This window comes from Abramis brama, assembly GCF_963993115.1.
Source record: "Abramis brama genome assembly, chromosome: 21".
NCBI classification, from domain to species: Eukaryota; Metazoa; Chordata; class Actinopteri; order Cypriniformes; family Leuciscidae; genus Abramis; species Abramis brama.
The window spans coordinates 21,806,133-22,094,490 of NC_139983.1; the positions used below are offsets into that span (position 1 = coordinate 21,806,133).

Sequence of the window (288,358 nt, forward strand, 5' to 3'; positions counted from 1 at the left end):
AGCATCACGTTGTTTCAATTAATGAGTGCTAATTTTCTTACGTTATCCAAACTGTCTTGCATAACTAATAAAGCTCACATGGATAATTAAGTTGGTATTAAATATGGGAAACCTTTTTTATCTATATTTGCATGCCAGCGGCGTTCAAACATTTCAGTCCTCTAGAGTGCTGAACATCAGGCTCACGCTCATTTCCCAGCCTTCCCTCCCTTTTACTTCTTCCCTCCACCTGTATCCTCATTATTTCATTATTTCTCTCTCATATCTTCATGCACTGTGATTTTCCACTCAGTAAACAATGGTTTATTCAAATTATTAAAAACACGCATGCTGCACAACCAAAACAGCAAAGCAATTCCACTTTATATTTGACTCGTTCAGAATCAGAGTCAGAACTAAAATCGTGGGTTGGATGTTGATTCAGTAACCACTATGCTGGATTTAGTTCAGAAAAAATGTATAAAGACAGTGAGCTATTCATTTAACGAACAGGTTCATTGGAGTCACTTATTTCAGGAATCAGGTCGCACTATTTGTGATATACTAGGAACCAGCTCACTATCATAGTTTTTATTAATATTTTAAATTAGTTATATTAATATATATAAAAATAGTGGGTTTATTTTTTAAATATGTCTTTTTTTTTTTTTTTTTACATTTTCTCAGCTTTATTTATTTTAATACATCAAGTAAACAGAATGAAAATGAGAAATGTTTCCTTGGCAACTAACTGAAATAAAATAAGTTGAAGTAATATATATATATATATATATATATATATATATATATATATATATATATATATAGTTTTTATTTTTAGCTAACTATAATAACTCTATATAACTTGCATTGTAATTGTTTTGTTGTTGTTTTTTTGGCATCACATTCACAGACTGCCAACTCAAATTCTATAACCAGAGCGTTTAGTGTGATTGTTCCAGGTTAATGAAGGGGAAAGAGATAGAGGTGGATGTTCCTACCTGGTCATCTGAGTTTGATTAACCTGTCAGCTTGGTTAAATGTTTCAGCTCACTCACACAGCTGACCAGCCTGCCACTTTATCTCCAACAGGGTCCATAGAGGCTCAAGTGACTCATGCACACTTACAAACACACACACAAACATCCACAGAGGTGTGGAGCTGACAAGTGTCAAAACAGCAGCCTGACAGGGCATCACTCAAGAGTCTAACACATTTGTGCCTCAAGACCGCGTATTTCTTTTTCTCTCTCTCACTGACACACACAACATTTCTATTGATAGTAGTAGTACACCTCGTTCTCTCTTGATAACAGGGTTTTCAAAGCACTGACCATGACTTATATCAGCTACACAAGATGAACAAGAACAAAAATAGTTTGAAGCGTAATCGTTTACATATACACTCACAGATAAATGGACACAAAAAACACATAGTATTGAACTTTTAGCATATATTTAGGTATGAATTAATATATTATTTAGCCCCTTGTAAGTCTTTTCCTTGTTTAGATGTCTTTTTATAGTCCTCTGGGGACATTTTCAGAAATTTTGAAATGCGTTTAAACATTCGTTCATCATATAGAGTTAGAGGAAGACCTTCATGCTTATGTTTTTTTTTTTTCAAAAAATGTACATTTCTGTACACCGCCCGTATTTGCAACAACAGGCAGATATTTCAGGCATCCAAGACCAAGTTTTATCTACTTGAATGGGGAAATCCTGAAACCTCAAAACCTGCTTGCCAAACTCACATTTAAATAACAAATTTCAAATCAGCAACTAAATCTGACATGAACTGTCCCATAAATGTTGTTGCTTATGCTCAAATAGCATTATAAAGCTTATTCTTCAGGCTATGCCAGCCAATATTCATGTGCAGTCTTACAATCTTTCCCAAAGGAGCAATTAAAAACAGCTGCACATAAAGCTCATTCTACAAAAGGCCTAAACATCTGACTAGCAAAACAAAGCATAAATAGTCATGCTAATATGTCCCTCAACACACAACACAAGTTGCTTTATTTTTTATTCCATCTGTTTTATTGTGTCAATATCTGTCTCCTCTCCTTTCTTCTTCTCCTTTCCATGCCTCTTTATCATATTCGTCCCCTTCCTTCTCTCTGTCCCAATAAGCCCTTGTAGAATAATGTGTGTTAAGACCTAGACATCACTTCACTTTCATTAGTGAAGAGTGCTTCTCTTCTTTCCTTAATGAGTTTCTGGGGGACAACAGCTGCCTCAGTATGATGGCTGCTTTATATGAACCTGATTTATGAGGCATTTACACAGGAAAAAAAAAAAAGGAGAGATGACAATAGAAAAGGTGAAGGAGAAAGAGATAGAGACAAAGTGAGACAGAAACGGAGAGAGAGCAATGTCTAATTCTCAGAGGTGATATAAAGAAGAAAAGCTGTGATTAACTCCCATATCTGATCTGTTATTATTCTCTCCCAAATTAAAATCCAGACGTGAGGAAATATAAATTCCCTCCACACACACACACACACACACACACGCGCGCGCACACACACACACACACACACACACACACACACACACACACACACACACACACACACACACACACACACACACACACACACAGGCTCAAATAACTCACCCACATTAGCACTTCAACCCACCAGCAGAGTTCCACCTGTGACACTGCAGCTTGTGTGCGTTGATAACTGACAGGAAATGAGATTTTTGAGCTGTCTTGTGTCATTTAAATGCACAAGAAGGGAGTGTGAATGCTTGATATGATTGTGTAAGATTGAGGGCATGTTCCTTTAGAAATTAAATCACAACTGAGATGTGTACAGACAGTAAGTCAAATGCTCACAATTTATTTTTAATATGACGTACAACATGAATCATGATTTCCTGCAGGAATTTATCCGACAGTATACGAACAAAAGAGAGTACACACAAAAAAATTCTATATATGCTCATGCTAAAAACCTGTGTCTCTGATGTCCCCAGAGTGTGTGTGTGAAATTTTAGCTAGAAAATATCCCACAGATAATTTGTTATAGCATGTTAAAATTGTCCCTTTTTGAGGTTGAGCAAAAACACGTCGTTTTGTGTGTGTCCCTTTAAATGCAAATGAGCTGCTGCTCCCAGCCCCATTTCAAGAAGAGGGCGGAGCTACAACAGGAGTGTTCTTAGCAGCTTGTAGACACGCACTAAAATGTCAGAAACTGTTCTGCCTTTTATGTTCAAACTGGATTTGGACAATGATGACTCAAGAGAGACTCAAAGAGACTCAAGAAGAAGTGTCAAAATGTAGAATGCAACAGGACATTTCTGAATGGTTAGTTGATGAATTTCATGTAGCTGATTAACAATCTTCAAGTCATTGATTAGCATATTCTGTCATGATAATCTAATAAATCACTTGTGTTGGAACTGTTGTAAGATGCCCACAGAGTGACATGATATTGCATTTGTGTTACTGTATTGCAATTAATGTGAAAAGACAGATGCGACAGCTTGAGCAGACTCACAAATGTGCTCTACTACAACAACTCTTCCTCTTCTCATGGACTCTCCCCCTTTGTTGCATGTTCCCGGGGGAGGGGTTTATGTACTTTTTAGGGTTTGTGATGTCACTAACCCGGGGGGAAGCTTGTTTAGTCCCTATCAATCGTTTGTTGTAGTCCTTAAAAAGTGATTTCTGTAAAAGAAAATATCTCCCTTTGCTTTGAACTTTGAGCGTTGTAACTTTGCAGATGTTGTTTATGCTCAAACAGCAACATTACACACTAACTAAAGTTAGAAAAGTGAGTTCATAATCAACCACCCCTTTAAAGGTGCTCTAAGTGATGTTGGGTGATGTCACTTCTTGTTGACGTTCGAAGTATTGTGAAACAAAACGGAGGCTAGCTCGACCCTCCCTCCTCCTCATCCTGTCCCCTCCCCCTCCCTTCTGTGCTTCCTCAAACAGGCTTTTCCAATGTAAATTCGGGACTTTGCGCGTTCCTTCTCCTTTTCCCTCTTCTTTGCTATTTGTTCATCGGAACGTCGTCTCTTTGGTCGTGTGTCAGCCATATCAAAATTCAAGAGAATATAATTCTAACGTTAGTCGTTGTCGTTGTCTAGGACATCTCTCCTCTAGCTAACTTCCCTCTTCATGCTTCTCTCTCCTCCACTCCCCACACCCCCCTTCATGTGCACGCGCACTAACCCCCCAACCCCCACCCCCAAATCATTCTTGTCGGTTATTGGCTGAAACACTGTTTGTTATGTTTCGTGGTCCAGGTTGGGCCAATTTGTTTTTGTTGCCGTTTGTGGAGCCTGGGCTGTCTACAGAGGCCGCGTTTTTTTTACAGTGCGTTCAGGCGACAGGCAGCTAGCAAAAAGTGAGGAGATGTTTGCTGCATGTGACAAAAAAAAAAAAATCGGCCTAAAAAATGAAAACGGCAAAAAGTAAATTGTCAAAGACATCCATCTAGTGCAAGCTCATCTAGGAAAGCACCTGAAAAATAGGAAAAGATAAAGATAATTCTCAAAAAGTAGCTGTGCTGCAATCAATAATGAGCTTTCAGGCACGTTAAACATTGTTTTCCGTGACTGGGATTCCTGTATATTTGTCGCTTTAATGTGCCATCTATGTGAAGTAAAATTGCTCTAAATAGGCAAATTAACCATAATGTAATTGCCTCATATTTTGAGATGGGTTGAGACTGCTCTATACCGTGGGGGGCTGTGGGGGTGTCCCATTCACCAGTGCACTAATTCCTACACGCCCATTTGAAAGCTGTTTAGTGCATGAGAATGAGCTGTAAATGATCGCAGAGGTTTGCCAGAGTGGATTTATGCTGCTGTTTTGTGTCCGTAGGGACTATCCTGCACTACCAGTATTGTGATAAACATGGACCTGGAGAGGAGTTAATGGGCCCATAAGCTCAGCTTATAGGTCTGGCTCTGTTTGTTCTATCAGATGGGGTGAAGTCCAATGAATTTATAAGCAGTTCAAACAGTAACCTGGGGGCCACTCCAGTTACATGGCCACTCCTGCTGGTCAGCGCTTTAGTCTATGTCTATCAATATGCAATATACATGCAAATTTAGATCTCAAATGATGTAATTGACAGGTTCTCATTCAGTTATGTTTGTTCTGTCTTTTACATCACAAATGCTTGTTTGATTGTTCCCCATACAATTCCTCTCCTGTGAATATATACAGTAGTGGCCAAAAGTCTTGAGGGGATATTTGGGTTTAATGTCCCTGCAAGACTCCAAGCACAACTACACAATATGCTTACAAAGTCTTAATTTTTTTTATTAATATTTAAATATTAATATTTCCTTGGCTGGACATAACTTTTGGCCACTACTGTATGTTAACTGGAGTGCTTTACTTTTGAGGTTTCACTGGTGGGGCGTGTGTGTACTGTATGATAGTTCATCAGTTTGTTACTTACAATGAGTATTGACATACAGACTGTCTGAAACTGCTATCAGTCAACAGGTCTTAAGGAGACAGATCACATTCCTGCACATTAGTGTTTTAAATGGGATTTTTTTAGGCCGAGATTTACAAAAAAAAAAAAAAAAAAATCTTTTGGCGCAAAAAAGACACGCTGTGAAAAATTAGCACTGAAAAGGTGTGGGCACAGTTATTTTTGAGGCTGACCTTATTGCATATCCATTTGTAGGAGTTTCCCTTTCAGATGCAAAAATTATGGGAGGAGAGTATTGAAATGAATAATTCAAAGCGATTTACTAAGGTTTGCACTAATCAATTTACTGGTATTTGCTCCATTATTTACTGCCCCAAATAGCATGTCTTAAACCAGACACTAATTTGCACTGCTCTTAGTAAATTGTGTTGGTCATTTTATGGAAATGATCCGGCTGCTTCTGGGTTCATCTATTTGCATATCGTCAGGAGATCACACGCAGAACTTACCACTCCCATCGCTTTCACGTTAATTTGCCCTGTTTATTAAATCTGGCCCAAAATATCCTCTTCTGTGTGCTGTTACTAGTCTGTGGAAGGGGAGGAGTCTGTCTATCCTCACCTCACAGACCTTTATAGCAAAACACATATAAATATACACTGTAAAAATTTGAACTGAAAAAGACACAAAACAGCACACACACTAAAAGTGGATTTAATGTTAGGTACCTTACCATAAGGTGAAAAATTAATTATATGTGCACCACCATTCAAAAGTTTGCAGTGAGTAAGAACAATTAATACCTTTCTTCAGAAAGGATGATCAAAATTGACAGTAAAGACATCCATAATGTCACAGAAGATTTCTATTTCCAATTAATGCTGTTCTTTTGAACTTTCTATTCATCAAAGAATCCTGAAAAACATGTATCACGGTTTTCACAAAAAACACTAAACACTGGGCAGCAGTCATTCTCAACATTGATAATAATAACAAATGTTTCTTGAGCACCAAATGAGCATATTAGAATGATTTCTGGAGGAATTTGTCTTAAAAACTTTTGCCTATTCATCATTATGGAAAACAATAATAAAGCACTATGGCAACAGCTTTCTTACCTGTAGTTTAGCTATTTTCTTCAGGGGATTGGGTGAAACTGACAGAATTATTTTAGTTTTTTCCCCTCCTATTGAGCAGCATGTTTCCAACAATGCTACAAAGTATGAAATCAGCATATTAGAATGATTTCTGAAGGATCATGTGACACAAAATACTGGAGTAATGGCTGATGAAAATTCAGCTTTGCATCACAGAAATAAATTATAATTTAAAGTATATTAAAATAGAAAATAATTTATTTAAATTGTAATATTTTACAATATTACTGTTTTTTCTATATTTTTTTAATTAAAAATATATGCAGCCTTGATGAGCATTGAAGAGACTTCTTTCAAAAACATTAAAAATAGTAATGTTTCCAAACTTTTGACCGGTACTGTATACAGTATTTTTTGTCAAAACTGTTTTTCATAAATAAATAAAAAATATACTTGGTGAAAAACAGTAAAAGTACTGAATCACCAGATTTGATTATATTTGATAAATGTTAAGTTAATAGAAACTTTTTTTTACAGTGAATTTATCATAATATTTTGGCATTGGTCTCTTGCAAATAACAGCTGTTGGGAATTCAGTCGTGAAGGATATGAGCAGAAGCCGTTCGGTGTTCGTACTTTAAAGGATGTATTGCACTCTGATTTGTATGTTTGGCAGATAGAGATTGACAGGTGAATTAGAATGAACATGTTGATTTTTGTTTTCTATAAAGAGAGGTATATTTTTAAATTTATAAAATGCTTGTGATACAATACAAAACAATGCAACTTTATTAATACCCACAGGGATTATTGGACAGTAGACTCATCCCCAGAAAATTTTTGTTGAGGACTTTATTTAAACATTAAGTAGAACAGGAGGATTGATAAAAGGATGTTAGATATTGTATTACAATCCGGCCTCTAGTTCATAAATGCCAGAGGAGAACTGGCCCCGACTGAGCCTGGGTTCTCCCAAGGTTTTTTTTTTTTTTTTCTCCATTAGGTCACCTGATGGAGTTTTAGGACACCATTAGGTCACTTGATGGAGTTTTTTCAGTTCCTTGCCACTGTTGCCTTTGGCTTGCTCAGTTGGGGATATTTTGGGGATATTTCATTTTATTTTATCAATCAATAAATTCCACTAGAAACAAACCTTGTTGTATTATTTTATTTTAATTTAATACTGTGAAGCTGCTTTGATACAATCTCTATTGTGAAAAGCGCTATACAAATATACTTGATTTGATTTGATTTGATATTCATCCAATAAAAACTGCAATCATTGCAGATATGACCAGATTAGCAAAAGAGAAATAAAATCCCTAAGCCCTTGGTTCTTGTCTCTTGTGCTGCAGCACCATGGACAGCACCACAGTTAAGCAACTTGGCTGGCTGGATGTCAACCAATCACAGCTGCAGTCTCTCGACGCTCATCAACTACAAGGACAAAAGGAGTGCTGACATCTGTGGCTGATGAGTAACAAGCAGAGAAAAACGTGACCGTGCCAGATTCTCATTTCGTGTCTTCACAGCAGCGACTTCACATCTGCATCGCAGCACATTGTGACTGAACGTATATTGTTTCAAAGAAATAAAGCAAAAATAATTTCGCAAAAAGAAGTTTTTATATTATAAAATAATTGATAGCCTATTGTTTAAAATCAAGTCAAACGTGTTTTTGATTGTCAAATGTTAGTGGAACATTGTGATGTATAGAAGATTGTTTCCGCTACAGAATAATAATAAAAAAAGGTAATTGCGACTTTTTTTTATCTCACAATTCTGCTTTTTTTTCTCGCAATTGCGAGTTTACATTTAAAAATAGCGAGTTATAAAGTCAGAATTGTGAGAATTAAACTCAGAATTGGACTTTATATAACTCGCTATTCTGAATACTTTTCTCATAATTGAGTGTTTACGTCACGCAATTCTTTCCTCAGAATTGGACTTCCATATCCATATTATATTACTCTCAATTGCGAGTTTATATCTCACAATTCTGAGAAAATAAGTCCAAATTGCAAATTATTAACTCGCAATAGCGAGAAATAAAGTCAGAATGGTGAGATAAAAAGTCACAATTTCCTTTTTTTATTCATTGCTTGTTTTATAACAAGCTTCCATAGTATTGAACTACACCTGTGATTATTCTGCTAGGAACTAGCTTTGAACTTGAAGTAGCTTAATACACCTTGACAACAGATGGGCAAAAGTCATTGCAAAAATGTTTCAGAAAAGTTATAAAAAAAGTTATAAAAAGGGTACAATTTGTTTGCAGATGGCACTTGATTTAATATTTTATAATTAATGCAATTATATTCATTTTAAAGTGCTCAGATTTTAGGGCCACTGTTAAGTCTCAATCTGTCATTCAGAGTTTAATTAAAGCTGTTATTAAGTATATTTCTGCTTGAATACGCCATAGTGCGATCAAACCATATGGAGGACCATCCCCAAGGTAGCAATGGCAATCCGTTGATGTTTATTTTTGCTGATCTCTGTCCTCAGAGATAAAGCATTAGTTCACAGCAATTCTGTGATTCAGTTGCACGCTCATTAATGAACTGATCCATTTCGAAATGTATGACTTTGTGAGGAAAAAGAAAATCATGTAAACATAACTATCAGACATACAGGATGTTATTGTGCTGTGTGTCTTTTATTAGTTGATCAATCCACAATTGCTCGCTCACTTTCGCTGATTTGCACTTGGTCGAATCTTTGTTGATATGAATATGTTGACAGGATGATTTTAATTTGAATGATATTCTTATTTTTAATTAACTGTAATTATCTGTGTAGCAAGTAAATTAGTTTTTTCTTGCTCTACATTTGAAAAAGGAATATTTCATATTTGTTTACCCACTGATAAATCATTACCCCCATACTGTAAAGGGAGCTTACAGCAACAGCAGGGAAAATGTACTCTCTCTATCTTTCATACTCTCAAAAAGAGGCAAAGAGCCAAACAAAATAATAAAAATATACACCAAAAAACAAGCTTGTTCAATCTGGCCAGATCCTCTCCAGGGGTTTCAGATAATTTTACAAAAGCACTGCGAGACACACACAAGCACACATATGAATATTGTATAATAAAGTAAGGATGCAGCAAAAATGAGAAGTAAGAGTACAACCTACCAGGGTTTACATCACAGGAGGATCACCTAAAGCTTGCCCTTTCCTTCCTATAACAACCCTCTTAATTAGTAGTATTGCACATATGCTTGTCTACTTTCTGCATTGTAGTTAGAGCACACAGAACTATTTGCTCCCTTTATCTGGCTATTCACCATTGCGTATAAATTTAATTATAAACAGCTGGCTTGTGAATGCCGCTAACTAAGATGAGGGGAACAGCAGGTCCGAGACCGACATAGCAAGGCCCGTGTGAGATCAGGAGGGATGCATTAGACAGATGCATTGAGCTTTACAGTGATAAACATTTTGTTTATATATATATATATATATATGTATACACACACACACACACACACACACACACACGTATATGTTCAGTTCAGTTAGTTTTCTGTCACTGCTGTTTCCCTGCCTGCCTGAGTTTGTAGTTAGCTACCTTGGTTACTCATTTAATTAGTCATTCTGTTCAGCCTTTTCCTAATTAGTACCCTTTCTTTGTTCCTTGTATTTAAGTCCCTGTGTTTCATTTGTGACTGGCCCAGTGTTGTCTATGTATTGTGATTGTGTTATTTTGCCTGCTTTCATCTGAGTTTGCTTGTGGATTAACTATTATCTTCTTCGTCATGCTCTTGACTGTGATGGAAGAACCATTGGTATTTTTCAGACAAAATTATTTGGCAAAAAAAGGCAGAATACAGGTTTAATTTTACTAATGAAAAAAAAAGTAAAAAAAAAAAAAAACCTCTCAGGAAAAAGTATACACCAACTACAACCAATTATTAATGTTGGTTCATGTGTTAATTTCTTTATGAAAGCCTGGACATATGTCCTCACAATTTGCCATGTTTCAATGCATTATCATATCACAAATCACACAATTCCCTTCAAGCACAACTACGCAATATGTCTTTAACAAATTATTAATAAAAGGGTGATGTTGTCAATTTTCCTTGGCCGAACATCATTTTGGCCACTACTGTATATTAAACAATCCATAGATCAAAAAACAATAAATATAGGACATAAAAACAAATTGTCAATTCAGTCTGAATGTTTAATGAATGATAACAGCACTGTAAAACAGATGAAATGAGTGTGAAGTATCTGTCACCCAGAGGTATCTTGCTAAAGCACATTGCTCTGGGTTGACAGGTAATTTGACTCAGCAGAGGGATTTTTCTCTTTCCTTTGTGATAAACAGACACATTCTGACTGTGTCTCTTGCAATGGGGTCACAGAGGGGTGATCTCACATTATTCTATTGGTTTGAGAAGTTCAAAACAATAATTTTGTGATTCTGTTTGGTACTTGGTGCTATCTTTATATTCTGACTTGCAGAATAGGCATATATTCAACATTTAACCAACATCAAGGTTTCCCTTAAACTCTCCACAATAGTTTAACCTGCTGACCAACAGGTGTGCTTGACTCTACTAAACAGGCATTTAGTAGAGTGAGCCATGTCACCTTGCCAATCCATCAGGGTCTGTAAATAAATGAGTTTGTTAAAAATCCATTCATTAATCAACGTACTTGAAAAGCTTCGTTTTATGTTATTATATCATTCATGACATCACTTTGAGGAATTTTGTAAATGCTGAGGGTTTGTCGCAGATTTGTCACCAAGAGACATTGTTTTGTCAGAATAGTTTCGAAACAGGCGGTCCAAAACGGAAGACACATAAACAGGATGTGTCTGGCTGAGTGAGCAGGCTAATTAACTTGAAAAACTATAAAAATGTAAATTTGCAATTTGGTACCACAGGCAGTTAATTAACTGCAGTGGGACAGTTAGGAGCAAATTTAATTTGCTAAAGGAAAGTGGAGAGGGGGAAAATATGATTTCCCTGGACCAAACAATTGGACATCTTGGAATACTTACCGCTAAAATAAATACATGTAAAATTAATTAAATATTAATAAATAAATACAAATAAAAGATTGAGAAAAGAGGTTGTTGGGGGTAAAGTGGATAAGTGGATGAGAGACTGAGAGGGCTGTAACATCTTGTTGTCACACTGAGTGTGACCTGTGTTGTTCATGTGTGGAGTGGGACCAAACAGACCATTTTTACACTCACACACTCGCATAACCAGTTGCCATGCACTTCCTCAGAGAACAGATATATTACAGTATCTGTCTAAGGGTACGTTTACACGACAACTATATGCTTAAAACTGAGAAGTTTTTCCTTTGAGTTTTCTGTGTACAGACAACACCACTGTCAAAACGATCCCCATTCACACGGATCCGCGAAAACGTCTAAAAACGATGTATTCTGCTGCCAGTCCATTAGATGGCGATGAAACACTATAGACTGAACACGTAATACGCATGTGCATGACTTCATCGTCTTCAGAGATTCGCGTTTTTGTTGTTTACACGTAGACCATTTTCAAAAACTTGCACTTTGAAACCCGCTTTCAAAATTTTGCGTTTTCAGGCACCCAAAACGCCGTTGTCATGTAAATGAAAGGCTAAAACACATAAAAAGTTTCACGTTTTTAGTTGAAAACGGTGTTGTGTAAACAGCCCCTAAATCATCTAGGGCTGCGTTTCTCAAAAGCATTGTGAGCCAAGTTGATTGTAGAGACCATTGGTGCCAATGGCTTGCAATGCTTTCTGCGTTCCTGCAGCCTCTGCTACAGAGGAGGTCACATGACCCCCGCTATACACTGATGAGCATTATGACCAGTCACAGGTGAAGCGAATATCATTGATCATCTCCTAACAAGGCCACATATTAAGGTCTGGGTAGATTAGATGGTAAGCAAACAATCAGTTCTCGTAAACAATGTGTTGGATGCAGGAGAAATGGGTAGGAATAAAAATCTGAGCTACTTTGACAAGGGCCAAATTGTTATGGCAAGGTGACTGGGTCAGAGTATTTCTGAAACAGCAAGGCTTGTGGGTCACTCCCGGTCTGCAGTGGTGGGAATTTACCAACGGTGGCCCAAAGCGGGACAAACCACAAACCGCCGACAGGGTGTTGGGTGCCCAAGGCTCATTGATGCACAAAGGCAATGAAGGCTATCCCATCTGGTACTGCAGTGTAGCTGCAGACCAAGTAGTGGGCCTATGGTGAGCCCCGTTCACCGTCGAAAGTGCCTACAATGGGCACGCGAGCGTCGGAATTGGACCTTGGGGCAGTTGAAGAATATATTGCCTGGTCCGATGAGTCCCATTTTCTTTTACATCATGTGGACGGCCTTGTATATGTGCCATTTACCCAGGGAAGTGATGGCACCAGGATGCACTGTGGGACGACGACATGCCCGTGGAGGGAGTGTGATGCTCTGGGAAATGTTCTGTTGGGAAACCCTGGGGACGGCCATTCATGTGGATGTAAATTTGACACGTGCCACCTACCTTAACATTGTTGCTGACCTTCAAGGCCTTCAAGAAAATGGCGTTCCCTGCTGGAAGTGGCCTCTTTCAGCAGGATAATGCACCCTGCCACATTGCAAGTGTTTTTCAGGAATGGATTGAGGAATAAGATGAAGAGTTTAAGGTGTTGCCCTGGCCTCCAATTTCCCCAGATCTCAAGAGGGATGAGCCTCTGTGTGATGTGCTGGACCAACAAGTTCGATCCACGGCGGCTCCACCTCGCAATCTACATGACTTGAAGGATCTACTGCTAATGTCTTGGTGCCAGATACCACAGGACACCTTTGGGGGTCTTGTAGAGTCCATGCCTCAGCGGATCGGCACTGTTCTGGCAGCACGTGGAGGACCAACAGCATATCAGGCAGGTGTTCATAATTTTTTGGCACATCAGTCAACATTAATTTCTTTGCATTCTTTGCATTCTTTGGTGCCACAATGAACGATCTAAAAGACAGAAAGTACAAAGAGATTGAGAATAAACTCCCAAAACTCCTTCGAACAAACATCATAAAGGTACGGTTATGATAATACGTTTTAATTACAACACAAGCTCAGCTGTTGTTTTTGTATTTTGCCTTGTGGGTACACATTTAGTGTGAGTGTCGGGGGGCAAAACTAGCTTTATGGGTATTTATTGAGCTTTATTTTAGTACAACGCAGTGCTGAAGATTTGAGATGCCATTTTAGCAGATGGAAACAAGCAGCACCGGAATGCAGAAGCTTTTATTGGGCCATGAAAAAAATAATCACCCCCAAATGTCTGATTTTAGAGCAACCCAAAACCACTCATTACTTTGCATATTAATGCACTTTACTGATGTGAGTAATCTCAAAGGGATGAAGTGTGTATTTTGCTTATTGTGTCTGCACAAAGATAGCAAAGCCTCAAATTATACATGTTGTAGGGGAATGGCTTAAACATTAAATAATGAGTTAATAAAAATGCAAAAAGGTTTCTGTGAGGTTACATTTAGGTCAGGTGATAGAAAAAGGCATTAGTTCGGTTTTTAAAACAAAAGATGTCAATGGAAAGTATGCACCATGATACAGTAGAAAAACAAACATATGTATATTACTTTTTTATAAAACTATTAAGCCTATGCAGCATTTCATATAACTGAAACATATTCAGCACTGTTAGCTTCAAGCTAGCTGGAACTAAGAAGACAGGCTGCCAGGACAAATTTACAAGCAGCTATTTATCCTTTTCTATCCTTCTCTCCCTCTCTCGCTCGCTCTGTCCTCCCATGGCAGTAGCTGCAGTTTGTTATCTTTGCAGCCCTGTAAAAGTTTTATCTCGTAGAAGGAGAGGGATGACCCTGTCAGGCGGTGGTCTGACTTACGGTCTGCTGTAAACAAAGCAGAGAAAGGAGATTAATCGCTGGGAGTGGCATTGGGTTGGAGGAACTTGGAACAGAAAAAAACAGGAGCAGCAGGTAGGATGCTGTCTTATCAGGCCCGTGGCCCCGAGCCCCGTGAGGTGTAGATCAGAGACCAATCCACAATAGCTACTGGAAACCTAAAGGGTTAGACATAAGGGTAGTTGAAGGACTGAAAAAATAAAAAATGCCTAGCCATTTGTGTGTGCAATGTAAAAATGCTTTTGAATTTAACTGGAAAAGACTGTAAAAATGCTACAGTAAGTTTCATTACTAAATAAAAACTGGGTAACACTTTATTTTACGGTGTCCTTGTTTCATATGTTACATGTACTTACCATAGTAATAACAGTAAATTATGCATAATTACATGCAACTAACTCTCAACCAAATCCTAATCCTACCCTAACCCTATAGTAAGTACATGTAGTTGCTTAATATTATTAAGTACTTAAATATATAACACTGTAACAATGACACCTTAAAATAAAGTGTAAACAAAAACTGTAATAGATTGAACCATGTGATTTTACAGTAAAACTGTTAAATGTACAATTTAACAACAAATTATCAATATAATTTAGAGTGAAAAGCGGTAAACTGACATTCCCAGAATTTCCTCTTCACACTTTAAAGGAACATGCCACCGTTTTTTGAAATAGGGGTTATTCACTGTCTCCCCTACATTTAGATAGGTGGGCAAACGCATTTTGTCTCAGTGCATGCATTGTCTTAGTCTGGCAGTGCCGCCGCTATAGCTTAGCTTAGCATAATGAATGGAATCCTTTGTTGCCGGATAGCATGTCGTGAATAAAAGTGATCCAAAAAAAAAACTAAAACTAAAAAAACGAATTACTTATTGTGGCCTGCGTATTCACAACGGGTACAAATAGCAATGTAGATTAAGACTAAGCGATTTCCTAGGCAGATATTGACACAGGCGAAGCACTGCTACTTGGGTGCAGAGATATCACGCAACACCTGAAATCCGCTATCTCTGCGCCCAAGATATCTGATAACTCTGCGCCCAAGTAGCAGTACTAAGTTCGCCTGCTTCGCCTGCCACCTGTCTAAATGTTTGGGAGACGGTGAATAACCCCATTTCAAAAAACGGTGGCGTGTTCCTTTAAACAAAAGCAAATAAATGAAACGAGCATAACAAAAACGGCGGTGATACCCACAACGTTAATCAAAATGCATCCATTAAATCGAACAATTAAAATGTTTGCTGCAGTAAAAGGCTAGCCAACAGCAGAAGGATGTTTTTAATGGTGTCTTATGATAGATCCACCAAATGAAATCAAAGGAAAACATGACAATAAAAGAGTATGTGATTGGAATAGCAATCCCATCCAGCTGTTCTAACAAGTCTCAAATGGGTGTGACCCATTATCATTTACCGACAGAAGTGAATAAGCCTGAAGTCTGACTGATAATTATTTAACAGATGTTCTGAATAAAACAGGTGTGGTTACAGCCTCTCACCACGGCTAATGAAATCTCATTGTTCACAAGAGAGGAAAGGACTGCTTTTACAGTTTAAAAAACTAGTTGTTATTAATATTGAGTAACTTACATATTATAAACAGTATTTGCATTTCTTGTATTTTTGCTTTCCCCAGGAAAATCTCCGAGCAACAAGCACAGTTTAGTTCCTGAATGAATCAGTCTTTCAACCAATCAGTTTGAGTGAATGATTCAATGACTCGTTCACAAAGACAATCCTGCGTCTCTCATCCTATCCATTAGTAATCGAGAATCGTAACCTTGAACAAGCAATCGTTTGAGTGAATTATTGAAGGACCCGCTCATAGTCAAGACAGTCATCAAATTCGAGTACCTGTACAAACTGTTGTTTAATTATAAATATAAAACCTTACCTTATATTAAGAAACAAATCAAATGCACGAAATGTATGTAAACTATTTTACTACTGAAAAAAAGTAAAATGGCCAGTACGGGTTATGTCATATTTCCACACAGCATTGTATAACATATTCCAGTTTTTTTATTGTCTTTTATGATTGTCTTTTCAACAAAACAAACATTTATCATTTTAGTCAATAGAAAGTGTGCTGAACTTTCAAAATTTTATGCGTTAAAGATTAAATTTTAATTCTATCTCAGCAAATAAGCTATTATAATGGAGTCAGTCCCAGCCTCCCAAAAGTCTTTTGTGGAAATGATAATTAATATTTTAAAGGCTTCATGATGCAGAGAGAAGTAAATAAATAAAGAACAGAGGAAGTGGAGCATTCTGGGATTGGGTAGGAATTGAAAGAGAAAGAGAGAACACAGGAAACACTGCGAGTTCATGCCAAGGCAAAGAAAAAGCAGCTGAATGAAAAGTGAGTTTATTAATTTGAGCCCTTTTATCTGTGTAATCGCTCGTGAAGGATTTTTACTGAGTGAAGCGATGAAGACGCAAACATGGTTTGTACAAAGCTTCAACAAATGGACAAATTTAACAGATCTCTTTAAGAAGAGAGCTCCAAAGGGAGCAATTAACCTTCCAATTTTAAAGAACAGCTGCAGGGTTTAGCTGTTCAATTTTGAAATACAACCACCTGAGGGGAACTGTTTAAAGTTTTAATAATCATTTTCATTATGAAGTGTGCACACTCTTCATGGCTTTGCTTCAGTGGATAAGTGCCTTGGGTGGCCCAATGCAGACAAACTTTATCAAAAGTGTTTTGAATTAATTTTCCACTTTCAGTATCTTCACAAACTTCATATTTGTTCATTTTTATCTCCAATTAGATATTGACAATTAGTGGCATATACATCTATATGATTGTCACCAATCAGAAGAGGAGAATAAAGGTTGTTGCCAATGCAATGAAGAAGATGACCAGAAAGGGTAAGTATTTACAAGGCAGGTATGCAGATAGGTACATCCATACACCATGACAAGACCAGAAAGTGTGGATGGCGTGCTTAAATGTGGTGCTGCTGATGAGGGTGATTGACGGCAGGTGTGGGTGATGATTGAGTGTGTGCAGGTGGAGCCAGGAGGGATGCTGGGAAATGTAGTGCTGTGGTGACTGGAGATTGTGACAATGATATAATGACAAATGTGACTACAATGCAATATTAAAAATGCATATTAAATTAAATCTGATGTAAACTGCAAAATGTTCTTGCTAAAAGCTTTGACTGACAAACTCCCTGGTGAAGAGCCACACATATTATTATATTATTATTATTATTATTATTATTGAGTGCCTCAAAGTAGTGTTTTCTCACAAACATATATTTTCTTCTTCTTCCTTTTAAGAATATTTGAGACAGAGAGAGAAAATGGTGGGTTAAAACCACGGTCTACCTGCATCCATGCTAACTCAAAGGCTGCTTCCTAAACCACAGTGTTGACCATGAAATCCACATTTAAAATTCTGCTCAAACTGTGAAAAACATCAGTGCATTTAATAATTAAGATGATTTTAAATGGTGGACTGGTAGATTGTCCTGTCATGAGTGAATCTTAAGCAGGTCTGAGGGTTGAGTAAATGTTGAAAAAACATTGTGTACCTTATGAATAGAGGAATAGAGAGTAGAAATGATCTTTGACAGAGATAATGATTCCACAGGCAGTGCAGAAACACTCTCGATAGGAGTTCTCCTGCTTGGACTTTGACTGAATAAGAGCTCTGTGATGCTCTCAGACAATTTATCCCCCTGAGGCAAACCTAGCTGACTCTTCATAACAGCTGATCTCGGCAAGATTTATTAAAATGCTGTTTACTGGGAAATTGCTGAATGAAAATATTAAACTGCTCTGATGTGGGTTCAGTAGAACTTAAATCAAACAGAGTGTACATCACGACGGTCCTGGCAGGTGTATTTTGTGTACACAGCGTAAAGATGAAAGAGAGAATCATTCTCGCTGTCGTTGTGAACAGTGTTGTTACTACTTCAAGAAGTTTCTCAGATTAGTTTTGGCTCCCACGGGTGAAGTTATGGTCAGCAAACCCAGAACTGTTAGACCAGCACTGCAAACTAACAACATCCCCAGATAATTTGAAACTGCCTAAGGAGCACTAAGACCATGTCCATGTCCATAAGAAAGTTAGAAATATCATCAAGGTTTGCTGGAGTGAGTTTTCGCCTAAAACCTTTTTGGCTGCAGTTTCTGAGACTGTTGTGAAATTTTGAAACATGACAGAAAAAGAAACACACCATATTTCTCCATCTAAACAGTGAACATGTTTTGTTCAGAGAAGTCATTCTGACCTTGACTCGTGCATGCTGACATTCTCCTTATTTAAAGAGAATAAATATTATTTAGCTCATTCTGCAGCCTCTAAAACCTGCTGGAGGACAAACATTAAAGCTGTGCATCTCAAGCGAGAACAATAAGAGTCATGTTTTTAAATCCCTGTCAGCAGTTTCATTTTATAAGGAAAACACAATAAAAGCACTAGTCCTTTGGGCGTCACAAAGGTTTAGTCTTTGGGCTCTATAATAGAGGGTGCAGAGAGGAAAATGTGAAGTTATAAGCACATTGTTTTTTAATATGTAAACACTGGGAGGTTATGAGTCACAGGCAGATGTCTGAGAGTTTGTGCTGGGCTGCTAAAAAGAAAGATGAGCTTAAAAGACTCCATGAACTGGCAAAATTGGATTTGATTGGTCAAAAATCTTGTGCAGGATGAGTCATCAGTATTTTTGGCTTGTTTAAAAGTGCTAAAATCTGCTAAACTGATTTTTGTTATTGTTAAAAAAAAAAATCTTAAAAATAGACAGGGTAAAAACCTACAGCGCAAATGTAATCTGATTCATGAACCATTAGATATGTTTAGATATACTGTATATATTTAGTAGCCTGACTTGTATAATTTAGATGATTAAAAGCTCATTCAAATGATGCAAATGGAATTTGCCTGCAAATGGATACACAGCTCACAATTATGAGATAAATAGTCATACCATGTGCTTACCTATTATATGTTCAGTCTGCCTGTTGTCATGTTGTAGCCAAGTCTATAATGGCGTTGTTGAATGCATCACTTGGGGAGAGCAGTGTCTGCTTTCTCCAGCGAAAAAGGTATTTCATTGTATTTCAAGGTACACATTAACTTTCTTATCAGTTCTTACTTTCCCTGGGAATTGAACCTATGACCTTGGCATTGCAAGCACCAACGCTATACTGTTTGAGCTACAGGAAAGCCTGTGCACAGCCGAATTCAACATGCCGTCTGAATTTGAGACTTTAGTGGACCCCTGCTCAGAGACAGATTGCAGCTATCCTGTCTGATTCATTCAATTTGCATTTTTCAGGTTGTTTTTCTCTATTTCCCTGACCACTTTACTTAAAAACGGTCTAATCCATTGCAGTCTCGTATAGCCAGATCTTAGACAAAACATACCGTCTGAGACTGAGGCAGGCACTGAATATGGTTGTGTGTGGGTGTTTTTAGCACAAGTCTAATACAGTCTGTTTATCCTCACTGGTGAGGGTAATGCCAGTTATCATTCAAGCATTCAGTAAGAAGGCAGACAAATCTGCAAGGCGCTCACTCTCTCTCTCTACCTCACTCTCTTCCTCTGTCTTATGCAGTTTGCTGGAGAAAATCCTGTCGGGATCCATTATTTGGTCTTATGCACCCTGATCCAGCCTGTCAGTGAATTCTTGGCATTTGTTGTTTAGTCACTATTACAGATGAATATTCATACAGGGAAAACAAATAGAGCAAGCATTAATTTGTTAAACGAGCACATTTACAGCAAGCAATCACAGCCAATTTTCTAACAAATAGATTATTTTCTTTGTTTATTTTTTCTCGCAATTGAAAATTAACTATTTTTTTTATTAAAAGGTAGATTTAATAAAGGTTCACAATTTTTTATTAAATAGATTTAAAGCAGAATCATTGTTGTGCATCTCTGAGTGTTTCCTTCTTGAATGAATCACCTTTTAAATGAATCAGCGGAGTGAACGATTCAATGAAGCACTCATTCAATGAAGTCACATGTTTTGTTACTGAATGAATCAGCTGTTGAAAAACATGATTCAATGAGTCACTCTTTATACATGCTATGCCTCATTTCAAAGGCTGCGCCATCCAGAAATCGCTTTTGTCGGCTGCATATGTCATTGAGGCTGCCTCATTTAAGAAAAGTAACCATTACATTTCAAAGTATTAAAGAAATACTCTTGTGAACTTCCCTAAGCACTTCCTGTCTGGGGAATCCCGCACGCCATTTTGAAATGCATTCAACTTCGTCAAGGGAGCGAGGGAAGTTTATTTGGATTGACCCTCTACCCCTCGATTTTGACAGAGGGAGCAAGTCTACTCAATAGCTGCATCCCAATTTAGAGGATGCAACCTTCAAAGTACGCAGACTTTAAAGGCTACACCTTAGAAAGTCATGAAGGTCAGAACGAGCGTTGTTAAATGGGACGATCTAGCCCAGAGGGTTGTTCTTGTCGCTAAAAACAAGTTTGAGGCATACATTATGAGATGTTGCAGCTATAATTCCTCACCATCAGCATTAACAAGCGACAAACCGATGTGTATATTTCTAATTTATTGCGGTGCACATACGGGAACTGTATTAACTGTATTAATTATCAATAACGGTGCATACGTTAGCCGAGCACTAACGTGAATGACTGATTTAACATTAAAGTTTGCAAAACAAATCTTGCTCCATACTTTATCTTTACTCAAGGTAACAATTTTAGGTAATAGTGGCCCACAGCTGATTTGCAGTACTATTTCAGTAAGACAGTAATAACATGAGTTAGCCAGTTAGTCGGAAACTTACACAACATAAAACACAAAATGACATATTTTGAACACTCGGTAGAAAATATATCCATAATTATTTACAGGTTGTGATTCTGAGGAGCAAGCTGGTCCAAATAAACTGGGTACTGACTCATCTTTCCAGATCAAGTGTTTTGCGAATCCCGCGTTGAGAAGCAGTTGTCAGTAAAATTATGTGTTTGAAGGCAGGACAAGATGTTGGTGGGTGGACAATGTACAACATAGGTGGACATTATGCAAATGTCTTATCTTGTGACGTAGAACCGTAACGCAATGGGATTCGATTTACAAACGAGTCTAGGCGGTTCTGAGTGGATTCTTTCTTTGGGAGACAATAACTTTATTTTTTGTGAAGAAAAACTGTAACTGTAACAATGAATCAGCTCCATTGCTGATTCCAAGTGATAAAGGGCTTGGGATTTTCATTTAAACACATTGCAAGGGTTCTGCCATGGGAACTCATGTAACGTAAGTAATGACGTACATCTGAGTGAATGAGACTGATGGAAGTTAGACATAAAAAATTGGACTTAAATGCAGCTCTAGAGTCACATGTTTTGTTTGAATGAATCTTTTGATTCAATGACTCATTCTTAATAGTGTCTCTTGTCGCCATCTATTGGCATAACGATGTAACTTGCAGCAAAATTCACTGAAAAATCATTAAAAACATGTTTGATAGATTGGGCTGCCTCTGACGTGATAACTGCGATAGCCACGTACATTTATCTAAAGTAACATTAAATTAAAACAGAGGTAAGACACATCCAAATTTAGGTTGGTCAAGCAGTATTTTTGCTGCCCTAAATGGAAATTCACTTCTTGTCTTTACAAACCAAGTACACTTGAATTAGTGGCAAATATTAGTCGTCACTAATCTGACGCAGTCTTGCGGTAACATACGAACCCGTTTAATCTACTTGGGAAAACAATTTCAGAGTCAATTTCAGAGTCAGAATAAAATCAAATGTAACGATTTATTATGTCAGGTAAACGTATCATGCCAATTTCATAATCAATTCAAAGATAATAAATGCAAAACATCAAATGCTCTGGAATAAAGAGAAAAGATGCGAACCTGACATTAGAAAATACATGATGCGGAGTGTCTTGCACACGCTCCGCATCACAGGCTAATTTGAGCTACAAATCGCCCTGAGCCTCTCGTTGCATTTCTTTATATAGACAGAAAATTCTTTCACATGGAAACATTTGCTAACAATGGGAATTTGCATTCAGAGTTTACACCTTTTGGTGTAAGACACACCAAAAGGCCTGGAAGACACACACTCCTCTGTGTGCAAGTTATCTCTAAACCTTTTGGTTAACTTCTTTGGGAATGAGACATTTGTACCAGTCGCACTGAGACATATCAAATGACACCAAACATGTACAATACAAACATGTACGATAATTGTTCATATTAAACCATATAGATTTTTGGGTGAATTCAGGTAGGGATGGGTGAAGGGAATGATGTGTAAATTGGGAGGTGATCAACTCAAGTGTGATCGTGTCTCGAATGGGGATGGTAATATAGCAAGTGAGTTCAAATGTTAATTTCCTTTGTTTTCTCAGAGAGTTATCTCTCTTCCAGTTCTTCCAGTTTCTCCAGTCTTACAGTTGATTGCCCTCCATTTGTTTTTCATCTCAAGCGAGTCTTTGTGAGATCTCGTCTCATTGTGAAAATGTTACTAATCGACATTGTGTGGTCTCACGGTCCGGACGATTCTTCTAGTGTGTGCATTTGGAGGATTATAATGCTAAAAATCGGTTGAAACTGCCCGTATCCCACAGTTTTAAAATCAGTTAATTTGAAAATCATCTAGTGTGTCCCAGTAAATAACAGATTCACAGCCTGTCTTAGAAGTCCTTGAAATTTAGAAGTACCTGTATTTTAAGATTTTCATCTAATGTTTATAGATACCCATATAGTCCTGCTGACCTGCCCCTATCTGTTTTCCATTGTTCAGACAATAAAAATGCCCCTAATTCTCAGCTATACTTCTTATTACAGGTTGTCTTGCCGCAAAAGCGAGGAAAAAAAACACAAATGACAGATTTCTTCTATGTGAGTATATAGTAGCAAACTGTCCATCCTGCAAAGAGGGACAGAAAGACACATTCTCCAGGAGAAAGACTGTGCCAGGGGAGGTATCTCAGAGTGAGCTGGCTGAAAGCCCAGAAACAACAGCTAAAACACACACAGCACCCTGACACACATAAACACCCAGACAGAGTATTTTGCACAGAGTATTTTGTTCCACACACAAGCTATGAGTATGACTTCTATTATGAACTTGACCCTGTGACCTCTTGGCCAAAGATAAGACAGATCAAGAGTGAGACCTCTATTTCGCTATGGTAAACAGTGTGGGGAAAAAATAAAAATGAGAAAAAATATTTTCTCCTGTGGTTTCCTGGGTAACACCGTTTCCCCTCTAAGCACTTTATACTGGGAAAGCTGATACAGTGCATGAATCCTGAAACACTCTTCCTCTTTATTTCTCCTGCCTTGGATTGAAATGAAAATCCCAGTGTGATCTGACGCAGGCTCTTGACTCTATGAGGTTTTGTCATAAAAACGACTGAAACATACTTTGTCTTTCAATGGAGATTCTCTTGGGGCTTGTGTGAGGGGCTGCACTATTTTATTTCATGACTCTGTTGCACTCACTGCAAATATTCAGCCTAGTAATGCCCTACTGTATGTGTATCTGTATTTTGTATGTATACCGTGCCAAAGTCATGCCTTGTTTTTTTAATGATCTCATTTCCTCTGTGTGTTTGCTGAGATATGGAGTTCGATGAGACACTAGAGGTCATATATGTTTTTTTTGTTTGTTTTTTGTTTTTTTGGTCTGGTGCTTTCACGTGGAGAACAAAGTTTAAATGCTTTCTTTATCCAGATGAGATAGGAGAGTGAAGGTCAAATGTCAGAATAGTGGGAGATTCTGTACAGGATGTGACCTACAAGAGTATTGCTTTATTCCCTTTATATTAAAGCTTTTTCTTTCTCTCTTCATGTGTTTGTCTCCCACACCCACACTGACATGCTGAAATATCAGCTCAGAATGATATCACAGCCCATTTTTTCCTTTCTCACTCCACCCTCTCTCTTCATATTCATCTGCTGTCCCTCTCCATCTCTTTGGCTTGGAGTCATTCTGCTCCCTAGTTCCCTATGTGAATTAGTAGATTGTGAACATTAATTCAGGCACAAGCAAGGACTTTGGTCTCTAAACAGTTTGACTGAGACATGATTATGAGGTTGTGCATTACAAAGCAGCTGGTATTTATTAACAAAATCACTACAACATTTCATGGCTAGTATTCTTCTTCTGATATATTTTTGTTTATCATGCAGTGCTGTAGCTAACTCCATTATTAAGTATGTACTCATCTTGCTTAATAATTATGCAAAACATTCAATTCTGTTTAAAAGTTTGGGGTCAGCACAAGTTTTCAATGTTTTTTAAGGTCTCTTAAGCTCACAAAGGCTGCATTTATTTGATCAAAACTACAGTAAAAACAGTAATATTGTGAAATATTATTGCAATTTAGGATAACCGTTTTCTATTTTTAATATATTTTAAAAAGCAATGTATCCCTGTGATGGCAAAGCAGCCATTACTCCAGTCTTCAGACCCGCATGATCCTTCATCATTCTAATATGTTGATTTGGTGCTCAAGAAACATTTCTTATTATCAAAGCTGAAAATGTTTCTGTGGAAACCGAAATTAACTTTTTCAGGGTACTTTGATGGATAGAAAATTCAAAAGAAGAGTATTTATTGAAAAATTTATTTTTTAACAATTTATAGTCTTTGCTTTCACTTTTGATCAATTTAATGCATTCGTCAATAGAAGTATTAATTATTAAAAAAGTATTACAAATTTAGTCACTCACTCGCTTGATCGATGCTAAGGCTAGCAGGAGAGCGGTCTTTAGCGAAAGGGGCCGTAATTCGACCAGCTGAGTGGCTTTGAAGGGAGGGCCTTTGAGGGCCCTGCGGACCATAGACAGGTCCCATGTAGGAACCGTGATAGGGCTGGGCGGGTTTAGCCTCCTAGACCCCTTCAGAAAACGAACAACCAGGCTGTTCTTGTCTACGGACTGGCCGGCCACAGGAGCGCGGAAAGCTGCTATGGCTGCCACAAAGACTTGCGAAGGGGTGCGACCCTTATCCAGCAGCTCCTGAAAGAATGATAGTACCAGTGAAATGTCACAGGACGTCGGGTCTTCACTCTTAACTGTGCACCAGCTGTAGAAAACAGACCATTTAAGGGCGTAGAGGCATCTTGTGGATGGGGCTCTAGCCTTAGAAATAGTGTCAGGACAGAGGTCCATCGGCTCCCGTCGAGGGGCCAGGGGTAAAGGGTCCACAACTCTGGTTGGGGGTGTCAGATTGTTCCTTCCTCAGAGGAATTGGCCACGGGAGCAGCTGTGTCAACTCTGGGAACCACGGTTGGTTCCGCCAGAGGGGGGCCACCAGAATCAACCAGGGGGGCCTTCCTGATCCGTCTGATGACCTGAGGGAGCAGCGCAACTGGAGGGATGGCGCATAGGGGAAGACTGGGCCTTTCAGTGAGTGCAGGTTGGGTGGTGCCTAAGAGGAGGTGTCTCACCAGTTTGTACAGAGGCCTCAATCTGAGTCCACCTTGGTGGTTTATGTAGGACACCACTGCCATGTTGTCCGACCGGACTAAGATATGGTGTCCTTTCAGATCTGGCAGGAAGGTTCTGAGGGCCAGAAAGACTGCCAGCATTTCCAGGCAGTCGATATGAAGCCTTTTTTCCGCGCTCGACCAGAAGCCGGAAGTCAGCCTGCCTTCGCACAGAGCTCCCCAAACCGTGTTGGAAGCGTCTGTCAAGACCACCTTCCTTCTGGAGACCATTCCCAGATCCACGCTGGATTGGAACCAACAAGGGTACTTCCAAGGGGTCAGAACCATGATGCAGCCGTGATCCACCCTGATGTGGAGGCGTCAGAGACTGTAGTACTGTAGGGGGCTGCATGTGAAACAGAACCAGCTGAAGTACTGGTGACGCAGAGGTCATGAGGCTCAGTATCCTCTGAAACGTTCTGAGGGGGGCTGAGACCCCAACTCTGAAAGTCGCCGTGAGCTGTTGAATCATCAAGGCTTGCTCTGGCGTGAGCGTGGCCCGTATTTGGGCTGAATCAAGGACTACTCCCAGGAATGAGATCCATTGGCTGGAAGACAGTGAGCTCTTGACAATGTTGATCCTGAGTCCCAGGCATTTCAAATGGCTGAGGAGCAAGGATCTGTGAGCGTCCAGCTCGATCTCCGACTGGGCCAGTATGAGCCAGTCGTAGAGAAAATTCAGGACACATACTTACTTCTGTCTCAGAGGGGAGAGAGCCGCATCCATGCACTTCGTGAAAGTGCGGAGAGCTAGAGACAGTCCAAATGGAGGACCATACATTGGTAAGTCACCCCCTTGAACTCAGAAGAATGGTCTGTGATGGGGGGCTATTTGGATATGAAAGTAGGCATCTTTCAGATCCACTGAGAAAAAACAATTCCCTGGCACACCTGCAAGAGGATTTGTTTCAATGTTAACATCTTGAATGTCTGTTTCATAAGGGTGCAATTTAGATGCCTAGGTGTGGAGAATGTGAGCCACGCTGCTCCTTACCAAGGTGGAGACCACGCCCCTGAAGCAGGGGACCTGCAAGCGAAATAAAGCGACTAACCTCATTTGATTATCCCCAAAATCCAGTGTCAAATGGTTGAAGTATTATAGGCTGCGTCTCACACTTAGGCGGGAGAATAGCACCTGTTGTATCACTGAGATGAAATGGGTAGCGTTTTGGCTGGGCAGACGCGTGGCTTGACTTCGGGCTTTGCTTTTGCTTTCATTACATTATTCTGTAATCTTCAGCAATCTGAGAAAAAGGAGTTTTCCCATTGCGTCTAGCAACGCAGTACGAGTAAACCGTATCGAAAGTGAACTGTTGTTTTAAACTGTTGTGCTAAAACTGCGCAAATGAAAGCTACTGCTTGAAAGTGCCGCGATGAGCAGCCTCAGCTTGTGCAAGTCTTTGATTTCATTTTGTTAACCATTCTCACCTGTGCGCTGGGCAAATAGAGTGTGCTGCTGTGTGTGATTGCAAGGAGGTGCTAATAATATTTTACTTAAATGATGTCTGCTCAGACTGCTAAGGTGGAGAGAGAGGGAGGAGAAAAAGACAGCAAGAAAAGAATGAGAGAGAGAGAGACAGAGAGAGAGAGAGAGAGAGAGAGAGAATACTACACCTGTCTTCAGCCATACACTATTCTAATGGTAAAACTTACTGTACATGTAAGTGTCTGAAAGATTTGCATCACATTTTTGTCTTAATTTAAAGCTAAGTTGTTTTGAAAATATGAGTGGGTTTTCACAGCAGCAAAGTTCCCACAGTGTTCTATAGGAGAGTAAACGCAGGTACTACTTAAGTGTATAAAGTCCAGTCTGTTGCTATTGAACTTTCAGTTGTCACGCAAGGGAACATAAAATGTGTGGAGGCCCATTTGATCTCCTGAAGATTAACCTGGAGAACACATGTGCCAGTCACCATGGAGATTAATGAAATAATATAGTGGACCGGACCCCACAGAATATCTCAAACTGTCAGAGAATGAAATTCACCAGGTAATATCACTCTTTAAAGTCAGTACGAATCAAAATTGACAAATATATATATATATTCCTGGTCTTATTGTGAATGATTTGTTAGTGAATGTAATTCTTAAGACAAAAATGTTTGTCTTCATAATTTTCATCAAAATGTTCATCACAAAAACTTTATTTGCTTAAATCACTTATGCCATGCAGGCATTTTGATATATTGTAAATCGATAGCTGCTTAGTCATCATTTTGACAAATTCTGGTAACACATTTCACCACCTAATTAATTCCAGATGGATAACATAAAGTCCCATCCAACTTTATTTTTAACTGAATAACCTGTTTCTTTCATTCATTACATTATGAAAGAAAAATGAGTTTCAAATAGCATTTAATGTTGACTATAGAAAAAGGCAATAAAATAATGAAATTACTATAAAATAGTAGATTTCATGTGCTGTTAAAAGCCGTTTTTTTCCTGGGATTCACTGGTTAAAGAAAGTAGCCCCATCTGATTAAAAATCCTGACTAAATTGGTGTTTTATTCTACGGCATTTAGATTAAGCTCAGTTAATAATTCTCAGGCAAATGAAAAAAAAAAGTCAAAAGGGGCAGTCAGTCGGATCAGAGACTGGATTTGGAAAGAATGAGCAAATAATCACCAGAAAAGATTAAAACAGGCCAACCATGGATGACAACAACAGAAAACAAAACAAATTACAACGCCTTAATATGTCCCTGCAGGGTATTGATTGCTGTATGGATGTGATCTTTGGAATATTATCTAAAGAGTGTGTTGTTTTTCACTGCCTTTAAGAGAAGACTGACTCAAAACAGCTTTTATAATTCAGAAGGATTCTATGCCAATTTAGGGGCCGTTTACACAACACCTTAGTAAATCACCTTATATGATTCAGTTAAATAATCTCCTCCCTTAAATTTTGCATTTGAAAGGGAAACTCCTAATGCATATGCAATAAAGTCATATGCTTTTTCAGCGCAAATTTTTCACAGAGTGTCTTTAGTAAATCTTGACAGTAGTTTTCTAATGCCAAAAGAGGGTTTGTGCTGGCGCAAGCTGCTAGTAATCTTAGTGAGGATAAGAGACTTCTCCAAAACATAAAAAAATTTCCAAAGGTGGTGTGTGTAATATATGCACACATATATTTACTTTTAACTCTGTGGCATTTGATCTTGCACTAGTGCAGATATTCACCAGAATATGATGCGTAAGGTGGCTTCTGAATTATTAGCATACTCTCACAAAACAGCAAATGCAAGTGGCGGAAGGGAAAAGACAAGTAAACAATGAAACCGAACTTGAGAGAATATTGCTACGTGCTCTGTGAATCTGAAGTAAACTCTTGTGCTGATGAATTTTCGTGATGCTGTACAAAAATGTGCTTTTAGATGCATTGTTTACTATTCCGTTTTCTCTTCGTTACAGTTGCACATTTTCACTTCCTGACAGTCAAGATGCTTGAAACTCGAACCCGCAGCCCTAATGGGCCGTTTGGGGGATGCTGATTGGCACATCCGACTAGTCCTGTCGGTTGTTTTTTCTGTGTCCAGCCCAGCTCCTGCTTCTGTTAGTCTGAGGCGTGCATTTTCCTCTGTTAATGGTCCTGCAGCACCAAACTTTCTGGTGATCACTGTCTAATTGCTGCCTGTGTCAGTGGGATGCTGCATCAGCCCCGAGAGAAGCGGCCAAATGAGACACACATCAAACACGAGCGGAGGCCGTGATGATGAAGATGAAGGTCGGCTGTTTACTCATTACATATCATGTGTGTGCGGCGGAAGCAGTGGGACTGAGTCCTTGGCACATCAAAATGGGGCTCACTCACATACACATCATTAGTGCCATGAGAATGGCATAAATGAGGCCCACGCACTCAGCATCTAATGGTTTGTGTCTGGGGGCAATTCTTTGAGCAATGTCATATGGAAAAACAACATTATAACAGTAAAAATATGTGAAACTAACCACTATGTGTCGTTTAGATTGGACAGGCAAACCAAGATGGCAGAATCAGATAATATAAAAACCATGGCTAGTTGATTTGGTTACTAGGGACTTTTAACGTTTTTGTGTTGTAAAATATTTTTTATGCATTAAAATGATCACAAATGCATGGCTCTAATAGTAGCATAACATTGCAAAATTGTCCCCTCATAAAACACACACACACACACACGGCATTTCCTTTCTCGGCAGAGTCATAAAAACCAAATAGGAGTTTTCAGAGAAACTGCTTGCACACCACACTGAAGATTAATTACTGTAGCCTACTGTTGCGAAGAGTCCAGAGGCAAAGACACACCAGAGATTAAAAGTGCCAAACTCTTATAGTGGAATGATTTAGTACAGTGGAATTCTCTCTAGATTTAACAGACAATGTGCTAGTAAACCTGAGGATACAGCATCAGTGCTTAAGCTCATGATGCAGGATGGACACGGTGCCATCATCAAAGCAGGGCAACTGGGAATCTTTCCTTCAGGCACTGTGATGAGAGAGGCGGAGGCCCCAAGGTGAACTGCAACAGTGGTTCTCAACCTCAGGGGAGTGAGATCAATCAATATAAAATTATTTAAAGGGATACTTCACCTCTGGAAAGATGAATGTGTATTTAAATTGGGTCATTTATGTAGAATAGTAGAAATGTGAAATTATTTTTGAATTTGGAGCCTTCTAGAATGAGAAAAGCCAGAAAATGTATTTTTGGCTAATGTGGATGAAAGACAACAACTCCCAGAATGCACTTGCTTCGCTGCCCTAGGAGGCCACTCCCAAGCCACGCCTACCGGTAAGAGAGTGCAGTTAAACAACAAATATAAGCTACTAGTGAGTCTCCGTGACAAAAACTCCGTCTGCCCGGGTTTTTGAGATCGCACAAAATGTCCGGGATTCGGCTTTTGCGTTCTACAGTCGCCATTCATTATGTTTACTGTGGCGAGCAGGACGAGGCTAGGTCCGCGGGAGAACGACGCGAGGCCGGTGGCGTGATTACTGATGCAGACGCACCGGTCTCGGTATCTCTCACGGAGGAGCGGGAATTTTCTTAGCAACGGTAAAACGCACATCAACCGATCACTTGTTTAGCGTCCATGTAAACACTACATTCAGATTCACCAATCGGAATTAATTCAGTTAGATTGAAACAAAAGGCGTGCATGTAAACAATGAATGGCGACCGCAGAAAGCAAAAGCTGAATCCCGGACATTTTGGATGATCTAGACGGCCGGACATGTCCGGGAAAAAGAGGATGTATGGTAACCCCTACTACTCAGCTTTCTCCACAGAATAAGAACCCGTTAGCTTAGCTTCCAAATAAAAGATGGCTGACACTGTTTGTACATTCAGTGAGAGTGAGTGAGTGAGATCCCACCCTTTATGGGCGGGTTGAAAACATGCGGAACTAGCTCCTACTACTGGCTGTAGTTTATAGCCTCTGGCCAAAAAATCCTCCGATGACGCAAAATGACGATTTTTGCGTCATCGGAGGATTTTTTCCAGACAAAAAATACATAAATCTCTCGTCTCAGGGGGATATGTGGAAGGAAAGCATGGTAATTTGAAAATACTACAGGTTTTCTACTGATACAAAGCTTAATGCTAAATCCTGAAGTATCCCTTTAAAAATGTTTATCTGTCAAGAGTTTGGAGACATTAATTTTTTTTTTTTTTTTTTTTTTGAATGCTGCATTTATTTATTAAAAAAGAAGAAGTTTCCAAACTTTTAAGGCTTTATTAGCCTATAGTGTACAAAATTCGGTTTATTTATTTTTTAATATAATTTAAAAAAGAACATAACATACAATAATTTTTACTGTAGATTAAATTTCCTACTTTAAGAGCTATAAATTACATTTCAAAACATATGGGTGACTGCATTTTATATTTAAATTAAATGACAAAACTTATTGTCAAAAAGGTTGAGAACCACTGCAGAATGTAGCCAACTCATTAGACCTTTAAAACTGATCCTAAGGATGTTACTTGCTACTGGTCTCACATGTTTACTTTTAATAATACAAAGGAGAGCCAAACCAAAAACCCAAAAATAATTATTGGAAAAACAAAAATCTAATTAGACTGAATAAAAGATAGATGTGCTGAGAAAATCCATGCCTTATGCACGCACATATATCACTGGAACATAATCACACTTTCCGGTATTGATTATCATTTTGCTACACTATAATTTCCCATTTCCCTTTTATTTTTAAATGACGTTTGATAAACGACAACGGAGTGCGTGTTGTTTCCATAGCAAGATGAACATCCGGGTTTTTTTAACCCTCCATAGCAACCGCAGCGCGTCCCCAAGTGAGTCCTTGGCAACCCAAACAGACGAGCACAAATTCGACACTAATGAGTTGGCTGGCGTTCTCCGTGCGGTTTTATCCTATGAATTTGTATTGGTCTTTTTAAACTGAAACTGATTAATTAGCGATGTGTACGAAAATGAGAACTTTTGAACCTTTGGCTAAAAAAGAACTGAAAACTGAGGGATTTACTGTGAAGTCCACCATGAAGAATTCAGTGGTAAGTTCATGGTTGATTTGTTATTATTGTTTTGAACAATTTTATTTAGTGACTTTTTTTCTTATTTTTTTTTAGCAGCTAAATGTATTCAAACTAGACAGACAGGACACTTGTGCCATCTCCTAGAATTTCTTTTTTTTTTTTTCAGGGTGGGATGTTTGCGCATGTAACGTTAGGCCTAAGTTAACCATTTTAAATGATTCGTTGTGATAATGGCCCTAGCACTAATGTTCTGTATTCTTCTGCTTCTACAAATGTGACTACAAATCTGTGTTAATGGTTTTAATGGTGCCTGTTTTAATGGGTTTGTGACTGGGTTAATGTCCTAACGTTACTCTCTGACTTAAAAACCACATTCGGATGAAGCTGCAGTCACAGGTCATTTAATGAAATGATTAAGATGTTTGTGTGATATATAATTTTAGCATCAATCATATTATTAAATGAATAATTATCCTGTCTAACGTTACTTCATTAATTCTGAGCAGTTTGTGATCAGAATTTCCACACTGATTCTCTAGAGTCAGGTGGGAATTGTGGGATGCTATTGTCAGCAGTATTTATGCAGATAATGGGCAAAAAAATATTTAAATTCATAATGAAAATCCCTCAGACTGGGTATCAAGACATTTAGCTTTAAAGGTTAATTCACCCAAAAATGATCATTAATTACTCACCTCATGTCTTTCCAAATCCGTAAGACTTTCGTTCATTTTCGGAACACATATGAAGATCTTTTTGATTAAATCTGAGAGCTTTCTGTCCCTCTAGACAGCTACGCAACTGAAACTTTGACGCTTCAAAAAGTACATAAAGAGATAAAAGTAATCCATATGAATTGAACAGTTCAGTGCAAAATTTCTGAAGAGACTCGATTGCTTTATATGCTGAACAGTTTGAATTTAGGCTTTTATTAATGTAAACATTCATCAACTCACACATCACTTGTGGTAAACCAACAGAAGCTTAAGCATGTTCGCTTGACGTGCGAGAACTAGTGAGGTTCATTCTTGTGTGTTACGCAGCGCTTTTGAGCTTCCACAAGAGTTTTGTTATCGCGCAGGCAGGTTCGGTTGAGCGTTTGTTTATGTTCTCCGATCAATGTTTATATGTGAATAAAAGCCTAAATTCAATCTATTCATCGTATAAAGCGATCGAGTCTCTTCAGAAATTTTGGACTAAACCGCTCAATTCATGTGGATTAGTTTTACGATCTGAACTTTTTGAAGTTTCAGTTGCATAGCTGTCAATGGAGGGACAGAAAGCTCTCAGATTTCATTAAACCAATCTAAGCCTTTAATCAGGTGATGACATTCCTATGCAACAATTTTATTTTTGTATTCTATAGTCTATACTCTGAGTGGTAAAAACAAAAAGGACATTTGCTAACTTGACCAGGTTGGTCATGATTTGTAGCATTGTCCTGGATGTGCTACATTCTTCTGTATTTCTTTTCTTTTCTTTTCTTTTCTTTTCTTTTCTTTTCTTTTCTTTTCTTTTCTTTTCTTTTCTTTTCTTTTCTTTTCACTCATATAGCCTTCTATCATCCACAAACAAACAGTCACTTCAAAATGGAGTTTCTGCTTGCTTAACACATATTTCATCACAATGTGGATCCCATTTTTCACTAGACAGCTGAACTGACAGTTACCCATCATTCTCATGCCCCACGACATCACCCACATCAGTGCAGGCTGGGGTATAATTGCCTAAAATGGGCTCATCTCTTGATAGCGTCTACTTGTTGGCCAGAGATGAAGATGTATTAGATGCCCGTAACAAGTATAAAAGCCCATCAGTTTAAACTGGCAGCTCTTATCGCCCTGTTGAAAGATAGTATTTTCTTATTTTAGACTGAATCTGTGCATTAGTTGAGAGAAGCATTTTCAAAAATAAGGACATAAAGATGGATTATTACAGTGGCCCAGTAGTGCACAACCAGGGCAGGACTTAGGGGGCTGGGGGCCCCTGGGCTTGAGTTTATGTTTGGGCCCTACTTACGCTACAAACATCATTTTTGGGCCCTACTTACACTACAAACATCATTATGGAGTAGCACAAATTACACACAAATTAAAATATGCTTTGAGGTTCCTAGAACAATTAATATGCAACATGCCTATAGTCAAAGTTTAGTGGTAGGCTAATATTAAATAGCTTAATAGTCATTATAATACAATATAATGCTGTGCTCTCTCGGTTGAGAGAAGATCAAAACTCTAATAATAAAGCCAAGAGAAAACAATATTTTTAAATTCATTGTCATAGCTATCGGTCCTCTTATGTCAGATTCTTAAATTTAATCAACAAATTCAATCAGAATGCAAACACGGTGTATGGCTATTATGACCAAATAAAAGGAAGTCTTTGGAAGGAAGGGGGGCTTTGGGTGCTCAAGCCCCTGCCCTTTTTCAAAAATTAATCAAAAGTGTCCTTCTCAAACTAATATCAATGATAATATTGTGGTCAATCAAACAAAATGCATTTGATTATAATTAACATGATAATGTGTACAAAACTAAAGTAGCCTAAATTCACGTTTATTTTTACTTTCTGTCAGTCTGTCTTGCTGGTGTATTAACTCACATATCATAGGCTCGTGATAAAAATATATAAAACGGGAACTCGTTAGGCCTAAATGTTTTTTTTTTTTTTTTATCATTTTGATGGCAGTGGACGGATCAACACGCGTGTTATTCTTTGTGAAATAAAGATAAATATCAGGTTGTGCCATTTGATTATGGCCTCGAAGCTCTCAGTCGGAGGATATAAAGGCCCGGGTATTTTATTCCATGCTCCCCTCCGTCTTGGCCTTTCAAACTACTCCGTGAGCGCGCACTATAGTGTACTGGATTTTGTTTTCAAGCGCTCAAGTCACTACTTTGGGCTGATTATAGCCCTCACTCGCACATGGCCAGACAGTGGAAATACGGCTAATAATTTCTGTATATCTGGCATACAAGTTAACCGAACAAAACAAACGAACGAAAACAGGTAAGGGAGGGGGCCCCCTACTGGGCGGGACCCATGGGTTGCAGCCCAGTCAAGCCCAATGGTAAGTCCGGCCATGTGCACAACACAACGAAATTTAAAAAGCAAACATAAGTGCACAACACAACAAATTAAGCTACGACACAACAAAATAAATCCACAACACAATGGAAATGAGCCACAACACAACGGAAAATGTACAATACAACGGAAATAAGCCACAACACACCGGAAATAAGCCAACACAACAGAATAATGCCACAACACAACAAAATAAAGCCGCAACACAACAAAATAAAGCCGTAATACAACGGAAATGCTCCCGCCACCCAGCCCGTTCTCATCCCAAGGTGTCATATACTGACGCTTTTGACATTTCGTCTACATCGAACGCACATGGCACCCTTTAGCGTCAATATGAGACGCAGATAGATATGGGCAAGAAGGCGCCTCCTAGCGGTCTAACCCTAACCCTACCCCAGACCTAAACCTACCCATAACCGAACAAAGCTCTGTGCTAAATATTGACGCTAAAGGGTGCCATGTGCGTTCGATGTAGACGAAATGTCAAAGGCGTCAGTATATGACGCCCTAGGATGAGAATGCGTTGCGCCACCAGAGGGCTCTTGGAGCGCGGTAAAGTTAATTTTCCATGCCACTGTTCTATAGAGTCAGCAGTCTAAAAAATATATCAACACCATGATTAGTTTTAACAGTATGTAGCTAACCATTGTATATCGACATTTATTAGCCTAATTCAAAATCACCTATGTGCGTTATAGCTGCATATTTATACTCTAGAATGCTTTGACATGCTTCCATAGCGCATGATGCCTAAGGGAACGTCCGCCAATTCCTCCAAGTGGTTAAAACGTATAATTTGTATTAATTAAAATGACTTTTAACATTCAAAAACAGACATGTTCAAAATCCAAAGCTTGATTGTAAGACTGACTTAGCCTACTACAGGTGACTTTTTTCCAATACCTTCCTTCATGTATTTACAGTAAACAATTATTTTTAGGAAACAACATTTCTGTAATATATTTGTGTTATATTATATATAGTTTTTTTTTTTCTTTTATCATGTTTTAAAGGTTGTTGTACGTTCCTAGTAACCAGACTGACTTACTACAGGTGAAATTGTGCCAATAGCTCCCTGTATGCACAGTACACAATTTGTTTTTTATAAAAACATTACTGTAATTCCCTGAAGGGTTTTTTTCATGTTTCAAAGCTTGTGGTAGGTTCCTAGTGACCAGACTGACTTATTACAGGTGAAATTGTGCCAATACCTTTCTGTAATTCTTCAATTTACCAAATGGTTTTTATTTTTAATTATCAAATTATATTATAATAAATTATACGTTTTAACTACTTGGTGGAATTGCCAGACGTTCCCTTAGGGATCATGCACTGTGGAAGCAGGTCAAAGCATTCTCGAGTATAAATACGCAGCTATAATTCATGTAGGTGATTTTAAAGTAATATTTTATGTCGATATACAGTGGTTATATACTGTTAAAACTAATCCTGGTATTGATATCTTAAGACTGCCGACTCTATAGAACAGTGGCATGGAAAACTAACTTTACCGAGAGCCCTCTGGTGGTCAGGAGCATTTCCGTTGAGTTGCGGCTTTATTTTGTTGTTTTGTGGCTTTATTTCGTTGTGTTGTGTCTTATTTCCGTTGTGTTGTGGCTTATATCCGTTGTGTTGTGGCTTATATCCGTTGTGTTGTACATTTTTCTTTGTGTTGTGGATTCATTCTGTTGTGTTGTGGCTTAATATCGTTGTGTTGTGAACTTATGTTGGCTTTTTAAATTTCGTTGTGTTGTGCACTACTGGGCCACCGTAGATTATAGAAATAATCTGACAGATTCTAAAAAATTACATTCATGGAGGCCTCAGTTTTGTGTCCTGTACCAGAGCTGCATTTGTTACAGCCACACACCATGAAATGAACTATTTCACAACATGGATTGTGTTCATTTATTATCTGTATGTTCACAACTATTAACACATGCACAGACACACACATGTCATTTAGCCAACAGTCACTTTTCACTAATGAGCCTGTTTAGCATCTGTATGTGACTAATTAATTACCCTCCTTAACCCATGGCTAAACCCTCGCTCCTGTGCTTAAACTGACCTAAATTTCCCCCATGTGCTAATTAAGGTTGTGATCTAAAGTGTGGTCTCTCACTGGAAATGCTGTGTTGTTGAGGGGATGTCTATTAATTAGGGCCCGAGCACCGATGGTGAGAGGACCCTATTGTTTTTGCTCCGTTTATTCTTCTTCTTCTTCTTCTTCTCCAAAGTGAATCGTTTTTAGAGGGCCTTAACATGCTCGGAAACTCATGAAACTTTGCACACGCTTCAGAAGTGGTGAAAATTTACGTGTGATATGGTTTTTCAAAATTGGAGGGGGGGCAAATTCGGTAAATTATTGCCCCCACATTTTGCCCCGGCTCTAGGTTTCACGTACAGGTATGAAATTTGGTACATACATGTAATGACCCAATACCTACAAAAAAGTCTCTTGGAGCGCAGCCCTAAACACAACAGGAAGTCAGCTATTTTGAACTTCCTCTCAGATTTTGGGCAGTTTTTGCCATTTCCTGATGTTGTACTTTAACGAACTCCTCCTACAGTTTTGATCTGATCCTCTTCAAATTTGGTGAGTGTAATCTTAAGGCGCCTGGTGGCGGTGGCAGGGGTGCGAGGGCCCTTTTCATCGCTGCTTGCAGCTTTTATTTATGACTGTTCTTCATTATAGCCATCAACTCACATCAGTATAACAACCAACTAGCCCTAAGTTTAAGTCTTTCCTGGAGCCATACAGCTGTTTTGTTTCCTTATTGTTCTGCTCAGAATATGCAGATATATTTAGGACCATACAGTTTTCCTAAAACTTCATCTCTAAGTGCACAGAGTTAGAGACTGCAACAGACTGCGTCAGGCAACAGACACAGACAGGCTGACCGAAAAAAAACAAAAAAAACAGACAAGGTGCCTGTTGCTATCTGTCGGTGCAGTGTGAATTGGCCTTTAAATGTTATTGGCCTTTAGATAGTGACCAGTGGCTTTTTTAAGAAACTCAACTAAAGAAAAACCAACAACATAAAAGAATCATAAAAGTAGGTCACATGACTTGTGTTTTCTGTTCTGAGGAAATACACGATGATAGAATTTTTTGGGCAAACTATTCCTTTTCCACTTCTAAAGACTGTTCTGATATATTTAAGATATTTTATGGTCCTTTTGCATCCTTTTTGAAGCATGAAAGCTCCCCATTCATTTTAATTGCATGGGAAAATCTCATCCAGTGCACTCTTCAGTCTTCAAAATGTCATATTGTGTTCCATGGAACAAGATAGTGTGGATTTGGAATGACATCAGCGTGAATAAGATTGCACAGTTAACACAGACTGCATATTTGTATTCCAATGCATACATTTTTTTCTATAGTTTTTCTATGTAAACATGCTAGATTGATGTCTTTGACAATTCTAAATACTAGTGCAAAATGCCTGTGCAAAATCAGATTTTGTGTGCAAAATCAGTTTTTGTGTGTGTTTTTAGTAATTGTTGGTTTGGTGTGTTTGAGTGCTCATTGTTACAATTGCACAGCAAAAGTTCAGTGACATTTTTATTTGTGCATGGTAGAAAGCACACAGTGAACTCTGAGAAAACGCTATGCTTGAGCAAACAGTTTGTGAATGGGCTACTACAAATGATGCCCGTGAAAGAGACTATGAACACATTGAATAGGATATGTTTAGTTGGTGAATAGCATAGGCTACTATTACACAGTAGCGATAACGTTAAGCGCACCAGAATGAAATATAATATTCAGAAGTAAACAGCAGAGCTGACTTACAGATTCAGTTAACATCCACAAATGAATAAGCGTGTCGATTCAGGGAGCAGTGCAAAGTGCCCGTGCAAAATCAGTTTTTGTGTGTGTTTTTAGTAATTGTTGGTTTGGTGTATTTGAGTGCTCATTGTTACAATTACACAGCAAAAGTTCAGTGACATTTTTATTTGTGCATGGTAGAAAGCAAATACTGATACTGACATAATGACATACAATAAATGTGGAAAATTGAACTACACAATTCAGGGAGCAGGCTACACAGTGAACTCCGAGGTACTTAAGCTCCACTGCTTTCTTCGACCCTCTCTGTGAGGGTCAAAAGCCAGAGCGGCAAAAGCCAGTGTGTGCTTCTTTTACCGATATATAGGCTATTTAAAGATATCTTTTGCATTTCTAATCCAAACAACGTCAAACTTGGCACGAGTTTGAAATCCATCGGACTAACGGTTCGAGAGATATGCGAATAACACACACACACACACACACAGACAGAAAGACGTCCCGTAATTTATAGATAGATATAATATACAGAAGTAAACAGCGTAGGTGACTTACAGATTCAGTTAACATCCACAAATGAATAATATGCTTTTCATGTTTTTTTTTAAATGCAAAAACACATTTTGTGTAAATGGCCCCTAAATGATGACATAATTTTTTTTGTGCCAAACTTTTTCTTTGTACTAAGAATTCTTTTACAAAGATTCTTGATTTTAAATCTGTTCAAATTGGATAAATTGTCTGATTGGACTAGCTCTGTTTAACGAATGTGGGACGTGGCATTTCCATTAGTGAAGGAGCATCTTGTGCATGGCATATTCTAAAGATACAGCAATCAAGGTAAAAATAGTTCAACTTAAACATATCACATTTTTAAAATGAAAAAAACATGTTTTGTGTGAATGGCCCCCAAATGATAACACCATGATTCCCTTTATACTTTTGCAAAGATTCTAAATTATAAATCTGTTCAAATTGGATGGCTGAGTGGACCAACTCTGTTTGTGGAATGTGGGACATGGCAGAAATAACTTGCTGTCTGTAAATTGTGCGGAGATTATCATCATCTGCACATCGACACGGTTCTGCTCTCAAAGCTGCTAATCTACATCATATTGAAACAGCAGCCCACATATCCTACTGGCTGCATTAAACATTTAGAGGTGTGTTGCTCATTATGTGTGTAAGAAGAGGTAGAAGAGTCACTGGCTGATTCATCCAACAGTCACATCCTCTCTCTGATGGCAAGCTCATCACCGGGAGACGATTAATATCTCCCATACCGCTCTGTGTGCTTAGAAATGCAAGGCGGGGGAATGCTCTGCTAAGTTCGTTATACAACAAAGCGTGTCACCCAGTCTGTGCCGCATGCACTTCCATGTGCACACAGATTTTCAATACACGTACGTCTCCTGTCAAACTCAACAGCAGTTAATGCCTTTCATTAGCACCAGGGGCCGGTTTCACAAAGATAGACTTTGACTATGGCTTAGATATAGTAGATAGTCAGACTTCAGATAGACATCTAAATCAGACCGTTGCACAAAGCACTTAAGACTCTGACTATCTTAAGTAGGACTACACTGCAATGCATTCTGGGTAAAATAAGACACTTTTCAAAACAAAAAACATGGCGGATCGAGTAAGTGCATTCAACCGCTCAGTGCAGTTTACCCCAGTGTAAAATATGTGTTTGTTGGAGGAGTATAACAGTTACAAAGACATTTTACTTGGGAAATTTAGCAGAGAATGTAGTAACAAGAGGAAATGTTTAAATTATGAGCCATTTTCCCTTTTCTTTTGGCTGTTTGTAATGTAACTGATTGTTAATGCTGGTTGCCAAGGTAACATAGAGTCTTAGACCTAAGTTAGCCTGGGGGTAAGGTGTCTAATTTTTTTGGTCTAAATTAAGTCAGTCTTTATTTTTGTGAAACAGTCTAACTTGCATTAGACTAGTCTATGAGCAAATTTTTGACTTGTCTAACACTATAGACTGGTCTAAAATAGCTTTGTGAAACCGGCCCCAGAAAGAGAAAGAGAAGAAGAGAGGGAGAAAATATTTTTTCCATGTCATTCTGTATTCTCCTTCATTTTTATGTTTGTTCGCTGTGTAAATTAAAGGGATAGCTCACCCAAAAATGAAAATTACCCTATGATTTACTTACTCTCAAGCCATCCTATGTGTAAAACTTTATCGACTAGTCAAATCAAGTCAAGTCACCTTCATTTATATAGTGCTTTTAACAATATGGATTGTTTCAAAGCAGCTTTACCGTGATAATAGGAAATTACCGTAACAGATTGTTTAGGCTTTACCGCAGCTCTAGAATAAAGTTATTGTCCAGCTAAAGTTAGTTTTGACTGATTGATTCACTTCCATTGCGAAGATCATTAGTTATTAACTTAGGGGCCGCTAATACAACACCGTTCTAACAGGAAAAATCCTTAACGCGCTCCGGCCGCTCATCCGCACAAAACAGTGCCTGGTGTCTCGAGAACGCACTCCCTGAAATAGGTTCGAAGGTGCAAACGATTATCTGTTATCTCTGCGCAAAACTCAAAAACGCAAACCCGTGAAAACGCAGACGTCGCGCACATGAGCATTAGCCTACGTGTTCAGTCCAAAGGTACAGTATGCGCGTTTGAATGTATATGTGCGTAGGCGTATAGTCCTTCTTTACAAATCAACCCTCAATAAACTACTTGTCTGGCCTTAAAATTTATAATACAGAAATCTTTGTCGCGTCTGCGTAGCCACGCAAACCGGAATTATCACGACAACATTTTATCTGTACTGAGGTAAAGGGAAGGGAAGGGAAGGAGGCCTTCACAGGGGATGGACTGGTTGACACTTCAGGACTGCATTGTCATCGTTTCCAGGTGCAGGTCCTTCATCAGATCTGGATACGGCTGGATCCGGCGGACTGTGGTAAACCTCGGATAAACAGAGAGACTAATATTAGCGTAGACGCCATCCTTCTTATGATGTAACAAGTACATCAGGATTTATGGGGAGTGTTCCCGGTTCCGGCTGACCTAATCTATGCAGCCTAACATTGAATTATAGAAGTCTATAATGTCTTATGTGTATGCTTCCCGGACAAAGTTAGGAAGATTGTTCCAAAGTTTTGGTGATAAATAGGAAAAGGATCTACCGCCAGCAGTCGATTTTGATATTCTAGGTATCATCAACTGGCCGGAATTTTGAGATCGCAGTAGACGTGAAGGACTATAATGCGTTAAGAGCTCGCTCAAGTACTGGGGAGCTAAACCATTTAGTGCTTTGTAAGTAATCAGCAATATTCATACAATGTTTAATAGGGAGCCAATGCAGTGTTGACAGAACCGGGCTAATATGGTCATACTTCCTGGTTCTGGTAAGAACTCTAGCTGCTGCATTTTGGACCAGCTGTAGTTTGTTTATTAAGCGTGCAGGGCAACCACCCATAATAGCATTACAATAATCTAGCCTTGATGTCATGAACGCATGAACTAATTGTTCTGCATTTTTCATTGAGAGCATATGACGTAATTTAGATATATTTTTAAGATGAAAAAATGCGGTTTTACTGATACTAGACAAGTGACTTTCAAATGAAAGATTGTTATCAAAGAGCACACCCAGGTTCCTAACCGACGACGAGGACTTGACAGAGCAGCCATCAAGTGTTAGACAGTATTCTAGATTATAACAGTACAATTAACTAGCTTCCGGCAGACGGCCGTTATCCCTTTAATGACTGATACAGCCAGGGAGTGTTTACTTTGATGGTTGTTTTGAATGGGAGGGTTTGGTAGAGGAGTGCTTTTTGGTATTTTGCTTGTTGGTAGGCATGAGATTTACTGTACAGTCAAGAGTACGTTCTGTGGAACTCAAAGAGGAGAGCATAAATTTACAAGTGTAACCTACGTTTATTTCAAGAGCCTTGTTTGTTAGATCATGTGAAGTGGTTCTCAACTGGTGGGTTGTGACCGAAAATCCTGTCACAGATGTGTTCTGATAGGATGAGAGGGACATAACTGCAGCCGGGTGCTCTAAAAGGGTGCCTAACCTATTCTCCTGCCTCCTTTTTGAGTTCCTGCTCTACCCTTGGAGATCTCCGGGCTGAACCTGTATCCACTTGGATAGGGTCACAGACAGAAGGGAAAAACAGTGCTATGCAAATTATAAAATGCAGCTAGCCATATAATCACATTATTAGGATGAAAAAATGGGCTTATCAACGTTTATTTTAAACGGGTAGAGAAAATGTTTCCCATATCTTTGCATGCTGTCATCAGGATAACCAAGTATCATTAAACTTAATGCTAATAATTGTTTCGGCCCAGTATGTTGCATTTAATATTAATATTGATTAATCAATTAATTAATTACAATAGGCATTAGATCATTAGACATGACATCATTAGGTGTCTTGGAATCCTGTCTGAAAATTCTTTCATATAAAAATGCTGTCTTTTAAGTCATTGACTGACTGGGCAGCAAGGCAGGTGTCTTCGCTCTTGGACACAGCCAGTGACTTCATTCCTTTCTGCAGGTCATAAACAAAGCCCCTATAAAGGGCCCTCCATAACCCATCTACTTACATTCCTGGACATTTAGCATCGCTTCAACACACCACTGACCTGAGATCTGCCTCTAAAACTATTAATATCTACCTCTCTCTCTGGTCTTTGCATGCGGTCGCTGATGTATAGCCAGCCTGTGTGGTGAGCAGCATGATTTGCTGATAACAGCAAGGCCATTTGATGCCTTAAAAGCTGTGAATCTTGAAGCACACAGGCTTATTATGCTGCCAGATATTTGTGGCCATAGAAACTGAATCAATACAAGTCCTCACATCACCTTCTTCTCTCCCATTTATCGTGCCACAGACAATGAGTGGAAGAGCATTTTATATTTTCACATGGTCTTCACCTCCCTTTAGAGTGGGAAACGCATCATCCTTTCCATGCCTGGGGGCAGACAGCGTGAAGATGTTTCTGGGGGACGGAAGGGAAAGAAACACACTAAAAATCTCTAGAGGGGAGGAGTAAAGGTCCATTCATTGACAAGTTTTTTGTTTGCCATTCATTCCAGAACTGAAGAGGCCAGGGGCCGGATTCACGAAAATCTAATTAAGAAAGAAGTTAAGAAATTTCTTAAGATTCATTCTAAGATGTTCGTAAGAATGTTACTAAGTGCAATTCTTGAAAAACTCTTAAGTTCTCAAAAATTTTCTTAAGAACATCTTCTTAAGAAGAAATGTAGGCTTTGGTGTTATTTGATTGAAAGGCGGGTATTGCTGAAGACTCGCTGAATGAAAAACACCTCAAGGCCCGTCTTTTTGGAGAAGGGCATAGCTGCCGCCCATAGATCTCTAAATGGGGTGGGAATTCCAAAACTCTGTGTGGCTTTTTCCGATTGACAGACAAACACATGACATGCATGCATGATTTTCCCTCCCCTAAATATTTCATTGGTCATGTCAATCACAGTGCTGATTTTGCTACAACAAATACTAACCCCTAACCCTACCCTATACACCCCACCTTTAGCTGTCCGCTGCAGAGCTCGTGGGGGGAGTCCCGCTTATATATCAGTGGTGGGGAGACTGACCCGGAGCTTTAAACTTGGGGGGAAGAGAGGTCTCCTCGACTATGTCAGAACGCTACTGGCCAAGAGCTCTGAGGCCCCCTCATACGGAGCTATTGCCCCAAAGATGAAAGTTCGATTGGCTATGTCTGGCGGGCATATTTGTTATATAGCCATATTTATTTTTATATAGCATGTTTTATAACTTTTTTTAACATGCCTATGGTGTGCCTCCTTTACTTAGAAGGCAGGACGTATTCCGCAATTTTGCACGTTGCAATTTCTCCCATTCATAAGTTGTAGGAGTGAACCGTCTTTCTATAGTCTTTGGTTTAGCTTCAGCCCTAATTAAACACACCTTATCCAGCTCATCAAGTCCTTCAGGCTTATTTGAAAACTACAGGTATGTGTATTAGAGCAGTGTTGGAACTAAACTCTACAGGGCTGTTGCGCAGAGTTAGCTTGCCGTGAACGCATCATGTTCACTCTCAATCACAACTTTTGCTACGGTTACGCCTGGCGTCCACACTACTTTTACGTCTTCGACCCTCGCAAACAGAGAATTTTGAAAACGCTGTAGACCCCATTTTAGTTTGAAAACTCTGGGTTTGTGTTTCACTGTATACAGACCAAAACAGAGACTTTTCGGGCACACATTCGCTTCCTGATTGGGTCTTCTGGATCATTGTGTCTCCTTCCCTGATTCGTCAAGCCCCTATCATATGACCATTACGCTACCAGAACACGACGTTTAACAGACCAGATCCGTCTCTCTCAATGTCTCTGTAACAGACGAGCCTCAACAACCATGTAAACAATAACATGGAGACGGAACTGCAAGCTTTTCTGACTTTGTTTGCTGTGGTGTGAAGCTGAGTGGGGCCGAGAGCCGTGGAAGTGGAGCGATGCTGGTGGTGCAAATGTTAATGAGCGCCAGCTGCGCCACAGTGTCTCTTCTAGTTTCACCATCCATCCATCCATCCATCCATCCATCCATCCATCCATCCATCCATCCATCCATCCATCCATCCATCCATCAACCTGTTTCCATTCATCCATCCATCCATCCATCAACTTGTTTCCATTCATCAATCCCATAAACTGTCTCCATCTATCTGTCCATCCATCCATCCATCCATCCATCCATCCATCCATCCATCCATCCATCCATCCATCCATCCATCCATCCATCCATCCATCCAACCGTCCGTCTGTCAGTCCATCCATCCATCCATCCATCCATCCATCCATCCATCCATCCATCTCTGTCCATCTATACTTACGTCTGCTTGTCATGCCTGATGGAGAAATGGATATGGGAGACAGAGTGTGAGTGTTAGTTGCAGGGCTGCATTTCAGCAGTGGCTCTCTATTGATCAAACAAACTCTCTGCTCTGAAGGTCCTTGACTGAACACATAGCATCTGGAAATGTTATTGCCTGCATAATTTTTCACCTTTCTCCCCTTTCCCTGGGCACTTTTCTTGTGCATTTCACATTTCAAACAGCAACATGAAACTGTGGATTAGGACTTTAGAGGCTGCATATGCACGCTAACTTCTAAATGCTCTCTTTCTTTAAAATTAGATAACTGTGGATTCTTCTGCACTTTATAGTTTATCTGCAAAAGCGCCTTGTTATGAAAAAGCTGCTTTAAAGATGAATGGATAATGGGCAGAACTCAGAAGAATGTTTGCGTGTGTCACTCTCGGGCTCTCTTTGACCTGTTGAGAAAAAGTGGAACTTTGGAAGACAGTTGCCCTTTTAAATTAGGTTCTCTGTTAAAATGACGTCTAGGCATATAAATGTACAGGATTGAAATTCAGGATGTAGGCCTTATGGCTGATATTATAGTCAGCTTTATCACATATTTAATTTTACATTACTGTAAATCATTCTTTGGAATATAAGGAGAAATGTTTATGAATGTACAGGTCACATTTTCCCATTTAGTGGCAGTGGATGGCTATTGTCTTACATTTTTTTAAATATCATAAAAGTAGTCGGTGTGACTCATTTTTTGAAGCCATAACAAAAAGACATAACATAGAGACATTCCAAGTCCACATGGAATGAAAATTTATCCTATCTATTTCCTAAATGCATGTATTGATCTGATTTTGAACAAATCATCCATGCATTTCTAATGTTTCTTTTCTTTTTTCTTTTTTTTAAATAAAAATGTCTCAATCTTCCTATATGAAACGACTTTGCTTTGGTGGCGTATGTCGGACTTATGCCCAATCATTTAGTCTGCTTAAATTCCTGCCCTTTCTTATAATTGACTGCAATCTCACATTCAGATCTGCCTCCATTCAATCAACATCCGATGGATTTAGCATTTTTTTCTTTTTCAATAATCCGGATTATCGGGTAAACTCAGGTATACATGACAATTACACCACTTCCGTTACATTGCAACTTTAAATTTAAATAATTATTCAGCAAAAACCTTGCTGTCCATTATTGGTCTCCTCTTGTTCTCATTCTTTTATGATATATGAAGCTTTTTTGGCCCTTGAAGGACAATACCCACACACTGCCATTGTGTGGGAAAGAGTGACTGGGATATTCCTCAAAATCTAGGCAGATGAAACAGGTTTTCAACAGGTTAGGTGTCTCAGTGAGTATGATGGTGAAGCCCAAGATGAGGCCGGCATGAGTGACAGCAGCATAGAAAGGGAATGGTGACAGTTAGAGCACGACTCAGATAAAGCTGTTAGGCCTAGATAGCATCTGTGACCCATGATTGGGGTTCGATTCTGTGTCTTTATGGACAGCAGGCTTAGGAAAGTATGATTGGATGTGTTTGTCAATATCGGTTAGCGCAAGGCAGACAAAAGACAATCAATACGTAACATATGCTAGCCGTTCTGGAGATAAGACGACTTACAACCATTTGGCAGGAAGGGAAAACATCAATATCAGCTTTTCAGAATAAAAATTAGAAAATAAATTCTCAGTTGAAAAAATAAAACTAACCAATTTGTTTTGGGTTTGACAGCTAATGGGATCCTGGAGGGAAAAAATTGGAAGTAGAACTACGAGTAAAAGGCTAATAAAACAATAATGAGCAAAAGGAAATGCAGAGTTAAAATGAGATGAGCCTGCTGCTGAAGATGGATACGTGAGGATTTAGTAGACGGTGAAATCGTTTTGAGATGACAGAGAGTATCCTTGGTTCAGGGTCACAGCCAAAGGATGAACCAAGTGTCATGGACTGTTATTTAGCTCAAGGCCTTGTGACCACCCACATGCTGTTAGCACATGAGGAGACACGAGAAATCAATAGGCCTACACTCTGGAAAAGTCACATCATGCCAATATGCTGTACAATGTCCTTTCTCCGACATTCTTCTTTAATAATCCATAAGAAGTACACTGCCATTATGTTGACCTGACCTTTTGGAATGGGAGGGGTATTGGAAGTCCTGAATGAATTGGATGCATTGCGATTATTCCAAATAAGCCTGTTTCCCTCCTTTAGCTGGCGCTTGTGACAGACACGTACATCCAAATTGATTATGGTACACTTATTACAGGGACAGTCATTGAGGAGCAACCTGAGGCTAAGTGTTATGCTCAAGGGTGCACTAGCTCATGGATCACCTTGTGTGGGGTTCAGACTCTTTGCTTTCCAGCCAACTGTAACAACTGTAGGTTGTTGAGTACCCATAGGAAGTTTTCGGATCTGTATTTTGGACAGAACATTTCTTATTATTATCAATGTTGAAAGAGTTTTGCTGCTTAATATTTTTGTGGAAACCATCCATGATTATTTTTTTCAGCATTCTTTGATGACTAAAGTTAAAAAGAACAGCATTTACAGTAGTCAACATTTGAAGTGGATCAAAAAAGTTAATCAAAGTTGTCCTAAGACAAGAATGGGTATTGTTCAAAATTCATGTATACTTTGATGAAAGGTTTTGATCCACTTCAAATGTTGACTACTTTATCTGAAATAGAAATCTTTTGTAACATTATAAATGTTTTACTGTCAATTTTGATTAAATTAATGCTTCGTTGCTGAATAAAAGTAAAGTGTTAATTTCGTTAAAAAAAATCTTACTGACCCCAAACTTGTAGGCTATATATTTGGCTTCTCTATTGCCGCATTTTGAAACTTTTCATTTCACATTTGAAAGTAGCAGTGGAAACTACAAGGCAGCAAAAACTTCTATTGCTTTATCTCTTCTTTGAATAAATGTTTTTATTTCTTACCTTTTACTTAATGTTTTTGTTTCTTTGAATCTTGAATCTACATGTGTATTATCTTTCAGACTTTGAACACAACTGCAGTGCAGGCTTTCTATTTTGAAGAGCAGTCTTTGTGTGGATTTGTCCCACAAATGTCCCACTCCTTTCTTGTAATATTTGTCTACTTTGATTAGGAATTGTGATTTTTTTCTTTCTTCTTCTTTTGCAAACTCAATTAGGCCTAGGCCTAAGTGTTTGGATGGTTGCCTTTAAAACCTGTACTTTATATGTCTTCCTTTCTTTCCCCAGTTTTCTTTCTTCTGCAGAGACAAATTGTGCCAAAGGCAGTTTGAGGAGAGTGAGATAAGTTTAGTTTATTCACATCCTTTTTATGGTTTTCTTTTATCTCCCTGCATTTATCTGGGCTGCGTTTCCCAAAAGCATTGTAAGCCTAAATAGATCGTAGAACCATTGCCACCAATGGTCCCAACGATCAACTTAGCTCACGATTGTCATGGTCATGTTCTGTTTTGTTTAGTTCCTGTCGTGTCTGCTTGAGTTCTTGTTAGTTCCTATAGCTATACAATAGCCTACCTATACTGTAATTCGGTTCAGCTGCTCCTGTTTAGTTCCCTCTGTTAACGTATATATACTTCCTGTTTTGTTTCTGTGCCGTCGATGTTTAATAGTATATAGGAATATCTGTTTCCCCTCAGTTTTCCCTTGAATTATTCCCTTGAAGTATTTTTGTATTGTATTGTCCTGCGTTGTGTAGTCATATACTGCTACGCCTGACAACGGTTATTTTGAGAAATGCAGCCCTGATGTTACTGTTACTTTAGTGAAATATGATGCATGGAAATATATTTTATATATATATATATATATATATATATATATATATATATAATTTGTTTTTTTTGTTTTTTTGAGGAGGCACTGCTTCAATTCTCTCCTGTGAAAAAGACCCATGATGTGTTAATCACAAAGGCTGGCAGCTCTAAAACAATTGCAGATACAGTGGATTTGATGATTAGGCTTTTTCAGATGTTGGTCCTTGGCAATTAATTGTTCTGATTACTCAAGCAAAAACCACAGATCAGCGATTCAAAGGAATTAGCAATAGAGCATTTAGATAGCTTAATGAAATAATGAACATACTTGTTAGCTCTTTTTTAATGATGTGAAACAATTGTCTAAATAATATTATCATCTTTTCTTGTAATTATAGATTACCAGATTGCGGTGACAAATTTATATTCAAGCCTGACTAGAAGACTGCTGTAATTGCATGTCAATTTCTGATTTTCTACACCTAAATGTCAAAAAGTACATTGTCATTTTCATTTATTATTTTATGTTTTAGTAAATTAAATCCCCTTCAGCTATTTTAGATATGCCCTGGTTCTCAGCAAGAGGTTCCAGGTGTGTGTGTGTGTGATAAATGTTCCAAATATTTTATCACATGTGCGCTGTATGCCAGACAAGGCAGTAGTTTTCTATATGAATGTCATAGGGACATCATCACAGTGGTTATTAGGCCTACACAAATCAACACAATAGGCTATAACATTTTGTCATCATGAAAATAGGTTCCTTACAACAGACTCAAGGATGATACATGTTTTTGAAGCCCTTGTGTTCAAAGGTTTTGACATTTTCTGAAATAAAATGCGTCCCTACGATCAACTTACAGTAGCTCACGTTTGTCATGGTCATGTTCTGTTTTGTTTAGTTCCTGACGTGTCTGCATGAGTTCTTGTTAGTTCCTATAGCTACACAATACCTATACTGTAATTTGGTTCAGCTGCTCCTGTTTAGTTCCCTCTGTTAACCTGTGTATATATACTTCCTGTTTTGTTCCGTGCCGTCGATGTTTAATAGTATATAGGAATATCTGTTTCCCCTCAGTTTTCCCTTGAATTAAAGTATTTTTGTATTGTATTTTCCTGCGTCGTATAGTCATATACTGCTATGCCTGACAACGGCGCGTAGTCTTTATTTACAATGTGACATCGCCAACTACTTGTCTAGCATGCATAATACAGCATTATTTGTCGTTTTCGCGGATCTGTGTGAACGGGGATCGTTTTGATAACTTTGTCATCTGTACAAAGAAAAAAACGTTTGCGTTTTTCCATTTTGCGTTTCCAAGCACCCAAAAAAGACGTTGTCGTGTAAATGAACGGCCAAAACGAATGTTGAAAATTGAAAATGGTGTCGTGTAAACAGCCCCTTATACTACAGACTCTCTAACCATGATACCTGTTAGATGTTTGTTATACCTTACAAGCATTAGCTCGCTCAAGTTGTCATCCAGTTGTCCATTGTCTCTTAGTCTGATCCCTTGTGTGTGTATATGCTCTGGAAATCTGTCAGACAAGCCCATTATTACTATCAAGCCATAATGCAATTCATGTATCTCTCTATTGATCATATTACCAGTTGAAAGACTTGAGTTTCCTGCTGATTAACTAATAATAATCCTACCTGTTTTATCTTATCTATCTCTCTGCCATCATTTTGTCTAAGCTTGTGCTGATGAAACTTGTGTATGCTTATACAGGGCTCCAGACTGGGACCAATTGGTCGCATTTTGCGACCATTTTTCCTGCCGGTGCGACCAAATATTTATTTAGGTCACGCTGGCGCGACCACAACGTTGCCGAGTAGCGAATCCAAACAAAATGAAAGCGGAAAGAAAATGCGCTACTCCTTTATGCTTCACGGACCGTTTATTAGTTTGGACCAATAATAGACAGCGCAGCCATAGATATCATCATATCATATATAAACGCTAGATGTCTTATGGCGCAGTCACTTCCGGCATCACCGTTCGGCCATCTTGTCACAGGCAGGCTTAATGTAAAGTGAGTGATCAGCACGCACACAAATCCTCTTATCTCGCTGAAATCTTGACGGATTATACCTTACAAACGTTATTAACGTGGCTATAATTCCGAATGCTTGAACATGTATGTTATAATTATTCATATGTATGCAGTGTATGTATGCAGTGTCATTACTACATCTCTGACTTTTATAACAAACCAAACCGTTTGAAAATCGGTAGAAAATTGAGCAAGTTATGGTTATTTAAAAGTACATGCACCATTAAACGAGTGAGCGAGCTGTCTGTGGCAAGATGGCCGCCACGTGCGGACGTCGACCTCCATTGGCCAGCAGCGCGCACGAGACATCTAGCGTTTATATATGATATCTATGAGCGCAGCCTGAGCGCAGCGCCCCGAACTTGCCAGTCGCGGGCCGATCTCGATCACGCGACACTGTTACTAGGAGATCCAGACTCTGGAGGTCCAGTGAAGAAATCCATTGAATTCGCCTCAGAATTAATAACATAATCGCTGCGAGATCCAGTGAGAAACATTCCGATTCGGCGCAGAGTTCTCTGTTATAAACCATAGATATCAGATCAAACAGCGCTGACGTGGAAACCAGGAGAAACACTTATAGAAGGCTTTCAGTCCACAAATCAGCAACATTCACCATGGATTTAATGTAGTAACTGTAACCATAATGTGACAGAAATAGTCAAATGCTTACAAGTACTAACTGTTACTCATCTTTTTCCAGCACTTCAAAACTATCATATATAAATGTTATTTTTAATGTGATGACCAAAACATTTTTTTTTCATCCTTCAAAAATTGTCTTATTTAAACTCTTATTTAAACACTTATTTAAAAATAATAAAATAAATAATAAATAAAATAAAATAAATAATTGTAAACAGTAGGATGCTTACTGGCTATTTTCACTCCCTAATATAATTTTTTTTCACTCGGTTTGCTTTTTAATTAATATTAAGACATTATGAATGATAATAATTAAAGTTAATTTCATCTACACCCTAAATTAAGCTTAGTGCTTTATTGTCAGCCCCAGTGCTACCAGATATTTTTTTGTAGAACTCAGTGGCTCCGGTGCCGCTGCCCTCAGATGTTATTCTGGTGCCTGTGAACTTAAAATAAAACTGCACATTGTAATATCTGTACGTTAAGTCTATTTATTATTAAATAAATTGTCAGTATTACAGTTATTTTGTGGGAAATTTGAATAATTGCATTGCAAGCTGATTTAAGGTGTGCCCCTAAATTTTCTGCTTGCGCTCCTAAAATTTTCAGTCAGGGGCTACAGCGCTCCTAGTAAAAAAAGTTAGTCTGGAGCCCTGCTTATAGACAATATTGTGGTGTCTGTCAAGCTTGAAAGCATTGATGGGATGTTGTCTAAGTGTTTGTCAGCCAAAAGACTTGTCATCTTTTCTGAAGATGACTAATGTTATGAGCTTATTGTGATTATGAATGCAGCTGTAGCTTGATAATCTCATGGTGTTAAGAACATTTTCTTCCAAAGGAACTAGAAGCATATCCGGAATCATGAACCATTACAAAGTAGTCTACAGTAGATGCTGGCAGCATAGCATGGGTCTCAAAGTCTGCCTCTTGACAGCATATAATGCAGCAACAATCTGAACAGCTGCTAACCAAGAGTCAAAATCTCCCAGCTTTCACACATCTGGATGGATACACACTCTTAAATGTGTCCAGATGCCTTTGTAGATTGCAGAGAGTGTGCTGATGGAACATGTCCGATGTTCATGGCCATGGGTGTTATTCTTTGGAGTGCTGTTAAATTGGTTTGCACAGGGCTGAATAGATGCAGGCTGATTACTGGTCATGGCAGTAAATGCAAAGCCTGGCAAGACTGATCAGTGTGCTTGATTCATTGAGCTGGCTCAGCAAAAATCAGCACTGGTGACCAGATGCGTGTGTGTGATGCAAAAAGCTACAAGACGTTCTTTATCCACGTACCAGCACTGCTTTTAGAGTGTGAAACACTACAGTATGTCCTCTAATTCATTTACCTCTGTTTTCTCGGCTTAAAGGGATAGGCTGGTTCACCCAAAAAATTAAAATTAGCCTTAGATTTACTCACCCTCAAGTCATCCTAGGTGTATGGCATTCTTCTTTCAGACGAATACAATCGGAGTTATATTAAAAAATGTCCTGGCTCTTCCAAGCTTTATAATGGCAGTGATCCATCGAGTCCATCAAAGTGCATCCATCCATGATAAAAGTGCTCCACACGGCTCTGGGGGGTTAATAAAGGCCTTCTGAAGTGAAGCGATGCGTTCGTATAAGAAAAATATTCATATTTAAAACTTTATGGAGTGTGGAGCACTTTTATCATGAATGGATGCAGAATATACAGCCGAACACTGCCATTATAAAGCTTGGAAGAGCCAGGACATTTTTTAATATAACTCCGATTGTATTTGTCTGAAAGAAGAATGTCATATACACCTAGGATGACTAGGGTGAGTAAATCGTGGGCTAATTTTCATTTGTGAACTATCCCTTTAAGCATTAAAGCATAGTCCCAGACTTAAAATATGTCAGTGCCATTGTTTTGTCTCAAGTTAGTAAGGTTTTTTTTTCTTTCTAAGGCACGTTTATGAACGCTACTTAAATGTCCTAATTGAACTAAGGCCTAATCCTGGCTTAATCTAATCCCTGTCTGTGAAAGGCTAGAATATTATAAAATATATAAATTATCAGATAATAGATAAATATTGCGCAATTTTTACTCCCTGATTTGAAATGTCTGGGGCAATATTATCACTTCACATTTTTGCCTTGAACACTTGTAAGTTTCTCATGCTGGTGGTAAGTGTATGGACAGAAAATACTCTCTCTGATACAAATTGGAATGACAGACAGATTTTTAAAATGCAAATTTTATCTCTTTTCCAACAGCACATTGCTCATCCAGGTTTAGATTCAAACTATTAAACATTAAACAACAACATCATTCTCAGCCAACTTTTGTGCCGTAACTAAGTGAATGTGATGCTTATAGGATTATAAGGTTATGGAAGAGAGTTTTACTGGGAAAGCTGAAAAATGCAGATGAGGGTTGTCAAAGGAGGATTTTTTTTTATTTTTACATTTCTTTTACTCTGACTCGGCTTTGTTGTATTTGTGTTTTTGTAGAGCTGTGGAAATGTTTGTTATCTTTATGCACTTTAGGATCAGGAAAGCTGGTTGCCTTCTTGAACCGTTTTGAAGTCCAAATGCATTTATTTAGGTTTTGTGCAAGAGTAGAGCTACAGTCTAAAGAAAATCAGCATTAAGTAACGATTTTCAACCTTTTAACTCTTGACTCTTTTTCATAATTGAAATCATGATGTTTGTTTCATCTCTTGTTGTCTTTTGTTCTCCGCAGCGAGCGTTGGCATTATTACCTATATGTTGTCATTTTTCCTCAGTGGCAGTTTGACTCAGTTGAGCTCTGTCTCCTCACAGGAGCAACACACTGACTAGAATGCAGCAGGCTACCAGCAGGGAGGAATGTTAAATCAAGCTCTAAACACGACTTTAGGCTCCAGTTCCCCTGATGGCAAAGAATTCCATTTCTCTTATTTGCATATTTCGAATTCTACCCAGAGAAGGAAATCTCAAATGTCAGATTTTGCTTACACAAACTTGATAATAGATGGGCTAAAAGTAATTAACAAATTGCTGTATTAATTGCAATAAACAGTTAACAAACAATAAATGTAAATGTATTAGATTTTTATATACCTAGGCTATTAAAAAGTTTGGGGTGAGTATGAGAAGTCTCTTAAGTTCACCTTGACTGCATTTATTTGATAAAAAACAGTAATAATAATTAGGCCTATATTGTGGAATATTAATACAATGTAAAATGTAATTAATTCCTCAAAGTTGTTTTTCCAGCATCATGCACCAGTCTTTAGTGTCACATATCCTTGAGGAATTGTTCTGATTTGGTGCTCAAGAACAATTTCTTACCATTATCAATATTGAAAACAGTTGTGCTGCTTAATATTTTTGTGGAAACCGTGATACATTTTTGATTCTCTGATAAATAGAAAGTTCAAATGAAGCACTTATTTGAAATCAAAATCTTTTGTAACATTATAGGCCTAAATGTCTTTACTGTCACTTTTAATCAATTTAGCACGTCATTGCTGAATAAAAGTATTTATTTATTTTTTAAAAATCATACGGTTGTGTATGTTTAGCATGTCACCGAAGAAAGTCGAAAGCAGACGTCCTATCCGAACAAACCCTTGATATTTCAGTGTTTTATCACCATCACAGAAGGCTGTTATACTCACTTAAAATCTCACACTTGCAGTCTAAACGTTATATAATGTCTGTCTGTCTTGTATAAATTGGATCATTATTTAGGAAAGTTGTAAAATAAGATTAAATCCTCCATGGTTTTATGGACATTAACACCATATCAAACAGCTGACACTAATATTTCCCCATTTGCTTCTACAATAAATTGCACTACTCATTCCAGATTAGACAGACAAGTTTGGTGCTGGGTGACTTTTCTGGGGACCTTCCGTTTAGATTGTGTGTGTGTGTGTGTGTGTGTGTATGACTGCATGTGTATTAGTGGGTGGACCGCTGAGTATGTGTGTGAAGTGTGGAGGTGAATGCTCCATGAATAAAGGGAGGTAATTTAGTTGCCTGCAGCAGTTGTGTGCAGTCTGACCTTATCAGAGCAGCCTCTGTTTTTTCTGCTAAACCTGGTGAGTCACCAGCCACACACACACACACGTTATCAGAAATTGAATGATATTGTCAGGGGAATGTGTCCTATGAGAGAAGGAGGCGAGAGAGAGCAGTGGAAATGTTAATGCGGGTTTCACCTGCCCAAGCGGAGAGCTGCAGCCGCTCACCAAGCATCCATCAGATGCTCTCAGAAGCAGTTTAGGAGCCCAGAGAGAGCTAGAGAGATGTGGCCTCAGCTTGGGCAGGTGATTGATCACCTTCGCGGAATTACACCTTCTCCAATGCGACGTCAGCCCGAGGATTAATGAGCTGCTCTCTCTCCCTGAGGTAGAGCGGTTTTCAGTGATTGAAACACAGCTTTCATAGAAAGAGATGGCTGAGGACTCACAACTCACTTCCCAGATGAGTGTGTGTGTGTGTTCTCAGGTCAACGGCAGATAGAATGGACTGTGCTGTCATCATCTTCCTTTACTTACAGGAAGTGCTCACTTGACCCTGTGTGGAGAACATTTACTTCCTGCCTGGTCATCACAGGCTGAATGCCATCTGTTAAAATTCTGCTGCCATCTAAATAAATTATTTTAATTGTGTACTAGTGAGTCTCATGTATTACATTGAATCTTCTCACAGGCATTGGTGCAGCTATATATTAATTTTGTGATTTTTTTTCTCTAATGAAATAGTTTGCCCAATAATGAATATCTGTTATTATTCAGTCTTCTGAAAATTTGTTGAAAATGTTGACATCTGCCCTTATTGTTTTTGGAGCGTTCATTAAATTTCCTGCATGGTAGGGGAATGAAAAAAGAGACACGTTTCTTTAGAATATCATGTGAGATGCTGCAAAAGAAGCGAGATGTGGGACACAAGCGCAATGGTCAAACATGGGTAGTCATATTTACTGGTGATCACTGAATTTTCAAAGCTGAAATCCAGTCATTTCATTAGAAATCCATGCAATCTTGAAGCGTTCATGAAAGTTCCTGAGAGAAGTACAGTAAATGAATCGTTATCTGATGAATCAATGAATCACTTGATCAAATTTGCAAAGAACATGTTTTTGCTTTTATGTAAGATGTTTACATAGAAAAAGCTATGGAAAATCAGCGCAGTGGAAATGGAAAAAACCGTTCTGTGTGAATGCCCCCTAAATGTGCGGTCAGTTACTGTCGTTTGCAAAATTTTTGTGGGAGAAATCCATTTAAATTAGAGTTCCTGTAATCTGGGATTTTGCATAAGCAAAAGACCCCCCCCCCCAATTTTGCAATGAACAGAAGGCTACTTGGTTTGAAAGTGAGTTCTGCACTGAAAAAACATCGACAATTGAAATAGAAACAATTTTCACAATATTACAGAGAAACGGCAAGTACCACATTAAATTAAGAGTGAAATCAGAAAGTAGAAAGAAAAGTATTTTCTTGTTAAACGTACTCCAATAATCTTTGTTAGCCTATATTTACAACTTTCAAAAGTTGTGAGCTGTGCTTCATATATATCTTGAGTCTACACTATTGACAATTGTCATTTTTTGCTTGTGAAAGTTTTTGCATGCCAAAATTTTCTTAAATGATTTGTTCACGAACTGGACTTTTTTCAAGTTCAACTCACTGATTCAATGAGCTCAACCAGCTAATGCTTAAACAGCTGGCATTTGTAATTCATGTTTACAGCAAGAATATATCAATCACAAATTCAGGATATATTTCATTCAGACAGCTCGATTCCATCCTGCAAAAGTTTGTTTGTGGCCACAGAGATATACTTGAATGTGCCAAGAGCATGATTCTCATATAAACACATTAGCATAGTTGCATTGTTAACCAAATGCTTTATACATTAATTTAAATTTGAACAACCATTGCAATTAAGTAAAACAGCACCAGTGTGTGACTTGCTGCATTAATTTATTCAGATGAAGTCAGAGTTTAACGCCAAGGCCTGGAGCAAAGCCCCAGGCTGCCACATTCTCACTGCAGGGGCCTTCATGAGTTCAACTGTTTTCCTGAATAAACATCTCTTATTTCATTTTCTTTAGCTTGTCACATACTCAGTATCCCATATGTTGTGGTGAATGCATCAGTTTATTTATGCTGCTAATACATACTTTGTGTGATGTGGTAGATTGTATTTTATGAGGCAGGCATCGTGAATAATTTATGGTTTGTTGTGTGTTGCTATAAAACAGATAAATGCTTCCTCCAACATCAGAAAGAAAGCAGATTTACATTGGGATGAAAGAGGATCAAACATATTTCATTTTCTGTGATGGTTTTAGGACTGCCATTCCCTCTGATGACACAGTATCTGACAGGCTTTCTCTCTCTGTGTGTTCTATAGGTGGTGGGCCCTCCGGCGGCAGGGGCTTTCAGAGAGCGGCCAGCTAAACCCACGGCCTTCCGTAAGTTCTACGAGCGTGGAGACTTTCCCGTCGCCCTGGAACATGATTCTAAAGGCAACCGCATTGCATGGAAGGTAGATAAAACATGACTTGTGCTTCTGTTGTCTTTCTAGTATGTTATGTATCTCCAGGCCCGGAGTGGGTAATCGGGAGAATTGGGAGAATTCCCGGTGGGCCGCTTCACTTTTGGGCCGGTCGAGGAATTTTTTTTTTTTTTTTATTTTTTTTCACATTTCAATGTCACGTTAGTTACATAGGCTACACACGTTTCGCATTCTGACACCGCAGCGCGCAGCCTCTGCATGGGTTGTACCATGTGAGGGAGTTCTCCCCTCCCCTCCTATAGAGTTGGTTGGGTCCATAGTCCGTCTTTTCCAAAACGTTTTCTCAGGTAGGCTACCGCGGCACCGCCGGCACCTACCGATAGCTGGGCTGGCCCTACCGTGACGCGTCAGGGAGGATGGATGGGAGGAAGAGGCCAGGAGGTATGGAAGCTTTTTTTAAGCCACAGAATAAAACATTTTAAAAGATAATTGCGACTTTTTATCTCACAATTGCGAGTTTACATCTTGCAATTCTGACTTTATTTCTCAGAATTGCGAGATATAAAGTCAAAATTGCGTGAAATAAAGTCGCAATTGCGTGTTATAAAGTCAGAATTGCGAGATATAAAGTCAGAATTGCGTGATATAAAGTCGCAATTGTGTGTTATAAAGTCAGAATTGCGAGATATAAATTCAGAATTGTGTGAAATAAAGTCGCAATTGTGTGTTATAAATTCAGAATTGTGTGAAATAAAGTCGCAATTGTGTGTTATAAATTCAGAATTGTGTGAAATAAAGTCGCAATTGCTTAAGTCAGAACTGCAAGATATAAAGTCAGAATTGCGTGATATAAAGTCGCAATTGTGTGTTATAAAGTCAGAATTGCGAGATATAAATTCAGAATTGTGTGAAATAAAGTCGCAATTGTGTGTTATAAATTCAGAATTGTGTGAAATAAAGTCGCAATTGTGTGTTATAAATTCAGAATTGTGTGAAATAAAGTCGCAATTGCTTATAAAGTCAGAACTGCAAGATATATAGTCAGAATTGTGTGAAATAAAGTCGCAATTGCGTGTTATAAAGTCAGAATTGCGAGATATAAAGTTAGAATTGTGTGATAAAGTCGCAATTGTGTGTTATAAAGTCAGAATTGCGAGATATAAATTCAGGACTGCGTGAAATAAAGTTGCAGTTGCTTATAAAGTCAGAACTGCAAGATATAGAGTCAGAATTGCGAGATATAAAGTTAGAATTGTGTGAAATAAAGTCGCAATTGCTTCTTATAAAGTCAGAATTGCAAGATATAAATTCAGGACTGCGTGAAATAAAGTTGCAGTTGCTTATAAAGTCAGAACTGCAAGATATAGAGTCAGAATTGCGAGATATAAAGTTAGAATTGTGTGAAATAAAGTCGCAATTGCTTCTTATAAAGTCAGAATTGCAAGATATAAATTCAGGACTGCGTGAAATAAAGTTGCAGTTGCTTATAAAGTCAGAACTGCAAGATATAGAGTCAGAATTGCGAAATATAAAGTCAGAATTGTGTGAAATAAAGTCGTAATTGCTTCTTATAAAGTCTAAGTGAATTATTATTTAACTTTTACATTATTTGTTAACCCATGGTATTAATACAAACTACACAATAGTAAGAGCTGAACTGATGCTTCATTTATCCAATTTAGAAAAAGTGCTAATTTGGAATTCCACCATGGAAAAAGTGGGCCGGTCTTGGGCCTGAAACTCCCGGGCTGAAAAGTGGCCCCACTCCGGCCCTGTGTATCTCTATTCAGATGTTCAGACACACCTTCTTGAATTCACACATTAAACAACCTGTAGCTGATTTCTTCTTTGAGATGCCACTTTTTTGAATGATTCAATTATATTTGACTTGAATATCACTTTTCTCCATACGTATTGTACTAAAGCAACAAACTGTCAAATATGACTAGTGCTCTTTTTTACTACATGAACTGAACTTGCCTTGACTAATTTACCTTGAGACACAGTCATGAGAGGATCCTCTCTATAAGAACATTTCCTTTTTTGTTTCTGCTTTTTTGTTGGACCACATGCCCTTGATTTTGTAGAAGTAAAATATGAATAAGCAGTTTTGTGAATTTTTTTTTTTTAGCAAATGACAATGAAAAATTGATTTCTTTTCACTAATTCTATTAGTAATTCATAATTTTATCACAGAAGGGGTGTTTTCAAGTCATAACACTTTATGTATGAATTGCAGTTTTATGCACTGCTGACTATGCCCTATGCAGATAATTCAGTGAGATTCGACTGTGTTGCTGCTATGTCCTGAATTCACATATGACTGAAGCTGAAATATAGTGCATTCTTTCCTCTGTCAACTTCTGAACTGGAGTCATTTCACAATCAAGTACTTATGTATGCAAGCAAGCGCTTCTGTTTCTCCCCTCACTGTACTGTAAAGTTTTCTCAATGGTGAATGACACATGATGTAGTCCACTAACGTTGTCTCTGGTCGTCTCGCTTCTGGTTTGTGGGATCATGTTTTCAATGCTAGCAGGCTAAAGTTAGCATTTCCCAGATCACCTATCGCACCTTTAATATACACTTAGGTCTAGGGTCAGTACGATTTTTAAAAATTCATTCATTCAGTCTGAATGTCGCGCTCAGTCTGTCAGGACAATTTCATCTCACGGAATGATGATAATACCAGAAACTCTCAGTAACGGTGTTCATTTCGAGTCGGACAATAATGCCTACAGAGTCAGAGTGCTGTATAACAGGTATAGTTTAGTAGTTTAATTACGGTTATTATAACGTATTTGTCATCTGCTTGTATGTATCCATTATTTATTAATAGCCTACAAGTCTGCTGTCTGAATGATGATCAAACATATACTGATGAGTTTAATAAAGTTTATTGTACATCACACAAAAGATGAAGCGTCAGTTTTACTTCAGAAAATCACCGTAAGAGCTGAGTTAACACAGTAAGTTATAAGAAGTGCGCAAGTAGCCTACATAAACGAATTTCGGTAGAGTTGAGGGAGCATTCCTGTGGGCGGAGGTTAGTCAAAAAACGGTTCTAGTGACGTCATTAAAGAACGAAGTAGAGGGATGTAGTCCAAACGGGGATCACGAAGAACGGGACCTTTAAAATAGAAAATGTTGAATTGTAATAATTAGTGCTGTCAAATCGAGTAATCACGATTAATCACATCTAACATAAATGTATTTGTTTACATAATATATGTGTGTGTATATATTATTATATTTATATGTATATTACTTGTCTGTGTGTGTGTGCATAGCTGTGTATATATACTGTAGACATACACATACCCACACAAAACAAAAACTTTTATGTTAGATGCGATTAATCAATTGTACAGCACTAGTAATAATATTTCACAGTTTTATTTTTTACTTTTTTTCATCCATTAAAGGAACACTCCACCGTTTTTTGAAATAGGGTTTATTCACCGTCTTTCCTACATTTAGATTTAGGTGGGCAAACGCATTTTTGTCTCAGTGCATGCATTGTTTTAGTTTGGCAGCGCCGACGCTAGCTTAGCTTAGCATAATGAATGGAATCTTTTGTTGCCAGCTAGCATGTCATGAGTAAAAGTGATAAAAAAAAAAAAAACTATTTACTTCTTGTGGCCTGCGTATTCACAACGAGTACAAATAGAAATGCAGATTAAGACTAGGCGATTTTCTAGGCAGATATTGACATGGGACTATATTGGGGTGAAGCACAGCGAAGCACTGCTAGAGATATCACGCAACATCAACATACCAGTGTGAATAGTAGCTAGCTGGCTATTTTTCCTACAGTAGACATAGTGAATGGCGATGAACATGGCGGATTTTGTGAGAGACGAAGAGGGTGACTTCTCAGACAGTCAAGATCCAGAACCATACCTCTATGAACCAGAGTTTTCAGAAGAGGAGCTGTGTGCTTTGGAAATAGAACGACAGGAGAAGGAGGTTGCGATCGCTCAACAGCCTGAGGACGTGAGGATGAGAGCTAACACGAACTGGTGGTGTGAGTGTGGGGGAATATGCCAACCTATGCCGACTGAAATAGAGTGTCTGTGCTGTGGTGAGTGGGACAAGATACTGCCATCGATGACCAGGCTCAACGTGGGGGGATTTCAGGTGTTGCGTGATATCTCTGCACCCAAGTAGCAGTGCTTCCCCTGTGCTTCACCCCAATATAGTCCCAAGTCAATATCTGCCTAGGAAATCGCCTAGTCTTAATCTGCATTGCTATTTGTACTCGTTGTGAATACGCAGGCCACAAGAAGTAATTAGTTTTTTTTGTTTTTGTTTTTTGGATCACTTTTACTCACGACATGCTAGCTGGCAACAAAGGATTCCATTTATTATGCTAAGCTAAGCTAGCGGAGGCGCTGCCAGACTAAGACAATGCATGCACTGAGACAAAAATGCGTTTGCCCACCTATCTAAATGTAGGAAAGACAGTGAATAAGCCCTATTTCAAAAAACGGTGGAGTGTTCCTTTAAATGCATGGCAAGCATTAGAGCATTCAAAAGCATAAAAAAATCTAAATGACCCCAAACTTTTGAACGATCCCCATCTTCATAGGAAAAGAAACGTGAAAGAGCTCTGATCAATCAGAGGGATGTTCATTGTCCCCACTGTACTGCAGTCTTACAGCTTGTGGTTGACCTAATAGTGGACTGTTACTAGTCTGTGTGTGCCTGCAGGTTAGACATTGTGTTTATTTCATGAAGGCCGGCAGTAGTGTTATCAGTGTTAACCTGCTGTGTTCGCTCTAATTCAGAGGGATCAGAACAGCCCCTGACAAGCACAACTTACAAAAAACAGACGTTCACCTCTCTCTCCTTCATGAGTATTTCTCTTTTTCCAGGTTGAAAAACTCAGAGCCTCGGCATGAATTATTAAAAGCAAGTTTCAAAGTGAATTTTCCTACGTTTTGAAAAAATAATGTCTCTTTTTCTTTGTGTTGTTATGAAATTGCTGGGAGCCGACAGGAAGTGGTGTATGAAATTGTAGCTGTCACATCTAATGCATCTGTAATGCTTATTGATTTTCCTTCTCATGCTGCCGTTGATTTGATTCTGCTTTTCACACGCAGTATTTACACGCCTTCGCTCCATAAATATAAAACACGTATCCATGAGTAAAATCATGCCCCCATCGACCCCTGTGATATAAGGGGTAACAGGTCACCTAGAGGTCATGCTGAGGCTGAGAGCATTTGTAAGTGTTTCATTAGGTTTAGGTTAGTGTAAGTGGTAGCAGCATATGTGCGTATGAAAGGCTGGTGTATTACGTGAAGTGTTAGCACAGAGGAACCCTTGGGGCAATAGTTCAAGATGAGGTGACCAGATCAATCTGTCTAAAATAGAGGCAGAGAAAGCAGTAATAGAGTCTTGTTTTCGTCTAGCTGGTTTAATCATGTGATGTCAGACCAACACGCTGCAGATCTGTCATTGGGTCAATGATACGACACTCTGGATCTATTCATTTATTAAATAAATACACAGAAAAATGCAATTTCAGCTTGAATACACCCGATTCTATATGAGCATGTGTTTAATTTCTGAATTAAAATTCAGTTTGATATTTTCATACATGTCAGGATTATACAGTTGTCCTGATATCATAGTTAAGAAAAAAAGCATAAAAAACCAACATGCAAATAAATTTAAAATTAATTAATTAATGATAGCCTACATGGGACCCCTGCAGACCCTCATGACAGTGTGTCATAGTCAAAAAATGTCTTAAAGTATCAGATAATTGGACTTTTGACAAAGCAAGGTATGTTTAAGATGTAATATGTCATGTGGTGTGACTTAAAAATCTGGATATTTAAATAAGATGTTTATGAATTAATAATTCATGATATGTGAAAAAAAAAAAACATTTTACCTTATATATATTTAAATATATTTTTAAAAAAATAGTTAAGATATGTGCTCTCAAATGTTTTCAGAGTTTGAAAATGTTACATTTCTTTATGGTTACACCAAATGACATTTAGAGTTATTAACTTTAAACTTTTCTTTAAAATTGTATAAAAGTTTTTCAAAACCAACAAGTGAAAAAGAGTGAATTAATTTGTAAGAATTGACCATTGTGATGGCCAAAGATGATGTATCCAATGCCTTTTAACATCTGTATCTGTATCTTGTGTCATCTCATCTCATCTCATCTCATCTCATCTCATCTCATCTCATCTCATCTCATCTCATCTCATCTCATCTCATCTCATCTCATCTCATGTCCTCTGTTGAGTGTGTATCCCCCTCTCTGTGCAGCAGGGAGCAGCAGTGCATTCCTGCAGGCGTTTTAAAGTGTTTCCCCTTCTACTCTCCTATGTACCTCCCTGTCTTTATGCCTCAAGGTAAACATGGTCCTTTAGAAGGCCCCTTCGAGTTGGTTATTACTGTGTGCGTTTGCATCTTTAAACATTGAGTTTGAAACTTTTGCTCATGTGTGAGCCTTCAGATGTGTGTATTCAGGCAGGAGATGTATGTGTGTGTGTTGATGTATGAGGACAGACGCTGCTGTTTAAATGTCAAGGGCAGCGTTTAAATGCACAGGGATGTGAAGTAGAGAACTGATATTTTTAGAGTCCTCACAATTCTCTCGTGCTGTCTCCGCAGTTAAAGCTTTGACATGTGGTGTGTTAAGAACATGTGCGGTAGACTGATAACAGTAAGCAGGAGGTCTCTCTCTTTCTCTCTCTCACTCTTTTTCTCTCTCTGTGTGTTTGTGCATCTCTCGCATTTGGCCCTGTTGCTATCAGAACAGTTCATCAATTCTATGGTGCTCCAAAGTGTTTTTCAGGGATCTCCATTGAGAGAGAGAGAGAGAGAGAGAGAGAGAGAGATCTGATGACCTGGTCACTGATAGGGATGAGAATCTGGCCAGTCCTCCCCCAAAAAAGTGTTTCTATATGCTGTTCGCATCTAAATGCCAACTGCAAAGAAATAAATTGTAGATTAAGCACTTTAGTGATCAAATTTGTTTAATGCTAAATACATGAGCCCATATTTTGTTTTCTATAATTAAAAAACTAAATGCTTGAATCCATTCACTACAAAAACATTCACAAAAATAATAATAAATAAATAAATAGCTGAGTATGAACTTCTATTCATTTGTTTCTGTGGAGTCAATGACGCTTACCTCGTTGCCATGGCAATGATCAGCAATGAAGTCAGATTACCTCAGCATTTTTGGAAAATTACACCAGACTTCTCAAACTTCCCAAAACTCAACAAACAACAATTGAACATGTTATAACAGACTGCAATAAAAGGCAAGACAATTACCATACTGATTTAAAACAGCTAGCAATCACTGGATTTTAGTGTTGGTTGGGGCATTGTGGACTAGCTTTAGGCTAATGCCTGTTTCACACTAAGACGAATATTCAGTGTTAAAATTCGGTGCAATACATTTTAATTTGAATGAATGTTAATGCTGTTAATGCATCTGTTCAGACCGGCATGACAATTTGCATGCTGTGAATGTGACAATTCTTTTACAAAGAGGTGTTCTGATCTCTTTGCCATTGAACTTGTGATAAATACTGACCAACCAAGAGGATTTGTGACTGAATTGACAGATATTTTTGTGCCAAACATGTGTGTTCTTCTAAACAGGCTTTTGAGGAATTTAATGATTCTGTTTCTGTTTCCACTTAACAAGTCTGGTTCCCTATGGTTTGTTTTTTGAATGACTTGTGGCTCAGTCAGTGTACAAGTCAAGAACTGATCTAGTCAGTGATTGAGTCATTATACTGATGCAAATCCTTAAATCATACATTTGAGTTTTTGAGCCTTTATAAGAGGTTCATTAAAATAAACTAGCTCAGAAGAGTCTTTTGATTCATGATTCAAACCACAGACTCTTCTGACTAAGAACAGGTTCTCCATCCATTGATTAACCCATCCATCCATCCATCCATCCATCCATTCATCCATCTCTGTGTTCTATTTTTCATAGAAGCATTTCATTGCAAACATCAATATAAACTTGCTATCATGCTACTGGGGGAGTGGAGTGGAGTGGATGGCGGGGGGGCCAGGGACTGGGAATCAATTAATCTGATCAAGTGCTTTAGGAAATGGAGAGGGTTAGCGATCCCATCCATTCAATCCCCTGATTGAATTATGCCATGAGGAGGGGGATGAGAAGAACTGTATGCGTAAGTGTATTAGTGTGTGTAACACTGCAGACACATCGCTGAGGTGGGGTGTTTTTATTCCCCTTCTATTTTATCTCCATCTGTGCATTAGCATTTTAATGGGCGGTACCTTATGTGAGCACAGACCCTCTCCTGACAGCTATATGACCCGTCCAAGGAGAAGCATTACTCTCAGGAGTTAATCCCACGGTCCACTTTGGAATCCGAGAGCAGCCTCATTATAGACCTGGCAGGGTGTACACCTGTTTAAATACAGAGAGAAGAGAAGACCTGCTCCTTCCGGATGCCTTCAATCATTTTGCAAAAACACCCTGTCACTGGTAGTTGCCCGCATAGATTTTTGTACAGATCAGGCAGTCCAATAACAACCTCTTGCCCTTCAAAGGGAGATATTGAGTTGATATGGAAAAAGGTGAAAGCATATTTCCAGTGTCGTTTTCAAATGCTAATGCCATCTTTGGCATGGGCACTAAGTTTTGGACACTGTTTTGAGTCAATCAACTGAGCCATAAATGCCATGCCATTAATCACTCTGCATGAAAATGACATTTTGATTAGTTGATGGCAGCACTATGACTGTCCTGGGCTGTGACGTCAAAGGAAGCATGAAAGGGAATATAGTCCTCATTTACTCACTCTTATGTTATTCCAAACCTGTAAGACTTTCTTCTGCAGAATACAAAAGAAGATTTTTTTCTTTGGTTTCTGTAAAACATGCCATTGTTAGTTTTTTTTTTTTTTTTTTTTTTTACAAATTATACAGTAAAAACCTAAATGTATGGTGAAAAGCTGCACATTGTTTAACATTGCATTTTATGTATTTTTATTTTACTGTAAAATACAAATTTACCGGTAATGTTACAACTTCATGTACGGGTAAATTGCTGGAACCAATTTACCGGTATTTTTGAAAAGGTCCTGTTCACACATAATCTCTCACCGGTAATTTACCAGTAAAGACTGTATATGTGAAAGGGGCACCACTGCCACTTTTTTTTTATGACTGAAAAAAAAATTATTTTTTTTTTTTTTTATGTTTTATGTTGGTGCTGTATATTTTTATAATTAATATTATAATATTTTAACTACTTTTGAATGGCCGTCAGAGGAGAAAGATGCTTTTTGCCCACATAATGATGTAGTTACGGCATCTGCCTGCAGGGGCTAACTACCCATGCTAACCAGCCAAACCTTGACCCCCCCTTGCTTAAGACCCTAGCCTGTAACTAATCACATAACCCAACTGCAATCAGCAGAGAGGGCAAAAAATAAAAAGAGAGGAATGAAAATGAAAGACCACTCTCTCGAGAATGGAGAGTAAGTGCTTAATTAATTTTACTTATGGGCTGCTACTAGAAATGTGTTTTATCGATCAACTACTGTACATTTGCTCGTAGCCCTACCTAATGTAATGGCCTGGAATAACTCCAGAAAGGCATTGTGGCAATTTATAGAAGGACATTTGAATATTTGGATGTCAGAAACTTCAAACTGATACAATGTTTGTATGGCAACAGTGTCCAGATCTACTGGGGTTTAAAGCAAAGGCAAAAGAATGTGAAATGCTGGGAAGTTTAAAATTGGATTTTCTGAATCACTAATGATGCTCTTTCCAGCACTCTCGTGTTTTCCAGCCCTGAATAAAGAGAGTCTGTCCATGCCATTCACTATAAGGAGAAATTTAGAAGTTGCAGTGAGTTGCAGTCTTTGATGTATCTGAACTTAAATATGGGTGCCTTTGAGAGCCCAGACTTTGGCCGAAGGAGCTAGACACACCGGGGATGGGTGGATGTCGGATCAGTCGTTCTGCCCCACATTGAGCCACAGAGCTGCAATTGATTGACATGCTCATAGCCAGCAGGCTGCAGATCTAAATGGAGCTTTTAATTAACTAAATGGAGCCAAAGCAGCTGGATGCCAAACACTCCTCAGCATAGAGAATGAGCAGGGCACACACTAATGTCAAATACTAATGCTAGCAGCACACCGGGGCTGGCGGAGGGGAAACGGACTGGGGGGAGTCAGACATTTGATGTTCTACCTCCGTCTGCCTCACTCCGCAGTCTAACTGTCGCTGTCATGCTGGTCTCGTCACTATCTTAGACCCCTGTCACTCACTCCGTCCCCTTGCGCAGAGCTTTTCCCCTTTTTCTTCTTTTTTTCTAAAAGATATCAGCCTCTTTCTCCACCACACTCTCTCTCTCCCCACTTGCTCTCATTCCTGTCCACTCATCCGTTCTGTCAGAGGTTAATTGGTTTGGAAATGATTCTATTCATTCTGGACCGTAATGCTGTTATCCTGAGAAAGAAGAAATACGCCACACACGCACTTAAGCCTAATTTAAAAGAAAGGATGGGTGGGGGGTGGAGGAGAGAAAGAAATCCAATTTAATCTATTTTTTTTAAATATATCTTAGCCCTGGCCTGTGCCCACAAGTGTTTTATTTAACTTATGGCAGAATTTCATTACCTTGAAAGCTTTTTCTCCCCCCTCTTTTGAGAGGATAGACGGTCCTAATGTCTTTCTTGTAACCTCAAGGTCGGCGTGTTTGGATTGGCGTCCCTGTGATTAATGCACTGTAGGGTGCGCAGGCACATATGCGCTTGCCGCAGATGAAAGTGCCCCTGTCACTGCCCTTGTTGTGAATCAGGAAAGACATTCATATTCAAATTCAGACACCCACAGGGCTGTTCATGTCTCCCAGGTGTAGCGACACCTCTTCCCTGGGCGCAACTCTATCTGGCTTCTTTCCCTGTCTGTCTCCCAAATGGCTGCTCTGTAACTTTCTGCGACTGATCTGACCTTCTCTCTCCCTGCAGCTGCTCAGATGATGACTGCCTGTCTCACTGACTGTCTCTCCGGCGGTTCCTGTCTTCCTACTGCTCTGCAGTCACCTTACAGCTGTTTTCTCTGTCTACAGTCTCTCTGATTGTCTTTTTCTCTCTGTAACTGCATTGGCAGTCTCTGTCCTCACATTCACCCTCTACTCGCTGTTCCATCTCAAACTGAACAAAAAATACTGAACTGTTGGTCGGTCAGTCTGACGGTTTCTATCTTTTTCCATCCATCCATCCGTCCGTTGAGCCGCCGTTTGTTTGTCGGCCTATCTACCTGCCGGTCTGCGTTCATTCAGCCATCCATTTCCTCACTGTCTTCATCATCCATCTGTCTATCTGCCTGCCTGTATATCTGTACCTGCATGTCTCCATCTATCCATCCATCCATCCATCCATCCATCCAACTGCCTGCCTGTCTCCATTCCCCCATCTGTTGTTCTGTCCATCCATCCATCCATCCATCCATCCATCCATCCATCCATCCATCCATCCATCCATCCATCCATCCAGTTATGTCCATTAATCTGTCTGTCTCCATCCATCCATCCATCCATCCATCCACCTACCTGTCTATCTGCTGGAGTATCCACCCATCCATCCATCCATCCATCCATCCATCCATCCATCCATCCATCCATCCATCCATCCATCCATCCAGTGTAAACCCATATGGACTATATCGGATGCTACAGTATGTACCACATCAATTTGTGATTATAGATACATTTTTGTTTTGTTTTTGTTCTGTGAATTTATTTAATTTAAAAGTGAAATATAATTTTATCTCTCCAGGCTTAGTAGGTCTCTCTCCCACATGACATTTTAAGGTCGATGAGATTAGGCACAATCACCTGTTTCTGGTGCTCTGGGGTGTTCTGAGAACCCCCAGACATTTGCAGAACAGTGACTGATCTTCAGTCAGTTTAGCTATTGTTTGTGTGATGTGATTGTATGGTTGGTTCAGACTGAGAAACCTGAAAAATGCTGAAACCTGAAAATGGCATACGGAATACACAGAGGTGGAAGGCATTGAGGCATGCCCGATCCTGATGTTTTGACAAGATGCCTTTATTGTGTGTGTTGAAACATTCTTCAAAATATCTTCTTTTGTGTTTTGCAGAAGACAGAATTCCATGCAGGTGTGGCTAAGTAAATGATGACAGAATTGTAATTTTTAGGTTAACAATCTTTTTAAATAACATTTGTGTGTGTGTGTGTGACTTATAACCTATTTCAAATTAGAAATAAGCATTGTAGTCAATTACTATGTGCTTGATCATGATTACAGCTCATTTGAATTTGTTCTAGATGATTAGAAGCACAGGGATCAACATGAACCTTCAACCTTTGCTTTCCAGCTCAGATCTGTCCACTGCACCACCCTACCCATGATTACCTACATTAGCAGCTGTATAGATCTGTCTCATCCTGAGTGGATGCCACTGAATTTGTGTCTAGGTCACATTGTAAAGCTCATTAGCGAATTTGTCACACTTTCCTCCATTATGGGGTCTGACTGCCTTTGTGTCCTGATGGATGTGACTTTGAGTCACTACATCAGAACTGATGATCCTGCCCCTGAGTCCTTATCTCCCCACCTAACACACACAAAGATGCAGGATAGAGGAGAAATAGAGATGAATATAGAGAGGGGATGGAGGAGAGAGAGGGGAGGAGTTGCTGACTGCGTTCATCTTTCTTTTCCTTTCTTTTCTGATAATGCGAGAGTGATGGAGGAGACAGCAAGCTATGTTGTCAAAGTGTCACCTTGCTTTGTTCTCGCCGTTGCATAAAAGGCAGAACGACTGGGTAGGCCAGAGAATGACGTGACGTCCTGCCGGCTGTATCAAACACCTCCTTTCACACCAACTGCTCTCAACAAACGGACAGCTACTGTCAGTCTGTGTCACAGAAAAAAAGGGCAAAACAAAAGGAAAGCAAGGTTGAGGGAAAAGCAGAGGGAGAGACGCGAATGGTGGCTTGTAAGCCCGCAAGAGTGGGGCAGAGGAGGTGGCGCTTTATTAAAACGCTGAATTATTTATGAGGGGCCAAGGTGACAACCACATCTCTGACCCCAATATGGCTGAGAACTGACCCAGCACTGTGACTAAATCTTATTACAGCCTCAGAGCACCTCTGACTACGGCCAGCGTATGTGAGTTTGTATTGCGATGTGTGGCTGTACAGTAAGTGTTTATTTTGTGTCTCATAATGTAGGGGTGTGTGTGTTTTGTTGTCACTAGCATGAGGCAGAGAAGTAGCCAGGTTCCTAAAAGTGCTGAGCTGTTGTATTTGCCTCCTCCCTTAAATTCCACATATCAGCATATTTTTCTCTTTGTCACAGAGGTCCTCTGAGACACAGAACCCCCCCCCCCCCACACACACACACACAATGTTTACTTTTGCGTGTGGTGTGTGTAAGACCCCCTTAAACTGGCATGTGTGAGAGACACAGACCCCCCACAGACCTGTTCACTGGAGGTTTGAACAGCCTCTGTGTGGGTTTCCATTATCTCTGCACTAAGTACCAAGCTCTGTTCCAAAGCCTAGTAAAATGCCTTGTTGGCTACCTACAGTAGGCAGCATCATAACTGATATGGAAACTCATTAGTGACTGATATGAAATCCTCTACATAGGCAGGAACTCAGAAAAAACTGACTCGCAGTTGATTTAATAGATTTTGCCGTTAACTAGCATGTTGCTTTTAAATTCATTAATTTTTCATTACATTGAAATTTTGTGTTGATGCTAGCATTTCTCCGTCTTGGATTTCTTTCACTAGCTATGCTTCCATCCAAAGTTGAGAATTTAACTTTTGCGCAAAATTGGAAAAACGCATTAAAACATAAAGCAGCTTTTCCATCCCATGTGTTCAAATTGGCTCAAAATATCTGTAATAAAAACGGAAGTCGCTGCAATCGGGGAAGAAACTTTTTTCCCCTATATCATAAATGACTTGCATCTCAGAGCGCACAGGCAGAACACAATAAACGCTGTCATGTTATCTTGCTTTCGGATGCCTGGTGTTAGGGAATGCAATCATGCGAGACATTTCTGGGAGGTCATCATACCAAGTCATTCTGATGATAGACTTTGGCTCAGGCATTTCAGAATGACCAAAACAGCAGTTGAGATGTTGTGCAATGAAAAAGTCTGCTGGTTAGTCCAGTTATCCAATCACAACCACTGTTGAGGCAAAATCACGTGAGTTCTTTTTTGTGCATCGAGGGATTTATTCGGTAAATGTGTTTCCATCGTAGTTTATGCGCATGTCTTCTCATCGGATAAAAAAATGTATCCACCTTAATTGAGTGCATTTTTAGAACTTATGCACGTTTTGGCGCATCCCAAAATGCGCATAAAAATAGGTGGATGAAAACACTGAGCATGTTATGTTATGCTACCTTAGAAAATGCTCAAAACAAGGTATCTTTGCATAATTTGGAACAGACTTTGATGCCTTTAAATACGTAGCTCACTAGGTTTTGGAACAGAGCTTAAAGTTGAAAAAAGGACCATGGATATTAGAAAAATTGGGAATGAAGCACAAATGCACACTAACGTTCACAAACATACACACTAAGAAACAGATGGTTTCTGAGCTTGTCATTATTTTGCTGTCCAGCTGACCATTTGGCTGATCAATGTGTGTTTTTTTTGATGGTCTACCAGCTTGTACCTACTATTGGCTAGCTTGGGCCAGCTAAAAACCAGTTTAGACAAGCAAAAACATTTCTAAAACACAGTTATCCGCTTATTGATTTTTCATATAAGGAGAATATTAAAGGGGCAGTCATAGATGTGAATACTACAACGGATGAGATAAATTCAACATAAATTTAATAAATGATAATAAATAAAAAATGTAAAAATATACATTTACTCTGCAATGCTGCAGTGAACACCTGTACCTTTCGTTCATGTTGCTTGTTAGGCAAATTACTTTTTTCAGATATCTGATGTCTCTCTGCAAAGACACCGGGCTTTAGATTGATCACTTTTTGTGATTTTGTGAACGTACAGCTATTGTGAACCATCTGTGAAGCGAAATGCTAGATTGATCCATAAGAAATGACCTTTTTTTGATGACTGCACATCCCTGATGCTTTTTCTGACGTCTTCAATTCATCAGCACTACAAATGTTTTCCACCGGCTCGCTGTCACGGTCGCGTTCAAGGGGGCCTCGTGGCATCCGACAACCTGCAAGGCTTTACACACTGTAGTTAAGCTTCATTATTAACCATTCTGCACTCCACGTTTTCCCTTCGTTTTTCAACTATTTATTTGAATCTACAAGACCCCTGCTATGAACTCTCAGCATTTTTTAGCCAGACTTTTTTAGTTCAGCATTTTTTAGTTCCGTGTATGTATGTAAAATTGTGTCTCTTTGTGAAGCAAGCACTTTGATGTTGCATCCGAGACTTTGAAGTGCTCGAACACATCCGTTGGTCATCCTCGATTTCTTCATCTTTGATCAGGTCCTTTAGAGCAGGGGTGACTAGTTAAAGAGCAGTTACTTGATGTCACACCATGATTCGGTTTACTTTTCAGATGCGCAAGGGCTTCATAGCCTAGACAAAATCATTTTTCACTCTCTCTGGTCTCTGATGGGATGACAGGAAACCCTGGAGCTCGAATTTGTTGGAGGAAAATTAGAAGCAAAGTATTCATTCAGTCCTCAGAGCCGGCCCGCCCTCTCCCCCGCTTGGAGAAATGGCCTCCATTTTCCACAGTCTTAATGACCTTTCATAATGGCTCTTTGTCAGGGCTTTTATTTATGACAAAATTCAATGCAATCTGTCAGTCTGGGAGGTGATGGCGTTTATAAGAAATGGGCACACTAAGGGAGACTCCATTATGAGAAACATTGTAGTACTGCTTTCCATCTCGAAATAATAACAATAAAAACAACCTATGAGTAAATTTGAGCTTTAATGAAATTAAGCTGTAGCCAAATGGTGCATTTTAGAGAGAATCAAAGTAGGATGGAATTGAGTAGGGCTGTATAAAGATGTTTATTGGAAGTGGTGGGCAATCAGAGCTGCATTTGATTGGTCGGTAGAGGATTGAGTGTGTTTACCATCTTATAGTCTACTCCTTTGTCTCAATGAACGTCAGTGCCATAGTCCAGCATCTCCTGTGCCACCTCTGAGTCACAAGCAGCCCCTTTCATCTTCCTGTCTGAGCACTTTAATAACCATAATGGCTTTCACAATAAATGACCCTTGGCCCAGACAAGAGTACGCATTGCAGGGTTTGAGTCTCACGTGAGGACGCTTGTTGTTACCCATCCTCCCCCAAAGGCTGGGGTCTGCGGCAGCTCCAGTGCTCAAGCAATGCTAAATCACTTCCTAAGTGGACAGAAATGTTCTGGTCCTGAGCCATGGTGGTTCCGCCATTCTGCTTAGCATCTTTTTCCCATTCCCTCCCCTGACAGTTCGAGGTGAGATGAAGTGCTGTATTATTTTGAGTCTAAATAAAGATAGGTTGACCCTTCTCACGCCCGACTCTGACAGCCTGTCCACCTGACGGTCGTGTCTTTCTTCCCCTCATGTTTCCATGCAGATGTGATTTTATTAAAGGCACTGGGGCTGAGGACATGGCTCAGCTCATTTACCATCAGAGGGCATGATGAGGACAAATGCAAATTGAAGTAATAAAGAAAAGGTGGAAAGCGTCCCACAAATAGACTGAACATATCAGCTTCAGTCAAATCAATTACAGCTCCTGATAAATTTTGCACTGATTTCTGATGGTAAATAGTGTGCGCTGCTACACGTTGAGATGTTTTTATTTGTTGCTAGCAGTTAGGGCTTATGCACTTGAACACAAGGCTGTTTTTCTCAACAGAACCTTGAAATTATGAGGACAATTATGTTTGATTAATGTGAGAGCTGGCACATCCACATGAAATTCTGTCATTATTTACTCACCTTTGTGTGTTTTATTTTTGGGAACACAAAAGGAGATTTTTTTGCAGAATATTTATGTAGTATATTTTTATTTCAGCACCATATCAGTTATTGGCTGATTTTTCATATTTTTAGATGTTTTAATCTAAGCAATTTTTTTTGTTGTAGTATGGAAAATAAATATTCTTCCTGTGTGTTCCATAAATATCTCCATACGTGTTTGGAACAACAACAGTTTTACATTTTGGGTGAGCTATTCCTTAAAAAGTCTATCAAAAAGCCATTCCTTAAAGTCAAAATGATTTTGTTTTTCCCCTGTATTTAATTGTTGTAATGTGATAATATAAGTAATCTGATAAGATCAGTGATTTGTGATTTTTTTCCCCCTTCTTTTTCTTCTTGATCGCAACGACATGTACACCCCGTGTCTTTGTGTGTGTGTTTGTGTGTGTGCGTGTGCATGCTCACTGATTGCTGTTCATTCTCCTAATACAAGAGAGGTTAAAATAAACTAAATGCTATGCTGGGTAATGCCAGATATGCTTGAGGTCAAATTTGAGAGCTTTGTAAATGAATTCCTGCATTAGTTCTATGATATTGCAGTTCTTTTATCAGAGGTGAGATAGATGTTGAATGAGTGATCAAGAGAGAGAGGAAAATAGCACAAGTGATCTTTTTAGTCCATTCAGGGAGGAAAAGTGCTCCATTCACAGCATTTAATGTGCTCACATTCCTTTACACTTCCTCCACAATCCCTTTCTCCTCAAGAGCCGAGCAGGTGTCTGGAGCAGACACACACAGGAGCCTTTTCTTCCTCCTCCTCATTTATATTCTGATTAAGAGCAAAATGACACATCAGTGGAGTTTTTTTCTTCAGCGCATGGTTCCTCTTCACTGCATTGCCCCTCTAGTCCGGGTCTGGCTGTGTAAAGAGCTCAGCTGCGGTTAGATGCGGTCTAGAGGAAATGCATTTGTTCAATGATCTGAGTTTTGTGTGTGTTATTGCCCCTGAAATTGATTGATTCTGGCACATTTTTCTACATGCATACACATTAAATAAATAAAAAATATATATATAGTTCACTACTGTTCAAAAGATTTTTAATGTTTTTTAAAGAAGTCTCTTTACGCTCTTCTTTATGCTCACCGAGGCATATTTTATCTAAATGCATGAAGGGACCATTCTAGATACAGTACCTGTCAAAAGTTTGGAAACATTAAAATGTTTTTATGTTTTTGAAAGAAGTGCTCACAAAGGCTGCAATCAAAAATACAGTAAAAACAGTAATATTATGAAATATTATTACAAATGAAAAGAACTGTTTTCTTTTTTTAATGTATTTTTAAAATGTAATTTCTTCCTGTGATGTCAAAGCTTTATTTTCAGCATAATTATTCCTGTCTTCAGTGTCACATGATCCTTCAGTAATCATTCTAATTTGCTGCTCAAGAAACATTAATTATTATTATTAGGAAAGGAAATGTGTGTGGAAACTTTGATGAATCGAAAGTTCAATGAACATAATTTATTTGCATTTATTACATTTATTTATTACATTGATTAAAGCATTTATTAAATTGACATCTTTTTGTACCATTATAAATGTCTTGCTGTCACGTTTTACCAATTTAATGCATCCTTGAAGAATAAAAGTATAAAATTCTCTCTTTTTTTATCTTACAAATGTTTGAATGGTATCATTGTTTCCACAAAATGTTAAGCAGCAAAGTTTTCAGCATTGATAATAATAATAATAAATGTTTCTCGAGGACCAAATCAGCATATTAGAATGATTTCTGAAGGATCATGTGACACTGAAGACTGGGGAAATGATGCTGAAAATTCAGCTTTGTCATCACAGGAATAAATTACATTTTTATATTTATTAAAATAGAAAACAATGATTTTAAATTGTAATAATATTTTACAATATTACTGTTTTTACTGTATTTTTTGATTAAATAAATGTTGCATGGTGAGCATAAAAGACTTCTTTTAAAAACATGAAAAATGTTTCCAAATTTTTTATAGGTACTGGATGGAGAATGCAATAGGTAACTAGATAAGCTATGACAGTGAATAAGAATCGAGAATGTTTTTCTGGACCTTTCAGATCTCTTGCAGCAGAGAGAAAAGTGTGTACAGGCCCCCACTGAGATGCTGATATTTTTTACATTTGTTGTTTTAGATTACAAACTGTATTATTGGATTTTTCTTGTGTTTAAAAACATACAAGACAGTCTGAATCCGCATCTACAGTACTGTCTGCTTTAAGGTAGTTCGTTTCTGTGATTTATCAGCTACGCTGGCAGAGATTTCAGCATCCAACATTCTGGCCAAAGGTGAGAGGTTTCTGCTGAGTTTGGTTTTCTCTTCTCTCTCACTCAGTCTCTTTACATTCTCGGCCTCTCTCTCTTGGCTGGAGAGCTCAGACAGATCCTGCGTCCCGTGTAGATGTGTGGGTGTTTGGTCTCCAGAGGGGCCTGACAGCATCCCTGCCTGCTGTGTTATAACCCCGCGCTGAGGCCGACCCCCTGACGACATGGATCGATACAGCACAGCAATGAAGTGGCCCATCGATTAAGCCCATGACAGGGCATTTAAAGGTTTAATCTGGCTAACGAGGATAACCTTTCCCTCAGAGGCAGCAGCCTGCATGAGAGGAATGTACTTAAGGAAATCAGGAAGCCCAGAGCTGGATTAGATAACCTTTAGTGCTTTCAGACATACAGTATTTCTGGATGAATACATCCAAAAATTAACTTTTTGCAAAACCTCCCAATTTTGGACCCTGTATCCAGGTGGTTTATTAACCCTTGGAGCGAGTTCCCCTATATGCAGACTGTTACATTATTGGTGTCTTTATTGCTGTTCTTATTGATATTGTTGTCTGTCTGGACGCTTTGGACAGTTTAAAGGCACAATATGTAAGATTTTTGGATTAAAATATCCAAAAACCACTAGAACAATGTTATATATTTTGTTTACTTGTGTACTTACATTATCTCAAATGTTTCCAAGAATGTCTAAATCCAGAGAAATAAGCAATTTTAACCAGGGCACGGGCCGTGTCCATGCGTCGCCTGTCAATGTCATCATACCCGCGTTACCCTTGATTTATTCTGTAGAAACCATGAAAACACCAAAGATGCTTTAATATATTATGTGTTTTATTAGACAGGTGAGCAACTGTTTGGATACCTTTATTGACAGAAAAATAATCATTGTTATATAGCTAAACACAGTCTTATTGTTTAAATCTCGTTTTCTTGATTTACCGCGAGTACCATGTTTTACCATACCTAATATCAATCTAGCTCACTGCAGTGTGTAACAAGTGTCTAGTAGCCACATAGTAGCGAACGCACAGAATAGCATTATAATATAACTTTCAACACACGCACACAACACACGTCTGCGGCATAATAAAAGCTTGACTGCTCTAATATTATGAAATCACGGAGTCATCAAGCTACGCCTTTTTTTTTTTTTTTTGAATATGCGACCTCTAGCGGTGAAAAATTACATAGTGTGCCTTTAACACACCCTGATGAGATAATCATTTCTATATTTGTCATTCACACGTCTGAGTGTAAAGAGTCATGACTTCAACAATGCTTCATGAAATATTCATGTGTGCAGCTAGATGTGAGTGTACTGTAAACTGCAAGCTGTGAGTCTGCTCATAAGCTGCGTTTGTTATTGCTGAGGACGTTTTTAATTTCATGCTTTTGGGCTGTCAGCCCTATTTCATACTGAAAAGCTTTGTAAACTAAACTTCACCCCTCTCCACACAGCGTCAAGGCTCCACAAATGGCTGTAATATTTTCTGCCACTTTTAAGTCCTCAAATGACAGTTAGTACTAATGCAAACGTGCAAACTACTGTCGCTGGATCTCTGAATGCAGTTAGAGGCATCACAAACGCACATGCATCACATTGACCGCTGAACATGGATGGCTCTCTGGCTATGTCACTGGATGTTGTGAGATTGAGAGAGAAAGACAGAGATGGGAGGAAATTATGCAATGATTATGCAAAGCTGTCATTATAGCAAGTTTTGCAAGCCAAATTAGAGTTGTTGTGGCATTTGGCTATACAAAACTCCCTGCCACAATATTGTAGATGGTTTTCAAGGTGTTACGATGCAGTTGCTAAGGTGTTTTGTGTGGTTTTTAGCTTTTGCTAAGTAGTTTCTAGGGTGTTTTAGGTTGTTTCTTATTGGCATAAATCTCATATGCCTTGATATGCATTGGGTTCCTCTTGTTCTTTATATGTTCTAATGTTCTTTAAATGTTTTCTGACATGTTACAAAAGATTTCAATTTCAAATAAATGCTGTTCTTTTGAACTTTCTATTCATCCAACAAACCTGGAAAAATGTATCACAGTTTCCACAAAAATACTAAGAACTGATAATCATAAGAAATTTTCCAAATCTAATCAGCATGTTAGAATGATTTCTGAAGGATCATGTGACAAGTCTGGAGCAATGGCTGCTGAAAATTCAGCTTTTCTATAACAGGAGTAAATTAGCCTACATTTTTAAAATATATTAAAATAGAAAACAGTTATTTTAAATTGTAATAATATTTAATTATATCACTGTTTTACTGCATTTTTGATTGAATAAAATACAGCCTTGGTGAGAATGAGACTTCCTTCAAAAACATTTAAAAATCATACCAACCTCAAACTTTTGAAGTTTGAACTTTGTAGTGTACATGTACACATTCTCACTGTGAAACAAAACAGAACCGATTACATGTGCAAGATCAGTTTAACAAGTATGTGTGTGAGACAGAAGGCAATATAATGAAAACACAGGGTTTGAATCTCAAGGGTACAAACCACTCTCTGTCCTCAAACAGCCTCAGAACATGAAACGCCTCATATTTGCTGGAGGGTGAAAGAGTCAAACTCTCTGTGAAATGAGGTGTGGGCATTTACACACACACACACACACACACACACACACCATCATCAGTAGCCGTAATAACTTTAAATGTGTATGACTCCCTGTGAGCAATATAGCAGTACCATTACAAATCAGTACAAAGAGAACTCTCTGTATGTCTTAGAGAGAGAGAGAGAGAGAGAGAGAGAGAGAGAGGAGGGGGGAGGGGGGAGGGGGGGGGGGGGGTGCAAGAAAATGAAGATGATAAGGACGCTGTAGGAGAGGAGTTTGTGAGTACATTAAGGTTTCAGAGCCAGCCCAGCATGTATGGCCTAAGGCTACCTGCTAATACTTTCATGTGAGAGCTGCACATGAGAGAAGATGAGCTTTACCTGGAGTGACGTACAAACTTATGAGTCCTTTTTTTTTTTGTCTGTCCATGTGCTAAAGATCTGCATTGCCTTTCTAACCACTGGACTGGAGAACTGCCCGCCACAGCATACCTCCTAGCCAAGGCCCTTAGGAGTGTGTCACTGCAAAAAGACTATAAACTCCCAAGCCACAACAGTTGCCCTGTTCCAAAATGTAGTGAGTTGACATAGTCAGCATTTTATGCCGAGTTCACACTGAACGATTTTAGGCCCGATGTTCGCTTGTTGACATCGCCGACAAATGCCCGAAATCATAGGCAAATCGGTGCTCGTTCACACGAGTGACAATCACCATTAAAAACATATGTTCTACATAGTATGAATGTGAGTTGTATGAATGAAATTTGGACATCCGCCATATTGTCACTGTCATGTGACCTACTACAGCGTCAGTTGTCTCGCTTCACTGACATTCACAATTCCATCGAATGCACACTTCAGACTCTCAACAAAAGTAGTAGTTCATCCAGGTAACGCCTACTGTTTTTTGAATACTAGGCCTACATATTCGGACATACTACTTTGTTGGCGTACTGTTTTTCACATATATATACTAGGGAAGTATTCTGTTACACAGAAGAAAAAAAGCCATAGCCTACATGTTTAGAATTGCATGAGGGTGAGTAAATGATTATACCATTTTTGTTTTTGGGTGAACTATCTCTTTAAGGTTACTGTACTTGTAGTTATAGCTTTATTTAAAACAATAGAAGTCTGCAGTATGTGTGTGCAGTGTGCAGGTGCATGTTTTTATGTGCGTCCGATGCTCTGGATTGATCAGGCTCAGATTTACGAGGATACAAAAGCATTTAGATTGTAATGTCTTCCCGTCAAGTTGTTTTTACGACTCTGCTGCCGTCAGCTGTGTGGTTTTAGCTTGTTTATTGCTGATAGTGGACTAATCATGGCCAAATCATCAAAGCTTGCCTGACCATGCAGCTTATCAAAACCACCATTTTATGGTTGAAGACGCAGGAATTGCTCCCTGTTGTGTGTTTTTGCGCACCGGCATTTTAGCACGCGTGTGATGTAGGCAATGTTGCTTAGTTATTGCTCTTTCTTGGCAGTACTGCATGTGGCATCTCAAACTGTGCGTTTATCCTTCACTTTCTCTCTATTTGCATAAACTTACTAATCATTTCACACATCCATTGCTGTTGTTTTATTCGTGTTGAAGCCGTTGTCTCCCAGATGTCTCTGACATTCTCTCAGCGTTCGGAATTGTTTGCACTTTTAAGTCATAATTTTTCCCTACCAGCACTCTGGAAACAAATCTTTGATAATAATGAATCAAGGTTGTGGCAGCCATTAGTAAACTGGCAGTGTGGAATGGTAGTCTTTTACAATCAAAGCTATCTGTGGATCACTGCAGCATACACACACAGCGATTTTATGAGGAATGATCTTCACATCTTGTGCTGTAGAGCTATTTGGATCCATCACAGCTCGTTCATGTGTGTTCAGTGTTCCCTGTCCCTCTGTCAGAGAATAAACCAACAATAAGAGGTAATAAATGAATGCATATATGGCATGTCTGACTTGTAATATAGTTCTCTTTGTATGGGCCACAGCCTTCATTTTTTTAATTGAGCTGTTGATACATCAGAAATGTAAATGCTTGCTCGTAAGAATGATAAGGTAACTATAACAATAACTATAAAGTTTTAACAATCGTTCTAATTGTGTGAGAATTGGGAGGTCCACATCACAACTATAATGATAACGACACAGACGAACAATATCATTGGAATCACTTTCAGAGCAATTTTTTCCAACTGATAATAACAATAAAAACAGCCAAATTGACAGCCAATCAGAATCCCCTTGAACATTTAAAGTGGCAGATGACAACTGCAATGCGCGCTTAGAATAAATTGAACTTTATCGTCCATTGGTGTGGACGCTAATATAATTATCATTATAGTTATCGTTCTTGGTGTGAACAGGCCTTAAGAGTCTAATTAATTAATTAAATTAATTCTAATTAATCAGATCTGCATTGTGCTTTTGCTTTTGAAAATGGGTTTGTCTTCAAATTTGAGTCAAAAATGTATTGGTTGTTCCCATTAGTGAAAACATTAAGAAAAACAAGTAAAGATTGAGAAAAGTAATTGTCAAATTCTTTTTTTGAAATGATTGAAAAAATGATTTATTAATGTATTGTATATGTATATGCTCATTTAAAAAGAATATTATAATTATTTTTATGGAATATTGTAGTATTTATTAATAATGATTTATCCGTGCACATATTTTTTTAATTCATGTGCCTTCATGTGTAATCTTCAATCAGATCAAATCATAATCATTGAAATATCTGAGTTTTCAGCTCAGCTGATCAATATAAGTTAAACGGATTGCTTTTGCTTTAAATGCATAAATATTCCTGACAGCCAAAACAACCATACTGTCTCCAACTTGAATTTTAATCAGTATTAAAACAATTATGTCATTCTTTTGTAAGGGGTGATATGTAACCTCCGCTTCGCGTCGGGGTCCTGATCAGCCTGTCGGGGTTGTATTCGCTATAACAACCGCCTCGCTCTACATTATCCTGCTTATTACATGGCTAGCTGCCAAATAAATAAATAAATTGACACAAAATATTGATTTAAAAAGGAGTTTATTGATTTAAAAACGATTGTATTGCTTCCGCTAAAGAAAATAGTCTGTTCCGTCCCTACGGTTAGAATCCTGCGTCCATAGCAACGCTCTGTTTTTCATGGCAACGGTGTGTTATACTTAGCAGCGGTCTGTTCTACATTAGAAATCAACCAAGCCATGTAATAATGTATTATAATTCATTATTATTTTCTAGTCTTTCCCAATGTAAATACTGACTGGTGACATACGTTTCTTATACCAAATGATGATGAGTAGATGACCTCAGGTCTCTTTTACACATCTGATATATGACAGTACAGTATATAGACCTGATTCACATCCTATCACCTTGATTCTTTTTGTTGTTTTACGTGTGCCATAAAATGCAATAAATAACTGGGACAAAGATATAGAGAGGGGAAATTATGGAGTAATGACATCATGTGCCGCCGGGTGCCTGTAGGAACAATGAGGGCTTTATGTTGCATGGAAGAAGAGAGCACAGATCTCTAACGGATTCACAGACTGTGAAAAAAAAAGCACAATGTTGCTCTCCGTGCTGTCATTTCAGTTTTTATATAGCATTATAAAAATGAGAAACCGTTGTGCTTATAGGATGTATGCGAGCAGCTGAGGTGTGACCTCAGTGCAATACCTCAGCCAGCTGTTCTTACACATTAGCACAAACATCTGTCAGAAAACTTCTCCTCTGATTATGATTTAATTAAAACATTGCAAAAGAGCCTGGAGAGATTAGGAGGAGGGATAGAGACAGACAGACAGACAGAAAGGGAGAGCCTAATAAAGCGGTATTAAGAGCAGCTGAGTGTACAGATTGAGCCCAGGGCACAGCAGTGGTCACCGTCTGCCCAATCTGGAGTGGTGGAGAGCTGGTCTCTCTGAGGCTCTGCCTGCAGCTGCACTCTCACTCATCTGCTCATTAACACTGCTACACATAATTGAGGCCTATTTAAAGTGGCCAGACTTAAAGGGTGGTCACACTGATTTGCAGCTGGAAAGCAATAGGAAGTCATTCATTTACAGTGAGATCATCCATCCATCCATCCATCCATCCATCCATCCATCCAAAGAAAATTGTATACCATAACTTGAATTTAAATAAACAGTGAACAAATTAGAACATGTACAAACACACACACACACACACACACACACACACACACACACACACACACACACACACACACACTAATAAGGGTCACTGTGGTGGACAGTTGGGAAACACATTGAGGTCAGACACAATACACACATTACACACACACATTCACCTATCTATTGGTCTGTCTGTCTGTCTGTCTATCTCTATGATAGATAGATAGATAGATAGATAGATAGATAGATAGATAGATAGATAGATAGATAGATAGATGTCACAGTTTATCTCTTTGATGTTTACAGATAAAAGTGAGCTAATTATGGAAATAAATGGGGTTATTAATAAAACAGGCATACAGTGCTCTAATGAGCTTGTTTTGTGTATAATTGGTCAGCATCATGCTCAGTTTAATTAGTCTCTGAGCTATTGTTGACTGGAGCAGTTTGTGTTTGAAGTGTTAGCATCACCGATAGCATCTGGGAGTGGAATGGGCGTAGCACTTCCTGCTCCTTTTACTGGATGGTTTAGTCAAAATTACCAGTCAGTTTCCAAGTGTTTAAATTTTAAAGTCTCATAAAGTGGCCGACATGAAGGCCACACAGCATTTTGATTTAATAATGAATGAAGGCAATCAAATCAGCATGTGTAATGGGTTTGGCTAGAGTCTCCGGGCGTTCCTGGTCCGGTACTTATTAAAAACATCCTCACAGGGAGAGAACAGAACTGATAACTCAGTATACCTATTTGCCTCTAAGCATTAAACCAGCCACTGAGGGAATCAAGTCTAGACCTCTTAACGCTCCTCATTGCTAATGCTCAGGGAAAAGCTATTTTTTTGTTAAAGAGAGTGTTGCTAATGAACTCAGACCTAATCAGGAATGAAGTGATAATTGCATTTACATTTATACATGGGGCAGTTGCTTGCTTTAGCAACCATGATGGCAACTAAAAGAGCATATATTTGTTTCAAATCCTAGATGGCAGATGAGGAGAGAAAAATGTTGATTATTAATATTAATATTTAACTCAACACTGAAGAGCATTAAAATAGTTTGGCATGGTTATTTACTGGTACTCACTTTTAGCTTAGCATCATGCTAACAACAAACTATTGAAATGAATTATGGGTCAAGTCTCCCGTGCAGAACATTATTTGTGTAGCGTTTGATTATGTAGAGCGTTCCAAATCGATCACATCCTACTTAGTTATAATGGTTATAATGCTGCATATGTAGGCAGCAAGCTTACTCGGATTTGAAATTGTTATTTTGTTTGTAAGATTTACATTAGCAGTTAGCTCACTATTCAAGTCACGTTAAAAGGAGATATAGCTTCTGTGATGGTGAAATATCAATGCTTTAAATCTTTTGGTATCCAAGTTTATGTCTCTTTGGTCTCCCTGTCTGTCTCTCTCATATCAAGACTCATTAGATATGATCAGAGTGCTGTCAGTTGTCCGGATTTGTGTGTCAGCCGACTGACAACTGTGATTACATCTGATTATAATGATGACAGATGGATGTGATGATGACACTTAGCACTTAATATTTTATACACTCTTTCATGTCTTCCCATCTTTCTTTTTATTTCTTCTGTTTTATGACTATGCCACCTCAGCCAGGGATCAGTTATCCCCCGTCTGTACTGGACACTGATTTAGAGCCCTTAAACCGAGGGATGTACCGTGTTCACCACGGAGCAGCGTTAAACTTAGAAGTAGATACAGAAAGGTCTAGTTGCTTGTATTAATGTGCGGTCACATTTACCATTGTTCAGCGGATTTTGGCGGGTCATTTTAATAGGTATTCATGTGATAGGGGATTTCGCAATAAGGACAAAATATTTCCTCAGATATCACTGTGTTGGCCTACAGAAAGCTACTTGGTTTTGAAGTGACTTCTTTGTGAGTTATGCTTCATGCATTATACATCATACACTAACGACAATAGACCCTTTTTCCTGCAAAATTTCGCTAATGTAACTGCACTTTTATGTCAGCTAATACAAGCATTCTCTTGATTGATTTCAGAGAAGTTTCAACAATGAAATGAGATAAAGGTAGGCTTTTAGTAAAGTGTTGTTATTGAATATCCCTACGTGCCGGGAATTACTAACAAACCGTGTAAACAAAACATTAGTCATTTAAATAGCCTTCTCTATTATGCTGTTTTTTATTTATTTATTATTTATCATTTGACAGAGTGGCAAGCGCATTTATAGAAACAAATATTGGATACGTGACTGGATCCGTCATATAGCATGCTCTGTCACATGCTTCCAGAAAAGGCTTTACTGTGAATACTGTAAACATTTATGCATACAAAGAAGAAGAGAAAATTGCCTCCAATTCAATATGTTCTCCAATTATCATGTGTAATAGGCTGTGAAATCCTCATATCTACGCAGTCGGTTGGAAAGGCAACAGAAATGGCCTGAACACTTAGCCTAGATTCTCTGCCCTCAGTGTGCTAATGACAGACAGCCCTGTCTCCACCACACACAGAGAGAATATCAGCCATATTTCATTCAAAGGCCTCACAAGAATCCTCATATTTTCTCATTAACTCACTCCTTTTCCATTTCTGCCAATCTTTCCCTAAGCCCAAAAGTGATTAGCAAAGCCCAAAAGTGAATTCCACTTCCACCTCTCTCTGCACCCTCCTTATTCTCTTTATCTTCCTCCTGACTATAGACAGGATTGGCACTGTTCTAAGTTACTAGAAGAGAAAAAGTTTTGGTTTTGGTTTTACCAATCATTGCTAACCGTGTTTCAGAGAACAATTCAGCTAGAGAAACTCCACTTATGAAGACAGACACAAAGAAGTGACAGGAAATGATGGAGAAAGAGGAGGAACGGGGCTGAGAAATGTTAAGCCATATTTAAACTCACATGGCCCATATGAGTACTAGTTCAAGAGCTGGATCCTGGCATACAGGTAATATTGGCAGTTGCCTAGGGCAGCGGTGTTCCACACACAGCTCTCAAACATGCACTTCACTTCTCTATCACTCATCCACAGCAGTTTCACGCTCTCCGTTCTGCCTGCCCCTGTCACGATCGGTTCAAAAAACAAAACTGAGGACTCAATTGCAGAAAAATAGGAATTTAATAAAGGAAAAGGCAAAAATACAAGAACAAAACAAAACTCCCACGCGGGGGAAACCACTAGAATATATTAACAAACTTAAACACTGGAAACAAAACACAAGAACATTAGACAACGTAACAGCACAGTACAACAGACACAAGGAGACTAAATAGGGAGGCAAACAAAAGAAGGTAACGATGACAACAGGTGGAATTAATTAAACCCATAACAAGATAACAAGAAGGGCGGGGCTAACAATGAACACGAGCACATGGCTCAACATAACAAACACCCAAGTGCAAAACAAGACAGGACAAACTTGTGACATAACCCCCTCTTTAAGGAGCGGCTACCAGACGCTCCACTAGGACAGGAGGGACAGACCAGGGCGGGACGGGAGGGACAGACCAGGGCGGGACGGGAGGGACAGACCAGGGCGGGACGGGAGGGACAGACCAGGGCGGGACGGGAGGGACAGACCAGGGCGGGACGGGAGGGACAGACCAGGGCGGGACGGGAGGGACAGACCAGGGCGGGACGGGAGGGACAGACCAGGGCGGGACGGGAGGGACAGACCAGGGCGGGACGGGAGGGACAGACCAGGGCGGGACGGGAGGGACAGACCAGGGCGGGACGGGAGGGACAGACCAGGGCGGGACGGGAGGGACAGACCAGGGGCGGGACGGGAGGGACAGACCAGACTGCCCATCAGGCGGCCAGGGTGGAGACTTTCCCTCGAGCGGCCAGAGTGGAGACTTTCCCTCGAGCGGCCAGGGCGGAGATCCTCCCTCGGGCGGCCAGGGCGGAGCAGATTGTCCATCGGGTGGCCAGGGTGGAGACTTTCCCTCGGGCGGCCAGGGCGGAGACCTTCCCTCGGGCGGCCAGGGCGGAGCAGATTGTCCATCGGGCGGCCAGGGCGGAGCAGATTGTCCATCGGGCGGCCAGGGCGGAGACTCTCCCTCGGGCGGCCAGGGCGGAGACTCTCCCTCGGGCGGCCAGGGCGGAGACTCCCCCTCGGGCGGCCAGGGCGGAGACGACCCCTCGGGCGGCCATGGTTCAGGAACTCGAACTGGCACCACCGGCTTGGGCACTGGAACTGGCACTGGAACTGGCACCACCGGCTCAGGCACTGGAACTGGCACCACCGGCTCAGGCACTGGAACTGGCACCAACGGCTCAGGCACTGGAACTGGCACCAACGGCTCAGGCACTGGAACTGGCACCAACGGCTCAGGCACTGGAACTGGCACCAACGGCTCAGGCACTGGAACTGGAACTGGCACTAGAACTGGCACCACCGGCTCAGGCACTGGAACTGGCACCACCGGCTCAGGCACTGGAACTGGCACCAGCACTGGCACCACCGGCTCAGGCACTGGAACTGGCACCAACGGCTCAGGCACTGGAACTGGCACTGGAACTGGCACCACCAACTCGGGCACTGGAACTGGCACCCCCGGCTCGGGCACTGGAACTGGCACCACCGGCTCAGGCACTGGAGCTGGCACTGGAACTGGCCCTGGAACTGGCACCACCAACTCAGGCACTGGAACTGGCACCACCGGCTCAGGCACTGGAACTGGCACCACCGGCTCAGGCACTGGAACTGGCACCACCGGCTCAGGCACTGGAACTGGCACCACCGGCTCAGGAACAGACACCACCGGCTCCGGCTCAGGAACAGACACCACCGGCTCCGGCTCAGGAACAGACACCACCGGCTCCGGCTCAGGAACAGACACCACCGGCTCCGGCTCAGGAACAGACACCACCGGCTCCGGCTCAGGAACAGACACCACCGGCTCCGGCTCAGGAACAGACACCACCGGCTCCGGCTCAGGAACAGACACCACCGGCTCCGGCTCAGGAACAGACACCACCGGCTCCGGCTCAGGAACAGACACCACCGGCTCCGGCTCAGGAACAGACACCACCGGCTCCGGCTCAGGAACAGACACCACCGGCTCCGGCTCAGGAACAGACACCACCGGCTCCGGCTCAGGAACAGACACCACCGGCTCCGGCTCAGGAACAGACACCACCGGCTCAGGAACAGACTCTGACTGGGAAAACGTGACTTGAACAGTCTCTGGCTGGGCAGACGTGACGTGAACAGTCTCTGGCTGGGCAGACGTGACGTGAACAGTCTCTGGCTGGGCAGACGTGACGTGAACAGTCTCTGGCTGGGCAGACGTGACGTGAACAGTCTCTGGCTGGGCAGACGTGACGTGAACCTTCCCGGGAATCTCCAGGATCTTAAACAGCGTTGAAAAATACTCCAACAATGTTTCAGCAGGCGTCTTGTCAGGAGATACAGGCTCTGTAGCAACCATTTTGCCAGGTGACACAGGCTCGGCAGACGTGACGTGAACATTCTCTGTCTGGGCAGACTCGACGTGAATGGTCTCTGGCTGGGCAGACGTGACGTGAACAGTCTCTGGCTGGACGTGAACAGTCTCTGGCTGGACAGACGCAACGTGAACCGTTACGGAGGGAGCCTTTCTCCTCCTCCTGTGTTTAGGAGTCCCCGAACTCTGGACCACTGATACTGGAATCACTGGCGCTGGAGTCACCGGCGTTGGAATCATGGGAACATGTGAAGAAAAACGCTCGGGGTTGAACCTTGCCGGTCCTTGGTCAGGAAATGACCAAACTGGAGAATGCTGTCGGTGCCCACCTGTCGTATCTCCTCCCCTGCGTCCTCCACGAATTCCTCTAAATATGACCAGCCGAGTCCCTCTAAAAGATTCTCTGTCCCATGTTGTGAGTAAGGGTCTGCGAGAATCCATTCTGCTGAGTCCTCAAAAAATGGCTGTTACGTTCTGTCACGATCGGTTCAAAAAACAAAACTGAGGACTCAATTGCAGAAAAATAGGAATTTAATAAAGGAAAAGGCAAAAATACAAGAACAAAACAAAACTCCCACGCGGGGGAAACCACTAGAATATATTAACAAACTTAAACACTGGAAACAAAACACAAGAACATTAGACAACGTAACAGCACAGTACAACAGACACAAGGAGACTAAATAGGGAGGCAAACAAAAGAAGGTAACGATGACAACAGGTGGAATTAATTAAACCCATAACAAGATAACAAGAAGGGCGGGGCTAACAATGAACACGAGCACATGGCTCAACATAACAAACACCCAAGTGCAAAACAAGACAGGACAAACTTGTGACAGCCCCTCTCGTTGAAAGTTTTGAATTTACTTGCTTTATTAAAAAGTATAGATCTGAACTAAAGACTTTTATTACTGACACTTTTTATATAAATGAATGTAACTGTGTTTAATTGTATTACTGCATGTTGGAAACTTGAATTCTTTTTTTTTTTTTTTTTAAGTTAAAAATTCATTTCAGTATTTCTACTTTAAAATTTCCCATTTAATTCATTGTTATTTGCAGATTCTTTGTAGTTATTTTTAAAATTTACCAGCAATTTCTTTTTTATGGCAATTTTAATCAGCATACCTAATATCTGATTTAGGACACTATATGAGTCAGGACCTTTACTGACCAGTTCAGTTGGTTGGAGCACATGTACTACTAACCAATAGACCATAGCTCAGTCAATATTTACGTGTTTTTTTATATTTCTTTCTTTCTTTCTCTCTCTCTCTCTCTCTCTGTGTGTGTGTGTGTGTGTATGCTCTTCTCCCTTCTGAATGCATTTAGTGCCTAAAGAAATGAGAGGAAAAATGTGACTTAGAAACAGAATGAGAAATAAGAACGTCTATGTATCGTGAGTGTGTGTGTGTTGTAGAGCCGTGTTGGCTCAAGCTGTTTGCGCCTGCAGCTTTTTCAATAAACCCGTCAGAGACAAACTCGTCTCCGTCTGCTGGCCGCTCACTGAGTTTCCTGACAATACCTGTCAACTCTCTCCTACCTCTCACAGCCTCATGGCTGCAACTCCAGCCTGTCTGCTCTGGAGCGCTGCCGTTACAAGCCATCACCATCCTAGAGCTCTTCAGAGCTGATGTGTGCCGATGGTCTCTCTTGACATTAGCTTAAGTACATGAAGAAGTGTTTTTGTTTGGTGATGGAAAGCTGAGGGTGAGTCACACAGAATTACAGTTATCCAGGCCAACTGTACGTTACGCACATTATCACAGGCTTTGGATTTCTTTACCTTAGGTGACCGGAGAAGCAGAAAAGCTTGCCTCTTCAATGAATATAGCGAATATAGCTTTAGTAGTAAGGTAGAGAAACTTTTTATATATTATTACATTACATTACATTACATTATACAGAATGTATGTGTGTATACATATTGTTTTATTATAAAGCAATTTAAATGAAAATCATTACTCAAGGTAATAATTAACCATTATTATTATTATTACGAGGAGGCAATCATCATGCATTAAAATCATTTAATGCGGATTATCCATTACATATAGCATATGTAAACAGTACTGACAATGTGATTGACACAGCCCTTCCATATGCCCTGCATTTCAGCTGATGATTTCATCACAACCATCTCAGAAAAAACAAAAACATTCTGATTTCCTTTCAGAATGAGCCTCCAAATGTATACACCCCCCCTCCTCTCATGCTTGAAAAAACACTCCTCTATCTTACAGCCACAGTCTGGGAAAGAGAGAATGTCAAGTTATTTTCCTCCCTCTGAAATGCAATGACATATTTCAATTGCACAGGTCACACTCTCATAGCCAGGACATTGCTTTGAGCATTTACCTCCTCTCACATGGAGGGCAAATTTCAAACTGTCATATTGTGTGTCAGGCTGACTGTCCAACTTGAAATTTGTGTAGTATTTCTTGTATAGTTCATGTCTATATTGCGTTCACTACAATCTCACATGTCCTCAGGTACTCAGAAAGTGTCCTTGAGTTCCTCCTGTCTACAGTGAGTGCCTGTGATGGTATAAACTCAAGTGGCCAGTTTGGTCATTCATCTTCATGATAGACACAACGGGTTGGCCATTCCCCCCTACAGGTGTCTTTGTGCTCGGCACGCTGGGAGAAATGTGCTGCTGGCGCTCACATCAAGCCTTGTGTCTCACCTCAATGCCAGAGCGTGTCTGGACTGCCGACAGTTAGTTTCAGCTCTGCCTCCTCCGTTCCACTGCAGCCATACAAGCTCAAGCCACACCTGCCTGTCTTTCTGCCCAATCTGTCAGGCATTAAGAGCTTTCAACAGCCCTGCTCATGGGCAGATACAGTTTTAATGGCTTCCAAAAGGATCATAATTGCAACCATTCAACAGAAACTCTTTCAGTGAGACCAGCACTTTACACATTTCACTGACTCCCATGTTTGATTATTTCCCTGCACCTGTAGTTTCAGTGCTCACTTATTTGCCACTGAAATCTTTACTGTCGTCATAGTGACTGCTATATGACTCTGGCCTCTGTCTGGCTGACCCATTATGATCAGACTCGCTCTCTTCAAATCCCACTTGACATTTCACTCATGTCTTTTGAACAGACAGCAAATGAAATAACATGTAAATAGTAAAGAATGGGTTAGAAATACATCTTACAGATTGCATTAGAAACACACAATGGTGTCTCTTCTGAGCCGTCTGTGGTTTATGTCGCAGCATGTGTGACACTTCTCATATTTCCTTGTTTTTGCACTGGTGACAAATCATTTGTCTTCCGTTTAACATCTCAGGCAGCCCTTAATCAATATGTTACACAAATAGTTTGACAGACGTAAGCTATCAAAATCTTTCTGAAGGACAAGCGCTCACACACCAGGAACGAGCACAGTTCAAAATTTTTGAATTGTCTCTCTTTCAGTTCAATTGAATTCAATTTGCCACACCCCACAGGATATTGAAAAGCAAAATGAATAACAGCAAGTGGAATTTATTGAATTAGTGAACACGTGTGAATACTGTGATGTTTTAGTATGTGCGGTAAAATGAAAACACTCTGCTATTGTGTGTGTTGTAATTCGTGAAACAGGCCTGAAGGTTATAGGCATGATGCAGACACAGTATAGGACAGCCTTAAGAGCATTATTGCTTTTATAAAATGGTTAGACATGCTATACATAATAACAAAACATTCAATACTTGATTGAGATGTCATTTTATTAGGCAAATGTATCAAGTATGCTCTGCTGGAAGATATGATGATGAAACATCGAGGCTGTGAGGGAGATTGAGTGACAGGAAGTGTATTCTATTTTTATAACTTTATGTATTAATTTTCCCAAAAAATAAATAATATACATACATATTTAATTAAATAATGATAAAATAAAATAGGTACAACTTTTGTCATTTGGCTTTATTTCAAAATTATTTAAATATTTCAAAATTTCTATTTCAAATCAATGCTGTTCTTTTGACATTAATAATAACAAGAAATGTTTCTTATCACCAAATTACTGTGTTAGAATGATTTCTGAAGGATCATGTGACTCTGAAAATTCATCTTTGCCATCACAGGAGAATAAATTGCATTTTAAATATATTAAAATAGAAAACCGTTATTTTAAAGTGGAATAATATTTCACAACAGTTCAGGTGTTTTTTTGTTTTTTGTTTTTTTGTATAATAAATGCAGCCCTGGTGAGCATTAGTGACCAACCCCAAAATTGTAAACGCTAGTGTACAATACAAAAATGTTTAATTAAATCATGAACAAATATAAAATGGTGATAAAATAAGGTACAACTTTACAATTGTGGCTTAATATTTTATACATACTTGGCTGTCTGTATGAAAATAATTCTAAGTTTCAAGTGACGCTGACACATAAAATGTATTCTAGCAGGGCTGTTTGTCTTTCTCTCCAGGGGTGTGAGTTTTGTAAAGATGACTCAGCACACTGTGTTATAATCAGTATATGTGTTGGCATTGAATTCACAAATAACTAATAATAATATCCCTTCAGGACCCACATCAGGTGTATGTGCATTCATGTTCAACACAGCCTTATAAACTTCCTTGGAGATCTGCTCAAACATACATTTCTGTTTTTCTATCATGTTAGAGACTTTTTATTGACTGCTATTGTCTTCACTGAGTTAATTATATGCCCTAATCTTAAACCTAACCCTCACAGTAACGCTTCTGCATGTTCAGATTTTTCATTACACAATTTAGTAAAGCCATTGTTGTTGCCTGATTTCCACAATGTTGGTGTTGAATATCCATGTTGGGACATTTATTCCTCACAATGTAGGCAAAAGCTGATCCACCCACTCATACACTCGCAGTGTTCCAGTGATTAATGCTACAGGCAGAGATTGTGTCCCACAGACATCACCCCAGTGATGCGAGACATCTGTCTGTGGTTAGCTGCATGAGTCTCCTCTTGCTTTTCATGTTCTGAATCACTATGGCTCTCTGTGTGTGTGTGTTTGTGTGAGTATCATCTCTCTACCAGCGCACTGCACATATTTGCTTTTGTATTTGAGTTTTGCTGTATGACTCACAAAGATGATCTTGACCAAGTCAGAAAAGGTCAAGGTTAGCCAGTAAATTGGCTCTAAGCAATCCGCCCTCTTGCTAAGCTTATGATGTTCTCTCTCTCTCTCTCTCTCTCTCTCTCTCTCTCTCTCTATCTGTGCGTGCTTTGATGTCTGAGGAGGGGTTTGATGAGGTCTGGACACTACGACTACAAAGAACAGTTGTAAAGGAGTCATGTGACACACACACACACACACACACACACACACACACACACACACACACTTCACCAACTATCCCATGATTAAAGTTGAAGAAAAACATAATAAACAACCCCACAATGCATTGAAAAAAATATATGTATTAGGTTCTTAATCAATGTGTATTTTCCCCCAATAAAATATGTAAACAATTTTACAGTTTTTTTCGATTGCTAAACGACAGTGAGCACAACTGGAGCTACATGTGCAAAAAAAATAGTCACCTGAGCTAAACAGTTCACATCACCTGCAAAACTCATTCCAAGCAACACAACTCTTTACACATGGCTCAAAACAGGCTCAGTGCAGCCAAACACTATGCACAACCCTCACTGAGATAACACACACTGTCACTCAGAACACACTGAGAGTAAAAACACTAGCATCAAACACCAGTACAGAAAATACAAACTTTTCATCTTTACAGTTTGAACAATTTCATTGACTTCATACAAAGTAATATTTTCTTCAAAGAAAAGAGTGACATTCTTTCACATGATTTATTTAAATTTTTAGAACATAACAATTCTTTAAGGTAAATGAAAATTAGCAGTTTGCTTCAATAGTCTGTAGTAATTTACGGAAAATGAGAGAAAAAAGGTAGAAACTAAAAGTACATACTGTAATTCGAACAAATAATTGAGGGGCTAATCCTGCCTCTCTCTAGCATCAGGCCACAATCAGCAGTGTTTGAAAGGCACAAGGCTGAAATCTATTCTGTTTTGAATGTGTAGTTCACAGTTTTGACAGCAGTGTGCTAGCATTTGAACAAAGTGCTGTAAATCCACAGTGTTGTGCAGGTTGTGGTTAAAGTCATGGGATAAGTGTTTAGAGTTTTGATAACTGTGTTCAAGCAATGAAAAACTAACTAGAGTTTGGTCCACATGAACTGCTGCTGTGCAGACTGTAGTTAGAGTTTTGCACATGTGACTCCAGTTGTGCCCACTATCGTTTAGCAATCGAAAAAAACTGTAAAATGTATTTTTAAGAATTAGATTTATTTTTACCCTGTTGCCAATTATTTTTTATTTTTTTAATGTTTAAAACAGAAATCTAACATATTTAATGAAGTTTATACTTAAAAAAGGAAATATAATATGCCAAAAGTATGGAAAATAAAATTAATTCAAGATATATTCTCTTTAATCTATACTTCTCTTAGGGCTTGTTTACACCTGGTCACTTAGCTATCTGATTTATCAAAACGATTCCATTTACACATGGTTACATAAATGTGTTTTCGCAATCTTTATGCAGATATTTATATCGGAGTTCATGTCACCGAAAGCAACATATATGAGCTGCATTTTATTGATCATCAGCTAATTTCAAAATCAAAGACCGCAATAGGAGAGAGCAGCAACAGCAATGGTAAGATCATCTCGTTTCTGTACTTTTAATGAAGATGACTTTGCGACTTACTTTCGCTTTGTTGTCGGGATAATTCCGGTTCGCGTGGCTACGCAGACGCGACAACAAATTTCTGTATTATACATTTTTAAGGCCAGACAAGTAGTTTATTGAGGGTTGATTTGTAGAGAAGGACTACACTAGGGGTGGGAATCTTTAGTCACCTCACGATCCGATCCATTCCGATTCTGGGAGTTACGATCCGATTCCAGAACGATTCTTTATCTACTCCTCCCCCCTCCCCTCCCTATTAATTCATTAGTTTACATAGGTAATTAAGTACTTTTTTTTTTTAAAAATACTTTTTTTTTTTTTTTATTAAAACAGTTGTATGTTAAGAATTTTAAACTAATATAACTTCAAAACATACAAGTAAGTAGCAAATAATAAAGAGGAGCATAGAAACATAACAAACAAACAAATAGTGCTTTCAGTAGCCTATTTAAGATTATCTGAACGTTTTCCATTCAAGAACTGTGAGTGATTTTTCTTCATCTTTACTGTTGTTTTTTACTATGACATCATAGACTGCGGGACATCTATTAAGCTGCATTCACGCACGGATCTCTTTTGAAATATAAGAAGTAAAGTGGTTTGTCCTGTCCGTTTAATCCCTTAAGACATAACTGGCTGTGTTTACGTTAATTTTGCACAAGTATATTAAACCACTTACACGGAGTCGCACAGCCGCATGCGCGAGCAGTCTACACAAACAAAGCACGCGTCAGCATTTGAAATTGAAAGCAGCCTTCTGTTAGTGAGGTTCATATTTTAAATATACAAGTCCACTGCATTCCAAACCACATGATGACTTCGTAGAGCATTTGTAAGGAAAATACCGAAAGGCGAGACAGCACGCTTCAAGTGTAACGTAACATCAAACAAAGTGCGCGTCTCTCACAGCGCATCCTGTGCAATGAAGCCTGTGAATGTCCTTGTAATTCGCTTCAACCTTTCCGAATTTATGAAAGATTATTTTACGGAAAGTTTGATTGGTGTGTGTGAGGAATTGGAAGAAAGCAGATTACGGGTGTTTCTAAAGCAAACTCAGCGTCATCGCATACCTGGTTAAAAACTAAGCTCAGAATCGATTCCGAAATTCTCAGAATCGATCCAGAATCGTTGGAGAGAGAATCGCGATGCATCGATGGATCGATTTTTTTCTCCCACCCTACACGCCTGCGTATACATATATGTTCAAACTCGCATACCTTTGGACTGAACACGTTATGCGCATGTGCACGACGTCTGCGCTTTCGTGGGTTTGCATTTTTGAGGTTTGCGGATAATCGGATAATCGTTTGCACATTCGAACCTATTTCAGTGAGTGCGTTCTCGAGACACCAGGCACTTTTTTGTGCGGATGAGCGGCCGGAGTGCGTTAAGGGTTTTCCTGTTAGAACGTGTTGTGTTAGCGGCCCCTAAGTTAATAACTAATGATCTTCGCAACGGTAGTGAATCAATCAATCAAAACTAACTTTAGCTGGACAATAACTTTATCCTAGAGCTGCTGTAAAGCCTAAACAATCTGTTACGGTAATTTCCTATTATCACTGTAAAGCTGCTTTGAAACAATCCATATTGTTAAAAGCGCTATATATAAATGAAGGTGACGACTGATTTATGACATTTTGCACGTTGGCTTGATGAATAGATGCTCAGCTGCTCATCTGCGGTGATGCTTGTTGCAGTAGCGTCGTCATATCTGGCTATAACATGACATATATAACACGCTCTCACACATTTATTTTTTAGCATTGTTGGGAGGAGTAAAATTTACATATGTGGTTTCAACAACCAGATGCATTTACACTTGTCAAGTTTCGTCTGGAATAAGGCCCAGACCTCCTGATGTGGTTTGAGTGATCGGATTCAAATCCGTCTCAAATGCGTTTTGGAGGACATTTACACCTGGCTTTTCACGATCGGATAGCTATCTGATCACAGAAAACGCATGAAGTGGCCAGGTGTAAACAACCCCTATTATAATAGATAAAGATAAATTATTATATATATATATAAAAAAACTGTTAAAAAAAAATTTGCTAGAAAAAAAAAGACAAAATAGTGATTTAAAATTTTTGTTTCAGTGTGAACACAACATCATGACACCTACTTGACAGAGACTTGTGACAGAAAGAAGAAAAGAAAGAAAAAGACAGCAGTGTGTGTGACTTTATGTTCAATACTCAAGGACAGGAAACAGTCCTGGTCTATTCACGTCTGTTTCCATGCTCATAACCCAAGGAGAACAGGTGCGAACGTGTGATCCAACAGGAAGTCACATGTTTGAGTGTTCTAAAGCCCCTGAACAGCTGTCCCCCCAGTCTTCCCTCCAGAATGTGTGTCGGCATGCTTGGGGGCACTAAAACGGGGGCTGGTCTTTATGTGGCTGCAAGCCTGTGAGTATTTGTTGAGGCTAATATAAGGACAGACGCAAAGAGGGGTTATTTAAAAACACACAAACCCTTTGGCCTTCCATAGCTTAGAATAACACTGACCCTGCATGTGTGTTTGTGTGTTTTAAACAGGTGGAGATTGAAAAACTGGACTACCATCACTACCTCCCCCTGTTCTTTGATGGTCTGTGCGAGACAGTTCACCCCTATGAGTTCTTCGCTCGACAGGGCATCCATGACATGCTGGAGCACGGTGGCAGTAAGGTCCTGCCTGTTATTCCACAGCTCATCATACCCATCAAGAGTGAGTGGCATTAAGATGACACCTACTCCCTGTCTAGTACTAATTCCTGTCCAAACTCTTTTTCATTCAGTGGTGGTCAATCTGTCCCTGGTACATAGTATGCACTTCATCTGCATAAGAAACCAAACAGCTTGGAAGAAGAATATAAGCAAGAAAAAATTAAATAAAAATAACATTAAAAATGATAATAATTAATATATATAATTAATATATACACACTAAATAAATCTGGTTTATGGAATGGAGGTAAGAAGCAAGCCTTGAAATGCTGAAAATGTTTATCATAGCTGGAGTTTGGCCTAAGTCATGTGAAGGAAACGACAATTTAAAGGAGAAAACAGTATGATGATGAGAGCAATATTGGCCATTAATGCTTTATTGTTAGCCAAGGGTTGTTGTGAAGCTGTTACTATTATGGAATAAAACTTACTGTTATTTTTTTTAATTTACTGTAAAAGAAACACATAAATGTTTTTGCAACAAAGCAAAAAGACCCCTTTAATTTAAGTTCATGTAATACCGAATTTTAAAACATTTGTCATTTTGTATGTTTTTTTTTTTTAATGGTTAATTTTTGCTTGTCTTCCTGTTCATAAAAATGGTATTACTTAATATATTGTATTATATAATGCATTTTAAGAGCACAACTGGCCCTATTGTCAGCACAACAAAATAAGACAAAATAACACAGTGCACTAATAAAATACGCTTTTCTTTGCAATAGACTGTGAAAACTTTGGATACACTAGAAGGTCATGGATCGAAAAAAAGAATGAATTAAGCTAATTTTCAAAACAAAAACTGACCGTACACATACAGCAAAGGTCACTCTGAAGAGAGTGAAAACCAGAAGGTCGATGTTCTGCACTGGCCCGATCAAAGCCCAGAATCAAAAAATAAATGAGCTCTTATGAGATGATTAAATAAAACAATCCTTCTCCTGCTTGATTGAAGTTTGAACTAGATTAGATAGATGGATAGATAGATGGATAGATAGATAGGTAGATAGATAGATAGATAGATAGATAGATAGATAGATAGATAGATAGATAGATAGATAGATAGATAGATAGATAGATAGATAGATAGATAGATAGATAGATAGATAGATAGATAGATGGATAGATAGATAAATGAGAACAGTTTCCCCCCTCTCTCACAGGAATGACTGCAGATATGTTTGTATCAGGAGTTAAACTAATGCAATTACTGAAGAGTCTAAATGTCATGATCCTGTGGTATTTAGAGAAGGAAAAGGTATATGAGGTCATTCATTTTTAGAGCCTAATATGAAGAAGGAATTAATGGTTCCTTTATTTAGAGAGATTTAGAAACAGATCTTCACTCCTCCAGACGCGTCACACATCATGCATTATTGAACACTCCTTCGGTGCAAATGTCACACCGCTGGAAAACAGTTTGCCCTGTTTGTTTGGTAATTAGAATTTCATCGTGTGCTGTTCAGATATAGGAGAGCAGGAAGTAAATGGAAATGATTGTTAAAGTACAGCACACAGCTGCCACTCAAAATAAATGTCTTTATTCTGCGAAACACATAAGTCAGGGGTTTTTTTATGTTCCACAGAAGGAAGAAAGTCGTACAGGCTTGGCTTGAAATGACGTGAGGGTGTGTAAATAAATTCATTTTTGGGCAAAGTGTCCCTTTTAACAGATAGGTTTTTTTTTTTTAATATGAAGATACCTCATAAAAACCTTGTTCAGACAGGCTTGAGATACATCATAACATCATGTCTAATAATGTATTATTTTATAATGTTCTCTGTGGTCCACTTATAATGTTATCAGGACATCCTAATTTAGATGTAATAGGCTATTTTCATATTCTATTTTTTACCTTCTCTTCAAAACACACTGTTTTGATGGGCGTGCGGCATTCAAGACTTGGAAGTAAATGCCTACTGCTATATTTTGGTAACAGTTTTGCATATAAAAATAATTTAGCACTATAGTATAACTACTCAAATGATCTGTAACAGACAAAGCAATAGTGAGACATGGTAAAAACATTGTTACTCACACTTGTGTGTTTTTACATTACTGTCAGATCCAATGTTGTCAAAACTGCATCAACTTTTATTTTCAGTCCCTCTGAAAGGCCTGTGTCAAATGTGTCTTGTTTAAAACGAATCCGCGGTAAAATTAAGCGAACAAACTAACAGTGTCTTACTGACACGATCTGACTGGAACTTCATCCACGCTTTCTTAATGTTAGGAATATTAATGAGAATAACTTCTTCTATGTCAAAAGTTTTGATTTCTCAATCAAATGATGCAAATTAAGGCTTTTTTAAAGAATTGAATGGACACCTTCCATTTAGAGCCCGTGAAGAAAGCATTTTTCAGGTTTTGGACATAGTCTGAGAGCAAAAAAGTGCAAATATAACACCCCAGTAAGGGTTGTAACAAATGGCAAAATTTTTCACACATTGTCAAAATATTCATGACCTCAAAGTGTTTTTGGACTTTTCTCTTTCTGTCTCTACATCTGTCTGTGTTTGTCTACAGATGCCCTCAACACGAGGTGCAGGCAGGTCATCTGCACCACGCTGAAGGTTCTGCAGCACCTGGTTGTTTCAGCAGAGATGGTGGGTGAGGCGCTGGTCCCGTACTACAGACAGATCCTCCCCATCCTGAACATCTTCAAGAACATGAACAGTAAGCAACTCATACACATCTACAACAACTTTGGGTTGTTATAAAACGTTATATGAAATATATACACCATTCTAAAGTTTGGGGTCTGTACGATTTCTTTTTTTATAAAAGAAATTAATACTTTTATTCTGCAAGAATACATTGATTTCGATATGTATAACGTTCCAAAAGATTTTTCTACTTTAAATAAATGCTGTTTCGAAATTTCTATTAATTAGATAACCCTGAAAAAAAAAAAAAAAGAAGTCAAATATCACAAATATTCCATAAAAATATTATACAGTTGTGCCATTATGTGACACTGAAGACTGGAGTAATGACTGCAGAAAATATAGCTTTGCCATCACCTGAATTAATTACATTTTAAAATATATTAAAATAGAAAACAGTTATTTTAAATTAATAAAATTTCCAAATATTACTGATTTTTTTTCTGTATTTTTGTTAAAATTAACCCAGCCTTTGTGACTTATCAGAAATATATACATAAAATAAAAATAAAAATTACAGACCCCGATCTATTGTACGAAAATAATTTATTTTCACATGATGTCACAACAGAGCTTTCTGATGTAATAGATTTCAGATGTGCGGTTACAGGTATATGTATTGCCAGTTTTGAATATGGCTCATTCAATCTGATGTCAAAACTGTCGAAACTTATAGTATGTTTTTTAATGACTACATTCTTTACTTTTTCTGCTGCTTTGGTTTTACACATTTAACCGTTTTTTGTATCTCTGATCTGGCCACATAGAAAAACACTGGCAATTAACATTGATTTTACATTGATCCCTGCGGCCCTTGTCTTGCTAGAGATCAGTGCTTGTCTTTTAGGATCCAAGCCTTCAGCTCTGATCTTTAAAGCTGTTCTCAGATCAGCAGGCATCGGCACTGCTCTGAGTCACTCTTATTGAACATTCTACATCATTACTGAATGCTTATGCCGACTTTTTACATGCCAATGCCAATACAAGTCTACTGGTGCCTGTATTTCCATTGATTGTGTCGTTTTATTTGTCTCTCTTTGTCATCTATGTCTGCCATCCTTTCAAATATGGTTCTGCGGACTGACATGACCGTTCTGTATTCATTGTGTCCTGGTGTCGGACATTTCACGGTTCTTTTCACCGCCTTTGTCAGGCAGACTATAGGCCTGCCAGCCATCTTCAGACGTGAGGACAAGCATTGTGGATCAATCACCTCATCACAGGCTTAACCAGCCGAAATGCTGCCACCTCACTCCTCTGATCAATATCCAATTTGAATCTTTTGTCTTCTTAATTCCGTTACATTATGTGCTAATGTTTTGTTTGAGCAAAACAAGGAGCACTGGAGGAACAGAGAAAGCTCCTCTCATTAGCTTCAGGCTCCATGCTAATCTCCTCAGTGAATTACCGATAGGTAAAGACTCTTAAGTGTTTAATGCCTGGTTTACAGGCTCAGGTCAGGACTGGTTAGATCCAAATATCAGTTTCAGAAATCATTGTGCATCTTGTCAACTTGAGAAATGAGCAGCTGCTATTTTAGTCTTCATAGTTAAAGCGTAGTTAAAGGGATGGTTCACCAAAAATTCTGTCATTATTTACTCACCCTCAAGTTGTTCCAAACCTGTTTGAATTTCTTTCTTCAAAAAGAAGATATTTTGAAGAACATGGGTAACCAAACAGTTCATGGACCCTATTGCCTTCCATAGTATGGAAAAAAATACTATGGAAGTCAATGGGGTCCATCAACTGTTTGGTTTCCGACATTCTTCAAAATAACGTATTTTGTGTTCAGCCGAAGAGATAATTATTCATACATGTTTGGAGCAACTTGAGGGTGAGTAAATGATGACTGAATTTTCATTTTTGGGTGACTAAACTATCCCTTTAAATAGTCTGATTGTATGAGAGAGAGAGATATATATATTTGGAGAGCTGTTAACTGAAGTTGGACTAAAAAGGATCTGACTTTTTCTTTTGGATTCCTCTGGGGGTAGATTGTGAATATCCTGACCCCGGATCACTCTTAGAGTATGTCATGGGCTGTGTGTGTGTGTGTGTGTATGTGTTTTTATGCGTTGTGGCAATGTGGCCAGAGGGAATTTGTGTCTACATAGTGGTCTTTTGTTCCCCAGGATGCAGCTGTTGGCGCTTGTGGTGTTGTGTGTCCATGTGATTCGTCCTGCTTTCTGTGCTTTACAAATCTTTTTTTTTTTTCACAAGGTCACATTTGTCCACATTTGTCCACATTTGTTGCTGTTAAATAAATAGCCTAATATTCTGTTTAAAAGTTTGGGGGCAGTAAGTTTTCTTCCTTTTTCAAATGCATTCATAATTTTATTCAGCAAGGATTCATTAAATTGATCAAAACTGACAGTAATGGCTTTTATATTACTTTTCTATTTTTAAAAGAAATTCTGTTCCTTTGAACTGTCTATTGATCAATGAATTATGAAAGATCATAAGAAATGTTTCTTTAAGGAGCTATATGCAATAATTTTGATGTATTAATGCTTTTTGTATTGCCAATGTGCGACCAGCTTGTAATGAAACTTAAAAAACTAGACATTCCCCGACTTCCTGGGTTGTCTATAAAAGCCTGTAGACTGATTTTATGTGAAGAACTCGGGACGTTTGTTGCCGGGAAAATAACAAAACAGTGTATTTTTAATGATCTCATCTGTTGACATGATGCCGGTGAATTGCAGAGCTGGTGCAAACACTTTTCTCATTCATGCTTTTTTCCAAAGTGTCTTACATTCAATTTAAAGTATACATTTGATCAGTTTGTGTTCCCTGTGAATCAAACCAAATGATCTTGGCATTCTGAGCTAGGCTATATAAACTTTACAATTTTTGAGTAGACTATTCCTTTAAATATAAAATTAGTGGTAAATGTGTTCTAGACAGAACTCTTTAACCCTGGAGTAGTCATAAATGAACTGCTTCAGTGTGCAGTTTCCCCAATGTTATTTCAGTCTGTTTAAATCATTAAGAGTAAGGAGGTTTAACCTCTCATAATTCAATCAATATGTAGCACTGCTTTTTCCCACTTTCTATGGCTTTTGTGGTCTCTTGAGCTTCAGATAAACTTTTTCCTGATTGTAGTCGTGCTGCATTTTTGCTTGTGTGTGCACTTGTGTGAGTGTGTTTGTGTGCTCCTGTACTTGAAACTACTGAATATGCTGGAACTGTAAATGCATGCGAATCACAGATGCAGTTTACACGCTTCTCTTGTTTTCCGGCTGGGATGAGTCCTGTTGTTAATCAAACACGGTGACGTCTCATACGAGGAACAGATCTGCTCCATCATGCAGTAGATTACACACACACACGTGGCAGTAACTTCATTTCCTGCCTGCTTGCCTCTGTCCAGTACACACTCCTTGAGGAGAACACACTCCCTGCTTAGCAGGACGCTTCCTGACAAATGTGTGTGAACAAATGTCCTGCTAATGATGCTTAACGACCCCGAGCTGTTCTGCCGTTAGCCCCTGCTTCACTCCTGTGCTCCGCGTGCGTGTGTGAGTCTTTTTATTGGCCTGCATTATCTTTGTGCTGTTAGTCTGCTTTCCACATTAATCTGCACCCGACCTGCTGTGATACACTCCGTTTGGTCCTTTGAATCTTCCTGATGGGAACGCTGACAACTCTAAGCGCTGACACACCCACACAGAAACAAATATACCAGAGGCAGATGGAGGAATTTTTAAAGCATTTTATTTGAAGCAAAAAAACGATTTGTGTCCGTGAAATGCTATAGTTCTGCAGGGTCAGGTGGTATTGTCGTGGCGATCTGGCTATGTTGTTCCTTGTGTGTCCATGGCAGAGGTGCTATTGCTTATCACGTTGCCAGCTGTGCTTTGTACCTCCACTTAGCGTCTCCTCCTATTGTGCGATTGGCTCTGGAGGGCAACAATGAATGACACACAGCAACGTGGACTTTATAAGGCTACGTTCACACTGTCGAAATGTCCCATTAACACAGCAACTTACAGTAGCGTCTTGAATACTGTCTGTATCAACATGCAATGGGGCCCATATTCTAACCATAGCAACAATGACCAAAGTAATATCAAAGATGGCACAGTCCATAAAACTGAAAAGCGTTTATATCTGGGTGGAGGGAGCATTTGAATCATGCCGCTCGCACGTAAAACACAAAACTGATGGGAGCACCTCTTGTGGAGAACAGGGACTGTATCTAAAACCTTCAGATGACACACAGCTCATATCTCCGTAAGTTATCAAAACCACACATGGAAACCCCTCAGAATGCGGTTGTAAATATCTGGGTGTGAGTTCGGTTATAGAATGTGTTATCACTCTTGTAAGTATCTGTACTGTGTGTGAACTGTGAACGTAACCATATTAAGGACTGGCCATATATCACATATTCATATAGTAAGTGATAAGCAGGTCCGGACAGAATTTTCTTGCAAGCTAATAGTGTATTCAAATTAGCCAAAATAATTAATAAACAAACACAAAAGGGACAAGGGAAGTGTAGAATGGGATATGTATGGGTAATGTACATGAGTGTTGCTTAAACTGCCATGGCTTAGGAATGAAATTTATATGGTTAAACCAGTGGTTTAGAAAAAAGAAGCGTGAAGTCTGCAACGTTTCGACCATCAGGTCTTCATCAGGCACAATACTCATGTGGAATAAACACCAACACTTTTATAGAAACAGGTGATCATGTTAATTAGACACACACTTAAAAAAATGTGACAAACAATTAAAAAATAAAGGGTTTTAATGCCACAGACTCAAAGATCCACTTGCTTTAAAAGCTATATATTTGAAAGTATTAAAAGACATTTATACTTTAAAAAATATTATAAATATTTGTGAAATAATATCTGGAAAATATTTACATTCTATTACATTTACACTAAAACTATGACTGTATATTAAAAAATAAAAATATTTGATTAATCTCACAATTTCTGACCAGTCTTAAGATTCTTAAGAACATGTATTGTGAATAAAAAATGTATTAAATTAGTGAAGGATTTTTTATTTTTTATTTAGGGACTTAGTTTTTCCTGCTGTAGCTTCCCCCCTAACCACTCGTTTGTGTGTACAGTATGCATAAACTTATACACTAGAGAACATATGCTCATAATAATACAGTATCTTTGTGCTAGTCCATGTTTTTGAGAGATTTCTTAATAAATTCTGGTTTACCACTGCTGATACGAGACCCTCTTCTCCTGTAAAACTATTCATAAGAACATTTTCGCACAAACACAATGCAATGCAATATAAGTTTCATACCCTGCTCCCTATAGGCTTGTCATTTTCCTGTCGATGTCACACGCCTTCCTCTCATGGGGGATTTGAGCCAATCTGGCCTCCTGCAGGACTCTTAAAGCAGTGATGAATTCATCACCTCAGCCACTGCTGCCCCCAGAGAGAAGAGAACAGCTCTGCGAAGCCCACCATTGTACAAACAGCTCTCTTTGTGCCCCCTTGTCCTGCATCAACATCCTTAATATGCACTTAAAGGGTTAGTTCACCCAAAAATGAAAATTCTGTCAGTAATTACTCACCCTCATGTTGTTCCAACCCCGTAAGACCTTCGTTCATCTTCGGAACACATATTAAGATATTTTTGATTAAATCTGAGAGCTGTCTCACTCCTCCATAGGCTTCTAAGGCATTATAACTTGCTGGCCCAGAAAATGTATTAAAGACCTCGTTAATATAGTCCAAGTGACTACAGTGGCTCAATCTTAAGTTTATAAAGCGACGAGAATACTTTCTGTGCGCAATTTTTTTTTTAAAAAAATAACGACTTTATTCCACTATTCATTTTCTTCTCTCTAGGCCTCGAGTTTTTTCACGTAGTATAACTGCGCAAAGTGCGCATCCACTTTTGTTCTGACCAACTAAGGGGGAAAAAGCATTGCAGTAAATCACGCTGATTAAATCTAACGATCACTTATCATATCACATCAAACCGTGCAAATAATACTTTGTTCTCAAATTGTTAATGTTAACAACATCAGTATCGCGTGACTACATTTAATGCCCTTCCGATATTTGCCCTTCCTTTGCATATATATATATACAGGGCTCTACAGTGCGAGTAATTCACTCGCATTTGCGCCTAAAAATAGTTATGTGCGAACTTGAAAAATAATTTACGAGCACGGTGCGCGAGTGACGGGCTGTTCTCAATACACTGAAGACAACAGCGCGATGAAGCGAAGCATACCACTGATTTCACATGGAAAGCAAGCCAAGAGGACGGGGTCGCAACTGCGTGATGTGAACATTTGATGACGCGCTTAACTTTATTCAAATGGGAGCGACGATTCGCAACCATTGAGCCAATCACTGAAATAGTGTGGGAATGTGCGGGAACTGCTGGATTTTAAGTGAGAGAGTCCTCCCAACAGTGCTAAAAAATAAACGTGTGAGAGGGTGTTATTGGCTATATGTCATGTTATAGCCAGATATGATGACGCTACTGCAACACGCATCATGACAGATGAGCGATCCATTCATCAAGCTAACGCGCAAACTGCCGCGAATTAAAGTGAAAGTAAGTCGTAGACGCTCATCACACAATCATATTCATTAATAGTAAAGAAACGAAATGATATTAGGCTAACGGTTACCAGTGCTGCTGTCGCTCTCTCCTATCGCTGATTTTGAAATGAGCTTATGATGATCAATAAAATGCTGGTCATATCTGTTGCTTTTGGTGACGTGAACTAGGCCTACATTAAATCTGCATATAACGCGGGAATAGAAGATCCGATTTAGTTTTGCGAAAACACACAATGTGACTAGGTGTAAATGGAATCGTTTTGATCAGTAAAAACGCATGAAATCGTTTTGATCAGTAAAAACGTATGCAGTGACCAGGTGTAAACAGGCCGCTACACCATAAAAAAGTAAAGTAAACACTTAGTGAGCTAGATACGCAACACAGTATGAAGCCTATAGTCATTATCTCAAAAGACCAAGTGCAAAAAAAACAAAATAATGAACTCCCGCACACTATCAATAGGCCTACTTGCAAATGAGTATCAATTTTATTAGCAACCCACCAAATTTTATTTTAATTATGTCCCACCAAAAGACCAAGTGCATAAACTGAAGTTACGACCAAAACAGTCCACACTGAGGACAGGAAGACGACAAAAACTCATTTTTGATGTAACTTAATATAGGCTACTGCAAGTACTGCAAAGGAAAAAAGCAAGCAGGCATTTGTTTTGTTTTTAGCACTTTATACTTTATTGAGGTGTTCATTCTTTTTATATATTTTGAAGTAGGTTAAAATAATAATTGCATAATTATTAAACAGGTAACGTTAGTTCACCCAAAATAGAAAATTCTGTCATTTATTACTCTCCATCATGTCGTTCCAAACCCGTAAGACTTTCACTCATCTTCGGAACACAAATGAAGAACTTTTTGATGAAATTGAGAGATTTCTTTCCCTCCATTGACAGCCTACACAACTACCACTTTGATGCTTCGAAAAACTTTCATAAAAAGATCATAAAACTAATCCATATGAATTGAGCAGTTTAATCAACTTTTTTCACTGTGCTCCTATATTTCTATATTTCTTTTCCTAAATTTAGGAGCACATGTACTCCTTGGGAAAAAAGTTAGCGTAGAGCCCTGATATATATATATATATATATATATAGAAGCATACGGTGTGGATTTGCCTGCCGGCTTCCGCAATGTTTATCGTCAGCAGGTTGGAGGCTCCAAATCAGTCAAATTTGAGATGGGCCCCTTGGGTTTCCTGCCGAGCAGCGGCTCCAATTTAAAGGTCAACTGATAACGGCCCAGGCTCATGAATACCCTAAGACATTCTCCCACCTGCCTCTCTCTCCATACGTCTAGCTATCACTCACATTCACACGGATAACCTCATGCACCTGTATTTCTATTCTCTCTCTCCTCCAGACTATCCTTTTTGTGTCTGCATGGCCTCTCTGAATTTAACTATTTTCTTTTTTATTATTTCTCTCTCTTTTGTAAGACATTGTCCATGAAAGTTTTTGTAAAGAGTGTTTTTCAAAGGACAGCAAAGGCACAGTAGAGGTCACACAGTGGTCATAGATTTGGCATGTAACTAATAGCCTAAACTAACTAATAGTTTTTCAATTAGGGATATACATGTTATATATAAATGTATCATATCATATTGGATATATATCGACTGGAATTGTATATTTTATTGTTTATGCATATTTTCTCTGTGTTTTGCATTTAGATTACCTTTTCTGTCATCTAAAGTTCACTTCCAGTTATAACACTAATGATTTAATAAAACTGTAAAATGTGATCTTTACCATTTTTCACACAATTTAATGTTGTGCTGCTTAAATTCACTTGTAGCATGTGAAGCGACTATTTTTTTTTTAAGAGATAATGGCCAGAATTTTAATACCGGCACATCATTAGATTAATTGTGCTAATGCCTAGTGCTAACTGCTCTCTCTAAGTCAGCTGTGCTAGCATAATACATAGGCCTAAGTTAAATCCATTCTAGTTGATATTATTCTACAATTATTCTTGAGTGCGACTTCAGGGCTCTCAGTTGTCCATTGTTCTGACAGGCATTATGTCTGGATCTGGACAATTAGTTACAGGACTGAGTGTGTGCATTAAACATTCTCTGTAATAGACTTTTAAACACAGACTTAAATTCTGTGATCTTTGAAATGACAGATGGCCTAATTCACTTTCTCTCGCTCTCTCTATTGATCGCTCCAGTCTTTATGACTTGTGATCTGTCTGTGTATTAATCAGTAGAAACAGTGATCTGCCATCAACTGATGTGCTTTAACCCTGTTTATCAGCTCTTTTTTGAGGCTCCTCTTGAGCTGGGCTTCCTTATTCAGTAGACCAACACTGCTCCTTATGCCTTTATCTGATCTTCTCACAGATAAATCAAAAGGCTTCTTTTTTTTTCTTCTTTTTTTTTTACTCACACCTCTTCTTTAGTGCTCCATCTAAGTTGCGCATATGCATGACCACGTACTTCTGATGTAGCTCCCATTTAGACTCAAATATACTGTATGTGGGGAAATAGCTAGTGCTTTTATGAATTAGAGTGAAATAAATGGCCAGTATTTTAACTGGAGCCTATTTGCATTGATTTTTAGTACGTATCTAAGGCTGTGAGAAATGTTGTGTGGAAACAGGGCTGATACATTTGCAATATAAAGACCACATACTAAAAGTACAAAGACTTAAAGTTCATAATGGCACATATGGAGGCCTACAGAGGCCATGCACTACTATTATTTAAAGTCTTGTCTATCTCTATAATCTTGTGATTTTCTTCTTTTTTTTTCTTTTTGAGAGAAAGAGAGAGGGAGAAAGAACCTTAGGAAAATAACAATTTATGGCCTCTGGATAACATTATTTATTAAAAACTATTTTTTATTGTGATGTAATTTAATCATATGTATTTTATAAATGTATAATCATTAGTGTGAAACGGTACATGTATTCGTCCCGAACCGTACGGTGCGGACGCCACGGTTCGGTGCATGCAGTCACACAACGAATACAGTCAGCCACAGGCGATCCACACTCCAATCCAGAAGGGGGCACACACGGTAATGCAACACTGTTTGCTACCAGTAAAAAGCACAGAAGAAAAGAGATGAAAAAAAGAATCATCCCCTGACTGACCTTACTACTTTCTACTCAAGGACCTTGACAGAAATGTAGTGGAGTAAAAAGTACGATATTTGTCTTTCAAATGTAGTAAAGTTAAAGTAAAAAGTTTCCAGAAAAAATAATACTCAAGTACAGATACTCAAAAAGTGTAGTTAAGTACAGTACTCAAGTAAATGTACTTCGTTACTGTCCACCTCTGAGCAAGCACAGACACCTGACCAGACCTGCCTTCATATGAATACGATATAAAATAACTGTGAAATGTAATTTATTCTTGTTATGACAAAGCTGAATTTTCAGCAGTCATTTACTCCAGGCTTTAGGGTAACATGATCCTTTAGAAATCATTCTAATATGATTAATATGCTGAAGAAATATTTCATTTTATAAACCCCATATGAAGCATCAAATGTCATTGTCACATGATTTACTTACATGAGTATTTCCTTCCTGTCTGGTGCAGTAGTTAATGTGTAGTGTTTAGGGGTGTAGAGCAAATCCCTATAGTGTCTTTACTAAAGACTTATGTTAAGTCTCATGATGCAGCATATGCATGAGCACACTAGAGAATTAAGCACACAAACACACACAACCAGACAGAAACACATGTACTTCATGATAGACGACTGCTGTTCTTGCTGTTTAGCTAGTGAACTCATCGGTCACCACTGACAACTCCATCTGTGCCTATGCTATCATATGTACACAATCACACAAACCACACACACACACACACACACACACACACACACACACACACACACACTGTGTCTCGTGTGACAAAGCTCTTAAATCTGTGTGGCTACCATCCAGACTTCATTTCCACTCTACAGCACCTGTGTGTATCCTTAATTCAGTGTTAGCCCTCCAGTCGAATGCTTCCTTATTCACTACCACCTGAGACCCAGACACACACACCCCTGACACCAGGCAGCTGAAGATGGTTCTATTTCAATGCAAATAGCATCTCATCCACAGGGTTGAGGTCTGTAGATTAGATTTGTGAGTTTTCCGTCTAGCTGTACTCTGCAGCAGGGACTCTTTTAATCGGCTGGATTGACTTCTTCATGCCGTGGTTTCTGTTTCTGAGTTGAGCAGAGTTTGGTTTAATAGACTACCGATCTCTCGCCACTCCTGCTGAATGCAAGACCCTCGCTGAGAGCTGAGCTTGACTCTGTAATAGTGACTGGAGAAGATAGGCCCTGTACACACCTATTAAAACCCCATAGAAAATGGACAGCTGAGACAGATCACTGTTTAAATCTGGTGTATTTAGTACTGTGCAAAAGTCTTAGGCATATTTGATGCTTCAAAAAAGCATTTGCTATAAGATGCTTATGCATATCTTTTGCATTAATGTAACAGTAGGAATTGTACATTTCCAAATATTCCTAGCAAAAATTTTAATAATACACTAAGACTGTGTACAGTGTACATCACTATGTTACAGTATATTGATGATCTGGATATCACATTTCACAATACATATCTCTATTTTTTTTTTTTTAATCTATACTTTGTCTGGCATATCGGATTTATTTTCTTCAGTGAGCTCATCGCAGTGCATTCTAGGATTCCCCCATGAAGGATTTCCCCCCAATTTATTTATTTACTTGTCAGTAATGAATACATAGTTGATATTTCTCTCACTTGGTCTAGAATAAAGAATAATTAAGATTTTTTTTAGTGTGCTTGTTGCAGTGCATGCAGGGCAATCCCTACGTAAAGGATATTTGCAGCGCTGCAATAATATGGTCAAAATGAGGTATCTGAGGCTGCAAAATTAAGCTGTCGCTGATTTAGAACAGCCTTGATGTCAGGAATGCCTCAAAATGCTGCCCTTGTAGGCAATACAGGTTTTGGAACAGAGGAGATTATACCAGAGCAGTTTAATGTTATAAAGCACTGCTTCACTCCAGTGTTTTTGTTCTCATCTTGTATCCTCAATCACACAGATTACAGCCAATTAATCTCTCACCTTTGTGCCACTCCCACAGGAATCTGACCTAAATACATCCAAATGAGTTTTTAATCTGAGTGTGTATGGTAAGGATAGTGTTCAGAAGACTGAGTCTCAGAGTGTGCTTTGATGACCAGGCCTCTGGTGGAGCCGTGAAAGATCTCGTTTAAAATCAGCATGGTTCCTTCATCTGTCACACAGCAGTGTGGTTTGAATCAAGAGTTCTGACTCACGTGGCATAAAAGCAGAAAAATTAGGCAAATTTGGCTTGTGGTTGAGTATTAATCTTCCTTCATACAGTATGGGAAGTTGAGAGATCTGCCATGTCTATATCTCTGTTACTTTCAGACGTATACAATCGGAGTTATATAAATAAACACCCTGATGCTTCCGAGCTTTATAATGGCAGTGGATTGCACCCATCAGTTTGAAGCTCAAAAAAGTGCATCCATCCATCGTAAAAAAACTCCACACGGCTCCAGAGGGTTAATAAAGGCCTTCTGAAGCGAAGCAACGAGTTTGTGTATGAAAAATATTCATATTTAACACGTTACAAAGTAAAATTCTAGCTTCTGGCCAAACGGCCATACGCAGTTTACTTGCGCCTAATGCATCATTTATGACGTTGGAAGTAGCGTAGTGCGTCATGACTCATGGCATAGCGTAAATATCAGCAGTTCGTCACAAGTTGCGTAACTTTTATGTACTTTTTTTTATATAACTCCGATTGTATTCGTCTGAAAGAAGACGAATATACATAGGATGACTTGAGGGTGAGTAAAACTAATTTTCATTTTTGGGTGAACTATCCCTTTAAGCCTTGTTTACACATTGCAGTTTTTTGTTTTGTTTTGTGTGGAGTTTTTATTTTGCTTTTATTTTATTTCATTTTCTTTTGTTTGTACTTTGGCAATAGAAATGCACTCATTTTGTCACAAAACACACTACATCGAAACGGAATAGAGAAATAAAGAATGAAGGATTTTAAGGGAAAATGCAGAAAAAAATGTTTCTGGTAATGTTCTGTTTAAGACTGGAGTCATATTTGAACAAAAACAGTACAAACATGACTCAAACGAGTACCCTTGCCCACCCATCCTGTGTTTCACTTTCATTTCCTGTTTTCCCTGAGAAAGAGAGAGAGAGAGTGAAAGAGAGACTGGGCAAAGAATAATAACATGATAAAAACAAGCATTTCCTCGGAATGTGTGTCTGGCTTGGTGAGAGCTGACCGGAGCTCAATGCCCCGAGGCCCACAGCTGGCCCCTGACCCACAAATGAAGAATTAGCAGAACGGCCTGGCAATTACAAACCAAAATCCATGGGCTGAGCGTGAATGCCAGAGAACATTCCTGCACTGGGAACGCCTCCCCAAAGCTCTTCAATTTGATCCAGACATAAAACATTCTCACATGCATGCAAGACTAACCCTTGAGAGTAAAGAAAAAAAAGAGAAAGCAGGTTGAAGGGCAAATAAAATACTCTGGCCCCTTTCCTCATTCTAAACCAGCCAGTTTTGACGGAGAACCTCAAGATGGAGGACCTCCCTGCTGAAAAGACCAATATGGAAAGGTCAGGGCTGGGTTGTTCATGATCACATAAATAAACTGGAGATGAGGACAGTATAGTTGAGGTTTCTCTTTGAGAAGCAATCCGGCTTGCATTTTTCTGCTATAACACCACAGAGAAAGAGAAAAGGAGAGAGAGAGAGATCAGTCGCTGTGATAATTGCATGGTTGAGGTGGACGGAGGTTAATGAATCTCTCCTTCATCACGCTGACCTTTCCAGTATCAACCCTCTGTTCTTTCATATTTTAATGACAACCTTTAAATAATTTATCTAACTTATTTCCCTTCATTAGCTGTCGCCTGTGACATTTTCCCACTCCGCCTCACATCTTTCAGGGAATATCGCCATTGATTTTTATTATTTTTTCACTTGATATTTCTTCAATCATGATTCTATTAAAAATTAAGTTATCACACACACTATTTTTCTCTCTCTCTACAGTGCATGGTTGAGGTTTGAACATGCGGGAGATATTTGTAATCAGAAACTAATGTGAGCTCATTAAATGTACCTAGATTGACAAATTATGAAAGAGAGAGGGAGATCGTTTATCGTTAATGTACAGGCTCTTGTGCTGAAATAAGGTGTAGCGAACCATCTGGTGTGCAGTTATGATGCACTGTGAGACATTTATGACTTTACTGTAAATATTATCAGCAGGGAACTGATAATAATGCTGTTTATAGTAACAGTACCTTGACAACTATTGTTCTGAATTCCGCTTGTCAACGTTTTTAACGTGTCAGCTAAAATGATCTAACAGCTGTTGACATACAGCTGAACAATTTTTGTTATCAAATAGCAATGACTTGGTAGCATTAGGAATAGATTGAACATTATAAATGTGTTCAGGAATTTATTGCTCTCTTTGAGTTTCCTGTATAATTATAATATTTTTAGCAACATTTGATTTTGAAAATTGATATATTTTAAATAATTTTAAAATATACAATATTGTTCAAAAGAACCAAATCAGGTGATTTCAGAAGGATTATGTGACACTGAAGACTGGAGTAATGGATGCTTTGAAAATTCAGCTTCGCCATCACAGGAATAAATTGTTTTTTAAAATATATTACTGTAAAATAGAAAAACTGTTATTATAAATTGTAATAATATTTCACAATATTACAGTTTTTGGTTTAATTTACTGGTGAAATAAATTAGCATAAGATACTTCTATAAACATTAAATTAAGTCTAAATTATAAATATTAAAAATATAAATGTAACATTATGAATTTAAATTCATAAAAATGTGCTTTTTGTGTGTGTGTGTGTGTGTGTGTGTGTGTGTGTGTGTGTGTGTGTGTGTGTGTGTGTGTGTGTGTGTGTGTGTGTGTGTGTGTGTGTGTGTGCGTGAGTGTTGGGACCATTGAAACCATTGGCAGGGCAAGTAGAAATCGGATATGCTACAGTAAACTATCGGCCTGACCAGAAATCCTTACTGTTGAGTCCTGTTGGTAAAGTAAGGTTTGTTGTGCAAAACTAAAATGCTGTCTTGGCTGTTTGCCAGAGTGTTCATATGTGGTTGCTAATGTGTTCAAAGTGTTGAGTTTGCTATGAGGTTGCTAGGTGGTTGCTTGCTGGTCCAATTGGATTGGTCCAAAAAGTGCTCACCCCCCAGTCATTCTGATCTCAAGATATGACCTATGCCTCATTTTTAAAGCAAGTCTATGGGACTTTTATTGCCAAAACGAAGATCAGACATCTAATGAATGTTTAGAAGTTACCAAAAATTGAGAAAATAGAGATTTTTTGTCTGGTAATACAAGAGAGAAAAAGATTAGACTTTTTTTAGGGGTGATATTGAGAAAATGAAATGCAGAACTACTCCTGATTCCAGATGTGGACATGAATGGAGATTTGGTTAAACTCTTCTGGCTCACAATCTCAGTTTGACGGGAAACCCTTGTGGGGAGAGGAACAAAGGAGGGAGGGAGGGGGAACTCCTGCTGTCTCAGACACTCTAATGTCTCTTAGTAACCAGCCAAACTGCCGCACCCCCTCAGTGCTTTCTGGTGCGTGTGCTTCACCGACAACTTCCATCTGAGCTTTCCACTATTTTCATGATAAATGGATCAATTAGAAAGATGGTCCGTTCTGGCCGTATTTCCTTACGCTGGACATCTGTTGTAGTTTCGTTTTTTCTGCACTTTCTGCACTCAAACTTCGGGGTACTCCAGAAAATCTGCTTCTGGCAGGGAACGCAAGCACATATGTTTGTTTGCGTGCATGCCCAACTTTGCCCGCGCTCGCTGAGGGTGCCATCCGTGTCCGTGTGCCATCTTGTATTGAGGTTGTCAGATGAGGGTTCAGATTCTTTTGACAGGTGTTAAGCACAGGAAGAACAAGGAAATTACAGAGAACGGGAGAGGGAGAGATTAATTAATCAACGCCATATGTGGCTGCTTGAAAGTTGAGACAGCATCTGTACATTCACAAACAAAGTAACATAATTAAACACACTGCCATTTATGAGGTACTGTACTGCTGTGTTTACTGGCTGATTTGATTTTGGTGAGTAATAGGGCTGAACCTCAGCTCTGATTAGAGTAAACAGATCTCATCTGATACGACACCAGCAGTTAATGGAGCTGAAATGAGAAAAATGCAATTCGATCAGTAGGGAAAGAATCCAAGTCCCACAATTTCATCCCAAGATGGTCATGGCTAACTTCCTGTTTAGCAAACTGTATTTTTGTGTGAAAGGTGTCCTGTATGTGTTTGCCTTGAGGAATGCTTCTCTCTCTCTCTCTCTCTCTCTCTCTCTCTCTCTCTCTCTCTCTCTCTTTCTCTCTCTCTGTGTGTGTGTGTGTGTGTGTGTGTGTACCTTTATATATATTTTGGGGACAAATTTGTACCCAGAAGTGACTAAGACCTGCCAAAATCTCCTCATTTGTAAATCTGGTATAAAAAGAAAGTAATTAAAGTTTTTTTAAAAATGTAAAAATGCAGAAAGTTTTCTGTGATGGGTAGGGTTAGTGTAAAGAGTTAGAATATACAATTTGTACAGTATAAAACCCATTACATCTATGGAGAGTCCCCACAAAGATAGCGAACCAGACGTGTGTATGTGTGTGTGTGTGTGTGTGTGTGTGTGTGTGTGTATGTGTGTATGTGTGTGTGTGTGCGTGTGTGCGTGCGTGCGTGCGTGTGTGTGTGTTTTCTGACTAAAGGGAATATTGGTTTACAGTTTTTCTTTGGGATCTGTGGATAACAGTAAATGATGTGTCTGAAATGTATTTTGTTTTCCTGGGAAAGCACAGCACACACATGCATACACACACACACACACACACGCACACACACACCGAGGCCACTCTAACCGATTGGATTTAAATCAAGTTGTATGACGGCTTTTCAAATGAAGCAGTAAAACAGATGGAAAGCTTCAATGAAACATGAAATGCATGCAGCAGAGGGTTTCAGGGGTCTATCTCCCAACCTCTCTGTCATTCTCTCATTTTCTGCCTCCCTCACAACTTCCATTTTCCTCTCTCATCCCATCGCCGGATTTCACTATTACACACATTCTCATGCTGTAATGAAATATCCTATTTCTGCAGCTGTTGCATTTTCTGGACAGCTTGAGCTTCCCCAGAATAAACAAACCAATAGTTTTGTCAAGAGTTAGTGTGATAAACAGTTAGTATAGATACCTTGTCTGTACCATCTCTACTACCATCTCCTTTACTGGCTTAGAGTTGTGTACCATGCAGAATTTAATTTAGAATGCCTTTTAAATTCAGATTAAAGTTGTAATTTGAATTGAGGTAACAAATAGGATGCAGGTTATGTAGTTTGTAATGATAATCGTTCAGTATTTACCCATAAACATGTTTTTATACATAAATCTTTGCTGGCAAAACATTCCATAATCATTTGATAATATTACAAATTTGTGTATCTATACACAAATAAATAAATGGACTTAAATGTATGGTTAAAGGGGCTATATGCAACTTTTTCCCCAAAATAAACGTAACAATAGCCTTTTTATTTGACCATGTATGACTCAAACATCTCCTGATGAGCATACTGACACCTTGTCAGCTCACAGTGGGTGCACCTATAAGCCTGTATCCTATTTTTCCTATTTTCTGTCGGGTCGGATTTTTCGCGCGCTGTCTGCGGATGTGACGTCAAGCGCGTTCATGTTAAACGTTTCAGATCACTCTGCCACCACCGCTAGTCAGCAAACAAACTTAGTTTCTCAAACAATATATGTATTTGACTGTTCTTACCTCTGTAAACATAATGTTGACTTCTTTGCAGCGGATGACTTGTGAAGTGTGCACATACGAGAGCGAGCAGAAAGGAAGAGCAGTTCCGTTTTTTGGCCACAGGTGTCAGTCGCGAGTTTAAATTTCAGAAAAAAGCATATAGCCCCTTTAAAGAATGTATTATTTTAAATCAGCATATTAAAATGATTCTGAAGGTAATGATGGAGTGATGATGCTGAAAATTCAGCTTTGGTTACATTTTTAAAATATATTAAAACAGAAACGAGTTCTTTTAAATTGTAATGATATTTCACAAACATAACATTTTACTCTTTTATGTTTACTGTTTTGCTTTTGTGAGCATAAAAGTATTCATTAAAAATTATTTTCTTTCCCCGAACGTTTGAATGTTAGTGTAAATATCTGCAATAACAGAAAAAAATGTTCAGTGAATCAATAGGCTAATCAGTCAAAATATGCATCCATCAGTGGTTTGTTGCAGCTTACATTGCACTAATAAAATTCCTCTGATTTGTTACTGTTGAATGTCCGTAAGTGGCAATTCTGTCAATTCTTTTATTCATTCCAATTCAGCATCCTGTGTAGTGTAGCCAATTCAAATTCCAGCTCATGAATCTAAAGAGAATTTTGCCCATCCCTTCTGTCATACCATAAATCTTTCAAAGGAACAAACCCGATAAAATGATAAACCTGAAGTTGTCCCAGAGGCTTGTGCGAGAGTTGTCGGGTGTTATTTTCAGCTGATGTTCTGCCCGTGTCAGTTAATAATGCATTTTTGTTACACTATAAAGTTAAGCTGGTTAATCCCCTTTTCCCTGAGAAGAAGAAAGAATGTGTGTAAGTTTTGTTTTGTAATGAATCTGGGGCTGTCATCAGTATTCACAATGTGGTATTGTACTGTAAGCTTGTCAGAGCTGTTTTTCAGTGGAGAGTATCCTAAAGGAGCAAAGCTGCTTTTGACCTGATAAGCTCATTTGAATTCCACATTAATTACTCAAGTACCCTCTAACTCTGTAACGAGACCTCACAGCAAGAGTGAGAGAAAGAGAGAACGAAACGGGAAAGGTGGGGGGAAAACAGAGACGGAGACAAAAGGGAGAGAGGGATGGTAAATTAGCCTACCCGGCTCCAAGCTTTTTCTCTGCCTTGTCAAGGCTAAACTGAGGGCAGCAGGGAGTGGGGTCCAATGTGTCAGAATCTCCGTGGCAACCAATCCCTCAGCCTCCCGTCTGCACACACACACACACACACACACGTGTGAAGCCGCACACTACTGTGAACAGGCTGGTGTATGGTTTGCATCTTTACAGGACCTGTTACAGCCTCAAACTATTTGACTCATTTCTCCTCTTCTTTTTTGCTCTGCAGACGCTGCTGTTCTTTTCTCTTTCTTCCTATTTCAGCTCAGCACTCGCGTCACTTGAGCCCAAAAACTACATCTTCCACAATCCTCTTATGGGTTCTCGGTGGTTTCCTCTGTGCTTGTTCAGTTTGCTTAATTGAAATGAGCTAAAACTACATTATATTATAACGTAATGTAATCACTTTCAATCCACTTGTAATTATAAGTTGTAAATTGTAAGTTTACTTTAAGGACCCCTACCATGCTTTTTCTGACATTACGTTTCATGTAGTGTTTTGTAGCTGTTTGTGAATGTAAAAGGTCTGCAAAGTTTTTAAGATCAAAGTGTATGATGGAGTTATTGTCGTCGCCCAAAAAAATGGATGATTGCAACTTCCTGAAACGAGTTGTCAGTAATTCCAGTCTTACTTCTTGCACAAACCCACATAGGATTAGGTTGCGAAAAAACGTCTACTTTGACCCGACCTTGAACACTGTAGTTGTAGCTGAGGCCTGGAAGAGTTTGGTTCGTGTTGTTGACATGTCAAGAAGACCCTGTTTTCTGCGCTACGAAAGCTAATCCACTTTACATGCTCTTCTAAAGGATGAGGACTCGGGTTTGATTTGATACGGTAAACACAATTACAGTAACACAATTTTTACAGTTTGTATCACTGTTTATACAAGTTCTGATTAAGCCAGAGGCTGAAATTCATACAAGGGAATGGCTGTTTCATTTCCGACATGCGCTGTAAGTGGAAGACCAATCACAACAGACTGAGCCTGTTAATACGGGAAACTGTGAAATCTAGAGTAAAACAGACGGTTATCTTCTTAAATTAAGGACAGTTGGAATCGACAGTGTTCCTTAAAACTTACCAAAGAACCAGTGGTCCATGGACATTGACATGAGGCCAGGAATCGGGTTTCCTGACATTTACATGTCTGATTTTGATGCCTGGGAAATACATCAAGCAAAGCCTGTGAACGCTTTATCTACAACATTATAAAACCAAATCAACATATTAGAATGATTTCTAAAGGATAGTGATTCTGAAGATTGGAGTAATGGCTGCTGAAAATTCAGCTTTGCCATCACAGAACTAAATTACAGTCAAATAGACAAAAGAAAACATTTATTTTCAAACGTAATATAATATTTTACAATATTACTGTTTTTACTGTATTTTTGACCAAATAAATGCAGTCTTGGTGCAAGAGCCTCCTTTCTAAAACATTTAAAAACCTTATATAATCTTTTGAGCTGGGTTGTATATTCAGTATGTGGTAAAACAAAAACAACAAAAAAACCACAGAGGTTTTGGTGGTATGGCACACTCAGACCCCCAAGCTCTGTCCACACAGCTCAAACCATGACCCCTTGCACTACACACACGTACACATTTTACAAAGGTACACTTCCTCTCTCGTGTCCCTGAGCTGTCTGTGTACAGCTTTGGTTGGTTTTCAGCTCTTTCCTTGGTATTTCTGTACAGTGTGTATATGTGATGTGTGCTTTTTGTTGAGTCTTTCGCTTAACTAGAACTAATCATTTTGACATCCACATGGTCTTGAAAGCACAAAAACATGCCTTTCGAAAATTCTCCCAGCATGCATCTCTCCCATTCCTCTAAACATTACTCATTAAATCTGGCATACGGATGATGTGCAAGCTATCCACATTCTCTTTTTTCAATCTCTCAAAGGCGAATCCAAAAGTGATGAATCGTCTCCATTCCGCCAAACTTTGTTTGGAACGAACAGGCAAGCCGAGCAGGAAGTGATCCGTTAAACAGCCATGGGCCGCTACACACAGAAATCATTAAAACGTAGGGAAAGGAGCAGAAAGAACTAAACAGACAGTTATGGAGGGCCCGATTATAAAGCAGGAGGGCCCTGGCCTCAATTAGAGCCTGAATATATATGTAGTCTGGACTCTAATGAAAATGGAGCCTTGTGCCAGCCGTAATTTCCCCTATTGAGCAGATACAGGCAGCTGAAATCACAGGATTAATCTGTTCTCTCTCTCTTGGAGAAAAAGAGGCTAGCATTTCCCTCTCTACCTCCCTCCCTCTCTCTCTACCTCTCTCATCCTTCGCTTTCATAAAACTGTTACCTGCAGCCATTGCTGAGACATACACTAGGGAGTAGATGGTTAGCTGAATACTAATGACTCTGATGCGTGAGTAGCGAGTGTGTGTTTATCTTTGCTCTTTAATCAACATTCCACATCAATTGTGTGTGTGTGTGAACATGTAGATTGGCACAGATTTCAAAAGCTTCTCAAACTGGTTTCACGGGTGATGAAACTGAATTTCAGTTGGGTTCAATAATTCATGTGAGTCAAATGCTGTTTCACACTGACTCACTGACGGTGGTAAAAAAAAGAAAGAAAAAGTCTTGGTTTACACCCGGTGACCCGGACTCAAAAAAAGTCTTGGTTTAAACCTGTTTATGTCACTTTATGCTGTTTTACATGATAGCTTGACGCGGTCACATGCTAACATGTACAAACATGTTTGACCTGCTGTTATCTTGCTTGAAGGTGCTTTTAATGATGTTAGCCATTTCGCTAACTTCCTCTCTCAAAACCAAACGCAAACATGGGATGCTGGCACGATACCAATACCGTGAAGTCCCGTGAAACATGGGTCACGATAAAACAGCTCAAAGACTTGAAAATGGAGCTGAAATGGAATGGCTATTTCAACGGTTGAAACACGATAGAGCATTATCCTTTTAGCTATACACACAAGACATTTCATTTCTGAATAGCCACGATACATACAACAACCGACTTAATAAAATGTTGCCAGATTTACATTTATTTGTTTCCGATAAAACTAGACATGCTTTTAGATCCACTCATTAGACATTTCACTTTAAAAGTGTCAAGAAACATGCAAGAAGCAACGTAATATCATTTTGCAGAAAAATGCAATAGTATCCAGCTGCAGACCCGCAGCACCACCAGCGCCAGCGCCAGGACCGCCATGGCCAGGACCCACCAGTGCCAGGACCGGAAGTGAGGGGTGGAGTTTACCGCCGAATATCGAGAACACACAAAACTTCATACTTTATACATGTTATAATGATACATTACAGTTACAGTACAATAAGCATTTAAAAACGTTAATCTTGTGTAATATAATGCTTGAAACTAACTTTTAAGTGTGTTCGGTAGAGCATGTTGTGTCATTGTGTTTGATTGTGTGTTGTTTACTCACAAGAACAGTGCTTTTCTTCTGCCCTCTTTCTGATCCTCTTGTTTCTGTCAAAACAATTTTTCCTTCTCTGTCTCTTACATTCTCTGCTATTTTTCCACTTCACTGTCTGGTGGTGTTGATGGACAGGATCAGTTTATGAACAGCGGTGAGGTTTCATCTTCTTATTATCTTTATTTACTTTATTCCTTTTTCGTTTCCAAAGACATCAGTGCTTCCATTCTCTATTACATTCACTAACAATCATGATGACATTTTAAACATTTTCGTAATAAAATGTCAAATTCCTTTTTCTTGCTAAGGCTAATTCGCTAACACTTAATGTATCTTAAGCACACATTTAAATAACATTTTCACAGTTTTGCATAATGTTATACTTTCAGCTTGAGGTTCAGTTGACAGGTGCTATTTTCTGTAATTTTTCGATTTCTTCACAATTCTGCTGAAAAATTCCGCACTGCTGGTCATCAGCATAATGTTTTGCATGCTGGAACCAGCATTGGAAGCGGGAGAGCTGTTGGACCAGCTACACCAGTTTTACTTGAGAACAGAACGACTATGCTGGAATGCAACATGGAAACCAACATGGAATTCTGGTTTGTGCTCTGTATTTTTCAGCAGGGATATCACATTTAACACGCTAACTTGTCACTTGTGGAGATAATGACACAATTGTGGTGCAGTTGTAATTTGTTTGATGCTAAAAAGTATCCAGGACCATTTTAATGTAACTTTCATAAACCTAAAAAAATTATAAATGGGCTAAATCTCTTAGCTTTCTTAAAAACCAACCCCTGTGACATAAATGTGCCCATAGTTAAAGAAACTCCCACATGCTACTCACCCACACATTAACCTGCACACACACCTACTTGCTCTCACACACTTACATGACAGAGGAGGAATGTGATGTAAGAGAAAAAGCATAAACGGAGTGGATAAGAGTGGTGAGTAAGTGTAGAGAGAGAGATAGAGGGGAAGTGTGTGGTAGCCTCTGGTGGCCCATCTGTCTCTCTCACTCTCATTCTGACTGATGTAATAAACTTGACTGCTCCTTATTCAGGCTTCTGTTTAATGTTGCAGCTCTGATTACACTCATAAGGCACATACAGGAAGAAAAAAACATTAGAGTTTAGAAAGCATGAAATGACAGGTAACATTAGTCATGTGACCCCTGAGAGAGTTACAGAGCTCAGGCGTTCACTCAGGGAAGCTCTGCAGTTCACTGCACGCTAGATCATTTTACTGAACCTGTTCATAAACGCATGCATTCATGTTTAAATGTGTGTGTGTTTTGTTCCTGTGTGAAGTGTGAATGCGGTGCCTCAATTACAGGGGCCAAAATGAACACTTGCCAAGTGCTGTTTGTGATTTAAAAATTGGAAATAAAACCAGTGACCAGTAACTTTGATGTTATTTCCTTGCTTAAAGCCATATAAATTAAGCTAATAATAATAAAACAATGTTAACATGATGCATACATATTAGCATTTTTATTTCATTATCATATTGTAATATAATTTCACTGCATTTTATTTTACTTTTATAGGTATATATATAATATAAAGAGTACTGAATCTCCTGATCAAAACACATGCGAAGAAGATGCAGAAACAAGTTATATCATATGTAATCATATGCATATATAAAATAATGCGATCATCAACATTAAACAGCATATAAATCAAAACTGCCTACTGAAATGTTGATCCAGGAAGAGGTATAGGACTGTGCAAGCTTTGGGGGTGTTGATGGACACGATCTACTCCATTTGAGTTTTGATCATCGTTCTGAATCCGATCTGGATGTAGACTTTGACGAAAATTTGATTTTCTCACCTTTTTTTATATTAAACTTAACCACATTCAAGTGTTTATATAAAAAATAGGGTTCTTTGTTTAAAAGCAGAGAGTCTGTTCTTTCTTTTGATGTATTGCATGTCCAGATATTCATACAACAAAATATTCTGGGGGCCATGGAATTTTTGTGAAAATGGTCAGAAACGCTGGCGGTGGCTGGCAACTTTAAAAAAAAATAATTTAAAAAAACGTTGGCGGTGAAAGTGTTCATATTTTGGTGGAAACCATAATACACTTTTTTCAGGATTCTTTAATGAATAGAACACTTATCTGAATATTTGGAATGATGTCAATGTCTACCATGTTATGGCTCTCTTTTTGGTGCTATGCATCTCTTTCTGTCTTATAGTCAAAATCTAATTTTATTAGTTTTATTAGTTTGTCTATACAAATCACAATATTTCCTAAAAATGGAATGTATAAATTGTCTCTCTCGCCATCTTTCCATATGATGAATGAGGTATATCAGTGTCTTGTGCCCTCCCACCTCTGCGAATGCCCCAGTTTAGCAGCCAAGCAAAACCAGCTCTGCCTGGCGCCCCATCAGTCATCACACATGCAGTGTAACAACTGCAGGCACAAATAGAATCATGTCAGATAGCACGGGCCCAGGAAACATGAAAACAAATAGCCCTGTGTTTGGCTAATAGCTGTCATTTAAGCATCCACCCTGAGGGAGAAGAGAGAGGAAGAAGTGAGTCTGTGTCATGTATACAGACGGTAATGAGGTGAGCAGGGAGAGGCTATTCCTTTACCACTACACCACTGATGAGGAGGGTAGTCATGTGGGACGAAGTGAAAAAGCACATCCCGGTGCAGGTCTTTCTCTCCCTTCCTGTCTTTCTAGCTCTCTTTGTCTTACCGTACTCTCGTTGTCTTGCTAGTGGTCTCTCTCCGTCTCTATATTTATTTGTAACTCTTGGTTTGCAATATTTCAGCAAATTAACTCATTTAATGTGCATGTATTTGTTATATAATGATGTTCAGCTGAGTTTTAGAAGTGAAAAGTATTGGTTCAGCACAATGTCCTTTCTGGGCTCAAGAGAACAGAGATTTTTGTCACACTGTCAAATAAGCACTAAAAGTCAGTATTTTAGTTAAAAATGTTTGCCAGCGATGTCAGTGATGTCAAACTTTGCATTGACTGCATTGCTTTTGTGTCTCGTAACAAGTTTAAATATATGGCAGCACAAATAAGATGGGAAAAAATGGAATAGAATACTATAGAATATATATATATATATGAGAACATTCTTTTTTAAATGTGTGAACATTCTTCTAAACGCCTACTTTCATGTTCCCCAGAAGAAAGTCATACGGATTTGCAAAGACATGATGACATGAAGTTTCCTTAAACTAAATTTATGATAACTGTACAGACTTAGTACTACTCTAGCTTATAGAAAACCACAATGTGAGTAACCTCAATTTCCTCTTCCTTTTAAATGAAGGGCATCTGCTAGCAATAAACCAACATATGCGCTTAACACTCTGACATGGTTCACTAACTCTCCAGCATGCTCACACAGAATGAAAGATATTTGTTTTAGCAGTTTTTGCTTTGGGAATTTAGCCTGATGGTTTCCTGAATCTGGTCCGCATGAATGAGAACGTAAACATCTTATCTCTGATCTTTCATCATGATGTGGCAGCTGTCAGTGTAACTGGTTTGTTTTGACTTCGAGTCATACAGTATGTTGTTTTGCTCTCAGAAGCTACCTCATTCCCATGATTTCCTATGTGGTCCTTGAAAGCTGCTGCTCCCCAAGCCTCTTTTTTACACAACACTAATTATCATTTATACACAAAGCACACACACACACACACTGGGCTTTATGTAAATAGCGTTCTTAAACTCTGTTAAGGAGGTGTGTTGTCCATAAACACACTGAGCTCCTGCCTGAAGACCCATAAAATGCTCATTTACTGGAGAGCTGCACCTCTTCTCGTAATATTGAGAGAGAGAATACGAACCCTCTGAATTTTTTGTCACATAGCTTTGGATTTTAGAAAGAGGGAGTTAAAGAAAGACAAAGAAAGTGAGAGCTTATCAGAGTGCTGGTGTCATGGTTGGGTTATGCATTTAATCACTCTGACAGGCCATGGTTTCCTTTCCCGCCCTCCCTTTTCCCCCACAGCCAATCATATTAAAGAAATGAATAACCTCCACCAATGAAAACCCCTGGAGTGGAATGGATTGGAATGCTAATAGGCCCTATGGGGGAGGTAAAGGAGTGGAGAGACGGATCAGACGCTCCGTCTAAAGGCTCTTCATCCCACTAATGGAGGGAGCAGAGAGCATTTTAACTCTTGGACATACAAGGAGAGGTTCATAAGTACTACAGACCATTAATTCATTAGCGTGATATGCAGCTAACTGATCACTGTAAGGAAATACCAATCACAGCAAACAGGGAGAATGAAATATGGGCATTTTAGTGTTTATTACATCTCAGCAAAAGGATACAATTTAATAGGAAAGTACTTAATGGGTTTAAAGTCCCTATGAACCGGAAGTTTCAAACGACTTTTCTCCAGTGTTGTGACGTATTTCCAAGTGAAACAGAATATTGAACAGAAGGCAGGGTTTTACTTTAGCGTCCTCCTCTCCATCTCTGCTCATAGCAGATTAACGGTTTGAGGGTTGTGGTTAAGCGTTTTCAACCCAAGCCGTCAAACTGACGTCATCAGAAAAAGAACGCCGTTCCAGACCGGAAGTAACTTTTCAGATTTTGATTAAAGATCACCATGGCAAACAATTTTTTTCTGTGTATTAACTTGGACGGATTAATTGTTCACCACAAGACTAGTAATATGCGCTAACAAAGTAAATAGGGGCAATTTTGATTTCATGTCAACTTTAAAGGGCCCATCTTGTACACTTTTAACTTTTTTTAAGCTCACTTGTAATGTTAGTCTTAAAGGGGTGGTTGATTATGATTTCACTTTTCTAACTTTAGTTAGTGTGTAATGTTGCTGTTTGAGCATAATTAACAGCTGCAAAGTTACAATGCTCAAAGTTCAAAGCAAAGGGAGATATTTTCTTTTAAAGAAATTGCTTTTTAAGGACTACAACAAACGGCTGGTAGGGACTACACGACATTCCTCCTGGGTTAGTGACATCACTAACCCTAAAATTGACATAAACCCCGCCCCCTGAACACGATTTATAGATTATCAAGACAGAATATGCTAATCAATGACTAGAAGATAACTACTCATAAAGCTACATAATTTCATCAACTAACCATTCAGAAATGTCCTGTTGCATTCTACATGTTGTCACTTCTTCTTGAGTCTCTCCATCATTGTCTGACTCCAGTTTGAACATAACAGGTTAAAAGTTTTTTAAATTTTCAGTGCATGTCTGTGTGAGGTAAAATGACACAAGCTGTTGAAGCTCCGCCCTCTGTGCCGGGAGCAGCAGCTCATTTGCATTCAAAGGAACAGACACAAAACGGTGTGTTTTTGCTCACCCTCAAAAAGTGACAACTTTAACATGCTATATACAAATATATGTGGGGCATTTTGAGCTAAAACTTCACATACACACTCTGGGGACATCAAATACATATTTTACATCTTGTGAAAAGGGCATTATACCACCCCTTTAATGTTGTAGTCTCTTTTTATATGACCTTTTCTCAGGATGGTTTTGCTGCTCTACCTTTAAAAGTTGTATATGTGACTACCTTCTTTTATGATTGGCTAACCACTCTGAATGTGACATTCTGGCATAGATGATGCCTCAATTATTAGGATAGACCAAGGTGCTAAACTGAACTAATGCTGATATATGATTGTCAGCAGCAGTGTTTGAAATTTTTTTTTAAGGTAAATGTTTGATTCCTTTTCTGGATGTTGCTTGGAAAAAAATCACAATAAACATCACTATACTATGGCACCACCATATTACTTATACAGTATCTTACATCTGACTGGAACAGGTCACCACAACCTGAGTAGAATTATGAGAATAGAAATCAAATGTTAAATAACATTTTAAAAACAGAAACACTACAAGGGAGGGGTGCTGCATGTGTGCTCAGGCTCTGGCGTTCTCTCAACACCTTCAAAATAAATGTCCTCCGCGACATCAAAATAGAAGTCACAATAATAAGCACGTCACTACAGAGTTCCTATGGTGGTGCGAATGCAACCAGGAAAATGGCCCTTGGGGAACCCTGGTGGCTAGTTCCTAGAACTAAGTTCCTAGAACTAACTACCCAGTGCAAAAGGGGCTATATAGTACACTTTATAGCATCCTTTTTGGGTGGTCTGATACCCCTTTTCCACCAACACGGTTCTGGTGCGGGTTTCTGGCCCTTGTCCTTTCTCGAATCTGTTTGTGCATTTCCACTGCCGAAAAGGGGGTTCCTGCTAGAAAAATCTGATCAAGTCTGGCCCAAAACATGTGTAACCTAATAAGGTTGTAACCTAATAAACTGCAACACATGGGATGTGCAACGTTTTGTTATTTTTTTCTGTCTGGTTATAGTCGCATAAACAACACATAACAGCATTACGTCACCATTCGCTCCTCAAGTCTGTGAAAATCACGCCTGGCCAAAGACAGCCTTTGGCTCCAGAATGCAAACCATTCTGCTGGGAAAGGGGTGTGAGATCATTTGGATTGTTCATATGCATGTTGTATCGGCCCGAGACCACCTGGAGTGCTTAAACAAACTAGGTGTGAAAATGCCCAAAGATCTTGTCTGTAGTTGAAGTATCATCTGCTAAAGCTGTTGCCTGGGCAAATGACTAAATAACACTGAAATAACCTTCCTTCTTCCCCAACACTCCAGTACGATGGGTCAAGTCTGGGTGTAAAAAGTCTTCATCTCATTCCCAGCTGTCTTGGGCCCCCAGCTCATCTTTCACAAACAGCAACTCATGAGAATCTCTCAGCACTCATGTTACATGTGGAGCATTTCCCCGTTTCTGTCTGTATGTGCCTGTGTGTATTTCAGCTTAACGCCTCTTTTTCTAGGGAGCTTAACAGCACTGATTACTCAGACACCATCTTTATACACCCCCTATTTCTTTGCTGTGTCACACTGTAAAAAATGTAACCGTGATTTTTAGTGGTAAAAAACCGGCAGCTGTGGTTGCCAGAACTTTACCGTCAAAAATACGGTAGCAACCCGTTATTGGTTTTACAGACTTAACTTAAAATTTACAGTAATAAACCGTATTTTATTATCTGATATAATGTGAATTTACCATCCTATTGAAGTATTAATATCTGTTTTGTACCATTGTAATACACTGATAACCACCAATCACAGCAGTGATGAGAGTCACATGATCAATCAAAGCTCATCACAAGCAGCTCTTCCACAAGAAAGTTAATTCTATAGAAGCTGCACAGTGTCATTCACACAAACATTAAACACCATCATGGTAACACATGACATTTTAAAAATGCAATAAACATAATTTAACAACATTAAATGTAACATAAAACCCTAATGTACATAACTGATTAGAAAAAACGAAGAAAACTATGAAGAAACATAGTTATTTCGACATCAAATGTGAAGTGTAACAGGGAATTGTGGGAATGTCAATTTACGTTTTTTCACTGTAAATTATACAATGAGTTGTTCTTTTTCACTTTCAAAAACTGTAAATTTAACGGTATTTTACAGTAAAATTACATTAAATGTACCATTAGATCTATCACAGTTATTTACCGTATATAGTACGGAAACTTTCTGTTAACCAATTAACAGTTTTTCACTGTAGCATTTTTATAGTCTTTTACCGTTAAAATTACGATCATTTTTTACAGTGCAGGCCATTGCTTCATTCTTCCTTTTGCCCACATGTTTGCTCTACATTTCGTTTGTAGCTCAATATCAAAATAATTGGGTTAAAGTTTCATTCCCTCTGTAAATTCAACACCTCAAGAGTAATGATTCAAACATTAATATCTCCTTTTTTCTCCTCAGGGCTTTCCAAAAATTATTGGTAACACTTTACTGTAAGGTCTCATTCGTTAACATTAGTTAATGCAAGAACATGAATTATAAGCAATATAAGTTTAGCTTATAAAATTGTTCATGGTTCATGTTAGTTTACAGTGCATTGTCATGTTAGCACATACAACTTTTAATTTTAAAAAGGTATTTGTAAATGTAGAAATGTATACTAAGATTAACAGATGCTGTAGAGGTATTGTTCTTTGTAAGGTCATCTTAGCTAATGTTGGTAACTAATGTTAACAAATGAAACCTTATTGTAGTGTTACTAAACTCTTCACACAAAGAATTCTATACTATGAACCAAACCAACTAGTGGATGAAACCTGAGATGAATCACAACTTTTGTTTTGCATGAACAATTGTCCACACCATTATGAGGTGTAAATGAGCTATTCACACATGCACACCTGTTCACGGTGCAAAGGTACATTTCATCAAGCTGTTGGACATGAATATTAATGCTACCACCATTAGCAGAGCTCACGCAAGGTCAGGACCTGTGAGAGAAACCGCTGAGAATGTTTAAAGAAAAAAATAAGAACATTTTTATGTATTATTTAGAGTAACCGCTAATTTGACATCTTTGTTCTCACCTGGTGTGTGTGAGTACAGGATGATATAGTGGTTTGTGATGTGTGCGTCAGAGCTAGCTATAGTGTACATGTGTACATGTGTATATAAAGAACAAGTGCTTATTAGAATGCATGTATGTATGTGTGAGCTACATAATCTGTTAATAAGGTGCTAATGATAGAGATGGCAGAGACAGAGATGATGCAGTGCTGAGTTAGTGATGATGATGTGTGCTTGAGTGTGTACGAGTCTCACACACCCATAAAATGGTTGCTCATTTAATTTAATGCTTCAGGCCTTTGGTTTGTACTGAAGAAAAAACTATAGCTTGTTTTCTTGCTACGAATTTCAGACTAGGTTTTCTGCAAATATCATCATCTAAATTAGCATTTTTTCTTGTTTTCTAGTAAAAAAAAGAAAGAAAAAAAGAAGTGTTTTCAAGATAATATGATCTTGAATTCAATGTTTTTTTGTTTTGTTTTTTAATTGTTGCTTTGTTTTAAGCTTCAACCTAACAAAAATGTATGGGGTTAAATTACTTAAAATATAACATTTTTGAAAATAAGTCTTAGGTTTAGATTTTTTACTAGAAAACATGACAATATCGGTTTTTGAAATTTTACTGGAATGTTTAGAAGTACAGTTTGTTCTTTTCTCTTATGTTTATGTGATGAGCAGTCATCTGAATCGTGTGTTTATTTTGACAGATTTACTTGGTCATTTGGCAAATGTCTTGCCTCACAGTGCTGCACTGTTTGTACTCTCTTTACACCCTGTCGGCCGTTAGCGGGAGTGTAATCCAATATCAACAGTCTGTGCGTGAATCAGTCCAGTTAAACCCAAATACAAGAACCATCAGTTCTCCAGCTGCTGCCCTAGAGCAGACCTCCAGCCCTGAACATGTCCAGAGAGAGACTGAGAAAGAGAGAAGCTTTAGTTGCTCTGGTATGACAACCCTCTTGACGCCAACCTGGCTGTCTAGATACGAAAAGGGAAGAGTAAGAGAGAAAGAATGGTGCGAGGGGTGAGAATAGAGGTGTGGATAAAGAGTCGAGGGGGGGGGGGGGGGGGACAGCTGTTGAAACTCATCTCACATTTACAATGAACAGATAGAGAGAGAGTACAGATATACTCACACAGATGGAAGTGGGTTTCCTTATGATTGACATTTTACAGAGAAATCATAGAGAAACATTTGTTCAAGACAAAATAACATCCCTCCGTATACACACAGATTCAAAATTTGGATGTAGCCTAGTTGCTTTGCCGGATTGTGACTAACATTTGGTCCATATTGCAACTTAATCTAGCCAAGAGCTGCCCACTTACACAGGGACCGACTGTCTGACCATTTAATGTGAACAAGCCAAGAAAAATACTTTTCTTTTTTTGTATGAGTAAATCTGAAATGTATAGAAGCTTGTTTCCACCTCAAAGGGGAAAATTCTTTCTCACACCTTAGGCTTTATTTCTCATTATTGTGATTATTTATTTATTTATTTATTTGTTTATATATATATAGTCACACTATCTCACACAGTGTGACTTCAGTTGTTATTTTAATCTTTATCACACAATTTTCTTTTTCAATATATTACCATTCAAAAGTTTGGAGTTAGTAATAAATTAAGAAAGGACACATTAAATTGTTCGAAAGTGACAGTAAAGACATTTATAATGTTACAAACGATTTCTATTTCAAATTAATGGGTTTTTTTATTATTATTTTTTATTCTGTTCATCAAAGAATACTAGGTCATACAAAGTTCATACTATTACTTAGTAATAGTAATAATATTTCACCGTTTTGAACTGTATTTTTGTCAAATAAATGCCAGTTTTTAAATGTCAAATAAGAGACTTCAAAAACAAGGCCTTACTGACCCCAAACTTTTGAATGGAATATTTTTAATCTTTAAACAGGAAAAAGCTTCTAGGAAAATTTTATATAACACTGAGAACAAAATGGAATATGGAGAAGATAAATCGTGGATATCTTGTGGAGGAATTACAAACTACATTTTTTGGATGCCATGAACCTTGTATAAAATTTAAAACCAGCAACTTATTATTGCTCACTGTATGGAAACTAAACACAGCTTTTGTTCCTGGCAGACTGATACAAATCTGTGCACTCTGATTCCCAGAATTCGCATGAATCAGATTGCAATTATTTTCAGAAAGCTTTTGCCATTTTGTGTTCAATCTATATGAGATGGTTACTGACCAATCCATATCTGTGGATGTGCCATCTGAGGCTGAGAATAATCTTAATAACTGATACAGAAATAGGTGTATTTATGTATGTGTGTGTTGTTTGTTTTCCTTTATTCGGGGGGGTTATTGGTATGATTTCGGTTTCTGAAAGATGCAGAATCCTCCTTCCTGCTTGAACTTCACACCACCCCTGAACCCTATAGATCAGAGCCTGGACTCCACATGATTCCTAACAGAAGCATATCTGTGCGGTTTATGCGCAGATGGCAAATGAAGCTCTCCTACCTCTTCAAAGCATTCTCCATATACCTCTTTGCTTTAAAAACTCTGCTCATTCTAACCCCCTACTTTCTCTCTCTCTCTCTCTATCTCTCTCTCTCCTCCTGCTCTGGTGAAAAGATGCTGAATGAGGAAGAGAAAGCGAAGAAAGCCTGAAGGAAGGATTACCGGAGAGAGCTGATTTTATTTTCCTGTGTTTCTGATGTGCGAATGATGCAGGGCCTGCAGTGTGATTGACAGGTTTCTCTGGTGTGGCCCATGAGCATGATAGTGCAGGATACTTGCAGCCTGTTGGTTACAACTGTACAGATCCACAGCAGACGGTCGGTCACACCATTGAAATAAGTGTCTGGAGTCCAGATAGCATAGGGTGGTCTGTTGCATCTATTTTTGGATCCAGTCCAGATTATCTATATATAGAGAATATCTAGTCAACAGGAGGACCACATGCAGCCTTAAGGTGATGATACACAGGGCAACTTTTTGAGCAATGTTGCTGGGCAATCATGCCGAGCGATTGTATCTTGGACACTTTCCCATTGAAAATGGGCAATACATTTCTATCTGGATAATTTAGATCGGTCATGGGCCCTGTGTCTCATCTGGTTGCCCGTTGATGGCAACATTGCCCAGCAATATTGCTCAAAAAGTTGCCCTGTGTATCATCACCTTTACAGCCTTTATTTTGTGACTCCCAACATGCCTAATTATGAATATACTCCCATTCAATGGTTACAAAAGATGTCTGTTTCAAATAAATGCTATTCTTTTGAACTTTCTATTCATCACAAACCCTGTCACTAGGATGGTACCCTTTAAAAAGGTTTTAATATGTACTGTACCATTTAGGTCCATTCTAATAGAATGGCAAACTAATAGAAAATAATCAAAATAATCCTAGGTTTTTATTTAACACCGTGGCTAGACTAACAAATAAACAGAAGTCATCCGAACAAAATATCCCTTTACAGTTCAGTAGTAATGATTTCATGAACTTCTTCACTGAGAAAATAGAAAGCATCAGAACCACAATTGTAAACGTTCAATCTTCAATCGCGCCTTATAATTCAGCCTCAATTATCCCCCCTCAAGAACAATTACAATGCTTTACAACTATAGAACAAAAAGAGTTAAATAAACTTATCACTTCATCTAAAACAACAACATGTTTATTAGATCCTATACCAACTAAACTACTGAAAGAAGTGTTACCTGTAGTGGAAGAGCCTCTCCTCAATATTATTAACTCATCTTTATCTTTAGGTCATGTTCCAAGAACATTTAAACTGGCAGTTATAAAACCTCTCATTAAGAAACCACAATTAGATCATAATAATCTAGCAAATTATAGACCCATTTCAAATCTTCCATTTATGTCTAAAATACTAGAAAAAGTTGTGTCCACTCAACTGGGCTCTTTCTTGCAAGAAAATGATATCTATGAAAAGTTTCAGTCAGGATTCAGGCCGCATCATAGCACTGAAACTGCGCTCGTTAAAATCACAAATGATTTACTTTTAGCTTCTGACCAAGGCTGTTTCTCAATACTAGTTTTACTTGATCTAAGTGCTGCGTTCGATACTATAGATCACACAATACTCTTAGATCGACTACAAAATTATACTGGTGTTCAAGGACAAGCATTAAGCTGGTTTAGATCATACTTATCTGACCGCTACCATTTTGTCTCTTTAAATGGAGAAAAATCAATCATAACTCCAGTAAACTATGGAGTGCCGCAGGGATCTGTGTTAGGCCCTCTATTATTCTCAATATATATGATGCCACTTGGAAATATTATAAGGAAACATGGAATTAGTTTCCATTGTTATGCTGATGACACTCAAATATATATTTCATCACGGCCGGATGAAAACGCTAAATTATCCAAATTGACAGAATGTGTTAAAGATATCAAAGATTGGATGACGCGTAATTTTCTTTTATTAAATCCAGACAAGACAGAGGTAATACTTATCGGTTCAAAAAACCGCCCACAGAACCTCTCACAATACAACTTTGACATCGTAGGATGTCCTGTTACTTTATCCACTACAGTAAAAGACCTGGGTGTTATACTCGATTGCAACCTGTCTTTTGAAAATCATATTTCATATGTTACAAGAACAGCCTTTTTCCACCTTAGGAACATTGCTAAGCTACGTAATATGCTATCAGTTTCTGATGCAGAAAAGTTAGTTCATGCATTCATGACCTCGAGACTAGATTACTGTAATGCTTTATTAGCCGGTTGTCCTGCATCCTCAATAAACAAGCTACAGTTAGTCCAAAATGCAGCCGCTAGAGTTCTTACTAGATCAAGAAAATATGATCATATAACACCGATTTTATCATCACTACATTGGTTACCTATAAAGTTCCGTATCAATTACAAGGTATTGCTACTGACTTATAAAGCCCTAAACGGCTTAGCTCCAGTCTATTTAACGGATCTTCTATCGCCCTATAATCCATCGCGCTCTTTAAGATCACTAAATTCAAGGCTTTTGGTCATACCTAGGATATCCAGATCCACCAAAGGAGGGAGAGCATTTTCACATTTAGCTCCGAAACTCTGGAATAGCCTTCCTGATACTGTTCGTTGCTCAGACTCGCTCTCCCAGTTTAAAACTAGATTAAAGACGCATCTCTTCAGCCAGGCATTCATATAACATTTTAAATCTTACTGTTCAAACTACAATCTGGCCTATAGTTCATAAATGCCAGAGGAGAACTGGCCCCCGACTGAGCCTGGGTTCTCCCAAGGTTTTTTTTCTCCATTGGGTCACCTGATGGAGTTTTAGGACACCATTAGGTCACTTGATGGAGTTTTCGGTTCCTTGCCACTGTTGCCTTTGGCTTGCTCAGTTGGGGATATTTTGGGGATATTAATTTAATTTTATCAATCAATAAATTTACACTAGAAACAACCTTGTTGTGTTATTTTGGTTTAATGCTGTGAAGCTGCTTTGATGCAATCTGTATTGTGAAAAGCGCTATATAAATGCACTTGACTTGACTTGACTTGACTTGACATTCAATATCCACTCTTTCTTCATTCAATATCCACTCTTTAGGTACAAAGGTGTACCTTTTGAAAGGGTATCACCCCAGTGACAGCTTGTACCTGAGAGTGTAATGATAAATGTTTCTTGAGCACCAAATCATCATATTAGAATGATTTCTGAAGGATCATGTGAGACTGAAGACCTGAGTAATGATGCTGGAAATTCACATCACAGGAATAAACTACATTTTAAAATCGAAAACATTTTTAGTTATAATATTTTACACTTTCTTACAGTGTTGTTGTGTTTTTATCAGATTTTAGATAAGAAGCTAATTATAAATACAAAAATATGAAATCAGATTTTACAACTTTCACATATGTGATTTCCATCTTTTCCCATTCAAGTTGACAGAAGCTGTGCTAACCTAGTAAGCATCCAACTACAAAAACAATGTTCTAAGAACGTTTTGCTAGTTTTCATGTTAAGTTATGAAAAATTATTTCTGAAAACAAACATCCAGTTTTTAAAATGTTTTAAAATGTTTTTATTTCTCTTTGTTATACGAATGTTAAGGAAACATTATGGGTTACTTTTGAATGTTCTCTGAACTCTCTGAACTTCCGAGCTGCTTAAACAGGTCTGTCTGTGTACAGGTGAGCATATTTACACACCACAAGACTTTCTTCTTTTGTACTAATATTTTATTGACGGCTGTGTGTTTTGAGACCTGTGTGAGAGGAGTTGGTGTACGGAGTAGATGGAAATGATCCACAAGTCAGTAAATAAGAAAAGCAGATGAAGATATACAGTTACACAGACTCTAGACAGACAACAATCACTCACACACGCTAGAAGAGAGAAGCTCCCTACTTAACTGCTCTCTTTTCATGTGCCTGTCATCCTTTCCTTTAATGAGCAGGCAGGAGAGACGGAAAGGTGTATGTGTGTGTGTTCAGGCTTCTTGTGCAGGTGTAATTGAGCCTGTGACCTCAGAAGAAAGTTTGTTTGGTAGGTAGGTAGCGGGAGGGCTTGTGTGTTTATGAGGAGTCTATGTGTATGTGTGATGGTGGAGGACTCAGAGTGTGAATGTATTGATTTGTGTGTGTGTGTGTATGTGCTGTAGGTTACCCAGTGATTGATGGGTTTCTCTAATGTGACATCAGAGAGCCGCAGAGATATGTACAAGTACATCCGCCAAACACACATATTCCTCCTCCTGATAAATCATTACAGATTTGTTTAGTGTATCTGAGGTACACACACTCCTGCTGAACAGTCATCAGAGCTGCTTCATTCAGAATATCAGTGTGTGTGTGTGTGTGTGTGTGTGTCTTATACACTTTATTAGGGCTTTTAGACCTTTAGACATCACAAATGCTAATTTAATGCTAATATGTGTGTGTTGTGTGCAGGAAACTCAGGTGACGGTATTGACTACAGCCAGCAGAAAAGGGAGAACATTGGAGACCTGATCCAGGAGACGCTTGAGGTGTTTGAACGCTACGGGGGCGAGGATGCCTTCATCAACATCAAATACATGGTGCCCACCTACGAGTCCTGCCTCCTCAACTAAAAAGAGCGAAGAACACACACACACACACACACACACACACAGACACACACACACAGACACAGACACACACAGACACAGACACACACATTCTTATTCAAACATGTAAACACACCCACCTTATGTTACATTCCTAATTTCTGACTTTATTAAAGTCATAATGCAGATGTTATGAGTATGTGCACCACAGCTGTCTGTATCGGAGAAGACACCCACACTTCCTAAACAGACGCAAGGAGCACAGGGGTCAATAAATCTCTTGGTGGCAACTAACCTGCATTTAATTTTCATTCTGTAAAGAATTATCCATAGGGAAATGTAGAAAATGCACGCACATCCAATACAAGCTGTTATCTAGATCAGTCTATATATATACTTAATTATCTGCCTAAAATTGACATATTTACAAAAATGTACAAAAAAAACTTTTTCAAAAATAACATTACATTACATTATATATAAGTATTATAATTTATATTGTTATAATATATATAACTATAATAAATAATAAAATAAAAAATTCAATAAAATTGTATATTATTATACTAAAAATCAACTATAATATTGATATGATCATATAATTTTCATCATATATGAATCTTTTAATTGTGTTCAAAAGCTTCATCTTGCCACAGAATCTCTTCTAATCATACTGTTAGTTTCACAGAAAGACACTGATCTAATGTAGCTCTGTTTCCTGATATAATGAACATTTCCCTGTTTTTTCTTCCAATTTTCTCAGTGGTTCCTCTAGGGAAAAAAATAAATAAATAAAATAGTGAGACTCCCCCTCTGGCTGTTCACTCACCTTCCAACACTCACCACCTGAAATCTCTCTTCTTCTTACTTGTTTTTGTTGTTTTCTTATTATCTCTTCTACCAATTTGTTCCCACCTATTGTAATTGGGAATACATTTGCCCCATAATTTCCTTTTTGGCTGGAGTTAACTTTCATCTTTCAGCAAATCAGGTGATCATCACTTAATTCATATTCATAAACCATGGTTAACGCATTTAGCTGCTGACAGAAATTAGACATACTAGGAGAAAAGTAATATTGGCTTAAAATATGCATTTTTATATTCATAGCCAACAACACTTTAGGTCTAATTAATAAGCATGACATTACTGGGTTAATAAGACTGACATTACTGGGAAGTTTAGTTATCATGCTTTCAAATGGTATCTCATATGAGTGTATCCGTGGTAACTGGGATTTTAAAGACTTTGAGCTTTTTATATGCCATCCCACTTATGACTTCCACTAACAGATCATTTCAACACTCCAGCTTCCGGCTTTCTTTATCTAGTTCTCCTTTTTTATCTCTGTCTCTTCCAGTCAGCTCTTTGTTGGGTGTTTATATTTTATATTTGAATGTTTTTTAAATATTTGTTCTTGTTCCCGTCATTTTATTTGACTGTATCTTCTTTAAGTACGTGTGCGGAGATGTTAAAGTGATTTTAGACTGTGCCAAAATGATCCAAAAATCTATGAGTTTTAGCTATGAATTTGATGATTCCCAAGCACAACACTCTCACATTGTAACAGCCTTGAAATGAAGCAAGGAGACTGGATCTAGATGCAGATAAAATAATGGCTCCTAACATGAAACATATTCCATGACTTGAGCATGAAACACATGAAATGACACATATAGACTTCGATTGCCACAGCTACTTCCAACAAAACAATTATCCACAAAATACAAGACAATCATAACAAAAGAACTATAAAGACCAAAAACAAAACTTCTAAAGAACATGAAAATTTCAAAATAAAAAAACATAAAGCACAGAAACCTGACACACATACACATATATATCTACATTCAGACGAAGAGCACACTTGAACCTGAAGGGACATAGAGAGTGCACAGAATAACACATGACAGATAGCAAGTATTCAGATAGCAACATTATGTGCTTTTGAAAGCCATGAACCAGAGCTGAATGGAACTGAATGAAACGCTCATTTATCAGAGTATGCGCACACACACTCACACACACAGTTGGGGGCTTCCCTCATGCTTAGCAACCTCTATATTTTCTGTGAAATCAGACACCTCAAGTGTGTGTTGGGTTTATTTTTTTCACTGAATAGTGATTTTGTAGCATATAATGTTCTAAGTCTTTATGCTTTTACAATCAGATTAAGCAACTATCTGTGGAATTATGGACAATAGGCCCCCATAATCACTACATGTATATTACTTTCTGGCTCTAATGTATCATGCCACCATATACAGTAAACGTATACCGGAAGGATGTGCATTGTTTTCCCAAAATATTTCCTTTAGCAGCAACAAGGACAAAAACTGTGCTGGTATGCATCTTTTAAATGCGAGTCCCATGAGCTGATGTTTACAGTGAGCTGAGATTTCTGGAACATTTGAACTCAGTTCAATCTAGATTTGATCACACCGCCTGTAAATTACAGCTCTGAACAGACACAAGGGGGAATTGAGGTGGGATTTGCCCTCAAATTAGTTTTACTGCAACAATCGGGGTCAATAAAGAGACCTGGAGTCCCAGCTTGAGTCCTAGAAACTGTGATGGTGAGAGGAATAGCTTCAGTAATCATTTACTCACTTTTATTCCCCCAAACTTGTATGACTTACTTTCTTCTGCGGAACACAAAAGAAGATATTTGAAAATAAGTGTTTCAACTGTTTTTGCCCATACAGTGAAAGCCATTAGGGTCCAAAACAACTTTCATTGAATGGACAAAATACACTGAGACGCTTAGTGTGTTTTGCGACAGGCTTTCCTATAGCTCAAACAGTAGAGAGTTTGCATTTGCAACGCCAAGGTCATGGGTTTGATTCCCAGGGAAAGCTAGAACTGTTAAGAATGTAAAAAATGTGTACCTTGGAATGCAATGTAAGTCGCTTTGGATAAAAGCATCTGCCAAATGCATAAATGTAGTTTCACAGAATAAAGTAAGTCATACAGGGTTTGTAATGGCATGAGGGTGAATACATTTTGACCGAATTTTTGGGTGAACTATTCCTTTATGTCTGTTCTCATTTGCCTGATTTGGCTCCTTTCTAATTATATTCTAATTCAGTCGATTGTGTAAAAATCCAGGCATATACGGTATAAAACAGGGATGGAGACGTTGGTGTGAGTGCAGAGGAAAGGAAAAACATTAGACTGTAAGAATGCCAGATTGTTAGGAGCAACAGTGCAGAGGGGAGGGAGGGAAACGAAGGGAGCAGCAGGAATAAATAGCCCTCTGGGACCTATTCTTCTTGTTCAGCGCATCTGCCAGGGGCAGCACGAAACCCAACGCCAGCCAGTGAGCATGTGCAAAGCCCTGAGCTCAATGGAGATTTATTTCAGAGTGACTTCATGCTTCAGGTGTCACCCGCACCTCTCAACCCCAGACCACAACTCCACCGAACGGACAGGAGCTCTGATGTTTATTCCAAAATTTCACTTAGAAATGTTATTGATTTGGCCTCAAGAGCTGTAGTAAAGAAGGTAAAAGAAAAGTGTGTGTGTGTATATATATATATATATATCTTCTGTTTCATGCTGGCTAAGGGTATAAAAATGTACATTGCATTCCTGCTTTTATTTTGCTCGTTATTCCAAATAAAAAGTTGTATTTTATTCAAATGTAATAACTTGAAACCTTGAAACAAAAACAACCACCTGGGTCCATTCTAGTACATACAGCCCACTTTTCACAATCCAATCAATTCGCAGTGGACTAAATCAAGTCCCACTCTATTTTTGTCTCAGTTGAAATCCTGTTTCACTCAGACACACATCAGATTATTGCAGTAAAATGGGTTGTGTATGCTGTTTCAACTTGACGTCAGTGCATTTTAGCAATTCTAAAATTCTCTAACATCTTGCCTTTCTCCAAGCAGCAGAATTGAGCTGTTTCGTCGAGCAGTCTTTTCTAATATCGGACTCTTTGAAAACGGTGTCTCTTTAAAGTAGTGCTGGTGTGTAGCGTGGTGTGTTTTGAAGGAGGCTCACAGGAGGCCGATGGTTTTTCGGCAGGAATCTGGAGAGATCTTCTTCTCTCTCATGCTGCAGATCGGTGGGGTTCTGCTGTCTGATCCTCGCTCCTCCTCTTCCTCAGCCAGACGCTCTTATCAGACTCAAACACATCTGCTGTTACTCTGCACACACACAAATGCCTGTACAACCACTGTCCTTATCCTTTGGACCACCATGAGAACCAATCACACACAGATAAACGTACACATTCACCTGGACATTTTTTTAAAAACTTCCTGTACAGCAGTTCTACGAAGTCCTTTGAATTTAATTCCATTTTATTACTTAAATTAATCATTACCTCGAACTCAAAATACCATTCTGCATCAACGAATCAAAACGTAAAATAGTTATGAATTCCCATGAGGGTGTGTTGAGTATTTAAAAAACAAACATATTATTTATGAATTATTAATATATGTCATTTGTAAAACAAAACAAAAAATACCTTGAAAAATATCATTTCAAACATTTTTTAAAATAATGATTGATGGTTACGCCACATGACATTTTTATTACTTAAAGCTGCAGTCGGCAAGTCTGGCAGATTGGGTCGACTTAGCCAACATTTTGAATGTTTACAACTCTCAAGCCCCTCCCCACTACCAGCGAGCACCCTCCCATCGAGGTCGTGCTCGTCAGTGCGTGTGTACCTAATTTTCTGTGAACGCGTCCGTCTCTTCAGCATCGATCAACCATGGACTCGGAGGCAGGCTGCACTGCCTAATCTATCCATAGATAGCAAAAACCGAGGAATTGGAAGCTTGTTAGTAGATTTTCTCTCCGCCATCACGCTTCGTGCAATCTTCAGGCAAACTCCAGGCGTGTCATGTATGGGGTGAGATTTCGGTCACAATTCTGCGCGCGCAAGATCACATTTTGAGCGTGCAAAAGGGCATTTCGCACGCGCGTGAACTGAGTTTTGCGGAGAAATGTTCGTCTCGCAGATAAGAAAATATTGCGAGCGAACGAAAATCAATTTTGCATTTAAAATAAATATTTGGATGTGCGCGGACGTTCTCTTTCGCGTGTGCAACGTTTCACTTTCTTGCTCCTTTCATACCAGCCGTGAGCGCTCTCTAAGCGCAGACAGCTCGCTTGCTCAACACAACCCAGCGTTACAATATGCCATAATTCCAGCCAATCAGAGATAAGACTGCTAAATTCTGATTGGCTGGCTTGAAAACCAATCACAAGACTCCCTGCATCACCGACTGCGGAAGAGAACTAGTGCAGTTGAGTTTATTATTTATGAAAAATATTCAATAACATAACTGTAATTCACTGTATTTTTGCCAAATTCAGTTCACACATCACTGCTGTCCTGATGGTTATACTACAACACTTATTTTGGGGAAAATATATTTTAAGTTGTATATACAATTGTACATTTATGATTTTTTATGATTTTTATGAAAAATATTCTAATTTACTGTATTGTTGCCAAATTCAGTTCACATATCACTGCTGTCCTGATGGTTATACTACAACACTTATTTAGGCAAAATATATATTTTAAATTGTATATACAATTGTAAATGTAGAATTTTTATGATTTTTATGAAACATATTCAATAACTTCACTGTAATTCGCTGTATTGTTGCCAAATTCAGTTCACACATCGCTGCTGTCCTGATGGTTATACTACAACACTTATTTTAGGGAAAAATATATATTTTAATTTGTATATACAATTGTAAATGTATAATTATTATGATTTTTATGAAAAATATTCAATAACATAACTGTAATTCACTGTATTGTTGCCAAATTAAGTTCACACATCACTGATGTCCAAAGTTATTGAATATTTTCATAAAAATCATTAAAAAAAATCATAAATTTACAATTGTATATACAACTTAAAAAAAAAAAAATCCAAAATAAGTGTTGTAGTATAACCATCAGGACATCAGTGATGTGTGAACTGAATTTGGCAACAATACAGTGAATTACAGTAAAGTTATTGAATATTTTTCATAAAAATCATAAAAATTATACATTTACAGTAATTGTATATACAATTTAAAATATATATTTTACCAAAATAAGTGTTGTTGTATAACCTTCAGGACAGCAGTGATGTGTGAACTGAATTTGGCAACAATACAGTAAATTACAGTGAAGTTATTGAATATTTTTCATAAAAATCATAAAACTTCTACATTTACAATAGTATATACAATTTAAAATCTATATTTTTCCCAAAATAAGCGTTGTTGTATAACCATCAGGACAGCAGTGATGTGTCAACTGAATTTGCCAACAATACAGTGAATTACAGTGAAGTTTTTGAATATTTTTCATAAATAATAATCGTAAAAAATACGCAAAACGATATTTATACAAAATAAGTCTTGTAGTATAACCATCAGGACAGCAGTGATGTGTGAACTGAATTTGCCAACAATACAGTGAATTACAGTTAAGTTTTTGAATATTTTTCATAAATAATATACTCAACTGCACTAGTTCTCTTCCGCAGTCGGTGATGCAGGGAGTCTTGTGATTGGTTTTCAAGCCAGCCAATCAGAATTTAGCAGTCTCATCTCTGATTGGCTGGAATTATGGCATATTGTAACGTTGGGTTGTGTTGAGCAAGCGAGCTGTCTGCGCTTAGAGAGCGCTCACGGCTGGTATGAAAGGAGCAAGAAAGTGAAACTTTGCACACGCGAAAGAGAACGTCCGCGCACATCCAAATACTTATTTTAAATGCAAAATTGATTTTCGTTCGCTCGCAATATTTTCTTATCTGCGAGACGAACATTTCTCCGCAAAACTCAGTTCACGCGCGTGCGAAATGCCCTTTTGCACGCTCAAAATGTGATCTTGCGCGCGCAGAATTGTGACCGAAATCTCACCCCATAGTCATGTGCATGTGACATTAACGTGCGCGAGGGAGGGGGGATCTGTGGCGTGTGCACGACCTGTGATTGACAGTCAGATCTCACACCCCCCTGCGCTGATTGGACCCGATGATCCGGGAGCGGTGGATTTTTGCAAAACAAATAACACGTTCCAGGTGGAGTTAGAAGCTCGGTTTTTTTTCTAAAACCACCTTATTCATGTTGTTCTGTCGGATTATAGTGTCGATTTCACTGAATATGATCAAAAAAATGTTGTCGACGGCAGCTTTAATCCTTAAATTGAACTTTTCTTGAAAATGGTACAATTCTTTTCAAAACTTGATGAAACCAACATGAATACAAAGAGTACATTTCTAAGAAGTTATGTTTACATGTGTTTTATACATTCTTATATGTCATTGACTCAAGTATGTCTTGGAGAAATTGTGTGGTGTGAAGACCGTGGTCCCTGTGTGAGTGATGAAGGACGGTGTGTTTGCCGTAATCTTCACTGCAGACCCCTGGGGAGCCATAGAGCCATGAATGACGTGGCGGTCCACGGTGAGATTATACCGAACTGGGTGGAGAGAACAGGATCCATCAGTGCTGTCACTGCCCAACATCTGACCATGAACACACTAAACAAGAGAAAGCCGTTTCTTGTTTTCTTTTAGTTTAGGTTTATACGTTCTTTTTTCTCTCACTCCCATAAATACTCAATGACACTCACGCACACGCTCCCTTGCCACTCTTCACTTCACCTCAGCAGTGTGTGATTTCTCTCTCTTTAGATATCACAATTGACCTAGATTTCACTCTCTGGTGTTCCTGCACCTACACATAATCTCTCGTTTTATGCTTTTGTATTTTTTATTTTAATATTTAAAGCATTCGAGCTTTCTTCAAACAAAATAACACAAGAGAGTGTGTGCTTTAAGGGAGCTCACGTTATATTCCAGACAGTCATGCCACCTACTGCTTTTCTAATCATCTGCCGGTCGGAGCTGACCACGGGATCATGACTGATGCCCCCTCTGAAGCTCACTCTGCTCCCTGCCGCTTCACAACCATCTGATTTCATATTCAGTTTTTATCTAGAGTGTCATTAATTGGATTAATTGTAGAATAAAACCCGTGTTATTAACAGAAGAGGAAAATACAGGGTTTAGGTGGGGATTAATATCTTGCATTACAAAACACACACTCACACACACACACGTGTGGCCTGTCTTAGACGTGGTGCCTAGTAAAATGAAAATGTATGTGCCAGTGTTGATAAGGATTCTTATCTGAGATAAATGCTAAATCTTTTGTGCTGCCTTGAGAAATTGGTGATTTCTTTTCAGTCTGTTACATAGGTGACTGAGCTGAAAAATGAGATTAAATGAAGAAAGGATGAGTCAAGTGAATAGGAGGATGCGTAGTGAATCATATGGATATATTTGTTTGTGGCAACAAATGAGGAGGTCTATAAAAAGTGGATCATTCCCATTCATCTCAAAATGCATTCAGCTAGTTTTTTGCTCATGTGCATCCAGTTCTGGACAGTATTTGGAGCCAATCTCTTTGGAACCACAGGAAAGCGTCATCATGATAATGTCCTTTTCTGGTAGTAGGCCTAGAAATCTGATATTATTAGCTGCTGTGTTGTCAATAGTTAAAGGAATGTGACCTGTTATCTTCCATGTGGATAACGGAGGAGCTGGAGAAGGTCAGCTAAGCATGAAGTCACAACCTGATATAGCGTCTGTTCATATGTGTCTCACTTACTGTTGAATGTGAAACTGATCTGATATCCATTTTTTTTTTTTTTCAATAATGAGATGCTTGATATATGGTCAAGATTGGTCAAAAGAACCAAGCTATGGTCTAAAAACAACTGCTGAAGGTTAATGTCCATACCACATGACCTTCCTACTGGATTGATCTACTTAGTGAACAAAAAATAGGCTACCATAAAACTGTAATAAAAATGAATGAATCCATGAGGAAAACGTGATAATTTGTGCCATTATTCACTAATTATTTCCTTGTCTTTCACAGAAGAAAATAAAACGTATTGGGTTGGAATAACATTAGGGTAACAATGACACTTTTTTCATTTTTTGGGAGAACCATTGGTCTACTCTAGAATGATAATAGTCTTCTTTTTTTTCTTTTTAACTTGACATGTTTATGTGTTCTTTAGTGTATTTCGTCGTATTTTCAGAAGGACTATTGTATATTGAATAACACCAAAAAGACTGATATTTTAAAAAGGTTACCTACATTTTAAGGCCAGAAACACAGTTCGTTTATAAGTTGCGCTCCGACACATTTTGTAACGCAAGATTTGTTCGAGTTCTTGCGTGAAGTGCCTTCCTGCCTTAAACACAGAGAATCACATTACATGGCACAAAACTGACTGCAAATCAAAAACACACATAACACGATGCAGTTATAAAAGCAAAACACCACGTAATAATACCACACCCAATCAAAACACAAATGCCAAAAACTTGTTGTTTCACAGACATGTTGCCACAACGTTTCACAATATCTCATCCCCGCTGACCGTGACTTCTGACTATTGGCTCTGATCTCTGTCCATCATCTCCGGCACTGATTCATGTGGTTAAGGCACTAGTCCCGCCTCTTCAAAACTATGCGCTGATTGGCCACCCCGCGCGTCCGCGTCGTGCACGCAGCCAATGGGCGCGAGGCGGGTCGGGCGCTCTCGGAGGTTCCTCAGCGAACGCGCACTGGTGGCAGTCCGGAGCAGTAGCGCTTGCTCAGTTCAACGAAGAGAACCCGACGAGTCCACATCGCGCGACTCTATCGAAGGGAGAGAAAGAAAGAAAGCGAGAGAGAGACTGCATCTTAAAATCAGACATTATATTTGGAGAGGGTTGCCGCAGCCTGGAGGGGGAACGAGGGATTTGATCAGCACCGTTATTTTTTTCTTTTGTGTTTTCTTTTTTTTCTTTTCTGGGGGAAGGATTGTGAGCGTTTGTGTGCAAAGATGATGGTCGGGGAGATGGAGGTGAAGGAGAGACCGAGGCCGAGTCCCGACTATCTCATGCAGTTATTAAACGAGAAGAAGCTCATGACGAGTTTACCGAACCTGTGCGGCATCTTCACACACCTGGAGAGACTCTTGGACGAAGGTACGTGTGTGTAAACTTGAACCACGAGTGTGTATGTGGTGTTTCACAACTTCACAAACTATTTGCCTTCAGCGAAGGAGACTCAACCCGACGGTTGGGGTTTCTTTTTTTTTAGTAGACTTACTTTTCATGTCTAATTTTAAACGTTTAAACGGCTTTGGACAGTTTTAACAGTTAGAATTTGAAAAGTATCCCCCCACCCCCTTCATTTCGTGTGTGGGGCGCTAGCGCTGTTAGCAGTCTGCTAAATCAACAACTTCTACATGTCGTCATATTCGCTAATTTTCACTTCTTTATTAACTTTAAGATCTTTTAAGAGTTTATTATTCTAAGTGTTTGTCTCGTGTTGTAAATGACATATCGCCAGGCGTTTGAACGGTTCCTAACTTATTTTAGGGTGTGAGTGAGGTTAGCCTAAGTTGGTAACGTTAGCTGCACACAATAAACTTATCGTTTATTCTTTCGAATTAATGTTTGAGTGTTTATTTACCCAGGCATACTAAAATATTAATATCTGAACTGAACACTAAGGATTTAATCAGAACAATTAGCTGTTTGTTTGCAGATTAAGATTTCCCCCCCGAGGCATTCAGATGAGTTTTGCATGAATGCGCCCTATGGAGAGAGCGAGAGAGGCACTGTGCAGCATGTCTAAATGCCTAGACACATCTGTGTCAATAGCACAACATAAACGACTGTTTATTCTAGACATTGACATAGCTTGTTAAGCTTTTTTATTTTTACCATGCAATCTGGGAGGGTGAAAGACTTTCCGTGGCAGTGATATGCAGCAGGTTTCTCTCATTGCAGCTTGTGTATCTGCATCGTCACTCATTCACTTCACTTCACACGTTTATTTACACGCGCTGTTTGTGTCTGAATAGCATGTAGTTTAGTCAGGCTTTAATCTCCTTCTGTTCCGATGCGGAGAGGTTTGAATTCCAACACACACACGTTATCCGTCTGCATTAGTTTCATGAAGTGCACAAATGCTTGCTCTATTGAAGTGCAAACACGCGGCTCTGTTTGTCTTGTAACAAAGAGGAACGAGCAGCCGCAAAATCTGCCGCAATATCAGCTATGTTTGCGCTACTATTCTCTCGGCGTGTTGCAAAATCACCCTGTGCGTCACTGGATAAACTAGTTTGTTTTTTGACTGATCACAACTCCACATACCGACACAACCCCAGAAACCACACTTCAGATTGGTTGTTTGATTATGACTTTGTTCAGTCGCACCGCTAAAACTTTTTCTGCTTGAGACAAGTTCATGACTGGACTTGTCCTCAGAGAATACATTTTTTAAATGTTCAATACGAATTGACATTTTTTTTGTTTTTGTTTTACTGTACGACTAAAACATGCTTTAAAGGTATAATTCCACAAAAATAAAATCTGTCATAATTTACTCATCAGGAATATATTTGGAAGAACTTTGGAGACCAAACTGTTTTGGAGCCCATTGACTTCCATTATATATGGACCAAAAAAACTAAATTTTTCAAAATGTCTTTGGTTTCATAGAAGAAAATCTATAGGTTTGGGATGACACATGTGAGAAAACGGCATTTTAATTTTTGGGTGAACTGTTCCTTTAACATCGTAATGTTTTAGTATGTGGACAGTGGTGAGCTATCAAACTACAAAAGTTTTTACATCTTCAGCAGGACTTTTTCTTCTCTCTCTGTCTCTATACGTAAATGGCACAGATGTGTTTTCTTAAGAAGTCTTCTACTTTGTCCCTTAGTGTCTCCCTGAGAGATTTCTCATGGAGCTGTGCGCTCTGACACCAAACAGCGAGGTGTTAGTTTCTCCTGCAGTGATTCAGCCTCATGTTTGTGTATCTGCTCTCATTCTGCTCTGTTTACCTGAACTTTGCTCCTCTCTTGCTGTAATCTGTTCTCCTCAATCCACTCAAAAATGCTGAAACCGCAGAGGACAACTTCATCCTTCGTTTTTTCCCCCCGTGACACACATGGATTGGACTAGGTGTAAAATCTCTGCTGTATTTGCATACTGATTTGGCTATGCAAATGAGCAGCTCAGGGTGATGTGGGCCAGTCATGTATTTGTAACGGTAAATACTCAGACTTAATGCGTGGGGAGGAAAATTTGTACCGCTACACACAGCGTCTGCTATCTCTCCTGACCTCTGCTTTACATCAGACCGATATGGAGTTTTAAATTGCTGATACTGGTGATATAATGCCATTTTAAACATTTATTAAATAAACATTTATTAAAATCGGAATTGATGAAATTGAATGTGCAATATTGATCGGCAAAGCTGGCGGTAGATTATGGAGCTGACACTAGACGGAATGATTTCTTCTGTTTACTGGACACAGTTATTGATGTGAATAATCGCGAAATGGAAAAATTGGCTGATGTGTTGGTCTGTCACGAGTTTTAGGGGGGCCGTGTGCTCCATCTTGACTGATGCAAGATCAGGTTTCACTCCAGATCTGTGCTATCACAAGATGAGGTACGCTGCAGATCAGTTGAAAAGGGCACTATTTATTTACTATAATATTTCTCTCAGCACTAGGTTGTTGTTTTTCAGCAAAAAAATGATCTGAGAAGGTTAAACAGATAGTAGTATTTCATTAAGCACCGCTGTTGTTATTGTGGAGTGTTTAATGTGTAAATAAAGCACAGACTTGAAACATTTTCATTGCAGCTTCACACTTTTCTGCTGTATGAAAGAGATGGCGTGTGGGGTTTTGGAGGTGAAACGTGGGAACGCTCTCGGAGTCGTCTCCTTGTAAGAGTTCTCGTGACAGCTGCGCACAAACGCTCATAACTCAAATGGATTGTGTGTTTGCAGCTGTTGTCATGGCAAAGGAAAACCAACACCCTTACATCTCCCTCGTCACCCCTCTCTGTTCCCTGCACAAGACAACTGCTCTCCCTCCCTCTCCCCGCACTGCGCAAGTGTGTGTCAGGCTGACGAGAGAGAGACAGGTTTGCAGAATGCTTGTGATCTTCAGAGGTGACCCTGCGGGTGTTTTTAGAGCTGTCTTTGATAAGTCAGTGGCAGCTGAGTCCAGTGCCAGAGCTCAATGCTTGGGTGTTCAGAAATGGACACAGACATGGAAGGAACGAGTCAAGGTTAAATAGCTTGATTTCTCAAGCTCACACAGGTTGTTAGGAAATGATTCTATCTGGAAGTTGTTTGTGTTTTCTGTGGCTCTTAGAAATGCGGTCACCGCCGTTAAAAAGTTTGGGGTCATCAGAATGTTTTTGAAAATGCTCTTATGCTCACCAAGCCTGTATTGATTTGATTAAAAAATAATCATTTATTTTAAAATCTTTTTTTTTTTTCCAGTGAAGGCAAAACTATTTTCAACATCATTCATTACTCCAGTTTTCAGGCACATGGTCCTTCAATAGGTTGGTTTGGTGCTCAATAAACATTTATTATTATCAATGTTGAAAAGGGTTGTGCTGCTTGATATTTTTGTTGAAACCATGATACATTTAAGGATTTTTTTGATGAATATGAAGTTCAAAAGAACAGCATTTAAAATAGAAATCTTAGTCTTTACTGTCACTTTTGACCAATTTAATGCGTCCTTCCTCAATAAATGTTAATGACCCCAAACTTTTCAATGGTAGTGTGTAGCTATATTAATTAGTTCTCTGGAATAAATATAATCCTGTAAGAAACTTGATTCTGATTGCTCCGTGCATAAGCTGTATACTGTAATTAAGTAACAAATTTCCTTCTTCATCAGCAATCAGGAATTAATTTCTTTAGATTCAGTATTCTGAAAGTACACTAATTTAGATGCAGCGTGTTTGAGGTCATTCCAGGTGTTAACAGGAAGTGATTCTTATAGGTTTGGACCCGTGGGACCCCTTTACAGCATCTAGTTTAATTAGCTAGCTGGATCCATTAGCTCAGGTGCTCGGCTCGAGCCAGGGTTCAGTAGAGTGAGTGTGCAGATAATTTTATTCTCTCTATCTTTGTTTCTCTCTATTTTTCTGTGTCCTGCTGGGCGGTGATAAATTGGATAGCAGGAAGAGGTTGACAGGGTTAGCGTTGGGAACAGAGGAGTCTCGCTCATTTTCTCTCTCCCCCCCCCCCAGTGGCGGTGTGTGTGTGGACTGGCCCCTGACTCGGCCCTTGTGTGGCCCCTGATAAAGTCATGTCTGTGTGCGTCAGGCTGTGCCCTGTTATCAGGGGGTCTCTCTTACGAGTGCAGGGGTTTCTTATCAGACTCGGCCCTGCCAGTACCGCTGTCCGCCTGATGCCGCATAGCCACTGGCACACACCCTTCAACAACTTTTCCATACAGTGAAGAATTTATTTAGATGGTACAGCTGCAACATTTTCGCTCTCGTTGAGCCAGATTAAAACTTCTCTTCTTGCCACTGTAGCTGGGATCCTGATAGGCTAAAACAGATGCAATGTTTCAGACACGGTGACTAAATTCCTAGCTACACTCATGCTCATGTGCTCCCTGTAGGAGAACAGCAGGGCTTTCATGGGCCAGCTTGCACAGGAAGAGGCTGATTCAGTGTTTTTGGAAGGGGAGGAGTCCTTTTCATAAGAACCAAAAACAGTTTCTCAACTAAAAGTCATGATTTTATAGCACGAGGCAATGTGTGTGTCTGTAGTTTAACTGTGAGTAGTTCTAATGTGGTCTGGAGAATCTATCCAGGAGCGGTTGGTGTTTATCCTCTCTCTCCGGAATGGGGGAAGGGCTCCACCCTTTTACATTCCACAACTGCCTGAAATATCTCCACACCCCTTCACACTCCTCTTTCATGCCATTTCTCTGCTGTTTTTCTGTTTTAAAACCAGCAGCTTGGCGACACCGTGTTGCGTTTTCCTTGAGTTCTCACTCTCCCTAATTGAGCAACAGAGGAATTGTTTGGCTAAAGCAGACAGCAGTATTCCTTTGTGCTCATCTACACATTTATTAAGCAATTCAATCCATCTAATGTTTGTTCTGTTTCCTTAAATGCTGTAATTAGGCATAATAATAATCACTCTTATTTTGTTTGGGCTGGAAAATGGTCCTTGAATTGATCCACATGGACCGTGGCCTCGGCCGGAGGTGGTTCTGTTTGACTGTCTCACCCTGCGATTTCAACTCTTCACCTCCGATTCGCTCTCAGCAGCAGATAGGCAACACTGCAGGGTTTTTTTCACTGCAGAAATGGGTGTCTCCAAACCTATGTGTTTCTGTCTGTTTTGAGTGTTGCCTAATAGAGGGCCAATCAGAGCGTACCATGCACCAGGCCTCCTGGGAGAGCACAGATGTCATTGTGATATAAGTGGGTTATTTGTCTGTGTCTTTTCTATAGTAAATGATGTCAGACTGATTCTGTTCAGAACATCATCTGTAGTTGCATTTTTGACACAATTCTCACTTGCTAATAGAATATTTCTCTCTCTCACTTTCACAAGAAGGGTTCTTGCACCTTTGATCAGTTTAGTATTCATTTATTTCAACAAAAAAAAATATATAAATACTGACCCCAAACTTTTAAACAGTATACATCATCTCTGCAGTCATGAAATTTGAATGTTTTACACACTGCATTGCAAGTGTGATTGTGTCTCGTCTCACAGCATATTCGGGTTCATTGCGGACAAACAAACTGCTTGCCGTTGGAATCTTGCTGTGCAAGGTTAGGACCGCATAATTCCTCTGAACACGCAGTAGCATTCCAGAACACCTGATACTGACAAGCCAACGGCCAATATTTTTCTTTTTTCATAAGGCTCAACCCTTCTTGTTTTACACTTCATACATGTGTATTGAATGTTAAACAAGTTGATAAAGATAACAACAGGGAAGAATGTAATAGTTTCTTTTTTGGCTCTTTTTTTACTTAAGATTCTGTGTACTTTTGTACAGAGGCTCTGTAGATTTGTACTAAACAAGCCTAGTAAACACACAGAGAGAGAGAGAGAGAGATTGAGTGATGAGCGATCAACTGAGCGTGTGCGATTACCTGCGCCTGTCCTTCAGGTCAAGAGTATATTCGTGAAAAAAATACATTTGCTAATTGCCATGTCCAAAGAGGAAAGCGATCTTTGTCGTAGCATTCTTTTAACGTTTAAGGGTATTTCCTATGAATAGCGTCAGCGCTGGTCAATGGAATGGTCTCAATGCAGTGAAACATGGCCTCCAGCGTTACCCCGGCAATGCATTGCTGGTCGGTTGAGCCTTGTAATGTGGAGCTCAAAGTTAGAATAATTTCAACACCTTGTTTTTATTAAAGAATGAATCTGCGTTTTTGAACATTAGTTGAATGAACGGTTTAATGACTCACTCAAAGACAGTCCTTTGCCGCCACCTAGTGGCGTAACAATGTAACCTGCACTGACTGAGAGCCTGTCTAGAACACGCAGGGACAAGCAGTGCTGATGCTGGATACTATTGTCCTTTACTATTACTATTAGCCTTTAGTCCAGTCCGATTCGAGGATTGGAACTAACTGTTATAGCCTACATATAACAATAGCCCAACAAGCTTATTTTTCTGTTATGTGGACCCTTATTTTGACATTTTGTTCTGTTTCCTTTAGTCCCTGTTTCTCTGCTCTGTTTAGCTTCAGTTTCATTGATTACTGATTATGTCCTCATTTGTTGCAATAGTTATGTATTAGTATCCCATGTCTACTTTCCTTTTCTTTTTTCTGGCCCGTTTATTTAGCTCTTTGTTTAAAGAATTAGTTCACCCAAAAAAATGTGATTTACTCACCCTTGTGGTGTTCCAAACCCGCAAGACTTTCGTTCATCTTCAGAACACAAATGAAGATATTTTTAATGAAATATGAGCCAGTTCTGTACTCTCCATTGACAGCTACGCAACTACCACTTTGATGCTTCAAAAAGTTCATAAAAACATCATAAAACTAATCCAGATAAATTGAGCGGTTTTGACCAAATTTTCTGAAGAGACACGATCGCTTTATATGATGAACAGATTAAATTTAAGTTTCTATTGACATATAATCTTTGATCAGCAAACTTACAGAAGCTCAACCGAACCTGCTTGACGAGCGAGAACAAACCTCATTGGTTCTTGCGAAAGCTCAAACATGCTGCATAACACGAGAATGAACCCATTTGGCTCTCGCACGTCAAACAAACATGAATGTTTATATGTGAATAAAAGCCTATCGTATCGCAATGTTGAGACACTTAAAATCACTGCAAGGGAAATTCCTAATTCTTCACCTTTTGTTTGTTCTGAAAATCTGGTTGACATTGTGAAACCAAGACCAACATTCTAGAACAAACCATTGACTATTTATAAAGCACTTAACAAACGCAAACAGCTGTTTTACTCTGGGCAGATGACTCTACTTGAGTGTGTTTGTGTAAGCTTTTGTAGTTTTGTCTGTGTGTTTGTGTGTTCTAAAGGCTAAACTGAAAGCATTCACTGAAGCTTAGTCACCTGTTGTAATTTTAACATTCCACTACAGCCAACTGTGTGTGTGAGGGAGATTTGTTTCACTGTGGATGTTATATCTGCCTCCATCTATCCCGCTGTCAAACGCAACAGAGAAGCCACTGTCGTCCCCTCGTGCTGCACAAAGCTTTGTCTTTTTCTGCTAGCTCCTCGTTACACTGCTGCATTTGTGCTCAATTAGCTCTTAAATGTGTAAAAAAAAAAAGACCATGTCATGACTGCACTTTGTGAGAAGGTTTAGCATGCTAGTGGGGTCAACAGATTGATTGTGTGCACAGAGAGCGATGGCAGGGTCGAACAGAACCGGGTGGCAGAAAATAGCGAGAAAGAGACATGGAAAGACAAATGGTATGTTGTGAATGAGGTCAGCCTGCATGGAGCGGGGTGGGCTCACAGACACGTCTGCAGTCGAACAATGAAGCATTATGCGTTCAACATAACCCTCTCATACACACATGACATCACTGCTTTGGCATACGGGATGTGACCTCGGTTACAGTTTCCTGTTTGAGCCATTTCTGCACCCGGTGTGACCAGCACAATGCTGATTGTGTGAGGCATTGCATTCTTTCACTCTTTAAACGTTCAGAAAGCCTCACAACAGTAGCCACACAAAGCATTGATCGAGATCATAAATGAATTTGGCTTTATGATTGAAGTGGTTTAGATAAGCCTGTTGCAGTAAAAGGAAGCCATAAACCCATTCTACACGTGTATACGGACACAATTGCATTCTTAGCCATCCTGATATAGTTAACAGACCACAGACCTTCAGTTGACTGAACAAATAAATGGATTTTGTTCAGGTAGCTAACAATAAACACTGATACAGTTTAGCCAACTAACTGTGCAAGATTCTCTTTAAACTGTTGTTGTTGGGGTTTTCAGACTTGGACCTGGGGGTGGTAAAATTTGACACACACACAAAAATAAATAAATGTAAATTTCTATAAAATACATTTGATTATTTGAGAATTTAAATTAACATTTGCTCTTTTTATACAATGTAAATGGGTCTGTCTATGTAAAAATATGTGGCTGCCTTGATATTTAGGAAGGAAATCCCTCACAATGTGGTCAGTATTTGTATGTCCTTGGCATTAAAAAGTTTGAAAACATTTGGTTTAAACTGTTAATTGTTTCCTAAAGGTGAACCTTGCAAAATGGTTTTGCTTCACAATCCAGGTTTCACAATGAATGTAAAGTGTGAAAACAGTAAGAAAATTACACACATATTACTATAAAATTAAATTGATTAATATAATATTAATAGTGCCGTGTAGTACACTATCATTCCAACATTTTTTTTAAAGAAATGCTTGATGCATCATTTTGATCAAAAGTGACTAATGTAAAGAAAGTGACATTTATAATGTAAAGAGAGATTTCTGCTTCAAATAAATGCTGTTCTTTTGAACTTTCTATCCATCAGAAATTTGTAGTAAAGAAATGTTACAGTTTCCACAAAAATATTAAGCAGAGTTTTCAATATTGATCATAATAATAAATGTTTCATGAGCACCAAAGCAACATTTTCAGAATATTAGAATATTTCTGAAGGATCATGTGGCACTGAAGTAATGGCTGCTGAAAATTCAGCTTTTCATCATCAGCTTTTCTTTTTTTTTTTCTGTATTCTTGATCAAATAATTAGCCTTGTTGAGCATAAGAAGCTTCTTTCAAAAACAAAAAAAGTAACGACCCAAACGTTTGAACAGTAGTTTACATGGGGCCATTGAGCCAACACTTTGAAAAACATAACATTTTATAAATGGATGCAAAACAGCAGAAGTGTGATTTGTTAATATCTATTTGATGTATATGATTTGCCCTTCAAAAAAAAATTAAGTAATTTTGTTTATGGTTTGAGGATGATGGACATGTCCATGTTGGCATCCACATAATTTGCCTAGCTTCTACAAAGTAACAGATGAATTTGCAGTCTGGTTGGATGTGTGATCATTTTTGATTAAAGGGTTAGTTCATCCAAAAATGAGAATTCTGTCAGTAATTACTCACCCCGTAAGATTTTCGTTCATCTTCGGAACACAAATTAAGATATTTTTGATTAAATCTGAGAGCTGGATCACTCCTCCATAGGCTTCTATGGGATTGAAACTTGCCGGCCCAGAAAGTTAATAAAGACTATGTTTAAAATAGTCCAAGTGACTACAGTGGCTCAACCATAAGTTTATCAAGCGACGAGAATACTTTGTGGAAAAAAATAAAAAATAAATAAATGACTTTATTTAACTATCATTTTATTCTGTGTGGTCCTCTGAGTGAGTTCACGTAGTGTAACTGCAGCCAGCATCACACACGATCAGCGTGATGTACAACACAGAAGTTACACTGTGTGAACTCACATCAGAGCCCCACACAGAAGAAAATGAATAGTTGAATAAAGTCATTATTTTTGTTTTTTTTGCTCACAAAAAGTATTCTCGTCGCTTGATAAACTTATGGTTGAGCCACTTGTCACCAATTCGGGTCAACAAGTTAACTCCAATTTAAAAGTTACCTGCATGTATTTTACTTTAGCATCATGTGGTTAGTTGCATTTTAGTTATTTTCATTTCGCAATGTTTTCACTTCTGTCCACAACTCTATCAAAAACAACCATGCATCCCATTTTTGGGTCTAGAGTTGCGTAGAATATTTTGGCTTAGTCGCAGTTCCTATGCGTCACAGACAGATCTCTACCAGGTGTCTTTTCTGTTTCTCCTTCCTTTTCTCTTTCTTTGCCAGAGGCCTGCATCTCCTCTCTTTAACTAAAGACTGTTGCTCACATTTAAAGTCTATAAGAGAGTCTGTCTGTTTGCATTAGTCAAGAGTCCCATGCGGACGCTGCTTTACTATGTTAAACTTTCTTTCCATTTTCTCTGCATCCTTCAGTTCCTGTCCTTAAGACCATCAGCTGAAAGCTTGTGGTGGACAAAACCCATTGTGACAGCTGTTGGGTCACGACATTGTGAATCTATTTTAATCATTTTTTTCTTGTGCGCTTCATTTTTCTTCACATATATGAATGTGTGTGAAGAGCAGAATCACATCTTACTGTTGTCCATCTAACGCTGGAGTTTTAATCAGTTCACATTTCCCCTCACTCCCTCTCCCGCACATGCACAGAATTTCTGCAAATATTTGTTTTACCCTAGTTGCCGTAGGCAACCTAATATTAATGACTGAACCTCCAGGTAGCTCTGCTTTCTGATTGGTCCTTGGATTTTGAAGCAGAGTTTCACTTCAGAATGCCAATGAACTGGTTTTACACATCTCATCTGCTGATCTGCACTGCATGACTGGAAAGTTTCTTGATAAATATACCGTATCGCTCTTATTACAGGTTTCGTCTTGTGATATGGGTGGCCCAGGATACCTAAATATTAAAATGAACCACAAGAGTGACGGAGTGAGAAATAAGTTCTATAATATAGTCCTCTATCACTTAACATGTGATTTAACATAAGTAACATGTCTTCAAGACTGGCAGACAGTCTCCTTCCTGTCATGCACGGTTGTGCTCAGGCTTGTCTGGAAGCTTCTGTTGTTGTGGTGCTGTTAACCAGAGTGCTTTGCTGTCATTACTACTCCGTGAAGGATGGCATTTTGTGTTGTCTGCCATCCCGTGTCCCCAGGCATCTCTTATGAGATCGGTTACATAGTAAAACTAGCACCTTGAGATCTCACTCACTCTCTCTTCTCCCTCGTTCACTGGTGTAAATGGTCCTTGTCATTGGCTGCCCTCATTTCCTGCTAATTAAAAGCAGAGGAATGCAGCTCTGCCACTCCATCTCGTGCTAATAGAGGACAGGAAAAAAGAAGAGATGATGAAAAGGAAGAGTAGTTCAATGCAGACGCACAAGCCGGCGGTTTTCGCCAGTGCTAGCTTTTGTCCACTCACATCAGAGACGAAACCACAGAATCAGATCAGTTCTGCCCTCCTTCACACCACTGGTGATTAGTGCTAATACTGGTGTTTTTGACACCACAGCAAGTTATTTTAAAGAGGTTTTGAATAAGTTTGGTTTTAAATGGAGAAGGGAACAAAGATGTTCAGTTTGTTCTTGTTTGTTTTTGGTTTGTCGTACTAAGCAAGTTTGTTACCATGTTTCAGGAGGATAGGGCGGGTGTCCTGTCCAGGAGGAAGGAGTTATCTGCTCTTAGCACATTTACTGACTGGTTCCTTCCTTCCTGCTTCAGCATTCAGTTCTTCCTGTCATTGTTCAGCAAGTTTACTGCATCTTCTCTCTCTGTGTGTGTGTGTGTGTGTGTGTGTGGCCAGTGAAACTATTCTTGAGAAATTAATAGATAATTAATGCCCAACTTGATCATCTGCAAAAAAATGTAAGTAAATGTTTCACATGTAACCTGTGGCTGATCTGAAATGGTATGTATCTCATACAGATGTCACAGGATCCTCTTTTCTGAGTAGTCACACACTTTCAGGAAGTCTTGCGCACGCACTGTTGATGGTCTGTTAAAACATTGATGGCTTTTCCTTTCTGCACAAGTTCAGAATCCTCCGTTTACTTCCTGTTATTCCTCCGATCCACATCCTACTGAAGCATCGTTGTTCGGTTATGCATGTGTTGGTGTGTGTGTGCGCACAGATGGAGTACAGTCAACAAGTCATATGGCAAATGGAGTGAATTGTCTGTAAATTTGTAAATAGTATAATCAGTTTTTCTTATCTCACTACTGCAACCTGTTTAATTCCAGAAACATCTGCTCTGCCTATGTGTGTGTGAGAGAGCGAGAGAGCGAGATTAAAGTGTCTTAGTTTGTCTGTTGGCTGAGGTTTACTTGCAGTTCTTGGATAGTAAAGTTGTTGTAATTTAGTAGGTTGGTTGCTGTTGCTGATTTTGTTGAAATTGCGTTCTCCTGCATCAAGGTTCCCTACTGTTTTTACACGTCCTACATGTTTATTCTCAACTACATGCTAATCAAAACAATACTATTTTGTGTTGGTCGACCAATATATAACTTGCCATATGTATTTGCCGTTATTTGGAATTTTAGTTATTTTGACACTGCTGAAAAGCCCTGGAGAGCACAGATTTATTGTTTTGAGTTATTTATTTTTTTACATATTCAAACAAACCCATAAGAGTTATTTGTTCATAAATCAGACTGCAGTGTTCACGGTGAATATTTGTTGGTCACGCATCCACTAAACATAATGCAATAGATAGGTGTGTTGTTTATTTATATTTTTGGTGTTATTTCATGATATTCATTCAGTCTATTTAATCGCATTCGGTTTAGACTAGAAACTCAGTTCTCAAAATAATTTTTTTGCTGTGGTGATTTAATAGCAGCACTGTGGCTGAGTAGCGATACAGGAAACACTTGTGCATTCATGTGTATTTGGCTGGATCGGCTGCGCTGTGTCAGTTCTTTTGTTCCCCAGTGTCCCAGACTCACCTGCCTCTGAACAGACCAGCTGTAACCAGCCTCTTCTTGTGACCAGAGGCTTCTTGACGCTGTTGGATTCCCTGTATAGCATGTGGGTTGGGTATAAGAGTAATCTACAGGCTGTGGTTAGGCCCTGCTGGGCAGCCATTAAACCACCGCAGTAACTGTTGTGCTCTCGTCCTGAATGATAACCCAAACCCACCCCCTCCCTAACAGCTCTACTCTATAACCCTGCACCATATCATCAAGTGTGACAAGCCTCCCTGCTAAATTTAGCTCCTCATAATGGCTCTGCGGAAACCCGGACTGCAGCAGGACAATCTGGGAATGCACAGGGAGAAGATAGAGAGATTGGAGAGAGTGTGTTGGTCAGGGATCAGGTTCATTCTAGTACAAATGTCCAGCATTCTAATCTTTTAATCCTCAGCCTTTCTGATATAATATAACTGAGAAACACCTGTTTTTGTTGGCAGGGATCTCTACACTTTGTGACCTGTTGGACATGTTAGTGCTCTCTGAAATTATCTTCTGCCTATGGAATGACTTTTTTCCCTTCCTCTCCATCTGATGACGTGTTGCAGTTTCTAATACAGTTGATGTGTTTCCTTGTGGCTGGTGAGGACGGCAGACACACTTGGATCCATCTCTGTTTCCATGCAATATCTGGCCTAAACTGAAGGGCTCAATTTCCACATCAAATTGCAACTGTGGGACTTGGGTTTTGTAGTGTCTGCTTTTGAATCTTATGTTTAAGGGTCTTTTACTTAATGAATTGTGTGTGTGTGTGTGTGTGTGTGTGTGTGTGTGTTTAAACTTTACTAACCAGCCTCTTATGCATTGCATAGTGTTCAGTAAATGTGTGCTTATTTGAGAGCCCCCACCACCGCCTTCACTTACCCTTTTACACTGAACTGATGCTGGTGCTCATCCAGGGGATCTCTCACAATCTGCCTGCATTTCCACTGAATTGAGCTGAACAATTACAATGTGACACGTTGCAGACATTACCCTGCACAGTTCCAAATCGGGCACTGGCTGCAAGGGTCACATTAGGATTGGGAATTTAGAACTGGATCTTATTCAGTATAAAATAAAATAAAATAAAAAACTCTGCACCTAACTGATTATGATGTTCGGTTCACTTAAACATCTAATATAAAAACTTAAAGGGAGAGTTCACCCAAAAATGAAAATACTGTTATCATTTACTTAACCTCATGTCATTCAAAATCTGTATTATCTTTCTTCTGGTTAATGTAAAAAAAATATTTTTTGAAATCTCAGGGTTTTTTTTGTTCGTACAATTGAAGTCAAAGGCAACCAAAACTTTACCAACATTTTTCAAAATATCTACTTTTGTGTTCCACAGAAGAAAAAAAAGTCATGCAGGTTTGGTATGACATGAGAGCAGAATATGACAGAATTTCCATTTTTTTTTAATGAATTGTCTCTTTAAGATTTATTGCAATCATTGTCAAACTCATGAGTTATTGATTTGAATCAGTGAAACATATGAAATAAATCTTAGTGGAACTGGAACCAGAATTGTTAAATTCATTTCAATAAATGTTGTAGGATTCAGTGGGAGTGTTGTAGTTTGGTCTCTGCTCATTGATTACATTTGACTTGGTGCTTGGTGGCACCAACCATGTAAGCTCTGAACGAGAGAGATTTATTTATTTTTATTCTCTGTTTGACTTTTTCACCTCTCCCTTTCTCTTTCTCAGAAGCTAAATTCCTGTTTTCTTTTTTTGTCTCCTGACAGGGAGCTGAGGCACTACCCAAAATAATGAAGGTTTATTTATGAAACTCAGCTCTAATATTTACGAGGACAGTCTCTGCGAAAATGTGATTCTCTGAGTAGCTTTTACTTTAGGCCTCTAGTCATTTAAAGGAAAGAAGCTGCAATAAAACAACCCCCCCCCCAAAAAAAATCAGTTAATTACCCCAAGACTAGTCAATCTCTCCAGTTATTTCCTTGTAGGAATGGACACATACATAAAGAACCTTGTTGTTTATATACTATATTCTTATTATATAATTATTCTTTATATTCAATATTTTTATTCACTGTCCAAATTGCTCTGTATATCATATTTCCTTAATGATGTTTTTGCCCTATCAAGTGTTTAATTCTTTATTTATGACATGGGAAACTTGGATTTGCTTCAAGGAAATTGAGAATCTCTTGCATGTTGTACGTGTGCAAACAAGCTCCCATCACCTGATTTTTGACAAGCTGTTGCATCTCGTTTAAACTCCACAGCGTATTTCTCTGGAAGAGCCATATTAATGCTGCGGGAAAATCTTCTCCTCTCCAAAACATGAAATGCAGTGCTGAGTTCACAGAATTCATGCATGAAGCAAACATTTCTGAAAGAAGTTTTAGTTGCTGGCCGTCAGCAGTGAAATATACTGAATTGCAAAGGATTTTACACTTAAAAAAAGGTGTGGACATTTGATAAGACTGAAGGCCCTATCTCGAGCATACTGTTTTCTCTCCCCCCCCCCAAAAGAATCCTCTTGTTTCACTGTCTGAAAGTTTTAAGTGCAGAACTATATTGTCTGTTGAGATAGTCGTTTGCAGGTTGAATAAAGCTGCAAATGCATTAAGCGGGAATCTTGTGGCTGCAGAGGCTAGCTGTGCTTTATGATAGCTAAAGTGCATTGCTTCAAAGTGGAAAAACGTGTACATCAGCAGACTTTCATCTCAAGCACCTCTCTTTTATTTTAATCTTAAAGAGCTTTGAGTGCTCACCATCCTTTTGTATAGCATCTACTAAAGTTCCAGTGAACTCACCGTTTCTTTAAACTCTTGCTGTTCGCTCTGCTTCATTCTCCCTTTCTTCATAGTGCAGGGAATATTATGGAATATTAGAGAGTCCATATTATGCCCTTTTACAAAGTCTTGAATTTGGTTGTGGGGGCTTCTAGAATAGGTTTGAATGTTCAAAAAACACTTTTTCACATATTTTACTTTATTGCGGCACCTTTAAATGATTTAAATGAGGAATATTGTGACATTTACATTCCTAGAAGAAAACTCATTTCGGGGAGTTCAGAAAGTGCTTACTGATAACTCCCTTTTGGAGTGGGCTTTGTGATTTGACATTTTTCATGCTAAAACAGCAACACTATAAAGAAAGTTGAAAATGTTTTTGTCAGTTATATAATATATATATTGTATTATATAATTATTATATATAATATATAATTATTATTTTTTTCAAAATATCTTGTTCATCTGGAGAAAGTAGTTTGAAATTACATGAGGGTGAGTAAATGGTGACAATGTTCAATGTTCTTTTGATGGATGGATTGGCAGTGGAAAGGCCTGGAGAGAGGAGAGAAATAGAATAGCCTGTTCTGATATTCCTCCATTTTATGGTCTCGGAATGTTTAACATTGTTTACTTTCTCACCAGTTTTGACAAGGATTGTTTTTGTTTTTTTTAAAGCCTGTCTCTCCTCCTTGCTTTCTAATATTGTGCAGTGTTAGATCAGCGAATGTTCTCTTTTGTTCTTTTTGTTCAGCGAATGTTCTCTTTTGTTCTTGTTATTGCAAGATGATATATTCACAAATTGTCACCATTCTTCGGTTTTATTTTTTAGCCAAGGCAAAAACTGCATTGTTGTTCATCAGCGTTTTGTTTCTATAGCACATTTACAAAACAATATAATTACAAATTATTCTTAATATTAATAATATTACTGAAATGATATAGGCCTAATATAACAGCATAAAAATCAGTCATCAATGAAAATCAAAAGCAGCTTCAAACACAAAGTTAGTTTAACAAGAAATAGGGATTCTCATTTTTTCACGATCATGTAATCACTATCATTCTCACAAGAGAAATATTAAGCCAATAAATTAAGATAATTGATATACCGTTATCAGCATTGAGGTAAATTCAGCTCTTGTCTCTGAGAGAATTAATAGTTAGATGCCAAAAGCTCAGTCAGTTTTTGCTTTCACTTTCGGTGAATAATTGACTGGTTTGAGACTCCCTCAACGGCATAACTCTCATGCAAAGTTTGTAAATTGCATGTGTGATATCCACAGGCTCGCCTTTTGGTTGAAATATTTCTATGCAACGTGAGATTTTTCTTCATCAACACACAGCCGCACACACACAGAGGTGCGTTTTAGATTCCGAAGACTCTAAATTGATTCCTCTTTCGCGTCTCTTTGACATACACACAATATTGTCAAAATCCCCATCTCGGAAAATATTCTTGTAAACACAGTCGTTTATGTCTTAAGTGAACGTTAAACAGTTGAGAAAGAAATCGGATGTGTATCATTAAATTGGATCTGTGCAATAGGTCTTAAAGTGACAGCACCCTATAAATACCTGCTGTTGGTTGTCAATGTTAATCAAACAACAAATCATCAGCTTTAACAGATTCATTTATAATAAATGTATATAGTGAACACTATAGTGTTATTTTTAAGGCCGTAACGATATTCAAACCAAACTGAAACTTAAATTGTCAATTTTATCACGAAATTCAAACAATTAATGCCTTTTAATGTGCTTGTGTGCAGTTTACATGTTTGCATACAATTTGATATTTGAGTGTTGATTATTATATCTAAAAATGAATAGCAACTGAATTTAGGCTGATAGTTTGGGCTCTCTTTGGCTCCCCAATGTAGTTTTACAGCATTAGCAGAGATATTTATTTTAATCCTTTAACTTTATATTATAACTGAATTAATATAAAGACAGACACAATTTGTTCAGTAAACCACTGTTTAATAAAAAAAGCAGTGTTATGTTTAGTTTGCTCCCCCCCGCTGTACCAAACGGTGATGTCAAAAACATACCAAACCCTCTTTTTTTTTTTGTGTGTACTGTTACACCCCTAGTTATTTTACATGTAATTATTACATTTCGGCACCTGAAATGAATACTACAATTAGACCTTACTTTATTTGTAACTTTAAGTTTGTTGTATTGTATTTATCTATGCTTGTAATCAGTATATTTGTTCTTAATTTTTTACTGACTGTTCACTTGCCTTTTAATAATGTTTGAACTTTATTAGTTAGGCAAGAAGTTTTTGCTGTGGTATCGCAGTACTTATTGTGCCCTTTAAGTAATAAATGGAAAGCAAAGTTACCCTGAATTTTTTTTCTTGCCAATCCGGTCTGTGACTCAAAAACTGTTTTGTGATCCGTTGGACCACTAAAATAAACAAATAAATGAGTAAAGTAATAATCAAATAAGTAAACTATTGCACCCCCAGACCAGCAGCCTGAACACTGAGCGATTGTGGGGCTCAGTGTCCTGCTCAATAGACCCGGATCTGATCTCACCACTTCTCCACATTCCTGCCTCACCCCTTAGTGGAGTTTAAACTGCGACCTTTGTGCTGGCAAACAAGGTACTTAACCATTAGGCTACCAGCGTCCTGGACATTGAAATTAGGACTCACCTCAGAGTTTGTGCCTGTTAATGGCATGTGCTCTATCGCTCGCTTGCTCTCTTGCTGCTACTTTATGGTAATGTGGCATTTCAGTGTGCCTCTCTCGTTCAGCCAAAGGACAGAAACACTTTAGTTTCTATTTTTCATTGGCTTTTTTTTTAAAGTGCACACTAAAAGAGTGCTTTTAGATGAGGTTTGAGTGTGTGTGTGTGTATGTCTGTGAGACGAAGACTGGCAAAAATAAAATGTTGCAAATGAAGTAATGTGCACTGTAGATTATCATTTACACTGTGTTCTGATGTATATTGAAAGGTCCCATGGTCAGGGATGTATACTGTGTGAGCCTGGGAGAAGATTTAAATGAACATGTTCTTGTTCATGACACATTTCTAGTTCAGTTGAGGATATTTAAATTTTTTAATTCCTGCTTTTACTCTAACCTGCTCTCTTGCAGTCCAAGAATATTAAACATGCAGACATGCAGCACTTTTACTTCAGAGAACCAGAGATAAATCCTTCCTTCTGTAGTGGGAGAGACACAGGGTGAGACCGAGGGATGGAAAAAGAGAAGGGTGGAGGAATATGAGGTTGCTCTCAGGTCGAGAGAGAAAGATGGATTGAATTTGTAAATGTGACTAATATACTTGCAGTGATTGTGTCACCTCCTCTGGGACTCATTGCATGTGTGAGACAAGATCCGTTGTGTTAAAGGTTTCACCCTTACATGGCCCAAGAGCTGCTGCTGTTCTGATCTGGGTGTTGCGTCACCCTTCAACCCCCTTCCAGGATTCTGGGGCCCCATGAAATGCGCAAATACACGCAGTTTCAGTGTTATAGGCCTCCTCAAGTCAGTTCTGCAGTCACCGTCAAGGCACCTACACACTCTTGTTTGCACTTTATCAGAGAATGCTTAATCAAGGACTGCCATAGAGGTAAAAATGCAAGGGTTTGCATCAGTAGATATGTGACCAAAACTTTTAACACACTCTTAGGTACACCATCAACCAATGAGAATTTCAGTGAGTTTCCCGTTGTTTTTTTATTAAATCCAATTTGCTGGATTTTTGCTTGATTTTATGGATCTTACACTTTCCTAGCTGTTGAACAATCTTGTCAGAGTGTGTGTAAGCGCTACTGATGCTGTGATCCCACTTTTTTTTTCATAATATTGCTTTGAGACAGCTGACTACATGTGTCAGTGCTGAAGTATGTGTAGTAACAAACATAACTAATTGCAGCACATACAGAAGACTATATATTTGAGACTTTTGCCATTTTAATAATTTCAATTGTAATGCGGTTTAATTGTCTACCCTAGTTGTGACCAAATGCTAATTTTCTGTTCTTTTGAGAGAAATTAACTTATTCAGCAAGGATGCATTACATTGATCAAAAGTGACAGAGACTTTTACATGTTTACAACAAAAATATATTTCAAATAAATGCTGATCTTTCAAACATGTCCTGAATCCTAAAAATGTATCACTGTTTCCACAAACAAATATTCAGCAGCACAACTGTTTTCAGCGTTATTGTTAATAAGAAATGTTTCTTGAGCACCAAATCAACATACAAGAATCATCTTTGAAGGATCATGGGACGCTGGTGACTGAAGAATTAAATTACAAATAGAAAACGGTTATTTTAAATTATTATATTTTACAATATTACTGTATTTTAGATTTTTAAAAATGCAGTCTTGAGCATATTCAAAAGACAAAAAAAAAAAAAAATCTTACTGACCCCAAACTTTTGAACTGTAGTTTGCAGAGTGGTGAATGACATTTGAGAGCAGCAGACTTGAATTCCTGCATGCTCATCAATCAAGGCTATCATATAACTTCAAAACGCTATGAATATAGCACACAGTTCATTTTACGTTTTTGAACAACCTTGACTAAACCTATGGCGCTTTTCCACTGCATGGTACGGCTCGGTGCGGTTCGACTCGGCGCGGAACGGTTCGGCTCGCTTTGCTTTTCCACTGCGTGGTACGACTCGACTCGGTACGGCACGGTTCGGTTCGCTTTAACTCGGTTGCTTTTCCACTGCAGTTAGTACCGCTTCAAAGTGGGTGGGACTTATCGTTATAGTTGCCGTCTCTACTGCCATGACATCATATTAAATGTGAATTTTTCATTCCGTGTTTCCCCATCCACTCCTCGGCAACCAACGAGAGGAACGTCTGCACCTCGTCCACTGACCACGATTCAGCCATTTCTTTTTTGAAGTTTATACTTTTTTTTTTAAAGCAAATACTTTTAAAACAGGCGCTACAGTGTTGGCTGTTGTCTACTGGCTATTTAAATCTAGCGGGTTTAGTGTCTCGTGTCGTAAATACAATGACGCTGGTAGTGATGATTCTGATCTGCAGTGTTTTCACGTCACATTTTAGTATCGGTACGGTACGCTTGGAACATCAACAGAGGTGGTACCATTTAAAGCGAGCCGTACCGTACCGTACCATGCAGTGGAAATGCGCCATAAGTGAGCCGTACCGAACCGAGCCGTACCGTACCATGCAGTGGAAAAGCGCCAAAGCGTGCCGTACCGAACCGAGCCGTACCGTACCATGCAGTGGAAAAGCGCCAAAGCGTGCCGTACCGAACCGAGCCGTACCGTACCATGCAGTGGAAAAGCGCCACTAGTATTGTATTTACATGCCTGATACTCAATCCATTTCAAAAGGTCACAATCATTCCATCACTTTCCCAGGTATCTGATTTTTTTTTTTTTTTTTTTTTTTTTTTTAGCTTTTTAATTCTCTATCCGGCAGGTGTGTTTGCTTCACCATCTGGAATTCAAACCCTAACTATCAGCTCATTTAGCTCACTAGTTTTTAAAACACAGCCTCTGTGTGTGTGATGAAGGGAATGATCATGAGGGGTGTGTGTGTGCGTGACAGGAATGGACATCCTGAGCTTAATCATGTTTTGGCAGCAGCAGTTTAACCTCATCTGAGGCTGGCAGCTTTGAAAGAGTCTCTGTTTAAAAGATCTCAATATGTGCATGTAAATTCCTGTTACTGTGAAATTAAAAATTTGTTAATTTTTCCATGCAATTTGGCAACTGAATTTAGGGGGATATGCGCTGGAATCTCATTAATGAAGGGAGTGTTGCATTTCATGCCTTTGTCTTCCCCCCCCCCCCCCTCTCTCATTCAGCCGTTTCTGATCTGTTTGTCTTTTTTTGTCTACCTGCAGAGATAACCAGAGTGAGGAAAGACATGTATAACGACACAGTGAACGGTCTGGTGGACAAGCACCCACTGGAGTTACCAGAGCCAGTGGGACCCATCGTACATCTGCAGGAGAAACTCTTTGTACCGGTCAAAGAGTACCCGGATGTGAGTCTCACTTACTTTGTAATTTTTTCTGTCAAATGATGTTACTAGAGTTGTCAAAAGACTGACTTTTTAAAAAATGAAATTTCAAAAATGTGACGATACCAGCATTTCCCTCTAGCATTTTGAGCGCTGTTGAACAGATTCTTAAAAACACCTCTGATTGGCCATTGTGTTGACGCGCTCTGATCAACTCTTCAAAAACATGTTGTCTTTGCCGCTTTTCATCGAGCGCTTACACAGATACACACAGGAGCGTTTGAAATGACGTCTATCAGCGGATCCGTTTATCAGCGGTTTATCATCTATTAGGGATCCGCTGATAGACGCCTGCTTTTAAACGCTGTTGTGTGCATCTATGCAAGCGCTCGGTGAAGAGCGTCAGAGACAATGTTTTTGAAGAGTTGATCATTGTTGCCAATCACAGACATATATGTTGAGTGCGTGAACACAATGGCCAATCACAGACGGATGTTGAGTGCGTGAACACAATGGCCAATTAGAGACATATATGTTGAGCATGTCATCACAATGAACAATCAGAGGTGTTTAAGATTCTGTTCAACAGCACTCAAAATGCTAGAGGGAAATGCTGATATCGTCACATTTTTAAATTTTAGTACTGAAGTCGGTACTTTGACAACTCTAGATGTTACCCATCCTTTTAGAATCAAGCACAGTGATTGACTGTTGCTATAGTGACGGGTGATTGACAGTTACAGTGACTGATGAAATCTATAAGTGAGAAGGTTTACTCCTGCTGAAAACATGACGTTTGGGAGTAAATAAGGACTCCCTGTCATAAGCTAGTTCAGCAATGGTAGTTTTTCCAGTATTAGTCCCCTGTAGGGAGCTGGGAATGGTGCCGGAATGCCACAGGCCATGCTCTAGTAGTAGAGTAGGATCTTTTTAGCTTGTGTTGTGCGTTTGAGAAGTGTTTCCACTAGTGTACATAATGTAGCTTGACGTTTAGATGGTCTTGTTTGACATTTCTCTCATATTCTCAGACACAAACACACACATTGATGGCCATGTCACACAGGGAACAATTTTGCTGCCTAATTCTTCTGCTAGGTGGACAAGGGAGAGGGGAAGAGAGAGAAAAGGGGGGTCAGCAGAGCATGAAATGCGTTTTCCCTCTGACGGCCCGATAAAGGCCACCCCATCCGTCCCAGCGGACCCCCCCCCCCCCACACACACACACGTAACCCCAGGTTTCTCAGTTTGAAGCAGAGTTAATTATGATGGAGACTACTGCTCTGCTTATCTTTATTTTGTGCAGAATGTTACTTTTTTAAATTGGCTTTTACTTTTAAGCACTTTGTGTAATGATTGCTGCTTTACTTGAGAAATATATTCACCTCTGGATGACCCGGAAAGCTCTGTGTATAAAGGATTATTGTTAGTGGTCGACTGATATTGTTTTTTTGGTGGCCGATGCCATTATCTTAGAGAGCAGGGTGGCCCATGTAAAGCCGATATATATATATAATATATATACTTTATAGCCTACATTCTCAGTGCCGTAAAAATAAAAGTCCCCGCATCCAACACATCGGCCAAACAGAAAAACTTATCGGCCGATGTTTAAAACAATGCCAAATATCGGCTGATATGGGGCTGGTTTTGGTGGTTGAAAGAAGTGTCTTGCCACTCACCAAGGCTGCATTTATTTGATTAAAAATACAGTAAAATAGTAATATTGTGAATAGGGCTGTGCTCAGAATATCGATACAACGATACATCGTCATGAACTCCTGACGATGCGCGTATCGATAAAGCAGCTTCTGTATCGATACTGTTGTGCTTATGTAGCCAATTCAGGGCTCGAATTTCGGTGCGGGTATTGCGCATAATTTTAATCATTCCTGCACTTTAGCATGTAGATTGTATGAACTTTCTGCGAGACGCAATTTCACAGAGCGTGAAGCCTTGTTTGTACTTCCGCCTGGCTCCGCAGCGCGAGTCTCCGCTGCCTGCACGCGCACCTCCCCAAACGGACGAGGCGTTTATACTCGACGCGCTCACAAACAGCTTGCGAGTAACAAAAGTTATTTTTCGCGGATTATATCACTTTAACAAACAAAAACGCGCAAAATTATGTCAAACATTTCGGTCTTGTTGAGTATCCTCTAAACACAGTCGGTTATGTCTTCAGCATAAAACGCATGATGGGACAGTATAATGAAATCAGGATCCGTGCACTAGGTCTTAAAGCGACAGAAGCCATAATGTGTCTGTCATTAATATTGTTGTCAAAACAACAAAAGATAGTTTTAATTTGAAGAATTTGTATTAATAGCATATGTATTTAATTTAGTCAGGACTAAAATACTAGCCAGTGTTATTTTGCATTTGATTACTTTATTCAGTTTCTAGTAGCCTATTTCGGAATACTAGTGCTAGACCTATTCAAAAAGTTTTCTCTTTATTGGTAGGCTATCTTTATTATATTGTATTTATTTACGCTACTGAAGGAAGAGCCATTTTAAGCTTTTTTGTGACAAATTTTTTTTTTTCATTTAACTCAAAAACTAAATAGTTTTTCAGTGATCACAACTGTTATAACACTGGTTATACAATAAACATATATTACTGTTACTAAACTCTGAAATTCCAAATTGATCCATATCGTGATACGTATCGTATCGTGGCTTTAGTATCGTGATGCGTATCGTACCGTGACATTGTTGGTGATACACAGCCCTAATTGTGAAATATTATTACAATTTACAATTTGTTTATCCCTATGTCGTGTCAAATCTGAATTTTCAACAGCAATTACTCCAGTCTTCAGTGTCACACGATACTTCAGAAATTCTAATATCAATGTTGAAAACATAACTGCTTAATTTTATGAAAATCATTTATAATTTTTTTTTTCAGGATTCATTGAATTAAAAGTTCAAAAGAACAGCATTTATTTGAAATATAAATCTTTTGTAACATTATAAATGCCTTACTGTCACTATTAATCAATTTAATGCATCCTTATACATATAAGTATGTGTGTGTGTTTAAAGCCAGGGACACACCAAGCCGACGGTTGGCTGTTGGGCCATTTTTGAGTGTCGGCCGACAATTTTTTATTATTATTATTTATTTTTTGCTGTATTCTGCACCGTTGGCACCGCACTGTAGTTTTTTCTAATTGGCTGTTCAATTTAGCAAACAAGTCAGTGCACGAGAATACGAGCAAAGTGATGAAAGCAAGCAAAGAAGTCATGACGGCACAGACAGAAGGCTGTTCTAATTTTACATCATCTTACCTGAGCATTCCACTGCGCAAATATTTTCACAATAACATGAGCGGAATGGGATAAAGAACGGGATCAGCGTGATTGACATTCAAAACGGTAAGCAAGTGCTGCTTTATGGTTTGTATAACTGCAGTCTTAGTTTCGCTTTCCCTTTTTAAATGATGAAAATAGACAAATATATCTGCTTAAATAGATAGTTATCTCCTTTACACGCAGGCGCAGAACGCGCGTGCTAGCTGATAGTTGGCTGTAGTCCTGTTGGTCTGTTCAAGCAGATTTTTCTTCCCCGACGCAGGTGACACGAGGCGACAACACAGTTGTGACCTTCCGTCTCAGAATAGCAGGAACGGCTACTGGGAAACACGGCTGACCAGTATAGAATGAACACCACAGCTCCATCATGCCATGGAAAATAGAGAGTAACTGTTTGTGTGTTTCGAGCAATGCAAGTGGGAGGACACACACACACACACACACACACACACACACACACACACACACACACACACACACACACACACACACACACACACACACACACACACACACACACACACACACACCAGTGTACATTAGAATCCCCAGCTGACCCCCTCAAAACTGTTTCTCTCTCACTGTGTTCCCTGCAAGTCTCGCCTCATTATTCTTCCCCCTGGTGGTTAGCATGAGTCATTGTTTCAAAACACACACACATACACATTTTCACCCGAATGTTCTAACCAAGCAGGAAAAGGAAGAATAATTATAGCCGTTACTAGTTTATTGAGCGGGGAAATGCTAGCATGCACTTCAGTCACAGTCTCTCTGACTTGCTCTTTCAGACAGGAGAGTTGGCTCGGTCATCCAATCTGCAGCTTGATTGAAAATAAAGTGTCCATGATTGGTGATTTGGAGGTGTTGATATTTAAATAATGCTTTCTCAGTTTCCTCTCAGTTGGATGGAAATAATTTTATTGTTGTTTTATATTGTAAACTTGCTGTATTTTAAACACACTGGGGTTTGACACCTGATCTAGTTACAGTTCAGGAAGAAAGGGAGCTTGCTTTACATTTTGAGCTCAATTCATGATTCTAGCACTTATATTGTAAAAGGTTATTTTAAAGTGAAGTCTATTGGACTAGAGAGGTAAAAGCACACTAGGAAGAATTTGCCTATGTCAGACCCCTCATTCCAGACTAAACGTCTGTTCGCGCTTTACTGCTTTGAGAATAAACAGAAAACAGACTCTGCTTTTAGAGTAAACTGACCCAGTCCTGGTCTTTTGTGTGTGTGTGTCCCCAGGTTTGGCTATACTTGTGATGGCTAAATGTCCTCACTTGTATAGTAAAATATAGTGACAACTGACTATCAAGACATTTTACTGGTCCTCACGAAAATGCTTCTTAATTAGCCAAAACATGTTTTTATTTAAACCTAGTGTTTTGCACATGTGATGGGTAGGTTTAGGGGTAGGGGTTGAGTTAGGTGATAGAAAATATCATTGGCCTGATATAAAATCAATTTAAGTTTAAGTAATGTCCTCACTAATATAGTGAAGTGAAGGCCAAGTATGGTAACCCAAACTTGGAATTTGTCCTCTGCATTTAACCCATCCAAGTTAGGGCAGTGAGTAGTGAACAACCACACACTGCAAACCGTGGACACACACACCCTGAGCAGTGGGCAGCTTTGCTCAAGGGCACCTCAGTTGTTTCCTGTCGGTATTGAGACCTTTGGGTTACAAGTCCGACTCTCTAACCATTAGGCCACAGTTGCCCCATATAGTGAAACAAACTTCCATAATTCTGAAGGACATAGGAATAAAACAAAAATAAATAAAAATAAAGGAGCCATAGAAAGGAAAATGGAGTAAATGGAAAATACAAGAAAAAAAAAACAGATTCTCAGAAATAGAATTACAACACAGTGTAGTATATGTATATATATGTATGTATGTATGTGTGTGTATTCTCAACAGGATTCTTACACACACTTATTGGTAATTAGGTCTTGGTTCTTTTGTCTTTAGCACAGAATGTCCATTTCATAAAAATAGCTTTTCCTGTGAACGTGACTGTTGGTTTACAAGTGTGTATCTGTGAGCTTGTGCTCAGTTGCGCGGCCAATCTAAAGAATCTAACCTTAGATCAAACATCGGGGTCAAGCCATGACCTTCAAAGCATCTCTAAACGTACTAGTAGTAGCCTTGTTTATAAACCTCTGTCTATATACAGTAAGTCTCTCTCCTGAGCTTTTCAGATGGAATAGACTGACTGGTATGTCTGGGAGAAAAAAGGTGGCTGACAGACCAAGTCTATATGGAAGTGACAGTTTTCCTCCCCCTCTCTCGCTCTATCTTTGTCTTTCCTCTAGTGCTGCCAGTGAGTTTGAGCAAGACGTTTAGCTCCCTCTCTCCTTGGACAAAATCCTATTACTTCACCTGTCGTCTACAAACTGCTTTCTGCTGTAACATTGCGGTCTGTGTGTGTGTTGCAGGCCAAACACACTGTTATGAATATGTATGTCTGTGGTGTAGAGTATGTGGCCACAGGGCTCTGTGAATAATTCTGATTAATTTAGCTGGTTACATTGAAATTTCATTCGCATGCCATACAAACACCTGTATGAGTGCACACAGACACATCTGCATCACATAAATTGTGCTGGGATCCGGCAGTTCCTTTCCAGCTAAATTCTCTCATGGGTGCATAACGGCATTATTCAGGCCATATGTGTGTGGTTGAACCATCTGATCTCTTCTCTGAGATTCAGGAAGTGGTCACCTCTGAGTTCTGGCTCGCTTAACGGCAGAGACGCGGCTGTTCTGCTGCAATCAGCTCACCGAAGCAACAAGCTATTAATAGAGTCATCCTTGAACTGAGAACGGATGGGTCTCCTGTCTAATGCTGGGATTGTTATTGAAGGTTTTTCATAGTGATTTTCTTCCCTGTCTGATGGGCTCATTGGGGGATGGAAAGCTGTGTTTTTTATGCGAGGCAATATGAAGGTTTGGTAGGTTGGAGATCATACTAAAGCCCCCAGTTTTAATTTGCAGGTTATTACTGGGGCTTTTGATGCCAAAGGACTCCAATCGAGCCTCGCAAATGACATCGAGCTGTTTCTGAAAAGCTCACTGATTCATCAGAGGAGGCCCGCCTGCACACAGACCCCTCATTTACCACTTATGCTTTTCTGTAGATGCGCGCCTTTTCATTTCCCTGACGTTGGTTCTTAATTGCCATTTGTACATGCAGATGTTTCATATTTTCTGCGTGCTCTCAGAAGTGCAGTTAAAAAAATTACAGCGGCGCTGCTCATTCGGAACATTTTTTTTTTAATGTCAGTCGTTCTGCAGAACTCGGGAGGGGGAAAACGTTCTACAATTGTCGGAAAAGCGACATGGTCATGTAACCGTTTAGGTCTTAAAAACTGTGTTTTAAACCTAACGTAATAGTTAAAACAAGCTATAAAAATAATTATTAGAATTCAACCTACCAAACTGTTTGACTAGTTGCCGTGTCTAGTGCCAAGATGGCAGATTTGGCCTCCATGGGTGTGTTCAGACATGCCCGTGATGCCCAAAAACACTGTCTATAGTAGTGTTGTCGAAAGACCCGGTACTTCGATACCAAGTTGGTACTAAAAAAATGTAACCGTTACGGTACCAGCTTTTCTTAAGTACCAGTGGTACCGAAGTACCAGGTTAATCCGGTTCTTGATGGGCTGTCCGAGAGGTGCGTCCTGATGCCATAAGGGGCCGTTCACATAGCGTGTTTTTTGCACGTGCAAGAAAACGAACTGCCCTCTCCATGATGACGAGGAAGTATCAGCAAAGAATTAATTGATTTCTAGCCCTTGCATTAGCTTTACTACTAGATATATTTATGGAGATGAGAAATAAAAAGCCACCTGTACAGCTATGATCAGCTGTTTGGCCGAACTTTCGATGTTACGGAAATGCCGAAGCTGATCGGTTGGTTTTTGTCACATTTACTGTTGAGATGTCTTCATCTCGCCGCGGCATAGCCTACATTTGAAATAACGAATTTTGCACGCGCAAAAAACACGATATGAACAGCCCCTAAAGTGGTATGTGCGTTGTATCGGGGTAGTTTTACGAGTACGAGTACATGAGCATAGTATCGGACCGACACCCGAGTACTGGTATCAGTATCGGTGCATCCCTATTTATGTCATTGATATCAGTAGGCCTGTCACGATAACAAATTTTGCTGGACGATAAATTGTCCAAGAAATTATTGCGATAAACGATAATATTGTCGTTCGAGACCATTTTCATCTAATATAATGATAATGGCATAATAATGCAGGTACACCTTTTCAAAGATCTATAAACTTTTATTTCTTAAGAATATTAAACATTGAAAACATTTTAAATATCCACAAAAAATGAACAAAACAACCAAAAACAATAAAAGCAATAGACTCTCAGTGTCTGTTAACAAAAAAATGCACTTGAATAAATACCAAAAACAATAAATAAAATGGATGTAAACAAAATCGCACTTCAAAAAATATTAAACATTAGGCTCATACATAAATAGTGATACATTCCATAACAGGCAAAACTGCCGGTTAGGACCTTTGTAAACAAATAAAAAAAGCCTCAACAGGCCATATCACACCATTTTGCACTGTCCTCCTGTTATTTTGTCGACTAAACCAGACACTAAAAGGACTTTGACTAAACAAACGCTCGAGTGATTGTGTAATTTACTGTCGGGAAGACGGAGACGCACTTTATTGCGTGTATATGCTACGCACTGAAAATACTTGGTTAGGATTAGGGGTGAGGAGTGCGTGTGTATTACACGCCATAAAGTGCGTATCATATGCACGCAAAAACTATTTTTTGGCGTATAAATGGCACGAGAAATAACATTCATGATATAGATACGCATTTTCATGAGATCGAGCTCGCTGTCGCGTTTGGCTTTGAAACCAATTCCATCTTTTTCTTTTTTTTTCCCTCCAACTCACAACTAGCGTCTTTCTCTCTCCCGGCAGTCGCCGCAAGCAGTCCCGCCGGCACTTTCCCATACAAAGACCATGTGACTGACAAGCGCCGCCTCCCCACACAAAGACCATGCAACTGACAAGAGGGTTCACTCCTCCTATACGCTAAGGAACCGAGAGTGGTCATCCAGTCTATTTGGTAGAGAGAGAGAGAGAGAGACGAGGAAAACAAACAAGCATGCAAATGGAATTATCGCGGCCGGAAAAATTATCAAGCTCTTTTTTTTTTATCGTGCGATTAATTGATTTATTGACTATCGCGACAGGCCTAGATATCAGTCCGTCAGAAAAGCAGTTCTAGGCTTATTCTTGGCTGGATAACTCTTAGCAGGTTTAAAAAGCCCTTTTAAAATTAAAGATGAACGTAGTTTTGGATTAAATGTTTTATCTCCTGTATAGTTTGATAACATCAACACATTGAGTGAACAATATATTTTTACTACATTAATGTTTGTGAATGTTATTTAATACAAACACTTGATTGTTCATGTTTGTTCACTTCATTCATTGTGCATTAAATAATGTTAACAGATAAAACTTTTGATTTTAAAAATGTATTGGTAAATTTTTAAATTAACCCCAAGGAGAATATATGCCACAGTATATAACTATTGTTTGTTAGGTCATTTAACTAGTGTTATCTAACAAAGGGAATCCTATTGTAAAGTGTTTTTAATACTACAGTTTCCATCTTTGTAACAGTGATGTACACTTTAATAAATGTAAATTTAATCTAATTTAAGCTTCGCTACCGAAATTGGTAGCGAGAACCGTGGATTTTCACTGGAATTGGTACCGAATACTGAAATTTTGGTACCGTGACAACACTAGTCTATAGGAAACTTGCAGGGTTTTAAACCACTGTGTAAGGCTGATGAATTTCAGAGACTGTAATTGGGGGGCCTCTGCAGACAGTCTTGGCAGGTGGACTAGAAGCCAACAGCATCTACAGGGATGCATATGAAATTGTGTGTGTGTGTGTCCAGTGCAGTGGGCTGACTCAGAGTGAGAGAGAGGGAGAGATTACGCCGTCTCTGCCTCCTTTGCCCTGTTCAGCATGCTCGTGTTAATTCAGACACAAATTACATTTGGCTCAGAGAGAAAGAGGGCAGGACTGACAGGCAAAGTAAAAAGTGACAGGTTTCATCCTCTGGTTCTTCTCAAATCAAGATCACTTCCTATTAACAATGACAATAGTATTCACCTGTTGTTCCTTATCTGGATATTTAGATGAAAATTGTTTGTATTTAGTATTTAATAAACAATTTCATTAAAAAAGTACTTTTTTGTAATAGTTGTCTGTACTTGCTCTTTATATTCAATATTGCGGTACTACCAATATTGTTGACTCTCGAATGATAAATCGCTTATGCTTTTCCTCATTTGTAAGTCGCTTTGGATAAAAGTCTCTGCTAAATGATTTAGCCTAACTGTTAATGGAACTGTAGCTTTTAGTAACTGTAGTCATCTGTTAAACCACCTGTTTACCACACCACCCCTGTGCTCATGTGGCTTTTGTTTGCTTATATTTTGTTATTGTGTGTCAGAACTAAATGCTTGGAGCTTACAAAGATTGATTTTGCTCCTGGTGTTTAGAAAGGATTAAACAAGAGAAAGAGAGGTAACTAGATGAAAAAAGATGATTTATATTAGGGATAACAGTGTCTCTCTCTCTCTCTCTCTCTCTCTCTCTCTCTCTCTCTCTCTCTCTCATATATATCCATCCATCTCTCATTCTCTTTAGAGAGAGTAATTACTTTGCTCTCAAAGGACTTGTGTCATAATCTTTCAGATTGGATTTTCTGCCCTCCAAATTATTACATACACACATGCGTATAGAGGAGTGTAGAAGTCTAATTTGGACCAGCTATTCAAGGTTTGGACTGGTGGACTGTCGTTTTGTGACTTTTATGTGGTGTTGGATGAGATAATTTGGAATTTGAGAGTGCATTTCTTTTGGTGTGTATAAATGTGTAAAGCCTGCCATACACTACAAGATATTCAGGGTGATTTTGGACCGATTTCTCCCCTTCCGGCAATCCTAGGTAAAGTCCCGATTATCTTGATGGTTCTACAGATTATCTTATCAGATTTTCCTGTGGTGTGACGTTTGCCAACCCCGATCTCGAATCGTATTCATTCAACATGTTAAATATTTCTGAACAGAAATTGTGTTGTGTGGGGGAAACCCCGTGGACAAACGTGCGCAAACTCTGGAGATTATCACATGAAACCAAACAATACCTAATCAGAAAGCGAGCTGACGGAAGACTTACCAACAGCTTGCTCTGTAATGTGTAAAGTCGATGTTCACACAGTCTCTACAACTTCATCTAAACAGTTTTCTTTTTTTTCCCTGCAAATTTTCTGTAAAAACCAGTCCATAAGACTATATGTGCCATTTCTTCCTGCTGGTCGCCCGCCATATGTTTACTACGAGTCGGTTTTCATTTATACTTCTGCGTCGTTGTCCGCGTTGACGTGCAATTACACATGCAGAGGGAGCATGTGAAACCTGAGGGAGGGGTTCTAGCAGACCAATCACAGTGCTTGCGTAGTGTATGACATTCAGACTATTATTTTTTTTAGCTTTAGGGCATTTTTAGAACACACATTATTATTAGAACACACATCATCATTAGTCTTCTAGCAACAAGGTGCATTTTTCTGCGAGAATTTGTTCGAACAACTTTTCTGGTAGTGTGTGATGCTCAGTTGTTTAGTGTATGGTGTTCAGTTTTTCTCTGTAGACATTTATAAATTCAGCTCAAGTACCATGCCTTAAAATCTGTTGAGATTTGAAAAGTCAAGTAGTGTATTCCAGCCTTATAAGTTTGAACAATTCATGGAAAAAAGGCATTTGTTTGTGAATCAGACTACAATGGTTGCGTGTTTGTTGTGGGCAGTCAGCGAGGACAGCTAGTTTGTAAGATATGTTGTGCATTTATCGTCTTTGTATTATCATCACATTAAATTCAGACTGCAAGCTCACAACTCCAGCTAGATTTTATAGTCATAAATGTCAGTTCTGGCATTTTTTATATATATATATATATATATATATATATATATATATATATATATATATATATATATATATATATATATATATATAATATATATATATATATATATTTTTTTTTTAAGTATTCTGAAAAAGAACTGGATCTTGATTCCTAACCCGACTCAGATCCACAGCTGCCAATGGAGATTAAACTGTTTCTCAGCTCTGCCACACCACACGCTCGCTTAACACAGGTTAATTAGTAATTAGCAAGGGCGTCCGATAGGTTATCTCTGCTTCTCTCTCTCCCCCTCACTCTCTTGCACTCAGTTTCTCTTTTAGATATATGACGTATAGATTAATTGAATGATATACTGACACTCTTGAGATATCATTTTTATGATGAAATAATACAGCAAACCAAGCAGAGACAGCAGCAGACTGATCATGGGTTGTAATGTTTTCCTTCTCCCCTCTGGAGGATTGAACTAAATGTGATGCAGAGAGTAAGACATAATGCAAATATGGGGCAGAGAAAGAGAGTGAGGAGGTGTACAGGGATGACTAAGGTAAGAAATGAAGTGCTGAATAGAGGAGGAGGGAGGTGCGGCAGAGGTGACGCTGTGTGTCGACACCTGTTTACAGAACGAGCTGAAAAACGGAGGACAGAGCAGAATACAGAAGTGATGTGGTGAGAGAGAAGACTGTTTTCTGATGTTTTTCTTCACAACGGTGACAGATGTGCTTACACTGTGGCGAGCAGATTGTTATTTCGGTGTGTGTGAAGAGTGTGTCTTGTATCACTCCACTGGGAGGCCACAGTTGGATGCATTACCTCAGAATTTATTTTCCAATTTGCTGGATTAGCTGTTTTCAGCACTCTTGCTCCGCTCTACACGTGAGCTCTCTCCTCTGTTTCTCTTGTGCTGTCCACAACTGATCAGAAACTCTACTAGTACGTTTAATGTAGTACTGCACTTTTCTCACTTTTTTATTTCTGTATGCCCTCAGCTGATAAATTGATGTAAGCAAATACGGCTGATTTTCTGAGTTCTACTGAACTAACTTACTCAGCTGCATGGTTTGGTCCTTGTTGCCAATTTTTTTTAATTCATATTTTTGTAATGCACCAAGTTAGAAGGTCCCTGTGTGATTTACAGCATTAGCTGAGGGTCTAATGTAATGTGATATACATTTGAGTTAAAAAAAAAAAAATTGAAACATGCATGGATTAATCATTTACAATAAAGATTTATAATATGCATTTTGAAAAAAGGATGAATTTCCTTTTCATGCTGATTTTAATGTCTCTGTAGACCCTCAGTTTGTGTGTGTGGGTCAAATCAGCTTGGGGTATTAAACGTCTGTTCAAAATGTTATAGTAGAAACATTGGTCTTTTTCCTTTGAACTTTTAAGATGAAATGGAGTGAAATGAGTGGTCAGCATGGAGCTTAACATCTAAGACTATGCAACTTATTTGCTACGTTGTTTGACCTTATGGCCTTGTGTGTTGATTTGTAATGTCAACATCTACTGGTTGATTTGAATAAATGCTGACAGGTGCAGTCTGAATTGGCATGAATGCTGACTGCTGTGTTTTGATTGGCTGTGGAGAAGCTGAGAGTGTCTGAATGCACCCTATCAAAAGACACGGCCTAATTTAGAAACAGACTCCAGACGAGGCACAGCCTACGGTTAAACTAGACAAACTGATCGCAGGTTACATTTTATTCTGAATGCCCCTCTGTGATCTTCAGCACTTGAGCTTTTAAACTTTGACCTTCACATATCTTCATTTTAGAGTTTCTTCTCGGTCTCTCCCTCACGCCACTCTTTTCCCATCCCAGATGAGTGACAGACTTTCTGATATTCCCATTTTCCTCTTTTCCTCCATGTTGTTGTTATTTTTCTCAGCAAATTTCTGAAGGACATATGCGTGTTCTTGATAATGCCGTTACCAGTACGTGTTAAATGTTCAGCAATGAAGAGTCGTGACCTTAGGAGCAGGGTGGAGTGATTGTGATGGAGGACAGCGAGGTAAGAGAAGAGAGAAGGGAGCGGGTGGGTAGGAGGTATAATGTTGCGTTATCGTTGCTGCTCGTTTGTCTCTGTCAGGTCTCTTGGCTGCGTCCCTGAACTGCTCAACTCCCCGCTTGCTCTCACATTTAGGCTGTTCTGTTATACATCCCTACAGCTTAACACTGACAACCTTGCGCACACACTCCCGTGCACGATTCACGAAAGGCATTGATTCTCTCTTTACCCTCTATTAGGACCCCTGTTCATCAAATCATTCAAAGTCATTCAAAATCATTCCAATTAGTTACGTCTGATATGATGGTGGGTATTAAAGTTTTAACAATATGTTGTTGTAATAATAATAATAATAGCCTAATAATGGATAATTAGTTGTTATTATTATTATTATTATTATTAATACAAATATTGGCTAATCAGAGTTTTTTAGCATAATAAAAACAAAACGTTATTTATTATTATTATTATTATTATTATTATTATTATTATTATTATTATTATTATTATCATCATCATCATCTAGTACAGTGGTTCTCAAACCTGTCCTGGAGGACCACTAACACTGCAGGTTTTCGTTGTCTCCCTAATCAAACACACCTGATTCAACTCATCAGCTCATTATCACATGGGTTAATGAGCTGATGAGTTGAATCAGGTGTGTTTGATTAGGGAGACAACGAAAACGTGCAGTGTTAGTGGTCCTCCAGGACAGGTTTGAGAACCACTGATCTAGTATGTTAAAAGACACTGATTAGCCAATATTATTTAATAATAATAATTAGTCTAATTTGATGGTGATTATTAATTATAAGTAATTACGCTCTATTAATAATAATTTATTAATATTTAAAGGGGTGTCTTAAAAATATTTGACAGATTTATAATTTTAATATTTCCCTTGAGGTTCACTTATAATGTTAGTTTTTTTGCACAAAAAAAACCCAAACATAGGCTATATGTGGAAAAACAATTATTTTCAACCCTCATACTGACCCTCTATCTGAAATGGTTTTAAGGGGCGGCTCCTTTAAGGCTGGTCAGTAAACGGCCACTCATTGCTAATGACATTGCATAGGAAATTCTATCAACGCCCTCTCGCTATTGCAGTATTTTGAAAACATTATCCATGTAAAACCATCATTTACAGACAAAACATTATGAAATCGTTTAGTTTTGTTTGAGATGCAGTTGCTCTCAGATCCAATACAGCTGACTGCTTCATTTATCAACAAAAGTTTCTTTGTAAACTCTTTTACACGGTGCCTCGTTTACAAAACAATCTGCAATCAAATTCTCTTAACAAACATGGTCCTGGACACCATTAAAAATAAACCATCCACTTGTTTTTTTGACACTGGTATCCCTCTGAAGTCTGTACAGAGACGCAATCAAGCTGGTTAAACAGGACGCGGCAAAACGAACGTTCCTTTACTATTCTATTTACCCTTCCATTTGTTCTCTTGTCGGCAGACTCAAGCGCTTGGAGTAAAGTGAATGGGCATCTGTATACTGTATCCAGTGTAGACAACCTCAGTGATTATTATGGTTTCTATTTGCTGTTGATTTGACGCTCTCAACGAATGCAAGTGTCAGCCATTAAGCGACTGAATGCCAGTGGGAGGGGCTTATTGTGCGATGATGTAAAATATTCGTCGATGTCTCGCTCAGGAGGCAGTCATATGCAAATGTATTAGCATGTGACGTCACAAGTCCCCCAATATCCAAATGAGCTGTTTGTGGAGCTTGATTAAATAAATGCTTTGTTTATAATGAGGAGGACGGTTTAAGCCCTGAGTGTGACGATTCATTTTTTTTTTTTTTTTTTTTTTTTGAGGTGGTACAGCTATTCCTGTAAATTTCTTCTTTTTTTTTGTGAAAAAGTTTGAATTGAGCAATCATATGTGGACTGGTTGCTGTGACTTATTTCATTTAACTTGTATAAATAACTACAGCGGTCAAATTGTTGTTTTCGTTCTGTCTTGTGTCTAGATTTTATTTGATTTTCCTTGTTGGTGAGATCACTAAATGAGCAGATGTGTGACACACACACACACACAGAGCCCTGTTTTTTAAATGTCAGATGTTTGTGTGGTGGTAGTGTGGAATTTTCCAGGCTTTTTTGTGGTTGATCTATTCCCCTCTCAGACTCTCTCACAAACACTATATGCAACCATAAAGTCAAAACATTTTCTCATCCTGTCATCTTAAAACGATAGTACTTCTCTCTTTCTCCTCTATCATTCCCCTCGTGCCTCCCTTCCTCCCTCTACAGGAAGTAAAATGGTGGCATCTCCTCCAGGCTGTAATTACTGTCTGGTTCCAGTATTCAAAGTGAGCAATTTCCCCCACCGCATCAGGCCGCTGCTCTCTGCCATGTCCAATCAACATCAACACACATACTCACAGAGGAGAATCCTCTCTCATCTGCATGGAGAGAGAGATTGTGCAGGTGCGCTCCTGTGGAAGAGAGGGATTGATGAACTTCTGACGATATCTGATCATCCTGACATTGCTCTGTGCGCGGTGGTGTTGCATATGTATTTTTGCTGCTGTTTTATCACCGTCTGGTTTGTTTACAGTTGTGTGATGGTGACAGACAGCCAGCGCACATGTTCACCTAAGGCATTGTCACTTCTGGCTGTCTCATGAATGTAATGTGATGTGGTGTGCGGCACTCTCAGCGTCTCATGAGAGAGCTTTTGGAATGTATGTGAAGAGCTCCAGCGTATCTGATCCACCTACACAGTCGGAGCTGTCGGATTACGCGTGTCATCTGTGTTGGAACAATAAGCCGTTAGAGAGAAACAGCATTGTTTTCCTATTTATTTAAGCAGGTCATGTCGCCTGTTCTTTGAGTTTGACTAATCGTGAGTCAGTCTTTTGAGTTCTCTTTCTGTTGATTTATAATGCACAGCAAAATTGTAGGAGTGACGGCTGTGATTAATTGTGGGTATTGAATCCTGTACGGCATATAGGAATCACTCCTGGTGGTTGACATTTTGGCATCTGTGGCTTGTAAAAAGAAACCTATCAAAAGTTTAACCTGTGTTAGCTGTTAGATTACCAAGCTAACAGTAGCGACTGGTGACAAGTTGTCCACATTTTTGTTTGTTTTTGTTCTTTAAAATCTATTTAATCCCATGGGTTACTTTTGTGAATGAAATTTAGTGTTCAGTTTAAGAGTTGTTAATGTTTTCTCTACATAAGCCATTTAAACATTTTCACATGACCAGAGCAATTCCTGCTCAGAGCTCCACAAAACAAGCATGTAAAGCCTCTCATAATGCACTCCCTTCAATACACTACCATTCAAAAGTTTGGGATTATAACTTTTTGTTTCTTAGTTTTTTCATACAGCAAGGAGGAAGAATTAAATTTAGCAGAAGTGACTGTGAAGACATTTGATATTCAAAATATATATTTTTATGTTCGGGTTTCTGAAGGTTTCCACAAATATATGAGAAAAACATAACCGTTTTCAACATTGATAATAAGTATTTATTGAGCACCAAATCAACATTTTAGAATGATTTCTGAAGGATCATGTGACACTAAAGACCGTTAATGGCTCCAGAAAAGTTCAGCTTTGCCATCACAGGAATAAATTATATTTTTTAAAAGATACTAAAATAGAAAGCATTTATTTTAAATTGTAGTAATTTTTCACAATATTACTATTTTTACTGTATTTAAGGTTAAATAAATGCAGCCTTGGTGAACACAAGTTTTCTTTCACACACAGTAAAACAATCTTACAGACCCCAAACTTTTGAACAGTAGTGTAGATCTATCACATATAGATGTGATGGTATGGTATGTTTAAATCGTCTGTTATTGCTTAATTCATAATATTGTTCTGGCTCATGCTCACATGACAGCTCCAATTTTAATAAGTACGCTATTGAGTCAAGTCCTATTATAAAATTGCATATTTTTTTTAACTATTGGTACGTTTAGGTGAAATAAAGAAAATTAATTAATACAAGTTATTTCCGTTCTGAATGCACACTGCAAATGTTTATTTTATTTATTTATTTGGTTGTCACTACCTGAACTTTTTAGGAGGGATAAGAATATGGGTTTAACTCTCATAAACTAAAATAACCAAACTGTCTGCGTGCAGAACTGGATTAAGCACTCAGAAGAGGAGCAACAACTGAATTAAGCTGCAGTGTGTATGTGGCTTGTATTCGTACAGGACAGGATTAAGCTCGTACAGGACGACTGACTCTGTCTTTACCCTGAGTCAGAGAAGTGAACTGATAGAGATTGAAAAAGAGTGGATTTTATTTTATTATTTTAAGTTGGAGCTGTGCTGTCAGAGAGGCGCTGTAAAGCTGGTAGGATTACTGAGGTAAATAAAGCGTGCTCTCATACAAAGCCCTGAAGCACAGCGTCAGGGACAAGGGCCACGATAAGACCCATCCCCTACTTTAATTCTCTCCCGTTGTTTCATTTCTTATTTACATTACATACAGCCAGCTTTTCCCTTTTCCATGCCTCGGAGCACGATAACTGAAAGAAAGAATTATGAAGGACATAAAAAATGAAGAGCAGGAAGGTGGAAAAGCAAGAAAGAGGCTTTGCAGCGCTGCTTAGCATTCTGTTTGGCAAACATGAGCTTGAAGATGTTTTCAAGCTCTCGTTTTTCTATATGGCTTCCTGATTCACTGAGGCCGTAGCTGCCAGAGGAGGAAGAGTGATTAGCCACCTGGTCAGTTGAGGTATTCACGTCAGTTGTTATTGTGGTTTTTATTTATTTGAATGTCCCCACAAATTAGTGTCTTGACGTTTGCTGGTCAAAAAGCTACATTGGAGCTAATTGAATTATTAGTGTGGGAGAGAAGCCTTTTTTTTTTTTTTTTCTTGAAATACATAATTACACACTGTGCTCACAGTGTCTGATGGAGGATTCTGAGGATTTTATTGTGCAGCTAATTGAATTATTCCAGTACATACAACTTTCTGTGATTTATTAATGCCACTGCTGTTCTGGTGATTCTGCTGTGTTTGTGTGGGGTCAGGGCTGCTGCTGCACCGTCATGTCGTTCCTAACCTGTATGACAAAATTAGGCAGAATGACAGTTTTGGTCACAATTTCCTTTCATTATATAGAATAGTTGCAGTTTAAAGTAAAATGACTCCTTTTAGGTTCCAATTAAAGTTATACAGGTTTGAAACTACTGAAAGGTGATTAAATGCTGACAAATTTATTTATAGATGAACCACTTCTTTAAAGTGTGAACCTCTTCTTAGTGACTTAAGCAGCAATACGTGTGTATGTGCAACATTGTTTTCTAAAAAAAAATGTTCTAAGTTTCTGAATGCATTGTAATCTCTCTCTCTTACTCTTTTTTTTTTTTTTTTTTTAGTATAATTTTGTTGGGAGAATACTTGGCCCTCGTGGACTCACGGCAAAGCAACTGGAGGCAGAGACTGGCTGCAAGATCATGGTGAGAGGGAGGAGCTCCATGAGAGACAGAAAGAAGGTGAGATACACATAGAAACATTTGATTTTGAGATGAGATACAGATGTACATTTACTGATATTATCAATAAGAACATCTGTAAAAAGTTAACTAACACCTAATTTATACTGGGCCCATTTAAATAGTACTGTGCCCTAATTTAAACGAATCGACCGATGCTTCAAGGTGGTTCCCACAGCAGCAACCAGCCCTGTTCAAATTTGCCTGTGTTGCATGTTGTTCTGATCTGCACTGTCCATTGGGCCATTTTCCATGCTGCATGGTTCAGTTTGGTTGTGCCATTCTGAGATAACCACATAATCAAAAAGGTGGGGCACCAGCATGACAAAATTGACACACCAGTAGGACATGTTGAACAAGCATGGACAAATGTGACCACTTAGTCACAATTTGGAGCTTCCTCAACCACCTCTTCCTCCTTCACAAACAGCGTTCTGCTGACGTTTGCCATTTGGAACCAGTTTGTCCTTAATGAGCCAATTCGCTCATTTGTTCTGTCCAATGTCTTTTTTTCTCTCTCCAGCACACACTCATGGTTAGCTCGCAGCACTCCGGCTGAGGCCCAGTTCTATTTCAGGCCTGGCTGTGGTGTGGGTGTCAGAGAGAACAAAAGCACATAGTAGAGACACTAGAAAGTAGGACCTAGATCTTCCCCTACAGTCTCAGAAGAGACCCACTGTGTGATCAGCAGAGAAGAGCTAAAGCCTGAATGATGGAAAATTATGGCTTCAGGTGTGAGTTATGTTGCACGGAGACATAACAGTACTGCCCTGTCAGCTCTAGAGACTTTGGGCAAAATTTGTACGTGTATCTGCTCAGCACTACATGCTGAAAAATCAGACGAAATGGCTGATTCTGTAGTAAGCAACTGAGCTGATTTAATTCTAAAGTCTTGAACAACCCACAGAGACCTTTTTGCCAGGAATCAGCAACATTTGTCTGGTCTAGTCTTTCTCTTTGTATCCCTGTCAGCGTCCCAGTGGAGCTGTTTTATCAGGAAATCCCCATCACTGTACATTAGCATTACCACACACACACACCTGGGCCCCAGCTGTGCTCTCCTCTGGAGAAGCCATGTGTGAACTAAAGGACTTGATGCAGAAAAGGTTTAATCCTTGAAAGAAGTTATATTTCTTCTATTATAGTATTTCTCTTCTATTATAGTATTTCTGTAGTGGTTATGTTTTTATTTGCCCTGCTGAATGCTGTTGTCTGGATGACTAATCAACACAGAGCTTGAGCTCTCCTGCTTCCTTCCAGAGTTTAGAAAAGTCTCCTGACTGACTCTGTCATATCCTTTTCCACCAAATTATTCCTGATTCTTGGCTGGGGTACCTGTGAATCTCCTCCAATCATCCCTTCCTTAGTCAACTGCAAGCTGTCATTTAGATCTGCCTCTATACAATCAACAGTCAGTGGATAGAACCAAGTCCTGCCCTACATTTATTTTATTTTTTGATCATTTGTTTTTACGAAGATGTAGATCACAATACAGAAGAAAAGATCTGTCGCTGCTTCCATTTCATCACAACTTTAACATCCAGAATAATTTAATTCAACAACCTTTTGCGGTTTTAGTGGCCAGATAGTTAGAACAGACAGTGATTTTTGTCAAATAAATCTTGATGGTGAAGAGAAAAATACTGTTTTAAAAATATGGTCTATCATCGCCATTTTTCAGCTATTGTCCTGTGTATGTTTTCATGCTTTAATGTTTCAGTAGTGAATAAGAGACACGCACACCGGAACTGACAATTGCGAGTATAGTTGGACCTATCTAAAGAGAGACTTGAGAGGGAGACGAGTCTGGGCTGAGGGGGTTGTTTATTTAGCGTCCATTAGAAAAGCTGTTTTTGTGCTCTCAATAATTTAAGTGCTGCTGCCTCTGGGGACAGAGAAGAGCAATGGAGATGTAGAGAAATGGATGGAAAGAGAAAGGAGTGACTTATTCAGAGAAGAGGTGCAGTGGGAGTCTTTCTCATAACACAAGGTTTGGTTCCAAATCATTTGAGGGGATACGCCAGTGCAGTGAGTTGTTAGTTAGTGATGTGTTTAATGTTTGCTCTGAAAAGTAAAGGTATGGATCACCTGAAGTCTCAGGAGAAAACGCTTCGTTAACCTTAAATCAGACTGACATTTTATTTAGCAGCTCCCCAAAGGTGGTTTAACCCCATTTACCCTCTCAAGAACTGCGTACACCGGTTCACACAGCCTCAAGAGACACTACGTCCTCGCGCTTGTTGTGTGTGCGTACTGAAGCTGAGCTCAAGCAGATGTAATGGGTGAGGACAGGACAGACAAACTCTGGATAATAACCTGTCCCTCTGTGTAGCCTAGTCCTCTGATCAAACGCTGTTCAAATTGAGGACTCTCAGAAACCACAGTATAGATCAAATGTAACAGACAGCCACCCTCACCGGAGCATCACAGAACCTCTCCAGAGAAACAAAATAGTCTCTCTAAAGCTTTTTTTTCCTCCCCTGTCCTTCCTCTCTTTTTAGTTTTTACTCTTTGAACTTCGTTAAATTGAGTCTCCTTTCTTTTTCTTTTTTTACACCTGAATCACAGCACAAATTTGTAATAGGAAATAAGTTCCTTAAAGTCGCAATATTGTGACAGTCACGAAAGTAGCCTTTTTTTTTATTTTATATTATGACTTACAGATCTGTTAAACGGTTTATCAAAAAAGATGTAGTTATATCCTGTGGGTGTTGATTGTATTGAGGCAGATCTGTGAGGTTAATGCAAACTAAATGATCGGAGCACTTTTGATTAAAAATTGAGGTCATTAAAAATGAAGCATCCATGAATGAATTGTTTACAATAAAATTCATTTTGAAAATAATGTGGTGGAATTTTCATTTCTTGCCAACTTTTTTTTAGAAGTTTTTTGAAGTTTTGTGATATTTAAAGCATTTACATTAATGTGATAAAGTTAAACGAAAACAAAACTTTATTAATAATTACCATTTGATGCACTAAACCTTTTATTTGCCCCCCCCCCCCCAAAAAACTTGGCTTTTGGCGTTTTCTTTTAGTGTGTGCATTTGTCTGAGGAACCATGTCTTAGGAATATCTTGTGTTAGTTTAGTTGTTTCGCTAACGGCATGTGCCAAGAAAATTAAAGGGATAGTTCACCCAGAAATGAAAATTCTATCATTGTTTACTCACCCTCAAGTTGTTCCAAGCCTGTATGAGTTTCTTTGTTCTGCTGAACACAAAGGAAGATATTTGGAAGAATGTTTGTAACCAAACAGATCTCGGTCCCCATTGACTACCATAGTATATTTTTTTCCTACTATGGAAGTCAATGGGGACCGAGATCTGTTGATTACAAACATTCTTCCAAATATCTTCCTTTGTGTTCAGCAGAACAAAGAAACTCATACAGGTTTGGGACAACTTGAGGGTGAGTAAATGATGACAGAATTTTCATTTTTGGGTGAACTATCCCTTTAATGTGAACAATGTTAGAATCTTCCTCATGTTCATTCAAAAGTTATTTCTTGAACCACTCTCCTGCCCATGTTGGTAGTTTGAGCTTTTTTTCCAGTCAATTTTCCACTCCTGTTGAACAGGTGCCTGTAAACTACTCCTCCCGGGACAGCTGTTCAAGACTGTAGCTTGAGTTCTGCTCTGGTTGATATGAACAGTATTTATAGGGTCCTGGGATTATTTCCAGCCAGGCCAACCGACTGCCAGTGGAATCAAACCAGTGCCTTTGCAGGGTGAAATTTATTTTGCTCTCTTGTTTTTGATGCACATACAGTCAGAGTGACAGTTCGGACCATATGCACATGCTAAAGGTTCACAAACCCACTCGCATCTCCTGACGAGCTGCTTCTGGATTCATTCTTGTACTTTTATAGGTCTGTCATCACATGTGTCTCCTATCACGTGTCGGCCCTCCACTGGTTTCGTATGTCGGTAAACAATCTCTTCAGAGGCTTTCGGGTTGTTCTACTTGTCCTGCGCTACCCGCCCCTCACCCACCTTTAGAGGACATGGTATTGACCTTGCTCCCTGATGGGCGGGGGTGGGTGGGTGGGTGGGTAGTTCACAGTCCATGGCATGCCTTTGCTCTGCTCCGAGCTGAAGGTCTATCTCCATACATGGATCCCCAAGCATTTTGTGTTCACTTTGAGAATAGTGCAGTAACTTTTGCTTTTAAAGGGTAACTAAACCCTAAAACAACTTTTTTTTAGTTAATTATTTGTAAGACTGGGGCTTTATTAGTGCTGTTCATTGATGTAGAATTTAATTCTACAATATATGGTGTAAAAACGTCTGAGTGCTTAAAATACTCTGTCATTTATGGTCATACAGACTTAAGAAATATGAAAAAATAAACTATTAAATGGCAATTTTTTTATGTGTCCACTTACAATCGAAACAAAACATTCTGCTTTTCTAAAATAAAGAAAATAAACAGGGTATGCTTTCTGCCTCTCCGTCTCCGTGAACTTTTTTCTGGAGCACGTCTCTAAACTTAAACAAAACTCAGCGAATACTATTCACCCAGGCATGAGCAATATATCTTTATAAACATTTAAGTCTCTGCTATTCAATTATCTAATTCCAAACGAAAACAAATATTCTATTTATGTAATCTGTATGAAAAGATCGAGTCAGTCGTTCTCATGGCAACTCTGCTTATGTGAACATGCCTACAGAGAGCGCGTGCTATTGAAACGGGTCTCAGGTGCGCAGCGTTTTGGTCCAAGGAGCCATGATTGTCTATGATGACATTGGCCTATCTCAAAAAACATCCCTAAATTTTGAGTCAGCCTTGACCCCATCAGCACCCATGTGATTCATCGATGCCACCTACGTCACTACAAATAGAACGCTGCCATATTTACGACCGACTCGCCCGGTATGGCCGCCCAAGCTGCCCATTTGAATGAGAGAGAGAGACAGAGATACCTGGAGAAAAGTTCAATTTTAGGCTCCGATCCTTATTTGTTACCCCCAGTTTTCTTTAGTCCATTATTATCTGCCCCAGGCTTCCCCCAATTGGCCTTTCATGATATAGAAATACTTAAGTCATAGAGCTTCATGGCGCGCGTTCTTGAGAGTCGAGGCGATGTCATGGATGAATCTATGAATCTGCAGCTGTTCGGCTGGCATGAATGAATCTATCTAATCCGAACAGCAGCACTGGCAGAGTCCAGAGAGACACCAGCATCAGCACAGCCAGAGACATCAGCCAAATATCATAAAAGACTGCCATATCTGTCCGAAAGAACAGATGTTCAATTATAGAGAAGGTTTAATACACACAAATATCAAAATGAAAGAATCTTTCGAGTCAAATCTTTTTGAATGATTCACTCACGATTCAGCTGCGATTAAAAGCTATCAAGAGGTAAAGCAGCCAGCAGCCATGTCACCCTGTAGCCTAAGACTGGTTGCCCACTGAAGCTAAGCAGGGCTGAGCCTGGTTAGTACCTGGATGGGAGACCTCCTGAGAAAAACCAGGTTGCTGCTGGAAGAGGTGTTAGTGAGGCAAGCAGGGGGTGCTCACCCTGTGGTCTGTGTGGGTCCTAATGCCCCAGTGTAGTGACGGGGACACTATACTGTCAAAGAGCACCGTCCTTCGGATGAGACGTTAAACCGAGGTCCTGACTCTCTGTGGTCATTAAAAATCCCAGGATGTCTTTCGAAAGAGTAGGGGTGTAACCCCGGCATCCTGGCCAAATTTGCCCCTTGGCCTCTTGTCCATCATGGCCTCCTAATCATCCCCATATATACTGATTGGCTTCATCACTGTCTCCTCTCCACCAGTAAGCTGGTGTGTGGTGGGCGTTCTGGCGCAATATGGCTGCCGTCGCATCATCCAGGTGGATGCTGCACATTGGTGGTGGTTGAGGAGATCCCCCCTTCTATGTAAAGCGCTTTGAGTGCCGAGAAAAGCGCTATATAAATGTAATGAATTATTATTATTATTATTATTATTAAAGCTCATCAGTGATTATAATATAACGATTTAAATTGCTGTTTGTTCGTCACATAAAGCTATCATATGAATAAATAACGATATTAATATAACGGACGAGTCGTATTAGATCACTTTTATGATACTTTTGTGATGTTTTTTTTGTCTTCTATTATTATTATTTTTTGCGTGACAGCCCCCAGTAGGCTAACGTTACTCATTCACTTTCATTACATTGACAAGAAGAGTCTCCATTAGGCTACATATTCAAAAATGTCCCTTTGTCTTCCATGGAAAGTAAACTTAAGGATTTGCACATGAAGGTGAGTAAATGACGGCAGAATTATCATTTTTGGAAGAACTAGTCCTTTAATATGCATTTCAAGGCTGAGATTATGCATCGTCTGCAGAGCTAACGTTACTTACACAAAATAACATCTAAAGCGCATATGACGAAGACAATATCTTTATGAACTTCAGAAAAATATTTATTAGATTTAGGTAGGTATTAACTAACAGACAGACAGTTATATTCAAAACAACCCCAAATCTTACTAACTTACCATGATAAAGTGCTTTAACATTTAAACAGATCCAACAAATAAAATGAAGAAAAAACATTATCTGTCTATCTGTCTGTATAATGTTGGGCATTGAGAGTATAATGGAAATATAATTAACCACAAACCAACATGAGTCTTCAAGTCTTTTAGGGAAATGATTCTCTCTTCTATCCTTTTCTTTTGGTATAGAATAAAATACCAGTTCAGGGTTCCTCTTTCGGCTGTTGTTGCAGCCAACTGCACAACATATTGCAGGCATTACTGAGAACCATCGGTCGTAAAGATGGCGGCGCAAAGCTACAGTGACGTCATGTGAACCGAATGAATAAAGGCCTTAAACCGTTTGAACCTCGATAATTGCTGCTCGCAGCTATATCTATCTGTCTATCTATCTATCTATCTATCTAAATATCTTTATCATGAATTCTTTTGGCCATGATAATTGTGTAGTAAAAATTATATATTGTGACAGCACTAATGCACACATTCACAGTGTATTGTACATTGATCATTGCCATAGCAACAGTATCCATGGCAGTGCCTGGGAAAGCAGTGTCATAGGCACTCGACTGGGTCTGAGTCGGTGTATTAGTAAGCGTGTCAGGTGGACCCTTCTCCTCCCCGCTGAGATCCACCACTCGTGGTCGTTTGTGAAGCAGGCATGCTAATTGAGGTGTCTGACTGAGCAATGATCTGAAAGCATCATTGGAAACATTGGGGGAGGGTCAGATGCCGACAATGTACTTGTAATCAATGTGAACGAGCCGTTTAGGGCCGGTCAAGTGGTCTTTAAACGACTTCCCTTGGAATTCTGTCTTCGTATTACTGATCGTTTCATGCATAAGAGGTGTGCAATGGGAAGTGGATATGCTTTTAAAAAAAATACATTTTTAGCATTGCTCCATCTAACTTTTTAACTTCTTTATAGTGGATATTTTTATTTTATTTATTTAGATATGTTTTTGCTATGTTACAGTAATGTTACTGTAGATTTGCTTGATATGAAAATTGAAATGTATACCATGTATACAGCTTGGTGTTCCATACTACCCAATTTCTTTCAAAAAATCCTCAAAAGAGGGCTTATCATTTTGACCAGGTTCAAAAACAGTGCAACTGATTTGAAATGAACAGTCAGGCTCTTGAGAGGTGTTGAAAGCTTGGGTGTTAGGTAATTGTTGGCTTTGAAATAGGCCCACCCTCAAGAGCCTAAAGTTTTTTTGTTTTTTTTTTAGAACAGTTTAGCACCTCCAACTGTTCAGACAGCTCTACTGTAGCATAATGGCTTTCTTTTGAGGCAGCTGTTAACCCAGGCCAATCAAATGGTCATGCACACAAACTGCAGACCATTGTAAATGATCACCGGGAGAATTGTGCTCAAAGAGCCTCATTGCTCAAATATTTTTGGTCTCCACTTAGATTAGTGCGTTAGTCTGCAATGGACTTACACTGATCAAAAAAGCTGTAGCTTTTTATGTATAACCTGTACATTTTTAGAGACTGAATTTGGCTGATATGCAGAGATTTTAATTAATATTCTATAGGGATGCTCCGATCAGAGTTTTTGCATCCGATAACGATTATGGATTGATTGGCCGATCCTGATCATTCAAGCTTTGTTTAAATAATAATTAAGCTCTCTGTTGAATGTCAGTGTTTTTTTTTGGGGGGGGGGGTTTTCAGGTAAGTAATATCACAGATGAAATCAACAGTAATGCTATATATTGTTTTAATTGCGAATCAAATAAGCACAACAAATATACATTTTACAATGAACATTTTAATAGGCCTTTTTTATCGCTGCTCACAAAACTTAGTGTGTTCTGAACAACATATGACCATACTAAAAATTAGTAGAAAGACTACTAGGTACCAGAATTTTTACATTTTTACAGTCATTTTTCTGGTGAAATTGCATGTGGTAGCTAACCGACTAATTGTGAATATGGCGGTGGTAAATATTCTACTCAGATTCCCAGCTCGTGTTAATGTGCTCTGGGGTAATAGCTAACTCGCTGTGAGGCTGCATTAGAGTGCATGCTGTCATCTATGGCAAGAAAGTGTCACACTCTCACACACTGACTCAGTTTGATGTCCTGTAAAAAAAAAAAAAAAATTCCTGTCATCACTGCTGCTAACATCTCTCTCTCTCTCTCTCTCTCTCTCTCTCTCTCTCTCTCTCTCTCTCTCTCTCTCTCTCTCTCTCTCTCTCTCTCTCTCTCTCTCTCTCTCTCTCTCTCTCTCTCTCTCTCTCTCTCTCTCTCTCTCTCTCTCTCTCTCTCTCTCTCTCTCTCTCTCATATTGTCTATGTTTCTCAGGAGGAGCAGAACAGAGGGAAGCCGAACTGGGAGCACCTAAATGAAGAGCTGCATGTGCTGATCACAGTGGAGGACACGCAGACTCGTGCCGAGATCAAGATGAGAAGAGCAGTCGAAGAGGTCAAGAAGCTACTGGTGCCTGCAGTAAGTTGCAAACACGTTTATACTTCCCGATTGTACTTGTGCTTCCTGTTCTGGGTGTGACGCCTTTGTGCATATGGGGTGGATTTTAATCCCACCCTTGACCCTGGCTTCAGTCTTCTGCTAGATTTGATATTTTTATCTCAGGCTCCCAACAGAGAACAAATGGCTCTCTGCAACCTGCTTCCCACATATTTCCGCCCCATTCCACCTTTCTATTCTCCGCTCCTCCAACAGTTACCGCAGGGGGTGGGAGCGCTTAAGTCAGGGTCTCTGGCTCCAGGCTGTTTTGCCTGCAGTGAACAGAATGGCTGGACAGCTGCAAGAGCCTGTTCCCTATCAGGCAACATGGTGGAAAGGCTTTGACCCGCTGAAACACGGCCAGAAGCCATGTGCCGTTCCACCCAGCCATGTGCTTCTCACTTCATTTCAGAGCGGGACACACAGTCCTAGACGTTCTCTGACTGCTCTCAGGCACCCGCTGTCTCCTGTTTCTTTTTGCAGGTTTTTCTTCCATCTCTCTCTTGGCCAGAAACCTCACATTTTGCCCCTTGTTTGGGGATTTTTTTCCTTCTTTATGCTCATATCTCTTTTGTTCCGTTTGAGCGGGGAGGCCTTAAACCTTCCACACACATGCTCATGAGTACACACACACACACAACACACACACACACACACACACACACACACGCTAGTCGGGAAGAAAACAAACATACACGACTCGCTGAGTGTGTGTGAGTCATTCTCCTACTGTGTGTGGGTGGGATATGAGTAAATGGCTACATGCTCTCCAAATTTTCGCACCGACCCTATGAACCCCTGAGATCAAAGTCATCTTCACTGTGTATACCCCTCTTTTGCCATAAACACACACACAAACCATGTTCAGGGTCTCTGGAGGACTGTATTTGCTCTACTCCTGTATTTCATTCAATGTTACACAACACTTGGTATTGTATACAAAACTAATATCTTTTCTTTTAGAACAGATTTTTATAGCATAGATCTAACATACTGTACATATTTGTATTTGTTTATCTTTAAATTTTTTAAAGCGGTAGTCTAACCAAAACTGAGAAATGTCATCATTAATGACATTTTTTTTTTGGACCATATAATGAGTCAATGTGGTTCAGTAGTGTTTTGAGCCCCACTGACTTCAGTTGTGTGAACAAAAACATTTGAACCATTATTCTAAATATCTTTTGTATGAATATGTGTGTGCTAAATTTTAATGAATTCTAAAAGCCTCAAAAATACTCAAAATGAGTATTAAAATTTGATGTTACCATGGCAACACCATTTACGATATCAAGAATACTTTTTGCAATTTTATATCAGCTGTGTCTTGAAGTTCAAAACAAGTTTGCGTAAATGTAAGATGATGACAAAGTCTTTGTAAGTGACACGCTTCCTGCTGCATTATGACCGTGACTTGCAGTAGTCACGACCATGTGATCATGTAATGAAGGTAAGCAAATGATGGCAGAATTTTCATTTTTTTGGTGATCTGTCAGTCCATACAGAGAAAGTTCTTCTTAAACATGCTTTTTCTGCTGGTTCTCTGTGTGGCAGATTGACTATTGCCCTTTATCATGCCAAGCTAAACTGGATTAAATGACAAACCGTCCATCTCAGCCCATGCAGTCTTAATGAAGGATATCTCTGGCTCATTTAGAGGCATGAAATTGCCTTATTAAATACATCATAAAACATACTGGGTCACAGTCTGTTTCCCCTCGACTCTCTTCGTTTTGTCATTTTGGAAATGATTTGATTGGTTAGAGCAGAGAGAATGGGGGCAGTAGCATTTCAGAGCTCTCATAGAGAGGCTCTCTGCTTTATAAACATCTGCTATATTGATTTTTACCTACCTTGAGAGGCAGCTAGCACATTACCACATGAATTTGTAATCCTGGCTTGAGCCCTGAAGAGTTGCCACAGCCGAACGGTTCCCGCTCGCGGAGACCCAAATTGAAATTTTCAGCCTTGCTTAAAGAATCAGTTCCTCACAGCATTTGAATGATCGTCAGACTCTGAGAGAGTGAATGAACGGCGGGTATGCGCGCACACAGCCTCAGAGGCCAGGGTTAGAAGGGGGTGATTGAGAGATTCGGCTCAAAGGCCCTGTGAACTTTTCAACTCCCAGCGAGAGACAGAAGAAACGAGAGACACAGAGGGAGATTTGAGTCGAAGGTGGGCTGGTAATGAAGGTAGTAGCGAGTGAGAGGATTAAGGCAGGAACGTAATGGAAGGAAAAAGATAAGGATTGTGCCACACTTTTATATGCGGATCGCTTCCCACATATATCATATATGTGAATTGATGGATCTTATTCATAGGGGTGCACAATATGTTGGTATCCACATCAGTTAATGTCCTTTTATTTTTTTTATATATATATATATATATACATTGGTATTATCAACATTTAAAATTATTTAATGATAATTTAGTGTTTTATTTAATTATTTTTATTTTAGAATATTTTTGTCGATATTAGATATTAGTGGTTATTAGTCAGAATTTGAATATCTCTAATTCTTGTCTACACATTTATTTCTATCATTTATTTATTGAAATATATATGACTGTTGCATCAAAAGCCGCTTGTAATGCAATGAAGAGTTTTTGTTATCGAATTATGCTTGCAAATCTAGGTGCATCAGCATCATATAGGTTATATATCATATATCATATAGTTGAAAAGGGTTACCAGATGCTGGTCAAACAGTTTTTCTCTCCCTCTCAGTTTCTCACACACACTGTCCTCTGACAGGGACATCCTGTCTTTGTTCATGAAAGTGCTGACACACACGTTGACTTGTGAAACTGTGACCTATGAAACATTCAGGGCAACATAGGTCTACAAATCCAAATCTTTTTGACTTGGAGCATAAAATTAAGATTTAGCGCTTCACAAATTCAGTTTCATCCGGTTTTGTACATTTATAGCTCAGGAAATGATCAGTAACTTTAGAAGACAAGCGGTTCACGTGAGAGCACGAGTAGGAGGGCTGATGATTCTTTCTAAGATGACTGTTCAAATTTATGATGTTGTGAGAATTGTGGAACAAATCACTCTCTGCAAGCTAAGTGATGCTAGTACCCTACTGCTAAACAGAAATAGAGAACTGTTGAGACAAATGCAGGTGTGGAGTATGGACACCGATTAAACACTGATAGCTGTAGCTTGTAAGGTAAACCCCTCAGTTAAGTTGCATTTTTAAAATCATGGTTTTTGTGTGTGTGTTGTTCCTTTTACGTTCTCTGTCCAACTATTTTTTAACACAAGTTCATATCCTATGTGAACGTCCCTAACAAACACGTATGTAATAATTATTCAAAGTTTCCTTGAGATCAATTAAAATCAATTGTAAAAATACAGTTTGCACATCCTTGTTATGGTCATGCATTAAATATGACTTAAAACAGTATTATGAAATGCTAAAATTAATTACTTATTTACTGTTAGAATGTGCAGACTCCATGTTTTTGCTAAATCCACAAGGAACTGAGAATGGCATTGATTAAAAATGAATCAGTGATCTTATCTCTCAAATTGCATTTGCTAATTTCCATTTAAATGTGTTGGTTGTATGAGTAGATCTTATCATGTGTGTATTTTAATATACTTGTATCCAACAAGATTAGGAAACATCACCCTTTCCTGTATGCCAATTTGTCCTTTGTCATCGTTTGTCTCTAAATTTGCAGACTTGGGTGCTTACATTCCCAGTTTGCAAAGCTGCACGGATTATAGCAACTGCGCTTACAAAGCAGCTCTAATTTCGAGCAGATTCGATGACGAGCAGATGCCACAAACAGAGATGCGTTGTAGTCCAGGGACATGTCTACATATCAGATCCCTGTTAATTTAATTTACTGGTTTGTACTTCAGCCCATTTGGAGATGATCGGAGAGAATAAAACAGTGTGATTCCTTCCTACGAAGTAATTAGCCTCTCAAATGTGTTAAAATCCTGACAAATTGGTTTTCTCGTTAGGGGTGCTAAACCCAGGAGAGCAGCCGCCCGTGATGGGTGTTGTGGATTTAGCTTTTTAGAAGATGCAATGTGTAATGTGTTACCATGAGAGATTCTGTCCTACAAGGTGACATTGCTCATTTCCCCTCAAGGTGTGTGTTTGAGAGAGAATCTGTCTAACAGACAGCAGAAAGTCACTTATCATTGACAATAGCTGTGTTGGTATTTAAGGTCAGTGTTAATCCTGCTCAAAAACCCAGTGAAAGACCTTCTGGGAAAATGCTAGCCTGAGATATTCACCCTAAATAGCCCCTTGCAGCGAACTGTGCGCTATATACACAGAACCGTTCTTTAGCATGTCTGCTCCCAGTTGGTATTGGTGCACTAGGGAATGATGGGAAATAGAAGCTCACACCTATGACATCTCATTAAGAATCTAGGCCACTATGTGTCCATTCCCTTTGCCTCAGCTAATTAAAGTGGCATGTCAAAATATTTTTCTGGGTTATTTTAGCGTCAACGTGCTGGGTCGACAGGAGCGAGCAAAAGTTTATATTCTAATTCTCAAATACGTCTAAGTGAATGTGTTTACTAATAGTTTATTTTATGGCTGCCCCTGCCTATAAGGAACATGTAGCATCTCTTTGTGTTCGGTGTTTGTCAGGGAGGAACTTCCTGCTAGATTGTGACATCTGTAGTAACAGCTCAGTGGCTTTGAAACTTTACGTGGGTGTGTATAGTAGATGTAGCCCAACAGTCTGGCCCTTTCCTTTATTCCTTCCTTTCTTATAGCTTTCCTTTTTTTAACATTTCGTTTCAACTCTACTTGCGCTTGTAGGCAGAAATCGACTAGAGAACCAACTTGCTGCTCCCCGTGTCCTCCATGATGCTTCCAATATCTTAAAAAGCCACAAAGGAAGGGGGAGGGAGGTGAGAGAGAAGAAGAGGAATGGGGAGCTTTGCTCAAACAACGCTCCCAGCATCGTTCTGTGAATGGTCTCGTCCTTGCCTGTAACAAAGTGACTGGGTTAGCAGTGTTTGCACTGTAGCCTGGAGCCCTGTTCCCTTCTCTTGTCTCTTCCTTTCTCTCACACACACACACACACACACACACACACACTCTCTCTCACACTCTCTCTCTTGGCACATCTTTCATCCCGTGTACTCCAATAACCATAGCATTCAGTGCCTCTGCCAAGCACAATGAGTCCTGATCTAGAGAGGTTTCAAGCCTCTCTGAGTTGTCATGGGTGCTTTGCATTTGTAATCTTTTCCCAATTCAGGAACGCAGTTAATTTCACACCATACACCTGGTTATAGACCTCTCACTCACTCTTAGGCTCAGAGGAAAGGCGAGGGAGAGACAGATGGTGTATAATATACGACAGGCGCCGTGGTCTGTGGGGCGTAACGTCCTCGTCAGCCAAATTCTTGCCGTCAGCTCGCGGGCTGCGTATCTTGTGGTACGCTGCCTGACACGACAACTGTTCTGGGCAGCCAGCTCTTTGTGATCAATAAACACCTTTTCCTGAGCATGCATAATCACTCTCACCTCCAATCAGACCCATGTGACAACCCAGTACAAAATGCAATCTGGCTGCTTGCCATGGTGTGGTGAGATTGCATGTTCATTCACTGATCATTTTTGTTTAAAATTAATTTATTTTTGCTCTGTTTTTTGAGCATCTGATAATGGCAGTGGTGTGCTGATTTCATTGAATGTAAAGGATAGTTCACCCTAAAAAAAAAGATAATTTCCTTATTTACATGTTGTTCCAAACCTGTATGACTTTGTCAGTGGGGTCCAATTTTTTGGAGAGAACTATCGCTTTAAGCATGCAGCTGCATTTTTTTACTTTAGAATGGCTGGAATGTAACCATACTGTACTGGATTCAATACGGCTTGGGTTTCCTTGGCCGAGATCATTGAAGATCTTGGAGGACAAAAGACAGGAAAAAATCATAGTGAATGCAACCACCTGTGACGACAGCCTCCTGAAATGTGTGCAAGTTGCCCTGCAGGTCAGTGCAACCCGTCCGAGAGTGCTCTTGTGTCCCTGTTTTCAGAGCATGTGTCGCATCCTATCAGACTCAAGCCCCAGCTGCAGGGTCTAGAGTGTAGGATCATGGGTAATGGGAACATCCTCAGCCGTGAGCTTGTAAAAGCCCCGTGCGCCGCCCGCCTCTGTGACGTGGCTTGTAGATAGCTGGAGAGACATCAGCGCTTGTTGCTCCTCCTTGCATAAGTGTTACAAGCAGAACAATGGGTCAAGGGACTTGATACTGTAGACATGCTCAAAGCACAGTGTTGTATTTTGCATATGCAGAGAAGTTTAGAAGAGTAGAATAAACTTCTTAATTAGGGATTCACAAAATATTTATTTCATTGTTTGTTATTAGAAATTATATTTTATCGTATTAGTAAAAATTGTGTTGGTCAGTATTGGAATATATATCGACCGATATTGGATATGTAATTGTGTATGCTAATTTAGCTATTTTTTCACATTCAGATTGCAGTTGGGTCATCTAACATTCACTTAAAGTTAACCTTTAAAACACTAATCATTTGATTTAAAACTGTAAAATTTCAATCTCAAAACGAATGTTTATTTTTCTTATTTATTTGTTTATTATTTTTTTCTTATGTTTTATTTTTCTTTATTTTTCTAAATTCACTTGTAGAGTTAATTTATTTTGCTGTTTTACTGGCCATTAAATGAAAATATCACACTATATCTACAGTATATCACACTATATGATATCAGTATCGTAATCTGCTTTGGCCAGATTTTCATATTAGTGTACACTTTGCAAACTACAGTGTCCTCTTATAACTGACCATGTGTTAGTCCTTAGTTATTTTGAGAATATGGCCAAATGGGACATTCCCGAGAGCCTTTTTTTCTTGGAGCGCTGGCAAACTTTTAATTTTACAATATCTGATGGTGTCGATATGGTAGTTGGTCCTGGCAGTGTGGACCGTTTCACAACTAGAGGCCCAAGAGGTTGAGATTATCTTTCTGTGCTAGTCCTGCTTTATAGTATGCACTCCCTCTTTATCTTCTTCCCTAAAGTAGCTGTCCTTTTCTACGTGTCGTGGTCTTGGTTGGAGCCATGGTTTGCACCCATGGTTTGCACCCTGGGCTTACTGACCACCAGAACCGCAACAGGAAAATGCTTCTCTTGGGGTCTGTATGCTAATCCGTCCTTTGCTGGCAGCATTTTCAAACGCTCCGTTGGACTGGCAGTTCATCAGACTCACTGAACAGAATGGAAAACAGCAGACCCAGAATAGACTGGGATTTACTGTGTGCCTATTTTCACCTGAGCACCTGCCATTTTAAAGGCACAAATTCAAGCAGCGATGTGCGAAGTGAACCACTTCACACACAGTGCAATGGGATTTGTCTTTTAATTTTCAGCTTTAAAGTGATTTTCCTGGCTTAACAAGTGTCACTACAAATGAGACCGTAGTTGCATAGAAAGAATACTGCCATTTATTTACTGTCAAAAAAAAAAATCCCATTTCACATCACATTATTTTAGATGCTTTCATCTGCTGCTGAGCTTTTTTGTGGTTGAAAAATAGTCCAATGTGAATCGCCTTTCTTAAGTGGAAATGATAAACTGATGCTGCGGGGAGCGTTTTATTTAACTGTTTTTTGACTGTTCTATTAGATCGTCTTTTTATGATACTGATGCATAATTTACAAAGACAGGCATCATTTTGTGCTTTTGGGTTAATGCCACTTATCTCGGCTAGTGAACATGCGGTCTCGTTAAGTTGTTGTTCTCTCTGGGATTTCAATTGCCCACTCTTCACAGACTGCTATGGCCCTGCAAAGTGCTCCAACAGTGACCCTGAGGGCCTCCCAGTTATCGGCTAACTATGCATTTCAGAGTACACTGTGCTGCATAGCAGTGTGCAACCGCATAATTTAGCTGGGATAAGTGGTGCTACAGTTTTCAGTGTTCTCCCAGGTTTAGTTAAGAAGGAAATTTAGATTAAAAGAAAAAGTTCAGTCTATTTGCATCAAAGCAAATACTGAACCAAACAACTCGGTTTCAACTAGCATGACCTAGTCCTTTAGCCTGTCCGAATATTCCATCCGAAAATTGGCTGTACCTCCCCCGAAAAAATAAAAATCAACAATAGGCCCAAGAGACAAAATACAGAGCAAAGCAAGAAATGCTGATAATTGAGAATTTTTGTATAACCCCTTGAATGGTTATGCAAAGGTTTTTCTACAGCAGTTTTAATATTATTTATACAAAATATAATATAATTTTAATATCAACCCTTTATCGGTTGTCAGCAATAATGTGAAATAAAATTATCAGCTTATTGGTGTCAGAAGTAAAATTTTATTTTATTATTGGTGCATTCCTAAGTAGCCTAATGCTGCCATCTCAACCCTTTTTCCCCTTACCTTTTTTTTCAGTCATAGTCTTCATTTCCATACAGTGTGACAGACCTCTGACAGTGAAGGATAATATTTCAACAATAACGGACTGTAGGTTTGACGTCATCTGCATTTTGAGTTGGTTGCTGACAATTTAAGACGGCCCTGGACAAAGAATCTGGATGGGTATTGGTTGCAACTAGGGGTGGAACGGTACACAGAAGTCACGGTTCGGTTCATACCTCGGTTCAGACATCACGTTTCGGTACGAGTTCAGTACAATGGAGGGAAAAGCAAAACAAAAATGCAGAAGGCTTGTACATGTCTCGGGCTGTACCACCAAAGGAAAATAAATTACTTAAGCCTTGTATTTTTTAAAGAAGTTTTATTAATAAAGTAAAGGCATAGAACCAGTTTATTTGTAGTGCACTGACAATAGTTTTATATAATTTGTTTATTAATTAAATTAATATAAAGACAAAAAGACCTTGAGATAAGTTTGGTAATTGTATCTGAATGAATTGAAAATTAATTTGCTACATTTCAGATTAATATATTTGTTTTCCTTAATTTTAATTAACAGTAACTTAAACATTTTGCAGTTTGAATGATGTCCTGTATAAACAAAATGACGGAGTATGTTTTATGTTTCCACTGTTCGATCGCGCCCGCGCCACACATGCGCACACAAATATAAGTCTCTCTCTCTCACACACAATCTTTACATCGCAGTCTGCTTCAGAGCTAAGGCGGGGCTACAGATTAGGTGTCCCTAAAGAACCCGCGTATCTAACAGTAGTTCCGCATTACATTCATTTTATTTTTATACCGTGTATTCTCCGTGTAAATTTATGCACTGAACCGTGACGCCCGTACCGTTTTGGTTCAATACGAATACATGTACCATTCCACCCCTAGTTGCAACCATAACTTGTTCCAGAAAGAGGCCCAAAGTCAGCTTGTGACTTTGAAAAGTTGGAGTCCATCCCCAAGCTCTCCTTCCTGTAACAAGCTATCTGGATAAATAACATAAACCTCTTAGTTTGCAGCCCACCTCTTGAGGTTAGTCCTGCCCCTGACTCTTGTGAAAACAGTTGGCTGTAATCTCTTCTGGTTCCCATAAAAGACCCCCTGTGGATATCAGTCCAACTGCATTTCCTTTGAACAAGCTACTAATCCTTTTACTTTGGGGAGAATAGCTGCAGACTGAAACGCCAGTGTTTGCACTCTAGCCTAGTTACGGGGATGTTTTTGTGCCCCCTTTGGCTATCTGCACTCCCACCCTTGTTACATGGTGTCTGGGCTAATTATCTGCTCATTCAGAGTCAGAAGAGGCCAGGGACCAGTAGGATCAGTCCTGGCATCTAGAGAATCCTCTCAAACCAATGTCATGGAGAGAGCCAGGAATGATTCCTTTCATCTTCTCGCACTGTTTTCGGGGGGCGAATAGGATTGTGTTGGGGCATACTTTAGCAGTTGTAGACAATACCAAAATTTGGTTTCATATTGAGCATTTTGTCCCTCCTATCTTTGGTCACAGGATAAGTAGCTTGTCTGGTTTTAGAATTTTCTTTTTCTTTTTATTTTTTTATTTTATCCTGACCTACTCCAGAAGCTTTTGGTTGCAATTTGGCCCAATATGTCTCCATTACTCTTCGTTTGTAATCCCCCATTGCCAGTGCACAGTGTCTCCTGAAGTCAGCAGAACACGTCATCAAGATTGTGTGTGGATTCAGTTACTTTCAAATGCAATATGTTTTCCAATTTTGCTCAAGCAAAACATCTTTTCACGCAGCATGCCTTGATATATTAGGCTCTGTGCCTTCTGCTTGCTAATATATTGGCCCTGACCCACAGAGCAGTTTGGCTATCACAGTACAGACCTTGACTGCGCTGGCCAACACTTTTTTAATATTGTGTATTCGCTTTGCAGCTGCTATCCTTGACTGTGAAGTAACCTCTTCTGGGCCGTCGGGGGAAGCACTGTTTTCAAATTAGCCTCAATATGGTCCATCAGTCCACACTGCATGTTCAAGGGGCTGTCATAAGAGTGCTGCTTTTATTGGGATTTGCAGATTTATTTATTCAGGCCTTTTTTCCCCCGCTGATTCATTCCTCCCATTTGCCCCCGATGAACACAAGGTTAAGGGGGTTGTAAAGCGGGCAAGGTTGGGGTCACAGTCCAGAGCTGACAGCCCAGGCGGCACAGAGCACGCGGATCAGCTTTGACTCTCAAATCTCAGAATCTGATGCAAATCCGGCAGTATTTAAACCTCCAGATCAGCCTTCCCAAATCCTTTCAAGATATTCTCGGCTCGATTGGGTGGCATTAAAGGATCATAGGAGCAGAACAAAACATCGTCTGGCAGCGAGAGAGAGAGAGAAATAGGAAGAGGGGAGGGAAAATTAGAAAGCGAGAGCGAGAAGAGAGGGTGAGCCAGCTGAAGGTTTTACAATGTGTTGCACCAATGGAAATCATGGATCACTTTAATGTTCCCTCTGTTTTTGCACCCCTCCCTCCTCATCTTCTGTTGTGCTTTATTTTGTTTGTTCGCTCACTCTGATCTCTTTCCTCACAGCCCTCTCTGGCGAAATCCAGCGTAATCCCGTATGGGTGCCTTTGTCCAGTGCATGTAAACATCTGTGCAGCATTTTAAATACAGCTATCACGCTCCAACCTGGCCTACATTTTCATATGGTGGTCATTTCACAGACCTTTATATTCGAAGCAATGTATATGACACACATTGTGTGTCTTGCTTTAGGGGAAGACTGCTCAGAGATCAAACTTGCAACCTTTTGCATTTTCAGCCTAGATATTTAACTGACTATATGTAATACAATTAGGTTCACTGTGAGAATGTTTGTGTTTAATCCCCGCATTTTAATCACCATCCATTGCTTTTATGTGTGGATCCGAATTCCTGATCTTGAGTTGTGATATTTTTTGAATAAGGCATTATTGATCACTGAATAAAAGTAAAGGCATTAAAGCCTTAGTTTTTATTTTTGTTTATTTATATATTTAAAATAATTTATAAATGTATTTGACTTTTTGTCACTGTACATTTAGGATATAGATTTTTAGCTTTTCAGTGAAAGTTCCCAATGAAGTCCATTCAATTACCATTACAAACGAGGAACACATCTGTGCTTTACTCTTTCAAACGTTAAACCCTCTGTTCCATTAACAAACTAAATAAAGGAAAACATTAGAAGTTTTACTCTGAAAATGTCTTGAGCTCAGGTTTAGTTCCACTCAAGCTAACTGTCTGAGCGTATGCAGGGCATTACCTCCATGCAGTTGACAGCAGAAGGGTGGTGTAACTGCTTGTCATGCACAGTAATCTCTCTTCACTGACTGGGTGACTGCTGAAGTTCATACTGAAGCTCATGCTGAAGCTTTCACAACACAGTCAGGATTTTTGAAATTATTTCTGAGGTGGATAAAACTGTCTGAATCATGTAGATTGTTGGATATTTGGTGGTGAGGGTGGAGTTGAAAGATATTTTTGTATTAAAGGGAACTTTTGGTAGTGCTGGAAGTGACAAAGGTAATGCTAATAATCCTAGAGTTTTCTCTATTATTTATTTTTTTATTTTTTTGGTCTTAAATGTTTCTCTGGTCCACTTTTCTTATCTGGTGGTCTGTGTTTTAGTAAAAGATGATCTTGAATTGTATTGCAACTTGAAAGGAAACGCTCGTAAAAACCTGACTTGGCTCTGTATATGTAGTTTCAATCCAATATAATTTAATCATGCAAGATTTTCTGCTGGACGTAAGCACTTGCTGGTGGACACCACAGATCTACCGAATCTCACTGAAAAAGCAAATGGCCTCAGAAATGGCTGTAAACGATTTATTATGTAGAGGAAATGCTGTAGTTCTGTGCGTGTAGCAAAATTGATGTGCTCACAACCTCTGCTTTCACAGTCTACCGTTCCCTGTCCTCCCCCACAGCCAATGAGAGCCGCTTCACTCCGCTGCCCTTACAAATAGACCCCATTGATTGAATCTGATTCCTGTGGATAGAGCAGGATTATTGAGCGCCCTTCCCTGATGTCTCACACCCAGAGTATGTGTGGAAACGTTCTCTCTGTGTCAGCTTTTGTTGCTTAAATCAGAGGGATGTCTCCCCAGAGCCTCCCCCCGTCTGATGACACACAGCTCTCTGGAACGTACACTTCCTTTATTTTACTTCCTCCCTCCCCTCTCTCGCCTGCAATAATTTATTTTCCTTTTTTTTTTTTTTTTTTACAAACATCCTGTGAATGCCTGTATCATGAGAGGAAGAATCAGAGAAAGAGGATGATATAAAAAAGAATGAAGGAAAAAATCTGACCTGACCTCAAACAGAAATGTCCACTCTACAGTGACTCTGAGGAGCTGCGTCATCGGCCCTTGAAGGAAGTCTTTGCTCCACTAACCCCTGTCATCGCAGACCTGTGGGGAGTTACTCTCACTGACCAGAGGCACTGCAGTCTCATTAAATACGCTGCAGAATGAGCCAGAAACAAAGTCTTAGTTTGTGGGACGAGAGAAAATCGACTCAATCTTCTTTTACGGTCAGCACTGAGATGTTGTTATTTGGATTTAGAGCTGAGCCAACAACACAAAGTCCTGCTTCAGCAGAAATGAAAGCGTGATTGTTTATGGTGTTTTGTGGCTTTTTTGACTCGTTTATTCTCTTCCTCACCCCTCTTAGAGGGATAAATAGGCCCGACTGCCCCAGACCCTGATTTTCCTCTTTGCACTGACCCTTTGCTTTAATCTATTATAATACAAAGAGTTGGGTTTTTTTGTGTGTGTTTTTACCTTCATTATAGTATTTTTTTTTTTTTTTTTCATTATAGTATAGTATAGTATAGTATATAGTTTATATAGCGATGGTTTCTCATTAAAGTCAGCTTCAAACTGAAAAATTGTGATCATCCATTCACATTGAATGAAAAAAAGAGTAGCCTAGATATTCTGCCTATTAACTTCTTTTGTTTTTTGTGGAAAGTCTAGAATGACATGAGGGCAAGTAAATGACACACTTTTGGCGCTTATCGTATCTATCGGTGTGGCTCTGTAGTGGTGGTTCACCCTCATTGGCTGAGGACCAGTGTGTATGCTTGAACAGGAAACCCTGGAGCAGATCTTTGCCCTTGTTGAATGGCAGACTCTTTGTCAGTTCAGACAGTATTAGAGAAGCTGTGCCGAAACTGAGATCTGCTGGCCAGTGTAAGAGCGAAAAGACATCATTTGTAAGGCGGAGGAAGGATGTGTGACAGGAATGCTGCTCGGTCATTGGAAACTTTCAATGTGTGCATGTCTGTTCATTTCCACTGTGTATGATAGGCTCGTGGTAGAGGATTTGATCTGTTCTCACAAAATTTACAGGACTAATCCTAGGTGAAATGTGTGAAGGACGGCGCTGAACACTGTTTTTATCAGTGTTTTATCTGGCTCAGAAGTAGTCAAGTGGACAAATGAAGATTTTTCCTTTCTTTTCTGCGCTATGTTCGATTTAACCTGAGTCTGTTTTCTTTGTTCTGTCTTCACATGAGTGACATGGCTATCCATGAGCTCCTCGGTTGTGAAGGGTTCAAACAAAAGCTTCACTTTCTATAAGAGAATGTGTCTCTGTTGAATTACTCAAGTGCATAGGAATGGGTGAGTCATTCATGCGGGGGCATTCCGTTGCTTCAGTGCAGTTTTTATTTTTCTCTCTGATTGAGGAAATTACTCAGGGTCTCTCTCAGCTTTGAGTCATGTGGATGTGTAGATTTTGACTAAACTATAGTAGTTATTTCTGCAGTCAAAGTCCCTTAAGGGCAACTCTCACAATACCACTCCAATATGGTGTCTGTCAAAATAGTTTGGCCTTTGATGTGTGTTCTCCTAAGTTAACTCTGAAACACCATGAAAAGTTAAAGGTATCCCAGTCCTCCAGTGTGTCTGTAGCTTGATATGTAAATCTGAATTCAGCTGGTTGCTCCTCCGTCTTTCTCTCTTCTTCTCCTCCTCTTCTCTGCAGTTGGAAATACGAGTCCCTTTGCATTTTGGGGGGGATTTTAGTAGCTCTGTGTTGAGAGATCTCATGTTTGGTTTACTCTTTACTCTTTCTTAGTATGCAAAAGTGTGCATCCTTCCCTGTCTAGAAGCACTAGACTTTTAGTTCCTGCTGAGAGTAGATATGTTTACTTTGTTTTACTCCAATGCTAGTTAGTTAGTTAGTTAGTTAGTTAGTTAGTTAGTTAGTTAGTTAGTTAGTTAGTTAGTTAGTTAGTTAGTTAGTTAGTTAGTTAGTTAGTTAGTTATGTTCATTTAAATTCTAGGAATTTTGCAGGTGTATATATATATATATATATATATATATATATATATATATATATATATATATATATATATATATATATATATATATATATATATATATATATATATATAGTAGTTATATATTAGTTATCATTGTTATTTGCTTTTTATGAATATATATGGGTTATATATTCACTCAGTCACTTTAAATACCAACCTGATTTTGCATTAATGCTAGTTGGTGATTTATTGTGAGTAATGAGGGTCTGTTTCTTTTCTTAGGCGGAAGGAGAAGATAATCTAAAGAAGATGCAGCTGATGGAGCTGGCCATTCTGAACGGAACGTACAGAGACACCAACATAAAAACGCGTAAGGAGAGACATTTACACCAACAGCTTAGACACTTAAGGAGCTTTGTATAAACACACACTCCTGAATAAAATGACTTAAACATCAGCACACCCACAAGACAACTATTAATAAATGATATGAGTTCAGCTGTGATTGTGTTCACAGTGACAAGACACTTTTTTTAAAATGCTTACACACACAAAATCACACCTGAATGTGTTAGCCATAATCCATCTCTTATATCCATCCTTAATCCATGTGTAAATGAACACACACACACACACATGCAGTGACATATAGAAGACTTTTTTTGTGCTGTCTTATTCTGACCATAAATGAGCAATTAAAAAAGCACCACACTTTAGAGTTCATCAGACAAGATGCTCGTGTTAATTCAAGAAAGAATCCTTACCACTGCAGACTCCTCATGAAAACATCTAATCATCTGCCCACAGTCTAGTATTTCTGTCTCTCTTTATCCCTCCCTCTGTCTCTCCCTCTCTCTTTTTCTCTTCCTCCCTCTCTTTCTCTTCCTCCCTCTCTCTTTCTCCCACTTCCTTTCAAAGCTGTTCCAAATGCAATCACAGCCTGTGTAATCTTGGTGTGGCATACAGAATCATTTTGCTGCATGATTGTGATTTTTAGGTTGTCTTCAAGTCATAAATGTGTATTATTGCTCAAAGGTATTTGCATACAACTCCGCCCATGTCATACATATCCATTACTGCAATGCATATCCACATTGACACAGAGAGATTCGGGCTTGTATATACTGCTCTCTAAAGTAACATTTGCATGATTGTTATATATGGTGTATGTTTTTATGATAGTGTGCATGCATATTTGGATATATATGACAGGGACATTTCTTTGGAAGAAGCACACCTGTTTGATTCTGTTTGGCTTCAGTGCAGAATGCTTACAACAAGCATTTTAATTTTCAGCCCTGTTGTGGTTATTTCCTCTCAACATCTGCACTAAATGTCCCAGTGGCATGTGGAGGTTTTGATTCATGTGGGAGAGCTTATGGCAAGTTAGTTGAATCAGTTCTAGAAAGTCCACTGTAGAGTTACAACCCTAAGAAATAGCATCATGTTTTAGCTCATGAAGTGGTGCCTCCTCTGCATGCCACACAGGACTGTAAGTTCAGATGTGCTGCTTTAAATCAGTTACTCTGTTGTGTATTAGTGCCTGTGTTTTGATGATCGGTTTGCCCTGTTATGATCAATCATCAGTTTCTCCTTGTGTTTTATTTTTGATTTCATTTTCTGTAATGATTTTGGTTGTGGGGTTTGTTTTAGTTTGCTTTAGAATGTGACTTTTTTGTTGTTGTTCATTGACCATCGCATGGACTAATTTTCCTTTATTTTTCCCCCCACCCTCTTTTTTCCTCTTTTCATGTACTTCTGTTTTCCTTTCCCTGCCTGTGCTTTTCTCACATCTGTTTTTGTGCCTTCTGTCCATTTCTATTTTTCCCCCTTCTGCTCTGAAAATTTTACACACGTTCACACACCAAACCTCCTTCTACGGCTCTATCTCTCCCATTACTTTTCTCTCTGTGTCATCCTGTCTCTTTCTCTCTTTTCACTCTTTCTGTCTTTCACTCTTTCGTTTACGGCAGCCACCCTTGCGTTCTCTCTTGCAGCAGCGGCAGCGGCTGCTCAAGGCCAGCGTTTGATTGCATCCCCTGCGGGTCAGGTCCTCCCCCAGTCTGCCCTCAGACCCCCCACTCCGGCAGGGACCCCCATTATGAACATCATTCGGCCCACTCAGATGGCCACCGTGCTACCCAACGGCACCCCTACATTGGTGCCCCCGACGCCTGACGGGGGCATTATCTACACCACGCCCTACGATTACCCTTATGCCTTGGCACCCACGTCTCTGCTGGAATATCCCATCGAGCACAGCGGAGTCCTAGGTAAGCGGGCGTGGGGGCTTGGCACTTCACCCTTTGGTGCCCCGCAAGAGGGCTTTGCTGGGGTGTTTTACGGGGGCATGTTCGATGGGGCGTCTCCCGGCCCCGTTCAGGACTCACTCAAAGGTAAATATGTAATGACTAGCTCATGCTAGCGGGCTGGGTAATTCAGGTGATTAAAGACATAGCTTCCTAGGCACAAAAATAAACATTTTATGTCACTGAGACGGGCTGGGAAAGGGACCACTTAAATGTGTCTAAAACAAGGTGTGTTCGTCTTTCGAATTGTATTTATTTATTTTTTTGCTGCTGTGTAAGAAGTCTTTTCTCAGGACACACGCACGCACTCGCTATCGCAGACAGTGGCGACATGCTTGCTTGCACACATCTTTTTTTCGTCTCTCTCTTTCTTGCCGGAGGCTTTGTCAGGCAGGCTACTGGTGGATCCCCTTGGATTTCTCCTGGCTTTTGAAATCATTTCTCTCTTCCCTGCTGTAGCAGGCCTTGGTACCGGTGCCGAGCGGCAGAGAGAGAGAAAGAGCCTAGAGTCCCGTTGGGGATGTTCATTAAATTCTTCCACTATTCTCACTGTATCCAATTGTCTTATTTTTACCCTTGTGAACTTGAGTGCTCGACCCTATTCAGAGAGAATTACCCATACTCCCCTGCCTAGCGAGGGGCTTCTGCAAGCACTCGCAAAGAAGATAATAACTACGACATCACAACCTATTTTTCAGACTCGACACACTATGCATCAAAGCAATGTAAACATTAACAAATCAATTGTTTAAGTGGACATGACAATTAATAGCATGATGAAGTCACGTGTTCCAGCAGCTGAATGTTATGCTTGAAAAGCTTCAGTTTGTTTTCGTCTTTGATCCGATGGAGGGCTTTCTGAGTTCAGTTTACTGGATGTTGTACAGTTGGCACATTTGGGTCCTCTGCTGTTCTGACAGTGCCGGGGTTTCCACTTTTAAACTTAAACTCTTACAAGCTTAGCAGCCTTATATTTACTTATAGTATCGATCCAGCATCAAACCAGACCCCCCTCTCTCTCTCTCTCTCTCTCTCTCTCTCTCTCTCTCTCTCTCTCTCTCTCTCTCTCAGAGGACTCGCTCACTCGCTGGGCTTCTGTGCAATCAGAAGTGATTTGCTGGACATCTGCTGTTGCGGCATAGCATGTGGGCGTATACACACAGAGTTCGAGGGAAACGTTAGCGCTTCCAGAATTAAAAGCATTTGTCCTTAGCAACTATTCTGTGATGTCATGATGTGATTTGGTAGTCATCACACCTCATGGAGATCCACAGAGTCATACAGGATTACTAATGCTTAAATCAATAATGAAGATTTCCCCCAAAAAAAGATATGAGGGAAACATAAGTCTACAGTTTCCTATTGTAGTTTTAAATATTTGGCTAGTCAGTGAATAGATTCTTTCAGACAGTCATTCCTCTCCTGGTCTCACTCAATAATCATAAGACTGAAAAAGCTTCCTTCACCAATCTGTCTCAAGGTCTGTGCATGCCAAGAGTGAAACAAATCAAAACTGTGGTAATTTTAATGTTACATCAACGCATCTGATTTTACAAAATTCCCTTGCTTTAATGCAAAATACAACCCATCAACCCTTTCAATTTATAACTAAATAACCTGTAAATCGTCACACCGCGTTAAGTGAATTGTTTTATCAGTTGGGTTGCATTCTATAAGCTGGTAATATAGATAATGCAAGCTTGATTCCGTTTTGTGCATTGATATAGGAATATAGAACAGTATAATAATAACTGAGGTATTAGAAATAAGTAAATTGTCTGTTACCACTGTTTATATTATGTTCTTTTGAGTCTAAGACCAACAATATTTACAACTGCCAGCTCCACATCTATCTGGTATTCCATTCCAAGCACAATTTTATATATATATATATATAGACTATAGAGAGCAAGTAACATGACGTAAAGGAAAACAACTTCATTTATGTGTGAAAATGCATTTTCACTTTTTCACAATTTATATAGAATTTTGACCTTCACCATGGAAGCAATTACTACTCCACTATCAACAGTTGTTTCAAATCGATTTGTTCTGTGCATTACCTTTGAGATTGAACAAGGAGATAATGTAAATTAATTAATTTTATAATCAACGTGCTTAGAATTTTCCGTCTATTTTGGTTTTCACTGGTCATCTTGTCTTTTTACATATGTAGTCTTGTGAGCAGAGCAGAGTTTGTATTTTAGCCGGTTTGCTGAAATGTAGAAAACCAGGTGCTGTCACACAGTAATCACAGGGTGTCAAAACTTGATTACAATTTGCTATCAAATGACGCTGCTTCCACTGTAGTAATTTGTTTTTTTTACTAAAACACACCTTGTTTTTTTTCCCCATTGCCCGCCCGTCTCAAATCTTACGAGTTAAACCAATTACTATGTAATTTTAAGTTGTAAGTTATACAATGATTAAATTCTGGGGTTTTTTGGTATGCATTTATTACACTTGTATTTTTTTATGAATTGTCTACTCAATGTGTTCATATTGTGAATATGTATTCTATGTAGAAACAATTTAAATTTAAATATAGATGAGAATTCATGTAAAGCCTGTTTCACAGCTAGCCTGCTCAAATTTAGCCTCTTTTTGAACGGATCTCTTAAATAAAAGGTCAAAATGCTCTGTATTTCTCTGGTTTGTACAGTTCTGCTGCAGCGTTTGAGGCTGGTTGCATGGTCTAGCTGTGCTCCTCAGGCTTTACATGTCTGTTTTTCTTCTGGGCTGAAACATTTCTAACCTTATGGACCTGTTGTAATCTAGGTGCAATGGCTACTAAAGTGCGGAGACATGATTCACGGGTCCATCCTTACCAAAGGATAGTGACCGCAGACAGAGGTTAGTTAGAAAAAGATACTTCTACCTTTTTTATTCTTTGTATTGCATTATCTCTGAACGGGGGATTGTATACGTTTATATACACTGCGTATCTTTACTGTGGAAATGTGTTTACATATGAAATGCCTCTGGAAACACTCAGGTTTATGGAAACATGACTGTAACTGAATTAAATGCCATTTGTTTAAGTATTATATATCAGTGCGTTCCTTAACTACATCTACATCCAAAACATAGATTTTATTATTTGTTTTGTGTTGCTTTGTTTTTCTGATTTGTTTAAATCGTTTTAAAATACAAAGAAGGGACTGGAATAAGTTTCCGTTGCCAGCAAAGCCATTGTCTAAGTGCTTAAGTTATTACCTCACTATTTTTTTATGTCTCAGGTTAATCTCATCGGATTTTGTTTGTTCATCTCTTTAAGTGTAAAATGTACTTCACACCCAGTTATCTTTTAGCTTTACTAAAGGTACTATTTCTTGAGTATTTTTTATAGCAGATGTATTTTTGAATCCTGTGTATACGTTTACTGAAAATAAAGAGAAAAATCCAGTGATATTTTGCGACCTTTATCTGTTTATTTGCGTAACGTAGCACTAGCTCTCTGATTCCCCCTCACAACTAATTACACTGTTCGTAACACGCATTTCGACTCGACACTAAAATGTTACTAGTTTTTTTTTTTTTTTTTTATGTGTTTCTCGTTTGTCTACGTTATACCTCTCTGCTTTTGTTTGTGGGAACATGGGGCATTTTAGCGCTTTAATTACATGTAATAACGTTCTGATTGAACTCTGATCATGACGTTAGTGTGTCATGATCATAACGAGGTTTAGCCTGTGTTTGTCTCTTGGCCATGGATTTGGGGGTTAAACAAAGATTGCATTCATTTTGCTGTTAAAATGATGTCATTCCGGTCTCTTCTTGCTAACTAATATCTTTTCTACCTTTTTTTTTTTTCTTTTTGTTGTTTTTGTTCCTAACCACCTAGCCGCCACCGGCAACTAACAAATGACCTCTGAACTCTGAACTCTTCACCCAATGATGAGCCGCCCAAGCCTGCCTGCTGATCAGATTAACTGGTAATTGCCTTTTGCTAGCCTGGTGGACGCAGAGAGAGAGGCACCTGTCCGAGCAGTGATCCTAACACAAACCAACATAAAACACAACAACCCTCCATACCAACACGTTGTGTAGCGATAACAACTATGATACTTTATTATTTTATGTTGTTTTTTTATTATTTCTTTCTTTTTCTTTTTAAACCTCAAATGACTGGGTGGATGTTAACAGTGATGTTGCGTTACCCAAAAATCTGCACTGAAGTTTAAAAGCAATAAAGAAGCGTCTTCTGCTAATTCAGCCCTTAAATGCATTTATACTCGCAAAGCTCCAGTTAAAAAATAAATAAAATGATGATGACCCCAGTTTTATCAGTTATAACGCTAAACGGGGCGTCAGGATCCAGATTGTCTATACGCTACCCCACCCATTTAAACTGTCACTATGAATCAACAAAAGAAAAAGAAGGAAAGAAATCTGCACTCACACCAACTTGTGTATTTCCTGTCCTTCTCTGATGTAATCCTGTGTTTTTCATTTGATTAGTTTTACTGTGCTGACACATTCTGGGTGTGCCTGTCCAGCTGACTTAGAGCATGGCTACAATGACAGATTGCAAAAAGCTTGTTTTGATTTCTTTGTTCTGTTACTTTTCCCTATTTTATTTCTTATGTTTCCATGTATCTTATTAGCGTTTGGCAATACTTGCAGATTTATACGTGCTGCTCATTGCAGTATCTGTGCCAGCTCAGTAGGGGGCAGTAGGCAGAGTCAGGCAGGGCAATAGCAGGAGAGATTGGGGTGAAGTGTTTTCGGAGTCTTTAAATCTAGGATATTCAGGGTTGGACAGCTGGGATATGAACCGGAATCAGTTTACCGAACTATGCCATCCCAAAAACTCTCAACCCCTCCCTACATACAGTGCCTGAACTTTCTACAAATCTTTCTTTGAATGAGCTGTGAGATAAAAGACAAAAAAAAAAAAAAAAAAAAAGTATTACGTGTGCGCATTTAGCCAAAGGGTTTCCATTTAATGAATTTCACATATATATATATATATATATATATATATATATATATATATATATATATTAAAATACACACAAGTATGTATCTAACCGCCAAGGGTTCTGTCATGCTAGTCTAGGGTTTGAAAAGGTTTGGTGCCATGCCTGTATCTATATGTTATAATAATAATCAAAAATGGATGAAATGGTGATGAATTGTACCACAAGACGCTAATTTCCTTGAGGATGTACAAAAAAAACACTAAGGAAGATGAATGAGGTAGATAGAACGGGGGAGGGCATTACCTCACTGCTGTGTGTACACACTTTTTTTTTTTTTTTTTCTGCTGATTTATTCTATAGAAAAAAACCTCCCACCTTCCAAAAATCAGTCAGCTGAGCTGAAACAAAATGCAAGTGTTCTTGTTAATGCCCTTATTAGCTTAAATTCACGAATGAGAAGCAACTGTGAGTTATTTCGATTAGTTTCAAACACCCGTTTCAGATAGCCCATCCGCAATGTGTCCTGCACAACCCCAGCTACTGACCCCACTCTCTCATTTCTATACACCCCCTTAAAAAACATAGGATGTGAAAGCCATGTCTGCCTGTTCGAATTGCTTTATACATACATGATATATATATAAAATGTATACAAATGTAGATATGTCATTGCATATTAAAATACAGAAAGATCAAAATTAGATACTTTTACAGGGTGCTGGAGAAATATATATTTTTGGCAATTTTAGCTTTTTATACTTAACTTGCAGTTACAAAATATGAAACGTAATACAAAAAAAAAAATATATATATATATAAATATATATATATATAAAAACGTTTGTAGAATAGTACAGCGAAAGGTGGTAAAGAAATGTTGTGTGACTTTGGATACTATTGGCCAGGGGGGAAAAAAAGCAGACCAAAATAGTCAAACCTTGGAATGTTGGAGGAATTGCATGACGTGAGAGGAGAAGAGTACAGTTAGAGAGATAAGTGCCTTACCGACGGTCGTTTCTTTTTCCGAGTGTTACATTCTGTTCAATAATATCCAGCACCAACTAGGAGAGCGCAGAGCGAGGGAGGGTTTGTGAAGAGGAAGCACCCCAAGAGTTAAACCACAAGGCTGTTGCAGTGTTGTGCCACTGAATCTATTCTATGCAAAGGAATAGCAGTCATTTGACCAGCTAACTATGTGCCATGATTCGTCTTCCCAAAATTAAGTTGAAGTCTGGTTGTTTTCCCTTTAATCCCCATTTGAACAAAGTGTTTTATTTTTCTCTTTATTTTATTGCATTATTATTATTCTTATATTACGAGGACAAAATCAGCAATGCTGTCTATGTATTTGGTTACTGTGATTTTTGTCGAGAACAACTGCCAATCATGATGTGGAAGTCTGCCAGGTGTTTTAGAAGGGAAATCATTTAATTGGACTTCACCTGAAACCTCCTCTTGTTTCAAGACTTGCAAACTGAAAACTTTAAATCATTGCCTCAACTTTTTTTCGCAATCGTGTTTGCCAAAATATACTTATTTTTATGCCAAGGAAGTAATTTTTTTGCTTTTTGTTTTCAAAGACCGGGAGAGAGAAGGGCAGAGGGGAAAAAAAGTATTTAGCTCACTTTGGGAATGGCCTTTTTGGTGTTCCACAACCGAAATATGTAGCTTTACAGTGCACTGATTTGAGAAAAAGAAAGAATGCGGGGGGGGAGAAAATATAGCAATTTATTAAAAGTATTTGTGAGAAGGTCACAAGGATATCCGTCTGCTGCCGCATTCGTGCCAAACCCGTGAACAGTCACACAAGAGCCACAGTATCAAATCACAATCTAAAGATCAAATCTCCCCCGTGCAGTTTTCGATCGTTGAAACAACCGGAGGTGTTCGTCAGATTGAATAAGATCACGCTCAACTTTGTGTCCTGTAACCCTGGCAGGCTCTGGTTTAGTCTTGTTCTTCACTTTTGTTACACAAAAAAGGTCAATGTCTTTTTTTTCTCTCTCTCTCTGTTCTCAGTGTTAGATACATGTTTTTTAAACATTAAAATAATGAAATGCAATATTAGAGAGGAGCAGAGATGACTACAGTGAAATGGACAGTATTAAACAAATCCCCTCTGCCATGTTACTACGTGCTGTTAATGTTTTGGACTTGGGTTAGTCCATCAGGTGTATGGAGAAATCTCGTGTGTTCTCTTCCGCCTGCCTACTACATGTGTAATAATGTAAATTACAGCCATTGTTACAGGTTTCTAATGTATTTTTCTAACTTCATTTTCTATGTACAAGTCATTTTTTCTGATCTCCTTTTGTGATGAAACCCACTACACGTTTTTTGTTTGTTTTTTCACGTCCTCTCTTCTCCTCTGCCCTCCCTCTCGGCCCACTCTACTCAGATATGTCTCTCTCATTGGGAGCGTTGCCTTTTCCTACAGTTATTTTTGTTTTCTTGCTGATTCTTTAGCTTGTTTAACTCATTAGCAACTTATTAGTTCCTCTTGTCATAGGTATTTTTACATGCTTGCATTTAGTTTTTATGGTGTATGCTGATATTTTTTTCTTATTAACCTCCTTGGCATTTATTTTAATAAAACATTCTTAGTAAGAATTTTACTAACTTGCTGATATTATTTTGTGTTGTGTTCTTTTTTTAACCAGTTTAATGAATCTACTACCTTGGTCTGGTTCACGGACTAACACGATTAAATCTGGTGTGTGAACACCCTCACAGTTTCTCACATATATTCACTCACTCACTCACTCACTCACTCAAACAAATGCATTTTTCAGAGGTCCATACACATTTACAGTTCACACACACTCGCACTCACTTTCACGCAGTCTAACAGGTAAATGTGCACGAGGCAGTCCGTCCTTCACTCTGCTCCTGCACTCTCATCTTTGTCGCTGTAGAAATCTTCCCAAGCTTGTCTGCCTCACTGTTCACGCAGTTTATTGGTGCTACTGGTGTTTCCTTTTTTTGTTTTGTTTGGGAAAAAAACGCTGCTTTCAGTAGAACTGGATGTAATTGGGATTTAGATCTATGTAAAGTTAAAGCAGATAACTTTGTAACAAAACCCGACAATAACTGGAAGTATTTGGTTTTGTAGGCTCTGAACTAGTTTTTCTTTTGAAAAAGTAAATGTCCAGTGGCGAGCATCAGGAATCTGTGCGTTTACTGCCGCTTGTCGAATGTATTTGTTTTAGAGTGACTTGTAATGCTCCCATGTCAGTGCAAATTAATGTCCATCAGTGCACCTTATCTCGACATCCTGATCCTTCATTCAGCCATCAGACTTCATATGTAACGGGTCATATGGAGTTTTTGGAAGGTCGTTTGGCCTCAGAGGAGGCGTGAGCTTGTGTCTGGAGGGGCTGCTGGCTGTTTGCTTTCACACCTAAGCGGACAAAAGTACTAACCCTTGTAGGAACTGCTTGGGTCTTGTCCTCACTGAAAGATATTTAGGAAAACTTTTTATTTATACAGTATTTTCTATTGGGAAATGTTTTGTAAACAACCAAGCACAATATGTACTAATGTGATTTTGTTTTTTTGTCCTCATCCTAAATTTTTTACTTATTTGAAATGCATTGCAACTGCACAAATAAATAGTGTGTTTTTAGACCATTTTTATCCCACTGAGTGAAGCTTCAGAATGGAAAACATGCTTTATATGTTGACTGACTGAATTTGTATTAATCTTCATTTTGAAGAGCAATCAACTAAGCCTTACTATTATATTAATAAAGGGAAGGTTTCTCAAGCAAAAAAAAAAAAAAAAAGCCCTCAGGGAATTTTTCCTCACAGGTCACAATCACCAGCTTCTAATTGGTTAATTACAGTTATTTTAATAATTCATCTGATTTTGATGCACCTGTACTTTAAGACAAACTGAATGATGATATTTGAAGTATTTGTAGTTTATAGGAGCATATACAAGAGTTTCTGTGTAGAGATTTCTCAATGGCCTGTTAGCAGTAAAACCTTATGAATAAAAAATCTTCAGTGCAAGAGTGTTTGCTTTTGTTTTTAAAGAGACTTTTTTGCTGAAATGTCCCAGCAAACTTTCCAGTTTGTTTGATATTCCGGTTTTCCAAAATGGTTTGTCAGATATTTATTTCTGATATGCTATTCAGTAATACTTTCAGTAGTAATTTTGCTAACGTGTGTGTATAATAAATATATATTGAATATATTGAATTGATAATTATAATGTATTTTTCAGAAATATGAACACTGAGTCTATATCAAAGTGTATCATCAAATTTTCATATACATTTTCATAACTTCATATAGTTTTTACATTGTGTATAAAAACAGAATGAGATGAAACGGAAGACAACCTGTTTTTCATGTAATATGTGAAATAAAGGGCTGTGTTTCCCGTATGGTACAGTTTGATTGCTCGTAAGATGAGACTGTTTTATTTAGACCATTCTTCACTGAGGACATCAGAGCAAGCTCACTGCAGTTTTGAGTTTGTAGCCTTGTGCTCAGGTAAGTTACATTCAATTAAAGAAACGACAGCCAGTTTAAATGTCACAGGTTTATTTGCTGTACCATGTAATGAAGCAGATTCTGTGAAGTCGGACCTGTAGGGCAGAGACAGATGGCTGTTCTTTGTGCTTACTGTGAACTTGATGCAGACTCTAAAATGCAATCTAAATATGATCTACAGTCCAGGTCAGGATTATTGGCACCCTTGCCTTGGTAAATATGAACAAAGAAGCATGTGCAAATCTGCATTGTTAATCTTTTTGACCTTTTATTTTTTTTAAATCCAACCTTTCATTGAAGTCAAACAATTGAAAATGGGGTGAAATCACATGAAATGTTTTCTCTAATACACTTTTGCCACAATTAATGGCAAACTTTTATTCAATACTTTTTGCCAGATTTTTTTACTTTTTGAGTTTTTAATGCCTGATGAGTTTGGAGAACACCTGACAAGAGATCAGAGACCGTTCCTCCATACAGAATCTCTCCAGATCCTTCAGATTCCCAGATCCATGTTGATATACTGTACTCTCCTCTTTAGTCTTCTATCAGGCCTGGGGACAGGGGTGGCCATGGCAGAACCTTAATTTTGTGTTGATTTTGATGTTTGTTTTGGATCATTGTCCTGATGGAAGATCCAACCACGGCCCATTATAAGATTTCTAGCAGAGGCTGTCCAGTTTATTTTTATTCTATTGATATTTGATAGAATCCATGATACCGTGTATCTGAACAAAAAATAGGCCCACAACATTAAAGATCCAGCTGCATATTTAACCATGGGCACGGGGTACTTTTTGTCTCTGTGTGCACCAAACCCATCAGGTGGGTTTACTGCCAAAAAGCTATTTTCTTTTTTCATCTGACCACAGAATCCAGTCCTGTTTGAAGTTCCAGTCGTGTCTGACAACTGAATATACTGGAGTTTGTTTTTGGATGAGAGCACAGGATTTTTTTTTTTAAACCCTCTCAAACAACATGTGGTGATGAATGTGCTCTTGGGGTTTAGGCTTTCTGACCCAAAGACTCAACTATTTTCTGCAATTCTCCAGCTGTGATCCTTGGAGATTCTTTGGCCACCCAAGCTCTCCTCCTCACTGTGCATTAGGACGATAAAGACACGCGTCCCTCTTCCAGGCAGATTCGTAATATCTTTAGTTGATTGAAATTTTTTAATGTTTAATGTGAATTTTCAATACTTTAGCTATTTTCTTAAGCCACTTTCTATTTTGTAAAGCTCAATATTTTTCTGCACATCAGAACTATATTCGTTGGTTTTACTCATTGTGATGGTTGATTAAAGGAATTTGGCTTTTGTGTTTCCTCATATTTATACTCCTGTGAAACAAGATGTCATGGCTAGACAATTTCATGTTCCTAGTCAGCCTGGTGTGCTAAAAAATATTTTTTTTAAATCTGAATGGGAATACTTCAGAGATACTTTAATCATAATAATGTCTAGGGGTGGCTATAATTGTGGCCAATGTGTTTTGGAGAAAAACTGTCTTTTTATATTCTATATACTAAGATGTTAGACATACAAGTTTTTGTTCACATGACACTTTTGCACCTTTTGGGTTTATTCATCTCATGTAATATATCTCCCTAGAGAATTTAACCTTGCTTCACACTGATCTGACCTCCTGTAACGGCACATGAATGATTCAAAGGGGGTCTTTAGGTTATTAAGTAAAGTTTAGAATGGATTTTAAACTATCTTTCTCACTCACTACAGTACGTCTCTCAATCCATTGGCTTATATAGGCTCTGCTCTGGCACCCCATTGTCTCTTGCTCTGGGTGAGATTTTTTTTTTTTTTTTTTTACGGAGACGGAAGTCCGTTTTGGCCAGCAGAAGTCGAGAGATCAAAAGAGTGTTTGTAACTGGAGCAGCTGGCAGCTTTATCAAAGTAAGAAACAGAGAGGAAGAGAGGGAGGTGTCACAAGTAACAAATGTCCCCAGTTCCTGCAGAATAAATCAGGAGCATTCATCAGGACACAGCTGTGTGTGGTGTGTGTATTTCTGTGTGTGAAGGAGAGAGATACTCTGTTCTATGTGTTTTTGGCATCTCGTGGAGGTTGATGAATAGTGTCTTGTGCTTCAGGTCTCAATGACCAGCTGGTGTGTAAAAACTTTCTACCATTCCAAATCCTGTTTATCGAGAGAAAGAACGTACTATTTGCTTTTGCTGCTGCTGCATTTTCATTAATGCAATGATCACCTCATAAAGGTCTGTCAGAATCGGAATGGTCAAAATGTTCTAAACAGATTAGGGGGGTTATTGGAGAATTAATGATAATTATTGTCAGTGATCTGACGCGGTGTAGATATCAACTAAAACTATTAAAACTTTTTGTTTATTTAAAGATGACAAACTAAAATGGAAATTAGATGTTTTGCCTTGGCAGCAAACTGAAATAAAATAAGTTTAAGTAATTAAAATTGCTAAGACTAAAACTGAAATATGCTAAAAAGAAACAAAAACCTAATAAAAATGACAAAAACGCATTCAAATGAAACAATGAGAAAAATTATATTAATAAATCCGTATATAAATCAGTATATAAATAATACTAAAATAACATTGATCTTATATGGACTGTTACATTTGTTTCTCAGGCCATGGGCTGGATTCACACAAAACTTTACCAAAATCCATTTGTTTACCAACATTCTTTTAAATATCGTCTTTTATGTTCTACTGAAGAGAGAAAGTCGCAGGTTTGGGTGAGTAAATGGCGGCATTTTCATTTTTCTTTCATTTTTGGTTAATAAATTTGCCCCATGTTCTGGTTTCACTTAATTTTGCTTTAATAAAATAACAGGGAATTTAAACAGAATTGACTCATTCATCAGAGGCCTTTATACCTATAAGCCTACATACACACAGAATTGATAATTTCGTGCATATTACTTAAAATATTGACACAAAAAAAACAACTTACTGCTCATAATAGCATTTTCACATAGGCTACTCGCTGACCATAGTGACTTGTTCGCTAACATTGACTTTTTGAAGCAGTCTGTGAAGAGTATGACTGAATGATTGACAGAAGGTGTTGTGGGAGGATTCAAAGTCAAAAGCCAAATATTTCACACAGGGAAGAAGTGAATTACAAACTGTCATTTTTCTGTGTCCGAATGGTGTTCGTTTTCAGAGGTTGAGAAGCCTGTAATATGATTCGCTACAATTCACACTACGTCGACTTCCTCTCTGTAAAGCAGACGGACTGCGCATTAACATCTGCGCCTCGCTCTTCCTCCATCTCGCTCGCTCTCCATCATTTCCCTTCATGATAAATGAGCATTTTGTCCCTGACTGTGTGCTTCCTCTATTCCTCTAATTAATCTGTTTGGTGGGTGTAAACATTAAACTCCATACTCCTCTATCTTAGATTAATCTCTCTTGTCAAAGATGCTTCTGTACAGAGAGTTCTGGAGAGAAAGTGTTCCCAGAGGGCAGACAAGGTCTTAGATGTTCAAAAGGACCATTCATACAAGACACGCTCTTGTATTTAAAAAAAAGTAAAAGAGTAATGGCATCTTAAAAATGTGGCACTCATGCGTAAGATCCCGGGCAGCTATTTTCTATTTAAGTAGCTACTTGAATGGGAAAGACCAAAATCTCCAAAAGAGCTGAATTTAAATAACATTTAAAATCTTCAAATAAAACTAATTGCAACTGATAACTCATAAATGTTAATTCTTTTTATCAAATCATGCTGGTCAGGCTGGTCCATATAAAGATAAACTAGGGCTTTTTCCTAGTTGTATTAAGAATAAATTTACTCCAAATTGATGCTGTCATGCACTCTAGTAATACTACTTGCATTTGTGATACAGAAATATCCCATTTCAAAGAAATGGCGAGAGAGAACCAGGCCTGGGACATTTTACGTTGCTGTTTTGTATTATGCCTATATGCCGTAGTTGCCTCTCCTTTCGTTATGTTGTTTATGTCTATTGCAATTAAAGTTACGTTTAACATTTGCTGTTTAACATTTTACAGTTACATTTGGTCACCTAAATTTACATTATTTTATAACATTCTAATGAAAATAGCCTTGCCAGCCATATTTGCTACACCTGGCAGCTTTTTCGGGCATCCAAAATCAAGGCTGCATCCGAAATCGCATACTTCCCTACTATATACTGTATTAGGCGAAAAACAGTATGTGTCAAAAGATGTATGTCGAATTCACAGTACTCATAAAAGAATAGGCAAAAAGCACCCGGATGACCTACTTCCGGCAAGATTCTGAAGTGTGCATACGATGGACATTTTACCATCCCATGAGGCCACGGGAGAGGATTTGTGAAACGCAGTGAAGTAACGCAACTGATACTGGTAGGTCACATGATAATGACAGCATGGCGGATGTAGTACATCCAAATTACATTCGTACTTCACACATTCATACTATATGGAACATACTTTTTTAGCTGTCGTGAAGCCCTTGAGCAAAGACACTCATCTGACTGCCCAATTACTCCAGAGGGACCATTGCTGCATTTAGTGTGCTGTCGAGTCAGATAAAACACTACTAATGGCATTTATGAGGCAGACTGTTTATTCAAAATAAGTACCTACTCAAGAGAGTATGCGATTTTGGACGCAGCCCAAGTCCATCTACTATAATGGAGGAATCCTGAAATCTCAAAAACTGCTTGCCACACTCACAATTATATATCTAAAGTTAGCTAAAACGAACTAATGAGCGGGTTCGATGCCATTTCGTGATTCTATTCCACTGACTCATTCAAATTAACCGGTTCAGTATAGAGTCATTTTCTTGAGAGTCGGCCATCATGGCTTGCTAGATATGCTGAAAATACAGGTACACGCTGATGTTATTACAGATGATGACGAAACCATATATGTGACCCTGGACCACAAAACCAGTCACATGGGTAAATTTTTTGAAATTGAGATGTATACACCACCCGAAAGCTGAAGCTTTCCATTGATGTATGGTTTGTTAGGATAGGACAATATTTGGACGAGATACAACTATTTGAAAATCTGGAATATCGAAACATTGAGAAAATCGCCTTTAAAAGTTGTCCATTTATGTTCGCGATTGTGCTGCATTCACTCATAAAAATAAATGTTTTATATATTTACGATAGGGAATTTACAAAATATCTGGATGGAAAATGATCTTTACTTAATATCCTAATGATTTTTGGCATAAAAGAAAAATCGATAATTTTGACCCATACAATGTATTGTTGACTATTGCCACAAATATACCCGTGCGACTTGTGACTGGTTTTGTGGTCCAGGGTCACATATGCACACGCACATACATGTTTCCGACTGGATTGAAATCGCATGTTGCCTCACTCCATGAAAGAACCTTTATCATCAATGGAACCTTTCCTTTGCACAAAATGTTTTTCATAGGCCTAGTGGAAAGGTTCTTCAGATTATCAATAGGCTATATTCTTTTCGCAAAATTTTTCTTTTTAGAGATACAGTAGAAAACCCCAAAATGGTTCCTCTATTACAAAAACAACAACAACAAAAAAACCTTTTGGAACCTTTTTTAAGAGTGTGGTTAGTTTTGAAAAAGCCTTGACAACCACAAGCTCATGGTTTTAAATCAAGATGACATTGACCTATGAACTGGAGAGTTACACAGATTCGCTATCGCCACTGTGCCCTTGAGCAAAGACACTCATCTGACCGCCCAATTACTCCAGAGGGACGATCGCTGCATTTAGTGTGCTGTCGAGTCAGATAAAACACTACTAATGGCATTTATGAGGCAGACTGTGAGACTGTTGTTTAACCTGTTGATATGCTGTGTGTTTGTCCTTCATACCTTGTCTTTTTCCAGTAGGCTACTCCACCTCCCTCCCTCTCTTTCTGTTTTCTGGTGTAGAGAAGCCTCTCCTTTTCATCAAGGTCCAGGCCAGCTCTTTGGAAATTTAATTCGATGTGACAGGCACATCTATTTCTCAGCCAGAATCACTGTAGCGCTTCGGTCCAGATTACATGCTACTCTCCACAGGTGAGCCGTGACCTACACAAAGCAAACAGCACGAAAGGCATCCAGCTAATCATCAAATGTATTCCTCACATCCTCCTCGTGATTGAAAGCACCGAGATAGTGAGGAAAGATGATTGGGAAATAATTACACAGATAAAGGATTTTTCCCCACTTGATTTGATTTCAGGAGGACTTTGTGACATCACAATTTAAATTGATTGTAGAAGATATTATGAAATCATAATGACCAGTACTAATTACTGTAGAAAGAATCAGAGCATTAGTTGCTTTAAGGAGTAGTTTTTAGAAAGTTTCTCTTTACTAGATTCATTTTATTTATTTATTTTATATTTTAGGGCTTCCAAAGATAATGTGCTAACTGGTATCATTTAAAAATGTTTAACGGTTTTACATTTGTTTGCACAGTCTATTGTTATTGCAATTAGGTTATTGGTATCAAGGTATGTCATGATGATTCAAAACTACAACTCAACTAATTTTGTGGCCATTTTCCATATAATTGATTTTGGAGCAATAAAACATTTTTTATTTGAGTTAAGTGTAGTTAAAGGCCATTTACCACCAAGGATGAAAATTATAATAATGCCAATAACTATAACTTAAACATTTTAATAATCATTCTAATTCTATCAGAATAAGGAAGTCCACACCACAGCTATAACTATAACAACATATAAAAACAATATTGTTTTGATCACTTTCAGATTTTTTTTTTCAGGCTAATGAACAATTAAAAACATTGACATCCAATAAGAATCCACAGGACTTAAAAGACCTCAAGCATTTAAAGTGACAGGCGACATAAATGCACTGCTCATAATAAACTACTGGGCTGCGTTTCCCGATAACGTTGTCTCTTAGCGCGCTACGAAGACTTAACTAAAGGTATACCATTTCTAGGCGTGTTCCCCCGAACCATACCTTAGGAAGTTGCTAAAGATATACCTTCTTACATGCGACGTTACCCGGTGCTGTCTGTGGCGATGGTGCTGAATTGGTTGATATCGATGGCTCGAGAATCAATTATTCTCTCGTGCAGGAGCTGTTTCACTGCATTATGTGAGAAAGTGAGTCAAGTATATTTGTATAGCGCTTTTCACAATACAGATTGTATCAAAGCAGCTTCACAGTATTAAGGCGAGACACGGCAGGCAAAAACATCGTTTTTTTTTTACTGGTCAAGTTTGAGATTTGGGGATATTTGTCTTCAATAACATGTCTTCTTTCAGACTTGTGTTGAAAAAAAGTCCAAAATACACATTTAGGTCTTTATTTTATTACACTTTGTCTGTTTGCGTCTGTAGATTTCTCATAAATTCAACAAAAGTTCGCGTTCTTAATCAACGTGCTGCTCCGCGATCTCTGCCGTCAGCCTGTCATCAGAAGCACCGTTAGGAAGCTCTCTCTCTTGTGTACAATCCTGTCGGATCCAAATATGGTCATTTCCTTTTTATCAGCAACCAATCGTGAAAGTAAAAGGGCTGAATGCGCAAGCTCATTGGCTGATGAAAAATCTTTAAAGCCCGTTTTCTCAAAATGACTTTTCTCTCATACTCCAAGGACGAAATCTCCACTTCAGTAGCACCTATATACACCAAACTTTCCAGACTTGTACCTAGTTATATTATGAAGACATTTACAGAGGGATTTGTAAATATATTATTCCTAGCCTGATTTATATAACATTTTATTCCAAAAAACATGGCGAAAATCATTTTTTTAAGGCTATTGACAGTATTTTCTGATTTACAGGATAACAAAAGTAGATATCCATAAATCCCTCTGTAATTTTTTTCCCATCTAATATGTGAACACAATGAAAAAATAATTTTTAATCTGGCTTTATCCAATACTCAGATATCGTTTTTTTAAATATATGCAAATTAGTGCATATTTGATTAGATATTGCCTGATTTGCATATTTAAACATTAAATTACAGAAAACTTGTAATAATTTTTTTTCTCATCTTAATGTAGGTAATCAACTGGGAAAGTTTCATGGTGATATCTGCTAGTTAAAATTTTTACCCTATTCACTTGTAGTGTCTCGCCTTAAAATAAAATAATACAACAAAGTTTGTTTCTAGTGGAATTTATTGATTGATAGAATAAAATTAAATATCCCCAAAATATCCCCAAAAGTGGTGTTCTTTATAAAAGAAAAACTTTAGAAATAGTTGAAATTGCATTTATTAGGACTCATGGGATATTATAAAAAATATTCCAAACTAAAATAGCCTATAATAGCCTAGCCTACATATTTTAAAATTGTATCATATATTGCTGCCATGATAACCATTTAAATTTTTTACGTGCTTTCTTCTCTTTCCCATTTTTGTTCACTGAGGTGGAGCTGCGATGAACTATATTGTTCTTGTAAATACTTTCCAGCATTTCAGTAATAAAAGTGTACATCTTACATAGGCCTACGGTGCTCGGTAGTGATTAAAAAAGGATTTAAACAGTGAATTTTGAATCTCTTCTTGTAAACTCAGAGATGTGGATTCAGATGGCAATTAAATTACCACACAACCTGTTTGTCAAAAAACAGTAGGTACTAGTTTGGCCAGGGATTTTTACGCGGGTTGGGTGAGAAAAAACACTGATATTATGGATTCGGACGGCACTAAAATCACCAACTTATGTTTAAAATACGAGCCCGTGAGAAACAATTAGCGTCTGAATAGGACTTAACTTACAGTAGCCTATGCTTTCACTGGCCTTTAAAAGTGCTTATATTAAATTAATAATATAATATATATAATATTAATTAATTAAAAATCTAACAATAATCAGTGCAATGACAATTGTATTCTTTGCATGAAAACACTTGAATTAGCCTAATTGAACACTGTCTGGGTGTATTAAAACTTCAGAATTATATTCGTATAGACCTGCAATAGTGATAAGGTAAAGCTAAGAGTGGTCCAGACCAACCTTCCGAACGCATGACTTACAGAAGGTATACTTAACTAAGAACGTTTCGGGAAACACTTAAGGTACATCTTAAGGTGTAACTTAAAACCGACGTAGCGTTAAGAAGGTTTCGGGAAACGCAGCCCAGAACATTATGTTCTATTGTTGTGAACGCCAATATAGCTGTTGTTTTAGTTATCGTCCTCAGTCTGAACAAGCATTAATAATATGGAGCTCACATCATGTCAGAATAATCATAAAATTCCATCATGATGTGTAGGTATAACACTGTTCTAGTGTCATAATTTAGTTGGTTCAAGAAATGTTGTTCTATGACTTCATTTGACTGCATTATTACATAACTACAGTGCAGCATCTGTGAATACTACTGCCTTAGTTTTCCACTTGACCTTTTGAAACGTGCAGAGAAATACCCGTCTACCTTCAACAAACTGAGTCAGAATGTACAGGAGAGACTCTCTATCCGAGAGTCTGACCCAGTCCGGCCCGAGGCACAATGTGTGTGTGCGTAGAGAGAGAGAGAGAGAGAGAGAGAGAGAGTAAGAGTCCTATCATGCCGGTGTGCTGAAGGTAAGGGTTATTCCAGTCAAGCACTGAAGTCACTGAGGGGCTTGTACATGTCGGTTCTTGTCGGACGCGGCAGATTTTCTCTTTCTCTCTTCCCCTCTCCCTTTCTTCCCCTATTCTTCCTGCCGACCCGCTTTTCTTTACTTTCTGTCTTTGTCTCTTTCCATCTTTCCTCTCCCTTTGAGTCCTGCTTCAGTAGACCTGCAGGTTTTAATGGCTCTGTGTAACAGTATAAAAGCAGCGGGTGCATTGAGTCATTTTAGCCTGAGGACTCAGACTGACTCTGTTTGTTTTTCTATTTCAGCTGTCACTCCGCAGGCCTCCACATTCAAAGCTCCAAATAAATGCTAAAATACAGAAATAAAATGGTCGTGGTCATTTTATTGTGCGCGGAATAATCTTCGCCTGCATCCTCATATCAATCAGCTTAATGAGGAGCTGAGACAGCAGCACCGCATGGCAGTAATAATGGAGTAGATTCTGGATTTGATGGTCGGAAGACAAGCTGAGACTGCACTGTTCTATGGTCAGCTACATCATTAAACACACGCATGCACTCAGCACTTAACGCAACTAATTTGACAAAATTGAAAGAATAATAATGATGTTTTTCTAGACACATCTTATAACATCATATCCTTCCAGGTACAGAATCTGGCACGGTCAGTGGAGTCAGTAGGTTATTAGAGTTGTGTCCAAAATTATGTACTAAACTCTGTGCACTTATCCACCTTATTTTTCAACATGATTCATTAGCTGCTATAATTAAGTGCAGTAAATGATATTTGTGCTACGAACTAATGTGTTTATGATTAAAATGAAAATAATAAGATATTTATAATATGAATAACAAATACCCATTTCTAATAACAAGTAGCATAACGGATTATTTTTATACAGCTAAAATAACTAGTGGCTGATATGAAGCATAAGTTAAAAATGGCAGCGCCAGTTCTTGCATTAAAAATAAGTTTACTTTTGACAGAGTACTTTTATGCTGCATTTGAAATCGAATACTTCTTTACTATAGTATGCGAAAAACAATACGCCAGCAGAGTTGTAGGCTATGTCTGAATCTATAGTTTTCGAAAAACAGTAGGTGAAGTAGCTGTTCATACACCGCAGGTTTACAGAATTTTGAAAATTGAAGGGTTTTTCGGTTATAAAATGCGGTTGTTACTCTCGTTAATAACTGAATAGTTTGTGGACGGAATCGTGTGGAAGAAAACGCAAGTTATAGAGGCGTGTTTTTTAAAAGTGGAACTTCATTTAACTTTTTACGGGCTACGTTTTTAGAACGCCGTGTCACGTGCTGCAAAAGATGGCCCGACACGACCATTGGAACCTCTAATCAGAAATTACATTTGAAACTATCTGTTTAAAAAAAAAATGCTTGAACTGATCTCACGCAAAATCGCAAATGTTTAGAGACTTCAGAAAGACAGCCTCTCTCTCTCTGTCTCTACATCAACAAGCATTCATTTCCCCATCTCAAAAGCGATCCACCAGAGCATGCCAAGAGATGGAGAGAGGGAGAGAGAGAGAGAGAGAGAGATGAACTGCTGTCCTCATTTATTCTACTCTGTTGCTGCAATGGCCCGTGTCATGTTTGACTGGATCAGTTTGGGCCAAAGCAGACTGCAATGATTTGAATTGAGCTGTGTGTGTCAGCCAGAAAGACCAGGGAAAGCTTCCCTGCATAACAGAGGACAGATTGTGCATTTAAGGAGAATAAATAACCATATCTCATGTAGAGATATCATAAGAGACATTAAATTGTTAAAAGAAATCTGAAACATTAGGCGGTACGATTTGCATTTGGTTGTATCACCCTATTGTTTTCCTAATCCTAGAGAGACATTTTAATGTAGACGAGTTTTTTCTCTGCCACTTGTAAACCGCAATGTTATTTCAAGTCAGTCTTTGATTGTGTTTGGGCTATTCGCGACCTATAAATCACTTGAGTTAGTGCATATCTGTGTGTCAGTGAAATGAAAATCTTCTCTCTGTCTGTCCTGAACTAGAGGACACTTTTGATGAACATTGGGAGTCTTTTCACAAACCCATTAGAAATTCTCCTGCTGGTTTAAATCCAATAATTTGTGCTCATATTCTACAGATCAGAAGTGGGTTTTCCTGCAGCCGCCTGCTGTTTCAGAGGCAGATTCATTATCTGTTGTTTGGACAGGGATTATGCTGATCAGGGCAGCTTAAGGCCCCAGATATAAAGACTCTTAATAAAATTTGTCAGTCGAGCTGAAATGCCATGTTATTTCATGCCACACAACCACGTTTCCATAAAAACTCACTGCACACCATTGAAACTGCTAGAAAATGATATTATCATTTTTTTTGTATTTCGCTTCAGTCCTCCATCTCCATACAGAGCCTGACTGCTTTGTGCTGCGACATGTTGCGTTAGTGCAACATACACTGCATGCTGTAATGCTGAGACCTGTATAACAAAGCATCTGACAGTAGTGATAAAAAATTGCTCAAAAACTGAGCTATGTGTGAAGTAGAGAGAAGAATTTGTCAGTATGGAAACAGATTCTGCTAATGTTCCCCAGAGGGGCATTGTGTTTTAGTCACTCAGAGTCAGAGAATGAACTGCTCAAACTTTTGCTGATTATTAATGTCTTTAAATGCAAATGTGCTGATGACTGGACTTCAGTCATCTATCACTCTGACCAAATCCTGATGGGTCAACCACATTTTGGATAGCACTGAATTATCTCTGAGTATACAATTCATTATCTGGGCTGCGTTTCTCAAAAGCATTGTGAGCTAAGTTGATTGTAGAGACCATTGGTGGCAATGGTTTGGTCTACTTAGGCTTTCAATGCTTTTTGAGAAATGCAGCGCTGGACAGCAAATGAGAGAAAGTAAATTAATTATTTTATTCAGCAAGAATGCATTACATTAATCAAAAGTGACGGTAAATACATTTAAGTGTTACAAAAGATTTCTATTTCAAATAAATGCTATTCTTTTGAACTTTTTTTTATCAAAATTATACTTGAGCACCAACACTGTAGACTGGAGTGAAATGGAGAAATTTTGCACCATTCCTCTTTCATTGCTGTCAATATTCTGGCGACGTCTGACCTGAATTGCTTTCTCAATGTCATGCCGAAGCATCTGAAACGGTTTGAAGGCGTTCTGTTATTGAATTACTTCTGTGCTTTGTTGGTTGTCTTGTTGCTTCACCCGACTTCAGTTGAGTTTCACTTGGCATTCATTGAGCATTCTGTGCTGTGCTCTTGCAGTCATGTTTGCAGGACGCCCACTCTTAGGGACAGAAGCAACAGTGCTGAACTGTATTTACTGACATTTTGTCTTAAAATGGACCAATGAACATCAAGACTTTCAGAGATACTTTCATAACACTGTCCTGTCATTTTTGTTTAAGGCACGGTTCACATTAGGCAATGTTTCTTGTGAATAGCAAAATTGTATCATTGATTGTGTCTCTTTTACATACTTTTACAGATGTAATTATCCAGATAGATGTTATACAGATGTACCTGTAAATTGAGACAAAATGGTTGAATTATTGGCCAGCAATGTGATTTTTTTTTTTTGTTTAATCGTTGATCTGAAATTGACAGTTTGAAACACGCCAAGTGGGCCATGTGCAGTTTTGTGAAACACTACTTAAGAGCTATACTTGAGTTACTATAATTATCCCTGTGTTTATCCCTGTTTAGTAAATTATTTATTTAAGCTGACTTTATTTATCTATTTTGTGATATAGTTAAAGAACAGATTAAATATTATATAACAACACATTTATGCAGAAATGAAAACCTTATTGTAAAGTGTTAACGTTTTTTATAATACTATAACAAGTGTTAACGTGTCTATTAATCAAGGAAACAAGGACAAAATGTATCATGGTTTTCACTAAAATGTCAAGCAGCTCAACTGTTGATGATGCATTCAATATTCATGATAATAAGAAATGTTTCTTGAGCACAAAATCAGCATATCTGAAGGATTTCGAAAGGATCACTGAAGACTGGAGTGGAATTGCTGCTGAGAATTCAGCTTTGCCATATAGATTACATTCAGTTACAATAAACTGCAGAAATGTTGAAATGTATTTTTACTGTATTTTTGGTCAAATAAATGCAGCCTTGGTGAGTATAAAAATAAACTGCCATGAAATCAAAATTGAAGTTTTGTTGCTTTTAGTATGAATATGTTAGCCTTACTGTTATCTATAAGCTAGTGTGCTCCAATTCACATTTAGAAGATATAAGCATTCATAACTTACAATCTCTCTCTTCTGCCAATATGGGTCAAGGATTCTTTTGACATCAGTCTGCACTTCAGCTTCTCATTAGATTTTATGTCCAATCAAATGCTCTGTAGAATCTGAAGCCCCACCCCTACATTATAAATAGACGCTGAAGCTGCGGCTGAAATCGGTCACTTGTTCACACAATTACTATTTTCTACATGGTGAATGGCACATAGTGCACCATATAGGGGATAGGGAATCACAATGCACACACAGTCTGCTCCGGTCCAGAGACACGATAGCACAGAGTAGATCATACCAGAAAACATATCGGACCCAGTTGAATTCTGCACAGAATGCTATATTTTAAAGCGATATGGAAGAGATTAGGATGAGAAACGGTTAGAGATTAGGAGGACACTGCGGCTTTACCAAGCTCAACGGCTCTGGTCGGGCTGTGATATAAACGCTATTGTCTATTTAAAAAAAGGGGGTAGCTGCTCGATATGTCCAGCCCTGTCTTCCTGTTTCAGCTGAAACTGTCAAAACATTGAATAATGCTGCGCCTTTCAAGGCACTTCAGTGGGCCTTTAAAAAAATCCTACTGAACCCAAACGTTTAAACAGTAGTGTACTTTTTCCTACGGCTGTACTAGATTTCATAAAGAATTGGCAAATGACTGTCCTCCATGATCGAAATTCTATTATTTTTTTATTTTTTTATTCACTATCAGCACATGATCCATAGTACTACCATCCATACTGCTGACCGGTGTTGACACTGAGCTTGTTAACGTGATACTGGAATTCAACACTGGTTTACTGCCAGTACAGCACCAAAGGGGAATCTCATTTTTCACGGTATATCCATTTTTTTTTTACTTCACAGAGTTGAAGCATCCAGATCCAAGATGCACTCAGTGACTGCAGTCTCAAACACACACATGCTTATGCACTTAGAAACAACCACCATCAACCGTACATTATGTAGCGCGTTTCCATCTGTGAGTGCTGGTGTGTTTTTCCACTTTGTCTTTTTTCGTTTTAGTGTCTTGAGAAAATCTGTTTGCCTATGAGGGGAGCTTTCACCCAGAACAACAGAACTCCAGCTAATTGCTGCCAGTGCCCTCAGGCTCCAGGAAAGAGAGAGAATGTAGAAAAAGAAAACCGTATTAGTGAGAAATATCAATGGAACAGGTGAAGAGAGCGAGAGGGAGAGAAGTGAGAAGAAAAGAAGCAGATTGTTTCTGCAAAAATATTAATGAAAAGTGGGAATAGAAAAGCAGAGTGGGTGGAACATGATCAATACAGTGTCATGACATCAGTCTGGAGGAAAGAGTCAGAGACGCTCACTCTGAGGAGGAGGAGGAAATGAGTTTTGGTCTCAGCTGAAAGAAAAAACAACCAGTGCTCCAGTGTTGTGTGTACTAAAATATACCCGCTCTTCTCTGATTCATCTTAATAATTAAGCAGAGTTATGGACTGGCAAAGTAAAGATTGAAATATGCTTAATTAAATATTGATAGACAAACAGTCTCTGATGCAGTCATTGTTTTACTTGTGGATGAGGATATAATAGAAGTTGTGATTATTTAAAGGAATAGTTCACCAGAAAAATAAAATTCTGTTTTGTTAATATTCCCTCTCCTGCCATTCCAAACAGTGGAACACAAATTTAGTTTTTATTTTATTTAATTTTCATAATTTTATTTGTAGATCTGCTGCATAGATATAGGTGATATGACCAAAATCTAATTTCATGCTATGATCAATTTTATTTCACGATAACGATATATATTTTTATTTGATTTTTGTTATTAGAAATAAGAACAAAGAAGCAAATTAAAAACAATTAAGACAAATACAATATAACAAAAATTCTAATTAAGTTTTTTAGGTACAACGGATGTAGCCTATTTAACGTAGTTAGAAGTAGTACACAAATTGTATAAGAAATTTATATCTAATTCATACAGTGAAGATATGCAGTATTTTGATCAAGGCTCCAAAAGTTATTCAGTAAGTTATTTTCTCTTTTGTTTGATTAACATTAATGACAAAGAGCAGCAGTTATATTAGACAGGGATATTAAATTTACTCACCCTCATTTTGCTTCAAACATTTATAGCTTTTCTGTGTTTTTTTGTGGAACATAAACTAAAATTTTAAAGGATGTTGGAAACCTAACAGCATTGGAGCCCATTGAGTACCATTGTGTTCACTGACCGAAAAAACAAAACAAAACAAATCAAAAACACCTATATTTTTGTTTCACTGAAGAAATAAAGTCCAACAATTTTGGGAACAACAGGAGGAGGGTGAGTAACTGATGGCAGAATTTTCATTTTTGGGTGAACTAAAATTGAACTGAAATTAGAACATTCCACAAATGTCTCCCCAAAATTAGCTTTAGAAAATGCAAAGAAAATGTAACAGATTCTATCATGCTTTATATTCCAAGTCTTTTGAAGCCATGTATTTGGTGAATAAAATTTACTGCAAGTCGTAATTCACTGATACCTTGTCCCTCTAGCCTACATCCGTGTTCAAAATGGTGCTTTGCAGATGGTTGCTACACACAGAAAATCAATGCCATTTTGGCATCAATGATGCTGACATGTCATTTTAAAAGTCACGATGTAACAGAAGTAGTGACAGATGCTTTCTTCTGCATTGTGATGGACATCCATCAATGAATGGTTCAATGAATCGGTTGTTGATTGGATGGAGGCAGATCTGAGTGTGAACTTGCAGTTGATTGTAAGAAAGATTGTTGATCAATCTGATTAAAAATTAATAGAGGTAAAAACTAATTTCAAAAATGAAACACGCATGGATCAATAAGATCAAAAACATACATTTATAAAATAGGGTGAATTTTCAGAAGACAATCAGTGAATAAACATTTCTTCTAATTTAGGAACTTTTCTTGCCCCAATTTTTCCATGCGTGTCTGTTACACTATTAAAAGCAGAGTTTTTATCCTCAGGTTCCCATTTTGAATTGATCACAAAAGATATTGTGATTCATATATTTATTTAGGAAAGTCTGCCCTTTCTCATTCCCACATCTGAGGCTCAAAAATCCACAAGGTATGACCGTGAGTGTGTTTGTGTGCATGTCAGACTCAGCCGGAGGACATGACAGGTTCCTGACAGCAATGGGACACAGCTACCATTTTGAATACATATTAATTTCAAGCTTTGTTGGAATGAAAGACGAAAACACACAAACAAAATCAAACATGGTGAAGGTCTGGCCCTGGCACCTTGGTGGGAAGGGAGCTTGTGTGTGTGTGTGTGTGTGTGTGTGTGTGTGTGTGTGTGTGTGTGTGTGTGTGTGTGTGTGTGTGTGTGTGTGTGTGTCAGACTGCAGCTTACAGAGTTTGACACGAGGACCACTGCTGACGCCACTCTCTGTCAGCCAAGTAGGTGCTGAGGCGTGCAGGGGTGTTTCTGTGTGTGTGTGTGTGTGCGCTTCTATTTATGTATTTCTTCTCCCACTTCCTGCCTGTCAGAAATGTGTGTCTCCTATTACCTGTCTGTCAGACATTACTGTGGAGTGTGGAAATGCCCACCTGACTCACCGTCTGAGACGGTCATCTCGAGGTGTGTGTGTGTGTGTGCGTGCACCGGGCACAAAAAATTATCCAACTCCTCAGGACCTCCTCTGCTAGCTCTAGTGACAGCGTGCGAGTGCAGTTAAGAATGAATCATGGCCTTGTCCTGTTTAAAAATGATTTATGTCAGCGAAGGATAGCAACTCTCAGAGCAGTTGATTTTACATTCAAGAGGGAAAACTTTGTCCTCAATCAATAGTCAATTAATAATCTGCTCATCACATTTTCCAACTTGCCGACATCCATCATCAAAACCTCAGACGACAAGTAAAGTTGATGACATGATGAAATGTCTTTGGTAAACACCTCTTGATTGTGCAGGAGAGCAGAGGGAGAGAGAGAACAGGAGATGAATGGAGAGCTCCACTCTTTGCCAGAGACGTTTGACCTTGCCGACTGTTTAACTCATTTCTGCTTTGTGTTTGCTTACAGGATGAGGCTTAATGCTTCTTACATTGTTGTTGACTTTCCTCTGAAGCATTTATAGTGCTTTCATTGATGTGAGGAATGAAGTTAAGCTTCTAGTTATCATTATTATTATTTCGTATTTAAGTAAGTATTTAAATGTATACTTTTTAAATAATAACATTTTCTATTTTTGTACAATTTGGATATGCGTAGAAACGTATGGATTATGGATTTATTGACGGCATCTAAAATGTAAAATAGTGTTTATGTAATAGAGGGCAGGTAGTAAGAGTGTGTGAGTAAACCTCACTCCCCTGGCTTCAAGAGGTACACTAGCGACTGATGCTAGAGGCTGCAGGAAATAAAAAACGCCATTTCGAATCCCGCTCGGAGCAGTGCAAGTAGAACCAGAGGGGTTACATTTACACATACTAATTTTTTTGTTATATATATATATACAAAATTAAAGGTGCTCTAAGCGATGCCACGCGTTTTTTAGGCCAAAACATTTTTTGTCACATACAGCAAACATCTCCTCACTATCCGCTAGCTGCCTGTCCCCTGAACACACTGTAAAAAAACACGGTCTCTGTAGACACCACAGGCTCCACAAACAGCAACAAAAACAAACTGGGCTCACCCGCACCATGAAACACAACAAACAGTGCTCCAGCCAATCACCGACAAGAAGTATTTGAGGGTGGGGTTTGGGGGGTTAGTGTGCGTGCACATGAAGTGGGTGTGTGGAGGAGAGAGAAACATGAAGAGGGAAGTTTGAATTATGGCCGAAACACGACCAAAGAGACGACGTTCCGATGAACAAATTGCAAAGAAGAGGGACAAGGATAAGGAACTCGCGAAATACCGAATTTACATCGGAAAAACCTTTTAAAGGTGGCGAGAACTCCGCCGACAGAAGGTATTCCAATCCGACATTCAGTTGCTCTGTTTTTGCAGAACAGGTAAATGCGTTTTTCTTTCTAAACTGACGTTCATGTTCGCCAAACCAACACAAGAATGTAATTAGCTAGAACTATGCAGTCAGCGTTAACTTTGGTGAATACAACATATAACGTTATGTTTCTAGCAGCTAGCGATCAATCTCTATTGTAAATGATCAAGCAAATTCATAGTAGGGCGACAATTTGTGTGAATGATTGTTTTCATCCACTGTTTGTTATGAATTTGAATGTTCATTTATAGGCTGTTGACAACTTTGACTAAATTTGTTTACGCTCACTGCCGCCGTTGTTTATGCTCACTGGGAAACGCGAAGCTAACGTTATCTTGCTATTATTGCGTCCTTGTATGGGAGCTATAGCAGTTATAACCTCAGATGGCGAAACGATTTTAAAGTCCGCGTGAACCGGAAGTTGCAAACGACTTTTCTTCAGTGTTGTGACGTATTTCCCAGTGAAACGGAATATTGAACAGAGGGCAGGGTTTTACTCTAGCGCTCCTCCTCTCCATCTCTGCTCATAGCAGACTAACGGTTTGAGGGGAGTGGTTAAGCGTTTCCCAAACCAAGCCGTCAAACCTACATCATCAGAGAAGGAACGCCATTCCAGACCGGAAGTAACTTTTCAGACTTTGATTAAAGATTACGACGGCAAACAATTTTTTTCGGTGTATTAACTTGCACGGATTAATTTTTCACCACAAGACTAGTAATATGCGCTAACAAAGTAAATAGGGTCAATTTTGATTTCAGTTGGACTTTAAGACAATGTTTCTCTTTTTCTGCATTCTTTTCTGCAATATATAAAACCCTTTATCTAACTTGGTGACATTACACATTGAATGAAGTATCAGTAAAACTTAACTTTGTTTGTGACTACTTTGACTTTCCTTTATGCCGGAGGGAGGAGACAGGATGAGGAGGAGGGAGGGTCTAGCTAGCCTCCGTTTTGTTTGACAACAATTCGAATGTCAACAAGAAGTTACGACTCCCGGCATCGCTTAGAGCACCTTTAATTAAATTATTTAATTGAAATGGGTAGGTGTAGATGTAGGTGTGTAAAGCAACTGAATCCTTCCAAATGTGTGAAATACGTTAAGATAAATCTCACAAAACAGAACCATTTTATGTCAAATTAGGAAAACAAATAAGATTAAGCATTTGAAATAGCAATAAAATCAATTATTTCATAAAAATAAAAATTATAAAAATGCTGGGTTGTTTCAATGTTTGGGTCAAATATATTTATATATATTTTTTTAAGGTGACCTTGGGTTGATATTTTGCTTCAGTGAAGTGTATTAAGTCCATTAAAATCATCTACCAGAGGTAGAATTCTTACTCATGAAATGCCTGGGTTAAAATTTCACATTAGTACAACTTATTTATCATTTTGTAATCAACTTAAATTGCAGTTCTGTGCTAGTGAGGGTAAAACAAGGAGCAGATTTAATTTGGTTGAATTGGTGAACAGTGGTGAACTAACCTTTACTGTGGCAACTTCATGTAAACGTTGTCATGCACTAACTACTTAATGCTACCTAAAATTCCTGCTTATAAACATGACTGTTCAACAAACAAAGATAAACACAGGGATAATTATAGTAACTCAAGTATAGCTCTTAAGTAGTGTTTCACAAAACTGCACATGGCCCACTTGGCGTGTTTCAAACTGTCAATTTCAGATCAATGATTAAACAAAAAACAATCACATTGCAGGCCAATAATTCAACCATTTTGTCTCGATTTACAGGTACATCTGTATAACATCTATCTGGATAACTACATCTGTAAAAGTATGTAAAAGAGATTTGAATGGTCATGTTTTGGTGTGTGTGAATTCTTCATCCCTATTCTTCACAATTAGCTCGTTTTAATGTCACCGAATGGAAACTGAAGTGAAGGAAACAAACAGTATTTGGAATTAGAGTGGATATGATGTGCTCGGACAAGTAGGACCACAGAGAAATGGTCTATTCAACAGCTATACAATACAGCTTTCATTCAGTGCACACACTTTGTCAGACATTCTTCACAGTCCAAGAGTCTCAGAGCTTTCTTGTGAGGTTACTGCATGAAAAGCCTCTCTAGCCTCTCTAAAAACACACCTTTTTTGTGAGAAATAAAGGAATTTTGGACCAGCGTGCAGACCCTCAGGCAAGTTGATATGACTAGAGCAAATAGCAACACTTTTGTCTTGTTTGAAAAGATTCTGTCAATAAGATGAAGAAAAAGTAGCTCCCAGCTCTTTAGCATTGGCACACTCTAATGGAGAAACCATTTTGTTTGTGTTGCATCAACAAGGATTTTATTAACGGATTATTTTATCATTACTGTTGCTGACTGTAATCAGACAGCAATCGCAACACAAGACATATCTTTTAAAATAAAATGCTTTAGCATTTGTAAGATTCCTTTGAAATTATAAAATAATAAGAAAGTGTTTAATAGCCGAAAATGAATCTGATTTAAATCATCTGTAAATAGGCCACATATTCTTGTTCATCCTCATTTCTGCCTTCTGAAAAAAATATGATGACAGTAAAAACACCTTCAGCTCTGCAGAATGAAACTGCTTACATCTGCTGGTGTCTTCAATCCTTTCTCTTAAAAATGTCCACACTGACACAAAACATGAAAAGAAATGTTGTCCTATTCACAGCTGTCAAATCCACATCGGATTGTGATCTCGTTTCTATTGTCTGTCTGGCTGATGTGTGTCTTGTCCCCGTTCTCACCCGATGCCACTTTTGTTGCGAGTTCATTTCACATCAGAGGCATTTTAACTGTCTTTTGCTGGAATTTCTGAGGTCCACCTCCTTGAAAATCTCTTACCATCACCATCGCTGTGACAAGAAATGCGCTTTAAACAGCACATGAACCATCTTCAGTCAACCCTTTCTCCTAATCTGCGAATTGAGAGGGAGAGGTTGTAGTGAAAAAACGCTATAGTGATCTGAACAAATGCAGTAAATGGCAGCAATCACAGCAGCGTCATCAGAACAGACTTTTTTATTTTCCTCTCGCAATGAAAGCGGCACTCTGTAATTACCAGGACAGCAGATGCACAGATAGGAACCTATGCTGTAATTTTACCCAATTTAGACAGCAGCCTGCCAGAGACCTGCAATTTCTTTCTCCTTTAGCTTTATGTTAATGCATCAGAGCAGCACACGCTTAAAGAGCAAACTGTTCAGCTTTACACACACACGCACACACCTACGCCCTTCACACTTGATCGATGAAATTTTACTTTTTCTTTTCTCCAGCTCAACTGCTGGATTCTCTTAGGGAGAGCATTACTTCTACAAGAACGCAAGAACTCGGCTCATTCAAAGGTCAGTGGGGTTTATGGCAACATGTGAGCTGGCAAGGACAATCAGAAGTGAACAGCATCGATGGTGGCTTGTGTCTTATGAAGAATTACACCGTGTCTACACCAGACGCGAGCAGCGTGATGCGACATGACAAAAGCAAATAGAACCCATTATAATCAGTGATGCTGTCTACACTGGATGGGGTGCAGCACAACGCAACATGACAAATGTTGGACAGTAAACTGATGCCCCGTTCTATTTCTGATGTACTCCAAGGACTCTCGTGAAGAAAGAATGGATTTACAATGGTCACCCTAACCCTAACCCTAAGCGATTAGTCAGGAATATGTGCATATGTGAGCACACTGAAAGCGACTCTAATGGCTGGATTATTGGCTGGGTTGGTGGGGCCAATGCCCAGGGGCGTCAAAAGCCTTAGACAGCTAATGGAAGCTGAATATCAGGGCCCCCAGTAGCTTTTTATAATGTCAGCCTACCTAAAACGAGTTTTGTTTTCTTGTTTTAGCCAACTTGCTTTTGATGTTTAAAGTAGGGGTCTGTTGCGAGAAGCAGAGTGGGCCCAGGGTCTTTGTCGCTCCATGATCTGGCTCTAGCCTCATTGTATACATGTCTGCGGTCAGAAACTGTATGAAAAGAGTCACTATGTAGTCTGGCATCACATCTGGCAGGCTTGACCCCTTGTGACCCCCAGACACATTCTTGGGAAACTGAAACAATGGGTTGAATAAAGAGAAATTTGGCGCAGCGTTGGCTGTCAAATGTTCATCTGAATATTTATATGTATGAAAATTGGATATTAGTTTTTCCACACAAAAAAGTGACAAATAAGACAAGGTATTACATTGTTTGCAAGTGAAGTCAAACTCCATTTCTTGTTGCCTTTTAAAAGTTTAGGGTCAGTAAGATTTTTTAAAAATGTTTTTACAAAGAAGTATTTATGCTCTCAAAGGCTGCATTTGTTTGATCAAAAATAGTAAAAATAATAGTAAAATAGTAAAAAAAAAACAAAAAACTGTAATATTCAAATTTCAAATTTGAACCACTGCTGTAGAGCACTGCATAATCTGTTATAGGTGGCCATGAGAATGGTGTTCTCCCTCATCTGTGCACGCCACCCACCTCTTCGGCGTTCTCACCTACCTGAACATAGAGAGGGCAACAGCGGGTGTGATGACACGTAGCTAAGAAAACGCATCATATTTCACAGTTTTAATGCAAGTCTAACACGGTGGCCTGCTCATTAGGAGAACATAATTAATCACCATTCACTTTCAGTAAATTGGACAGGCAGCTCGCATTGATCCCTGGAGCCTCTAAGTCTCGACTTGGGGAAATTTAATACCCCCAATGGAGAGTGAGAGAAGGAGAAAGAGAATGTTCATGATTTGTTAGACAAGGATGTGGAGAGAACCTGATCTAACCCCATTTAAAGACGTTCTCATTAATCAGAGCATAAATCCGGCGCGCTCAAGCTGTAGACAGTGTTAGCGGTGTCACATTTTAAAGGACAACATTCCCCTCTGAGCAGAATTATAGTTATTTCAGGTTCAAGCATGAATTGAAGGCTTAGAGATTACAGCTCATTAAAGCAACCAAACTGGGCCTATGATGCATGGTGTATTGAAGGGTTTTGCTTGATTTTGTCCTGGAGGATAAATCAGAGCATGGCTTGAGAGTCTCATTTGATACCACATTAAGAAGGGAAATTGTTGTGCGGCGCATCGCATGTAGCGTTAATCCATACATCTGCTGAGAGATGCCTGGATCTGTTTCATAAAGACAGCTACATTTATCCAGTGGAGAAGTTGAGTCTCGAACACACACACAGGCACGCCGAGAGGACTTTTTTTTGGCAAATCTTGAAAATACTTCCCTACTTCGTCCCAGGGTTGATGTATTCGGTGGGATTATAGATGCAGGACGTATGTGCGTTTGTGAGTGTGTGTGTGTGTCTGCATGAAGCTCTGCCTGCCTGCACGGTTGGCTGTATTGAAGATAAGCTGCTTTTCTTGATAGCGTTCTATCCTGCTTTAATTACCGAACTCCTGAGGCTGCGGACGGCTGGTCTGCAGTCTGTAAAAACAGGAGTGGCTCTGCACTCTAATCTCAGGACTAAAGAGACACTGAACTGCACTGGCCAACTGTACTGAACTGCCCGACACATTACTATGAACCTGGCTTGACTCCGCAAACAACTAACTCTTCGTTAAGCCCCACCTTACAAATGTTATGTGTCTCTGCACCATCATTTTCAAGCTTTTGTTATTGTCTTATGCAAGTCTAAGGAGTAGCTGTGTGTTTGGATAGTTTTAAATACAATTTAATGGAAATGATATAAAAAATATGGTAAAAAGTTGTTGTCAGGTCACTTAATGACAAATGGTACACTGAAAGAATATAAGTGCTATTTTTTTCCCCATTGTCATCATTCCCAAAAATGTATAACATTTGTTCCAATGTAAATTAATGTTACTAATATAGCACCATTTAATAAACATACTGATTCTTGATTCGCCATTTTTGCAGTTTATAATTATGATAATGCATAATTTCAACAATTTACTTAACCCTAAAACTGGCAATGTGATCTGGGTGTAACATAGTTTTTGTCGTCTTTTTTGGGGCGTAAGAATGATTTTTTCATCAAATCCTTTTATCATTTATCACAGCCTGATCTGTCTTGAGTATGCTGGTCACATGATTTGTTTAAAAAATTTTGTGATTAATTAGTCAGCCTGACCTAAATCCAACATGGCTGCCAGTGGTTCAGGACATTCAAATTTTGAGATAAGTAAATATATATTAAACTTACTTTTCTTTTGAAAAAATAATACTAACACTACTAACATTAATTATGAACATTGTCTTAAGGTGCTGAAAAAGAAAAATTATAAAAATGTTGTTCATGTTGTTATTTAGCACGTTTTGAAATATATGTTACACCTGAGTCGCATTGCCACTTTTGGGTATAAAAAATGGATTAACTTTGTTTTCATTTTTGTAACAATCTTTGTATTCTGAGGTATTTTTATTTTTTTACAAATTATCAAATTTACAGGTTAAACTGATACAGCCTGTCTGTCTTGAGTGTGCTGGTCATATGATTTGCTTCAAGTTATCTGTGATCAATTGTCAGCCTGACCTAAATCCAACATTTTTGACCATTTTACCAAAATGTTTTTACCATTTTTATGAGTTTGAGTTTGAGTTTGATCTTGAGTTTGTAAGCTTTCCAATGATATATAATATGTCAACATTATATGAGTTGAAATATAGGATATAATTGTTTTAAACATGCAATGGCAGTTACAGTTATAGATTTGGTCCTTTTTTATACCCTAAACAGGCAATGTGATCTGGGAGTCACAACTCATAAAATCCAAAATACATTTTTCAAAAATTCTTTTGGATATGATTTACTTAAGTCCAGATGATATAAAAAATGACATGAAATTATTTGTTGCTTATCATTTTCTACTCTTGCCTGTTTAAGGGTTAAAGCTGCAGTTGTGTTCAAAATAAAAAAAAAAAAAAAAAAAGTTTTTCTCTTATCCTGAATCCCACTACGGTACACCTATAATAAGTGTTTATATTTTGGACTGGTACAGAGTAGCCCAGTACCTGCGTGACTCGTCATAGACATAAACAGAGAAGTAGCTCCGGCTACAATGTTCTTCCGCAAGACGCATGCAGTTCTGTTTATTAACCACTAGTTAAGTTAAGAGTTAAAAGTTACGAACTGCAGCTTTAAAGAAAACTGGCAAGTAAAATGCATTGTGATGTTGTAATTTATTCCATTCCAAATAAAAATCTAATCAATGTTTACCAAATTTTGTTTACATTTTATTGATATTTTTATCCATGTTGAAACAAGAAATTTGGGCGCCACTCCTCGAAGGACTTAAAACTAAGCAGCGGGCTTATGTTATTTCACACCCATGCTCCTTGCTAATTGGGAGATTTGATTGGACAAAAATCAGGTGTGTCATCAATGTTTTTGCTCAATGTTCAATGTTTTTGTTCCATTTAAGAGAAAGATTGCACATTTTAAATTAGTTTAGTGCATATTTTTTAAGCAAGTTTTGATGTGCTTTTTTCAGAGGCATGTGGTGTAAAAACTTTCTTCTAGCAAAAATCCTTTGGGGATATTTTAAGGAAGGGGAAGAGCACTTAGATCTCTCTCTGTGTGTGTGTGTGTGTGTGTGTGTGTGTGTGTGTGTGTGTGTGTGTGTGTGTGTGTGTGTGTGTGTGTGTGTGTGTGTGCGTGCGTGCGTGCGTGCGTGCGTGCGCGTGTGTGTGTGTGTGTGTGTGTTCAGACTACATTACGGTTGCCTCATGGCTGTCATGAGGGGCTGCAGTTTCTACCCTTGGGAGAATTCCTCTCAGTTCAGTTTTTCTCTCAGATATTCATTGTACCTCTGACTCCTTTATACATTTACACTTTCTCTCTCTAACTCACACACGCTAAAACACTTTGTCTCACTTACTTTTCTGTCAAGAATTTTGACAATTTCATTTCTGCAGCCTTTCTCTTTGACTATCAGCCTCCTTCATTCAGCCTCCTCATTCTAGTGGCCTGTAACGCCCCAGGCTCACAGAAGACTTTCATCTTTGCCCAACTAAAATCCTTATTTTCAATCATGTTTGTATTTGTATTTCAGCTTTTAGTCACACAGCGCTCATGCATGACCAAACTCTTCCTTTGTGCACATATGGCTGTTTTGACTTTGGTTACAATCATGACCCAAAGGACCATAAGGTCACAAGGTTGTGTGTGTTTTGTGCCTTCAGTGATTTGCCCCAATTACCCACTGCCAAACAGGATGCCACCCAAATGACCTACGTCCACTTTAGTGCTGCCACTAGATTGGTTGTTGCCAAGCAACCATTAATAAAGTGGTTCTCAGTTTGTGTCTGTGAAAGGTGCAAAATTAATTTTTAGTGTGACACTAGAAATGTTGGGCTATACAGCAGCTCATTGATTGGCACTTTTTTCTGGCTTGTTCTCTGAAATTCATATTTTACATTTAACAGCACCTTTTTACCAAAGTGACTTACATATTCAACATATACGATTTATTTATTTAAAATTTTTTTGTTGCTTTTTGAGAAATCTAACAGAAATTTGAACCTATTATATTGCTAATTATGTTTTTTCAAATGAATTTCTCCTCACAGCACAACAAAGAGATTTAACCCACGAAGAGCTCAACTAAAAGTGATTTTAAAAGTATTTTACTAAAAGTAATAATACCATTTTTGCTATAATAATAAATATTGTTTATTAATAATGTTTAGTTTGTTTAGTTTAAGTATTCATTTTGTTATTTTCATTTGTCATTTATATTAGTTGTGTTGTTTTATCTAAATGATGTTTATTTTATTTTAGTAAATTTTGTATTTCAAATATTTCAACATTCAATTTCAGTGTAGTTTAAGTTAAAGATTTCATGATTTTATTTTTATTTCAGCTTTCAATTATTAGAAACTAATGGATTTCAGTTAATCAAAACTATTTAAATAGTTTAGCTTTAGTTAACAATGACAGCACTGGTTCACAAAAACACACAAAAAACAGGCCAGTTGAAAATGCGTCCTGTATTTTCTATTGTACTATTGTGTACAAATTCGCATGTGCATGCCCTCATACTCCAAACCCATGAACAAAACCATGTTAAGTATTTAAAAAAACTTGACCCAGACTACATTAAATACAGGCTCACTGGCAACAGGGATTTGGTGACTCCAGTGTTGAAGAACCACCACTCTATTTGATATGACATTCTTTTCTGATTTATTTTTATTCACACATGATTTTTTCATTGCATATTAATCATGGCAATAAACAGAACAAGTTGTACGCATGAAGCCGTGCTGTGGAAATCTGAGCTTGTACTTCCACATCTTTGTTCTCAGCGGCAGTGGTTGAACGTCTGGACTCCAGACATTGTGTGGAAAGGAAAGGAGGAAGGGAGGGGGGAGGAAAGGAGGGGAGGTTAAAATTAGGAGAGCCCTGGTAAACTGTAACCCCGGGTAACAGCATGAGTGTTTAGTCCAGTACTGGAGCTGCGGTCACAGCAGACATAGTGTTATGATGTTCTGCTCTGTACTCGATTTGGTTCAGCCATCAGCATCAGAAGCCTGAAGTCAGACAGCAGGAAATTACTAACATTGGTGAGGAAGGTTTCCATGTGACCCTCACAGTGACATTCCTGGATATTGATAACATCTGTGGGATGAGAGAGAGATTCTGTTGGACATGTCATATCATATGACAGTTATGGAATCTGATGTTTTGTTATGAGTTGGCAGTCATTGCTATATTATATGCAAGACATGTGTGCCATGTCTACTGCTAATTTAAAAGAGTTGTACCACAGACAGTGTGTGTGCAATGTGTATGATTGTCTCGCTAGTGCTTAACTTTTGTTGTGAGTGAGTCTGATGAATGTATGACCAGCTGCATCTATGAAGCCAAACATGCAGGGAGAAGATTAATCACCTTCCAGTTGTAAACACTTGCTCACAGCAGCAGTCCTTCCTCATCAAACATGTGGGTTAATGTTTTCTTTACTTTTCTTGCGTGTGTGTGTGTGTGTGTGTGTGTGTGTGTGTGTGTGTGTGTGTGTGTGTGTATATATATATATAAGGTTAGCTCCAGTCCTTCATTCTGATTGGCTATTCACGATAAAACACGGCTATGACCGCTTCACCAACGGTATATATCACTACACAACACCCCTATAGCAACCACTCTTAGCATTTTAATTGAAACTGTTGGGTTTGTCCATATTTGATACCTCATACCCAAACATGAGTTGAAACAACATAACATTTTATATATGAAAATGCAATTGTGATATGGCAAAATTTAAGTCTTGATATTCTACAAAATGTATGTAATATTTTGAAAGAAACTGGATTTATTCAGTTTGAGCCGAACTAAATAAAAAATTATGAAAAGTCTTTTGTCTCAATATAATATGTTCATTATTTTGGGGGGTCTTTTACCGCAAATGTGTTTAAAATGACATTCAAAATTAAATGTTGAAATTACTCTTTATTATTCCTTTTAATTAAATTACCTCAAAATTTTGCAGTGCATAGCGATAGGTATCTAAGGTTCTGTGCTGGTTCATTGTTTTGGGGGAAGAAGTCCAAAGAGACTTTTCCCCTAGGCATCCTTTAGCCCGGTTGTACACTATACAAACATGTTCACCTCATTCTACTTAGCATGGATTCCTGCAGTGCTGCTTTATTAAAGCCCTGACTGGGTGAGATGGGAGAGGCTGTCCAAGACGGATTTTATTTTTATTAATCTATATTTCCTCTGTCAGAGCTGTAACTGCAGGTCTGGGCTGTTGTCAGAGCATAGAGCAGCTGACACTTCTGGTATTGTGCTCCTCTCAATGGGGCGAAATCAGTCAATAGCGCTTGCTGAATATTACCCAGTAAAACCCCTATAGACAACCATTTATTATGGATTCTCTCTTTCTCATTTTCCCTTCAACCTTCTCAATTGTCTCTATTGTATGTAGGTCTCTGAGATATTGATTGTGATGTCAGGAGTAGAGTCACTTAACGCCATCATTGTTCACAATAATCACAGTGAACTGAAGTCTTCTTCTCACCATTTGGAAGTTAAATCAGGACACAGTGTTACATATAAAGATAGCTTCAAAAAACTTTGAACTGTGTTTAATATTCTTTTTAGAGCTTGACTGCACCTGAATGCTGTCTTATTTTGTATCAAAAAGAGCAGCATGAATTGTATTCAAAACTTCTCCTTTTGTGTTCCACAGATGAAAGAAAGCTAGCTTCAACATGATTGCTGAATGCTGTGATTGACAAAACATAATTTAAGCATTACAGAGAGTGGTGTAATAAAACAGATGAATCATATCAAACTGATTTTAGTTTTTATCTGGATGTGAATGTTTTCTGAGAAATAAAAAGTGAGAAGCTTATGAAATTTGCCTGTCGACTGGTGCTAAATTTGCTGACAGATTTTCCTAAAGGCGCCGCAGTCTAAATAATAAGGACACAAATTCCACAAGAGTGCTGAACAGACTCTACCTGAACAAAATGTGGAAACAATACAAAATTGAGTTTATGATCCGTGAACAGTGGGCTGGATGGGGTTGCCATAGCAATGCTGATTGCTCCAGACAACTTGAAACTTAAACATATAAAAATGTATAGGAGGCTTGTTTTTCTGTTTTAATTTATTTTTTTATTTAAAGGCAGCTCTCCTCTTGTAAAATAAATGTGGATGTTGTCTCCAAAGCACGTTCTGTGAATAAGGCTCGCCATGAACGATACATGCTGTCTGGACTCACATGATGAGAAAACAAGATGTCTGAAATGAGAGCTAAAACAAGAGTTTCATGTGGTTTATTGTGTCATAAATTGAAGGTCATTTAGGACAGAAGAGTCGCGCCCACATAAGGGGACAGTTTGAAAATCCCCAGTCTCTGTTACTGTTGCTATAGACAGAAACATTTTTTTTTTTACTAGGCCACATCAGCGGAAGAGATTTAAAAAAGATGTGTTTTCCAAACCCGTTTGACACAAAAAGAAAAGATTTTGAAGGATTATATGCAGTGCTGGGTAGTAACTGATTACATGTAATCTGGATTAAGTAATCCAATTACAAAAATGTAGTACTTATAAATAGATTATATTACATTTTAAAATAGGCCTACTCGTAATCAGATACAGTTACTTTTCTATTGATTACATGAATGCGTTATTCTCAGAATGGCAGTAAATTGTTCATAATTCATTGTTTTACTTCTTTGTTATATTTGACATTTTCCTTTCTATAAAATGTACTGCTTGTATACTGTACATTCAGAAGTTCTTACAGGTTTGTGGAATTGCTCACACAGACCAGCCACTAGTCATGTGCCGATCAAACTGAGACCCACAGCATTTGATCACTGGATTTACAGAAATCATTTAATTTTTATGAAGTGTTTTATCAACATTGCAACATTGCATCTAATCAGCTCCTGACGAATACATTAATTATTATTTGAATTATCACTCAGTGGGTCATTCAACACTGTATTACTGTCTCTGGAAGGCTTTTGTTTTTCAAACACATTAAAATGTACAAATTTACATAATTTCATATTTACTTTTTTTGTCAGCTGAACCACTTTGACCTAATATATTTACTTGAAGTAAGCCCTTTATTTACTTGAAGTAAGCCCTTAGATTTTAAGTTAATAAGTTAGGTCCAGAGATGGACAGTAACAAAGTACATTTACTTGAGTACTGTACTTAAAGCTGCAGTCCGTAGTTTTTTCCTCTTTGTCGCCATCTCTGTTCGAAATCTGCAATTGCAGTTATTCGCGTTATTATATCAGCTTAACGTGGGTTGTGCCACAGCACAGCACGGATGAATCCAATGTTTTGAGGAGAATGTGCGGCTGTCAGTCACCGCGCCGGTGTGGATACTGTCATTCGGAATCACAGATTCTACTTTTTGGAAGTATGACCAACATAAGAATTTTCACCTGAAAATGTCATCTGAACAAGTAACATCCACTTTTGTTCTGACCAACTAAGGGAAAAAAAACATTGCAGTAAATCGCGCTGATTAAATCTAACGATCGCTTATCATATCACGTCAAACCGTGCAAATTATACTTTGTTCTCAAATTTTAATGTTAACAACATCAGCATTGCGTGACTACATTTATGGCTCGTTTCCACTGAGCAGTACAGTACGGTACGGTACAGTACGGTACGGTTCGGGTCTGTTAACCATGATCTGGCTAGCGTTTCCACTGCCAACAGTACCCTTACTTGATAGGCGTGGTGTTTCGATCGACGTAATTTTCGCGCGAAGAAGAACATAGTAAACTACAATGGATGACATACAGCAGATCTTGTTCTTGCTCCTCGACATGTTTGTCACAAGAAGACAAGCGCCGACATTAGGCTTTTCTCAATATTAAGTACGCAAAGTTTGTACTTGCCATGTGCGACTCACTCCTACATGCACATGGTACAGCGCGTTCTTAAAAGCGTCACTCAGCTCGCTCTGCTACTCCGGTTATCTCTGTTACTCTGTATGTACAAATTTAAGCAACAATAAAACGAAATATGTTATAAAACACTACTCTGCCTCTTTTCGTTTTCATTTAAATAAATTAAACATTATAGGGACACAAATGTGGTTCATGCGCAACGCATATTGATTATTCACTGCACGTTATACGTTATTCTATTTATAACAAAACGATTTAAAACACAACCCTAACGTTACCTCTTTTCGTTTAAATAATAAAAAAAATTACACATTACAGGCAATATATGCATTTGTACAAATGTTGCAATAAACATCAGTGATAATCTTGTAATAAGAAAATGACAAGAAACCATATTTCTTTTTGTAAAATTTCAGTTTTATCAATAATAGCCAATATAAAAGTTTAAGTAAAAGGTACAAGAAGCTATACAATAAGAAATAAAGCAAACAATTCAGTCAAATGTCCAAATGCTGCGCTAGTCTAACATTACAACAGTAAAGTTAAATACAAATAGCCTATAATATGAAACTAAACTTAGCCCTCAGTCAAAACGATTGACAGGGAACGAATTATATATTCACGAGACCAAAGATCGCCCGTTAGGTCTGCACAAGACGAATTATATCTCATGTTTAACCACTACCGTCGGAGTCATCGGCGAACGTCAGAAGAACTAACTTAGCCGAGGAAAGGCTCATCCAGCCGGGAAACATGAGCGCCGAGCGCCCGCTGATCGCATGGATCTCACAACCGGGGAAAAACAAATCATCTTTATAAATAAACCACAGATTAGAGCTTTAAACAACTACATTCTCGCCTGAAAAACTCTTAAAATTACATTTCGTGACACAGTAACAGTATATTATATTAAACTGTATATAAAAAAATGGCGCTTCTTATGTTGTCATTCCCCTCGTAGCACGCGCAAGTGACGATTCTCTGTCAACCAATCAACGTCCTGCAGTGAGTCTAGCTCCACCTTTTAGTACCGTACCACTGTGCTAGGTACCCCAACGGAAGGGTACCCAAAAAGTGGTACGGTACGGTTCGGCTTTTTGGTACCATTCTCAACTTTTGGCAGTGGAAACGCAAATAAAAGGGTACCGACCCGTACCGTACCGTACCGTACCGCTCGGTGGAAACGCGCCATTAATGTGTATTAGGGCTACCTGTAGTTCCATTTCTGTGCAGTCTAATTTCTAATTGTCATACCAACAAATGAATGTTCCTTAGAACTGGTTCTCTTTGAAATACAAACACACGTATCTGTAATCAGATGCATATTTATCCTTGTTTTCGCATGGGCCTGGTTGCAGTCTCTTTTTTTCTGTAGCCACTCCGAAGTCAGAAGTCTTTTGCATTTTACAACGGGTGAATCTCCAGTTGTCACTGGTGATTGTCGTTTGAACCTTTCTGGATCCGCCATCAAATTGATAAGTTTCATTATATCAAGTGCTGTGAGAAAAGGCTATAAATCTCCACCTCCAACATCCTCACACGCAATATAGCCTACTAGCCGGGACACCTTCTTTATGTGTACAGATGTGACGTAATGACGCAAAGATGCTCGAATTTCCCGCAGAAATCCACCAGCACCACTGGAATTAAAAACATTATTACAAGCTTACCGTTTTGAATCGAGCTAAGGCAAGCAGATAGTTTTGAACACTGGCTGGTTATGTACTTGCTAAAACATTTATTTTGGATAATTTTTAACCCCAAAAAGTTAAGGACTGCATCTTTAACTACACTTTTTGAGTATCTGTACTTTACTTGAGTATTATTTTTTCTGGAAACTTTTTACTATAACTTCACTACATTTAAAAGACAAATATCGTTCTTTTTGCTCCACTACATTTCTGTCAAGGTCGTTGAGCAGAAAGTAGTAACATCAGTCAGGGGATGATTTTGGTTGCAGGGGTTGCATTTTGGTTGGAAACGAAAGTCGGGTTGATGTCAGAACCCGACGTCAGATTGTCGGGTTCTGACAATCCGGGTTCTGACAACACGACGTTGGTTTAATGTCAGAACCTGACGTCGGTTTGATGTCATCATCCTATGTCGGATGTTGAATTTTGGTTGGAAGTGAAAGTCGGGTTGACGTCAGAACCCGACTGATGTTGGTTTCTGACGTCCACCCGATTTTCATTTTCAACCACAATACAATGTCTGTCCAACCTCGGAGATTAACGTCAATCTGACGTTGGATTCTGACATCAACCTGATTTTCATTTTCAACGTTGGGTTTGGTTTTTTGAATGCAAATTTTGTCATTGTTTTGGAGCACACTAGCTTATAGATAACAGTAAGGCTAACATATTAATACAAGCCAAAAAACTTTAATTAGGGCACTATTTGAGGGAACAGAAACCATGGGTGTCCAAAACCATTGTGGACATTATTGAGAGCACTTATTCAATCTCACATTCAATCCCACTACTGGAACTGTGTTCTAGAAATAAATTTGATATTGATATGAGGGTAGGTAGGCAGGCATTGATTTAGAGGCATAAGGTACTGTAAGTATTACATACAACAAACAATGCAACAATAATAAAACTATGCATTGACATTTACTTAAGTACTATCGGTCTTTACAACTTTTACTTGGAACAGAGTAATATTTGACCAGTAGTATCTGTACTTCCACTCAAGTAAGGAAGTTGTGTACTTTTGTCCACCTCTAAGTCAAAATTAAGTCAATGATAATAAATAATAATAAAATGAAATTCACAGTTCTCTGATGTCAGTTAATGATCACATGAGAAATTGGCCTTATAAAAAAAAAGGTTTTAGTAAATGTTTTTATTTTGATGGTTTTTATTTTAAATTATTATTTTTTTAAATTTAATTACTTAATAGCTTTTTATTAAACTCACAAACCCCGGTCTGGGAAACCTTGGCGTAATGTGATATTTAATGCATTTTTAATGCACTTCATGTTGTTGATAACAAAGAATGGAATATATTTTCTCTCTCTTTGTATTTTTATATCAATATGGTACAAGATCATCCTATTCAAATCAATGTGATAAACAAGTTAGGTCAAAAGTAATCTAAAAGTAATCAAAAAGTAGTTGTTGTCATGTAATTTGGAATCAGTAACTGACCACAATTTGTAAGTAATCTACCCTGCACTGCAATCACAATGAATGAGGACTGGCAGGATAAAAGGACGTAAAGCAACATAAATGTACAGTATCATTAAAGTAGTCCCTACATTATTTTCCATGCAGTCTCTACACTACCTTACAAAAGTCTGTTTTTAGAAAAAGTCTCTTAAAGGGCTCATCGGATGCAAAAATCACTTTCATATTACCCTGGAAATCCAGAGTTCTCGCGAGAGCACAAGTTGAATTTGCTCAGCGAGTTTACTCTGGCGTTGAGTATGCTCATTAAATATGCCCTTGTATCCGAGCTGCACCAATCACATCGGGTTATCTGATATAGGCGGGCCAGAGGCGAGCTAAACAGATGACGACAGCGCTGTGACGTCAAAGTCATTAGTAAACATTGCAAGATGGCTATGGATGAACACCAGTTGTTTGAAACTGCTTTGGCCGCTACAATGAACGAGTTAGACTTGGCTTTTTATCTAAAAGAGGAACAGAAGACGGCGCTCAAATCGTTCCTTTGCAAGAAGGGTGTTTTTGCTGTTTTGCCGACCGGATACGGCAAGAGTCTAATCTACCAGTTAGCTCCGCTGGTAGCTAAGCGTATGGGGCTTGTTATGATTGGTCGTAGTGTTATCCAATTGCGTGCAGTGAGATTTTCAAATGCATGCTTGGTGCCGCCCCTCAAACTGGCCGATTTTCATTAGTCGATGCCAGACCATTAATCTTTCAGATTTAGGTCTGGATTTCCAGGCTACTTTTATATGGTGTTTGCATATAAATGTGTCTTTGCAGTATGTGGACACAACCACCATACAATGAAAAAAATCCATTCACTAATTTTTTTAAATCCTCAAAAAACACTCTCAATAATCAAGCCATTTGGATTTTCTGAGCAATATGATGTCATATTGCTCATGCTTCTCCACCCACGACCACTGACAGACTGTCCCATATTAGAATATTTCCGCCCTCAGCCATTTGGAGACATGCACCAAATGTGAACAGAGCTGTTTTTGAGGTAAAAGGTGTTGTTTTACACAACAATTTTAACCAAAATATATTACAAACTTTACACAAAGAATTATACCAACTTGTGGAAAATGGGCATCCGATGACCCCTTTAAGGATGCATTTATTTGATAAAAGATACAGTAGTACTATTGTGAAATATTGCAATTTAAAATAACTGTTTTCTATTTTAATATATTGTATACTCTAATTTATTCCTCTGATGCAAAGCTGAATTTTCATCATCATTACTCCAGTCTTCAGTGTCACATGATCCTTCTTTCTAATATGCTGATTTGGTGCTCAGGAAACACTTCTAATTATCATCAATGTTCAAAACAGTTGCGCTGCTTAATATTTTAGCGAAAACCGTGATGTTTTGTTTTTAAGGATTCTTTGATGAATAAAGATAAAAAAAAACTATAAAAAAAACGTCTCGGTTAGTGTAACCGTAGTTCCCTGATGTATCCTGACGTACCAACACTAGGGGTCGCCCTTGAGAGCCCCAAACACCTCTGACTTATTCAGAAAAGGCCAATGGAGTTGACACAATGCTAAAAGTGACCGACATAAAGGGAACAGCATTTATTTGAAATAGAAATCTTTTGGAACATTATAAATGTCTTTACTGTCACTTTTGATTATTTATCATTTAAACATTGAAATGCTAGTTTTTTTTGTAAGGAACAGATCTAAATTTCTCCTGTCCTGTTTTCCTGTTTGTTCATGTGATGTCCGGCATATGACAACTTATGTCTATGACAACTTTTATGATACTATATTTTGGTTCTTTGGTGTCTTTTTTTGAAGCTTGTAATCTCTAGCACCCATTCACTCTAAAAAATATTTCTGCTTGCGTTCTACATAAGAAAAGAAATTCATACAACAGAGTTTTCATTTTTGGATGAACTAACCCCTTTAAATAAAACTCGAATAGCTTCCAAACCAGCTTCGCTACACGCTGGTACATACCAAACACATAGTGCGTTAGTCCAAGACATAAATCCTCTTTGCACAGACTATCACAATGGTGCTGGTCATGGACAGATGACCCTGCTGTGTGTTACTGAAAGAGAACAGAACACACACTACACACCATGTGTCTCTCTCGGCACGCCGCCTCTCATCTCGCTCCCTTCTGTCCATTCCCTCTCTCCTTTCATCTCTCTCTCTCTCCTCTCACACCTAGACGTTTCCTTCGCTCGGCATTCCTCCGCTCTCCACTCGGAGATTACTCTGCTCTCGCATATGCGAGCACCGGGAGGGGTTCTGCCTCTCTTCAACTCTCCCATCCTCTAATCTCCTTTCCCTCCCTTGCATTCATCCTGCGTTTTCCACTTCCCTCCTCTCCCATCCTCATGGTGCGAGAGACTTGGGCTGGCTGCAATGTGTCAGTGTTACCCAGCATGCCTCTGGCAGTACTGACAGTCCTCACTTCGGCCAACAAACAGGAACAGGAAGGAATCCTGGGATGCGGCCAGACCATCCACTCGGAGGGGGCACATCCGTCACATCCCATGCACTTACCCCATGCTTCTTCCCTTCTGTCTGCCTCTCTCTTTCTCTCTCTAATGTGCTTTTCACATAAAAGAGCCTCACGTCTTTTTACTTTTATCTGATCCCAGTTGGGTTTTTTGATAAAAAAAAAAAGTAAATTCTTATCTTGTGATTGGATGTGTGCCCCCGAAAGTGTGAGAGTGAGAGAGAAATTGAAAATCCATGTTCATGTCTGAGAGAACAATGACAATATCAAGAGCTTACATGGTGTCTGGACATGTCTGACAGGCACACACAACACCACTTACCAAGAGGCAATATCACAGCCCCTGAGATTAGCAGTCTCAACCGCAGGGAGAATATGTGTTGCGGTCGATAGAAATATCATCTTCTGCAATCCTTTATTTCTTTCTTTGATATGATTCAATTGGTCATTTCTAAGCCTCTTCACCTCTTCTTTATCTTACCCTATTTGTCTGTAAGTGTAGAGAAATAAGACAAAGAAAAGCATGTGGAACACAGGAGAAGAATCTTTCTTTTAAAGGCTTGTGTACTGACCATCTGACATTTAAACACACACTTTCAAACTCAAAGCCAGGTGAACTTTCATTCTGTGTTCGAAATGAAATACCAACCTACTTCTTAGTGCATACTGTGCAGTACGTACTGCCTGCTACTATTATTTTTTTAAATAGCTGTAAATCAGAATGAATTATGCAGCTTTTCAAACTGCAGTATGTTACATTGTTGACACATGACCTCATTGTATTATTAGAAGTCATGTCTACTTATTTCTGAAATTGGCCTCAACTCTTGGTTGCCTCATCAAATAATCATAAAAAAGAAATGACAAAAATTGTGGCTGATATTACTTCTGGTTCATTTGTCACATGTCATGTTGAGTGCATGCATTGTGGGATACATTATGTAGGTCAGTGTAATAGATCATATTGGTATGCCATGCATACAGAAAATTAGCTTATAATGGAGAATGCTGCATGATGTTGTAATTAATTTAGTATCATAATCATAAACACACCGGTTTGTGAAGTGCAAATTATTTACTGACACTACACTTTGTTATTGTTCCAGTTATTCCAGTTATTATGAAGTCAGAAGTCTCACATATTCACAGGAAATAGTTTACTTCTGTATTTACAGTTTTTCTCAATTGCTAAAACACAATTTATGAAACCTTGCTCCATTTTCTGAAAACATTAAACACAAAACCTCATCTTCAAGCACTATTTACAAAACCTCTGACTCCTCTTGCAAAATGAAACTTTCGCCTCAAAACAGTTTTACCTGTGTTCAAAATCAAACACTGCTCTCAAATCATAAACAAAGTGATCAAAATGATATACACTATCAAGCAGTCAGTAAACAATACATCAAAAAATAGAAAACACGTTGTTCAAAACATATAGTTCTCAGGGAGAACAAAACTCAAAACAAATTTCATATTTTTCCGTCATTGTCTTTTGATGAACGAAAACATGTTCTATCATAGTAGCTCAAAATTGATCAGAAATTACTACTCTGCTTTGCTCTTTGCAATTGTTTTTGTTCTTCCTCCTCCTTGTTACCCTATTTTTACAGTACTGTACCCTGCATCTCACAAACTTGTCCTTTGTCTCTGTGATACTGTAATTCTTGTTCTTTGTTGATATGAACCTGCAACCAGTCAAAATCTATTGAGCAGTCAGTACTGTTAACAAATGGAAAGAACAATGTTCAGGCCATACAATTTGTTCATTGTACAGTATACAGCCTACAATGCACTGTACTACAGTATACAATACTAACAGGGACAAAAATCAAAGGAGTAAACATGTGATCAATGTGCTTCTTCTTGTCTTTGGGCTGGGTCAGGCCAGGCCAGAGCACTTCATCGACATCACAAGCAATATTGTCCCTCCTCCCCCTCTTCCTCTTTCTTGCCCTTCTCCCCCCTTCCTCTTTTTTGCCCTCCTCCCCCCTTCCTCTTTCTTGCCCTCCTCCCCCCTTCCTCTTTCTTGCCCTTCTCCCCCCTTCCTCTTTCTTGCCCTCCTCCTCCTCCTCCTCCTCTTCCTCTTTCTTGCCCCCCTCCTCGTCGCCCACCTCGCATACGCACTCGTCCTTGTCCTCTCACATTGTTTCTTCTATTCATTCTCAGACTTTCTCCTTCCCACCTTCAACAACCTGTTTGCTCTCTGAACTGGCTTATATTGGTTGTGTCACATCATTTGAAACAGGTTAAATACATTTTGAGTGGTTGTGTTCAATCAATGGCATGTGTTCTCTATTTGTATTTGATCGTTGCCACTTGTGTTTACCAGTATGGATGATATGTGCATTACAGTGCAGAATGTGTTTTGAGAATGAGAACGTGTTTAGAGTTTTGCTGAAAAGTCTAAGTGAGATCTGCAAATTGTGTTTTACCATGTGAAATGGTTTAAGGTATTGACAACAGACTGCACAATTAGCTAAATGAGTTCAGGCAACTGAGAACTTTGTTCAGCCAATGGGTTTTAGTGTTTTAGCAATTGAGAAAAACTGTAAAAAATTAGGTGGATATACTAAAATTATTGGAAAATGTTTCACTACTAAATACTGTGTATATAGTTTACTGTGTGATTTTCTTAAAGGCATTATTTCAGGACAATCCTTTGAAACAGTAGGCTTCCTTGTGACATGATATGATCATGTTGGATGTGAGTGACATTCAGTTGTCATCTTGGAAAGAAATAACTATTTTGCATTTTCTTAAAATGTCTTAACGATTGGCAGTCTGATCACTTTAAAAAAAGAGATCAACTATAATCTCATCACTCTGGAAACAGAAGGTCAAGATGAGCACATTGCATTGTGGGACAGAGCATTAAACTGTGCTCTACTGTATACTGCACATTTTGACAACCTTACTGACTGAGTCACTCTCTGTTTAACCCCCGTTCCACTCTTGCCTCCCTTCCTCTTTATGTCTTTTGTTTTTCTCTCTCAGGTGGTAATCATCTGTCCAAGTATTACATCTCCAGACTGTTTAATGTAGCTATTAGGCCTAAAATCATGTTTTGCCATTTTTCTGGAGAGGTTATGTCTGCCATTTTTAGCCATAACCATTTTTCTCTCTTTTTTTTTTCTATAACTCGTTCATAAACAAGTTTCAGTCTTAGCTCTTCATTTATAAAGGGTTACCCTACTGAAAACAAACAAACAAAAACAATTGTAAACTGGTCTAAGGTGGTTTTTAGCTGGTTGGAAAGCTGCAAACCAGACCAGTTAACTCCAGTAAAATGAGTTTAAGTTGTTTTTTTTCCTGCAGTGAAAGCAGAGACACCACTTTATTCTTCCCAGACTGAGGTTCCACAGATGTGTTCGCTAAAATTATTCTCTAAGAATGATTAACCTCAAGTTCAGAAGAATCAAGTTTTATCCTGTCTGACATCAGAGGTGTATTTATTTTGAGCAGGATGGTGTGTTCAGGCTGGCATGAAGTAATGAATCTAGCATCGGTGTAGGGAATCACTAGCCACCTGCTGTCCTTCCAAGCTGGCCTCTCTTCTGCAGAAAGAACAGATAATCAAAAAAATCACTCAAATCTAAACATACAGACAACATCATGACAATGTCACGCTGACACAAAGCCTGGCTAAAATTAAAAAGACTGTTAATGCAGATGTGAACTTTTCATATCCGCTATAAAAGAAAAAAAATATTGTGCATTTCACCCCATTTATTTTAAGGGCAAATCTCCTCTTCTTTTGAGAGTGGCTTTTTCATGCAGCAAGCTGTTCTTAAGCTCACAGTTCACCAAAATAAATGCCGGTTGAGGTGAAATCATTGGGAAAATTGTTCTCATAGCGGGAAGCGCTTTGCAAAATGTCATTTCCAGTCTATTTCAGAGGCGTATGCGTCACCATGCTTTTTCTCTCTTTGGCTCGCTCTCTTGCTCTCTCTCTCTCTCTCTCTCTCTCTCTCTCTCTCTCTCTCTCTCTCTCTCTCTCTCTCTCTCTCTCTCACATGCCATCTCCCTTTCAAACTCTCTCTTTCACTTTTTCTTCAAATGCTTTATAGGATTTTTTTTGTTAGTGTGTGTTTTACATGTGTGATGTTTGTGGTTATTAGCCTGCATGCACTTGTGTTGTCTTCATGGCCTTATGAATAACATGAATTGTGTAATGTACATCCGTCTCCTGTTGGCACACGGTTGCTGGGTTGCCAGCACACAAACACACACACACACACACACACACACACACACACACACACACACACACACACAAGGATGGGCATGAACATAAAGTCACTTGTTCCTCTTTCTTTACAGAATTGCTTAGTGGGAGTCATGACAGTGAGTGGCTCTTTTTGACTCGGCATCCCAATGAGCAGCAGATCCGCCTAGGGTCACCAAACACCTCCATAGAGCTATGTCTATGGTTCTGTTCCAAAACCTTGCTGCATACTGTCTACTTAGGCAGCTGCCCAATGTTCATGGAACCACATACTGTAAGTGATGGATGCTATAGGCTAAATTTAGTAGGCAGTAATGTTGCTCTGTACATAAAGTTTGATATTAGCATGTTGCTAAGCTACAGCTTGATACCGTAATAGCATAATAAACAAAAACATTTGGATAAAAGTTATTTAATATTAATTATTATTTATATTTATGTTAAAATAATATTATTGATTATTAAATATTTTAATATTGTCTATTTATATATTATCTTGCAGGTTTATATTTTTCAGTAATGAATGCCATGATACAGCCATGGCATATATGTATACACACACAAACAAAGTTTGTTTGTGCATTCTATTTTTACTCTTATATGTATTTATTAGGGATGTAACGGTACACAAATATTATGGTTCCGTATGGTTTTAAAGTCAAGGTTTGGTACGTTTTCGGTACAGCAAATGAAAAAAACAAACCATGTTTTATTTTTTATTAAACTGTGGTTTACTGAACAAACAGACTAAAACTTGCATGCTTTTGTAACATTTACAGGTAAGTATACAAGTGTATGAGGTAAGCTGTGCGCTGATGAAAACACATAAAAGAACACACATCTGACTGTAGGGACCTGAAGTCTTGGCTTGCCATGTACTGTAGGCTTATGATTTAGTTTAAAGCACATCTAATATTTCAGACAACTTGGATTGTGCACTTATCCGGCAACAGCTGCGTCCATTCACAATTTTGAGAATTTGCACCACTAAAGTATATCAATATAAATAAGATTGTCCCAATCTAGGTTTTAAACTGGAGAATCTAATTCATTTGGTACCGAACCAAAATAACCTTAACCTTGTTACACACCCTTAGTATGAATGTATGTCATGGTACTTATACATGGAAATGTATGTGGATATTATTATGTTTAAATCCACTATTTGGGATTTTTTGGCATTATGGGATTGTCTTCTCCATGAAGGATGATGCCTCTAATTTTGCTTCTGAATCACTTGCATTCTGACAATTAAATTCAATGCTTACGAGCATCACATGGTTTCTCATTCCCCTCACGCTGCTGAGAGATCCACCCAGCCAGTCAACCTCAACAGAGGGTTCCTACGCATTTATAGAGGCAAACAAACGCTCCTGAGGAGAAAACTAGAGAGGGTGGCATTTATTTCCTTGAGACAAACTGCAAATAAAACCCACTCATTCATTTCAAAATGGGTGTAAAACCAGTTAAAACCAACCATGTGTTGACTTGAGTTTCTGCAGCCTTCAGGCCCGGCTGGGCTTCATATTTTAGACTGGTTTCACTTGTCACGACTTAGAGAGGCATTTTGAAATGCATCACCCTCCATTATAAATGATGAAGTCGAATCTGAATAATGAATTGCAGTGCCTTTGCCATATGCAATGAGAGAGAGAGAGAGAGCAGCAAAAGGAAGTCTGAAGTCTGTGGTTGGTGAAGTTGATGAAAGAGGAAAAAACTGTGTGTGAAAAGCACAAAAGACCTCAATTTGAAGAGCAGATGGGGATACATTTTCTTCCTCACACTGTTTTTCATACGCACAATGGAAATGATACAAACAAGAACCAAACTAAATCAAGTGAATCTGAGCTGCGAAAAGTGCAAGACATCTGCACACCTTTCTGAAAATTTCTTCTCCTTCCCTCGGTGGGAGTAATAACTCTCAGGAAGTATTTTGACAATATTTTATTGTAGTGCTTCAGTGTCTGGATTGTAAGCTTTTATACCCTGCTCTAAATACTATTGCATTGCAGGTGTTACCAAAAAACAAAAACAAAAAAAACTTCTCTTTAAACATTGTTATACAGTAGCAACGCTACATTTGTTCTTCTCTGGGTATATATGGCGTAAACTCAATGCACTGCACCAGTCTTTTCATGTCAATGGAAACTGGTTATCTTCTTAAAGCTACACTCTCTAACTTTTGGCTCTCTAGCAGTTAAAAATAGAAATGTGTCCTGCAAAGGACACCTGTTTTGGCCGTGCTTCAGCTCTGCTCCTCTGCATGGGTGAATGTGTTTCAGGGCACCGGTATTGACACAGGAAATGTCATCAATGTCATTTGTTGTGACGACAATCTTTCAGCTTCATGCTACCCATAGCTGGAGCTACTTTTCTCTGTGTATGGATTTGACATGAAATGCACAGGTGAATGACGCTTATATGCAATTTCCCATGAAATCTGTCCTCACAGCTGAAATATAAAATTATCAAAGTGTATCTTTGGGTTTATCAAGGTTTATCTTTGAGTTTAAGTTTAAGACACTCTCTTATTAATCGGCCTACTATTATAAGTTACATAGTGTAGCTTTAAATGAGAAGAATTTGATGAATCTCGCTGGACTGTGTTTCCTATCATGCACCATACAATGAATAAATCATGCAAATCGCAACCTCATTATTTACTGTTTTTATTCTTTATTATGTGCGCTGTTGTTGTTGTCATATTGGTTGTTCTATGTGTCATGTGGTGATATGTCAGAGTTAATCTCTTATGACGAGATTTTGAGCGTCACTGTCATTCTGTTTGGTGTGGAATATTAATGATTATGTATTCTGGAGTTGAACGGTTTTTTTTGCATGTCTCAAAATTGCATTTAAAATCCTTACTAGTGATCTTTTTTTTTTTAATTAGATAGGATTTGAACAACACACAAAAAACAAAGCTAGAGCAGTGATGTACTATAAATGTACTATATATTACTTAACTGCTAAAGAGCCATATATATATATATATATATATATAGTTATTTATTTCAATAAATGCTGTTCTTTTGAATTTTATTCATCAAAGTATCCTGAAATTTTTTTATCACTTTCGCAAAAATATTAAGCAGCACAGCTGTTTTCAACATTGATAATATTAGAAATGTTGCACCAAATCAGCATATAAGAATGAAGGATCATGTGACACGGAAGACTGGAGTAATGATGCTAACAATTCAGCTTTGCATCACATGAATAAATTACATTATAAAATATTTTAAAACAGAAAACAGTTCATTTAAAATGTAACAATATTTCTGAATATTACTGTTTTTACAGTATTCTGATCAAATAAATACAGCCTTGGTGAGCATAAGCGACTTTTTTTCAACAACATAAATACATCTTAACTGACTTTTCATCATGTATGTATGCCTGTACATATATTTAATGCATCTGACAGACGACTCTATCTATGAATATAATTGCATTTAGATATGTTTTAAACATGTTGCTTAGATATTTGTAAACCATGTGCTCATTCTAGTGTTTCTAATTCAATGGGACAGTCTCAATCTGTGCTGACACATTGATTATGCAGCAGAATATTGACTGATCCACTGCTAAACCATTGCAGATCCCCCTGTCTATCCATATTTGGTCACATAGTTGAGTCTCTCAAAACCGTAAATCTGCAGCGATTTGAGTTATCTATCGGCCATGTGTTCGTACTTTGACACTGGAGGTTTAAATTCAATGTACACAGCTAGTTGTACTTTTTAATTTGTTTTTACAATACATATGCCAGAGGTGTAATTTCATCCACATGCTAGTTCCACCCTTTGGTTTTACATGTCTCTCTCTCCCTTTGTATCTGTTATTGGGTTTGTACTCTTACTTTAGCACAGGAAATCAGATCCATATGGTTGGCTCAGTAAGGCATTTTAAGACTGAATTATTGAATTGCAGACCCGCAAGTCTTTTAAAATCCTGGTGCTATACTGTCTAACTGAGGAATCTCACATCCATTTAACAGACACTCAGACCTTTTAACTGGGTCTGCGGTGATCTTGGGATTCAGTGTTTGCTCACACGTAGGCCTACATTTGATCAGTGTTGGAGAAGAAACTTTGTAACCGTCCCTTTTGAATAAGACGGACTAAATGTCATAATGTTATTCTCTTCTTGAGCTCAGAGGTCAAATGTTGTGCAGGTTAACAGGGTGTGTTCTCCCTCAATGCAGAGCTGCAAAGCTTTGACATCCAAAGAGGTCCTTTAACCGGTCACTTACATTAGAGAGGAGACACTAGGTGTGTGTGTGTGTGTGTGTGTGTGTGTGTGTGTGTGTGTGTGTGTGTGTGTACTTGTTTTGTGTGTGTGTGTGTGAATAAGTGTCCTCTCCAACCCTACACAGACCGACGTCTCTATTCTTCAGTCTCTGTGCTCCTCAATGCTGTGTGAGGAATTCAGAAATGAGTCGAGAGATGGGCAACATTAAATATGCTTTGAGCTTGTGTGTGCGTGTCTGTTTTCACATGTGGGTGAGCAGGGTCCAAATGTAATACCTGCCAAACTATGTAAATGTGTAAAAATGGATTTGGATTTGGTGAGAAACTAAAAGCTATTTGGCTGGTAATTTTATTAAGAATTGCAACATAATGCATGGATTAAATCATAATACAGGACAATTGCGTGTGTTTATTAGATTATTTTGTTTTATTATGATAGTATTTTATGTTTTTTATTAAAGAATAATGCACTTTTTAATATTTGCCTTTTTTCATAGATTAAATAATATTTGTTAATTTTAATGATTTTAACACTGCTATTCATCAGTGATTGATTTTAATAAAAGAATAATGTACAAAAAAGAATAATGTAAAGATTAACTTTTTTAAAATCATGGCTGGTGAGAAATAATCTAATCATTCAATGTACTCACCATTGTCATTTATTTTATAGAGAATCAAGGTCTATCATTTGAATCAAGAGTCTTCCACATCTTCAATCTGCATGTCTGATTTTACTGATCACAGCAAGATTGATTGTATAAAAGCCAATTTTAGAATGTTCAAAAATAGCACACACTTAAATGCATGGTAGTGCTTAATCAAACAAACATATTTCCCCTCTTAGCTATATTCACAGGAAGGCCCAGATTCATTTTCTGTTTCATGTTTACACACACACACACACACACACACACACACACACACACACACACACACACACACACACACACACACACACACACACACACACACACACACACACACACACACACACCTCACTTGTTTCTCTCTGTGGTCCCCCTGACAGCAGATCCAGCACCCTAGACCAGATGCTTCACAGTTACCCACAATTCCCCTGGAATTGTTCCTGCCTCATTGAGTCTTCAGCCAAAGTCAGGCAGCTGCAACTCGTCAAATCACACACACATACAAATGTACTACAGGACACAGACTGTGTACAGACTTTGGTTTAACTCTCAATAATAAAATAAATATATTTTAATGAATTCTGAGAGATTTCTGCCCCTCCATTGACAGCTACGCAACCACCATTTTGGCGCTTCAAAAAGTTCATAAAGAGAACGTAAAACTAATCCATATCAATTGAGCAGTTTAGTCCGAATTTTCTAAAAAGACACGATGGCTTTATATGATGAAAGGATTTAGATTTAGGCTTTTATTCACATATAAACATTCATCAACACACACATCAGTTATTATAAACAAAGCTCAAGCATGTTTGCTTGACATGCAGTGAGGTTCATTCTCATTTCACGAGTTCACACGTACATGAAATCAGATGTAGTATTTTAAGCGTATTTGGCATGCTGTCTGGGGGAGAGCTCCGAGCTCGGAATTTGTCCCGAACCCAGAGTACTCCCCCTTTTTACTGGGATAGAAACCAGCCGAGAGTGAGGTGATGGGGTGGTGGAAGGATGCTGTGAAACTTGTCATGAGACAGAGGTGAGGAAAGGCTTAATTTATACCAGCTTCCTCTTGTGCTGATTGGTTGATTACCTGAACGTGCTCCTCCCGAACTTTGTTACATAAAACTTCATTTCACGCAGCGCATTTGAGCTTCCGCAAAAGATTTGTTCTCACGCATCAAGTAGGTTCGGTTGAGCTTTTATGTTCGCTAATCAATGTTTATATGTGAATAAAAGCCTATACTCAATCTGTTCATCATATAAAGTGATCGAGTCTCTTTATATGAACTTTTTGAAATGAAAAAGTGGTAGTTGCATAGCTGTCAATGGTGGGACAGAAATCTCTCAGATTTCATTAAAGATATCTTTGATGAGGGTGAGTAAATGATAAAAAGTGTTTTCCTTTTTTAGGTGAACTACCTAAAGGCTTAAATAGTAGCCAACACTTAATCCAAGCAAAAAAATTTAAAGGTGACAGGATTAACCTTAATATCACACTTTAGTCAGATGAACGTTGGAGAGAGAATTAATGAATGAATGAAAGAAAGACATTATTGTGTTCTTAGGGGTACAGATGTGGATGTCAGAGATCTGTCCTTCCGCCAATACTAGCCTACTCATTTATTTACTGCAACAAAAGTACCTTCATTCTAGTCCAGCTAAAAAGGGCAAGTGGCCAACCAAACGCAAAAAACCTGACAGCCGGTATGATGATAGAAAGAGAGAAGGTAGAATAAAGGGAACGTGATAGAGGCAGGAAAAGGACTGAGGTAATTAGGGCCCTTTCACACCTACCTTGTTTGGTCCGGATTTTCGGACTTTTCAGTTTGATCCGTGTGAAACCTCCCCCGGACCACGGTCCAGACCAAACAGACGAAATTTGGTCCGACGAAAAGAGGTAGTCCGGTCCGGATCAAACTGAACAAAGGTTTGGTTCGTTTCTTGTGTGAAAGCATGTTCTGTATGGTTCGGACTTTCAGACCATTTACAGGAAGTTCCGGTGGTTCCCGCGTAGCCTAAACAACTGAAGAAGAATATTTATGTGCAGATCTGTCAGTCCTGCCCACAGCGTTTCTACCAGCTGATTCGCGCACACACACACACCAGGCGGGAAGGAAGTCGACCGGAAGTTGAAGCCGGCCGTGTGCCACCATCTTGTAGCAGAACTTCACCTGCAGTTAGCATCCCATTGACTCCCATTCATTTTGGCGTCACTTTGACAGCGAATAACTTTACATCTGAGGCTTTTGAAGACTCCATTTGTCCATTATTTATTTCTAAAGAAACACGACAATGTATAAAATGCTCCATTACCTTGTAGCTTATGTTATGGCCCCGTAGAAGCAGTTTTTGTAAAAGTAGGCTAACGATTGCGTCATAACCACGCGACTCTCTGTCGCACAGTAGAGATTACCATATGGACGGGAGGAGAAGCTCGCGGGCAATCGGGGGAACGTGGAGGCAAAATGACAATATAATTAATCAGAATACCTAGCAAAAGTTGCTCCTGCTCCAAGCTCATGGACAGCTCCTACTCACACTCTCCGTCTCTGCAAGATTCGGAAGGGAATGATTCAGATTTCTCTTGGCACAGCTACTAGAAGACAGACTGGTTGCTCACGTGGTCCGTGTAACGCTTTGCTCGGTTTGAGTCTGCGCGTCAGGAAAGGAAGTGCTAAGAAATCGCTAAAAATGGGCTTCACTTGTCTCAATTGAGATCCAATGAGATGGCTCTGTCCACTTCTTATACTGTCTACTATGACACACACACACATTTGTCCTGCGTCCTGCCAGCGACGATAAAATCTTCGCACAACGAGGACGTTCATTTGGTGAATTTGAACTAGCCTCGATTATAGTTGGTGCTGCAGGGAGTAATGCCATAATAATAAAAGTATAGTGGCAACGATATGCGTCTGTTCATTCATTCTTGTCAAAGTTACCCGCCGAATTGACAACACGTTGACGTCAGACGCACGTCCGTTTACAAACCAATCAATGTCAAGATGCAGCCCACATAGATGATGACGACAGACGCAAGTACGTCATGTAAAGTTCTTTAGTGCGCTCGCATAATTGCAATGAGAAACCAAACCAAAACTAACCGAATGTATACAATGTATCAAAACATAAACTTTGGTTCGGACCTTGGTGCAGACTTTCAGGTGTGAAAACGCCCTTAATTACATACTCAATAATGAAGGAGATAGGGATAGGTGTAGAGGAGAGAAGGCAAGGCAACGTATGTAGACAAAATGTTCTCCTCAGAAAGGCCTTGGACTTCAGCAAAATGTTTTCAGTAATAGTTTTGTGCCTTGGAGCATTGTAAATTTTAATGAATGATAAAAAACCAATTATCAGTAGACACATTTTAATACATGAACCAACCATCTGACCTTTTCATAGGGAGCCAAGAAACTGGCCCTCCAGCAAAATTGTTTTCCCCCTTCTGTCTTTGCTTCGCATTTAAAATAAATGTATTTTTTATAGTCTCGCTTTACCATTTCTCAGGCATATTTTACAGATTGTGTATCATGCCCGAGTATGAGAGAAGTCCCTTTGATGCAATACTAAAAATACTTCATACTTCAATACTTAATTTATATTCTGTAGTGAGAACAGTACATTTGTATTGTTGTAATTTTATAAATTATAATGATTTTAATTAATATAACTAATCATTTACAAAAATTATAATGTAACCATACAAATTTAGATATTTATTACATTTTATATATATTTTAATATTTTTATGCTTTATGTTCTCAAATGTGTCATTGAAAAAACAACTTTTTGAGCTTTTTGCAAGTCAGCTATTTTCATTGACCTTGCTGTAGATATTAGTTTTGTGTTAAAATGCCACACTCCCTACATTATATTCGACCATATAGGCTACACAAGTTTATTTTCATCCATCCAGTAACTTCATTGTGACTGGCTGAGCGCTATTGCTGTTTGAACTTTAAATCAGCATGTGGAAACTAGAATTTCCTCTTCACTACACAAAGAGTGTAAGATTCAATGCTTCCATGAAATTGAGTCTCTCTCCTTTCTCTCTTTTTCTCTCCACCTTCTCTCGCTAACTCTTTCTTAACCCTTAGAAGGTTTCAGTTACATATTTGTCCATGAAGTTTGACAAAGTTTCATCTATTTAACATGAAGGCCACATCTTTGCTCTTCCATGCAGCTCTTCCCAGTCTCACAAAGGATTACTGAAATCTGAAACATGCTGGGATTTCTTCAGGTGTGGTGCTTTTCTGCTCCGTTCCAGTGAGACAGGTGAAAAGATTCTGAAGAAAATCACTTTAAGTGCGGATTCTGAAGGACAATCTTGTTCTTATCTGGGAACAAGCGAACAAAACAGAAAAGCTTCATAAATCATTTTGCTTTTGTTGAGAAATACCTTCTTATATTTATTGCATCAAGACACACAGACACACAGAGAAAGAATCTTGTTTGTAGCAATGTGTAAATCCTGTTGTTGCATGGGCTTCTAACCATCTGAAATGTTATGGTGATGTGAGATTGAGAACTCCTTAACTTACAACTATATTTCAGCACAATTACCCACAGTCCTGTGAAGTTAGCACAGTAAAAACTGGCAAAACAAAAGACTCCAACATTCCCCTGAAAAAGTCTAGATTGTTCAGATAAATGTCTTATTAAAAGCCAAGGAGATAAGCATGCTGCCTGCCAAATATGGCAACTTCCTGTCCATCTCCTAATGAGCTGTCACGAAGATGACTGATTGCACTGGGAACAATGAAATCGTTCATATCTGAGCTGAGAGGTCTTTTGTTCAACCCCAGTTGCATTTGGGAGACCTCCAGAACGACAGCCTTTTGTCAGCGTAAAAGAGGAAGGCCTGATTAGACATGCCAGAAATGTGAAATTTCTCTAATGAATGGACTATTGTAGGATATTGTCTAGATACAACAGCAGGGCGGATATTGCAGTCGTTTTTCTCACAAAAGCTCAATAGCTAAAGTCAGTCCAGAACCTTTTATCAATGTGCAAAATATTCCAGTTCAATAATGACAAGAGCCCATCCACTCTGTGCTGTGACATTTTGGACAAGCACCCCAACAGCAACTGATATCTGCTTCTGCATACAAACGCCTGATATTATTGGGCTGGTGGTGGATATGCTGATCATTTTAAAGTTTAAAGTGTTGGCCTGAATGGGCTACATCTAATTTTCTCACATGGGTCATTCTTAAATGTTACAAACATATCCCTTGACTTTTCAGCCATTAAAAAGATTTTAAATAGTCAATAAACTCAATGTAAAGGGCATAATAACATAATACCTACACGTTTAGTATAATACGACATATGAAATGCTTTGTGCGTGTTTTTTCTTTGTTTGAATTTGTCAAGTGCCTAAAAATCTACATTTTATTCTAAATCTACATTTTATACATTTCATCTACATTCTACAATTGACATTTATACTTATTTATTCGTGTTTTTTTTTTTTTTTTTTTTTTAAGTGTTTTGAAATTCCTAGACAATTTTAACTAAATGGCTGGGAGTCTTAAGAATTATGGTCATTCATTTTATTCTCTTTAATATTGAACATCTGCTGTTGTTTCTTCTTTTCAGCTCATTCAAAAACCAGCCTACATTTATGTCAGACACACAAACACACTCACAAACACCTTGCTGTCATCTTTGATCCCCTCTAAACCTTGCCTGTGTCCAACGGTGTATGAGTAAGAAACTAAAAATGACTAATGACTCTTATACCGTCTGTTGCATGCTGGATCGTGGCAGGAATTATTGGCGCGGGAGGAAGCGAGGTGAGGCAAGGAAAGGCTTTATCCTTGAGAAAGCGTTTTCTCTGACATTGGCAGCATCTTGCTGTTGGTGCAGCTTTAGGGCACTTTTACGCTGGCCATAAAATATGACTTTGTCTGAGCCCCATTTGTTTTGTAATCGTTTCCCCCGTGGGGAGTGGAGGCTAAACTACGGTGATATAGTGACTCATGCACCCAAGAACTCTACTTTATGGAGCCATTAAGAAGTTCCAACCTACCACAATTTCTTAAAGTGCTCAATAACTTTGTATGCTGACTGTGTCGCTCTGTTGAAGTTGTAGCTTTTAAAGTTTTGGGGATGACATTTTGCCAATACATAATGAAAATGAAGGCCAGTGTGTGCGCATACAAACACCCACAGAGAATAAGAGATGGGAGGAGATGGCACCTGTCACCTCACATTACACAGCAAAGGTAGACATTTGATTTAGATGGTTGACTGCATCCCATAACTCCAGTTCTTCCTCTTTTTTTTTCTTCTTTCTTTCTCTTTCCCTGCTTTGAAAATGATGGATGGGAAAACAGTTAGATCAACCAGGGAGCCATATTTGATAATCAAGAAATTGCGGCTACCTAATGTGGTCTTCGCAATAAGTGAACTTTATAATTTCATTTAAGTTAATCAGTTGCAAGTATACTGAGTGTAGTTTTCACAAAAATATAGCTAACATTGCATGCATGAAATTAGCACGGTATAGCAGATTAATCAACAGGAATACTATTCAATGAAATGGTGACTTGAAGAAAAATGTTCAATTTTTGTCTTTTTGTAGACCAACACAAGAGGTTAATTTACTGTAGATTCCTTTTAGAATTTCCTATTTTGAATAAGTTTTTTTCTAAATCATTGGCTGTATAAGGATTATGTTAGTTGTCTGATGCAAGTATGTAAACACATCCTTGTGGTACAGTATAGTTGTCTTTTTGTAGCAACTTGTTAGCAACATTTTTATTTTTATTTAAAATTTATGAGTTCTAACTATATGTAAATTGTGTTGTCAATCAATATTTAGAGAGACTTTCATGTTCCTAAACACAGACCTTATTTTATTCAAAAATGAAAAACCATCATTCCTGTAGGTTGTTTGGTTAAATGATTATGCAGTTTGTTTATTATGAGCCACCGCACTGTGTTGTCTTATCCAATCAGAATGCCCGGTGTCTTAGTTCATTTTATCTCTGGTCTGTATCGGCTGGCAGTTATCGAATGTTCGGATTAAATGCAGTCATTTACATTCGGTGTGATCATTGACATCCTATACAAACTTTCTACAATTCTAAAAATAAGTATCATATACAGTGCTATGCATAAGTTTAGACACCCATGCTAAAGTTGACTAAAAAGAGGAATAAAAAAATCATCTTTTGGAAATTGAACTTAATGCCTTAATTTAAAAAAATTGGAAAAATCCAACCTTTAAGGACACCAATTTTCTTTGTGAATGAATAATGTATCGTAAATAAATAAATGTTCTTCCTTAAAATACAGGGTGCATAAGTTTGGACACCCCTATGTTAAATTCCAATAGAGGCAGGCAGATTTTTATTTTTAAAGGCCAGTTACTTCATGGATCCAGGATACTATGCATCCTGATAAAGTTCCCTTGGCCTTTGGACTTAAAATAGCCCCACATCATCACATAGCCTTCACCATACCTAGAGATTGGCATGGAGTACTTTTCATAAGATCATCTCTCAATGCAAATCAAACCAGCTATTAGGCTAACTGAAATAAAACCATGCCAATCTCTAAGTATGGTGAAGGCTATGTGATGATGTGGGGCTATTTTAATTGAAATGAAGTAACTGGCCTTTAAAAATAAAAATCTGCCTGCCTCTATGGGAATTTAACATAGGGGTGTCCAAACTTATGCACCCTGTATTTTAAGGAAAACCATTTATTTATTTACGATACATTATTCATTCACAAAGAAAATTGGTGTCCTTAAAGGTTGGATTTTTCCTAATTTCTTTAATTAAGGCATTAAGTTCAATTTCCAAAAGATGATTTTTTATTTCTCTTTTTAGTCAACTTTAGCATGGGTGTCTAAACTTATGCATAGCACTGTATATAATTTAACTAACATCTGGCCAATGCATTGAAAGAGGTATTGTTCGATCTCGAAAAGAAACCATTTGTTTAATTTTCAGTCTGTTCTCAAAATGTTTGTGCCTCTGTGTCCATTGACAATCTCAGTTTGTGTCTGAATTGAAAGCAATTTTGGCTTAATAAAGACTTTGAAAAAAAGAACTATAAGAATGTGAGGTAATGCGCTGGGGGTAAAAATACAACACCAGAAAATCTGAATTATATCTCAGCAACTCACTCATAAACTTATAATTAATTCATTCTAAACATTGTTCTACGATTCCAAATTGAATAAAGGATATGATTCAGTCTTGAACTGATGTCAGAGAGCTTATCTCTCTTGTGTGGAAAAACATTCACGGCTGAGTCTTACATTATTGTATTATTCCTGATAATGTCATTGTCCTGTTTCAAGCAGCACAGAGTCATTGATTTTGATTGGTTGATTTGATTGATTAGCAGTTGTTTACAGCAGTTGTTTGTGGAGGGCTGTCTGGATGTCGCAGGGACCGCAGAGGGTTCTGGGAGAATCAGCTGGCACCTCAGTACAGCTGCTTTGTTCTGCTGGATTTGTGTGGCAACACCAACAGTAGAAATCACTAAAAGAAAAAAAGAAAAAGCTCCCATCCCACTGGCAGCCGCCCAGTCTAGGAAGGTATTGTCTTCAGTAATTGTTCCGGAAAAAGAGAGCGCCAAGACAATGAAGCTAACAAGCTGTCTGTGGAATCCTTAATTTAAGAGCCTAGTGATAAAAACAGATTTCAATTTCGGTTCCTTCCCTCCCTCTCTCCCTCCTCCATATTCTCTCACTGTCTCTGCAGCAGTGTAATATATGCAATGAGAAGGTCATGGTGTTGTGATTCCAGTGTGAGATGAGTGCAGTGGGAAACACTCGCTCACACTCACACACACACAAACACACAACGTTATGCAAATGCAATGGCCTGCAGCCCAATGATGACAACACAAAATCATCCAGCAGCTTCATTATATGAAATTGACTCCTTATGTCACAATTCCCAGGGAAGAGAGCATTTACGGTTTCTGATACCTTCATGGTCAACCCCTGTATTTTAGTGTAGCACAGCATCAGTAAAAGCTTTAATAAACCCGAAAACGCTGACATGTTTGGTGATTTATATAAAGAATTCTGATGTAATTATGGATCGGTTATGTTAGTGGTTTTCACACTTGTAACACTGTACTAAAATACTTTGAGTTTATACAGTGTTAGTGGACGGAAAAACCATTTTGTTTGGTGAAACAGAAATGATTCCGGAACGAATCTGATTAGGTGGATCTTTTTATTAACTAGTATAGTCAAATTTCTGAACGAACTACTCTGATGAGTTGTTTCCTTTTAGTGAATCAAAATGAAACTTTTCTGCTAGTGTAGTCTGATTCCTGAATGAATGATTCTAATGAGTTGATTTTTTTTTTTTTTTTTTGTGTGAATCAAGCACATAGAGCTACTAACCGTGAGACTAAAATCAGTGAACCTACTGACTGGTTGTTCATTATCAGTGGTATTTTATAAAAAAAGAAAGAATAATAATAATTAATTATGTTTTGTATTTATTAGGAACTAAAATAATCGTTAATGGAACCGGAATCATTAAATATTTAAATTTTAAATCATTAAATTTTACCTCTATGTAATAAACAAACAAAGGTACTTGGTCAGCTGTGTATAAAAATGTCTTTAGCTCAGCATCAGTAACCCCCTTTTTTTTTTCTTTTTTTTTGCCGAAATCAGACCTGCAACATTCAGACCTGAAATCTTCAACCAGCACCATGTAAACAATGACCATAAGGAGAAATGTTACATCACTGTTATGTGTGTTGTAGGTCATTAGAGCTGACATTTCCAGAGTGTGATCATCTCTTCCTGGCCGGGTCCAGCTGGAATACACTAATGATTACAGCAGAGGCCTGCAAGGTTTGCAGATGGATCAGAAATGAATATGTATCTCCACATTTGCACACACAGCCTAAATCTCCCATTAGAGAAAGAGCGTGAGAGCATGCACACATAAGCTCTGCTGGCCTCTTAAGTAGATAGAAATGTGAACTAGTGATAAGACTAAATCTAAGAGGGCAGAGGATTAACTAATTCACAGGTTTTTGTTTAACCCGTGAGTCTTTGTTTAAGCCATGACCTCTAAGATCATTTAGTCATCCGGGATTAACACTGGCTGGATTAAAGGTTGTGACCTTTCCAAAGACATTGATGACTATATCAAATGGTCACTATGCTGTGGAGTGTTTTAGTGAAATTACTAGAAATATTTGGGCTTCAAGTGGTTTGTGGTGGAAGCTTGTATTCGCCATTGAATAAAAAAAAAATATATATAAGATAAGTGAGGCTTTTTATCTCACAATTGTGTGATATAAACTCGCAATTCTGACGTTTTTTCTCGCAATTGTAAGTTTATACCTCGCAATTCTCACTCCTTTCCTCAGTATTGTGAGATATTCGCAATTGAGAGTTATAAAGTCCAATTCTGAGGAAAAAGACTGACCTTTTTTCTCAGAATTGCGAGTTTATATCGCATAATTTTGACTATAATTCTGGCATTATACCTTGCAATTGTCAAAAAAAGTCAGAATTACGAGATGTAAACTTGCAATTGCTAGAATTTTTTTTGATAAAAAGATAAAAAGTATTTTTTTATTTTTTATTCAATTGACGGAAACAAGCTTCCATAGTCTCTAGAAAGTGCTTCTCAGCCAGAATGAGCTACAACATGGATGCCAATAGTTAAACATTTGCCCCTGCAAGACTAGAATATCCAGGACCCGCAACAAAATGTATGCTGGTTTCTACTGGTCTTTTTAGGTGGCTTAGTTTAGTCATTTAGTAGGTGAATGTGTGTCTGCAAACTCTTTAATGGAGTTTTCATAAATGTACTTGCTATCATATGATGTAATCCAGACATGACACAAGAATAATTAACATTGAAGCATTTTTTTCTTTTTCTTTCCCAGAATTTTATTTATATTAAAGTCTTTTCTCCCACAATTGAGCGTAATTATCATGAAAGAAACAGATGTACTTTTTCCCTTAGCAATGCCGTGCTATCACTTAAACCGCACACTTGACACTATTTTCAAAACAAAAGCTGCTTTGCTTGTCATATATTTGCTACTATTGTTTTCCTGTCAGTGTCCGTCATTTACTGGAAGTGCCTTTTATAAACGAAGGTTAAAATGATGAGGAACCACATAATAGGTTGGCACATAGGAAAGGCTGTTGAAACAAGCGCTTGTTAATTAATATATTTGTGCATTCCACTTTCTACAGGCTGGGAATGTTCACTCGCTCAAGAGGCCATTCACACACAGAGTTTACCCTGAACCCTCATGTGCAATTAGTTTTCCTTCCTATCCTAATTACTGCCATTCATTCCTTATCAATAAGAGTCACTGGTAAGCAACTACTCACAACACAAACACCCACATGGAGAAACACACTTCCACTTACTTGCCGTGCAGGTGCAGGAGAGATACAAATTAACACACTTTCACAGCTCATCAAAGCCCACAACAGACAGCAAATGTTATTTAAACCAAACACTCCAGAAACAGTGAGAAAATCTCCTTCTCATTAGGATCCATTTAAATATATCTGCTCTCCCGCCTGGATTGTTTTGATCAGAGCATGTGCATAAGAACGAATTTGAGCGTTCTAATTAAGTCATCATGTGGCATCCCTCTCAAATCATGTATGAACTTTAAGTTAAATCTGGTGTTTTTATCCCTTTATGAGCATTTTATTTACATATTATCTTTTTATGATTCCTTCCTTTTCTCTCCTCCAAATCAAGCCCAGAAATCCAACCGTCTCCCATGGCAACGGGCTAATGAAGGTCTGTGTCACCGCCCGCTGCCTGTCACTACTATCGCCATGGCGATCAGTTCGCCCCATCCTCCGCAGCCACCAATCAGGTGAAGTGGAGCCCTGATCGATTGGGCCGTGCCTCGGGCTGACGTTTCCCACTGCTCTCCGAGACAAATGAGAGGGACAGACAGAGCAGTCCAATAAAACAACAGCACTTTTAGTGGTCCATCCAGAATATCTGCGTCACATGATTTATGTGAGGCTAGATTAGCTCAATCAAGATAAAGTGGATTATTTGTCAGCGCCAGCCCCAACCAGATGTGTTAAGTCATAATTGCTGGAACGTTTAATGTATTTTCACCTTTTATTAAGCTCACCATTTTCCGTCTATAGTTGTGCTGCGTGTTTGGCTGTAATTGATATAAAATGTGGCTGCCCAGTATCATGCTCTCGTTTTGACCATTATTATTAAAAACTCCTAGCTTTTGTGAACTTGGCTGCAAAGTTGCAGGCAGGAAGTTTAAACTCACGTAAGTAGACGCATGCTGGTCTCTTTATGGCCCATGTCATTCTGAATGAAGGTCTTTGAGGTTATGAGGTTGTGTGAGGCAACATGAGGGCCTGTGAGATAACAGACTTTGGAAGTGTCTGTGAGGTATCAGTCTGTTTGAGGTTGTGTTTGGTTTTGGCCAGACTGTGAGTGCTTTGTATCAAATCTAATAAAGGCTGGCCCACACTAAAAGATTTTTAAAATCTGATCAGATTTTCAAAATGTGAGAGACCACAAACATGACGATAAGAAATCATAGATTTAACCGTTTTGTTCCTTTAGTGTGTGGAGTGCCGCGATGTGATTAAGACCGCACACCACACATTAACAGATTCCATTCACAAACAACCAGAGTCCTGATTGTGAACATGGGAAATCTCGCAATATCTCTCGCGGTCAAACGTGACTTTAGAGTAAACAAACATGGCGGACGACGGGAAGGAAGAAATGCAGATTATAGTGTTTGGACTGCTTTTTACATAAAATTTGAGGAGGGGGAGAGGAAAAAGATTTGGATGAAGTCGTGTTACTGTATGCTTCCGTCAGCTCGCCTTCTGATTTGGTATCGTTTCATTCCACAAGAAAATACACAGGGTGTGCGCACGTTTGTCCTCAGGGTTCCCCCCACACAACAGGATTTCTGATCATAAATATTCAACATGTTGGGTATTTACACTTTGAGATCGGTGTGGCTCCGACGTTCTTCCAAGCAGATTCAATCACTCTTAACACACATCACATATACAGATAATCTGTAGAACCATCAAAATAATCAGGACTTTACCTAGGATTGTCGGAAAGGGAGAATTGAACCCAAAATCAGCCCGGTTATATTGTAGTGTGTGGGTGCCTTAAGACAGCATTTTTAGGCATCATAATTGTGCCCCTGATGTCTCAAATGTTAGGCAGTATATTTGCTCTAAAAAGTAGTCATGTGTCATTTATTTTACACCTGTGTGATAAAGATTTACACAGTGTGATAAAGGCTAATGAAGTTGCTGTCTACAAAAGGTGTCTAAACCCAGAAAGCAATAGCCGTCATCACCGTCTCGGTTAACAGACCATATGAGTAACCCACTTCTAGCCAAAATAACCTTGAATTTGGTTACATGTAGTGTTTGCCAAAATTACTTGCGAGATGTATGATATTCCATCATGTAAGCAAAGTCAACAGTGATTACAAGGTGTTTGGTTTCATTTTTGACGTTATCTAATTGATGACTAGTCTATTATTGAGCTATGGTTTATACGTTGATTAAATTTTCAATGACATCCCAAATTTTTCTTTGTTTTAGCCTAGACGTCAGGGCTGTGTTTGAATGACTAGACGTCTTTTAAACTCAAAATTGCTTGCTGGGAAGTATAGTAAATCAGTTACTTATGAGGTTCCAATTCAGTTCAGATTCTTTGAGTAAACAGCTAACTATACAGTATAGGTGGAAAAGTAGTCACCTGGTTTTGAGAGTGTGAGATGTTCGATTGTATGAGAGTGTTTAAGGTATGATTTTGTATTTTAGTGTGTCACAAAATCTTACAGAACAACCATATCAGGAGAAAACATCTGCCAAGGTGGCAAGTAAATATAAAGGAAGATGTCTCTAAAAAGAAATCACTTTGTGACACATTATGTTCACTACACCAAGTATAACCCTGATTAATGATGTTGTCACATGGACTGTAGCATTTAATACAGATTCAGACATTCTTCGGTCAATGCCATTATCCTCCATAGAAATCCATATTTTACGCTTTTGAAGATCTAACAGCTATTGATGCTACGGTCTCTCCTGTTCTTTATCATACTTGTATTTACAGCAGTTGTGAATTTTTCTATGTCAATATATTGTCGATGAAGAAGGTTTACTGGTTTAGTTTATCTTGCAATGCCCTTATTTGTGACCACAGTGTGTTGAACAGTGACACCACACAGGTGAAGAGAAAATGGGGAGATCTTCTGTTGTGTATTGCAGTGTCAAAGTGCATTCTGTTGCATTGAGAGGAGAGTTTTCTGTTGGATTGTGTGCTTCTGTCAAAGAACTGCTCTTTGAGGGCGCTTTCACACTTGGTTCGATTGCCTGTTCCGAACCCGAGTTCGATTGCTCCCCCCTCCCCTGCCCCCAATGGACTGTGTTCACATTATATTATTTCTATCCGAACCACGGTACGCTTGCGTCATCAGGCTGCAGCTGGCGTAATGGTGTTGCTTGGTAACCGCGAATGAAAAGGCGCCCAAATGGATAGACTTGCTCGGTTGACATTTGTTCTTCTTTTTTTTTAACCTTTGGTTTTGTTTTTAACATAGACATACAGAAACACACTTGCGTCTGTCTGCCGCAAAAATTCTGAAAATGTTTCAAAGACAGCGGGCTGTCCGCCGAAGACACATTGTACGTCATCAATAGCGGTTCACTTCCGCGGTTTGGTTCGATTGCGTTCATATCAGCAGCGAACCGTACCCGAGTTCACATGAACCGTACCCCAGACCACCTTTTTAATCGGACTCGAGTACGGTTCGCGGGTGCGCACCCGAGTTCGGAAGACAACGTTCACATCATCCAAACGAACCGAACTCTGACGTCATTCGAACCCGGGTGCGCACCAAAAGTGCTAGTGTGAGGGTGCTTTCACACTTGGTTCGATTGCCTGTTCCGAACCCAAGTTCGATTACTCCCCCCCCTCCCCCAGCCCCCGATGGACTGTGTTCACATTATATTATTTGTATCCGAACCCTGGTACGCTTGCATCATCAAGCTGCAGCTGGCGCGTACTCGCGTTGCTTGGTAACCGCTATGAAAAGGCGTCAAAATGGATAGAATTGCTCGCTTCACATTTGCTGTTCTTTTTATGAACCTTTGGTTTTGTTTTCAAAGAAAAGATACAGAAACACACTTGCGTCTGTCTGCCGCAAAAGTATTAAAACCGTTCCAAAGACAGTGGGATGTACGCTGAGGACAATTTTTGTGGAGGCAAGCAGAAATCATCTCTCTGCTTGCAGTGCGTCAATCCCGGTTTTCGTCAAGGTAAGCGTATAGACACTTTTACAGTTGTTAAACACACACACACGCACCAGATTATACGTCATCAATAGCGGTTCACTTCCGCGATTTGGTACGATTGCATTCATATCAGCAGCGAACCGTACCCCAGACCACCTTTTTAAGCGGACTCGAGTACGGTTCGCGGGTGCGCACCCGAGTTCGGAAAACAGCGTTCACATCATCCAAACGAACCGAACTATGACGTCATTCGAACCCGGGTGCGCACCAAAAGTGCTAGTGTGAAAGCGCCCTGAAAGCGCCCTGAAAGTCTTTCAG

The 288,358-nt window shown here is 38.6% G+C and overlaps 2 protein-coding genes across 5 annotated transcripts; both read left to right on the forward strand.

Moving 5' to 3' along the window:
• Positions 1-32,169: 32,169 nt before the first annotated feature.
• Positions 32,170-140,827, forward strand: pacrg (PARK2 co-regulated). The gene is made up of 5 exons (XM_084096402.1): positions 32,170-32,350; positions 58,907-59,041; positions 99,695-99,866; positions 102,393-102,542; positions 139,882-140,827. The coding sequence occupies exons 1-5, from the start codon at positions 32,258-32,260 to the stop codon at positions 140,040-140,042; spliced, it is 711 nt and encodes a 236-aa protein (XP_083952528.1). The 5' UTR covers positions 32,170-32,257; the 3' UTR covers positions 140,043-140,827.
• Positions 140,828-149,618: 8,791 nt separating this feature from the next.
• On the forward strand, positions 149,619-221,424 carry qkia (QKI, KH domain containing, RNA binding a). Of its 4 annotated transcripts, none has more exons than XM_084096095.1 (8): positions 149,619-150,046; positions 171,539-171,681; positions 190,370-190,486; positions 199,306-199,449; positions 214,424-214,511; positions 216,115-216,537; positions 219,229-219,303; positions 220,295-221,424. In XM_084096095.1, the coding sequence occupies exons 1-8, from the start codon at positions 149,902-149,904 to the stop codon at positions 220,309-220,311; spliced, it is 1,152 nt and encodes a 383-aa protein (XP_083952221.1). In that variant the 5' UTR covers positions 149,619-149,901; the 3' UTR covers positions 220,312-221,424. The 4 variants fall into 4 exon arrangements, with proteins under 4 accessions (XP_083952221.1, XP_083952223.1, XP_083952222.1 ...); XM_084096097.1 differs by having other exon boundaries at positions 149,641-150,046; positions 216,115-216,414; XM_084096096.1 differs by having other exon boundaries at positions 149,641-150,046; positions 216,139-216,537.
• Positions 221,425-288,358: the final 66,934 nt, after the last annotated feature.

Coding starts and splice junctions, on each gene's coding strand:
- pacrg (XM_084096402.1), top strand. CDS start 32,258: ATGTGTACGAAAATGAGAACTTTTGAACCTTTGGCTAAAAAAGAACTG. Junction 59,042..99,694: donor GCAACCGCATTGCATGGAAG/GTAGATAAAACA, acceptor TGTTTTAAACAG/GTGGAGATTGAAAAACTGGA. Junction 102,543..139,881: donor CATCTTCAAGAACATGAACA/GTAAGCAACTCA, acceptor TGTTGTGTGCAG/GAAACTCAGGTGACGGTATT.
- qkia (XM_084096095.1), top strand. CDS start 149,902: ATGATGGTCGGGGAGATGGAGGTGAAGGAGAGACCGAGGCCGAGTCCC. Junction 214,512..216,114: donor AGACACCAACATAAAAACGC/GTAAGGAGAGAC, acceptor CGTTTACGGCAG/CCACCCTTGCGTTCTCTCTT. Junction 216,538..219,228: donor CGTTCAGGACTCACTCAAAG/GTAAATATGTAA, acceptor GTTGTAATCTAG/GTGCAATGGCTACTAAAGTG.